Below are 260,978 nucleotides of genomic sequence, written 5' to 3'. Positions count from 1 at the left end.
TTGCCATTTTCACGGTATTGATTCTTCCAAGCCAGGAACAAGGGATGTTTCTCCACTTTCTAGTGTCTTCTGCAATTTCTCGCTTGAGTGTTTTAAAGTTCTCATTGTATAGATTCTTTACTTCCTTGGTTAGGTTTATTCCAAGGTATTTTATTTTTTTTTGATGCAATTGTGAATGGGAGTGATTCTCTGATTTCATCCTCTGTGTGTTTGTTGTTAGCATATACGAAGGCTACTGATTTCTGTGTATTTATTTTGTATCCTGCTACATTGCTGTAGGTTTTGATCAGCTCTAACAGCTTGCTAGTAGAGTCTTTAGGGTCCTTTATGTATAGAATCATGTCATCTGCAAATAATGATAACTTGATTTCTTCCTTTCCAATTTGTATCCCTTTTATGTGTGTCTCTTGCCTTATTGCTATGGCTAAGACTTCCAAAACTATATTAAATAGAAGTGGAGACAGTGGACACCCTTGTCTTGTTCCTGATTTTAGTGGAAAAGCTTCCAGTTTTTCCCCATTTAGTAATATGTTGGCTGTAGGCTTGTCATAAATAGCCATTATTATATTGAGATATGTTCCTTCTATTCCCAGTCTCTGTAGGACTTTTATCATGAAGGGATGTTGGATTTTGTCAAATGCTTTCTCTGCATCTAATGAGATGATCATGTGATTTTTGTCCTTCAACCCATTTATGTAATGTATTACATTTATAGATTTGCGTATGTTGAACCATCCCTGCATCTCTGGGATAAAGCCTACTTGGTCAGGGTGAATGATCTTTTTGATATACTCTTGTATTCTGTTTGCCAATATTTTGTTGAGAATTTTTGCATCTATGTTCATGAGGGAGATTGGTCTGTAATTTTCTTTTTTTGTTCTATCTTTGCCTGGTTTTGGTATCAGGGTGATGCTGGCCTCATAGAAGGAGTTTGGTAGGATTCCTTCTTTTTCTATTTCCTGGAAAAGCTTAAGAAGCAATGGTGTTAGCTCTTCCTTAAAAGTCTGGTAAAATTCAGCAGTGAATCCATCCGGGCCTGGGCTTTTTTTAGTTGGGAGATTATTGATAACTGCTCGGATCTCCATGTTTGTTATAGGTCTATTTAAGTGATTAATCTCATTTTGATTTAATTTAGGTAGGTCATATAGATCAAGGAAATCATCCATTTCTTTCAGATTTTCATACTTTGTGGAGTATATGCTTTTATAGTATGTCCCTATGATTTTTTGAATTTCTCTGGAATCTGTTGTGATGTTACCTTTGTGTCTCTTCTCTCTTTCTTTTGGTCAGATTTGCTAAGGGTTTGTCAATCTTGTTTATCCTTTCAAAGAACCAACTCTTTGTTTCATTAATTCTTTGGATTGTTCTTTTTGTTTCTATTTCATTAATTTCTGCCCTAATCTTTATTATTTCTTCCCGTCTACTACTTTTTGGTTTGCCTTGTTCTTCTTTTTCCAAGGCTTTAAGGCGAAGCATTAGGTCGTTTACTTGCGACCTTTCTAATTTCTTAATATAGGCACTTAAGGCTATAAATTTACCTCTTAGAACTGCCTTCATTGTGTCCCAGAGATTTTGGTATGTTGTGTTCTCATTATCATTTGACTCTATAAATTTTTTGATTTCCTTTTTGATTTCTTCATTGACCCACTCATCATTTAGTAGTGTATTGTTTAGTTTCCATGATTTTGTGTATGCTCTATAGCCTTTCTTGCTACTGATTTGTAGTTTAATTCCATTGTGGTCAGATAGAATGCAAGGAATTATTTCAATTTTCCTGAATTTGTTAAGATTTGCTTTGTGTCCTAATATATGGTCTATTTTAGAGAATGTTCCATGTGCTGCTGAAAAGAATGTATATTCTGCAGCCTTTGGGTGAAATGTCCTGTATATATCTGTTAGGTCCATTCCTTCTATGACCTCATTTAGTCCAGATGCCTCTCTGTTTATTCTTTCCCTGGATGACCTGTCAATTGATGAGAGTGGGGTGTTAAAGTCACCCACCACCACTGTGTTTGGTGTTATCTGTGACCTTAGTTCTAATAGTGTTTGTTTGACGAATTTGGGAGCCCCCATGTTAGGTGCATATATGTTTAGGATTGTAATGTCCTCCTGTTGGAGTGTGCCCTTAATCAATATAAAGTGACCTTCCTTATCTTTTTTGACTAACGTCGGACTAAAGTCTACCCTGTCTGATATTAGGATAGCAACCCCTGCTTGTTTTCTAGGCCCATTTGCTTGAAACACCGTCTTCCAACCTTTCACCCTAAGATAATGTCTATCCTTTGTAGAAAGGTGAGTTTCTTGGAGACAACAAATTGTAGGATCCTGCTTTTTAACCCAGTCTGCAAATCTATGTCTTTTCATTGGGGCATTGAGACCGTTGATATTAAGAGATATTATTGAAAGGTGTGTATTTATGTTTGCCATTTGTGTGTGTGTGTGTGTGTTACTTGTTCTACCTGTGCTCTCTTCTGTTAACTGGTATTTGAGTATAGCTGGTTTTTTCTAGGTTCCTTATATGTGTGCTTTTCCTTTTGTTCAGCATGGAGGATTCTATCAAGTATTTTCTGTAGAGCTGGTTTTGTCTTCAGATACTCCTTTAACCTGCTTTTGTATGGAATGTCTTTATTTCTCCATCTATTTGGATGGATAACTTTGCAGGATAAAGTAACCTTGGTTGACAGTTGTTATCTTTCAGAACTTGGAATATATCACTCCAAGCCCTTCTGGCTTTAAAAGTTTGTGTTGAATAATCTGCTGTAATCCTGATGGGCTTGCTTTTGTATGTAACTTGATTTTTCTCTCTAACTGCTTTCAATATTTTTTCTTTGGTTTGTGTGTTTGGAAGTTTGAGTATAATGTGGCGAGGAGAGTTTCTTTCTGGGTTTCGTCTGGCTGGGGTTCTAAAGGCTTCCTGTATCTGTATTGGCACCTCTTTCCCAATTTGGGGAAAATTTTCCTCTATGATTTTGTTGAAGATGCCTACTATGCCTCTGGAGTGGAGTTCTTCTCCTTCTACTATGCCCTGAATTCTTATATTGGATCTTTTCATAGTGTCCCGAATATCTTGAAATTCCCACTCATACTTTTCTATAAGTTTGTCTTTCTCTTTGTTGGACTGCATTAGGTCTGCCACCTGATCTTCTAGCTTAGATATTCTGTCCTCTCCCTCATCCATCCTACTGGTGAGATTTTCTACAGAGTTTTTTATTTCATTAACTGTGTTCTTCATTGCTAGTAATTCTGACTGGTTTTTCTTTATTATTTCTATTTCCCTATTTATGTCTTGTATTGCCTTCTTTATTTCATTAAATTGGTGTCCTGCCTCTTCTTTGATTCCTTTGATTTCCTCTTTGATTTCCTCTTTGATTTCTTCTTTGATTGTTTTCATGTGTTCTTTGACCTCTTTGAACATATTTATAATTATTCTTTTGAACTCTTTCTCAGGCATTTCCTCTAACTCTTTCTCACTGGAGGACATTTCTGATGCATTAATACTTTTAGGTGGATTTATATCGTCTTGCTTTTTAGTGTTTCTTGTGTTATAATGTATATATTTTTGCATCTTGGATTAAGTTAATGCTTGGATTTTCTAGCTAGCTGTGTATTCTTAGCTGTATCAATTGATTTGATGTAATATATTTTCAGGGTAGGACCTTAAGGTATTAGGTGTGGCTCTTAAGACTCTCAGAGTATCTACAAAGATGTTCTTAAGGGTTGAGTTTCCCTGCTATAGGAGTATTCAAGCAGGCTGAGTGGAATAAAATACTGGTAGATTCTAAAATTTAACTAAACACTGTACACATTCAATCAAAAACAGCCCCGAGTATGTATGCAAGAGTAGTTATTATAATGACCAGATCCTCTATCAACAAAGAGGTTTAGATTTCTGGTCTGTTGAGGTATCCAAGTCAGCTTGTGACCAAGTGAGACCCTTCCCTGGTGCAATCCCAGTTACCTTGGGTGATTGTGGTCTCAGTCAAGTTGCTGCCTGGGTCGTCGGGCTGCTGTTCTGATTTCTGGAGCTGGGCACTTGCTTTTCCTACGGGGCAAACTGAGCCGCTGCTGCCGCCTCTGCTGCTGTTGTAGCTGCCACCACCGGAGCCACCACCGCTGCTGAAGCTGCCGTTGCCGTGTCCACCGCTGCTGCTCACCCCGAAGCTGCTGCTGCGGGATCTGCCGCCGCTGCCGCTCCTGGGTCCGCTGCTGCTGGGGCCGCTGGTACTGGTGCTGGAGCCGCTGAAGTTGCTGCCGAACTCTGCTCCTGCTTGGGTCCCGCCGTCAGCCCAAGTTGGCGTGGCCGGGTCCCGGGCCGCTGCTGTGTTCACTGGAGCTGGGTTCAGGTGGTGGGGGAGGGGAGGGAGCCGCGGCTGCTCTGGTTGTATCGCTGTTCCACGTGTGCTTCTACCTCGCGGTCTGCTCTTCTCTCCGCTGCTCACTGCTGCTCTCCCCTCACGTTTCCCGAGTTGCGGAGAGCGCGGTGTGAGGGGAAAATCCCGCACCTGGCTTGTCCTGCGGCTCGAGCCTAGAGTCCGGCGGCTTTCTGCCGCGCTGCGGCTGCGGCGGGTGGCCGAGCCGCCCCGGAGCCGCTGTTCCCGCCTGTGCGGGCTCTGGATGCTCTGGAACTCTTCTACTTCTCCGCTGCCGCCTCAATTTCCTATACACCTCACTTTGTAGTAAAAGTGTGTATTTTGCTGAGTTTTTTTGGTCTTTTTCCCCCCTAGGCTGCTTTGGCGTGGTACCTACGCCGCCATCTTAACCGGAAGTCCCCTAAAATATTTTTTAAAATTATTTTTCATAAAAGAGAGACTGATTGAGATGGGGAGGGGATATGATGGAGAATGGGAAAAGTGGGGGGAAGGAGAGCATTACCATGAGATTTTTTTTCGAGGTAGGGTCTCACTCTGGTCCAGGCTGACCTGGAATTCACTATGGAGTCTCAGAGTGGCCTCGAACACATGGCAATCCTCTTACCTCCCGAGTGCTAGGATTAAAAGCATGTGCCACCACGCCTGGCTATGAGATATTTTTTATAATTTTGGAAGTTGTTAATAAAAAATTTTGAGGAAAAAAATTATTTTTCACATGTGTATGTGTGTATGTATGGACATCTCAGGGCCTCTAACCACTGCACATGAGTTCCAGATGCATGCACTACTTTGTGCATCTGGCTTTACATGGGTATTGGGGAATTGAACCTGGGTTGTTAGGCTTTGTAGGCAAGTGCTTTAACCTCTGAGCCACCTCTCCATCCCTGATGGTTTTGTTTAATTAAAATTATTTCATGCCTGAGCTGCAAGGTCACTGAGAAACCAAACTGGGTGTGAGCTAAAAACCTCCCTGTATACCAGCTGACAGAAAGCTGGAAAAAGCTGCACTGCATGCAACCCAATGGGAGACAGAAGCCAGCAGTGGTGAAAACAGTGGACACTGCAAGCCTCAAGTTTGACTAGCCAGGTCAAATGAGCCAATGGGTACAATAGTGGCATGTCTGTCATGGGGGAAACCAACTGCTCTCTAATTGGACTGGAGGCCTGCTGCATGGGAGGGAATACATGCCTGATCCTGAAAACCTAATCAAAAGCCTATGGTGGGGGAGGTCATGAGCCTTAGGAGTGTAACCCCTGCTCTTGTCCGCCTAAATGCACATACTACGCTCACCAAACTGCCCAGAAAGCACTTTACATAATGTTCATATTAATGCTATTCTCAGTCTTCTCTTTTCAGATGGTGGTGACCACTGGGATGACCCAAAAGGCACCATCGTGCTCAGAAGAAGTGACAGAGGAGTGTCCAGCACTGAAGCATCTCTATCACACCTTCCATGGCTCAGGGTCCATTGCAGAAGAGATGGTGGAAAGAATGTAAGAGCCAAAGGAAGGTTAGGACTGCTCACAATACAATTGTCCAGACAGAAATTGGCCTCGATATCCATGACCTCGCAGTGCCTGACACTACCTACACAAGACCCTCATAACAGGAGAAAAAGATGATGATATCAAAATAAAAGAGAGGCTGATGGAGAGAGGGAGGGGATATGATGGAGAGTGGAGTTGTAAAGGGGAAAGTCAGGGAGGGGAGGGAATTATCATGGCTTATTGTCTATAAGTATGGAAGATGTCCATAAAAAAAGGAAAAAGAAAAAAAAGTTATTATTTGTGTGTGAGTATGGGTGCGTACATGCCACAGCAAACATGTGGAGGTCACAAGACACCTTTCCCTTCAGTCTGTCCACCTCATGAGGCAGGGTGTCTCACTCTGGATTCTCTGCTGTCCCCTGCTGTGCTCCCTGAAAGTTTTCCTGGGAAATTCTCCTTCCTCTGCCTCCCACCCTGCAGCAGCATGAGGATCAGTGTGCTGAAATCACAGAGGCCTGCTAAGACTTCCGCCTTTAAAATAATTTATTTATTTATTTATGGTTGGATTTTTGAGGTAGGGTCTCATTCTATCTAGCCCAGGCTGACCTGGAATTCACTATGTAGTCTCAGGGAGACATCAAACTCACAGTGATCCTCCTACCTCTGCCTCCCGAGTGCTGGAATTGCTGTTATTAAAGTGTGCCATCACTCCCACCTTATTTATTAGAGAGAGAGAGAGAGAAATAGAAATACTGGCATTTCAGGGCCTCTGCCACTGCAAATGAACTCCAGATGCATGTGCTGCTTTGCGCATCTGGCTTTATGTGGGTACTGTGGAATCGAACGCTTTGCAAGCAAGCATCTTTAACTGTTGAGCCATCTCTCCAGCCTCCCCCTGCTTTTTTTAAAATGTGGGATCTGGGGGTTGAACTTGGGTACTCTAGCTTGAGTGCCAGGTGCTAATTTATCCACTGAGTCACGTCCCCCGCTCACCGCAGGTCTTTCTGTTACTCCACTGCACGTTTCTGCGCGTGAACTCCATGGCTGTCATTGTCTTGTGCTGTCGGAAGGTTAGCCGCAGCATGACTGGCCCCCCACCTAGCTTGTGTCTTTTCTTAGACCAAGGCGAGAGCGCTCCAGGAAGCACGTACTGCGTGGGCTGATGGACGGCTAGTTCCTGTCTCACTCGCCCTCTTAGCTCTTGGAGTGAGCTCTTGTTCCTTGAGCTGAGTCCTCAGTGGGCATCTATATATGTGCTTTATTGGACCCAAAGCAGTGCTTCCATTTTTGTATATTCTGGAGATACGATCTATGGAAAGTAAAGAAGGAGGGTAATTTTGCTTTAGTATGTGCGTCTGTGTGTGAACACAGGCGTGCGTGTGCCATGGTGCACGGTTGGAGGCCTTGGGAGCTGGTACCCACCCTCCACCTTGTTTGAGGTCAGGTCTCATTTACAGATGCTTGTGTTTGGCTTTACCTGGGCTCTGGGGATCTGAGCTCTTCCTTACACAGCAAGCACTTATCCCCTGAGCCATCGCCCCCGCCAGCCCATGGGATGATTGTTTTTTAAATAAAAAAAAAAAACTTATTTCTAAACCAGGCATGGTGATGCACGTCTTTAATCCCAGCACTTGGGAGGCAGAGGTAGGAGGATTGCCATGAGTTTGAGGCCACCCTGAGAGCGTGAATTCCAGGTCTGCCTGGGCTAGTGTGAGATCCTACCTCACAAAAACTGATATGGGTATGTGTGTGTGTGTATGCATTTATACATACACACATATATATGTATGTATGTATGTATGTATATGTGTGTGTGTGTGTGCGCGCACACACACACATATATTTCTGATGAGAGAAAGAGAAGAGAGAATGGGCATGCCAGGGCCTCTTACCACTGCGAACAAATTCTAGATGCATGCACCACTTTGTGCATCTGGCTTTACATAGGTGCTATGGAATTGAAACTAGGCCATCAGGCTTTGTAAGCAAGTGCCTTTAACCGCTGAGCCAGCTCTACAGTCCCCAGAGACAATTCTTAAAACCATCTGTGTTCAATTTCTTTCCTTGATGTTGACTTAACCCAGATTATCAACCAAGGTTTTGCTTGTTTCTGTAAAGTGTAATTCGCTAATTTGTGCTTTTTACAAATCTGCTAACTCTGGAAGAAGATTATGCATTCAAATATTTACATGTTTAAGAAAACAAGAGTCACATGTTCCATTAAGGCTCAATTGCAGCAGCAAGGGAAAGGCTAAAGACAGAGCCAGGCCACCCAGGGGTGCTGGGTTAGGGTCTGTGAGGAGCCCCCAGCGAGCTGGCTGCCTGGAGCCGCTTCTCGCTCTGCATACCCTAGGTGCCTACTAAATGCCAACCTAGAACCAGATTCCTCCTGGCTCGACCTCAGCCCAGTGCATGTCTGATGTTCTGACTCTGCCCAGCTTTCAGCCCTCTAAGGACCTCTGTTGCTCTTCAAATAAAGACGAGAGGCTCTTTAACATGGCCCCCGAGACCCTTGCCCTCCTCTTCCCCTGCCACCCTTTCCAGCCTCAGTCCTTACCATGCCCTCCCTTCTCCCTCCTGCTTACTTATTTATTTTCCTGTTAAGAGTTCTGGGGCTGGAGAGATGGCTTAACAGCTAAGGTGCTTGCCTGCGAAGCCTAAGGACCCAGGTTTGATTCCCCAGGACCCATGTCAGCCAGATGCACAAGGTGGTGCATGCGTCTGGAGTTAGTTTGCAGTGGCTGGAGGCCCTGGTGCACTCTTCCTCTCTCTCTCATCTGCCTCTTTCTCTCTTAAATAAATAAAATATTTAAGAACATATTTCATTTACTTGTTTATTTGAGGGGGGGGTGCTGTAAAATCATTAATGTAAGCTAGTAGCCTTCAGAGCGCTCATAAAGTTGTCACTGCGTTTTCGCCACTCCCCCCAAAATGCCCACCCCTTAGTAAACGACCCCCGCCCCCCCCTCCACTGCTGCCGGCTCCGGGCTTGCCCATCTGGGCCACTTCACACTAATGGGATGGTGCGCGCTGCCCTCCTTGCGTTGCTTTCGTCAGCTGGAAGGGTGTTTCTCACGATTCACTCACGTGGTGTTGGTCAAAGTACTTTATTTCTCTTTGTGGCTGAGTAATACTTTGTGGACAGGCCACTCACTTGTAAATTCCTCTCACATGTTCCTAATGACCGAAGTGGTGAAGACCTTTCCGTGGGCTTTTTCTGTGTGTTTCATGGGTATTTGCATAGCTGCTTTAAGACACGGCTGTTGAGTTTTGCTTTCATTTTAATTGGCTGATCTTTTTCTTGTTTTGTGGAAGAGGTCTTCATAGGTAGGACTTTGTCAATATGTGTTTGGAAACTATTTCCTCCCTCTGTAGGTTGTCTATCCACTTTCTAATTTTTTAAAAATATATTTTATTTTTATTTATTTATTTAACAGAGAAAGGGAGAGAGAGAGAGAGAGAATGGGTGCCCCAGGGCCTCCAGCTACTGCAAACAAGCTCCAGATACATGCACCCCCTTGTGCATCTGGCTAACGTGGGTTCTGGGGAATTGAGCCTCAAACTGGGGTCCTTTGGCTTTGCAGGCAAACATCTTAACTGCTAAGCCATCCCTCCAGCCCCTATATTTTTAAATTTAAATTTAATTTTTTTGAGGTAGGGTCTCGCTCCATCCCAGGCCAACCTGGAATCCACTATGTAGTCTCAGGGTGGCCTCGAACTCATAGTGATTCTCCTACCTCTGCCTCCCAAGTGCTGAGATTAAAGGCGTGCACCACCATGCCCAGCTATTCTTTATTTTTTTATTGTTTAAAATTATTTTATTTTTATTTATTTATTTGAGAGAGAAATAGGGGGAGAGAGAGAAAAAATGGGCATACCAGAATCTCTAGCCACTGCAAACTCCAGATGCATGTGTTGCATGGGTACTGGAGGATCGAACCTGGGTCCTTAAGCTTCATGGGTAAGCACCATCTCTCCAGCCCTACATTTTATTTTTCTCTAATGTCTTCCAGTGACTTGTGCTCCAGTCTTTACCACTGCCTTTATTATGCTTGTTTTGGATTTAGTTTCTGCCTCCTCCTCCCTCTCCTGTTCTCAGGTTAGCCTCCTCCACCCTTCTGACTCAGCCTCCGTGTAGTATAATTATATATTGCATTAAAGTAGACATTGTAGCTATGCAGTTTCCTTTGAGCACTGCTTTTGCTACTCCTATCAATGTTAATATAGTGTATCTTCATGTTTTTAAAAAAATTACTTTTATTTATTTATTTGAGAGCGACAGAGAGAAAGAGAATGGGTGTACCAGGGTCTCCAGCCACTGCAAATGAACTCCAGATGCATGTATCCCCTTGTGCATCTGGCTAACATGAGTCCTGGGGAATTGAGCCTCGAACTAGGGTCCTTAGGCTTCACAGGCAAGCGCTTAACCACTAAGCCATCTCTCCAACCCTATTTTCATGTTTTTAATCTCAAGTTACTATAGATATTCCAGTTCTTTTTTTGTTTGTTTTCTTTTTTTGAATGTGTTTCAGTTCTTTTTTTTTTTTAAGGTAAGATTTCACTCTAGCCTAGACCAGGCTGGAACTCGCTCTGTTGTCTCAAGCTGGCCTGAGGCTCACAACAATCCTACCTCTGCCTCCTGAGTGCTGGGATTAAAGGCATGTGTCACCGCCATGTGCCTGGTGTCAGTTCTTTTTGGGAAATGTTTGTATGGCATATATCTTTTCCACTTCTTAATTTTCAACTTTAACTGTGTCATTGTAGATAGCAATAGTTGAATCATTTCTAAAAACAATTCTGCTCACCTATTCCTTTTATATGGAAAATTTGATCCACTTACATTTAATGTAGTTACTGACAGAAAGGATTTACTTCTGACATGGTTTCTGTGTTGGAGTTTGAAACCCAGGACGTTGCACATGCTGGGTAAGCGCCCTGTCACTGACCTACCTACACCACTCTTGTTATCTTATTTATGTATTGTATCTCATGATTTAATATTCCTCAACCCCTCTGCTGTTTTTATGTGTGTTAAACAGCCTACTGTGTCACTTGATGCCACTTTCCTTTTAACTATATATTTGAGTTATTTTCTCCGTCATTGTGCTGGAGATTACAGATGAACATTTCTCCCATTTCATTTATTTACTTATTTCTTTTCTATTTTGATTTATTTATTTGCAAGGGGTGGGGGAGAGAGAGAAAGATAGAGAAGATGGGCCTTCCAGACCTCCAGCCACTGCAAACAAACTTCAGATGTGTGTGTCACTTTGTGCATCCAGCTTTAAGTGGGTATTGGGGGAATTGAACCCAGGTCATTGGGCATTGCAGGCAAGCACCCTAGCCACTCTAAATAGAGATTACTCTAAGTAATCTCTCCAGCCCTATTTACTTATTTCTGAGACAGGCTTTCATCATGAAGCCTGGATAGTCTGATACTGTATAGGCCAGGCTGGACTCCAGCTTGAAGCAATCCTGACTGTCATGTAATGGGATTACAGATGTCAGCCCCCATGCCCAGTCTACAGTTACTATAGTTCTGAAGAAAGAACATTCTACCTTTTAAAAATATTATTTATTTATTTATTTAGGGAGAGAGAGAGAGAGAAAGAAAGGAAGGAAGGAAGGAAGGGCGCACCAAGGCTTCTAGTTGCTGCAAAGGAACTCCAGATGTATGCGCCACCTTGTGCATCTGGCTTTTCATGGGTTCTGGGAAACCAAACCCAGGTCCTGAGGCTTTGCAGAGAAGCATCTTAACTTCTGAGCCTTCTCTCCAGCCCTTGACTTTTTTTTTTTTTTTTTTTTGAGACAAGGTCTCACTCTAGCCCAGGCTAGATCTCACTATGTAGTCCAGGCTGGCCTTGAACTCTTGATGATCCTCCTACCTCAGCCTTCTCATTATTGAGACTAAAGGTGAATGCCACCACTCCTAGCTCCACTTTGGATGATGGCAACGCAGTGTCAGTAGCAGACAGCAATTTTGCTCCAGTGGGGCTGTTTCTCCCTCCCCACTTATCTTGGCCTTATCATATCCTCCCATGTACACTATGTGCCTGTGAACAGAATTATGATTAATTTATGCAAGTCCATTTAAATCAGAGAGGAGAAAAAGTTATAACTCAAGTGCATTTATACTGCCTCTTGTATTTGCCTCTGTAGTCATTATTTTTTTAATTGTGATTATTTTCATTTTGTGGTGCTTAGCCACCCCACTCTACTGCTTGTGTGCTCATCTTGACTAGCGCTTTCTGTTTCTCCATATGGATTCAAGACCTGTGTCTTTCAAAAAATATTCATTTATGGGCTGGAGAGATGGCTTAGCGGTTGGGCGCTTGCCTGTGAAGCCTAAGGACCCCGGTTCGAGGCTCGGCTCCCCAGGTCCCACGTTAGCCAGATGCACAAGGGGGCGCACGCGTCTGGAGTTCGTTTGCAGAGGCTGGAGGCCCTGGCGCGCCCATTCTCTCTGTCTCCCTCTATCTGTCTTTCTCTCTGTGTCTGTCGCTCTCAAATAAATAAATAAATAAATAAATAAAATATTCATTTATTTCAAAGAGAGAAAGAGAGGGAGAGAGAGAGAATATGGGTACTCCTGGGCCTCCTGCCACTGTGTGCCAGATGCAGGCAGCACTGTGCACATCTGGGTACTGGGAATCAAACCCAGGCATGTAAGTGCTGAGTCGTCTCTCCAGTCCCCCACATAGATGTGAATGACCGTATTTAGCCAGTGGGAGGCAGTGAGGGCCGATATCTGAAGGTACAGAGGACAGGAAACAGGGAGTGCATCTTTGGACAGGGGCTATATTGGTTGTACTCTTTCCTCACTGTTGTTAGTCCTTAGTGTTTTTTCTTTCTTTTGGTATGTGTGTGTGTGTGTGTGTGTGTGTGTGTGTCTTTTCTGCCAAAGGCTGATGTTGACTTCCCTCCTCTATCACTCTCCACATTGTTTACAAGGAGAAAGGGTCGGGGAAACGATCCTGCCAGGTCCTCTTACCACTGCAGGTGAACTCCACATACACCACTTTGTGAATCTGACTTTATGTGGGTACTGGGGGACTGAACCCGGGCTTCTGAGCTTTGCAAGCATGTGCCTTTAGCTGCTGCGCCATCTCTTCAGCCCCTCAACCTTGCTTTTTTGAGACAGGGTCTCTCTCTATACCTGAAGCTCACCAAGACTAGCTAGCCAGCAGGCCCTAGGGATCTGCCTGTCCTCACTGCTCCACCCAGCACTGGTGGTGTAAGCACATGTCACCGCACGAGGCTTTCATGTGGGAGCTGGGATCTGAACTCAGGTCTTCATGCATGTGTCAAAAGCGTTTTACAAGCCGGGCAGGGTGGCACACACCTTTAATCCCAGCACTCAGGAGGCAGAGGTAGGAGGATCAGTGTGAGTTTGAGGTCACCCTGAGACTACCTAGTGAATTTCAGGACAGCCTGGGCTGGAGTGAGACCTTACCTCAAAAAACCAAAAAAAAAAAAAAAAAAAAAAAAGTGTTTTCCTGGCAGAGTCACCTTGGCAGCCCCAGTGCTGGTCCTTGGGCAATTCACCGCCCCTGGCTACTTTCGCAGCTCCAAATGCCCTTCTTAAGCAGGCTTCCCACTGAACTGTGCCATGCTCCAGTGAGTGGACTGCTTCATGCCCAGACCTTAGTGGATTCAGCACGCTCCCTGACCTCCCTACCTGGCTCAGAGTCTGGCAACCATCTTGCCATCTCACGTGCACTTCTTGTGAACCTGCCACGTTCCTAAGTGGAAGCCTGCTTTTATGATCATTTGGTGTTGGTTCTGCCACTTAGACTGTAAGCAAGCTCCCCAAGGGGAGAGTGTTTCTTCTTATCCTTGTGTAATCTTTAAATTTCTAGTACTGCATTTGACACTTTTTTTTTTTTTTTTTTTTTGAGGTAGGGTTTCCCTCTAGTCCAGGCTGACCTAGAAGTCACTCTGTAGTCCCAGGCTGGCCTTGAACTCACAGTAGTCCTGTCTGTGCCTCCCAAGTGTTGGGATTAAAAGCATGCATTGCCACACCTGGCACTTTAAAATATATTTTTTATTTTATTCATTTTCAAGGGACAATGAGAGAGACAGAGAGAGAATATGAATGGATATGGGTGCACCAGGGCTTCTAGCCACTGCCATTGTACTGCAGATGCATGCGCCACCTTGTGCATCTGGCTTTGTGTGGGCCCTGGGGAGATGAACCCGTCATTAGGCCTTGGAGGCAAGTGCCTTAACTGCTGAGCCATCTTTCCAGCCCACCTGGCACTTTTTGTTTGTTTGTTTGTTTTGAGACATGGTCTTGCTGTGTAACTGGCCCAGACTGGGCCTTGAGCTCATGATCCTCCCCTCTTGGGCTTCCTCAGAGCTAGAGTTACAGGCATAAGTAAGCACACTGGGGCGCCTTATACGTGCTCATGGAATGGCTAGATACCGTTCCTGTTAGGTCGTTTTGTGGAATTCCTCTGAGATGTTGGGGACAGCGGGCGCAAAGGGCTTTAAAAATGGAAGTGTGAGGACCACCTCGGAGTGGGAATCCTGCGAGTTCTACGGAGAGAGATGGCTGCTTAGGCTCACCCTTGCATCAGCTTGACATGTCAAGCCGTGTCCGTCACAGAGTGCTGCCACCATCACTTTGGGCCCAGGCTGCTTTGTCCTTGAGGACCTTAAATAAGATTCCCATGGCCCAGCTCATACCTGCTGTGCGTGGCAGGGGCTCAGCCTTCGGCAGGCTGTGGTGCAGAGCGCCCTCTGGTGGTCGCCTCGTGGCAGTACCCGGGCAGTTTCTGTCTCTTGCCAGCATCCTTCACCCCCTGCGCTGGAGACTGTCCCAGTGTGCACTCCTCCCAACACTTGCCAATCGTGTGCATGGACTTTTGTTTTTTTTTTTTTTGGGGGGGTACAGAATCCGGCTTGACAGTGCTTTCAGTTTCAGACTTGAACTCGAACGCCCAGCATCTTTATAAACAAGTGCTTGTGGTTGATGCATGCTCATGTTATTTCATATGGTCACCATCTGCCTGAATTCTTTAGTCCTCGTCTAGATTCAAAGACCCTGTGGGAGCCTGGGGGAGGGCGGTAGTGCGCACCTTTAATCACGGCACTTGGGAGGCAGAAGTAGAAGGATTTCTGCGAGTTCGAGGCCAGCCTGGGACTACAGAGTGAGTTCCAGGTCAGCCTGGGCTAGAGTGAGACTCTACCTAAAAAAAACAAAAAAAAGACCCTGTAGCCCCTGCCACATCTTTTTATAAAAATATTGATTAGGAGGGGGAGGGTTGCAGGGACTCCTGCTGCTACGGATGAACTCCAGATGCATGTGCTATTTTGTGCATCTGGCTTTACATGGGTGCTGGGGAACTGAACCTGGACTGGCAGGCTTTCAAAGCAAGCCTTTAACCACTGAGCAACCTCTCCAGCCCCCCAGATCTTTAAGCTCACCTATGTTCTCCACATAGGAACTCTTCCTGCCTTGGGGCCTGTGCGCTGGTCGCCCCCTTCGCCTGGGCTCTCCTCCCCCAGCCAGCGCTTGTTTACACCACTCCCTCATCTTCCAGCGCGAGAGGCTTTTCCTGACGGCTCCACCCAGTGTCTATGTCAGTCACCATTGTTTGATATTCCTTGTAACCCAACGTGCACCTGAAATCAGTTCTGCATCTACGGCCGTACTGCTCTGAACATGCCCGAGCTCATCTGAAATCTTTTTTTTTTTTTAGTTCTTCAATTTAGCCCAGGCTGCCCTGGAATTCATTCTGTAGTCTCAGGGCAGCCTCAAACTCATGGTGATCCTCCTACCTAAGCCTCCCAGGTGCTGGGATTAAAGCCATGCGCCATCATGCCCAGATGAGATCACTCTTTCTTTTCTTTGCTTTTTTGTGTGTGAGAGAAGCAGACACACACACAGAGAGAGAGAGAGAGAGAATGGGTGCACCAGGGTCTCTAGCTGCTGCAAACTCCAGATGCATGTGCCACCCTGTGCATCTAGCTTATGTGGGTCCTGGCAATTGAAACTAGGTCCCTAGGCTTTGCAGGCAAGCATCTTAACCACTAAGCCATCTCGCTAGCCCTGAAATCACTTCTGCTCTGGTCTGCCTTCCCCTCTGTAGTCACAGTTGCTGGACTTAGTTCAGCGCGCTGCAGAGCGTGTGGGCACCAAGCAAGGGCTCCATGCTACAGAGCGCTGATGCAAACAGGGGGAAAGAGATGCGCCAGAGACCACTGTAGAGAAAGTCGGAGGTTTATTCAACAGTCACCGTCACAACTGTACACGTTAGGCATTTCTTCACAGAGGCCTGCTTTCCCAGGCAGGAGGGGGGAGGTGGCTGGTCCGGAGAGTTCTCCATGGAAACCCTGCCCGGGAACCCCAGCCTTCAGAATGGTCACGGAACAGGACTCTGTTGGCTGGCACGGCTGAATCGAGGCCATTTGGGGAGCACAAGTGCAGACCCAATCACCTGGTATGTAGGGCCCACTCTACACCATGGTGGCTGTGGGCCTTGGCTCAAGATCAGTTTGGAACAAAGACGTGACTGGGATTTCCCACAGAGCATCGCTGACAGCAGTCAAGGATCAGAGGACAGAACCATACTCTTTTGCTATCTACTTTTCAATCTGCAGAAAATGCCACAGACGCATGGCCTTCTGGGAATTCTACAGGACCACCCCAGTCTGCAGACACGAGGGACTACTGAGGCAAGGAAGCCTGGTTCTCAGTTACTGTAAAGTGCATGGCTGTCCCCGGAGACCACAGAGTGGAGAGTCACAGAAAGAAAGGCGACAGGTGCAAGGTTTGATGAGTTACCACGAGGTGGACTTTCAAAATCCATGTGCTACATCTTTAAAAAGACTGCTTTGCTTGGCCCTGGTATCCCACCACCCGTCGGGCATCTTCTGCAGGTGGACTTCCCCTGCCTCCGAGTTATCTCCTCCTCAAGGGAAAGCCTGTCGTTTCTGGCAGCCTGGCTGGTGGCTGATGGAAGGTGAAGAGGCTTATCACACACAGACCTCAACCTCACAGCTAAGACACTCTGTATTCTGAAATGTTTCTGGAACCTTCCTGGGGAAAGGGTGTTGGCTGCCCACAGGGTCCCCGTCATTTCTCATGACCCTGTTTTGTGACCTTTATCCTCCTCCCCCCAGTGGAAGCTTTGGAGGAAAAGAGAGCCGCAGGTGTGAGAAACAACAGCCGGACGTCAGCAGAAACCCACATCTTTGAGATAAGCGGTTTCCAAACACAAGGTCGAAACAAGGCAGAGCTCAGCATCTGTCATCGGCCACCATGGCGGGAGCAATCCATGCCGCCCTTCCTCCTACGACACACCATGTCAAGGCTCAGGACCTATGACCAGGGCCCAGCCGTTACACATGCCAAGGTGAGTATAGAAGACGTGCCCACCGCGTGGTGGGCAAGCCATACCGGCAGGAGGCCTGGAGGAAGCAGGGCCCTGGGTGGCCCTGGGGACAATCCTGCCTAGAGTTTGGAAAGGATGGGAAACCTAGGTGGTGCGCTGCTCACCTTGCTCCTGATGGGAAGGTATAGGTCAAGCACCCTGCTTGGCATTGGCAGTGGTGCGCCCAAACAGGACCCAAAGAGGCACCGCAAAGCCCTGGGCTCGAGAGCCGTCCGGTCGGTTGCTTTGCTGGCAGCCAGGCCCGAGGGAGCTCTGGATCTCTAGTCCTGCCCTGGGCTCGCTGCCTCCTGCTTGAAATGTGATCATAAGAAACACACTCTTGCTGCAGGAACGGCACACTCCCCCACCCGGCCCCTGTCTGTCTGTCTGTCTGTCTGTCTAGCAAGGCACTAGGAAATGGTTCAAGTTTAGGGATCGGCTGTACATTTGCATTTTCTCTTGTAAAAGGCACAGTTTTTATTGTTGCTCTCCCATGAGCCAACGCCCCCCACGTGCAGCAACGGTCTTCCTTATTCTGGGATTCTGGTGGGAGCCTCCCTCCTGCCTGGATTCCTGTCTAGCCAGCCACCTCTAAGGGAGGGCGCTGGTTTGGAAAAGGGTGCTAGGCGTCCTTAATCGAGCTATGCCAGCACAGGGCCATGTGGAAGTGGCCCTTTGCCAGCCACCGTCCAATCTGTGTGGGGCTTGGGCGGGCTCCCTGTATTTCCAGCACTGATAGCCTTGACCCCAGCCAGCGCGTCAAAGGCAGATTTGTGGCTCGGCTCCAAGACCCATGTCCCAGTGGTTTGATTGGTTGGAACACCGATTTCAAGCGTGCCCTGGGCTAGTGGGCCGGGGCCACAGGTTGTGGGATGTGATTTCTGAGTTTGAATCGGCTGAGGGTGGGTTGGTCACAGAAAAACTTTCTATGTGCTTGGGGCCCCCTGGGAGGCTGGTAGGGAAGGTCTACCATGGTGCTGGGTTGGGGGGTATCTGGTCATGGGACTGGGGGGGGGGCGCTTCTGTTCTCCACGCCAGAGAGACTACAGCTGAGATGGCAGGGGCATGTTCGCTAAGGACTCCTGCTCCCTCGAACCCTGGGGGGGGGTCACACACGGTCTCGGGCTGGGGGCTGCCTGGCTGCTGTTGGAATCATGACACTGCACGCACCAGAGTCCTGCGGCCCATCCTAGCGTGGGGTGGAATCACGGCATTCGTCAGAAGCGCTAAGGATTAGAACCGAGAGGAGGCCAGAGGCTAGGTGTGCTGCCCTCAGGGGATCCCCGAGGCCTCCAGCCTCAGTGGTGAGCACCTCAAAGCACCCCCACTCCTCTCGAGACAGAGAGCTGCCTGGGAGAGGGGGCTGTGGAAGCAGCGGCTGGGCAGCACCCCAGCCTGTCTGGTTTGGAGGTCCTCTTGGCCTTTCCCATAGACACAAGGCCATCTGAACCAGCCCTGAAAAGCTGGGGACCAGGCTGTCCTTGTGCCCAGGGAACCGCCAAACTGGAATGGGCATTTGAAATACCCAGAAAGCCAGGGAGATACAGTCCATGGGTCCAGGCTGCAAAGGGAATTCAAAGATCCTTGCCCGGCAGCCGGTCAGTGTTTGGTATGGGACTCTGAGGGTCCCAGGTGTGGCCTTTGGATGAGTCCCCTGGGTCAACACAAAGATAGAGGCTGGGCAATCCTGGAGGCCACACCAATACAGGCAGCCCCAAGAGGACCTGAAGGAGGACTTCTCTGCTGGTGGCTGGCACGCGGGCTGCTCCAAAATGCTGACTCTCTTTCTATAGAGCACTGTGGTATCTGGAAGCTGCCTTGAGGGCTGGGCAAGCTCAGGACTCATTTCGCAGACTGCCCAGGTCTTCCTCACATAACGCCCTGTGGGCACTTCCTGCTTTGCTGAGACGCTAGCGGGCTCTGTCTTCTTGCACAGCCTTCTGTGGGGACTGTTTTGCACCCAGCCCCATGACAAAGGACCAGCTCTGAGAACCCTCTGCCCTCCACCATCTGGCTAGCACCTTCTACGCCTGGGTGTCCACAGAGGCCCCTTCTCCCTTGGGGAAGGAAGGCTGCATGAGCGCCACAGGGGCCTGCTGGACTTGCCAAGGGTGCGTGAGGGAGCACTCAGTTTCTGTTGAATTTTTCCAAGACTGTTGAGTTGGTGTGTTCAAAGAGCCACTGCTGGGTGAGTGAGGCGGGGTTGCAGGTGTTCATGAAGATTCTGCGGTCGCTTTCGCTGCAGTCCATGCAGCTGCTGCTGACGGGGTGGTACAGGGTCCTGTCCTGTAAAGACAAGGCAGTCGTGAGCCACGCAGCACACAGGGAGTCATGACGAGAGTGAGGAGGAAGCTGGGGACAAGTGATGCACTGCTCACACCCTGCTGGCCTTCCTCCCAGGCACACAGGAGACGCTGCCCAGCCACCCCTGCGCTTGGCATCCAGCTTGCTGTGGGCAGAAGTGATGAGCTCCACTTTCAAGCTCTCTCTCTCTCTCTCTATTTTTTTTCATTAAACTATTTATTTGTAATCAGAGACACAGAGTGAATAGGCAGGGCAGGACCCCTTGCCACTGCAGATGAGCTCCAGATGCATGTGTCACTTTGTGTATCTGGCTTTACATGGGTACTGGGGAATTGAACCTGGGCCATCAGGCTTTTCAAGCAAGCATCTTTAACCACTGAGCTGTTTCTCCAGCCCAGAACTACATTTTCTCTCTTTTTTTTTTTAAAAATACTTATTTGCAAGAAGGAGATAGGAGAGAGACAGACAGAGAGAATGGGTGCGTCAGGGCCACCAGCTACTACAAATGAAGTCCAGATGCATGTGCCACTTTGTGCACCTGGCTTTACATGAGTACTGGGGAATTGAACTCAGGTCATTAGGCTTCGCACACAAGCATCTTAACAGCTGAGCCATCTATCCAGCTCGCCCCCCTGTTTATGCAAGAGAGTGAGGGAGAATTGGTCTTCAGCCACTGAAACCAAACTCCAGATGCGTGTGCCACCTTGTGCGTATGTACAACCTTGCACGCTTGCGTCACCGTGCATCTGGCCTGCGTGGGACCTGGAGAGTCGAACATGAGTCCTTAGGGTGTGCCAGGGTCTCCAGCATCTGCAAACAAACTCAGATGTATAAGCCACTTTGTACATCTGGCCTTAGGTGAGCACTGGGGAAATCAAACCTAGGTCATTCTCTCCAGCCCTATCAAACTTTTAAAAATATTTATTTAGTTAGAGAGAGAGAGAGAGAGAAAGAATAGGCAAGCCAGAGTCTCTAGCCACTGCAAACAAACTTCAGATGCATGTGTCACGTTGTGTATGTGGCTTATGTGGGCACTGGGGAATCAAACCTGGGTTCTTGGGCTTTGCAGGCCATTGGGCTTTGCAGGCAAGCACTTTAACTGCTAAGCCTTCTCTCCCACTCCAAACTTTTAAAATAAAATTTTATTGTTTATTTACATGCATGTATGTGTGCTTGTGTTGGGTAGGGGTGGAGAGAAAGGTGTTAAAGTCTATTGCTGCTGCAAATGAATGCCAGATGCACCAGTTTTTGGATCTGGCTTTACATGGGTGCTGGGGAATTGAATCCAGGCTGCTAGGCTTTGCAAGCAAGCACCTTTTACCACTGAGCCATCTCCTAGCCCCCAAGCTTTTTTGGTTTTTCCTTCCTGTCTTTACAGTTTTATGGCCAACATTGCCACCACCCAGAATGTTGCTGGCCTTGGTGCTGTGGTTTTGTTTTTCTTTTTAAAAGCACCCAGGGTCAGGAGAGATTGCTCAGTGGTTAAGGCGCTTGCCTTCAAAGCCCAGTGGCCTGGTATCGATTCCCCAGGACCCACACAGAGCCAGACACACAAAGTGACACATGCATGTGGTGTTTGTTTGCAGCAGCTAGAGGCCCTGGCATGCCTGTTCTCTCTCTTCCCTCTCTCTGCTTGCAAATAGATTTAGTTGCTTTATGGCGACTCGGTTCCCAGCATAGAAGGTCTGGAAGTATCTGGGTCCCATGGCTGGGAACCGGCAGGGCAGGCTACGGACGCGAGGGGGCGCCGCGGGAGGAGGCCGGCGGGAGTCGCAGCCCGTGGGAGGAAGCCCCCGGCGCAGCCTCACCTTGCGGTACCTCCACAGCTGGTTGCCCTTCATACTGTGGCAGTCATAGAGGGTTACGGGGCTGGTGCGGGAGACGGCGTCGAAGCAGAACTTCTTGGTGTGCTGAGGGTCTCCAGGTCGGATGTCCTCTCTCCAGGTGAAGGTGAACACCTGTGCACACAGGGACTCGTGAGGACAGCCGAGCCTGGGAATGTCCTCCCTCTGCTCTGTGCGACTTTTGTTATAGATTTTCTTTTTTCTTTTTAAAATTGGTTTATTAGAGACAGAAAGTGGGAGGAGAGAGAGAGAATGGGTGTGCCAGGGCCTCCAGCCACTGCAAACGAACTCCAGACACGTGCGCCCCCTTGTGCATCTGGCTAACGTGGGTCCTGGAGAATGGAACCTGAGTCCTTCCAGCCCCACGGATTTTCTTTTCTGAGACAGGGTTTCATGTAGCCTAGGCTGACCATGAATTGGCAATGAGCCAAGGATCACCTTTAACTCCTGATCCTTCTCTTCCTCTCCCTCACAAGTGCTAGGACACCACCATGCATGGCTTGACTCATTCTGGGGTAGGAGGGGTGCTGAGACAGGCGTCACTCTATAGCTCAGGCTGGTTTTGAGGTCATGGTAATTCTGTCTCAGCTTTCTATGCTGGGATTATAGGTGTCAGCTACTATGCTTGACTCTCTCTTTAAAAAAACTATATATATATATATATACACACATATATATGTGTGTGTGTATATATATATATATTTGAGGTAGGCTCTCACTCTTGCTCAGGCTAACCTGGAATTCACTATGTAGTCTCAGGGTGGCCTCAAACTCACAGAGATCCTCCTACTTCTGCCCCCCGAGTGCTGGGATTGCAGGCCTGTGCCACCACGCCCAGCCAATATTTTATTTTTATTTATTTACTTGAGAAAGAGGGAGAGATAGAATGAATGGGTGCACGAGGGCCCCTGACCACTGCAAAGGAACCCCAGACACATGAGCCTCAATGTGCATTTGGCTTATGTGGGTACTGGGGAATTGAACCTGGGAGTGCCTTAACTGCTAAGCCATCTCTCCAGCCTTGTTTTTTTTAATTGAGGAAAATAAATTCAGAGGGTTAAAAAAGAGTATATTAACTCTGCCTCCTGTTCTAACCACTCAGCTTAATTATCTATTTTTGCACGTGTAAACAGTATGTGTGTGCATGTGGAGGAGGCCAGAGGTCAATGTCAGATGTCTTTCTCAATTGCTCTCCCCCCTATTTAGTTATTTTGTTTGATTTTTCAAAGACAAATCCTGAGGCTTAGAAATGAGTGAGTGAAATCAGATTTATCAGGTAAATATCAGGTAAAGAGAGACTCTGTGGCCTTGAACTCACAGCAATCCTCCCAAGTGCTGGGATTAAAGGCGTGTACCACCATGCCTGGCTTTCAACTCTTTTTTTAAAAAAAGATTTTTATATTTATTTATCAGAGCCAGAGAGAGGGAGAGAGAGAGAATGGGCACACCAGGGCCTCTAGCCACTGCAAACAAACTCCAGATGCATGTGCCACCATGTGCATCTGGCTTACATGGGACCTGGAGAATTGAACCTGGGTTCAACTTGGGGTTCACAGGCATGCACCTTAACTGCTAAGCCGTCTCTCCAGCCCTCTCAACTCTTTTTTTTTTTTTTTTTTTTTTTTGGTTTTTCGAGGTAGGGTCTCACTCTGGTCCAGGCTGACCTGGAATTAACTCTGTAGTCTCAGGGTGGCCTTGAACTCACGGCGATCCTCCTACCTCTGCCTCCCGAGTGCTGGGATTAAAGGCGTGTGCCACCACGCCTGGCTCTTTTTTTAAATTTTTTATGGGCTGGAGAGTCAGCTTAGTGGTTAAGGTGTTTCCCTGCAAAGCTAAAGGACCTCAGTTCAATTCCCCAAGACCCAAGTAAACCAGACGCACAAGGTGGTGCATGAGTCTGGAGTTCATTTGCAGCGGCTGAAGGCCCTGGCACGCCTATTATCTTTCTCTGTTTGTCTTTCTCTTTCTCTCAAATAAAAAATAAATAAAAATTAAAAAAAATATTTATTTATTTATTTATTTGAGAGAGGAAAGGAAGACAGGGAGAGAGAGAAAGAAAGAGAGAGAGAGAGAGAAAATGGGTGTACCAGGGGTTTCAGTTGCTACAAATGAACTCCAGACACTTTTGCCCCCTTGTGCATCTGGCTTACGTGGGTCGTGGGGAATCAAACCTGGATCCTTTGGCTTCACAGGCAAATGTCTTAACTGCTAAGCCATCTCTCTATACCTTCCACCTTATTTTTTTGTGACAAAGTCTGTCCCTGAACCCGGAGCTCACATGTACAGCTGGGATGTCTGCGCCTCTCCGGCACGTGATCCCCCCAGCTGTGCACGGCCCCCCCTGGCTTTCTCATGGCTCTGGAGAGGGAGCCCAGGTCCTCACGTGTGTTACCGGCTGAGCCACCTCCCTGGCCCCTAATTACCCAGCTTTAAAAGTCATCAACTCAGCCAACCTTGCCACCCCAACACTGCTCCCACTATGTGTTTTTCAAGCCCATTTCAGGTACCATATCATGTCGGATTAAAAAAAAATCTCAAATACCATTGGAACAACTGAAAGTGCCCTCAAAGTTCTCCGTGCCAGCAAACACCAGAGTTCCCACACTGCACAGCCTGCCCTGCCCGTCTCTCTTTTGTTACGTATCTAGATGAGGATCCAAACCCCGTCCATTTCCTACATCCTGCCCATAAGCTTTTCCCCTTCCTGTCCCCACAGCTTGCTTGCTTGCATGTCTGATTAATACAAACACGCATTTACGTATGTGCTGTCTGTAACCAAAACAGTCCGAGTGGACGGGCCTGGGCACGCCTGCAGCACGTGGACACGCTCTTGTGACTCAGCGTTTGCTATGCCGGGGCACGCGGACACGCTCTTGTGACTCAGCGTTCGCTATGCCGGGGCACGCGGACATGCTCTTGTGACTCAGCGTTCGCTAGCTGCGGCCTCTGCCTCCTGATCCCAAGCGGCGGGCTGGGGGTGCGGCCTGGCGGGCGGCCCTCACCTGCATGCTGTTCCAGGCAGCCTCTCCGCGGCCCCTAACACAGCTCTCCAGCTTCAGTGGGGAGCCCAGCGTGCCATGCTTCGTGTCTGCGCATAGCCCTGTGCCCATGTTGCGGATCTGGGGTGAAAAGGAGAGACTGATAATAGTGAGCCATCACAAGAAGCCCAGTGGGCCCTGCTGGGTGAGAGGGGACTAAGCGGAGGGAGATGATGAGCTAAGCTTTGAACTGCCCGGATGAAACTTGCCCTGGGCTGCTGGAGAGTTCTGTCAGTGAGGGACATGCATCCCCTGGCGGTCCCCAACGCTGCTGGGTCTGTAGCCTGTGCAAGTGGGTCAGGAGGAAGGGCCTGGAGGTCAGGGGCTCTATGCCAAGAGAATTCCACCCAACAGGTCCAAGGTTCAGCTACCCCGGCCCCATTCCAGGGCCTCAGGGGCAGGCAGTCCAGGGAGCATACTCCAGAAACCACTAGGCAAGGACGATTCTTGCTGATCAGTGGCAGACCCCATCTTTTAAGGAAAGGGCGTGCTGCAAGGTGCTGGAAGTGTCCCCCAGCCAGTGTCCACGCTCACCTCTCCCCACGCTGCGGCTGGCGGCTCCACGGGAGGGTAGAACTTGGGCAGGTCCCAGGCGATCTTGGTCATAAACCACTTGAAGCTCTTGCAGTTCAGGGAGCCGCGGAGCCTCTTCTGGGCCACCACATCACCAGCGGAGAGGTGGCGGTACTCGGGCCGGCGCTGGTAGATGAATTCCGCGTACTCATCCATCCACACCTCGGCCACCCGCTTCAGGTTCTGGAGGCGACACGGGTGTGGAGGTGAGGCTGGCTGAGGGGCCCAGGCGCAAAGGGGGCCAGGTAGGCTGAGCCAACCTGTCTCATTTACAGTCCACCGCGGGCTTGTTTTGAGGTAGGGTTTCGCTCCAGTCCAGGCTGATCTGGAATTCACTACCTAGTCTTAGGGTGGCCTCAAACTCGCAGTGATCCTCCTACCACAGCCTTCCAAGTGCTGAGATTAAAGGCCCAGCAAATATTTTATTTATTTGTTTGTTTATTTATTCCCAAGCACAGGGGCGGCTGTGGGGGATGCTTGGATGGAGGAGGAATGGGCTTGCCAAGGCCTCTATCCACTGTACAAACAAAATAAGACAATCCCCCCCTCAAACTTTAGATATATGCATCACTTAGTGCATCTGGCTTTACATGGGTTCTGGGGAATCTAACCCAGGTCATGAGGATTTTCAGGCAAGTGCCTTAACCATTCTCTAGCCCCAGAGTACATTTTTGAGTGTAACTCTGTGAAAATTCCTTATCCAGCCACAGTACAGACTGCTTTGAGAGCTTCTGACACCTGAAAGCACTTTCTTCAATTCCCAGGTGTTTGCCAGAGCTTCCTCCCTCTCCCCTAACGCATGCGTGTGTGTGTGTGTGTGTGTGCGTGCGTGCGCGTGCGCGCGCACACACACACACACACAAATTGAGATCTGAACTTTCCTCTACAGGTAACCGTTCGTTCCGCACACCTAAGGGTAAGATGCTTTGACGAGGAGGTGGGGTGGACCTGGCTGGGCTTGGGCAAATGTTCAGTAAGTGTTTTCTATCAGGGAGATTTTAGCACAGCAGACCAGATGGCCTCAAGGCTAATGGAGCTATAAAACAGCCAGAGATGCTATGGAAATGAGTGGGCATGGCTGTGCACCAATAAAACTTTACAGCATTGCTATTTGATTTTCATGTGTCACCAAGAATTCTTTTGATTTCTACTGCCAGTTGTTTAAAACTGTAACAACCGTCCTTAGCTCATGAGCTACAAAGAAGGTCACCTCTTCCTGTGTACCTTCCTGAGGCCGGCGGCGTGGGGGCCGGTGCGCCAGCGCCCAGCCTTGGGACTCTGCATGGCAAATGACTGAGATTCCCTGCAGTGTCAGGGTCAACGACAGTCTAAAAGAAGGTTGTCCCCATCCGGCCGCCGTGCAGCAAAGGCTGGGCTTCATTTCAGGTTTGTTATAGCACCTGTGTCCCTGGAACTTTGAAGAACACAGGCATTCCTCTCTTCCCATGTACTTGCCAAGACATCTTGCCTCACTCTTTCTTCCTCCCTCCCTTCCTTCCTCTCTCCCTCCCTTCCTCTCTTCTTCCCTTCCTTTCACTTCCTCTCTCCCTCCCCTTCTCTTTTTCTTTCTTTCCCTCCCCCCCTCTCTTTTTTCTGAGACTTTTGAGACAAGATTTTGTTACGTACTCCTGGATGGCCAAGAACTCTCAGCAATCCCCCTGCCTCAGCCTTCCAAGTGCTGGGATTACAGCTACATACCACCACTCCTGGCTCTGTTTAGGTCTTCACAAACCCTTTCCCTATAGGCAGGGAGAAGAGAACGAGTTCATTCAGTGCAGGAAGACTGGCTGCGTCTTCCAGGGGAGAGAAGTCGCTGAGAATGGGAGCTTCCTGAATCGCTGCGCTGTCTGGACCATGGAGGGCTGTTAAAAGCCCCTGGAAGTCATTCTGGGACCTGGTGCTCTTTGAGGTTTGGCTTTGTTGCTAAAACTTCTTGGTTTTGCTTTTGAAGACAGGGTCTCATCTTGCTATGTAGCCCAGGCGGGCCTTAATCTCTCCATCCTCCTGCCTTAGGACCCCAACTGGTGGGAAGAGGAGACTAGATGAGGACAGTAAAATGGTATGATACAAGGTCCCCCTGGACCCGGGCCCCTCTGGTCAGTCAGACAGGGAACCACAGGCTGCACGGGGTTGGGGGAGTAGAGCATACTACCCAGACAGGTTCCCGTCAAATGCAGGACAGACTGCCAAGGATGCTCACGTGGAAGCAGCGTTCAGCTGAGACACCAAGGCCCACTCTCCAGCCTCGGTGTTTAGCGGCAATGCTGCCATTAACGCTGGTCCCCAAGACCTCAGTCGTTACTTAGGGAACAAGTGCCCTGTCAGATTTTAGCAGGCTCCAGTTCTGGCCAGAGCGACCCTTTCTCTTTCCTCATGATTTACACGGAGGATAAAACCCAAGGGAGAAGGGAGGCCAGTCAGCGGCTCTGCGCGAAGCCTGGCTGGGGTGGGGGTGGGGGCAGGCGTTGCAGCCATAGTGCCGCCAGCTGGCACCCTTGGTACTTATCTAAGGCTCCGCAAACGGGACCCGAGGGGGGGGGTGGCTCCTTAGCAGGGGTCTTGAAAGGGGCAGCTCTGGATGCAGGGTGCGTGTGTGGGTGGGGGTCCGGCTCAGGCACCTTCTCTCTACCATCCGAGACAGGTGTGACGGGCACGCTTGGAACCCTCCACGTGGACCCATGTCCCTTGGCAGTCCCAGGTTCACGGAAAGACTGTTCTCCTGTCTGACATCCTCAGGGAAGGCCAAGGGCATCCTTAGGAGGAGGCTGAATGAGGAACCCAGCCCCGTTGGTGGGATGGGGCGCTAGGAAGCAGGGAGGGCCGGGAGACTGTCGTTAGAAACTCGCGCCACGAGAGGGCGCCGCCGCCCGCTTTCCAAATCGCTCATCCTCCTGGAGCCTGGGGAGGCGCAGCCTGCGCATCTGGGGCGGGCAGGGGCGGGGGTCCGGGGCTGCAGTTCCGCAGTCAGGACTGTCAGGTGGCCTGAGAGAAGGGGGGCTCCTCTGGTGGAGTGTCCCTGCGCCCCCAGCTTTCTAGCGTCCTAAACGCCCCTCGCTTTCCGCTCTGGGGCTGTCATCTCATTCCAGGAGGTAAGGTCTCGCTATAGCCCAGGCTGACCTGGAATTCACTCTCTAGTCCCAGACTGCCCTCGAACTCATGGAGATCCTCCTACCCCTGCCTCCCGAGTGCTGGTACATGACCAGTTTAGTTTAGTTTAGTGATTGATACAAAACATTTTCAGGTCGATGAAATAGTTTGGCACAATTTTTGTCACTGAAGGGGAGGGGATGAAGACAGACTTATTTATTAACTACCCTTCCCTGCATTTACCAACATCTCAGCTTTGCTAAACACACCACCTGTACTGATATTTAGCTAACATATTTCTTCTTCCCTCCCTCCTTCCTTCCTTCCTCTCTCTCTCTCTCTCTCTCTCTCTCTCTCTCTCTCTCTTTCTTCCAAGGAAAGGTAAGGCCCAACCTGACCTGGAATTCACTATAGTCTCATACTCGCCTCGAACTCACGGCAATCCTCCTACCTCTGCCTCCTGAGTAGCCCTGACTAGATTCAAACTCAGAAACCCCTCCTGGGGCTGGAGAGATGGCTCAGCAGTTAAGGTGCATGTCTGTAAAGCCTAACGACCTGTGTTTGACTCCCCAGTACCCACGGAAAGCCAGGTGCGCAGGTGCATCTGGGGCTCATTTGCAGTGGTGGGAGGCCCTGAGGTGCCCGTTCTCCCTCTCTCTCCTCATCCATATACCTGTCTTTTTGTTTGTTTGTTTTGTTTTTGGTTTTTTTTGAGGTAGGGTCTCACTGTAGCTCAGGCTGACCTGGAATTCACTATGGAGTCTCAGGGTGGTCTTGAACTCATGGCGATCCTCCTACCTCTGCCTCCCAAGTGCTGGAATTAAAGGTGTGCACCACCACACGCAGGTTTTTTTTTTTTAAAGAGCCTCCTCTATGTCAGGCTCCCCAGTGAAGGGAGTACAGGAGCACCACCATGCCATGCTGACGTATTTCTTTAAGTCACCCTTGCTCTAACTCCGTACATATTCTAGCTATTCCCAGAGCAATACTATCTGTGAAGTTATGAGTTTGCTATGACTTACACATCCATTCCTTCTCTTTTGCAGCACTGGGGACTGCATCCACTGCATTCCTACCTATTAATTTTTAATGCACACTAACCTAAACACGTGGCACACTATGCCAACACTTTAATTCTGGCAATGCTGAGAGCTGGAAAGCACTGCCTCTCTCAGCAAAGCTGGAAACGCACCCAGAGGAGTCCAGCAACCCTCCCAAGGTCACACAGCATCCCAGTGGTTAAGTTCGGCTTTCAACCAATTCCCTTCATTTGGATTTTCCCAGGCGATCCCCCAGGGATGCCTCAGGCTGGGCGTGGCCCTGGTCCTCCCCCTCCCTGAAAGCCGCCGCCTTACCCGGGCCAGGCTCACTCCAGCGGGGACCTTGTAGGGCACATACTTTCTGTAGATGTGGCCCACCCTGGAGCAGGGGATGTCCTCCATGCGGCCCCCACACATCCACACCTGCGGGGTGGGGCGAGAAGGGAGAAGAAAGTGAGGCTGCTTTTCCCCAAGTCCCTGGTCCCTCCAAGGCCGGCACCCAGTCTGCTGACATCCCAGCGCGGCATGGAACAGCTCCGCGAGGACGACATGGCAGTAGAGACAGCTGCTGAGCGCTGTACGGCGAGACGACGCCACAGGTGCGGATGCCGAGGCTAAAGCTAAGGCCCCGAGACAGCCTCACCTGGCCTCCGACTGTCCAGTCCTTATCTCTGTCTGTATCTCAAAGAACTAAATAAGGCCTGGAGAAATGGCTTAGTGGTCAAGGCACTTGCCTGCAAAGCCAAAGGACCCAGGCTCGACTCCCCAGGACCCACATAAGCCAGATGCACAAAGTAGCACCTGTGTCTGGAGTTTGTTAGCAGTGGCTGGAGGCCCTAGCGTGCCCATCCTGTCTCTATTTGCCTCTCTGTCTTTCTCTCCAATTAATAAGTAATATCTAAAATAAAGATATGTAAAAGTTGGCAATGCACCACCTCATGTATCTGGCCTTATGTGGGTCCTGGGAAATCGAACCTGGGTCTCTGGCTTTGCAGGCAAGTGCCTTAACCTATCTCTTCAGCCCAATAAAGATATTTAAAAAGAAAAAAACAAGTGCCCACTCTCATAGGACTGTGGTGACCAGCTTCCAGGATGGTCATTAGTTTTATCTTTTTTTTGTTGTTGTTGTTTTATTTTTAGTTATTTATTTGAGAGAGATAGACGTAGAGAAAGAGGCAGATAGATAGAGAGAATGGGCGCATCAGGGCCTCCAGCCACTGCAGAACTCCAGATGTGTGCGCCCCCTTGTGCATCTGGGGAATCGAGCCTCGAACCGGGGTCCTTAGGCTTCACAGGCAAGCGCTTAACCACTAGGCCATCTCCCCAGCCCAGGATGGTCATTAGTGATGTGGCCCAGTGTGATTTCCTTGTTCAGTGTGATGCAGGGACGATTGCCATGAAGGCACTGATCACCATCTTTGTCAGGTCAGCTGCTTGGGCAGTGTGATGGCTAATTTTGACAGTCAACATGACTGATGTACTAGGTACTTTCCTCACTGCTGGATGAAATGCCAGAGGAGAAGTGGCTGCAGGAGAGAAAGGGTTTATTCCAGCCCAGTGTTGGGGGGGATGCACCCCCATCATGGTGAGGAAGGCAGGAGGTGGGAAATTTACATTTCATCTGCAACTTCAAGCGTGAACAGGAAGTGTGGCTGGGCTGTAAGCCCTCAGGCCTGTCCCCAGCGATCCACTTCCTCCAACAAGGCTCCACCTCCTAAAGGTCCCATAACCTTCCCAAATAGTGCCACCCACTGGGGGACCAAGTGTTCAGACACACGAGCCTTGGGGGACATACACATTTGAACTACCGCTGGATTTAGAATTACCTAGGAGACACACCTCTGGGCATGTTTGAGAGGACATTTCCAGAGAGGGTTAACTGAGGAGACCCACCCTGAATGGGGTGGGCAGTGGACAGCACCATCCAACAAGACGAGGTCCTGGAATGGACAGAAAGGAGGAAGAGCCAGGCCCCATCACTCATCTCTCTCTGCTTCCAGACTGCAGATGCGATGTGACCAGCTGCCTCACCTTCCTGCTATTATGACGTCCCAGTTGTCATAGTTACCTTCTTATTGCTGGAATAAAGCACTGGACCCAAAGTAGCCGACGGGAAGCAAGTTTTTAGTTTGGCTTACAGCCTGAAGGGGAAGCTTCATGGTGGCAGGGGAAAGCATGGCATGAGCAGAGGCTGGACGTCACCTCTGCCACAGCAGGTGGACAACAGCAGCAGGAGAGGGAGCCCAGCTCTGGCAAGGAGGAGCTGGTGTAACACGCCCAAGCTCATCCCCAGAAACACACCTCCTCCAGCAAAGCTCTAACCCCCAAACTGCCATCAGCTGGGGACCAAACATTCAGAATGTGAGTTTATGGGTGTGTGTGTGTGTGTGTCAGGGGGGATCTGATTCAAATCACTACATTTCACCCATAAACCCCATAACTCATGACCATCCATGATGTGAAATGCAATGCATTCAGTCAACCTTTCAAAACCCCAACACCAAGGCTGGTGAGATTGCTAAGTGGTTAGGGCACTTGCCTGCAAAGCCTAATAACACAGGTTTGATTTACCAGTACCCAGATTCATCAAGTGGCCCATGCATCTGGAATTTGTTTGCAGCAGCTGGAGGCCCTGGCATGCCCATTCTCTCTTTATATATCTCTTTTCTCTCTGTTTGCAAATAAATAAATGAATAAAATGTTTTTAAAAAAAATCCTAACACTCTTCACATATTCCCATAGACCAAGGTCTTTTAACTGTGAGCTGTAAAACCAAAACCACATGATGGCACGGAGTAAACATTCACACTGTGAAAGATGGTGTGGGCATAGTAAAGAAAGATTGGAGCTGGGGATGGTGGCGCACGCCTTTAATCCCAGCACTCAGGAGGCAGAGGTAGGAGGATCACCATGAGTTCAAGGTCAGCCTGAGACTACATAGAAAATTCCAGATCAGCCTGGACCAGAGTGAGATCCTACCTTAAAAAGCCAAAATGAAATAAAATGAAATGAAATAAAGATCGAACTAATGCAAGATCTAAAACAAACAGGAAAACATCAAATCCTGTAGCTCCAAGTCTGGTATCTGTAACCAGGGACAGAATCTCTGGGATTCCAATTCCATTCCTCCAGCTGGGCTGCTCCCAGCCTGGGGAAAACTCCATCCCGAGCCAGCAGCTCTCCTTGGCAGTTGTCCCATGGTCCTGGCACGTCCAAAAACCCCACCAGCCTTCCTCCCCTTAGCTGCTTTTGGTCGGATGGATACCCAATCCCAGTGACAACCCTCCACTGTGGTGACCCTGAACTGTGAGCCAGAATAATCCTTCCTTCCTTACGTTTCCTTGTCAGATATTTGACCCCAGAATGAGGCAAGTAAAGAACCAGGGAGACAGCTGCCCTGTTGGAGGGCACTTGGGCAGGGCTACAGGGCTTGCCTGGCACGCCCAGGGCTCTGGCTTCATTCTCCAGCCCTGTAAAAACCACCCACCCACCAACAAAACAAGAACAGAACAGGACAGAAAAGGGAAGCAGGCGGTGGACAGCCCACGTGGGGACAGCGAGCCCTCCTGCCACCAGCTCTGAAGGGTCCATCATGGCCGGGGGCACTGCCATCACAGTCAAGCCTGCCGATGGCTGTGGACACGCTCGCCTTGTGACTATCACCTCTTGACACGCTCACACCAGGACAATCTGCTCTGCGCTCCCGCGTCCTCCGCGGAGCAGCCTGCAGCTAAGAGTCGCTGGTATGGTATGACAAATGTCTAGGGCAATTTCCCCCACTGGCCCTGGTGGCTCAGCCAGGGAGACAGGCTCAGATGATGAATAGGACAGTGAAGGCCTCGCTCCAGAGGGGCTATCTTTGGTGGACTTCAGAGGTGAAAGTTAAAAGCAACATCCAGGCCCGAGGGGCGGAAAGAGGTGGAGAGGAGAGCGAGTGCCACAGGCTGGGGGAGGGGGGGGGGCTCCACCACCGCCCCGGAGGCCAGCGGCCTGGGCCCAGGCACAGCAACAGGCGGGGAGGAGGGGAGGAAGGTCACACCGTTCAGCCTGCGTTTCAGAGGAGGGACATGGAATGAGAGGCGGACGTGGACATCCCTGATACCCATTGTTTGCAGAAAGAATCCTTGGGCTGGAGAGATGGCTTAGTGGTTAAGTGCTTGCCTGTGAAGCCTAAGGACCCCGGTTCGAGGCTCAATTCTCCAGGACCCATGTTAACCAGATGCACAAGGGGGCGCATGCATCTGGAGTTCGTTTGCAGTGGCTGGAAGCCCTGGCGTGCCCATTCTCTCTCTTTCTCTCTCTCTGCCTCTTTCTCTCTCTGCCTCTTTCTCTCTTTGTCACTCTCAAATAAATAAATAAAAACGAACAAAAAAAGTTAAAAAAAAAAAAAAGAAAGAATCCTTGTTAGCTTGAGTGGCTGGGAAGGGATACTGGAGGGCTGGGCTTCACTTCTTGGGACATTCAGGGCCCTCACAGGGCCTGGGGTCCTGCTACCTTCTGCTGTCAGCCTCCCAGCTTGGCTGTGGAATCGCTCGGTCCCCCCCACTTCCCCGGAGGGGAGCAGTTCAGTGTGCAGAGCTGCAATTAGAGAAAGCGCTTTCTGGAGTAACGGGGAGAAGACCTGAGCAAGTCAATCAGACAGAACACTGGTCTTGAGATGATGGGCTCCGGATGCTAGATTAATGTCAAGGCCAAGCCAGGAAGCTTATTTTCAAAGCAGGAGCTATTGATCAGCCTCCCATCGCAGACTCACAGGGGATGAAGGATGTGGAAACCACACTTCTGTCTGGCAGGTGTGCCTGCTTGTGGCTGCGCCACCCTCTTGCCTTATGGGGAGGCATGGTGGCGTCGAGCGCGTGGGGACACCTTGCCCTGCTGTGGTTTGGAATGTCTCCCGGGACGCTCTCTCAGCTGCGCATTAAGCTGGCATTAGCTAACAAAGGTCGTGTCCCCAGCTCCAGCTGGCTTGGCAACCTTCCTTTGTGCAGAGTGACATTCAGTTCCTTCTCTTGGCTGGGGCTCCTGGCTCCTTTGACCCTGACTGTGCAGGCCAGCAGCCTGCTGGGTTTTGGGGGAACCAGGGTGACCTTGCTCCACTGGGAGGCTCAAGGCAGCCAATGTGCTCATGGAGGCTCTGGATGTGTGGGTCCCAGAGGGGACCTGGCTTGAGGTGCTGGGCTTGCTCCGTGAGTCTCTGCCCACGACAGATGTCCTAGTGGCTGATTCAGAAAGGCAGCTCCCTTCAAACTGAAAACACCGCCACCTCTCTTTTGCTCTGGGAGCACTCCAGCTTGAGCCACACAAGCCGCGAACACGCCTGAGGTGTCGGCTGCTGTCTGGCCAGAGCAGTTCCACACGTGTCTCCCTCTCCTGTCACCCCCCACTCCCCTGCAACCCCCCTCAGATGACCCATCTTCCCACAACTCCTTCCTCTGCCTGGAATGTTCTGAAGTGTACCTTATGCCTGTCACCTCCTAACCCTCTCTCCACAGGGCCACTTAACTGTCACATCCACAAGGGAAGGGCTCACCAAAATGACAACCAGGCTTCCCCGATGTTTCTTCTCCAGCAAAATACCTTGCATTGTCCCTTTAAAAAATTTTATTTAAGCTGGGCATCGTGGCGCACGCCTTTAATCCCAGAACTTGGAAGGAAGAGATAGGAGGATCGCCGAGAGTTCGAGGCTACCCTGAGAATACATAGTGAATTCCAGGTCAGCCTGAGCTAGAGTGAGACCCTACCTTAGAAAACCAAAAAAAAAAAAAAAAAAACTATTTATTTATTTGAGAGTGTGAGATACACACACACACACACACACACACACACACACACAGAGAGAGAGAGAGAGAGAGACACAGAATGAGAGAGAGAGAGAGAGAGAGACAGAGAGAGAGAGGGAGAATAGGCATGCCAGGGCCTCTAGCCACTGTAAATGAACTCCAGACACATGCTCCACCTTGTGCATCTGGCTTTACATGGGTCCTGGGGAATCAAACCTGGGTTCTTTGGCTTTGCTGGAAAATACCTTAACCACTAAGCCATCTCTCCAGCCCCACTGTCCCTTTTACGCTTGGGTCCCGAGTGCATCTCGGCCGTGGGCACGACTGTCTTGGCTGGCAGCACTCCTCTGTGCACAGGTCCGTCCTCATTACTATTCTTCCTGGGGTCCGAGCTCATGCTGGCCAGCACAGGCACTCAGATTTGGGGGGCTCTGAGGCTTGTGTAAAGCAGGGTCATGGATATTTTTGTTTGTTTTTGAGACGGGGTCACATGTAGCGCAGGCTGGCCTTGAACACACTATGTAGCTGAGAATGACCCTAAATTTCTGATGGTGATCTTCCAGTCTCTACGTCTAGAGGACAGAGATTACAGGTGTATGCCTGCATGCTCAGCTCATGGGCATCTGTGTGTGTGTGTGTGCGCGTACGCACACATGTGGAGGCCAGATGACAACTTCAAATGTCACATGACTTTTTTGTTTGTTTGTTTTTCGAGGTAGGGTCTCACTATAGCTGAGACTGACCTGGAATTCACTATATAGTTTAAGGGTGGTCTTAAACTCTTACCAATCCTCCTACCTCTGCCTCCTGAGCGCTGGGATTAAAGGCGTGCGTCACCACGCCCAGCTTGAGGACAACTTCAAATGTCACCCTCAGGAACACTGTCCACCTTTCTTGAGGCAGGGTCTGCCACTGGCCTGGAGTCTGCAAGTAGGCTGTGGACTGCCTGGTCACTGAGCCCTAGGGATCCACCTGCCTCTGCCTCCCTGGGCTGGGATTATAACTGTGCACTCGCTACCTATCCTGGCTTTTTTGTATGGGCTCTGGGGCTTGAACTCAGGTCCACACGCTTGCAAGGCAAGTTCTTTACTGACTGAGGCATCTCCCCAGTCCTCTCATGGCCCTTAGACTTTGCAGGCAAGCATCTTAAAACACCTTAACCACTGAGTCATCTCTGCAGCCTACTTGTACTTTTTTTTTGGAGACAGGATCTCATACTGGTCTCAAGGTCACTATGTAGCGGAGGCTAGCCGTAAGCTCCTGGTCCTCTTTGCCTCTACCTCCCCAGTGCTGGGACTATAGATATGTGCCCCACCCCACCTGCTTCTCCACTTGTACTTTTAATATTTATTTTATTTAAATTTTTATTTATTTGAGAGAGAGAGAGAGAGAGAGAGAGAGAGAGAGAGAAAGAAGCAGAGATAGAGAGAGAATGGGCAGCCCACCCACTGCTTCTTTAACAATGTCGATCAGCTGTTAGCCACTGGGTGTGGTCAAGGCTGTGTGCTAAGCACTTTCTGGACACTATCTCAGCTCATCTTCTCAGGTCCTCAGCAAGGTGGGCACCATTGTTCATTTTCTCCAGCTCAGTAAAGAGCGCTCAGGGAAGTCATTTAAATCGTCCAAAGACAGGTGGTTTCTGGGAAGGGGCAGGGACTTGAATCAAGCCGGTGCTCTCGGTCAGATGTCTGATATGACAGACAAGAGGGAAGGCTTGCCAGGGTGATCGTGCCTGGGAGGCCAACATGGCTGTTCCCAGGGCAGGGGTCCCCCGTAGGCCCAAGGCGAAGGCCTGCCTGACCCCCATGGTTCCTCTTCCCCACTGACCTGCTGGACAGCTCAACCACAGACTTGTGGCCTCCACGGAAGCCAGACCTGTCTGACTCCAGTGTCTCAGGAAGAGACGCGAGGCAAACAGCAGTCAGAACCCCACCCCCGGCTCCCCAACACCCCCGGCTCCCCAACACCCCCGGCTCCCCAACACCCCCGGCTCCCTAACACCCCCGGCTCCCCAACACCCCCGGCTCCCCAACACCCCCGGCTCCCCAACACCCCCGGCTCCCCAACACCCCCGGCTCCCCAACACCCCCGGGCTCCCCAACACAGAGGGGCTCACAAACCCGGTGGCTGAGGCAGATGGCCCAACAGGATGGGCCACACAGGCTGTGCCCGCCAGGATGCCCGCAGGGCTGGCGTACCTTGAAGGAGATCTCGTACTGCTCTCCTCCCCAGATCTCCAGGCCGGGGTCGTACCCGCCCAGCTCCCAGAACCACTTCCGGTCCACAGCAAACAGTCCTCCGGCCATCACGGGAGACCTGCCAGGGAAAAAAGCGCGTGAGCCCGGGACGCCGCTGGGCCCTGGTGCAGTCACCGTCCGCTCTCCAGCTGGTGGTGTCCCGGTGGGGCTCCACGGCCCCTCCTCTTTGCTAGCTCCCCTCAGGAATGCTACCTTTTATTTCTTATTAAATTCACCTATTTATTTAATTTTTTTTTTTTTTTTTTTTTTTTGAGATAGGGTCTCACTCTAGCTCAGGTTGACCTGGAATTCACTATGTAGTCTCAGGATGGCCTCGAACTCATGGCAATCCTCCTACCTCTGCCTCCCAAGTGTTGAGATTAAAGGTGTGTGCCACTAAGCCTGCCACTAATTTTTATTATTGACAACTTCTATAGTTATAGACAGTAAACCATGATAATTCCCTTCCCCCCCCACAACTCCATTCTCCATCATATCCCCTCCCCCTCTCAATCAGTCTCTCTTTTATTTTGATTTTTATTTTTGTTTTTAGAGGTAGGGTCTCACTCTAGCGCAGGCTGACTTGGATTTCACTATGTAATCTCAGGCTGGTCTTGAACTCACAGTGATCCTCCTACCTCTGCCTCCCAAGTGCTGGGATTAAATGTGTGCACCACCATACCTGGCTTATTTTGATGTTTAATATACATATATATTTTTTAGATCTTTTCCAAATGCTACATTTTAGACACAAGGATCCTGGGTTTCTTTACACCATTAACACCTGAGGATAATGTGAGATGAAATCACAGGCAGGCTCTTTTCCCACGGGCCTTGGAGCTGCATTGATACATTTATCTCTAGGTACATGGTCTGAACCAGGTGTCCCCAAGTCTGACTGGAATACAAAATCTTCTAGAGATGGAAGAACATACAACCTGCTGGGTCCTCGCCAGACCTGCTGAAACAGCCCCTGGGTTGGAGCCCAGGCACCTGGTTTCAAGTGTCTTCTCGGAGGATTTGAATTTACTGAGCTCAGCAGACTTCCTCTCGGGTATGTGGGCAGGGTTAACTTCATTCACTCATTCACTCATTCATCCTCTCATTGGCTCGGCACTGAATGCTACCCATGTGCTATAAGGAAAGGGACAGCATTGTCCTTCAGGAGACCATAGTGTGGTAGGTCAGCCACCTCAGTATAGAAGGATCCAGAAGACAGACGGAGTGAAATAAAGGCCTCCATAAAGGAACATGATGAGTGTGTCTGCTTCCGGCTGTGAGGTTAGAAGGAGCCAGGAGAGGACAGGAAGGATGTTGGGAGGAGGTGGCACCTGAGTGTCTTGGCAAGGGAAGACACCAGCGAGGCGCAGAGATGGCACACGGAGGGATGGCTAGGGGGCAGGGAGCTCGAGGGGACTTGGCGGGCATCGCACTGGGCAGTACCCGGCAGGAGCTGGCCAGCGTATACTACGTGAAAACCTCCCACAGCACGGATGTCTGTGCCCCAGTCCGACTCCACAAGGCTTCCAACCAGCCATGCTTGTGTGGCCTCTGTCCCCCGGCCTGGCCCAGGGACTCACGGATGTGAAAAGACACACCGAACTCACGTGTTCCCCAAGCCCTTCTACAAAGGGATTCCCTGGGACACCTCTCTCTCTCTTTTTCCCCTGTTTCCTCTGTCAAATAAATAAATAAAATATTTGAAAAAAAAAAAAAAAAGACCCATGCTTGACCAAGGCCGACCTGTCCCTCCTATGTCCAGGCGAGGAGACAGGCCTCAAGGATACCGGCCGATCCATGCACGACCTGGGTGAAATGGATCCTTCCTCTCTTCATCAGGCAGGGAGGACAGTGATGGCCAAGAGTGTCCCAAACGACCTTCTAAACACAGGGACTGCAGTTGCTGAGGTTCAAAGAGTAAAGGAGGGGTCTATTTACCTCTCAGTGACCTGGAAGATTCCATTTTGGAGGGCAGCCTGTTGTGACCTTAGCCACTGACACCGTGCCTGGGCAAGGCTCCTCTCTGAATTGTGGCCTCTGCACTGGTCAGGTGGGACAATGCTACCTGCACCCAAGGGCCTGTGGCAAGGATCACAGGCGGCGTGTGGGTTAAAACTGCTGCCCTGGGCCAGACGGCACCTACTTCTGCTGTCGTCACCCCTCCCCGCCCATGCGGATTGCTCCAACGCGCCACCGTGCACGGCCCGTCGTTATCTTACTCTGCAAGGATTCAGGTGAACAGAGGATGGACTGAGGCACGTGAAGGCCGGGGCTGTCACTGGCGCTTGCCCATGCTGAAGGTGAAGGCGGTTAGAAGGCTGCCAAGGCCTGCCCGGCTGTTGGAGCACCTGGAAGGTGCTCCTGGCTCAGGTGGTCCCATCGCCTGGACACTTATTGTTTCCACAAGGTGCCCCGTGTCCTTCCTATGAGTCTGCCCTGGAGCCCACAGCATCATAGGCTCCCCTTAGGGACCCGGCGTGTGCACCGAATCCCCTTTCTCAGACGGAGAGGGGGAGGCACAGTAAACCTAGGGTCCATTCGGGGTCCAAATGTAGAAAGGCAAGTCAACATGCTAATCCATGGAACCTGGAGAGGTCCCTTATGCTGGCTGCACAAGGGGCTCTGCGGACTCAGTTTCAGGGTTCTGAGGTGGAGAGGTGATCCCGTGAGTCTGACGGGTCACAGGGGCTTGGTGAGGGGCATGGGCAGAGGGGGCGCTGTGACGGCCACTGGGTAGGTGGGAGTGCAGGGAGGAGGAAGGGTTGAAGATGCCAACTACATATATTTATTTAAGAGAGGAAGCGGGGAGGGAGGGGGCGAGAGAGAGAATGGGTGTGCCAGGGCCTACGGCCTCTGCAAACGAACTCCAGACGCTTTGCACCACTTTGGGCGTCTGGCTTACGCGGGTACTGGAGAATGGAACGTGTGTCCTTAGGTTTCACAGGCAAGTGCCTGAACCGCTAAGACATCTCTCCAGCCTCTCTGCTACTTTTTTTTTTTTTTTCATTTTGAGACAGTTACCCAGGCAGGTCTTGAACTTGTGACCCTCCTGCCTCAGCTTTCCAAGTAGATGGGATGACAGGCCTACTTCCACTCCTTAATGGCTTCAAGTATACACACACACACACACACACACACACTTGAGGCCGTTAAGTATGTGTTAATTGATCACAGCAGTAAATAGGAGACAGAGACACAAGCACCTGACCCTTGTCTTTGCACCCAAAGTTCATCTAGGCCCTTAGGGAGGCGAGCTCACAGGCCAGCTGCAGAGGCCTGTCTCCACAGAGGGGACAGTGGAGCAAGGAGAGGACTGGCCAGCTCAGCTCAGCTCCTCACCCCTGTGAACTTGCAGGGTAAACTGCTCCCTTCTCCTGGGGCTGGGGTTCCCCAACTCCGTAGATGTTCTTTAGCTTTCATGTGCTGTGATGTGACCAGTCCAGCCCACACCATCAGACCTCGGCTGGGGGACAAGCGCCTTCCCTCCCTCTGCCCTGGCATGAGCAGAAGGATGTGAACCTGTAGGCGCAGAGCAGACTGCTGGGAAAGTTGATCATGGACACACAGAGCTGCCTGTGGACCTGGCCCTGGCCTCTACACAGCTGTGGGACCTGAGTGGAGCCCGGCTTCCTAGTGCTTCCTGCCTGTGGCGGCCCCTCTTCTCCGTTCACGAAGCCATCAAGGAGGTGACTGGCTCATGAGCCGAGGCTCTGGGACTCGGACACAGAGGGGACACTTGGTTCTGGACGTCTGATGCTGGGAACTGAGCAGGCTCAGGACCCTGCACTGGACTTCTGGCGGGGGGTGGGAGGATATGGTGATCCCCAGTTGCGTGTGTTGCTGGGGGACTTGGGCCAGCCGTGGGTTGGGTCTGGGGCTGGTCGTACTCACTCAAACGGGTCACTGGGATCTGCTTTCTGCAGCTCTGGTGGGATCGGGATCCTCTTGTAGTACATCTCCCAGTCAAAGGCGCCCCGCATGGCGTCCCCTGCCTGCGTCTCGTACCGGAAATCGTCATGGTCTATCACGTCGATCATGGGGCACACGATGGTTTTGCGGCTCCGCGCGATACGGTCTGGGGTGGTCAAGAGATGCCCGTTAGCTGAGGCATGTGCCCAGTGTCTGCCCCTGTTCTGAAGCAGCTAGCTCTCGTTCTGAACGGGTTCCCGGGGTGGTGTGGTGATCTCTGAATACCTTATTTGGGAACTGCAGGGGGGAAGGGAAGGTATAGGACCCCTCTTCTATTTTATTTTAGTTTTTACTTTTATTTATTTACTTGAAAGTGACAGACAAAGAAAGAGGCAGAGAGAGAGAAAGAGAATGGGCCTCCAGCCACTGCAAATGAACTCCAGACACGCTTGCCCCCTTGTGCATCTGGCTAACGTGGGTCCTGGGGAATCGAGCCTCAAACCGGGTTCCTTAGGCTTCACAGGCAAGCCATCTCTCTAGCCCAGGACCCCTCTTTTTAATTTAATTTAATTTAATTTAATTTAATTTAATTTAATTTAATTTAATGTTATTGTTTTTTGGTGTTCTGTGTGGCTCAAGATGGCCATGAATTTCCTATGCATTTGAGGATGACTCTGAATTGATACTCCTGCCTCGATCTCCCAAGTGCAGGGATTACTGGCAAGGGCAGACTTTTGTGAGAAAAATCATGCTCTCCCCCTGAGCTCCCACTCACTGGAGATAGTTCCATAGACAACGTCCCTGAGCCATAGGGTTCTCCCCTGTGAAGTGGGGTCTCCGTGGAGGTTGCCACGAGGACTGGATACAGCAGCGTCTGACTGTGTCCAGCACAGGCGCCTGTGCATACGCAGCCTTGCTATGGGAAGACTCTGGTTTCCTTCCCGGATGACCGCTTTTCTAAGCCTGCTAGGATTCCTATGTCAAGTTCTGACCCTGACTCATGGTCCAAAGGAGCCAGGTACCCCAGTACCTACCCCTCAACCCAGACTGTCAGTCCTAACACTCACAGGCACTGCTCTACACTCAAGAGAGTTTGGGTCAAGTGTTCAAGCAGTATGCATGAGGGCACGGCCCTCCCTCGGAAGACGTGGGTCCCGGAGCCTGGATGTTTATTGGCAGAGCCTTCTGCCCTGCACAGTGCTGCAGGCTGGGCGATGCCAGACTGCAAAAGGGCGCCTCGTTCCACCTAGTGTCCTTCATTGTCCTTCGCAGGCATGGGAGAGGCTGACTGAAACACCGTGTCACGCTGTCTAACCTCCTGGTAGGATTCCAGCAGGGCTCTGCTCAGCCCTGCGTCTCTCCTGCCAGGGAGCCTTGACTCCCCGCGGGGGCCAGTCCACGGTGCGTCTAGCGGCAAGTGAGCTGTGCTGAGGAGCCGGCTGCGTGGGGCCAGGAGTCAAGTTCAACACTTGCAACGGGGAGCTAAGACGGCTTAGTTGGTAAAACACCTGCTGTGCAAGTGTGGGGACTGGAGTCTGGGTTCCCTGCACCCATGTAAATGCCAGGCGGGTATGGAGGCACTGTGTGGGAGGGGGAGGTGGGGGACCCCCAGGGCAAGCCAGACCAGCCAAATCAGCAAGCTCTGGGTTCAAGGGAGAGACCCTTCCTCAGCAGATAAGGGGGACAGTAATTGATAAAGCATCCGGCAAAGAGACCAGACATCAGCCTGTGGCCTCTGCACAAGTCCACACACGTGAGGACACAGATATGCACACATGCACACCACACGCACATACAAGTAAAAGGACTTGCAGCGAGGGCCCTGGTGGGCTACAGAAGACAGGGCCCATCAAAGTAGAGGACATTTTTTTTTTTTTTCTGAGGCAAGCCCAACAGACCAGCCTTTTTTTTTTTTTAAATGAGAGAGTGAGAGCGAGAGCGAGATAGAGAGAGAGAGAGAGAGAGAGAGAGAGAGAGAGAGAGTTGGTGCGCCAGGGCCTCCAGCTGCTATAATCAAACTCCAGACATGTGTGCCACTTTGTGCGCATGTGTGACGTTGTGTGTTTGAGTCACTTTGTGCGCCTGACTTACTTGGGATCTGGAGAGCTGAACATAGGACCTTAGGTTTCGCAGGCAAGTGTCTTCACCGATAAGTCATCTCTCCAGCCCTAGAGGACATTTTTGATAAAGTATTGTTTTTGCCTTTTTCTACACTGAAGAAGTAATCCATAGGTGTTTAGGTGGGTGGTGAGGCCATTTCTCTCCGTAATGAGCTGAAAGAGAAGAGTGACCGCCAGTGCAACTCAGGAGATTAGGGGCTCTATGACTGGTGGAGGGATCTCGGGAAGCATGCTTTGGTCATGCCTTAAGAGTGTGTGCACGTATAGTGGCCTGAGACAGCCAGTGTATTTCTAACTGTGGAACAGAGGGGTGCAGAGATGGCTTAGCGGTTAAGGGACTTGCCTGCCAAGCCTAAGCATGCATGTTTGAATCTCCAGGTCCCACCTAAGTCAGGTACACAGTGATGCAAATGTGCAATGTTGAATTTGAACACAAGGGGGCGTGCATGTCTGGCGTTCATCTGCAGTGGCTGAAGACCCTGGTATGCCCATTCTCTCTCTCTCAAATAATAATAATAATGATAAAAAATTGACAGAGGCTGGGCTGCAGAGATGGCTCAGTGGTTAAAAGCACCTCCTGTGCAAGCGGGGGGTGGGGGGGTGGGGGCTGAGGAGCCTGAGAGACTGCCCAAGTTGGGTCCCCAGGACTCATATGAACACTGAGGCTATGAGCATTTGTAACCCCAGTCCCAAGAGAGGAGAGACCGAGAATCGTTGGAGCTTGCAAAACCATAGAAAGCTCTGGGATCAGGAAGAGGCTTTGGCTCAAATAAGAATGGGTGGAAGAAGGACGGGAGGTTGCCCAGTGGTTAAAGGTGTTTGCTTGCAAAGTGTGCTGGCCCAGGTTTGAGTCCTCAATAAACACAGAAAGCCAGATGCACAAAGTGCTGGAGTTCATTTGCAGTAGCAGGAGGTCTTGGCACACCCATACTCTCTCTCTGTGTTTGCAGATAAGTAAACAAAAATATGTTTTTTTTAATTTTTATTTATTAATTTGAGAGCGAAAGACAGACACAGAAAGAGAAAGAGGCAGATCGATAGAGAGAGAAAGGGAGTGACAGGGCCTCCAGATGCATGCACCCTCTTGTGCATCTGGCTTACGTGGGTCTTGGGGAATCGAGCCTTGAACCGAGGTCCTTAGGCTTCACAGGCAAGCGCTTAACCACTAAGCCATCTCTCCAGCCCCAACAAAAATAATTTTTTAAAAAACGATGGGTAGAAAGCGATGGAGCAGGATACTGACATTATCTTCCAGCCACCATAGGCGAGTGCACCCTGCTAGAGGAAGAGTATGTGGATACCCCTACACAAACGCCACGTGTGGCAGTGTACCCCAAATGTCCTCCAGATGGTACTGTCAATGCCAGTGTCCCTGGGCTGAGTTTCAGCCCCCTCCCATATTGCCTCCTCAAGCCAAATGAATGAAAATCTCTGGGTCTGGCTTAAACCTGCCTGTGGGCTCCCTAGGGAGTCTCAGTGATGCTTGGGGACCTCCAGGGAAAGATCTAGAAAAGGATTTCCTTTCCTATTTGTTCATGGCCCCTCAAGGGATTTCACTGAGCTGAGGCCATGGTGCCTTGATGGTGGCTGGCTGACTATGTCAGGAACTAGAGCCCCGTGGCATTGAACGTGCTTGGGAACAGAACACCAGGTTCACGTCCCCGTCGTGACCGCTTGGCAGTACAGCCGTGGATGTGGCTAGCTGATGTGACCAGTTTACTGACACACACTCAGCAGGGGATACTGGAAGACTGGACATCTCCCTTCTTCTCTTTGCCCCTCACTTTGTTGACATGCAAAATGCAGGTAAGGATGCTGAGCCTGTGAGCTGGGCTGTGTGTATGTCACATTTAAGTACACATGTAGCCATGTTAAGGGACCCTCAGAGACATGATGATCAGAGTGAAGGTAAGGAAGGGCTATGATGGCCCACGGTGGCTGTCCTTGGGGGGCTCTTAAGTGTCTAGGGCACCAGGGCACCATGCACAGAGGTGTTAATGGTTTCATAGGGAAAAGCCACACTGGGAGAAACTTGTTTATTTCTAGTGTGGTTTGCGTTTCTACAGGAAAAAGAGAAAAGGAAGAGGGGCCGTCTCTTCCCAGCATCCCTTGGCTGCTGATAAAAACTTCCTTCATACATTGCCATAGAAACAGAGTTAAGGGCTGTTAAGATACCACTTCATTCTCGTCACAAGGGCTCTGGAAATGGGCTGTTCCTCCAGGACCTTAAATGAGGTAATGGATGCTGAGGCTTTTCCCCTTTTTTCTCCCTCTCTTTTTTCTTTTCTTTTCTTTCTTTCTTTTTTTTTTTTTTAAGGGGAAAGTGTGAATGCGGTCTCCCAGTACCACAAATCATGCAGTTGAGTTTCCCACATTTGGGGAAATTGTAGGAGTCAGCACATCCAGAGTGCAATGGATGAGCCTTGCCCTGAGAAAACCAGGTAAGGATCCCCCTGCCCCCTCTTTAAGCAAGGAGAGGCAGAAGCAGGCGATCTCTTGGTTTAACTAAACAAAGAGTTTACCAGACATTCAGGGTCATGTTGTGAGGTCCTGAGCCCAGGTGTTAGAAGCATACAATCTAGTGAGGTTTCCTGTGACCCGTGACTTGGATTTTCCATTGAACTGTGTGGGGCTGGCTTTGGCCTTCACCCGAATGGTGGCCCACAATAAGGTCCCAGGCTAGCCATCGCCTGGGGGCCGGGCAGAAAGCCACCCTGTGAGGGAGGCTTCCCTGGCCACCAGAGGTGCAGCCTCCTCAGCTGGCTGTGTGACGGACTGTCCAGCTTCCCTCCTCTTTGCTGAGTTCCCTGTGTGGACAGCTCACCCTCTACTCTGAAGGATGATAAGCTACCATTCACCTCCCTAAAGGTTGGTCACTTTGCTAACCTGCCCCAGCCCCGAGCTGGCTCCGGGTCCCAACAGAACACTGTCTTCAGTGCGCACCTAGCAATACTGGCTCTCTCCTTCACCCACGTGGAATGCCTCAGGACCCAGCAATAAGCACCTCACACCCAGCACCAGATTCCCCTTACCTCCCTCTGCCCACAGGCCATGGAGGGAGGTTTCTGGACTAGCATCTGTCATAAATCCTTCCCTGACAGTAAAGAAACCCAGGGAGCAGTGTGGAGCTAAGAAAAAGAACAGACTTTGGAGCCTGACCGATGGTGACTTTGAAACGATGGCTCAAGGGGACAAGAGAGTTGCTCACTATCTCCGAACTCAAGTTTCTTTTACTACAAAAATAGATACTTCAGGGGTGGGGTGATGGCTCAGTGGGTCAAGTGATTGCTGTGCGAGCGTGAAGACCTGAGTGGATCCCGAGTACCCACGTAAACTGCTGCGTGGGGGGCCAGAGATATGGCTCAGTGGCTAAGGCGCTTGCCTGTGAAGCCTAAGGACCCATGTTCAACTCTTCAGATCCCACATAAGCCAGATGTACAAGGGGACGCAAGTGTGCAAGGTCAAACATGCACCCAAGGTGGAACACGTGTCTGGAGTTCGATTGCAGTGGCTGGAGGCCCTGGTGCACCAATTCTCTCTCTCTCTCTCTCTCTCTTGCGCTCTCTCACTCAGTAGCATAAAAAAAAGGGCAGTCTGTTGGGCTTGCCTCAATAAAAATAAAGTAAAATAAAATAAATAAAATAAAATGCTGTGTGTGGTGGTGTGCTCCTGTGATCCCTGTGCTGGGGGATGGATAATGGGGATGGTGATGACCAGAGGATGCCTGGAGCTTGCTGGCTAACAAGTCTAGTCAATTCAGTGAGCTCCAGGTCCAGAAAGAGACCATTTCTCAAAGAATGGTGGAGGGCTGGGGAAATGTCTCAGTTATTAAAGGCACTTGCTTGCAAAGTCTGCAGGCCTGGGCTCATTTCCTCACCTATAGCCAGATGCACAAAGTGGCGCATGCACCTGGAGTTCACTTGAAGAGGAAAGAGGCCCTGGTGTACCCTTCTCTCCCTTTCTCTCAAATAAATAAAAATAAAAGTCAAAGCATGGTAGAAAGTGATTGAGGAGGACACGTGATATTGACCTCTGGCCTGTGAGTGCCTAGTTGCACATCTGCATGTGCACAACCTCATAGAAATGTGTGTGCACACCTACCCACACACACACTCAAAAAGGAAATCCTTCAGCCTTGCGTGTCCTAGTGAGGCCTCTGATCTTTTCCATAATCGGCCTGGCTCACAGTAACTATTTTATTTGACATGATTTTTGGCAACAGTAGATTGCCTTGGCTTGCTCTCAGCCTACACTGAATGCCATCTGAGAGAAGCAGTCATGTCCCTGACACCAGCACCTTCCCTCCTCTGTGAGATGAAGGGATGGGCCTGACTGGGTGGGTAAAAGTCTCTCTGAGCATCCCTGAACTTCTGAGCCCCATCTGGTGCCCGGTGTTCTGCTGGGTGCAGACCACCGGCCCACGCCAGGCTTCCTCCCACCTCACCAAGCAAGGGGGGAAGCCAGTTGATGTTGGCTTCACAGTGAGAATCCAAGAACGTGATGACATCCCCGGTGGCTGCCGAGGCCCCCAGCATGCGGGTCCGTATGAGGCCTTCCCGTTTCTTGGTTCGGAGAATTCTCACGCTGGGAAAAAGGGCCATATAGTCTTCAAGGGGCTTCTTTAGGTGCTCTGTGAGGAGGACAGAGGAGGAGAGGAGGTCAGGGCAGTTGCTGGGTAATGGGTCTGTAACACGCCCAGGCATCTGTGTGTACCACAGCCTCCTGGTACGTCATCTCACGGGACCTTTCAGGTAAAGCCAGGAAGGCAGGGACCATCCCTTGCATGCTACAAATGGGGAATGGAGGTTCACAGGGGTCAAGTGGCAGAGCCAGGGCTGGAATGCAGGGAGATCTTCTGTCGGTGGATTGAGACGTGGGTGGTTGAGGCCTGGCTCCTGTCTATCCTGCCATTTCTGAAAGTGAGAACTTGAATTTGGGGCTGGGGAGGCACAAGCATGAGGACCCGAGTTTGGCTGCTCAGCACCCACGTAAATGCCAAGCGTGGTGGCTTATGCCAGTAATCCCAGCGCCTGGGAGGCAGAGACAGGTGGATCCTTTGGGCAATCTGTCTAGCTCAATCAGCGCGCTCTAGGTTCGGCAAGAGACTGTCTCAATAAATAAGGTAGAGTGCAAATGAGGAGGACACTTGATGTTGATCTCCAGCCTCCACACTGATGCACACGCACGTGCATGTGGCACCTGCATGCATATGAACATGAACACACACACACACACCAAAAAACAGTAAAAGAATGATTTTTTTCCTTAGGAGAGTGAACCCCCTTTCAGGTGTACCCAACATGGGTAGACAGGGCTGATGCCCTCTCCTAGAGTAAGGGGGAATACCATGTGGCTCATGCCTAGCTGATCACGGCACCCCATTCATTCCCTTGGTCACAGAGATTGGTTCAGTGATGGTCATGTGACCTGATCCTCTCTTGAGTGAGCAGGCAGGAAGTCTGGGGCTGCTGCTGCTGCTGAATTTGGCAAAACAGGGTGTTGAGAGGAGGAGGACATCTACTGAGGTTTCAGACATTGTGTAAAAACCAGAGAAGAGGGCTGGAGAGATGGCTTAATGGTTAAGGCACTTGAGGGCAAAGCCAAAGGACTCAGGTTCAACTCCCCAGGGCCCACATAAGCCAGATACCCAAGGTGGTGCTTGTGTCTGGAGTTTGCAGTGGCTGGAGGCTCTGGCATGCCCATTCTCTCTTTATCCACCTCTTCTCTCTCTTTCTCCTTCCCTCTCTCAACAAACTAAAATATTTTAAAAATATATATTTATTTATGGGAGAGAGAAAGAGAATGGGTGTACCAGGGCCTCCAGCCACTGCAAATGAACTCCAGACGCATGCACCCCCTTGTGCATCTGGCTTACGTGGGTCCTGGAGAGACTAACCAGGATCATTTGGCTTGGCAGGCAAACACCTTAACCACTAAGCTATCTCTCCAGCCCCCTAACTAAATTATTATTTTTTTTTAAAGAAAGAAAGCCAGAGACAAGAGGTGGAGACTGTGATAGTTCACCCTTACTTGATGGCATCGAGGGTCACCTAGGGAACACATTGTTTGTGAGGGCTTTTCCAGGGAAATTTAACTGAGGAGGGAAGATCCATTCTAAGTCCTAGAGAGAACGGGCATGCCAGGGCCTCTAGCCACTGCAATTGAACTCCAGATGCACGTGCCACCTTGTGCACATGCGTGACCTTTTGTGTCTGGCTTATGTGGGTCCTGGGGAGTAGAAATTAGGTCCTGAGGCTTCGCAGGCAAGCGCCTTAATTTCTAAGCCATCTCTCTAGCTCCCCCCCCCAACTTTTTAAAGACCCTAGTTCAGAAATGAGAAAGCGGGCCCTAGTCTGGGAGCGAGTGTGCAGTCCACGCACCTTACAATGGACGAGCACCCAGAATTCGTGAAGCCTCCCCACCAGGTCAGCAATACAAAGAACCCACTGGCAGATGGGCAAAAACCTCGCAAAGACATTTCACAAGTGACCAGCGAGCATATGAGAAGGGATGCCAGTTCATTCATCACGGGCGGGGCCGCGCAAACTCAAGTAGAAGCACGAGGCAGCCATTGGCGCACGCCCTGCAGAGTGGCTGGGGTCGGGAAGGGCGGCTACTGGGCAAGGGACAGACATGGTGGCATCTCACCTGCTGCTTAAGAAGGCACCCAGCGACTTCTATCCAAGAGGAATAGACCCTCACGCCCAAGGACAGGAAGCAGCTTCGTCGTGGGACAGCTCCGAACTAGAAACCTCCTCCTACTCACAAACATGGCCAACAACTAAGCCACCACCAGCCAAGGGAACCCGGTGCACACGGCCACGTGAGTGAATTTCAAAACTGGGCTGGAGAGGTGGCTTAGTGGTTCAGTGCTTGCCTTTGAAGCCTAAGGACCCTGGTTCGAGGCTCGATTCCCCAGGACCCACGTTAGCCAGATGCACAAGGGGGCGCACGCGTCTGGAGTTCGTTTGCAGTGGCTGGAAGCCCTGGCGCCCATTCTCTCTTTCGTCCTCTATCTGCCTCTTTCTTTTTCTGTCACTCTCAAATAAGTAAATAAAAATGAATAAAAACTTAAAAAAATAACTGTGATGTTGGGCCAAAGAAACCAGACACAGTGTATGGTTCCAACTTGCCTAGAGTCCCCACGTAAAGCCAGATGAACCAAGTAGCACATGCATCTGGAGTTTGTGTGCAGTGGCAAGAGGCCCTGGAGTGCCCATTCTCTCTCTCTCTCTCTCTGCTTGCAGATAAACAAACAAAAATATTAAGATGTGGTCTGGCTGAGAATTGTCTTAGCTCAGGTCCCACAAGGTGGGAAAAGTCCATATTGCTTGAGGGAACAATCGGGCTCTCTGATGGTTATTCCTTCTCCGGGGTGCAAGTCTCTCTCTTACGGAAAAGTCCCGTGGGCAGGGGCATGGTCTGTCCTGTACAGCTTTTCTCCTCTTGTAAGGTATCTAAGGCAGGAGGATCATAAGTTCAAGGCCAGCCTGGGAAACTTAGAAACCCTTTCTCAGAAAGAAGAAGAGGGCTGGAAACGTGTGGCTCAGTGGTGGAGAGCCTGCCTGGTGTGCACATGGCCCTGGGTTTGATCCAGAGCACTGTGTCCCCGGCCTGTGAGCTGGAGGGCAGCTCTCTGACAAGAAGGGCGATTCCAGAAGCTAACTGAGGCCCTCCGCCTGAGGCGATGGGGAGCGTGGAGAGAGAATTGATGACAGAAACGTCCCCCTGCCATGATCTGGTTGGCAAAGGTGCTGACTCTGAATCACCACGGTCACCCCCAGGGCTACTTACAGCTGATCTGGGAGGCGCTACCCTGTGACTCAGACTTCCAGAAACTTCTGCAAGACGCTGAGTGCTTCATGCCATGTTGCCTGGTGCCATCTTGGTCAGAACAATTGAAATAGACAAAGAAGAAAGTCAGCGAATATACAGGGAGCCAGAGCTGGGGTGGCCAGGACACCCGTGGCTTCCTGTTTGCGCTGACAGATGAACGCGGCTCCCAGCCCTTCGCCTCCACTCTTTGGAACAGTGACTCTGTAGAAAGCACGAGTCAATTTGCCCTAATTGAGGGATTAAATCTTCTCCAAAGAGACTTTCTCAGGCGATGAGCTGTATCAGCAAGAGGCATGTCTGTGCCCCAGCTGGGCGGCTGCTCACGTAGAAACATCCTCCTCAAAGGAAGAGAAGAAATCCACAGTTCTGTGCCCACCACGGCTTCTGGGTTGCGTTCACGGGTGGGTTGTTAACACACGAGACCATCGAGTCACACGCCACTGCTCTCATCCGAGGGAGGAACATGATCTCATCGGGCGAAGTCATTGAGGCCCCCGCACACACGGCACCCCGTCGCTAAATCACCCCCATGCAGGTGGCTGTCATCATTACTGACAGGTCGATTAGGATCTTTGGTTAGCTTGTGGTAACTGGGAGGTGTTGTTTTGGGAGAAATCATGCACCTCGTGTCTTTGCTAGAAGGTGTGTTTCCATAGAGCTGATGGCTGTCTCCTGTCTTATTTTACCACTCTTCTTGGACGAGGACATCTCAGAAGGTCGTGGGACTTGCAGGGAACAAGGACCTTCAGAGGAGGATGCAGCTCGCTGGTCAGCCAGACTGAGCGAACCATGGCAGCTCCAAGCTCAATGCGAGACTGTCTCAAGGGACAACGAGGAAGAGAGGACACTCAGGCCCCCGCAGGGGTCTCCCTCCGTGTTTCTCAGTAGGTGAGGCCTGCGTGCCGAGGAGAAGTCGGGGCAGACCTTCCCCTGCCCTCCTTGTCCCTGCTGCCCTTGGGCAGTCTGTGTGTCTGGGGGAGGGGTGGGGCTTGGCTTCCAGAGACACGGCAGGGGGAGCTATGGGCCGAAGTTCTAACGATGCCCCTAAAATGATACCCTTCAGCCCCTTCTCCCGTTTTTGTCTGTTTATATGCACGTGGTGCCTGCGTGTGTGTGGGCATGCATGTGTGCTGTTCAATCACTTACCACCCCATTTTCTGAGGCAGTCTCTCACTGAACCTGGAACTCACCGATTCAGCCAGCAAATCCCTGGGGTCCTCCTGCCTCTGCCTGCCCAGCTCTGGGGTTACAGGTGCTTGCCGTCACACCCAGAATTTTATGTGGGATCGAACTTGGGGCCTCGTGCTTGTGAGGCAAGGACTTTACCCACTGAGTGAACTCCCAATTCCTACCCTCCCCCCACCAGTGATGAGGACCAAACCCGGGGCCTTCACTGAGTTAAATTCCCAGCCCCCTATATTCTTTTTTTAAAGAACTGGGAACAACTTGTGGCGTTTCAAGCTGACACACACACACTGTGCCTTGTCTGTCCGTGTTCCTGGGCTAGTCCACAGGGGCAAAGAGGTGGCGGCGGCTCCTTGCAGAGTCCCCTCCTCCCGGGGTGTGTTAGGGTGTTTTGGACGGTAGGTGGCGACGGGAGTAAGGAGAGAAGTGAAGGTCGGTGACATGGTACCCGGCCGGTGTGTTGCGGTAACCGATTCCATTTCTGGAAGGAAAATTCAGGGATAAAGAGGCAGAGGGAAGGGTGGGAGAGCAACCTCCCCTTCCATCAAGGGTCCAGTTTAGCCTAAGGTCCTCCATCCTTCTGTGCACATGAGTTCTTTCTAAGCTGCCAGGTGCCAAAGCAGAAACCAGCGGACATGGGAGCAGGCCGAGTGAGACTCTCACCCCCTGAGCCCCAGGCTTGTCCTTGGGGGCCCCACCCCACACAGCAACCTTCACCCCCTGACCCTACTTCGCGTGTTCGGAAACAGACTCATTGATGGGCCCTGCACTGCCTGAGGTCACACAGCTCTTGGCAGAGTCTGGGGCAGTCAATCCCTTTTCACCATTCCTCCCATCGGGTACCTGCTGGTCCTGGCTTAGGATAACAAGAGAAGTTGACTTCTGTGGAATTGGCTGGAGAGCGAATGGATGGAGGGACCTGCCGTCTAGACAGACCTGTATGCCTCCCCTCCACGTTTGCTTTGGGGTCACAAGCCACTTGGCTCCCTGTTGTCACACCATGAACTAACTACCCAGTCGTCATGTATGTGAGTGTGTGCATGCGTGCGTGCGTGTGTGTGTGTGTGTAAACAGGTATCCGGCCAGAACATGCCTTTGGCAATGCTAAGAATGAATTCTGCTCCTTCCTCAGCCACCAGGCAGCTCCAGCACTCCAAAGCATTTCATCACAAAAATCAACTCCTCTCCTTCCCCATTCCTCACAAGATGACTCAGCTGTGGAGAAAGAGACGCTATTACCTCAACAGGCAGCCTTGTCTGTCCTTTAATTTTAGCTAAATGCTCTGGTCCCTTTTCAGCGGGTGGATAGGGCCATAAATCTGTTTAATAATCAGACGATGAATGAAAACAGTCCGGAAGCTGCCACAACCAAGTTAATTACGCCGTTTTCCGAAAGCGACTCCCCGCCAATCGGCTCCAGGTCGCTGCCTTCCCCAGCCGCAGCCCAAGCGGCGGGGCCGATTCCTGGGCAGTTCCAGGCCTGGGCTCGAGCGGCTGCTCTTAAATCACGGCCCCCGGCAGGTGTCAGAGAGCAACATGTGTTTCATTTAGGTCGCTGGCTTTCATGCCTATAGCTTAAGGTGTTATTAAGAAAGGGGGAAAAAAAATTTCCACTTCAGTAACAGCATTGGCCTGTCAGTTTCTTGTTTGTTAAAGGGCACAAGTGTCTCCTGGGGCGATTTTTCCTGCCCGGTTCACAGGAAGAAAAAGCTGAATGTATGCCAGAGCTTTCCAAGCACGCTCTGCTCTCTAACTACCATCGACTCTCCCCGACTCAGGCCAACACCAAATATTTGGAAACCTTCCATTCAGGCCGCTTCTGCATGCTGATGCGCAGGGTTGGAAGCTGCGTACAGAAGCTTCTCCCTAGGATGCGAGGCTTCTGGGCTGTCATCTCTCATCTCCTGTCTGGTCAACCCGGTGGCCACAACGCAGGTAGCTAACACTTCGGGTCTATCAGCCATGGCCAGAGCTCCCCTGTGCAAACTCGTCTCTCCCCGTCCTCCTGACCGTTGCACTCCGCTGAGACCGCTGCACTGGTTTCCTCTCCTCACTCCTTTACTCAGACTCGTGGCTGAAAGCACAGCTCCAAGGGCTCCCTGCGGCGTGGTCCTCCCCACGATGCTCCGCCAATGGCCATCCAGCGCTGCGACGGCCTGCGCTCAGCTGTGTTCTTCAAATATTTTATTTACTTATTTCAGACAGACAGAGGCAGAGAGAAAGAGAGAGAGAGAGAGAGAGAGAGAGAGAGAGAGAGAGAGAGAGAGAGAATGGGCACACCAGGGCCTCTAGCCACTGCAAACCAACTCCAGCCACATGGGCCCCTTGTGCAGCTAGGCTTATATGGGTCCTAGGGAATCGAACCTGGGTCCTTTGGTTTCACAGGCAAATGCCTTAACCATTAAGCCATCTCTCCAGCCCCATAGCTCTGTATTCTGAGGCATGCCCTGGTTCTAGACTTGCCATCCTGTCTGGCATAGGCTTTTTTAAAAAAATGTTTTATTTATTTATTTATGAGGAGAGAGTGTTCCGTGGAAACTTTTCCAGACCTCTATCCCTCTCTGTTACAGAGTTTTTTACTTTAGATTCTTTTGCTTTTCAATAAATTTAACATAAGCTTTTGGTATATATAAACATGCTTTCTCTCTGCAATAAAGTCTCTCCTGTAAAGCTCATCCTTTGTCGCCTGTGAGATTCATTCTATGATTTCTATGTGACAAAGAGCTCAGAGCACTGACTCAGAAGAGCTTTGGTGACTGTTGGAGCGTGGTACCCTAGTTCCTGAGTTAAGCCCATCCGAGAGCTGAGATAAGGCTCTGTCGCTCTCAAAGAGGCCCGTGACACAAACAACCAGCCTATCAGAAGGCTGGATTCCTTGATACATGCCCTGCCTAGCCTGGGAGGAAAATCTGTCGTGCAAAGAAAGAATGTCAGTGTCGTATGATGGAGTTGTCCATCACCACCAGAATCCCCTTGGAGGTAGAGATGAATATGCAAGCCACAAAACAGACTCCTGGGTACGTGGCTGGACACGCTGGCCTTGAAGGCCCTCTTTAGCCCTGGCACCGCGTGATTTATGGTCCCAACATGAAATGTTTCAGGAACGGAGAAAACTCAGCCCAAGTCTGGTTCCTTGACCCCGACGGCTCCTTCTTCGGAAGGTACGTAGACTTAGCATTGGGAGAATGTGTTTTCCTTGCGTAAGCCCCTGCCTGCCTAGTTCATCTGTCCCTGTAACCTTCTCTCTACTAGCAGCATTTTCAAAGCTAGGTTTGCTTTTATTTGTCAAAGGCCAGAAAACACGTGGAATGCTGTCCCCAGTGAACTCCACAGTCTGGGGCACTGTGTGCAAAGTGGTGAGTGTGCTGTGTGTGAGGGGGCATGGGTGCTGTGTGTGTGAGCTGGTGTGGGTTGGCAGTTCTGTGTATTACGAACCCATACCAGTTATGTAACTAGCTGAGCACAAGCTGCTTCATGTCTGAGAATTCTGATTTGTCTTGTGCTCAAACACGAACACACACACACACACACACACACACACACACCCTAACACTCACTGTTCTCATCCTGGGCTGCAGAGCTCTGTGAGAGCAAAAGATGCTGGTGTAGCTGGGATACCATAAATTAAAATCCAAGTAAGGAAGGCTGCTGGCCTGCACATGCTGTGGCAAGAAACTGTCAGCCCGTGGAGCCGTCTTGTTTTAAGCAGGGACCCAGATTACTGTATCAGTTATTAGTCAGCATGGGCCACAGGCCAGGGCTGTGAGTGAGTGAGGCACGCAGCAGTGCCCCATGGCTCCACAGTGCTTATGTCACATGGATCTGCCACAGGGCCTGCCTGGCTGTCCTATCATCTGGGCCTCATTCCGGAGGGTTACCATTGCTGTCCTCTGGGGGGCATTAATAACTTATACAAGCAGGGCTGGAGAGAAGGCCCAGTGATGCATGTGTATGAAGTTTGTGTTCTGTAGCAAGAAGCCCTGATGCATGCAGATAAAAAAAAAATTTTCAGGCTAAAGAGATTGCTTAGTGGTTAGGGCATTTGCCTGCAAAGCCAAAGGATCCTGGTTCAATTCTCCAGGACCCATGTTAGCCAGATGCACAAGGGGTGCATGCATCTGGAGTTTGTTTGCAGTGGCTGGAGGCCGTGGCGTCCCCATTCTCTCTCTCTCTCTGCCTCTTTCTCTCTCTCAAATAAATATGTAAAATATATTTAATTTAAAAAAATTCAAAAAATATGTACAAGCAAAACACACTCATTTTGGAAGTTACTGAAAATAAGATATGCAAAAGAAGTTAAATTAGTTAACCACTATCTAGGTGGCTTCTTTTAGTTCTTTTGTTTTTTGAGGTAGGGTCTCACTCCAGCCCAGGCTGACCTGGAATTCATTCAATCGTCCCAGGCTGGCCTTGACCTCACAGCCATCCTTCTACCTCTGCCTCCTCAGTGCTGGGATTAATGGCACGTGGTGTCACCATGCCTGGCCTCTTACTTTCTGAGAGTCTGTTGGGGCTTGCTGTCCCTTTATTGAGTAGAAACCCCACAGAGTCAGAAGGCTGGCCTTCCTTATTCTGCTCTGCACAGTGCAGTGGAAATGCGTAGCTGAGCCTCTGGGATTTGTCAGGAATGTCAGCTGAGGAGAAGCCAGGCTGACCAAGCTCTCAGGTCCCTGGTCTACAGAGAAAGACGTTGTTGCTCCAAGCACAGGACAATACCGGCGCACATGACCGTGCAGCTCACAGACGTGGAGCGGAGCGCCCGCAAGCACTATCCCCCCAAATGCCCACAACCATCCCGCACGGCGTGACTGTCACCCCACCGTGCGGACGGGGATACTAAGGCATGGATGGCCAGAGGATCTTATATACTGCTAAGTGGCCGGGCGCCCTGCTTCCTTTAATTGCGGAGGCGTGTGCAGTGACTCGTAGACACTCCCAGGGTGAGGGCTACTCTGGAGGGGCACTATGCCAGGAGAGGCCCCTACGCTGCACTATGACGGAATTCACTGGGTGGACATCCAGGCAGAAAGAGCACCCACACAAAGGCATGGAGCCCTACGATCTCTGGGTTCCCCCAGGGCATTAGAAACCGATGACCTTCACTAATAACATAGCTCATTAACACGCAATGAAGTCATTCATCGTTTCTTTCAACTGAAAGGGTGAATTTCCTAAGTATGCATGAGTGTCAAATAGGAGCTTTGCTAGGAACCAAATATTCAGCCTACGAAGGATGAAGGATTACCACACGAAACCCCCGAGGAACGTATGGAAACTTTGCAGAAAACAAGTCATTGAATCAATTACTCCCTTTTCTTCAAGACAATATTACTTTTCAATTAAATGAGAAATATATATGTAATGTTCTCCTTGAAAAACAAATAAAACACTACGGGTTTAAGAGAGGGTGAAAGCTGGACATAGGGGCACATGTCTTTAATCCCACCAGGCAGGAGGCCAAAGTAGGAGGAGTTTGTGAGTTTGAGGCCAGCCTGAGACTATATAGTGAATTCCAAGCCAGCCTGGGTGAGAGCAAGAATCTACGGCGGGGGGGGGGGGGGGGGAGACGCTTCTTTCAGCTGCGACGCTCAGTCCTAGTTCACCCTGTCTCACGGGTCACCGCCGTTAGCAGCCTGGAGCACAACCTTCTAGGCCTTTCCTGCCTGCGTTGCACACGCAGGCTTCCACTGAAGACACGCAGTGCTGTGTGCACAGTAACTGGCCATTCCTACTTTACCTTGCAGAGGTAAAGTTTGTTATTCAGAAAGACAGGGCCTCACATCACCCAGTCTGGCCTCTGACTCAAGGCTGGCCTTGAACTCCAGGTCCCATTGCCTCCATTCCCCAAGGGCTGAGATCGCAGGTGCGCGTCAACAGCCGCATCAGGTCCCACACTCGACAAGGTCACTGTTCCCCTCCCCCTGCTGACAGTTCCTAACGTGGTGTGACACAGACTGTTCCTCGGGGGCATTCTTAGACGCGTTCCAAGTGTAAATAGTGAATATTTCTCTAGGGTAGAGCTGAGAAGGTTAGGGAATACGTGCATGACATTTTTTGTCTTGTTTTGTTTGATAACTTCCAAGTTGCCCTTTCGGGGTACTTTCTCAACTTCCGCTCCGAGCAGTAGCTCCTATTTGGGACTTGAGCATCCTGGGGAGGAAGGTGAGTGTGGAGTGAGGGTGTGACTGAAATGGCACGTTCACTGTGACAGAAGATGAAGAAAATAACTCCTGTTTTCATGATACAAACTAGAGGGAGGGATGCTGGGCATATTCTTGGCTTGCAGTGACACACAAAAGGAGCCCCCCCCCCTTAGAGAGGGGCAAGTACCATCAACCCCAAGAATATATAATATAGGGCTGGAAAAGGGCAGGACTTGTACAATGTTTTATTATTAAAAATTTTTAACTTCTTTATTTGCCATCAGGTGGAGTGAGCATGAGGGGGGGGAGGGAGAGAATATGGTGTGTCAGGGCCTCTTGCCACTGCAAATGAACTCTGGACACAGGTGCCACTTTGTGCAGCTGGATTTATGTGGGTACTAGGGAATCAACCCCCAAACTGACAGGCTTTGCAAGCAAACGCCTTCATCCACCAAGCCCTCTCCCCAGCCCTGTACATCGTTTTAAAGGAAGTTAAGTGTGGAATGAAAGAAGCCACACACAAACACACACACACACACACACACACACAAACACACAGAGATGGGAAGATGGAGAGGGGAGGGAAGAAAGGAAAGAAAGAGAGAGGAAATAAAGTACTCAGACTCCAGCTAGTTTTGGGCAGAGGCCACTGGTTCTGAAGGCTTACTCTGCGCCGGGTCTCATTTTGGAAGGCATGTCTGGTCACCATCAAAGTAGGGTCAAGGGATTGGACTGCTCCAGTGACCTCACACACCTCCTCCTGGGCCACACTCCACACCAACCGCTGTGAGCCCACTCAGTGCACCCAGGAATTCAGGGCCAAGTGTGTCTTCTACCACTCGGGGAGGATGGGAAGATGCCATTTTCCATGCTGCTAAGGGGCGTTAAGGGAACAGAAAGGAGGAGTCCAGTGGTCAGGCGGGAGTTCTGCTCTGCTCCAAAGTGCGCGCCAATTACGGCGATGACAGGTTTCCATACGACTCACACACTAATGGCCTGCCACACTCTGGAATATTCTTGGTAACCTTCAGCTCCGAGTGATTAATCAGGCTCCTGTGGCTCATACAAACATGGCAGAAAGCAGGAGAACCACACAGAGCCAGCTCTGGCACGGTGGTCAGAGGAACAGCATTCTTAGGGATGGTGCAGTGTTGGGGAGTCCCGCCGGAACCCGTGCAGGAGATGTCCTGAACAAATGCTCTGAGGAGGGGGGACAAGCACTGGCCACGTGACCTCACAGTCTGGCTCTGGGGTCTCGACTGTGAAACGGGGGTGGCAGGATCTGTCCCCCTCCCAGGCAGAATGTGTGTATGGAAGCGCTCAAGTTGGGAGCTGGGGAGATGGCTCAGTGGAAAAAACAAAACAAAACAAAACAAAACAAAGACGCACTTGCTGCTCTAACATAAATGCCAGAGTTTGGACACCCAGATGCCACTTAAAAGCTGGAAGCCAAGCGTGCTCGTGGTGAGACGAGAGGCAAAGGTGGGGAATTTTCTGGAAGCCTGAGGAGAGCTAGCTGGCTGACCCAAACGTGAGCAGAGAGACCCTGCCTTAAGCAAGGTGGATGGTGAGCGCCAACACATGAAAAGTTTGTCCTCTACCCTCCGTGTGTATGCCATGGCCTGCACGTGTGTGTGCATGCACGCGCGCGCGCACACACACACACACACACACACACACACTCACACACGTGCTAAAGATGTACCGAGACACCACCATGACTGGCAGCAGTGACAGCCCAGCATATGCATTAGCAGGGATCAGTGAGGCTCCCGGAGTCAGTGGGCTCAGGCAGACTGTCTGCCTCTGCTACAGAAATGCTCTCAAGAAACGAACTCTCTCTGAACCTGTTTCCTCATCTGAGAAGTGGGAGGGTATAAAGACATGGATTCCTGGGCTGGAGAGATGGCTCAGCGGTTAAAGCACTTGCCTACAAAGCCTGATGACCCAGGTTCAATTCTCCAGAACCCACTAGAGGCAGATGCACACAGTGGCACATGCATCTGGAGTTCATTTGCAGAGGCTGGAGGCCCTGGTGCACCCATTCTTCCTCTTTTCTCTGTATCTCTCTCTCTCTGCTTGCAAATAAAATATTAAAAAAAAATTAAAAATATATTTTATTTATTTATTTGAGAGAGAGAAAGAGGGAGAGAGGAAGGGAGAGAATGGGCATACCAGGGCCTCCAGCCACTGCAAAGGAACTCCAGATGCATGCGCCCCCATGTGCATGGCTTATGTGGGTCCTGGGGAATCAAACCTGAGTCCTTTGGCTTTGCAGGCAAATGCCTTAACTGCTAAGCTATCCCTTCAGCCCTAATAAAAAATTCTGAAAAAACCACTATTTCTTAGGATGTTGGAATGAAGTAATATGTCTACAGAGTGCTCTGTAAGCCCAGTGACTGACACAGACCAAGCCTTGGTCCTCCAGCCATCGTTGTTATCAAAGTATTATTGTTACTCTAATCCACAGTGTGTGCATCCTCCTTGGAGCCCCCTAAATTGCTCCCCAGTTTACACTCACACAGAATGTCACCGACTTCATTTCTTGAGCTGACTTCAGGCAGACAGAACGTTGTGTTTTGTCAGCAGTTGAGGATGTGGTTGGAGAGGCTGCACCTGACCCCTCCGCTCTCTCCCCTCTCCCTGTGCAAATGGTCTAAGCCTGCCCTGGCAGCTCAGTGGTCTTCCCTGGCCTTCCCCCAACGGCATTCTGCAGCATCTGGGCAGCCTCGGCTCTCCCTAAACAGTCCCGAGAGGATGTCTTCCAGCACCCAGACTGGAGAGCTTGAGAGCAGACTGCAGGCCACATGTTCCTGGGTCAGGTGGCTTCAGGATGTGTGGGAAATGGGCCCAGATGAGCTTACACAGACCCAGCTAAAGTCCCCTGGGAACATGGCTCAGCAGTGAGAACAGGAGAATCAGAGAGCCAGACGGTTGCGGGAATTCCCTCCACTTCTAAACGCGGGCAACTCCACTTGAAGCTCTGAAGGTCAAATGAGGGGGCGCAGGGGCTATTTGTGGCACTTTGAAAGGAACATAGGTGCTTCAAAGCCAGAAGTTCATGTCTTAGAGCAGAGGACAGCAATTCATCAGACAGATGTTATAGGACAAAGGTGTTTAGTGCACCTACGAAAAGGGAGACATACACCGAGGCGCCACCATGCAGACCACGACCAACACGTGCACACCTACCTGCCGCCTATCTCCTCTACATCACAAGATCTACTTATCATGTATGCATCTACACTATCATACCTATCAGTTTACCTATCACCTACCTATCAATCATCTACCTAATGTCCAATCTACTTATCAATCATATTGATCATGCACAACTATCTTTCTAACATGTATCGACTATCAGCAACTATCATCATCTATCATGCATCAACTATCTATCTAGCACATTTCAACTATTATCTGTCTACCTACCTACCTATCTGTCTATACACACACACACACACACACACACACACACACACACACACACAGTGCTGAAAAAGGGAGTACAGCATCTTCATTTCAAGGTTGCTGTGAAGTTAAAATTCAGCTACTGTGAACCAGGAGGAGGGCCAGACGAGCCCCAGCTGCCGGGAAATCCCTCTACATAGGTGTGCAACCTCCAGTAACTCCTTCACCTGCAGGGAGCTCCAGGTGCCTGCACCCGTCACATGAAGGCCGTCAGGTAACCGTCCTCCGGCACTAGGTGGGGATCAGGTAGTTATCCACGGTAAAAACTCTAAAGTCTGCAGTCGTGGCAGATGTCAGTGGCCGTGCAAGAACCAAGTCAGACTGTGGGGCACAGGGGTGTGACACCCATGCCAATCAAAGGATGCCCAGGGCAGGTGTGTGGACAGTGAACCCCGGGCACCGAGGTCTCTCCTCTGGTATTCACTGTGTTGGCTTTTTCTTTCTGAGCACAAAAACACTGCGTGGTAGAAAATTTGGAAAAGTCACACGGGTAGAATGCAGATATTTGTATGACCTCAGCCCATAGAAATAAGTATATTTCAGTGTTATGCCAGCGAGGGTGAGTAGACCGCAGGTAACATGTGAGTGGGCTGGAAACCAGGCCAAGTTCAAACTCCAGCATTGCTTCTGGAAGAGGCACAGACTTCGTGTTTCTTTAAGTGGGAATATGAAATATAGTGCACATGACTGAGGGGCTGACCTTTTAGCTTTACTGAGTTTTAATTACCTTACATGTATACAGCCGCTCGTGGCTAGTGGTTATGCTATGGGACAGCATGCGCCTGGAATGCAGGAAGGACCATGGCGTCTGTTTCCTTTAGAACTGAGAACCACAGTGACCAGAGATCTTACATTTAATTTTAGAATTAAATTTCAAGCCAGCATACACAGGAGTGGGTTTTATCATGGCATCTTCATACTTTTCGTGTCACTGTCTCTTAATTCTGGCCACTCCCCTCCCCCTGCCCTCTCCCTCTAGCTGGTTCTCTTCCTTCCTCCAGTTAGTTCCCACTAAGGAATTCTTCCATATTTATATCGGCTCTTGCTTTCAGTATTCTGTCCCCACTGATGACAAATATTGTCACGCTGGGATTTCTTAAATGTCTGGGCAGCCTCCCTCAGACAGGCTTTCCTGTCTGTGTGGCCATTAAGTACGGCTCATGAAGTCTCATCACAGGGGACACCCTTGACATACCACTTATAATAAATTGAGCTAAAATCGGAAAGTCCCCAGCCATGGGACTTTACAAAGCTGGTATGCAATAGCACCTGGCAAAGGATGGAAGGCCATAGAGACAGGCACATGGGAGGTGACAGGAAATAAACATCATTAAAGTCACAATATAGAAAAAAAATCCCATAAATTCCTATCTTTGGCCTCTGAAGATAGCCGATGGATTTTCAGTGCCATTGGGCCCACACTCTCCAGACCTCAGGGGTTCCTGTGGGCAATGCACCTTAGATGACTGACACTCACCAAGCCGACCATAAGGCACTGAGTTCTGACTCTGAGCTCTGGGGGAAATGCAAGGGAAGCCTGGAAGGCTAGGATTGAAAGCCCGTCAGTCAGGATCTTTGAAGTCATGTCATCTTTCTCTTTTTCTCTCTTTCTTCCTCCCTCCTTCCCTTCCTTTCTTCTTCTTCTTTTTCCCCCCAAGGTAGTGTCTTGCTGTAGCCCAGGCTGACCTGGAATTCACTATGTAGTCTCAAGCGTCATTGAACTCACGGCGATCCACCTACCTCTCTGCCTTCCGAGTGCTGGGATTAAAGGCGTGTGCCACCACGCCCAGCTCAGCCTGTCTTTGAACTCACAGTGACTCTCCTACCTCAGCTTCCTGAGCGCTTGGACTAAGGTGTGCGCTACCACGTACTCTTTCTTCTTATTTATTTATTTATTTTGGTTTTTCAAGGAAGGGGCTTGCTGTAGCCCAGGCTGACCTGGAATTCACTATGTAGTCTCAGGATGGCCTCGAATTCATGGCGATCCTCCTACCAATGCCTCCCGAGTGCTGGGATTAAGGGCGTGTGCCACCACGCCTGGCTCTTTCTTATTTTTGATATAGGCTTCTTATGTAGCTCAGGCTGGCCTTGAACTTCTGATCTTCCTGCATCCACCTTCCAAATGCTGGGATTTCAGGCATGCACCATCAACACCCTGTTTGTACACGGCTGGGCCTTGAATCCAGAGCTCTGTGCATGCCGGACAAGCTCTCTATCAGCTGGACCCAGTTCCTAATCCCCATCCATGCTTTATAGATGCAGACACTGAAATCCAGAGAGATGATGTCATTTGCTCAGGGTTACCAAGCTATTTACTGGCAGGGCTGGGACCAAAGCTGGTCTGCTTGCTTTCACACTGATAGCTGGCCAAGACATTTGGATGAACGTTTTATTCCACAAAGGCATTGAATTCATGAGGTTTTTATGGAGGAAAAAAATGTATTCCCTTCTCACAGAGACACTTTCTTTCATCACTGATAATAAAAACCCTGGGAGGGAGAGTAAGCACTGGTGAGAAACATTAAAAAAAAAAAGATAAAAAGTACTAGAGGTGGTTCAGGCAGAGCGCTTGCCTGGCAGGCCTGAGGTCGTGGCTTTGATGCCCTGCACTGTGCAAACTTGGCGTGGCGGCGCATGTGTGGAGTCCCCGCACTTGGGAAGTAGAGGCAGGAACATCAGAAGTTAGTTGAAGGTCATATATAGGTAGTTTGAAGCTAGCCTGGGATAATGAGACCCTATCTAAGCGAGCACACACACACACACACACACACACACACACACACACAGAGGGAGGGAGAGAGAGAGAGAGAGACCAAAACGGAGGATGGCATTTATGTCTTTGCAGCGAGTGCAGTATGAATAGGACCGGCTGGGGTGGTAACAGCATAATTGAAAGAGCAAATTAGAGCAACTAATGTCCAAGATGCTCTTAAAAACAGGTAATGTGACCAAAGGCTGTAATAGAAACGAAATTCCCTAAACATCTGGCTGTCCATCAAGATGCAAATGGCAGAAGAGAAGCAGCTGCCTGAGGAAACACAGATGGCCTCAATGTCCCAGGTACCACCGGTCATTTATTTTGGGGCCTGGGACACGAAGGGAGACTAGGCTGGATCTGTGGAAGTCACAAAGCACCCCAGATAAATAAAAACATGTCCTCTACTCTGCCAATGAGCAGGTATTCCCAGCAAGGTGGCTCACACCAACAGATAGTTCTCTAAATGACATCTTGCAGTGACATCACAACCTCCCAGCAAATGATAAACTTTTCATGTGTTGAAAAATTTAAGATGTTTCAGTGCTGTGAAGAGTGAGAAGAAAGAAAATCACACTATGCCTAGGAGGGGGAAAGAGTCTCGGCAAATCAACTGTTAGGATTCCGGCAGAAAAAAGTCCACTTTTTCATCCTTTCTCCTGATACACAGACAATCGTCTAGCTTAACCTGGCTCCTGGTTTTCAACAAAGCACCAGCAATGAATGTAGCTATGAGAGTAAACAAGGGGAATATAAGGTATTATTGTCCTTAGAAACTGTTTCTACACCGAAGAGGCCATCATTCAAGCAATGTGAGGTTCTGGATGAAAATGAACCTGAGTTTGCACCTAACACTGCTCTTCATGTTATGTCCAATTGGTACCTTTCTAGTCCTCAAAGTTGTTTTTTTTTTGGTCACCCTTAATATCAGACTAAAGGCCACATTCACAGGATTCTGTGAGACTGGGGATAGTTTTCAGTACATATCGCTGGCGAGAGCGGCATTTATATCATTGCGCCATACATTTTAACAACAAGTCTGATGACTTAGGTTTAGGGTCTTCAAAGTATAGGTGGAATGAGGGGCTAAAGAAAAAGAAGGGACAGGGACTGGAGGAAGGCTCAGTGGTTAAGGTGCTTGCCTGCAAAGCTTAATGACCCGGGTGTGATTCCCCAGTGTCCACATAAAGCCAGATGCACCAAGTGGTGCACACATCTGGAGTTTGTGTGCAGTGGCTGGAAGCCCTGGTGCACCCATTTTCTCTCTGTCCTTGTAAATAAATAAATAAAATTAAAAAAGAAAAGAAAAATAAGGAACAGCTTTAAAGACAAGAATTTCCCATCAAGGAATGAGGTGGTGTCAAGCTTGGTTACGTGGGACCAGGCAGCACTCTGCACAAAATAGTTCCATTAACCCATCTGCACGGCTCTTGGAGGAGGCTGCCCTGTTCTGCAAGCTGCGGTTCAGAGGTTATACACACTAGTTCAAGGTCACCCAGTCACCTGTCTGGGGCTGGGCTTCTTAGCATCCAAGGACTCACAGCCCATGCACCTTTGGATTTTACTTTTTTTCAGCATGGTTCCCCCTCTCCCCGCCCCATGGAATTTTCACAAGTGTGATGTTTACACCAATGTAAAAGCAACTTATTCTCTGAGGAAGTGATACTCATAAAAGTTGGTTCCTTGGGCTGGAGAGATGGCTTAGTGGTTAAGCGCTTGCCTGTGAAGCCTACGGACCCCGGTTTGAGGCTTAATTCCCCAGGTCCCACGTTAGCCAGATGCACAAGGGGGCACACGCGTCTGGAGTTCGTTTGCAGTGGCTGGAGGCCCTGGCGCGTCCATTCTCTCTCTCTGTCTGCCTCTTTATCTCTCTCTCACTCTCAAACAAATAAAAATGAACAAAAAAAATATTAAAAAAAATAAAAAAGTTGGTTCCTGGTACTGCCACAGTGGGCCTTCAAAATCAAGGCAGCCATAGGCACAGCACAGCGGGTTTGCCCAGCGACTGTCCCAGGAGTAAGCCTCTGGCAGAAGGCCGTGCTGTTGAGCCCTGCAGTGTGGACCGCAGGCACCTGTCACAGCGACAAGCAGGAGTGTCCAAGTGGGCCAGGCGCTGGGCGGTCAGTCAAGAAATGGATTCGAGCCACCATGCAAAGTCATCCAGGCGTCCCTCAAATCATCGCATATGGAACTACCATCCAGCTCAGCAACCTCCTACCTGGGGATAGACCCCACGGAGGTAAAATCTGCTCTGAGTGAGACGGCTGTACTTCCTGTTTGCTGCTTGTGCCAAGAAACAGTACTGGGGTGGATGGATTGGTGAAGAAAGCGTAACGTATGTGTGTGTGTGTGGGTTCACACACACACACACACACACACACACACACACACACAGACAGAGAGAGAGAGAGAATGAGAGAGAGAGAGAGAGAATGTTAATCAGTCTTTAAAAACAAGGACACCTTACCATTTGAGACAACATGGATAAACCCGACCACATTAAGTAAAACAAGCCTGATACAGAAAGAGAAATACTGTGTGATCTTATAGATATGTGGAATCTTCAATGGTCGAATTCTCAGTAACAGAGGTGTGCTTTGCTCGTGTACTCTTTCTTCTTTTTTTAAAGATTTATTTTTATTTATTTATTAGAGACCGAGAAAGAGAGAGGGAAGGGAAGAATGGGTATGCCAGGGCCTTTAGCCACTGCAGATGAACGCCAGATGCATGTACCACCTTGAGCATATGGCTTACTTGGGACCTGGAGAATCGAACTTGGATCCTTAGGCTTCACAGGCAAGTGCCTTAAGTGCTAAGCCATTTCTCCAGCCCACTAAGTGTTTCTTAGTCCAATCAAGTTGGCCACTGAAATTAAATCATCCCAGCCATGCTGGATACTTAAAATATATATGATTATTTTTTTTTTTTCATTTATGCCTCCATAAGGCTGGGGATTGGAAGAATGAGTGGTGACACATAAGTGACTCGTCTGTTGTGAGTGACAGAAGAGAAAAGGACTTCTAGCCTTGCCTTGTCCCATGATGGATGGTCCTGGGGTAATAGTAGAGCCACTTGGGGACAGCCTGAACTGTGGGGATCTGACTGTGTGCGCCTGACTTCTGGAGAGACCTGGCCATGGGTGGGGCTGTGGCTGGCCAGTAACAGGAGCTCCTTGAACCTGGAGCAGGATTTGTCACTAGGCGGCTACAGGAGGTCAGGACCCTAAAATGAACATTCTCATCTCCAAAGGGCCAAGGCTGGTGCAGACTCCTCCAAGCAGTGCTGAAGCTGGGCAGCCCTGGGTACTCAGCTCCCTGCCATTAGAATTAAGCTCCTCTGGAATTAAAGACAGACTTTGGGGCTGGGGCAATGGCTTGGCAGTTAAAGCGCTTGCCTGAGAAGACTAAGAACGTGTTTGAATCTCCAGGTCCCATCTAGCCAGACACTCAGGGATACAAGCAAGTGCAGGGTTTGCACATGCCCACAAGGGGGCGCACGTCTCTGGAGTCTGTTCCCAGCGGCTGAAAGGCCCTGGCGTGCCCATTCTCTTTTTTTTCTCTCTCTGCCCCTTTCTCTCTCTCTCTCAAAAATAAAATAAAATAAAAATAATAAAAACAGGCTTTGCCCATGGGTAATGTGCAAAAAGCCTAAGCCTGAGGTTTCACATGTGGAGAATATGCTGAGACAGGACCTGTAGGCGCGTGGGAGAAATGTTTAAAAGTATAAAGGTGGATATGTGGATAGACCTGGAACCTCTGCTCCCGAAGTCTACCATCAAGTTTTTCAGAAATTTATCTGGCAGTTGAAGGAATTTGGGGGTGGGGAGGCATGCAAGGTCTCCAAAAGCCCGGAGGGAGTTAAGTGAGAAGCAGGCTCTGTGGACGTAGTTGGATGACCTTGAACTTCTAATCCTCCGGCCTCCACCGTGAGTGCTGGATTACATGTGCGCCACGGTGCCTGGTCTTACGCAGTGCTGGGGTCAAGGGCCTCATGCCTGCTAAGCACTGTACCGCCTGAGCCACATCCCATGCCCTGGACCACCAGAAGAGAAGCCAATCCTGTCCTAAAACCCTCACCCAGCAGGGCACAGAGCACAGGAATGTAGTGGTGACCATCAGAACTGGGGGCCTCGGGGCTGAGAAAGTTCAGTCGTAAAGTCTTACTTCACCAACATGACGGCCTGAGCGCAGCCCCGAAGCCACATAAAAATGCTGGGTGTGATGGTTCATGCCAGAAAAGCCAGCCAGTCCCATCTAAGCAGTGAGCTCCAGATCGAGAGAGACTTTGTCTCAAAGGAGATGGATGGCATCCTGAGGACAGGTACTCGAGGCCTTCCTCTGCCCCCCACCCCCCCCCAGCGTGCACACTCATGAACAGCCCCTGCCCTGGCCCCGAGCATCACTAGCAGCAAGCCCAAGCAGGCCAGCGTCTACTGGGCTCTCACAGTTAAGGCCCAGCGAGCCTTGGTTCAACGGTTCCTGTTCCCAAAGCTGTGAAGGTGCGCTCACGTGGAGGAAGGACTTTGGAGCTATGGCAGAGGCCACAGACCCATGTGCTGGAGAGCAGGACCTTTACCTGGTGCTTCAAGTTGGGAGAGATGAAATCTCTGCTGAAGGGCTAGAGAAATGGCCTAGTGGTCAAGGCGCCTGCCTGCGATCTGTTGAATAGAGGGGACCGGCCAACAGGAAAAGCAGGGAATTTCTGCCTGAGAACCAGGCAGGGCCCCAGACTACAGTCTCCCATCAAAATTTTTTTTTTTTATTGTTCATTCAGGAGCAATTTATTCTATGCCCTGTAAATTTAGAGTTATGGACTTAGTGGCATCCTTAAACAGGTGATTATGGTAATTTAGAGAGAAAGTACCAAGCCATTTCTGTCGCAGGCTGTTACAGATTGAAAAGAAAAAAAATAGTGCCACCCTGTATTTATAGAGTGCTGAGTGTTTTCCAAAGTGCTCTGTCATCTATTATCTCATCTGATCTGTCCGCAGGCCAGAGAGGGGGCCGTGTCTGCTGTGGGCATGGGAGGAACTCTACCCCTCCCTGGGCTCGGGTGGCAGAGCGCTCATGTAGCACGCGTGAGGCCCTAGACCAGATCCCCAACACTGCATAAGACCAGGTGCTGCAGTGCATACCTGTAATCCTAGCACTGGAGGAGGAGGCCAGAGGATTGTAAATTCAAGGTCATCATCTAGCTAGCAAGTTGGAGACCAGTCTGGGCTACATGTGAATCTGTTTCACAAAAAAAAGGGAAAAAGCTGGAGAGATGGATCAGCCAGTGAAGTGCTTATATAAGCACAAGGACTTTGGTCTGGATCCCCGGCAATCACTTAAAAACCAGGGTGCACGGAGGGATACACACCTGTAATCCTAGCACTGGGGAGACAGAGATGGGAGACTCTCTGGGGCTTGCTGACCAGCTAGTCTAGCCAAATCAGCGAGCTCCAGGTTCAGTGAAAGACCCAGTCTCAAAGGATAAGCAAGCCAGATGTTGGCCCCCACATGCATGTGCATACATGTGCACAAACACCCATGTGCTCTTATTAACATACATATACACACGAAAGGAGTATTTTATTTCTTTTTAAAAAGTTTTTAAATTTTTATTTATTTGAGAGTGACACACAGAGAGAGAAAGAGGGAGGGAGGGAGAGAGAGGGAGAGAAAGAGAGAGAGAGATATTGAGAATGGGCATGCCAGGGTCTCCAGTAACTGCAAATGAACTCCAGATGCATGCGTCACCTTGTGCATCTGGCTTATGTGGGTCCTGGGGAATTGAGCCTTGAACTAGGGTCCTTGGGCTTCATAGGAAAGTGCTTAACCACTAAGCAATCTCTCCAGCCCAGGAGTAGTTTCTTATCATTTGCCTCCAGCCATTGGAAACGAATGCCAGATGCATGCTCCACCTTGCCCATCTTCCTTTACATGGATACTGGGGAATCGAACTCAGGTCATTAGACTTTGCAGGCAAGTACCTTAACTGCTGAGACATCTCTCTCTCCAGCTCCACTTAATTTTTTTTTTTCCAATATTGACAAGTATACCACCTAAGTCTGAATCTCTCAGCACCAGGTCCTAGGATGGCCTACGTCAATATCCATCAGAAGGTCAATGTGATGCAGTTTTCTGTTCCACCCAGATGGAGGGGGAGGGGAATGAAGGCAGGGCCCTTGAATCCACATATTGCAATACTTCTGTGTGACTCTGCCACATCCCAAACTTTGAGAACTTCTACTCTAATATTGCCTTAGCTTTGACAGCGTCATATGCCACATGCACACTCAGCAACCGAAACAGCAGAGACAAAGCATACACGTCTAATGAGTGGGGAGGAAAAAGTCTTATGTTGGCTGAGTGTATCTGATCAGCCAGATAATCACAGCCTCTCAAGGCCATAATTAGTGCCCTCAAAACTGGAAAATGACGGTTTAATAATTTAAGTGAGATTTCAGGATTAATAAATAGCAGTTGCAATTAAATCTGAGACCGTAAATCCACACAGGCCCGATGTAGGGAGGCGATGATTTATGACAAGGCATCCTGGAGAACAGGACCTGTCTGAGCCAGCAGGAATTTTGACTTCTCTAATGAGGGCCATGTGCTTTTGCACAAACGATATGTGCATGTGTGGGGCACGCGTTCCAGACACTTTTCCACTGATCCAGTCTCCATCCCCTAACTGGGGGATTCTAGGCATATGGTCCACCAATGAACCAAATCCCAGCTCTTCACTGGGGGATAGTAGACTGAGCCATGCCTTCAGACCCACACTGGGGGTTCTAGGCCAGAGTTCTGCTGCTGAGACATACCCTAGCTCTTCACTAGAGGTTCCTGGCCAGGTTTTCTACCACTGAGATGCATCACAGCCCTTAGTCTGAGCATCTTTTCATTTTTATTACAATAATGTAGAATGTCTGCATAGAATTCATAGCTGAGGCCCAATGGAGGAGCAATGAACTAGAAGGATACAGGTGGGGTGGGTGATGGAAATCTGCATGTGAATAAGTTCCCCAATGCAAGCGGATATGGAGGAGTGAGGAGATCCTCAGTGGGTGTGGATATGGAGGAGTGAGGAGATCCTCAGTGGATGTGGATATGGAGGAGTGAGGAGATCCTCCGTGGATGTGGATATGGAGGAGTGAGGAGATCCTCCGTGGATGTGGATATGGAGGAGTGGGGAGATCCTCAGTGGGTGTGGATATGGAGGAGTGCAGAGATCCTCAGTGAGTGTGGATATGGAGGAGTGGGGAGATCCTCAGTGGGTGTGGATATGGAGGAGTGGGAGATCCTCAGTGGATGTGGATATGGAGGAGTGGGGAGATCCTCAGTGGGTGTGGATATGGAGGAGTGGGAGATCCTCAGTGGATGTGGATATGGAGGAGTGGGGAGATCCTCAGTGGGTGTGGATATGGAGGAGTGGGAGATCCTCAGTGGATGTGCATATGGAGGAGTGAGGAGATCCTCCGTGGATGTGCATATGGAGAAGTGGGGAGATCCTCAGTGGATGTGGATATGGAGGAGTGGGGAGATCCTCAGTGGGTGTGGATATGGAGGAGTGGGAGATCCTCAGTGGATGTGGATATGGAGGAGTGGAGAGATCCTCAGTGGATGTGCATATGGAGGAGTGGGGAGATCCTCAGTGGATGTGGATATGGAGGAGTAGAGAGGTCCTCAGTGAGTGTGGATATGGAGGAGTGGAGAGGTCCTCAGTGGATGTGGATATGGAGGAGTGGAGAGATCCTCAGTGGATGTGGATATGGAGAAGTGGGGAGATCCTCAGTGGATATGGATATGGAGGAGTGGAGAGGTCCTCAGTGGATGTGGATATGGAGAAGTGGGGAGATCCTCAGTGGATTTGGATATGGAGGAGTGGAGAGGTCCTCAGTGGATGTGGATATGGAGAAGTGGGGAGATCCTCAGTGGATTTGGATATGGAGGAGTGGAGAGGTCCTCAGTGGATGTGGATATGGAGGAGTGGAGAGGTCCTCAGTGGGTGTGGATATGGAGGAGTGGAGAGGTCCTCAGTGGATGTGGATATGGAGAAGTGGGGAGGTCCTCAGTGGATGTGGATATGGAGGAGTGGAGAGGTCCTCAGTGGATGTGGATATGGAGGAGTGGAGAGATCCTCAGTGGATGTGGATATGGAGGAGTGGAGAGGTCCTCAGTGGATGTGGATATGGAGGAGTGGAGAGATCCTCAGTGGATGTGGATATGGAGGAGTGGAGAGGTCCTCAGTGGATGTGGATATGGAGGAGTGGAGAGGTCCTCAGTGGATGTGGATATGGAGAAGTGGGGAGATCCTCAGTGGATGTGGATGTGGAGGAGTGGAGAGATCCTCAGTGGATGTGGATATGGAGGAGTGGAGAGATCCTCAGTGGATGTGGATATGGAGGAGTGGGGAGATCCTCAGTGGATATGGATATGGAGGAGTGGAGAGGTCCTCAGTGGATGTGGATATGGAGAAGTGGGGAGATCCTCAGTGGATTTGGATATGGAGGAGTGGAGAGGTCCTCAGTGGATGTGGATATGGAGAAGTGGGGAGATCCTCAGTGGATTTGGATATGGAGGAGTGGAGAGGTCCTCAGTGGATGTGGATATGGAGGAGTGGAGAGGTCCTCAGTGGGTGTGGATATGGAGGAGTGGAGAGGTCCTCAGTGGATGTGGATATGGAGAAGTGGGGAGGTCCTCAGTGGATGTGGATATGGAGGAGTGGAGAGGTCCTCAGTGGATGTGGATATGGAGGAGTGGAGAGATCCTCAGTGGATGTGGATATGGAGGAGTGGAGAGGTCCTCAGTGGATGTGGATATGGAGGAGTGGAGAGATCCTCAGTGGATGTGGATATGGAGGAGTGGAGAGGTCCTCAGTGGATGTGGATATGGAGGAGTGGAGAGGTCCTCAGTGGATGTGGATATGGAGGAGTGGGGAGATCCTCAGTGGATTTGGATATGGAGGGGTGGAGAGGTCCTCAGTGGATGTGGATATGGAGGAGTGGAGAGGTCCTCAGTGAGTGTGGATATGGAGGAGTGGAGAGGTCCTCAGTGAGTGTGGATATGGAGGAGTGGAGAGGTCCTCAGTGGATGTGGATATGGAGGAGTGGAGAGGTCCTCAGTGGGTGTGCATATGGAGGAGTGGGGAGATCCTCAGTGGCTGTGGATATGGAGGAGTGGAGAGGTCCTCAGTGGATGTGGATATGGAGAAGTGGGGAGATCCTCAGTGGGTGTGGATGTGGAGAAGTGGAGAGGTCCTCAGTGGATGTGGATATGGAGGAGTGGAGAGGTCCTCAGTGGATGTGGATATGGAGAAGTGGGGAGATCCTCAGTGGATATGGATATGGAGGAGTGGAGAGATCCTCAGTGGATGTGGATATGGAGGAGTGGAGAGGTCCTCAGTGAGTGTGGATATGGAGGAGTGGAGAGATCCTCAGTGGATGTGGATATGGAGGAGTGGAGAGGTCCTCAGTGAGTGTGGATATGGAGAAGTGGAGAGGTCCTCAGTGGATGTGGATATGGAGAAGTGGGGAGATCCTCAGTGGATGTGGATATGGAGAAGTGGGGAGATCCTCAGTGGATGTGGATATGGAGAAGTGGGGAGATCCTCAGTGGATGTGGATATGGAGAAGTGGGGAGATCCTCAGTGGATGTGGATATGGAGGAGTGGAGAGATCCTCAGTGGATGTGGATATGGAGGAGTGGAGAGGTCCTCAGTGGGTGTGGATATGGAGGAGTGGAGAGATCCTCAGTGGATGTGGATATGGAGGAGTGGGGAGATCCTCAGTGGGTGTGCATATGGAGGAGTGGGGAGATCCTCAGTGGATGTGGATATGGAGGAGTGGAGAGGTCCTCAGTGAGTGTGGATATGGAGAAGTGGGGAGATCCTCAGTGGATGTGGATATGGAGAAGTGGGGAGATCCTCAGTGGATGTGGATATGGAGAAGTGGGGAGATCCTCAGTGGATGTGGATATGGAGAAGTGGGGAGATCCTCAGTGGATGTGGATATGGAGGAGTGGAGAGATCCTCAGTGGATGTGGATATGGAGGAGTGGAGAGATCCTCAGTGGATGTGGATATGGAGGAGTGGAGAGATCCTCAGTGGATGTGGATATGGAGGAGTGGAGAGGTCCTCAGTGGATGTGGATATGGAGGAGTGGAGAGGTCCTCAGTGGATGTGGATATGGAGGAGTGGAGAGGTCCTCAGTGAGTGTGGATATGGAGGAGTGGAGAGATCCTCAGTGGATGTGGATATGGAGGAGTGGAGAGGTCCTCAGTGGATGTGGATATGGAGGAGTGGAGAGGTCCTCAGTGGATGTGGATATGGAGAAGTGGGGAGATCCTCAGTGGATGTGGATATGGAGAAGTGGGGAGATCCTCAGTGGATGTGGATATGGAGAAGTGGGGAGATCCTCAGTGGATGTGGATATGGAGAAGTGGGGAGATCCTCCGTGGATGTGGATATGGAGGAGTGGAGAGATCCTCAGTGGATGTAGATATGGAGAAGTGGAGAGATCCTCAGTGGATGTGGATATGGAGGAGTGGAGGGATCCTCAGTGGATGTGGATATGGAGGAGTGGAGAGGTCCTCAGTGGATGTGGATATGGAGGAGTGGAGAGGTCCTCAGTGAGTGTGGATATGGAGGAGTGGAGAGATCCTCAGTGGATGTGGATATGGAGGAGTGGAGAGGTCCTCAGTGGATGTGGATATGGAGGAGTGGAGAGGTCCTCAGTGAGTGTGGATATGGAGGAGTGGGAGATCCTCAGTGGATGTGGATATGGAGGAGTGGAGAGGTCCTCAGTGGATGTGGATATGGAGGAGTGGAGAGGTCCTCAGTGGATGTGGATATGGAGAAGTGGGGAGATCCTCAGTGGATGTGGATATGGAGAAGTGGGGAGATCCTCAGTGGATGTGGATATGGAGGAGTGGAGAGATCCTCAGTGGATGTGGATATGGAGGAGTGGAGAGATCCTCAGTGGATGTGGATATGGAGGAGTGGAGAGGTCCTCAGTGAGTGTGGATATGGAGGAGTGGAGAGGTCCTCAGTGGATGTGGATATGGAGGAGTGGAGAGGTCCTCAGTGAGTGTGGATATGGAGGAGTGGAGAGGTCCTCAGTGAGTGTGGATATGGAGGAGTGGAGAGGTCCTCAGTGGATGTGGATATGGAGGAGTGGAGAGGTCCTCAGTGAGTGTGGATATGGAGGAGTGGAGAGGTCCTCAGTGAGTGTGGATATGGAGGAGTGGAGTGGTCCTCAGTGGATGTGGATATGGAGGAGTGGAGAGGTCCTCAGTGAGTGTGGATATGGAGGAGTGGAGAGGTCCTCAGTGGATGTGGATATGGAGGAGTGGAGAGGTCCTCAGTGGATGTGGATTGGAGGAGTGGAGAGGTCCTCAGTGGATGTGGATATGGAGGAGTGGAGAGGTCCTCAGTGGATGTGGATATGGAGGAGTGGTGAGGTCCTCAGTGAGTGTGGATATGGAGGAGTGGAGAGGTCCTCAGTGAGTGTGGATATGGAGGAGTGGAGAGGTCCTCAGTGGGTGTGGATATGGAGGAGTGGAGAGGTCCTCAGTGGATGTGGATATGGAGAAGTGGGGAGATCCTCAGTGGATGTGGATATGGAGAAGTGGGGAGATCCTCAGTGGATGTGGATATGGAGAAGTGGGGAGATCCTCAGTGGATGTGGATATGGAGAAGTGGGGAGATCCTCCGTGGATGTGGATATGGAGGAGTGGAGAGATCCTCAGTGGATGTAGATATGGAGAAGTGGAGAGATCCTCAGTGGATGTGGATATGGAGGAGTGGAGAGATCCTCAGTGGATGTGGATATGGAGGAGTGGAGAGGTCCTCAGTGGATGTGGATATGGAGGAGTGGAGAGGTCCTCAGTGAGTGTGGATATGGAGGAGTGGAGAGATCCTCAGTGGATGTGGATATGGAGGAGTGGAGAGGTCCTCAGTGGATGTGGATATGGAGGAGTGGAGAGGTCCTCAGTGAGTGTGGATATGGAGGAGTGGGAGATCCTCAGTGGATGTGGATATGGAGGAGTGGAGAGGTCCTCAGTGGATGTGGATATGGAGGAGTGGAGAGGTCCTCAGTGGATGTGGATATGGAGAAGTGGGGAGATCCTCAGTGGATGTGGATATGGAGAAGTGGGGAGATCCTCAGTGGATGTGGATATGGAGGAGTGGAGAGATCCTCAGTGGATGTGGATATGGAGGAGTGGAGAGATCCTCAGTGGATGTGGATATGGAGGAGTGGAGAGGTCCTCAGTGAGTGTGGATATGGAGGAGTGGAGAGGTCCTCAGTGGATGTGGATATGGAGGAGTGGAGAGGTCCTCAGTGAGTGTGGATATGGAGGAGTGGAGAGGTCCTCAGTGAGTGTGGATATGGAGGAGTGGAGAGGTCCTCAGTGGATGTGGATATGGAGGAGTGGAGAGGTCCTCAGTGAGTGTGGATATGGAGGAGTGGAGAGGTCCTCAGTGAGTGTGGATATGGAGGAGTGGAGAGGTCCTCAGTGGATGTGGATATGGAGGAGTGGAGAGGTCCTCAGTGAGTGTGGATATGGAGGAGTGGAGAGGTCCTCAGTGGATGTGGATATGGAGGAGTGGAGAGGTCCTCAGTGGATGTGGATTGGAGGAGTGGAGAGGTCCTCAGTGGATGTGGATATGGAGGAGTGGAGAGGTCCTCAGTGGATGTGGATATGGAGGAGTGGAGAGGTCCTCAGTGAGTGTGGATATGGAGGAGTGGAGAGGTCCTCAGTGAGTGTGGATATGGAGGAGTGGAGAGGTCCTCAGTGAGTGTGGATATGGAGGAGTGGAGAGGTCCTCAGTGGATGTGGATATGGAGGAGTGGAGAGGTCCTCAGTGAGTGTGGATATGGAGGAGTGGAGAGATCCTCAGTGGATGTGGATATGGAGGAGTGGAGAGGTCCTCAGTGGATGTGGATATGGAGGAGTGGAGAGGTCCTCAGTGAGTGTGGATATGGAGGAGTGGAGAGATCCTCAGTGGATGTGGATATGGAGGAGTGGAGAGGTCCTCAGTGAGTGTGGATATGGAGGAGTGGAGAGCTTCCCTCCCTCCACAGCTGCAGGGCTGTCCCAGTATAATGAATGGGCACATTTCTGCAGACAAAAGTAAAGTATTTGTACCTTTGTGGTTAGAACATGTCTCTGGACTGTCATGGAGGCCCCAGGAATGACCGTCATGTAGAGTTCCCGAATGCAGGCTGGAGGGCGGTTAAGACTGAAAACAGTGTGGCTAGCTCACTTTGTGACTGCAGGTAGGATCGAACTTGTGACTGAACAGCTTTGCAAAACTGTTTGTACCTAAGTCTTCCCGTAGCACAGAAGGGCAGCGGGGCTCTTTTGGGACTTTGCAGGAACCAGTGTCACTAAGTCACACAAAAGGAAGGGGTATTATTGTGGTCTTGCCACATGCCCAATCCTCTGTTCCAAGGCTGATAAAACATTGTGACCACAAGATTTGTTCATTTGAGGAGATAAGGCAGGAGGAAGAGATGGCAAGAGAGGAGAAATGAAACCTCGAACACCTGCAAACCCTTCACTATGACCTCCTTCTTCTACAAAGTCTTCAGGAGAAAGGGGGTGCAAACACAGGGATTCGGCTTCCCGATCTCAGGAGCTGCCAAGCAGCGCTTGTTCTGGATTATGAAAACTGGTAACTTTTTTTTTTTTCTGGTAACATTTTAAGTTTCTGATGTTAATAACTCCGAAAGTGCCTCTGGATTCAAATGAAACCCAAACTGACTCTGGAATGTGTATACCTGACGAGATATGTCTGAATGTCTTCGAGGAAAATGGGAAGAGTTCCTGAACCTCTGTCAGCCATGTGCTCATATGGAGGCTGCCGTGTGTGTGTATGTGTGTGTGGGGGGGGCAGCTAATGCCTACTTGATACCAAAGGGCTTCATTTACAACCAATGTTCCATTGAGGATCTGGACAATGAATCCAGCAGCACACACCTGTTAGATGCTGAGCGGGGGTCAAATGCCATGAGTGGATACTCTCTCTTTCTCCAAGAGTTTCTTTTGTGTTATTGGGAGGTGCAATACAGGGGAGGGGATTTCTTATACCTTGTGGGAATGCTAAAGTAATCTTCTCTTTAAGCAAACATTAGCAATAAGAGAGTCCTTATAAGATTCTAGTGAGCTTAGGTCATTGTATTAGTTATTTTCCTTTGCTATGACCAAATAGTTGACAGGAAGCAACTCGAGGGAAGCAAGGCTTCTTCTGACCCATGGGCTGAGAGGGTACAAGCCCATCATGGCGGCAGGAAGGACAGGCAGCTGGTCACATTACATTAGCAGTAAAGTGAGTGACCACTCCTGCCGGAGGACCGGCTGTGGTCTGGAGACAGAGTGTGACAGAGGGGGAGTCCCATGCCCTCTCCCGAGGGACCTTCCTGTGAAGCCCTCCAGTGGACTCCGCTGGGTTTCACTTCTCCGCAGGATGCTTTTAAGGAGGCACTCAAGCAGTTAAAGCTTGGCTTGAACTAGGAGGAAATCCATGCCTGAGCAGTCCTACTGTGCCAAATTCTCAAAACAAAGAAGGCTCAACCAGCTCAATGCAGCGTCACCTTTCGGAAAGTATAATGAGGCTGCTTTCCAGCATGGGAATGACTCTTTCCCAAACATCAGGGCTTTTGAGACCCCAAAGGCAATCCCAGAGTCATGTGACTCACCCCCCCCTCCGCGGTTCCTGGTACATTACTTATATGGTGTTTGATTCACAAAAACTTAGCTTATTTTTTTAAGATGAACATAACATCCCATATATATATTGACTCCTGCACCCTGTGACCCTGCCAGCTCTCTACCCAAAGATTTATAGATTTCCCTTATTATAAACTAATTGATATTCTGGACCTGCCTTAATCCTCTCAGCCGTCCTCAGCACTGCAGTCTAGGGGAGTGTTTGGACGTCAGGGACGTCCGCATTGGAAGCCTGTGCACTGTCACCAGGGCAAGACAGAGTGACTGCTTCTTCAGTCTGGGATTCTCAGGACCGTGGGACCCACCTCAGGGAAGACAGAAAGCCCCCTTTCCAAGCCCCCCTGAATTCCCAGGGAATCAAGGTGGGCTGCCCACAGCACCTGCTTTCCCATCGGTGAGACTCTTTCCTGGCTGAGGGGACACCGATTCTTCTGGAGGGTGGCCGGGATGGGGGGCTGGGTGGGTTAAAGCAAGCCAGACAGTCATTGTGCCTGCAGGGCTGGCTGGGCCTGTCCATCTTGTGGGGTGCTCCTCAGCCGGGGCCCTGCCGTGCCAGGTTCCTTAGCTGCTGGGCCCATCCTTTGTCATCTAGTCCAAGGGAAGGTGGAGGAGCAGACTCCTCTCGACCAGCTGCTACCACGGGCAGCTCATACAGTGTCTCATTGGACCCCTGTTTCCATCTCACTACTGACTTGAGATGATGTTACAGTCAATTCACAGTGACAAGGAACTGTCTGCAGAAAGTTAGGTGAAAGACACTGGGATGCACAGTTACGGGTCACTGTGTGTCTCCGACACAAAGCGCAATGAAAAAGGGGCTGAATTCAGGTTCATGCTGTAGCAAATTACCTTCCTGTTAAAAACAGTTGAAGGGCTGGGGATGTGGTTCAGAGGGTGGAGGGCTTGCCTAACATGCAAGAAGCCTAGGGTTCCATCCCCAGCACCACATAAACTGGGTGTGGTGGTGCACACCAGTAATCCCAGCACCCTGGAGGTAGAGGCAGGAGGATCAGGAGCTCCAGGTCATCCTCAGCCACATAGTGAGTGTGAGGTCGGCCTCGGCCATAGAGCCCCTACCTCAACCCCTACCCCAAATCCCACAAATAAGCTCAGTATCTACTAGCTGCCTGAAGGATATCTGAAATATAGTAACAGGGAGAAATAGAACTTGCTATGTATACAGTATGACTGTACTGAGAAAGAGAGAGAGAGAGAGACAGGGGGAAATGTAAAGACGAGAAGTAAATACTCTGGAATGAGAATGCATCTTTGTTGTTTGTTTAATACCTTGGTGCTGAGGATAGAACCCAGGGCCTCGCACAAGCTAGGCATGCACTCGGCCACTGAGCTTCCCCCCAGTCTTTAGAACGTGACATTTATGCTGCTTCTCTGAGCCAAGCACACAAATACCATAGAGCCTCTCTGTGCCTGTTTACTCATCTGGGGGGAAAAATTAAGTTTGAAAGTAGAAAAAAGAGGTGTGCGATCACTGAGGCCAGTGGTTCGTTTTCACAACACGCATGAAAAGACCCGGCCGGGTGCTGTGATAGGGAGCAAGGGACTGCATGGAAACTCAGTGACCACGAACCCGAGCTCCTGTTATCACATGTCGGCCCAGGCCAGCGCAATCGTTCAGGATGGTCAGGAATGACACACGCACATTGGTGACCTCACTGAGTGGCCGGGGCGGGGAGGAAATGAGAAAACACTGGAAGTAAAATCAAACAACAGGGAAGCATATGAAAAGATGTCCTGTACCTTATCGCATTGGGAAATTCCAATGAAACTAGCAAGGCGATACTACTACACAACCGTGAAATCGCCCTCAACAGCGATGGCAATAGACGTTGATAAGGACGCGGGCCGTGGGAGCCCTGTCATGGCTGGTGGGTCAGAAATGGAACGGTTACTTTGGAGCACAGCTTGGCAGTTTCTACAACAGTAGACTTTCTCTACCATTTGATCGAGCAATTGCATGCTTGGTGTATTTACTTAAATGAGCTGATTTTTTTTTTTTTTTGCACAAAATCCTATACACAAGTGTTCATAGCAGCCTCATTCGGAATTAAACCACGCTGCCTGTTACAGTTACCTTCTTGCTGCTAGGACCAAGCTCCAGACCAGAGAAAAGGCAGCTGACGGGAGGAAAGATTTCCAACACCAGGTGGAAAACAGCAGCAGGAGATTGAGCTGAACCGTAGCAACGGCGAGCTGGCTATTGAACATGCCCAAGCCTGCCCCCATCAATACACCTCCTCCAGCAAGGCTACGCCTCTAAAACTGCCATCAACTGGAAACCAAGCATTCAGAACACATGAGTTTAAGGGGGGGGGGGGACATCTGACTCAAATCACCGCACTGCCCTTTAGTTGTTGAGTGGCTAAACTGTGATACATCCAGACAGTGGAATATTAGTCATTGTTTAAAAAAAAGACACAGGGATGGGGAGATGGCTTAGCGGTTAAGCACTTGCCTGTGGAGCCTAAGGACCCCGGTTCGAGGCTTGATTTCCCAGGACCCATGTTAGCCAGATGCACAAGGGGGCGCATGTGTCTGGAGGTTTGGCTGGAGGCCCTGGCGCATCCATTCTCTCTATATATCTGTATCTTTCTCTCTGTGTGTCTGACACTCTCAAATAAATAAATAAATATATCTATATCTACATCTATATCTATATATGACACAAACTGTTATTCCATGAAAAACATAGAGGGACCTTTGATGTACATTATTACCAAGTGAAAGAAGCTAGTGGAAAAAGGCTGCACACTGAAAACCTTCAAGACATTTTGGAAAATAGTAAAGCCAGAGATGGTAACATTAAGTGGTTGCCAGGGAGGAGAGGAAGAGAAGGAAGGGCTAGAGGCTTAACATTTGTATTAATTTGTGAGGGAAGAGACAGAGATAGAGGTAGAGATATAAAGAGACACAGAGAGGTAATATGCATGAATATATGGACACACCAGAGCCTCTTACTACTGCAAATGAACTCCAGATGCATGTACCACTTCCCACATCTGGCTCTACATGGGTACTGGGGAATCAAATCCAGGTCGGCAGGCTTTGCAAGCAAGTGCCTTTAACCCGAGCCATCTCCCCAACCAGAGTAGAGGATTATTTTAGAAAAGTTTTTTTTTTATTGGCAATCATAAATATAAGCAACATCCCATGATCATAATCCCCACACCAAATCAGAGGGCTTTTATGGGGATGAGCATGTGTTGGTAGTTAAGAGTGAACCCTGACCCTGACTGTAGGTTTGGGGGTTAATGATGTGGAGACACAATTCACTGATGGTAACAAACGTGCGGCTCCGGGGCAGGTCTTTGTATGCACATGCAGTAGGGAAGGAGATGGCTTTCCAGGCTGTTTCCCTTGACTGGCGGGGTGTGTGAGAGCGCAGGTCAGCGATAAGGGGCCTGTCAGTGGAAGGGGACTCCTGGCCTCACCACAGGTGGTAACAGTGCCAGGGCCATCCACCCTCACTGTGATGGCTATTCACTGTCAGCTCTACTGATTTTGAATCACTTAGGAGACACAGCTCTTGGTGTTTTGGAGAGGGTGTTTCCAGAGAGGTTCGAGTGAGGTGGAAAGATCCACCTTGAATGTGGGGTTGTACTATTCCCTGTGTTGGGGTCCTGGACTAAATGAAAAGGAGATTGAGTTGAGCTTCCTGAATCCAGATGCGGTGTGACCAGCCGCCTCACGCTCCTGCTGCGACACCCACCCAGCCATGACTGACTGTCGCCTCAAACCATGAACTGAGACAAAGCCTTGCTTGAGATGCTTTTCTTAGTTTTTTTTTTTTTTTTTTTTTTTTTAAATTTCAAGACAAGGTCTCCCTCTAGCCCAGGCTGATCTGGAACTCGCTCTGTAGTCCCAGATCATTTTGTTGCAGCAATGGGAACGTAACTCATACATTTATCTTGCACCAACCACTGCCAACACTTCCATAAGGACTTCCTGTGGGAACACTTCCCTCTTCCTATTTGTGCCGATGGGCAGGCGAGCTGGGGCAGTACTGTCCAGGGGCTCACACCACAGCCTTTCACCTCTAGAACTCGGCCATCTGGGCAGCTCACAGATTATCCAAAGACTATACCACACGGCTGCTTATCTGCTATAGCACTGAATTGCCACCTTCGGGGGTGAGGTGATAACAGTGCTCACATGGGGTGGGGTGGGGGTGCAGAAGAAGAGGAACAGAGCAAACGCTTGGGCGGAGACCTTCCCTGCTTTTCCTGACAGAAATATGCCATGTAGGCCTTGTGGCTGGAGGCGAGCCTGCCAGCCCGGGCCTCACCTCTTCCCTGCAAGTGTAAGCATGCTTCTGAGTCCTCTAAGCCTCCAGCTAAGCTCCTGCATTAGAAGAGCTTGGGGAGATCCCTGGGAAAGCGCTGGATTCTGTTTGGAAGCAGCGTCACCTCCACCCCAGGCCCTGACACGGCCACACGAAGCTCTGGATCTTTCAGAGTCCATCTGTTCCCATCCCACCACCCGGTCCAGCTCTCAACTCAGCTACGTTATAATTTGTTGCCCTGGGGATCAGGGGAGACTCTTCTTCAGACGAATGCCTTCTGCTAGGCAGGGCCAATCCAGCCTTGTCCTTAGCACCTGTGAATTTCAACTCCGTACCCTACCTCTGCAAACATGGCCCTGAAAAATCTGCCTTCTACGATGGCCTGTACACACTGACTTTACACAGACCTCTGCATAATTTGGAAGTGGTTTCTCCCAAATCTCTCTCTTTCTTTTTGAGGTAGGATGTCACTCTGGCTCAGGCTGACCTGGAATTCACTATGTAGTCTCAGGGTGGCCTTGAACTCATGGCAGTCCTCCGACCTCTGCCTCCCGAGTGCTGGAATTAAAGGCGTGTGCCACCACGCCCGGCCCAGATCTCATTTTTACAACAATCACTGCTAAGTTTTCTTTCCAGAGCCGCCTGGAGGATTCCTTCTTGAAACAAGAGTAACGACTCCTTTTCTGAGAAACGCGGGTTGCCAGGCCTGGCGGCTGTGTGCAGGAGTGAGGTGGGTGGTGAGGGGACAGGTGGGGAAGGGGTTGGCACGGGGGTGGGGGCTGGGTTCTGAGCCCCACCTGGGAGGTGTGATGGGCTCTGTTTAGGTCTGAGGACGGCGCCGTGCGGACTCCAGCCTTCTGTCCGTGTAGTCCTAGGACAGGGCCATTCTTGTGCTGTGGCCCTTTCTCTGGTGGACACACTGTTTGGCAGGGAGGGTTGGGTGGGCGTCTACATGGAGGACATGGATATGTCGGCGATGGGAGTGCCCGGTCTGGGGCTGGCTGCACTCCACAGTGATGGCTTTCTAGCAAGAAGTCTGTTCTCCAGCACAGCAGGGCCCTCGTGCACGGGGACCGGGAAGGATGCCGGTTCTTGCACAGATGGCGGAGGCGGCCAGCTGTGGCTGGGAGAACAGGGCCTGCCCTGGGGGAGCAGGGACAGGGTTTGCGTCCCTCCTCTGCAGCCAACGTGAGCTGTGCTCTGAAGTTAAGTCTGCCTGCTGGGCAGGAGTTTCCGCTGTAAAGCAGGCAGAAGCTGTGTTGCGGCTGCCGTGGGCGCTCATGCATAAGCAGCCAGGGTCCTCCTGGCAAGGGCTTCTTCAGAAAGCATCATCTAGGGCTATGGAGATGGCTGGGTGAGCAAGATCACCCGCTGCAGGCACAGGGACCTGCGCCCGAAGGCCCCAGTTTCATTCCCCAGGACCCATGTAAATAGCTGGCCGTGGCCACGCATGTCTGCGACCCCAGTCCTGTGGGGGCAGGGACAGGAGAACCCCTGGAGCTGACAATGACAGTTGCACACGTAGAGGGAGACTCAATCTCAAGGAAACACACAGACGAGTGACAGAGGAAGGCTACTCGATTCTCCTCTGGCCTCCATATGCCTGTGAGCATATCTGCACATACATGTGCATACATCACACACACACACACACACACACACACACACACACACACCACTATACCTGCAAAAAAAAAAAAAAATTCTTGTCTGAGTATGCTTACTTCTAACCTGCCTGACGCTTGGTTTAGTCCACAAATGGAGGTCAGAGCCTGTGATGGGCGAGGGCCTGTGATTCTCAGTGAGGGTCTGCCCAGTGCTGGACCCCCCCCCCCCAGGGCAGCAGATGCTCCACAGAAACCTGTCACGGGAAGTCAGACACCCCTCCGGCAAGGACGTGATGCTGCCAGGACTCCCACAGTTACGCCTGCTTCACCGACCGAGCACGGCCCCGTTGTGGTTTTCTACGTGTGTGAACGCGGCTCCGCTTCCCCTTTCCTCGATCACGAACACATATTATCACCACTTCTAGGTCACCAAGTGGAGCAGAAGGATGACCGACAACGAGACGCAGGCTGACAAAAGGAACAGTGAGCAATGGCAGTAGGGGCCGCTGAGGAGCCCGTGTGATGGAGCCCGTGGACGCTGGTGGCAGCTGCACAAGCCGGGGGCCAAGAGACGGCATGAATCAGGAGGATCAAAGGTTCAAGGTAAGTCTCAGCCAGATGGCTTCCTGGAAGCTCCCAGTGAGTACACCAAGCAAAAGCAACAGAGCAGGGTCCAGAGAGAGAAAGCTTGCCTCAGATAAAATGGAAAGGCAGCCAACCGGAAAAGCTGTGCGCTTAGCCATCAAGCATGGCTGGGCACACCTTTAACCCCAGCACTCAGGACACTGAGTCATGAAGATCACTGGGAGTGTAACGCCACCCTGGGGCTAGAGAGTGAGTTCTAGGTCAGCCTGGGCTACAGTGAGTCCCTATCTCAAAAAAACCAAAACTTTGCTGGGCGTGGTGGCGCACACCTTCAATCCCAGCACTGGGGAGGCAGAGGTAGAAGGATCGCCGAGAGTTCGAGACCACCCTGAGACTCCACAGTGAATTCCAGGTCAGCCTGGGCTAGAAGTGAGTCCCTACCTCAAAAAAACCAAAAAGTTGTCGGGCATGGTGGCACACGCCTTTAATCCCAGTACTCAGGAGGCAGAGGTAGGAGGATCTCCGTGAGTTCGAGGCCACCCTGAGGCTACATAGTGAATTCCAGGTCAGCCTGGGCTAGGGTGAGACCCTACCTCAAAAACCCAAGAAAAAAAAAACAAAAAGTTGTTCTTTCACATGTGCCATGGTACATGTATACATACTTACACACACACAAACACAAACATGTGTGCTCATACATGTGTGTGCGTACACACACACACACACACACACACACATATGCACACAGACCTGATCAGAACCAAGTTGAATCCATGTCATATAATTGAAAACACTACATCAGATCTGGGTATGGCCCCTGGCTCCACACGGGTGCACCTGTGCCGCTTCTCTTTACTGCTTATTATGGCGTCTGGACAGGTGAGCCCAGGAAAGGGAGTCTCTGGACTTTGCCGCAGCTGCTGAGAGCTCTGATGTTCATCAGAGGCCATTGGCTGGAGGGCAGCTTGCTTTGGTTTTCCTCTTGACCTGAACCCATGGGTGAGACTTGTAGCCAAGGGGTTCTGCATGTGCCTTCCTGAAAGGAAGACCTTCTACAGGTCCAACAGCCATACTGTGACAATGAGGCTGAGGAAGCATGGAGAGACAGCGCCTGGCTCTATTGTAACAGCCTCTAGTACCCTTGTTTTTTTTTGGAGGGGGTCTTTTGTGATTTTGTCTTTTTTTTTTTTTTCCGGTGCTGAGGACCGAACCCAGGGCCTTGCGCTTGCTAGGCAAGCGCTCATCCACTGAGCTAAATCCCCAACCCCTGTAACAGCCTCTAAAAGCCAGTAAGGATCAGTGCTGGATTCCTTGTGTAGGAAAGTGAACGGATCCCTCACCCAGACACACTCTTGCTTACCAAGTTTCTATTCCTCACAGTTTAGTGCATTTCTTTTCTTTAAAAAAATATTTTATTTGTATTTATTTATTGGAGAGAAAGTGGCAGAGAAAGGGAGGGAGGGAGAGACAGAGAGAGAATGGGCACACCAGGGCATCCAGCCATGACAAACGAACTCCAAACACATGTGCCATCTTGTGCATCTGGCTTTATGTGGGTACTGGGTACTCGAACCAGAGTTCTTAGGCTTTGCAGGCAAATCACTTAACTGCAGAGCCATCTCTCCAGCCTGGCTTGTTTCATCTCCGTGGACATGAGATAATGTGTACAGCGCCAGGCGCTCAGCAAACAGCAACCCGTGTGCGGGCACTGCGGGAGGGGGACGTGTGTCCTGCCTTGGTGGTGAGAGAAGTCTGATGGCGCGCGGACGGGGCCTACCTCGATCACTGAAGTCGTCAACCAGCAAGATCTCGGCCACCAGCTCGGGGGGCGAGCGGTTGATCACGCTGTGGACGGTGCGCAGGAGGGAGGACCAGCCCTCGTTGTGGAAGGGGATGATGATGCTGGTGTTGGGGAGCGTCTCCAGGTAGCGCTTGCCGTTGCAGCTGGAGGGGGACACGGAAGGAGAGGAGAGGCGTGATCGTTCAGTCTCACCATTGGGCTCTTACCTGGGCGGGAGAACTCAGGTTTGGTTCATGCAAGGTCCCATGTCCTAGGGACTGAGGGAGCTGGGAAGATTCTGACCGCTTCAGAACTTAGCCTGGGCGCCCTGAACTCCTGCTTCCAGAGCCTGCATGGCACACAGGGACCCCAGCCTTTGTATGACTTCACACTCCTTCTGCCCCTTGCCCCCAAGAGACTGATAATAACTGAAGGGTGCTTCTTTTTTGTCATTGGCACGGGGTGTCTAACGACCCTCTCAGAGGTGCTAGGGGAACCTCCCATTCTATCTGTGGCTTGACCCTGGCTCGCGACTTCTGGGGAAGCTCCTGGGTGGCAAAGGGCCTTTTGTTCTCTTGTGGTAACTTTTACTGGACTCTGCGGGGGCTCTGGTCATCAGGACACCACATCAGCCGAAGCTTGTGACTTCTAGCCCCACATCCCCATCCTCCAGAAATGGGTATTTTATCGTTTTTCTTGTTTCTGTGGCCAAACACCTGAAAACAATCACCTTAAGGGAGGAAGGGGGTTACTTTGACTCATGGGTTAAGCAGAGACACAGTCCATCGTGGCAAGGAAGGCATGGGCACAGGAGCGCGAGGTGGCTGGTCACAGCACAGCTCCGGCCAGAAGGCAGAGAGCAAACAGGCAGTGGGGCTCCAGGGCCCGCCCCCAGGGACCCACTTCCTCCAGCAAGGCTCCGCATCCTCAAAGTTCCACAATCTTCCCAAATAGTGGAGACACGTGAGCCTGTGGGGGATGGTTCGCATTCAAACCACACACAGGGGGCGAGGCACAGAGACGGAGGGGTCATCAGTCAGTCGGGCCAGCGAGTGGGCCTTCGTGAATATCCCTCTGCCAAGGGGTCTGGAGCACGCTGGGGTTGGCAAACACGTGGTGGTGCTGGGTATGATGGTGTCTTGCCAGGGCATGGTGGCTCTGCATCCCTTCCCACTGAATCCCGCTTTGCCTGGCTTTCCAGCGGTCATGTGTAGGGCTCTTCCAGGTCATCTGGGAGATGCAAACCGGGGTGGGAAGGACAAGTGGCCCAGTTTCTTCAACACACACACAACAGTGCTTCCTTGATTCTGCCAGCGGTGCGGACAAATCTCTGCCCCCCATGGAGAGGGTCCCGAGAAACACAATTTATTTTTTTTTTAAATATATTTTATTTATTTATTTGAGAGAAAGAGAGAGAGAGAGAGAGAGAGGGGAGACAGAGAGACAGTATGCACGCCAGGGCCTCCAACCACCACAAACTCACTCCAGATGCATGTGCCCCCTAGTGCATCTGGCTTACGTGGGTCCTGGAGAGTTGAAATGGGATCCTTAGGCTTTGCAGGCAAGTGACTTAACTGCTAAGCCATCTCTCCAGCCCTGGAACCCACAATTTATAGCTGCCTGTCAGAGGAGGAGGAGGAGTGACTGATCCGTGCGCTGACGTCACTGCCGCATGCTTCTCCCATGGAGGAGTGACTTATCCATGCCTTTAGAAGAAAAGGTTGGATTGTGAGTCTCCTCTCTTCCTATGGGGTTGTGCATGCCATCAGCCACACGGGTGGCTCTGAGGAGGAAGGCCCTGCCATCCTGTGGACATTCAGTCACCAAGACACCCAGAAGAATTAAGGCCATTTCTTTTTTTTTAAAAAAAATATTTTTATTTATTTATTTGAGAGTGACAGACAGAGAGAGAATGAGGCAGATAGAGAGAGACAGAGAATGGGCGCGCCAGGGCCTCCAGCCACTGCAAATGAACTCCAGATGCGTGCACCCCCTTGTGCATCTGGCTAACATGGGTCCTGGGGAATTGAGCCTCGAACCGGGGTCCTTAGGCTTCACAGGCAAGTGCTTAACCACTAAGCAATCTCTCCAGCCCTTAAGGCCATTTCTTAATGTTACAATCCTTAGTTCATGCTCATGTCTCCTTGGTCTATGTCCTCTTACACTTTGTTTAAATCGGGGTCAACACAGACCACAATGCGGCTGCATCTCTTCAGTCTCTTTGAAATGTATGCTGTCCCCTCTCTTCCTCATGGCTTGTGTTCTGATGCAAGTGGGCACTTGTCCCCCCCAGGTCTGCATCTTGCTGTGTGCATCTCTGCTCAGAAGACAGCTCCACTGTCTTCTTCCTTTAGTTCCTGTAAGCTGATCTAGAAGCTTCTCCGGATAAGATATTCTGGCAACCTCTTTGGACAAGGTCATGCCATCTGTGAGGAGACCCATACTGTCCACTGTGGATTCCTGAGGGTAGAAGTTACCTTCGTGTTGCTGGGGACCAAAACTCAACTCAAAGCAGCTGGCGGGAGGACAGGGTTTGTTTTGGCTTACAGTCTAGAGGGGAAGCTCCACGTTGGCAGGGAAAGGATGGCAGAGCAGAGGCTGGGCACCGTTTCTTGCTACAGCAGCTGGCAGAAAGCAGCAAGAAACTGAACTGAGCTCTGGCATAATGGAGCTATTTATAAGACTCTGAATGAAGCCTTACCCCAGTAGCACCCCTCCTTTAGCAAGCTCTACCTCCCCAAATTGCCACCAGCAGGGGAGTAAGCATTCAAAACATATGACTTTATGGGGGACACCCCATTCCAGCCACCACACTGAGGATATTTTATGTGCATATACATAAAACATATAATGTCATCAACACATAGTTGTCTGTTTTTAGCTTTTTTTAGACAACTTCTATACTTACAGACAAGAAACCATGATTTTCCTTCCTCTCCCCTGCTTTCCCCTTCACATACTCACCCTCCATCATATCCCCTCCCCCTCTCAAATGGTCTCTTTTATTTTGACGTCACCACCTTTTCCTCCTATTACGATGGTCTTGTGTAGGGTAGTGTCAGACTGTGAGGTCATGGATATCCAGGCCACTTTGTGTCTGGAAGAGTGCATTGCAAGGAGCCCTACCCTTCCTTTGGCTCTTACATTCGTTCCGTCACTTCTTCCACAATGGACCCTGAGCCCTGAAAGATGTGATAGAGACGTTTCAGTGCTGAGCGCTCCTCTGTCACTTCTTTTATTTCTTTTTTTGTATAGTATTGACTAGAAGTGGAAAAAGCAGACATCTTGTCATGTTCCTGACCTCACTGGGGACGACCAGCTGGAGAGGGACACTGGGTAGACCCCCACTCGTCAACGCAAGGACAGAGAGCCCACGGGGAAAGCTCTGTCATTCATGTCTCCTCCTGTGTCGGCTCACTGTCGTGCTCTCCCTTCTGCGTGAGCCGCCAGCAGCACGGGGCTCCCCGAGCTGATCCACAGTGACACAACAGCGACAGGTGGCTCTGGCCCGGGGGGCCCCGTCCAGAGCTGCAGCCCACTAGTGCGGACACCCATGGGTCATGGGTCACCGTCACACCCAAGCCCTGACAGGAGCCCCCAGGGCAGGTGAGGTGGACTTACCATGCTCATTTGAAAGCAGGTGCCAAGATCCCAGGCAGCCATCCAGAGTGGTACAGATTAGGAGCAAGGCAGCCTTTTGTGTGGTAGGTCGTTAGCTAGAGACTGGTTCATGGAAACAAGGGTGCCACCTTGCCTTCCCCAGCAAGATTAGAACCCAGGTCCATCCAGTCTCATCAAAGATGGCTGGAAACATCGACTCCAATGACAACCTCCTGCTTTTTCTTCAAGGTTTTCTGGGCTTAGCTCACCTGTGGGCTGGTCTTTCTGAGTTGGTCTCTTGAGCCCACCAATCAGGCCTCTCTCTTACACTTCTGAGTCCGATGATGAGGTGCATTCTGATTGGATGTATGATCCATACGAATGGGCCTGGCATGCATCTGAAAACCTCTTGGCCCCTTGGTAAGCTCTTGGCTCCCTCCCTATGTGTGTATGGGGGGGGGGATATTCTCTCTTGGTCTCCTCTCCCCTTTTGGGAGGATTTCTTTTTAATTTTTTCTTTTTTTTGAGGTAGGGTTTCACTCTAGCCCAGGCTGTCTTGGAATTCACTATGGAGTCTCAGGGTGGCCTCAAACTCACGGCAATCCTCCTACCTCTGCCTCCCGAGTGCTGTTATTAAAGACGTGCGCCACTACGTCCAGCTAATTTTTTCTTTTTCTAATAGACACATATATATTATATATTTTATTTTTATTTATTACTGAGAGAGCGAGAAAGAGGCTGTGGTGGTTTGATTCAGGTGTCCCCCATAAACTTAGGTGTTCTGAATGCTAGGTTCCCAGCTGATGGATATTTGGGAATTAATGCCTCCTGGAGGGAGTGTATTGTTGGGGGTGGGCTTATGGGCTTTATAGCCAGTTTCCCCATCCCAGTGTTTGGCACACCCTCCTGTTGCTGTGATCCACCTTATGTTGGCCAGGGGGTGATGTCCACCCTCTGCTCATGCCATCGTTTTCCCCTGCCACCGTGGAGCTTCCCCTCAAGCCTGTAAGCCAAATAAACCTCTTTTTCCCAGAAGCTGCTCTTGGTTGGTGATTTCTACCAGCAATGCGAACTGGACTGCAACAGAGGCAAATAGAGAGAAAGAGAGAATGGGCATGCCAGGGCCTCCAGCCATTGCAAATGAACTCCAGACGCATGTGCCACCTTGTGCACCTGGCTTACGTGGGTCCTGGGGAATCGAACTTGGGTCCTTGGCTTTGCAGATAAGCACCTTTACCATTAATCCATCTCTCCAGCCTTTATAAAAAAAATATTTTATTTTTATTTATTTATTTGAGAGCAAGAGAAAAGGGCAAATAGAGACAGAAAAAGATACTTATTTATTTGTGTGTGGGTGGGGAATGGACCAACCAGGGTCTCCAGCTAGTGCAACAAACTCCAGACTCATGTAACACCATGTGCATCTGGCTTACATGTGTACCAGGTAATTGAACCCGAGTCCTCAGGCCTCACAGGCAAGTGCCTTAGCCACTAAGCCATCTCTCTAGCCCTTCTTTTTCATTTTTATTTATTTATCTTCAAGAAGACAGAGAAAGAGAGAGAAAGACACCATGGGTGTGCCAGGGCTCCTAGCCACTGCCAAGGAAGTCTAGAGGCACGTGTCACTGTATGTGAGCACTGGGGAATCGAACCCGGGTCATCAGGCCTTACAGCAAGGACTTTTACCTGCTAAGCCATCTCTTCAGGTCCGAGGGTTCTTTGCTCCCGGTGCTTTCCTGCCTTGTTTTGGGTGCTTTTCTACTGTGTTTGTGTGCCCACCCAGGCCTCTCTCTATGTAATGGGGACTTTTCCCCTCTGCCCCCCTTACCCTGAAAAGAGAAAGAAAATTCTGATGGTTTACACTTTCCTGCTAGCCTTCCCTCTGAATCCTAACTCTCCCTAAAATAAATCTTATAATTCATAATTTACATTTCTGAGTTTGCATTTTCAATTCTTAGATAACTTGGACAAGGTCCCAAAGTTGAGGGTCCGTGGACCTGGGGTCTCCTGCAACTCTGGGGACACCTCCATCTTAGCCCAGTGAGATCTTGGCCCTACAGAACTGTAGGGTGAAGTTGTGTTGTTTTGAAGGGTAAAAACAGTGTGTGGCTTTACATGCATGATGGTTTGTTACAGCGGTGATGAAAAACTCATACACAAAGGGTCATCCATGACACCTTGTATGGCTGGAGTCTGAAATGTCCCCACAGGCTCATGTTGGTGGCAATAGTTTTAGGAGGCCCGTGGAACATTTAGCAGGTGGGGCGTAGAGGGAGGAAGCAGGTCACTAGGAGTCCTTGGTTTCTTCCACTCTGCTTCCTGGTCCTTAGTGACATGTGCAGCTTCCACCATACATTCCAACTGCCAAGCACTGAACAGGTGCGTGGTGACTTCCCCATGCCTCCCTGGTTTCAGAGCGCTGAGATCCCCAGAAAGGAGCCAAAATAAATCTTCCCTTTCTTTCTTCCTTTCTTCCTTTCTTTCTTCCTTCCTTCCTTCCTTCCTTCCTTCCTTCCTTCCTTCCTTCCTTCCTTCCTTCCTTTCTTTTTTTCAAAAACATGATTTATATGCAAGCTTAGACAGAGAAAGAGAGAGAGAAGGAATGAATGGGCATGCCAGGGCCTCTTGCTGCTGCAAATTCCACGTGCATGTGCCACTTTGTGAATCTGGATTTACATGGGTACTGGGGAGTTGAACTCAGACCAGCAGGCTTTGCAAGTAACTATGTTCAACTACTGAGCCGACTCCTCAGGCCAAATCTTTCCTTTTTTGGTTGTTTCTGTAGGTATTTTGTAACAGATATGAAAGTGAGTAACAATCCCTTTTCGCCCAGTACTTAATGCATTAGCTGCAAAAGTGACATGGAAGTCGGCGCCCACACCTGTGGGTGGCTCTTTTCCAAGCGTGACCCACAGCCGGTCGAGACAGCGGTGGGCAGGAGGTGACTGAGGACGGGCCTGCCTGGGGTGGGTGTTCTCTGCGCCCTTTGCTATCACCAGCGCTGGGCTTCTCTCTCCAGAGGCTTCTCTTGACCCTAGAGAGGCTGGAGTCGACGGCCCAGAGGGAAATGCCCCATGAATGAAGCTCAAACGCTGGAAAGGTGCTTTCTGGAAGAAACATGGGACATCTTGGGCAATGCACCAAATAATCCAACCTCCCTTTGTATTTCACTGCAGCCCACAGTTCATCAGACAGGCTGGGTTCCTCTCCCACATGTCTGTCCCACAGTGCGCTGGACAGAAGGGGCTGGGGGCCGGGGGGTTGGGGGGTGCTGGAGGCACCACTGAGCGTTCATTTAGACAGCAGGAGGTGCGTGTTCATGATGTGATTCTACCAAGTTCTTCCAACATCTGCATTCACTTCACATCCAAGTCAACTGTCGAATTCAAGATTATTCAGAAATCAAACAAAAGGCTCAGCTTGGATGACAACAGTCTTCACTGTCTCTTCTGTACTCAGTTTTCCTAGTCTCTTCCCTGATCGATAGATCTGATCATTCGCTTAGTAAACAGACACGAAGCTGCGACTCCTCGTTTGCCACATGCAGGACTCCTTGCCTTGGTCCCAGCCTGGCAGAGGTTGAGTAAACGACATTTGCACAGGGCTTCCCATTTTTCTCCTGGTGTCCACACAGCTTCCCAGAGGGTACCTTCATGGTAAGAACCCAGGCAAAGTCCAACTCTCCTCCCCGCTACTAGGGCTCAGGTCACAGCAGGTGGAGAAGGCCTGGCAAGGCAGCAGCTGGGGGCCTGGGAGACCCACCCCAGCCCCTCCTGGAAGACTTGCTGCATGCTGTGACTCGATGGTATCACCTCTGGGTGGTGGGAGACACCCAGGGCTCTTGTGTTTGACAAGCAAGAAGAATCTCTTTGCCAGAAGTTTCTGGAAAACAGAACGAGTGATGGGGCACAAGTTTTTCAAGCCATGGGGTGTTGGCTGGTGCCCCCACCTGCCATGCATTCTTTTGGGGGAAGTGTGACCTGTGAAGTCTCACTTGTGGCTGGTTGGGAGGGGAGCAGGGTAGATGGAGGAGGGAGTTGTGATGATCCAAGTCTCTCTCACTACATCCAGAGCGCACTCCTGGCAATCAACTCCTCCTCTCAATGGAACGGCCCACAAACTCCTTCCTGCACGGACACGTTTCTCCTCCTCAGGTATCTGGAGGCCTGGTTGAGACTCTTGGAAAACTAGGCTATTTTTTTTTTTTTCTCATCTCCCTCCTACCCAATATATCTGCTTTCCTTTGTTGCCCAGCCTGGAAGCCTAAGGCATCTACCCTGTCCTTAAAGCCATAAAACAATCCGAAGCACGTATCCAAAAGCTAAATTAACTCTCTTTATTTACTTATTTTCCCGTATGATTTGGAAAATAGCAACATTCTTCCAAAAGGAAGATTTCAGAACCCAAAAACCACCACTGGTGAGGGGATTTGGACTTCTGGGTCATGGGTATGGACAGGGGTGGGGCGGTCTGAACTTCCGGGTCATGGACATATATGGGGGGGTGATGGACTTGTGGGATATGGACGTGGACACGGGGCAGGGGGACACTGTTCTAGTCCTGTGTGAGCCCCTACAACCCTCCTGTGCCAAGAGGCCAGGATGCGTACAAACCGAGGAACAAGGCTGACACAGAAATGCTTCCCCAAGCTGGACACACAGCTTAGCCTGAAAAGGACTGTGTGCGCATCTTGATTTACAGATTAGGAAAGCAAGGATCAGAGTTGGTGGGGGGGGGGGTCTTAGAGTGAGATGGCTTATTGACATGTTGGGGCAGCCCAGGAATCCAGGGTGAGAAGAAAGGGTCTTTCCCCAGGAGGGTGCAGCTGTGGGGGAGGGGCAGGGTGGCATGGCAGCCATTGAGACCTGCACCTTCAGTTCAGACTGGATGTGTAATGTCCCCCATAATCTAGTGTCTGAGCATTTGATCCCCCAGCTGGTGGCATTGTTTGTACCGGTTGTGGGATTTTCAGGAAACGGGGTTGTTGTCTCCCAGGAAGAGGTGGGTCACTGGGGGGCAGGGCTTGGGGTTTTATAGCCCAGTCCCACTTCCTCCTCATTTTCTGCTTCCTAACAGCTCCAGCCACCACTCTGTCCCAGCCGGGGTGAGTTGACTCTATGTCCCCTTGAACTGTAAGCCCTTCCTCTCTTAAGTTGCTTCTTGTCAGGTATGTGGTCATAGCAATTAATACAAACGCCCTTCAGGTCACCTTGGAGAAGTGAGCCGCAGTGCCCACTGGGGTCTAAGTCCTTCCTGTAGTGGTCGTAAGGAACCCAAGCACTACCCAGGCCTAGAAATCCCAGCTTCTGCTTCATAAGGACCATGTGTAGGCTGGTTTCCAGCAAATGAATTAAGTTCAAAAGGCTGGGTGCCTCCTTTTCATCTTAAAACACAACATTCTCAGAAAAACTATGCACAAAAGTCAGCCATGTTTGCTTGTAAAGCTATTAATCTCCACGGCTTCAACCCAAGGCCCGAGTGCACTGACATCTGGTTGAAAAACCCGAGAAGTCAATTTGAGAAATTTTATGGGCTGTCATTTTACTTCAAGGCTCATGAACACCTTAAATCCTGACATCAGATGTGCTGGATCAATAACTGCTACCTTGGAGAAAACATCCTTGTACAGAAGGTGGTCGTCTGACTTTACGAGAGAGCTGACTTAAGTTGCCTAAGAAACTGGGGTGCTGCAAAGTGACCTGAATCTTTTTCCTTCCCAATTCACAGACTGCCTGTTCACAGGGCTCCCTCCGGCAACTGCCTCCTGAATAGCCCGGCACACAGGGGTGCCTGCTTCCTGGGCTGGCACCCAGGCTCATATCCTGGCCACGTCTGGGTATGATCCTGAAGCACTTTGTTGTAAAATGCATCCAGGGAGCTCACTCTAACCTCAGCCATGAAGGATAAAGACTGCTGATTGGTCCTGTGTCTTCTGTGCCTGTCAGTGGTCAACTGAAGGTCTGACTACCCACCCTGACAACCGAGACAGACGTGTTGCCTCCAAATTTCCTTTAGCTCTGACCCTGCTGTGCTCTTTCCTGTATCATTTATCATCAGCAGCAAAGTTAGTATATTCATTTGTTTACAGCATGACTCTCCCTTCTCCCAGGGGAATCTAAGCTCCCAGAGGACCAGAAATCTTGTCCATTTGTTCAGGACTCCTTCCCCTTGGCCTAGCCTCCCCCAAGCCCCATACCCACACAGGAGCATGATGTACTCGGCACTCCACAAACACACGCAGGACAAACAAACGAATGGATGGTTTTCAGAGATCACTTTAAGTGCATTATAGACCTGAAACCGCTTCAGGGCCAAGGCTACCTCTAGCAGGTTAGTAAGCCTGAGGAGGGGATGGTGCATTTCAGGAGACGGCACATGGGAGGAGGGAGGGTGAGGGAGGAACTCCGAATACTTTTCTAAAATTCAGATCTGTGGTTTTATCTCCTGAGCAACTGGGGTTACATTCAGAAAGTCTTTGCCAACACCAATGTGTTGAAGGGTTTCCCCTGTTTTTTCCTCTAGCAGTTTCTAGAGTTTTGGGTGTGATATTAAGGTCTTTGGTCCATCTGGACTTAATGCTTGTGCATGGAGAAAGCTAAGGATCTATTTTCATCCTTCTACAGATACATATCCAGTTTTTCCAGCGCCATTTTCTGAAGAGACTGTCTTTTCTCCAATGAGCATTTTTTTCTTTTGATTTGGTTTTTCGAGATAGGGTCTCACTCTAGCCCAGGCTGACCTGGAATTCACTCTGTAGTCTCAGGGTGGCCTCAAACTCGCGGCAATCCTCCTACCTCTGCCTCCCGAGTGCTGGGATTAAAGGTGTGCGCCACCACGTCCGGCTCTCCAATGAGTATTTTTGTCAAAGATCAGGTGGCTACAGCTACCCGGACTTACATCTGGGTCCTCTATTCTGGCTATTGATCTATATATCTTTGTGCCAATACCATGCTGTTTTTGTTACTATGGCTCTGTGGGTCCTGGGGAATTGAACTTGACTCCTTTGCTTTGTGGGCAAGTGCCTTAACCGCTAAGCCATTTCTCTAGCCCCAGAGACACTTTTGTGTCAGGGTATATTCCTACTGGGAAACAATTATTACCATCATGGCAGCAGATGTGCTTGAAGTCAATTTCCTGTGCCACTGAGGGCTCATTTTATTAGTATTTACATGTCTGTCAGAGGTGACAGGCTCCAACTCCCTTCCTCACTGCTGAACTCTGCGACCTGTGGAGGCTTGTGAAGCCATCCCACAGAACCCGGCCTACTAGAACAGTACGTGCCTGTAAGTTCTTTTGAGGAAATCCAGTACCCACCGTAAAATTACCCATGTTAGCTTAACAAAATGGACGGAAAGGAGCATGGGGCAGGGATGTGGTAGGCAGAGTCTCCACTCACATCCATTCCTTCCTAAGGTTCCTAAGACCACGGACGGAGAAGTCCGGCGAGGGCTACGGACGGCTTTCATTTCCGGCAAGGACCATCTCTGCGTGGGAGTAGCTGGTCGTGTCGCAGCGGGCTTTGCGGAGGGACCTATGGGTGCCAGCCGCCTCTGCAGCTGGGGCTCCCTTCCGCCACCAGCCCGGGTCCTGCAAGAGCCGCAGGTACCGTTGCCAAGCAGCAGGGAAAGCGGGCCAGCCCCCCAGCCGGCCTGTGTTCACACGCACTGGGCGGGAGGCGCGGAGGCCAGGCCTGCTCGAAGCCAGCTGGCCACCTCCCGCGTGCCAGCCTGGCAGGTTGGGGCCCTCACAGCCTGCCTTCCGCCCTCCGTGGGTGTGCCGTCTCCGAGGGCCGCTTGTGGGGCTAGCGGAAGGCAGCTGGCACAAACAAACAGCCCTTGCATCCCGCTCTTGACATGCTGTTGCCAAAATTCAGTGGGAAGGAATAAGATGCCAACACAAATGCCAGCTCCCCCTGGAGACGTTGGTTAAAGTAAAAGAAACAGGAACGGAGCAGGCAGCTTGACTCACGCTTCCCGCCGTGAAACTGTGGGGCGACTGACTGTCCACTCCTGAAAAAGGAGAGCCCCTCAATGTATCTGCCAGCTCAGTGCTGAGAAGTCAAGAGTGGGTGGGTCCAAAGGGTGTGTGTGCCAGGAGTGCCAGATTTGGGGATATCATCTCTCACTGTTAGTAACAGGGAGGCTGGAGAAGGGATGGTGGACAGGCTGGTAAGAGGGGTGATAGAGGCCTCCAAACTCAATTCCCACCCGCCCATAACAACTCCGGGGCTGATCGACGCCAAGGACCCCCATGTCTGGCGGGTGAAGACGCGTCTCACGGCACGCAGCCGGAGAGAAGAGCAACTTTTGCGCAGTGGACGGCTCTTGATTTGGCCATGGGTTAGCCGAGCAGTTTCTGATTTCACGAGGGTGTGAAAACACACCCGTGCAACTGTTCTGCCTGTCACGGCTAGTGCAGCATTCAGTGAATCACATGAACTTGGTGTGGTGATGCAAGCCTGTCACGGCTAGTGCAGCATTCAGTGAATCACATGAACTCGGTCTGGTGATGCAAGCCTGTCAAGTTCAAGGAATGTCAGCCTTGGCGTCTTAGTGAGACCCTGCTTCCCTCCCCACAAAAAACAAAAATGCAAGCACATAAAGGAGGGGTAGATGTAGCTCTGTAGTAGAGCACTTTCCTAATATACTGTAAAATGACACGCTCTTTCTGACTGTAGGCTAATGTAAGCATTCTGAGTGTGTTTAAGGTAGGCTAGGCTAAGCTATGAGGTTTGGTAGCTCTATCAAATTCCTTTTGACACACAATACTTTCAACTTATGATTGGTGAACTGAGACATAACACCACCGTAAGCTGAGAAGCAATTGTATATTTAACAGAATAAATAGTAATGACTGATTCCTCACGAATGCATGGATAATAAAATCTGCTCATTCTAACTCCCACCTCCCAGAGGCCTATAAAGTGATGTCAATTCTTTAGTTAGAGATGGATGAGAATGGGCTGGAGAGATGGCTTATCAGTTAAGGTGCTTGCCGGCAAAACCTGAGGACCCATGTTCGACTCTCCAGATCCCACATTACCCAGATGCACAAAGGTGAAGCAAGCGCAAGGTCACATGTGCCCACTAGGTGGCGAAAGCGTCTGGAGTTCGATATCAGTGGCTCATGCCCTGGGCGGTTAATTCTCTCTCACTGTCTCACTAAAAAAGAGAGAGATGAATGAGAAGAAAAATGAACTATTTCTCTCATTCAAGTTACAGACTCCCCTGTACTCCATCCATGGCCACCAGGCTTCAAGATGAGGAAGATGTTTCTCCCTCTGGGCTCTCTGGAAAGAACAGCACCTTGGGAGAGGAGATGGGTGCTTTCCTGGGTCAGGCCAGTCAGCTGGGAGGCTCCTGTGATAAGCTCTGAGCCAGAGAAGGAGCGTGTCCTGCCTGGAAGCAGTTTTGGCTCCTGCAGTGTCCTTTCTGCCCGGCATCTCCCGGCTAGCTGAGTCTGTGAGGGAACCCCAGGAAGATCTTCTTAACCCTCTAAACTGACACAGGGATTCTCCATCCCCTCAATGCACCCTGGGATTACCGCTTGCCGTGATGTCAACTGCAGCATAAAGACTGCAAATGCCATCTGTCCCCACCTTTTGCACAAGCATCAGGGCCTTTGAGGCAGCAATGATGGCTCATCTATTACTATGTTCCTGGGGTTGGGCACAGGGTTGGCACATAGAAAGCCATCAGCACACATTCATTGAATGAATAGAGGGTGAGTGGATGAAAGCTGGTGCCAAACCTAGCCTGTTTTCCAGTCCCACCGCAGAAGTAGTCTTTATCAGTACTTCTCCATCCTGGCTAGCTGGGAAAAATGCTTTGGGAATTATTATAAAATTCTAAGACCCAGGGCCAGGTGTGGTGGCGCACGCCTTTAATCGCAGCACCTGGAAGGCAGAGGTAGGATGATCGCTATGAGTTCAAGGCCAGCCTGGGATTACATGGTGAATTCTAGAACAGCTTGGGTTAGAGTGAGACCCCACCTTGTAAAACCAGAAATAAAAAAAATTTTTTTTTTTTTTTTTGTTTTTTTGAGATAGGGTCTCACTCTAGCCCAGGCTGACCTGGAATTCACTATGGAGTCTCAGGGTAGCCTCGAACTCATGGCGATCCTCCTGCCTCTGCCTCCCAAGTACTGGGATTAAAGGCATACGCCACCACGCCCGGCTAAAAAAAAAAAAAAATTATCTAAGACCCAGATTGAACTCTGAGATCCGATTCCAGCAGTCCTAGATGAGCACTGGCCTTTGAACTTTATTTTCCTTTTTGGTGTGTGTATGTATGTGTGGTGAGAGTATGGGTACATGTGCACACGTGTGTGTGTGTGTGTGTGTGTGTGTGTACCACAGGTCAACATTAAATGTCTTTCTCTGTTGATTTCCACCTTATTTTTTGAGACAGGCTTTCACACTGAACCTGGAGCTCACTGATTCTGCTAGACTAGATAGCAATCCCTGGGATTCACCTGCCTCTGCCTCCCCAGGGCTGGGATAACAGGCATGTGCCACCGCTACCAGCTTCTACATGGGTGCTGGGACCCACACTGAGGTCCTTGTGCTTGCTTGTGTGGCAACCATTGCACCCACTGAGCCATCTCAGCAGCGTTTTGAAATCACCCAGGCCTAGCCAGGATTGGGAGCCCGTGGTTCAGCTGTGGCTGCAGAACCACACTCCCAGACAGACATCTTTCCTCAGCCCAGAAATACACAATTAGTCCTGAGTTCTGAGCCCGGCAAGGGGCTCAAGGTGTCGACTGAGTTTCTGACCCTCAGCATCAGGCCACAGTTCTGATCCCAGCAAGGCTGTGATAGCTGAACCTTACTCTCAGACTGAGATGGGAAACTCGGGGGCTTAACAGTGAAGATCTTCAACCTCGCAGGCAAGTTCCTCACATCCACATTCCTGTCAACCCCCAAGCAAGAGACCCGGTGCAAAAGGTCAGTCTATCTTTTTGTAGAAATCAGGTGTTTAAGCAAGAGCCTTTAACTTTTACTTCAGAGCAGCGGAGCAGGACAGCCTTTGCCCCCTTAGGGACCTCAAAGGATCACAGGCCTTCTCCGTCTCCCAGTCTCGCCTCCGTGGCCTCTGATTTCTCTACTGCGGCCTCTGTCCAGGTCCACGCCTCTCTCCCAGAAACTCGTACGAAGGAACACTTCGCTCTGCTTCTCAGATTTCCAGTCTCCCTCCCTCCCTCTCTCTGGCTTCAGGACCTCGGCATGCTTTTCAACGGAGCTCGGACCCGCCACCTTCAGGAACTGAACCTTCGACTCAGGACCCACCACGGGGCCTGTGTCCCAGTGCCACTCCTAGCCAAGCCCCAACTCTCAAAGGTGAGCCACCCAGCGCCTGCCAGACAGACTGCCTCCCCTCCCTCCTGCCCTCTCAGACCAGGATCGGTCACCGTGCACTCCTGTTCTTCTGGGGAAGCAGTGTTGAAATCTCCAAGTCTGGTCCCCAGATTTAGAAGTGCCAGCACCCACTGGGAGCCTACTTCAAGAGGAGGCTCTTGGGTCCCAGCAAGACCTTTCGAGTTAGGGCGAGGGTGGGCGCGAGGCTCAGGTCCCTGTGTCCTCTCCAGAGACAGGCTCCAGACAATTCCAATACACCTTCTCCCTCGGAAGGTGACCATCACCACAACCATCAGCCTCCGTGGAAACAGACGGAGCGGTGAAGGGCCAGAGAAGACGTCTGGCTGAACCGGAGACGAAGAGCTGACTCAGGTCCTCAGTCTCCTCATCTAAGGACCGGCCTTTGTTCCAGGGCTTACATCCCGGGAACCCGAGACGGTGCAAATGAAGGGCCTAGTGTATACCACCTGTTCAGAGGACGTGACGACCACCTCCTGACTGTTACGTTTGTCCTCAGTATGGCGTGAGACAGTTGATAGCAAAGGCAATCATGAGTATCATACAGAATGAACAGATGCAATGTACACAGCAACCAGTGAGGGGGAGGGCTGCGCATGTGACTACAGTGGACCCTAAATTAAATCCTGAGCTTTACTGGGGCGAGGCAAAAGGTGAAACGCGGAGGTTACAGGTTTTGATCTGACACACTTTCAGTGCTTGGAACAGTGGCTCATGGACCCGAGCTTACGCGAGAAGAACCTGGAGGGCTTAGAAAGCTCTAAGGCTGGCTTCCTCGCCAGCACTTCTGATATGGTATATCTAAGCAGAGGTTCAGGAATTGGCATGTTTAACAACCTCCCAGGTGATACTCACTTTCTGTTCCAGAGAACAACACTTTGCAAATCACTGGTTCCCACTCCCTGGATACAGGGACTGTGGTAGTTTGAATGTATGCCCCCCCAATAGACTCAGGGGTTTATTAAAGCTTGTCACTTGGATCTCCAGCTGCCTGGCTGGAGGAGGTGCCACCGGGGGTGGATCTGGATTGCGGTCCACAGTTGGGCAGACAGTCTGAGCTCTGGGGTCCTGGCTGCTTCAGGGTCATTGCTGCCTGACTGTGCTTGTGTGTAGTGCTACCTGGTGATGGTGTCTCTCTCTGCGTGGATCTGTGACGGAACTTCCCCTGGATCTGTAAGCTTCAAATAAACCCCTTCCTCCCATAAACTGTGTCTGGTTTGGATGTTCATCTCAGCAACAGGAAGCTGACAGCCTTGTCCCTTGCCACACCAGCTCCACATTCAAGGAGGGTCTGATCACATGAGCCTTTGAAAGCGCCCTCGGCAGCAAGGAATTTCCAGTATGTACCTGTTTCTTTCATCACAGTCCTTAGCAGAAGATGAGACATGTGTCACTCACTTTGGGTGCCGGATATCGGGCAGAGAGCGATTCAGGGAGATTTTATCGCTGACGTAGATGTTAAATCCATTTTCTCGGTATGCCTGGTCCACTCTCTCGGCATCAGTCATGGGGTAAGGTCTCCCTTGTTCGCCATTTCCTAGAGGCAGAGAGCAAATCAGTGTTGCTAATGACCTGACATCTACGGGGACTCTGGAGATGGAAAGGGGAGAGAGATGGGTGGGAAATGGGCTGAACTACAAAGAGGAAACGTTAGCCCTGGATACAGGGGTATTGCTTCCTTTTGTATTGCTGTGACCAAGAAACAGAACATTATGTGGAGGAGGAGGCTGTTCACCTCATGGGAGACAGAAACAGAAGAAGAGAACATAGGAAGGGGCTGCGGCAGATAAGTACTTCCTCCAACAAGGCCCATCGCCTTCCTTTCACCGTCTCCCAAATACTATCTTTATTTATCAAGTGATTAGCTGATTCATTAAGTCAGGGCCTTCAAGATCTATTGTCTCGAGACCCACTCTATCAGACAGATCAAAGATGCGCTCCACTAATTTCCTAGGTATTCCCTAGTCTAGTCCAGGGGCCCACCGAGGTGCACCTTGAGAATTTTGCAAGGGGAAGTAAAAAGGCGAGGAGGGAAGTTAACACTCATCCAGATGCTGTCTTGTCATATACATTACAGATCTGTAGTCTCTATGGCAACCCTGTACAGTAGTCTTGGGATGTCTCATGCCGCAGGTGAATAAAATGACATTCAAGATGGTTATAGACCTGGATGTGTGAGCTCGGATGGCCCTGCTTCATTGCGCTCTTGGGAATCCCAAGTCTCTTGCCCCTCCCCACCAAGTCCTGGACATGAGCTGACCAACCCTAAGGCATTTTGGAGAGAATCCAACAAGTGGCTATACATGTGCATGTTTTAATTTTATTCGAGGTATGGTCTCACTCTAGCCCAGGTTGACCTGGAATTCACTATGGAGTCTCAGAGTGGCCTAGAACTCACGGCAATCCTCCTACCTCTGCCTCCTGAGTGCTGGGAGTAAAAGCGTGCGCCACCATGTCTGGCTTTTTTTTTTTTTTTTTTGTAAACTGAATAAATTGAAGAATTCTAATCACTAAGGCAAACTTTATATGTAAATCAAAATTTCCATAAATAAGGGCTGGTTTGACATTAGTGGTTGGCAGAGCACTTGCCTAACATGCAAGAAGCCCTGGGCTTCAGTCCCAACACTACAATAAATAAATAAACATTACGTTAAAAGTTGCCATGGGCTGGAGAGATGGCTTAGTGGTTCAGTTGCTTGCCTCCAAAACCTAAGGACTCATGTTCAACTCTCCAGATCCCATGTTAGCCAGATGCACAAAAATGAGGCAAGCGCAAAGCTGCACATGCCCACTAGGGGGTGCAAGCATCTGGAGTTCAATTGCAGTGGATGAAGCCCGGGTGCACCAACTCTCCCTCTCTCTCTCTCTAAAATAAAAAATAAAGTTGCCATAACTGATAAAATATGCTTTAGTTTTTGTGTGCTTATGTGTGTGTGTGCACATGCACACGTGTGTGTGCATATGTGCACACGAGTGTGGAGGCCAGGTATCATTTTTCATTCACTCTCCTCCTTATTATTTGAGACAGGGTCTCTTGCTAAACCTAGAGCTCATTGACTTGGCTAGGCTAGTTACCCAGAAAGCCCTAGGAATCCTCCTGATTCTGTCTCCCCAGCAGTGTGATTACACGCCATGCAGGCTGCCAGGCCTGGTTTTCCTGAGGTTGCTCAACCTTCTGGGGCATTCACGGAGCCATTTCCCGAGCTCACTGATTTTGTTTTTAAGGTCAGCAGACAAGAGCCGCCTTCTCTAAGTCAGAACTGCCTGAAGTGTTGCTTCGAGTCACAGCTTTGGATGAACAAAGTGTCAGCTCTCTCCTTCCCGTGTCATCTACCTAGGGAAGGGTTCTTGGGTGCTTTGAGAAAGCACTCTCCAGTTCCCAGGGAGCCTCTGCTGACTGGGAATGGAGCCACAACTTACAGCCACACCCCAAGAATGTGCACTGGGGAGTCCGGAAGAGCAGCGCCACCTGCTGCTGAAATCCACTCCGCCCTCCTTAGCCTGCTGGGGCGCCACCTTGTGAGCCGCACCCAGCGGAGACACCTTGGGGGGACGGCAGGGGGGAAAGCAGAAAGAGAAAGGCTGACTGTGTGTTCAGAGACTCGAGGAGGGCTGCGCAGGGGCCAGGGAGCAGCAGAGCGGGGCACACAGCCCGCGAAACTAATCCGCAGCCACAGCACCCTGGGCCTACCTGCAGCCTGTCCAAGCTCGCGTTCTGCCCTCTGTCTTAATCGGACCCAGGAGGCTACTGTGAGAGTTACAGAGACACCTCTGTGCAAGGCGCCTGGCGGGTTGTTAGCACTCAACAAATGCTGGTTGTTATTTTTTTATGCATTTTTTTTATGTGGAGGCACAGTCTTGCTATTTGCGTGTTCTTTTTACTGTCTCCCTTGTTCTTCCTTGTGGGCTAGCCCGATATTCTAATAATTCCAGCACTACTACCTGGCAGGCCAACCCCTTCAAGCGTTTCCTTTCTTAATTTAAGCAGCGCTCCTCCTTCATTTACAATCACGGGCATATAAAGGTCAGTTATTATATCCACACTCTTCACAGCCTGTGGTAAACTGGTTTCGTCATAACATAATTTTTTTTTTTTTTTTTGGTTTTTCAAGGTAGAGTCTCACTCTAGCCCAGGCTGGCGTGGAATTCACTCTGTAGTCCCAGCGTGGCCTCAAACTCACAGCGATCCTCCTACCTCTGCCTCCCAAGTGCTGGGCTTAAAGGCGTGTGCCACCACGCCTGGCTTGTCGTAACATAATTTGGGGGGAAAAATCCATCCTGAGGATGCCTTTAACTGAGATCGACCCACACGCGCGGTGGCCACCATGGCCATCACTTTCACTTCTGTGTCTGCTTTCCAGTCTGGCGAAGGGACTCAGACTCACCACTTCACTAGTCACCCTCAGAACGACCCCCACCCCCACCCCAGATGGCCTGGCAGGAGGCAGAGCAACTGACAGAAGGGAGTGTGACTTCACTGGTGGCCCGTGACTGCCGAGAAGCTTGAGGGCTGCTCTCCTGACTCCTGCACTCGGCTTGTGTAGACAAGATTCTTCTTACAGTCTCCGTCTGCTGGGACGTGGTGGCGCACGTCTGTAATCCCAGCACTCGGGAGGCAGAGGCAGGAGGATCACTGTGAGTTCGAGGCCACCCTCGGACTACTGAATGACTGCCAGGCCAGCCTGGGCTAGAGTGAGACCCTACCTCAAAAACAAAAAACAAAAAACAAGTAGTCTCTGTATGGCCTCATGCTGGCCCTTCCCCTATTGCCAACTTTAACAGGACAGGCTCCCAACGCTAACAAACGAAAGGAAACTTCAGCCAAAGTCTGCCCGGCTGATTCAACCTCCCTCTGGCTGTGGTTAGGGATGGAGATCAAATCCCAAGTGGCCCTGTTTTCCGTCTGTGACGGCCAGCTGATGACAGCACTTCTCTGAAGTCACACCCCGAGCCTCAGTCTTCCCTCCGTCAGCTGCTCTGCCTCCCGCCAGGCAGGGCAAATGCCTGTTAGCAGTGGGTCTGGTGATGGGACCAAAGAATGGGGTGAGAACAGAAAGAGGGTGCGTGTAGGAATCAAGGAGAGATGGTGGCAGGCAGACAGGAAGTCAGCAAGAGGTCCAGACACCCCCCCACATATACACACGCGCATGCACACATGTGGGCACACATACATATTCCCGTGGGTGCCTCTAATCTCCACCCATGCCCTGCCCTGCTCCATACCTACGCGCTGAGCGTCCCTCCTGATGGCCTCCTTGTCATGCCAGTCTTTTAGTTTCTGCCCATCTCCCAAGAAAAATGTCTTCTTCTGCCGACTGTGTGAGCCCTTAAAAAAAAAAAAAGACAAAAAGTGTGAAAAGGAAGAAAAGAAGAAGAAAGGCAGTATTAGCACCCCAGAAACACACTGCCCAAGGGAGCACCGCAGCACCGGGCACTGCCCGGACCCTCAGCATCCAGGCATCCCTCACCGTCCCTCGCTGAGTGCCTGCCAGGTGTGCAAAGGCCAGGAAGACCCAGAAGCTCAGTCTGCACCCCATGGAGACCAACACCACCCAGCAAGGAGGAAGACATGGGGACATTCTTCTCTCTCACGGAGAAAGTGAGAAAGTGGGAAGGTACCAGCCAGACTTGTTATCTGAAGCGGTCTATTCTCCATGTTGAAAGGGAAAAAAAAAAAATATATATATATATATATATATATATATATATATATATATATATACACACATATATATATATATATGGTGAGGCAGGAGGATCATGAGTTCCAGGCTAGCTTGGGTTACACTGCAATACACTGTCACAAAAACAAAACAGGAAGTAAGGGCTGAAAGGCTAGACAGATAACTCAATTAAAAAGTGCTTGCCTCAGCCGGGCATGGTGGCGCACACCTTTAATCCCAGCACACCAGAGGCAGAGGTGGGAGGACTGCCATGAGTTCAAGGCCACCCTGAGACTACATACTGAATTCCACGTCAGCCTGGGCTACATCAAGAACCTACCTTAGAAAAACAAAACAAAAAAACCTGAGCGCTAACGAGGCGCCACCGGGAAAAGCCAGCCCTGGGCCCGCGTGCCACGCCCACGGCTGAGCCCTGTGTGAGCTGACTTTCCACCTTGCCCGCACTCTTAAGCAGATCTAGAGATAGCCTTCTTTTATTTGTTCTCTTTGGTTTTTCGAGGTAGGCTCTTGCTGTAGCCCAGGCTGACCTGAAATTCACTATGTAGTCTCAGGGTGGCCTCGAACTCTTGGCAGCGATCCTCCTACCTCTGTCTCCTCCCGAGTGCTGGGATTAAAGGCGTGTGCCACCCCGCCTAGCTGAGATAGCAACCTTTGCTGCCTCTCTTGTAAGGCCTCTCTGAACAGTAAAACGATAATTTTGGAAGTTGAAGAATTATATATCAGGGTCAAAGACAGAAGGAAAGCTACCAAAATAAAGGTCACATGTCTATAACAGGTCCCAGGGGCTCTTGGAAAGACGGTCTTTCCATGATCGTTGGATCCAGGTGTGTTTGCCCTGCAGCCCAACACGAAATCATACATTTACATTAAAAGTTACTTTGCGAGCTCGAGAGGTGGTTCAGTGGTTAGGGCGCTTGTCTGCAAAGCTTCCTTTGGGTCCTGGCGCTCCCATACAGGACTGGGGTTACAGACATGTGTGGCTGCGCCCAGGTGTGGGTCCTGGGGATGGAGGGCCTTCACACCTACACAGGAAGTGCTCTTATCTGCCGAGCCATCTCCCCAGTATTCCAATGTCAGAGGTTAGAAAAAACTGGAAAGCAGCTGGGGACATCCATGGCCTCAAGGTACAGTTCTAAGACGGTGCCTCCAGCGAAGAGCCGGGCCTGTGGTCCAGCCTCTTAGCGCAGCAGACATACAGGGTCCCCGTGGGATGTCGTAGGAAACCGTTCCTCTGCTTAAAACAAGCAGACCATCAAACCTCCCAAACAACAAACACATCTGGCCACAGAGCCACGACCGCTTTCTTGTGCTACAGAGGAATCAAGTTTTGAAAGCTGGGCATGGTGGCTCACACCTTTATTCCCAGCACTTGGGAGGCTGAGGCAGGAGGACTGCCGTGAGTTCGAGTCTAGTTTGGGCTATAGTGACAGAGTAAGTTCTACGTCAGCTTTGGCTACAGTAAGAGTCTGCCTCTATCCCCTCCCCCCACCAAAGAAAAAAAAAAGCTTTGGTGTGAGTCAAGGACCTGTCCAAGGGGGCTCTCAGCTTCTGCACTTGCTGGCTCCCAAGGCGTTTGCATTTGCTTTGATTTGGTTTTTTAAAATTCTAGCTTGAAAAAAAAAAATAGAGAGACTTTAATATATTTTTGTTTTGTTTTCAAGACATTTGGCTTCTTTTGAAAACTCAAAGGTGATGTCAATGTGTGGGTAAATTCCCTCGGCCTCTTTCCTGGGCTGGCCGGAGCCGGCCTGGCTAGTCTACGTCAGCAGTCGGCTGTATCTACCTCTCCCTCCTGTGTTTCTCTTGCCTCTCACCTGCACAGCCCAGAGAATCATAACAGGCTAGGTTTAAGCAACACAGCCCAGATGGGTAAGGTCCGAAAGTGTGCTGTCCGAGGGTGAAGCGATGAGGTGCCCCAAGGGGCAGGGGAATGGGAGGAGTTAGATGGTCCTATGAGGTCCTAACTCTACAGTGGCTTGCTGAAGGATCTAGAAGGATCTAGGGATGGGCCTGTGGTAAGGACAGAATCCCAAAAGCTGGATTGGTACAAGGACAGAACAGGATCATCTGGAAGAAGGTAGAAGAGGCCAGTAGCAAGTAGCTTGACTGGTCACCAGGGTGGGCAGGTCAGGAGCCAGGGGCTTGGGAGGGAGGCAGCACCGTCCAAGGGCTAACGTGAAGCAGCGTCATGGGTGGGTGGGATCTTGTTAATTCAAACTCTGATACAGAAGGTCTGGGGTTCCCTCAGAGCTATCCTCCCTCCTTCACCCTCTTCATTTTGGACAGGATCTTACTATGCGCCCCAGGCCAGTTTTGAACTTGTGATCCCTCAGCCAGCCTTCATGAGGGCAGGAAAAGAGGAGAGCACCAGGATGCCCCGCTGAGATTCTACGTGTCTGCCAGGCTCCTAGGGACGCGGAGGCTGCTGGGTTACCACAGACGCTGAGCAGCAAGGGGCAGGCAACGTGTGACGGACATCTCAAGTGTCCACAAGTCCTCCACCTGCGTGTGGACGTCTGACACTGGGTGAAATCTCACAGTCCCGACTTCACAGACGTAAAGTCTTTGACGATTACTCTTCAAAAATGAAACCAGCCTGAATAGCCAAGCTGATGGAACTAAGATATAAGTCTCTCTCTCTCTCTCCCTCTCTCACACACACACTGCATTTCCTAACGATCCTTCATTCCTTCCCCGTCTCCCTTCCTGAGCTGCAGGGGTGCCCAGTGCAGAAGTCCATACATCTCTAATCAAACAGCACCCCGGGGCTTGCCCCACAGGAGTTCCACATGTGCCTCTGACATCCAGGCTAAATAGCTGCTCAGAGACAGGCACCCCACCCCACCAGATAGGGGAGTCCTCATGAGGCACTGTAGGGGTAACAGTCCCCTCAAAGTAGAAGCGAGAAGCATCTCTGAGCCTGTATGCTACGGGTCAGGAATGTCAGAAGGATCGGGTCTTTTCTTATCGCTTCTCACCTAAAGGAGTTCTGAGACAGATAGTCACCCGCTGTCTGAGAAGGCTCTTCCTACAAGACAAAGATCTCTGGCAAGGTTGCCCTTTCCTGGATTCCTAATGTCAGGGCCAGACTGACTTGTTCAGTGCCCACTCCCATAAAAGACCCCAACCTGGGTGTGGGGTGGGGTGAGCTTTTCCATTTTCTGGATCCCTCTCCTGCAGTATAGCTGCTCGGTATTCTTTCTTTCTCCTAAGATCTTTATCTATAAGCTCAATAATCCCTGTAGCAAAATCTTTCTAAATCTTACCCTGTGGTCTGTGAAATTCATTTGTCCAATTCACAGGACGAGAGCCTGAAGGTCTCAGAGTCAGCAGAAGTTCTGTGTGACTGTGACTGTGACAGTCTGGGACCCTGACTCCTCAGTTATTGCTAACCCAAGGAGCCCTCGCTCCTTTGCTATCAAAGACACCCCCCCATCATTCGGACCCCCAGGCTAGTTCTTAGTGGAAAGGATGACCTTACAGAAGAGCGTGCTGCATGACATGTGCTCACGCAAGCAGAGAAGCCCACAGACAGCAGACCCCAAGTGAGCGCTCCCACACCATGCACAAACTTTGAATACTGACTTTTTAAAAAAAGGGATCTAAAGAATCTACTGCATTAAGGTGCTTGTCTGTGAAGCCAAAGGTTCAATTCCCCAGGACCCACGTAAGCCAGATGCACGAGGTGGCGCATGTGTCTGGAATTTGTTTGCAGTGGCTGGAGGTCCTGGCGTACCCCTTCTCCCCCCATCCCTCTCCAATACACAAACAAATAAAATAGAGATGTCTCCTTTGTAAAACAAAATAAAGAATGTACTGCACACTGCTATGTCACCAAATTACCCCAATACTCCAAAAAGACAAAGACCTTTGGCGGGTGCAGGAACTGATTTCAGTCCTGACATCAGTGTATTCAGAGCCCCGAGGGCCTCAGAATCCCACCCACAAACCTTAACAGAAGTTGTGGTCAGTCTCAGGCTGCTCAGAGGGCAGCCCATGTACATTCTAGAGAACCCAGGTCCTGTGAGTCACTGGTAATGGTTGTGATTCCTGCTCGGTGCAGAGCAGTGTGCCAGGCACTGGGCCACAGGCAACCCAGCACAGGCCCTGTGTAGGTGCTCCTGATTTTTAAAATCAGGCCAACGGGTGGGCTTTGGAGGACCCCCACCTGGAACCCATTAAGTCAAAGGATTGGGAACCTACATGATTCAGATTCAGGAAAGCTAGAACGCCTCTTGTAAGATAAAAGCCAGCACCCTCATTCACAGCTATTGAAGTCCAAGGCTGAGAAAACATGCTTGCCCTAAACCCTCTAGCTAGCTCTGTCAGCCCCAAAGGTCAAACCGGATCTGAATGCTGCTCTGCTCCTGTCTGGTTTGGCTTACCAGTGCGCACTCCTAGGCCAATACCCGGCTTGCCACAGGCCATACAGATCAATAGCAGCTGGAACGGCAGGATGGATGGACAGATGGATGGATGAGTGACTGAGACAGGTGGCCTAGGTTAATGGTTCAGGACATTCGGATTCTAGAGTTGGAAAAACCTCAGTTTTCCTTTGAGAGCAGATAGACCCAGTTTCCAGTGCTGGTAAACAGTAAAAACTAACAGTAGCAGGTTTACTGACGCCCCTGGCCCCCACCAATACCCCTGGCATATTGGGGAGTAAGCACCAAACTAACTTATTCTTAGTACTTAGTGTCTGGGACAAAGCTAGGTCTCTAAGTCAGGGAGTGCCATTGACATACTGCGTGAAAACAAAGCAAGTCCTTGTGTCTCTGAAGGCTATGCGGGGAGGGGTGAACTACCTTCTCCCCCACCTCTCCCGGTTTACAGAATGTGCTCTTGCACATTGCACCTGAGTTGCTGGGTCAGAGCCTATCTGCTGGCAGCCCTAACAAAGCAGGTTTGGCCAGGAAACCTCAACAGTCCAATTAAGGAAAGAAAGTAAAAGTGAAAGGCAGAGGAGGTATTCAATGTGACCATACTGGGAAGAGGAGCAAAGAGGCCCCGTGAACCCCTCAAGCCCATCTCGGGGTCCTGACAGAGGCTCAAGTCTAAAGACAGAGCCAGAGCTACGTCGTCCCGGCTAAGGCCTGGCCCGCCCAGCAGTCTAGGCTCTGGTCTGCCCGCCAAGACGGTCATGTGAAGGGCGTGAAATCTCTTCCAGGGAGACAAGCTCCTTCCAGCAGCAACTTCAGCCTCTTCCTTCTCCCAGCCTGGGATTCCTGGCGGCATTTCAACTCCTCTGCGGGAGCCTCATCTCCGCAGACTGACGGCGGAAGGGAGAGGCGCAGAACATCTACCTTCTTGCCAGGATGCTTTACGCAGTTCCAGAAGGGAAGGAGCCCGGCAGGGGAAGTGAGCTCCCGGGGGAAGGCCGGTGCAATCAACGCGGACATTCCTAATATTAGACAGTCGATCGCAAATGCCTGTTGACCAGCTGCTCCCAGTAACCACCGCCGCTGGACCCCAGGCACTTCCACACGACTTCCCCCCAAAAGAATCGATTAGCCTTCAGCCACTCACTCATGGGCCCAAATGGAATCTTAATCTTTGTTTAATCACTACTGAGCGTGCCTGGCGCCCTTGCAGAGAGCAGTACTGAAGGGAGCCAAGTGTGTTCTGTGCAGCTAGAAAGACGGCTCAAAGTGCACGCTTCGGGCCCCCGACTGCGGACTTGGCTGAGATGCTTGGCCAGGACGCGGGGACCTCTGGCCTGGCTGGCTGGCGTCCCCAGAACCATGGGAGGGCTGGAAAGAAAGCTGAGTGGTCGTGGTCGTCATGTACGTACAGACCAGCATCTGCGCAGGCGTTAGTATGGCTCCCACCCCCCACCCCAACTCACCCTGCAAAGACCGATGTTGGCTGGGGTTTCAATCACTCTGTGTGACATCAAACGCTAAGGAGATTATCCTAATAGCCTTCCCTCCCTCCAGCAACCACATGCATCTGAGCATAGCATTCTCTTCAAAGGGCACTGAAAGGTTACCTTTAAAAGAGGACCAGCGAGTGCTTACTGAGCCAAACACAAAAAGTCGCCCTACACCAAGAGTATGGTCAACTGCATGACATTCTTTATGAGTTTCTGAGTTTTAAGAACATCAAGTGGGATGCCTTGTTTGTTCATCTAACAAGGGATTGTTGAGGGTCAGCTCTGTCCAAAGAATTCTGGGAGGCAAAGTGTGCCGTTCTATCTTCGTTGTCAACTGGACTGTATGTGGAATCCCCTAGAAGGCACACTTCTGGGTGTGTCTGTGAGGGTGCTTCCAAAGAGGGTTAGCTGAATGTGGATGAGGCTATCCTAAGGATTGGAGTCCCAGACTGAATAAAAAGGAGAAAGCAAGCTAAACACCAGCATTCACCTCTGCTTCCTGGCCACAGGTGCCACGTGGCCAGCCACCTCACATTCCTGTCACCGTGCCCTCCCCGCCACAGAATCGACCCTTCCTCCCTGAAGGTGCTTTAGCCAGTTATTTTGTCAGACATCTTGGGTTTTTTTGTTTGTTTGTTTGTTTGTTTTTGGTGTGTGTGTTATACTCAAAGATAAATAAGATGGCCCAAGGCCACAACAAACAGAATGGTTAGAAATATGTAAGAAAGGAAAACACACACGCGCACGCACACACTGCAAGGTATTGTTTTGAAAGTTGTAGCGAAATTCTACAAGTATGTAATCGGCCCAACACGAACGTTTCCCAGCATGCATTGTGGTGGTTCCTGCAGAAGCAGAATCTTGGGGAGGAGCTGAGGCAACAGGAAGAGCGTCTGGTGGGTGCACTGCAGGGGGGGTCCTGCTGGAGAGGAAGCATGGCTAAGAAGTGCTGGCTAACCCGGGCATGATGGCACACGCCCATCCCAGCACTGGGGAGGCAGAGGTAGGAGGATCACCGTGAGTTCAAGGCCAGCTTGCGCTACAGAGTGAGTGCCAGGTCAGCCTGGGCTAGAGTGAGAACCTACCTCGAAAAAACAAAAACAAAGAAAGGCTATAAGACAAGGAATAGGTTTTCTCAGGGGTAAAGAGACTGACTGCTAGAATGGAGTTCAAATGACAGTCATGAGCCACAGAACCAGAAGATGCCTGATCTGCTTGGCCGGTGACATCCACAGAAGGTCTCTGAGCAAGGGCTGGGCTGGAGTCGAGTTTCTGATTAAAGCGCATTACTACCCCTGCACCCGGAGTCTCATTCTTCCTGTGAGAGATGAGGATAGACAGTTTTTTCATCCAGAGGAGACATGTCCTCTTCCAAGCTGAGGGCCACTCTTACTCCAGCCCCCAGTCGGACTACAGCGAGGCGGACTACCCAGCCTGCTGCCCTGAGAAAGCGCGTAGTTCACCTCAACCCAGAGCCAAGTGTTAGGAGAATACGACCAAACTGAGCGGGTTCTGTGTACGAGTCAGTGTGGCTGGAGCCCAGCACTGTGGAGCTGGGGCTGCTGGCCCATCGGTTCTAGTCAGCAACTGGCAGGCCAGTTTTTCTTGCACCACTCACTGGGCTCAATACCAGGCTCCTGGGATCCAAATCCTGTGGAGTGCATTTCCAAAGAGATACGGTCTCTGTCACAAAGGGGATCCATTTAACCAGGCGGATCCTGTGCCCATCCTATATCCAACCCACTCTCTGTTGTGCGTAGATGGGGTGAAAGCTCATTAAAGGACTTGAAGCAGCAGGAGGAGAAAAACAAACAAACAAAAAACAGCCAAGACATCTGGGAGTGTCCCCACTTAAAGGGCAGATGGGACTTGAAGCCCCACCTTACTTTCTAGACAAGCAGCTGCAAGCTTCATTTTGCCTTCCCTCCTTCCCTTTCCATCTTTCTTCTACTCAGGGGCTCACTAGGCAGTCCACTATGTCTCACTATGTAGCCCACTATGGGTCCAGTGAGAAGCCGTGTCTTGAGAGAAAGTAGGGATGTCAGATCCTCAGACTGTGAAAGTTCCACAGGAGGAGCTGGAGGGATGGCCCAGTGGGTAAGAGGGCTTGCCACGTGAGGATGAGGACTTGACTTTGGATTCCGTGCACTGAAAGGGGCAGAGGAAGGAGGACCATGGGGGCATGCTGGTCAGCCAGCCCAGCAAAAACAAAACAAAACAAAAGAAGCCCCTATGCGCCCCAGGTTCAGTGAGAGGCTGTTTCAATGAAATAAGGCAGGTGAGCAATACAGGAAGACACCTGACACCCTCCCCGGCGTATGTACGCATGCACACATATACCACACACACTAACAGAAGAAATGATCATGGCACCCGCAGACAAATCCAACCAGAAACTGAAAACACGTGAGCTTAAACCATGCATGTGCATTCAGCCCCCCTCACCCATTTGCGCCCCTCACCCCTAGTCTTCCAAGAAGGGCAGAAGAACAAGCACTGGGGAAAGAGAACATGGCTGATGATTTACTGTCCTCCTCTGGTCTACAAACGGAAGGCCCTCGGGGGCTTATAAAACTCAGTAAGTTCAAGAAACTTACAAGGCTCAAGGAGCTCTGAAAGTTACAAGATTCACATGGCCCCTCCCAAAGGTTGAAAAAGCATTAAACAATTGCTGGGGAGAGAAGGGGAGAGAAAACTCTCTTTGGTGGAACTGCTTGCAAGCTGCTCCAGGGACGTAGCTCTCATGAGTTGATGCTCAGCGGGGTGGGCTGTTTGGTGATGCAACTGCCTTTCAGTCACCCATGCTCTGTAAATAAGTCCAATGACCTGTCTGGTTCACCAAACTAGACTTGGGTGGAATTGTTCTCTTATTCTGTTGTGGGCCCCATATCTGGAGTTCACATTTCCCTAAGAAAAGTCACACAACAGCTGTCTTCTGGGCCATGTCTCAGAGGGCCTTAGAATCTAGCTACCAATGGGAGCTGAGATACCCTCTCCTGGGTTTAACAAGTAGTGCCTTGGGGTTCCCCTTGCCCAAGGAGGAAAGCCTCTAACAAGATGCCCTGAACCCCTCTGACTGGATCTCAGCTACCTTGTGCTCTATATCCCTGTGGGGTTCACCTAAGCACAGCCTTATCTCTAAATCATGAACTCCAGGAAGGTCATTTTCCATTGACTAATGACTGGGTGGAGCCATCTTTTGTTTTATCTCTTCTAGATGAAGGGAAGGTCACCCCCGGATTAGATCTGCCTAACACTGTCACCAGGATTTAATACTGTAAAGGAGTTCAGAGGATTAACTGTGTCCTTTGATTAAATAGCTTCAGGTCAACTTAATGGGCTGCAAAATTTTAGAGAGCAGGCTCACCTGATCCTAATGATTTTTTTCAACTTACTTATTTGAAAAGGGGAGTGGGGCAGATAAAGAGAGACAGAATGGGTATGCCAGGGTTTCCAGCCACTGCAAACAACTCCACACACAAGTGTGCATCTGGCTTACGTGGGTCTTGGGAATGGAACCTGGGTCCTCTGGTTTTGTAGGCAAGTGCCTTGACCACTAAGTCATCTCTCCAGCTCCCTAATGTGGTTTTGAAACAACGCAGCAGGCTTTGGAATCTAGGCTTCAGAATCTCCTTTTTTTCCATTTTCAGATGGCGTCCTGCCTGGATTCCTATCTTGACATTGGAGGCAGATATACTGCATCTGCCCCTTGACGCTGTATTCCTCTGCATCCACAGTAGCAGAAATTTCAGCCTGGACTGCTCAACATGAAGACACCATCCCCCTGACATCTTGACAGGGCCATGTGGCCCAGTGTGGTCCTGTCTGAAGAGATGAGAAGGGAGGGTTGTGTGGTGGCCTCATGGGACCTCCCTGAAGATGTCACCAATGACCTATATCCCTTGCTTCCACCCCTTCTTCTCTCTTGATGCCTGGAGTGGCCCAGGAATGAGTCCACACCCCACAGATGGCAAAGTCATCTAGGTTCTTGAAAGCTTGCTGGAGCAGAAGTGTTGGACTACCAGCCCTGGACCAAACACTTCCAGGCTTTTAAGTGAGAGAAAATAAACCTCCATCTTGCTTGTGTCCTTGTAATCTATTCTTCACCGAGAACAACATTTTCTCTCGAGAAGCAGCTTGGTGTGGCGGACAGGAGCCAGAAGACTTAGGCCTCTGGGTTATTCCTGACTGCATTCACAAAGAGCAGGACCAGAGCCGGGTTCCCGTGTATCCTAGGTCTCCACAAAGCGACCAAAGAAAGGAGAGCAAAATGCTATCTGCCCACAACATGGTTATCCATCTTGAGAAATGCTAGCATATCTATAAAAATGCTGCTAGGATTAGGGAGTTTAACACTGTCACAGGATACAAAGATGATATGCAAAATCAATTTAATTTTTAAACACAATGGAACACTGAAAGTTGAAATTAAAAAAGACCACCCAAGGGGCCAGGGAGATGGCTCGGGGGTAAAGTGTTTGCTTCACGAGTGAAGACACTGAGTTCAGATCCCCAGGGCCCACGTAAAGCCGGACACAGTGGCTCATATCTGTAATACCAGCATTCCTATGGCGAGACAGCAGATGGAGATGAGGGAAGCCTTGGAAGCTCCCAGGCCAGCTCGCCCGGCCTTCCCAGAGACACACAAGGTGACGAAGCTTCCAAGAAGGTGAAAAGCGAGCCCCAGCAACTGAACTGAGGCCGTCCTATGACCTCCATGTGTACACCAGGACGCGTACACATTTACACTAACACACGTGAACAGATTAGATGCACGCAAAGATTAAAAACTACCACTTACAGTGGCATCAACTACACTAAATACTTAAATGACAAGCTGAGCAAAAATACCTAAGACTTATACACTGAAAACCAAAGAACACTACTAGAGAAGTCAGAGCTCTAAGTAGAACAGGAGACATGCCGTGTCAAAGTGCCTGATATCTCAATGCGCATAAGCTGCTGGTTCTTCCAGCACGGTGGACCGGCATGTGGGAAGTAGAGTAATGCAGTTTGAATCAGATGTCCCCTAAACTCATGAGTTCTGACTGCTTGGTCCCCAACTGGTGGCAGTTTGGGAGGTGGAGCCTTGCTGGAGGAGGTGTGCTGTTGGTGGGGGGCTTAGGGGTGTTATGGTCAGCTCCCCCTTGCCAGAGCTCAGCTCTCTCCCCCTCCGTCTCTCTGGCTGCTATTGTCCACCCAAACTCTGCTCTTCCAACTTTTCCTGCCATGACTCTTTCCACCAAGACTGTAAGCTAAAAGAAACTCTTTCCTCCCATCGGCTGCTTTAGCCACGTGTTTTATCACAGCAATGCAAAGTTGACTACAAGGGACTTGGATTCAGAATGCATAAGGAACTCTCACAATTCAACAGTCTCCCTCACTAGGGAGGTGTAAGTCAAAACCACCGGGAAGTATCGAGTTATACCTGCCAGGGCGGTGTAATTTAAAAAATGGAAAATAATACCCGCTGGTGAGGCTGTGGGCGGAGAAACCTCAGCCCCTGTGCGCTGCCGTGGGAATGCTGACGCCACGGCTGCTGTGGAAACCTTCGGAGGGTTCTCGAAAAGTTGGTCAGAATCCCCTATGATGGGGCAGTTCCTCTCCTAGAACAGCTTTAGAAAGCTGGGCCCGGGAGCCGTGCACACCACAGCTCACAGCAGCACTGTGCACAGCGCCAAATGATGCGAATTGCCCAAGGGTCCATCAGCAGACCAAAGCACAGACTGGACACAGCACCCACCCACCCTGGGACATTGCTCAGCCATAAAAGGAACAGACACGGAGGGGCCTTGAAAACCTTACGCTTAATGAAGGAAGCCAGACACGGAAGGATGTACTGTGTAACTCTACTTCTACAAAGGGCCCAGAAGAGGCAAAATCAGAAAAAGAACAGAAGTTGCCATGGAGGAAGGTGAGGGGGCAGTAGTACTGCTGGGAATGAAGGAAGTTGGAGGTACAGACAGTGGTACTGGTTATACACATTGAGAATGCATGTACAGTCTCTACATATTTACAAATGCTTAAAATGATAATATGTGATATCTATCTACCTCTCTATCTATTTCTAGAATTCCCTACTTTTCCTCCCTTAAAAAAAACTAATCCAGTTTTCATCCTTACATGTTTGGATGCCTTTCTGTTGAGCCACAGTGTATATTATCATATGAAAGGCTCTCTGAAGTCCAGCAGGAAAGAAAACTGTCAACTTTGTTTAATCCAGCACATCATAAACTTGAGTAGCAGTCCCTTTCACTCACCTGCCTCCAACCACTAGAGAATGATTAACATCCTAGGGCAGGAACTCAGACTTCATTTTCTTGTTAATAATCATAGGTTTCATGAGAAAGAACACAACAGCATTTCTCCACCCGTAATGTCCAATCTGTTTTTGGTTCTGTTTTTTTTTTTTTTCCTTTCTGTTTTCTTTTTTCAAACAAATGCTGAGCATAGTGGCACCTGCTTGTCATCCCAGGGAGGATCATGAATTTGAGGCCAGCTGGGGCTATCATAGCAAGACCCTGTCTTGGACAAAGCACATAGGTATGAAACGATGACAAAAGAGGTCAGAAACTTGGAAGCAGAGGCACAAGAGACAGTGTTTTGGAAAAGCTGATTCAGAACTCTAGACGCTTCACCTATCCGTCCTTCGATCCATCTAATGCATGTTTATCATTCAACTACTACCTAATGGGCTTAGTTTGGTGCGTCAGGCAGTATCATATAATACAATGGTTTCTATCTATGAGGCAGGCCAGATCTAAAATTATTCCATTGTAAAAAGTGCTACTGGTCAAAATTAAAAAAATGCTAAAACAAATAAAAATAAAAAGGGCTGGAGAGATGGCTTAGCATCATGAGCACTGTTACTATGAGCTTACGGTGTGCAAAGCCTAAGGACCCATGTTCAATTCTTTAGATTCCATGTAAGCCAGACACACAAGGTAACACATGCATCCGGAGTTGGATTACAGTGGCTGGAGGCCCTGAGACACCAATTTTCTCTGTCTGTCTCCTTAAAAAAAAAATCCAGTCTATTGGGCTTGGCTCAAAAATAAATACTAAAAAAAAAAGAAAGTTCTATTGGGACCCTGCGGCAGAACCATTCATGCTTCTCTCAGTTAGGAGCAGTGGGCAAATGCCCCCTCCCTCGCCATGGGTGCTAAAAGTGGAGTATGATTTGGGCTGGTGTGGGTCCCACATGAGCACAGAAATATTGCTCTACTGTCTTCCACTCACAAAGAAGACTGGACTGTTCTAGAAGCCTGGTGTGCTAGGAATAGATCACTTCAGTGATCCAGTTCCTCACGTGCTAAAACCTTTCACTTAGCTCTAGACACCATGCCTTTGAAGTTCTTTCACTCTAGAGAATTCAGCTAGATTGCTCATGGGACTGTGAAGTATCCTCAATCCTCCCTCTCTTCCCTACAGCCACCTACCCAAGTCCTCTGTGATGGGCCTAGAGGCCTCAGAGTTGTAGTTTCCCCAGCTGTGGAGCCTGGGCTGCCTTTGTGCCTTGTTTTGACTGTGATGCTGAGACAGAAGTGAGGCGTACGCCATGACCTGAAGACCTGCCTCCTTCTGTTCTGTTAGTTCCAATGAGAACCAGGGCGGCCTGGGAAGAAGGGAATGGCAGGTGGGGAACGGAGACCACCTGTCAGCTTGATTGGATGTGGGATCACCGAGGAGGAGATCCAACTCCAGACATGTCTGTGAGGGTGTTTATAGGAAGACTGACGGAGCAGGGAAGACGCACCCTGACTGCAGGTGGCACCAGCCCATCGGCTGGGAGCCTGGGCTGTATGAAAAGGAGAAAGCAAACGGACAACCAGCGTTCATTCATTGCTCTCTGCTTCCCATCTCTAGACAAATGTGACCAGCTTCCCCACGCTCCTGCCTCCGTGCCTTCCCCACCATGACCATGGGGACTGACCCGTGCCACCAACTGGAAAAACACGTCAGAGCCCAGGCTGAGGGACACTTTGGTTTTGATCCTGTAAGACCCTCAATAGAAAACCTAGTAAGTCAACTCCGACTCATGTCAAGAACTATGAAATTCTTCTAATAAGTGTTTATGTTGTCTTAAGTCACAAAATTTGTGATAACCTGTACAGCAACATAAAACAAATAACATCTCTCAAAATTTTATTTTCTTTCCTACTTTCTAAAGCTGGCTGTAAAACTTTCCATCTGACATGCTCTTTGTGTGTGTGTGTGTGTGTGTGTGTGTTACACGGACATGTGTGTGCAGAGGGTGTGCCCCATGCGGGTGTGCAGGGGCCAGAGGAGGAGGTCAGGTGTTCTAATCACCCGACATCCACCATATTTCCTTAAGACAGACTCTCTCACTGAGCCTAGACCTCCCTGTTTGTTTGTTTTTTTTTCAGTTAGACTGGCTGAGCAGTGAGCTCCAGCCCGCTGTCTCCACTCTCCGTAATCCCGGGGTTACAGGTATGTACCACTGTGCTTGGCTCTTTATGGGGGGGCTGGGGATCAAACTCAGGTCCTCACGCTCCTGAAACCAAGTGCTTTTACCTGCTGAGCCATCTCCGCAGCCCCTTTCCAGCCTGCGTATTCTTCTAGAACCTTCCACAAGCCCTCAAGAATTGGGCTCTTGGGCTGGAGAGATGGCTCAGCTGTTCAAGGTGCTTGTTTGCAAACCCTGACAGGTTGAGTTCCATTCCCCAGTGCCCATGTAAAGCCAGGTGCACACAGGGCCACGTGTGTATTGAGTTCATTTCACAATGAAAAGAGGCCCTGGCATATTGGCATGCCCATATCCATATTCACTCTCTCTCTCACACTCTCTCAAATAAAGAAATAAAAATGCTTAAAAAAAAAAGCCGGGCATGGTGGTGCACGCCTTTAATACCAGCACTCAGGAGGCAAAGGTAGGAGGATCACCATGAGTTCAAGGCCAGACTGAGACTACATAGTGAATTCCAGGTCAGCCTGGGCCAGAGTGAGACCCTACCTCGAAAAACCAATAAATAAATAAGTAAAATAAAAACTTAAAAAATAAGAATTAGGGCCGGACATGTGGCAAATGCACATCCCAGCACTCAGCAGGCAGAGGTAAGGAGGATTGTCATGAGTTCAAGGCCACCCTGAGACTACATAGTGAATTGCAGGTCAGCCTGGGCTACAGCGAGACCCTACCTCAAAAAAAAAAAAAAAAAAATTAGGCTCTTGGCTTTTCCCCTTTGAACAGACTCTAATGTCTGCGTCAGCCCACAGCATTTGACAGCAGAGATACGATGTGACGATGTGACACAATGCCATGCACATCTTCTTGGTTTTCTGGGGACACTCCTAGCCGGAACCTGGCCACCATGCTATGCAGAAGCTGTCCTGTGGGGCTACAGTGCAAAGAACTTGCAGCCACCTACTCTAGCAGTCACGTGGCCGAGGCGTCTTGAACGAGGGTCTCCCAGCGGGCACTGTGTGGAGCAAAGGGTTTTCTGACGAGCCTGGCTCAGTGTCGATCGTGGACCCAGGCCGACTGCTGTGGCTTCCATCAGTGAGCTCTGGGACACTTCGCCGAGTGCTGAGGACCGGGAGTAAGTAACGAGGCCGGCACCCCTCACGGTTCATGGCACGATCTTGCCATCACGTGAGCTGGCCCTCATCTGTTCAGGGGAAGCCCACTGCTCATGTTCTAGAGTGTCGGGGCAATGCCCCCCTGTCATGGGCTTTCCCAGTGCGTGTTCCTCAGTGCCCAGGCTTAGGCAACTGTGAGCTGCAACCCATCTGCAGACCACGCCGTGGGAGGCGCTGCTATGAGATGTCTCTGGTTATTTTATTTTTTAATTTTTATTAACATTTTCCATGATTATAAAAAACTATCCCATGGTAATTCTCTCCAGAAAGGTGAAAGGACGCATTCCCAGGGTCAGTCATGGAATGAGTTAACAGCAGGGACAGCGTGAAGTCACAGAATTCCTCAGCCCTTGCAATGCAGGCAATGCAAACACAACTGCCTATGCATGGAGGAAGTTGATTCAGGCACAGGGCAGTGTACAGGGAAGGCACATGTCTAAATGCCTGTGGGTAGCACTTCCCACCTCAGGTCCAGCTGAGGGTCACCAAGGGAGGGCCGACACTTCTGGATGCGTACTTCTTAAACAGAGGCTGAAAATGGCAGATTTCCAGGGCCTATTATTTCATTCTTTATACAAGACACTAGACAAACAGGCATATCTGTGGGTTATATCGGTGGATGGTTGGGTGCTGCCTGGCGGGCCAAACTTCAACACCCCCAACTTACAGACAAATAAGCTAAGGATCCCGAGAGGTGACGCATTTTACTGAGAATACACAGAGAGAGAGGAGACAAGAGCAACTGTGTGACTGCAAGAATCTGATGATGATGGTCATTATTTAGTGGGCTTCCACTGTGAGCGAGGCCCTCTACCAAGCTCTTAACTGACAGTCTTTCCCCTCTTTTCAATGGGATGCAGAAACCAGGATCTTCCCTTTTCATGGATGCCAAGAATGGAAGGCCGTGCCTGTGCAAGGCGGTGCTGTGGGCAGGCAGTAGGTGTGTGAGCACACGTGCATTCTGATAGGATGAGTGGTGCGTCAATCACCTCTCTCCATTTCACTGTCCCTTTAACAGCCTGCCTATGAAAGCCTCGGGTTCAGTTTTGCCTGGAATAGTTTTTAAGTGTAAGCTCCACCGTTTAACACTTCTCTCTCATTTTGTATTAGCTAACTTTCCTTGTGGATATGCCCAAGATCCTGACAAGAAACAGGTTAAGGAGGAAGGGTTTACTATGTAGCTCATGGTCTGGAAGAACAGTCCCCGGAGGACGGGGAGGTGTGGCGGCAGGACTGTGAAGCTGGTTGCTCTCATGTAAGTGGATCAAGAATGGAGCTGAAGGTTGGAGAAATGGCTTAGCAGTTCAGGAGCTTTCCTACTAAGCCAAAGGTCCAGGGTTTGATTCCCCAGGACCCACAAAAGCCAGATGCACATGTGTCTGGAGATCGTTTGCAGCAGCTGACAGCCCTGACATGCCCATTCTCTCCCTCTCTCCTCTGTCCCCCTTTCTCTCTCTCTCTAAACAAAAATAAAATAAAATAAAATAAATAAAAAGAATAGAGACAAGGGGCCAGATATGGTGGTGCACACCTTTAATCCAAGCACTAGGGAGGCCGAGGTAGGAGGATGACTGTGAGTTTGAGGCCAGCCTGAGACTACATAGTGAACTGTAGGTCAGCCTGCGCTAGTGTGAGACTCTGCCTCAAAAAAAAAAAAAAAAAAAAAAAAAAAAAAAGAAAAGAAAAGAAAAGAAAAAACAAATAGAACAGAGATGAGGATTGGAGAGATGGTTCAGTGGTTAAGGCACTTGCCTGGAAAGCCTAAAGATCTGGGTTCGATTCCTCAGTGCCCATGGAAAGCCAGATGCACAAGAGGGCACATGTGTCTGGGGTTCATTTACGTGGCTCAAGGCCCCAGTGTGCCCATTCTCTCCTGTCAAATAAATAAATAGACATTCTTAAAAGAATAGAGATGGGGGCTGACTCTGTGGTTAAACGCACTTGATGCGCAAGCCTGATGCCCACAGTTTGGATCCCCAGGACCCAGGGGAAGCTGGACACAAGCAGCGCTTGCACCTGCAATCACGGTGCCCCTACGGCGATGGGAGGTAGTCAGGGGAACCCCGAAGCTTGTGGCCAGCGAGCCTGGCATTTTCAGAGGCAAGATAGCAAGAGGGACCATGTTCCAAACAAGGTGGAAGGCAAGGACCTCCACATGTGTGCCATAGCATACATGCACGTGCGTGCACGCGTGCGCACACATGCACACACACACACACACACACACACACACACACACACACACACACGAGAGGAAACAGAAAGCATTATTAGGCCCTAAAACACCACCACCAGCTGGGGACCAAGTGTTCAAGCACAAACACATGAGAAGGCATTTTACATCTAAACCCTAATGCATTTCAACCGAAGAGAAACGTTCCAAACAAAGGTGACCTGCTTCCTGTTCCCCAGATTCTAAGCAGCCTTTGCCCCGTGCCACCTCGTCAGGGGGGCGCGAGGCTGCAGTCAGAGCACGGGGCGGCCGTGCCCGGCCTCCTTTGCTGAGGACGAGGCAGGCTCGTTGCTGCAGAGGCGAAGGAGCCATAAGGAGAGCATTACCCCTGATGTGTCAGCCTCTGTGAGTGGATCCCCGAGAGAGAGGCTGCCCCTTGGAGTGAAGGGGGAGCCCCAGCACGGGGCGGGGTGGGGTGGGGAGCTCTGATTTCTGCTTTGCTGCACATTAATGAGGCTTTCAAGTAAGATTATATGAAAAGTGTTCCACTGCTCTCAAAAGCAAGCTTGAGAACCCATGATCTAATCCAACCTGCTCACTGCAGTTTTTGAGAGCTTGAACCCTGTAATTTGATTCGCAATTATAAAAATAATAAAGACAAAATGGTGAAAGAGTCAAAGGAGCATACAGTGAAAAATAAGAGTCTCCTTCCATTCCTAAGCTCATGCCCTAAAAATGACTGTTATTTACAAATTCTTGTGTGTGCCTTCCAGAATTTTTAATAAAGAAGCAGACCCCGAGGTTTGTGCGTCAGAGGTGAGAGGGCCCGTGCCCTTCGCTGCCCTCTAGACTCCTGGTGGTGATCTCCCTTTGTAACTTACAGAAATGTCAACTGTTTCCACAGACTCCCCACTGGCACCCTCAGCCACACATGATGGCCGTGGCCTCTCTTTATCATTTCTATAGGACCCTCACTCCCCGTGGCCTCTGTTGGCTTCAGATGGTGGAGAAGCTCTCAAAATCAGGCTCTTGGCACCGGCCCCATTCCAGCCAGGAGCAGGATGCTATGAAACTGCAACAATTTGCAAGGTGACCCCTCCGTGTCCTTGGCCTTGGAGACCCTCTTCCGGTGTCTCTGCTTCCTTTGCTGGCTCAGTGATGGGCTCTACAAGACTCTCCTGCCTTGGTCCTTGGCCATACTCCCAGCATGCTTCACTGGCCCCTTTCTACCTGCCAGAAACGACGATTCATCTCTAGGCCCAGCCAGTTCCCAAGACTGAGCCCAGCATAGCTTCCCACCACAGAGCTACTGTTCACTGGGCTCTGTATGCCACACTCTGGGTTGTTCCCAGCTCTTATCTTCACCCCAAGTCTAAATGAAGGCTCTACAATAACCAACCCTGTTTTATAGATGAGGGAATTCTAGTGGGAGGGGGAGCTGGGATAACAGGCTGGCGTGGGGAACTTCTCGAGGTCCTAAAGTGAGTCGTGAACCTTGACATCACATTTGCCTTGTACACTGCACATGTCACGGGACTGGATGGTCCCTTACAAGTAACCCTTGCAGAATACCAACCTCTCATCACCCAATGGTACAGCTCCTTGCCAAGGCTCTGCATATATGGACTGAGAGATCCCAGAGTAGACCAAAGATCTGGGAAGAAAGGATCTGATGTTGTTTTGCTACCAGTGGAGGGACTCCCTGCCGTTGCCTACTTTACCTGACTAGAATTGAAGCCACTCTCGATCGCAGCCCTGTTTACTTTAATTAATAGAACAGCTTGCTCCCTCAGAGGTGGGGTGTGCTCAGCCCTCTCGGAGCCCCTGGTGGCAAGCAAGGAAGGTGAGGGGTACTTGTTGGTGGAAACACTTTAGCGCAGCGGGAAAGCTGGCGCAGCGAGGAGGACCCCACAGACAGCCCACCTGCCACCAGGAGGTGGGGTGGGACATGAGAGGCTCATTCTCAAAACATTTGCTTGGCAAGAAATCACCATCCTCCCTCTGAAGGCAGAACCATGCTGCCAGGCACAGCGTAATTATAACTTGTATTATTTGGGGCTATTTCAAAAGGAGGCATGAGCCTGAGAAAATAGCTGTTCCACGCGCTTGTGGAGGACCTCATTTTATTTTCCACACTGTTAAAAATGACGCAGAGAGGGGGCTGGAGAGATGGCTCAGTGGTTAAGGCACTTGTCCGCAAAGCCTACTGACCCAGGTTCGATTCTCCGGTACCCACCTAAAGCCACATAAGGTGTCTCATGTGTCTGGAGTTGGTCTGCAGTGGCTGAAGACCCTGGTGCGCCCACAGTCTCTGTCTCGTCCTCTCTGTGCTTGCAAATAAATAAATGAAGACACAGGGAGGAGTCAGAGGAGACAGGCCACTGCTCCCCTCACACCGCATGGGGAAGTCCTCACCGGGCCTGTGGATCTGCAGTGCCCTCCTCTCCTGGGGCTGCCTTTGGTTTCTTCAGAGAATTACAGAGGACCAGACATGGGGCAGTTACTAGGCCACTGTCTGAAATGCATCAGGGATCAAAGGATGCAAGATTTATGGATATATTAACTTCCACTTCCCTTACCAAAGACAAACACACACAGAACATGACAGGCAGGCAGGCAAGGCCACGCGCCCTTCAGACTCTGAAAGCCTGTGACCTTCATTAGACCTTCGCCCTCTCCTGTCTGCTCTCCACTCAGCAACTTCCCTCCCCAGCAGGATGAGGTGTCCAGGCTGCTGTTTCTTCCGTCCTCACTCTCGTTCTCCCTGTCTTTTCTCAGGACACACTGCCTGTTCCTGGCACGTTGTTCCCAACTGATTACTCGGTGTTACGACACGATCCCTGAAGAATGAGCTTCCAGTCCTTCGTCACAACAAGAGGGAGGAGGGTCTGTGTCCCAAGAGCACCGCAGAGGGGAGAGGAAGGATGGGAACGGGCTAGAATTCACGAGAACTCACTGAGCGTCAGTTCGGAAAGTACACTGTGGGGAATCGGAGATGCCCTCGAACCTATGGCTCAGACCCCGGTGTGGGGCAGGGAACTGTCTGCTGCGCGCATGTGAAAGATTCTAACTAACTGTACAAGACCCTCTCCTGTGTGCTCAGCCCTCTGGAAGACTGGCTATAAAGCAAAGGGAAGAACTAAATGAAATGTCCTCCACTGCTCTTGGGACCGAGGCTAGAGAACAATTTGACACTTTTTTATGAGTGACAAATAAGTCTGTGGGGTCCTGACAGTGATATTCCGGGGATGCTGTTATCTTCCCGAACATTACCGATGAGGATGCAAGCCCAAAATTTCACACCTCGTGGGAGTCTGAAGCTCCGTGGGTGTGTGACAAACACTGTGGAATTCCCTGGGCCATGATACCAGTGGGCGACACTGCTCCCAACAACTGGCCTGCTGTTCTGGGTGACTTCAGGGAAAGGGACTCCTCGGCTGTCACAAGAGGCTAAGTGTTTTGGTGACAGGGTGTGCTAATTACAGTAGAGCATGTAACATCTGACCTTGCTAATAACCACTCGAGCCGCAAACCTGTTTCTAAAGCCCCCATTATCAGCAATTACTTGGCTCTGTGCAAAAATGTTAATTTCATGCTTTGTAAACACATCTCTTGTAAAAGACCAACCTGCCTATAAAAATTGCATTCGACATCCCCAAGATAATCTTCAGGGAGAGAAATAAATGGGGGTACCCCACCTTTTCTTTTCAATAACCTTCTAACTTGTTAGCGTTCTCTTTTCTTTGAGGAAAAGAGAAGTATTGAAACCAGGGTTCAGCTAGGAGCTGAGAAAAGCCGCCGTGATGCTCAAGCCAGCAGGTTCACTGAGCACTTCCTTTTAACTAGGGGCGAGGAGCCTGGGAAATCAGCAGCTCCCATGCTCCAGGCTGACTGACCGGCCCACGGCATCTTTGAGTGACGGTCCGCTGAGACATCTCAGCTTGCTAGAGAGGAAGAGGTGATGTAAACTCCAAGACTCAGAGAGCTCTAAACGATCCTTTCAAAAATGAAGAGGCTGGGAACTGTGGTGCATGCTTGTAATCCCAGCGCTTGGAAGGCAGAGAGTAGAGGCTCAGATCAAGGTCATCTTCAGCTACCTATCAAGTACGAGGCCAGCCTGGGCTACACGAGACCCTGCCTCAACCCACTCCCCACCCCCAAAAAGCAAACTAAGTACATAAATAAATGAAGGAGAGACACTTCAGCTATTTCATTTCACACGGGTGCTGCACGCTGGGACTGGCATCCCGCTGGGCAGGGACCAGAAAGCAGCTGAGACACCTCGCTCGAGTCCCGCCGCACTTCGTGCGCGTGGACCGGGAATGCAGCGGTGTCCCCTGCCGCCAGCCGCCCTCCCAGACATGCTGAGCGCGGAGCAGCTGCGGGGCACAAAGTAGCTACGCTACTTTCCTCTGCCAAGACATCGCCCTCGGGCCTTATTTTTCCACTTCGTCATTTGGATGTTTTCATTTCATGCTAATCTAAAAGTCACGGGTGTCTTTCCTCTCCCCTTCTGCCACAGCTTTGAGGAAGCCTCATGCTACCAGACGGTGTGCCTCGTTTTCCCCGACGTCAACTCCTGGTGAAAACCCCAGCCCAGACGTGGCTCCCACAGCAGCCAGGATTAGCCCAGGGCGCCAAGACCCGCAGTGCATGGAGAGGCAGGGGACCTACAGGTATGATGAAGGCTCAGTGAACACTTGGGGCCGGTGTTCCCAGGAGGAAGGGTGTGTGTGTGTGTGTGTGTGTGTGTGTGTGAGTGTGAACTGACAGCCCTTTCCCTCTTCATATAATTGCTCCTGATTATATATAGATTATTTGGAAAGGAGAAAGCACAAAGGGAAAAGTTAAAATTCCCTATGGGAAACTAGGAGAAAGGTTTGCCCATAATTATTCCAACTGCATGTGAACCCTACAATTATCCCACGAGGCTGATTTCAGGAACTCCTCCATAACCCCCCCCTCCAATATGAGTCCCGTGGAGGCTTCCATGTCTCCTTTCTTATCTCGTTTCCATCAATGTGCCTGGAGTCTGAAGACCTCCCTGGAGGTTTGGAACCAATTTTCTTCACCTATCAGATGTCAAGAGAAGTTTCCTGTTACTGAAAGTTCTTTGAAAGTATTTTCAGTACTCTAACGCCACAGACGTATCCTATTCTCGAGTGCAGGCCATTTAAGAGCTTCCGGTTTTCCACTGGCAACATGTTTTTCTTCATGTCATATGGACTGTGCCACCATTGCTTTTTTATTAGAGAGAGAGAGAGAGAGAGAAAGAGGCAGACAGCCAGAGCGAGTATGGGCGCGCCAGGGCCTTCTGCCACGGCAAACAAACTCCAGACACATGTACCACTTCGTGCATCTGGCTTTACGTGCGTACTGGGGAATCGAACCTGGGTCCTTTGGCTTTGCTGGCAAGCATCTTTATTTTAGCCTCTGAACCATCTCTCCAGCCCACCACATTTTTTTTCAGTTTCCATAAACATTCACATTTCTGATTACCTATTCAAGCTGGATTTTCAGAAAGAAACTTTTTATTTTTAAAGTTTTAAAAAAATATTTTATTTATTTATTTGAGAGAGAGAGACAGAGAGAGAGAGAGAGAGAGGCAGAAAGAGATAGAAAGAATGAGAGAATGGGTGCGCCAGGGCCTCCAACCACTGTAAACGAACTCCAGATACATGTGGCACCTTGTGCATCTAGTTTACGTGGGTCCTGAGGAATCGAACCGTGGTCCTTTGACTTTGCAGCAAGTGCCTTAACCGCTAAGCCATTTCTCTAGCCCTACTTTTAAAGTTTTACTTATTTACTTGTTATCATCTCTCTCTGTATGTACAAGTGTTCAGGGCACATGTGGTAGTCAGAGAACAATCTCGGGTGTCAATCCTTGCCTTCCACCTTGTCTGAGGGAGGGTCTCTTGTTCACTGCTATGTTCACTAGGCTAGCTGGACCTCAAGTTCCTAAGGATTACTGTCTCCACCTCCTACCTCACTGCAGATGCACTGGGCTTACAGACATTTGTTACTGTGTCTGACCGTACCTGGGCTTTTATTTTTTTTTCAGTCTTGTTAAGGAAATAAATCTTGGTGGGAATGCAGGATGGTACAACCACTTTGGAAAGCAATATGGAGACTCCTGAAAAAGCTGTCTATAGAAATACCAACAGACCCAGTTATACCATTACTGGGCATGTACCCTAAAACCTTCAAACCAAAAGCCAGAGAGATGTGCTCAACCATGTTTGTAGCAGCTCAATTCGTAATAGCTAAAAGCTGGAATCAACCCAGATGTCCATCATTAGAAGAATGGATAACAAAGATGTGGTATATCTACACAATGGAATTCTATACAGCAGTAAGAAAAAACGACATAAAGAAATTTGAGGAAAAATGGTTGAACCTGGAACAGATCATTCTCAGCGAACTTACCCAATCACAGAAAAAAAATCGACACATAGTCTCACTCATCTGCAACACCTAACCTGAATTTGCCCAAGATGCCTTACATACCCAGCAAGCACCTCATGGACTAGACAATAAGATGGATGGGTGGGCGGGGAGGGAATCAAAGGGTGGAAAATAGTAATCTGGACCCAAACGGCAATGGTACCATAAAATTCTACTTCCTAAAAGACAGACCAAATGACTGAACCCTCACTAGTCCCTTACAGGAAACACCTGAACCACAAGACACTGGAGAGGGTAGGATCAAGACTGACCTAAATCTCCTACATCTTCCTTCCCTCCCTCTCCCCCTCTCTCCTCTATCTCTCTCCTCTCTAACTCTGGTATATTAGTTATCTTTTTCCTCAATTTCTTAGTGGACACTGACCTGTAACCCCCACTTCCAGCTTGGGCCTACAATCCACAATGAGCTTTTGATCAGAGAAACCTACAAGGTTTCCCAAAACAATGACAGACTTCTGTCAGAGTAATTGATGACCCACCAAAGGCCAGTGGTAAGACCCTATTGCTGAAGACTCCATACGCAGCTGGCACGTAAAATGGAATGACATGGCTGGAAGCCAGGAGAGAGTCAGTCCCCAGACAGTCAGCGTGTCTAGTGCCAGAAGGTGCTACATAGGCGACTGGGGGAAGTGACCAAGATCTGTCCAAGCAACACATTGTTTAACCTAAGTAGCAACAATTAACTGGATGTGATACCCACACAAGTGCAATAGTGGTACACAGCCATGGTGAGGAATCAATTGCTCTTGATTTGGCTAACTGATCCACTCAGTGGTACTAGACCCTTAGCTGGAGCTGGGAAACAAGTCAGAACCATACCCAAACACAAGCCCACTCTACAATATCAAGCTACCATCAATCACGGGGTATAAGAGGGCCTACACCTATCAAACTGTCTATCAAAAAAGTAAGTGTTATCTCAATTTTCTGGGTGCTAACTTACTCTCCGTTGGAGAATCTGCTTCTCTTTTCCAGATAGATGCAGATCCTAAGAAGAGAGCTGCCCCAACATACCTCAGAAGGGGCCCAACTGAAACTAAGGACAACTGGCGAAATAAGCAAGGGTGATGTTTTCCTGTGAACTGGATACCAGCACAAAGGGGAAGGAGATCAATGCAGAGAAAAATCAACTCCTACCAAATCAGAGAGCCAGAGCCTCAGAGGCCCCCAACACCTCAGCACTGAAGCAGACCAAAAATGAACCCAACATGGCTCAGGGAAATCTTGCGGAAGAGGGGGCGGAAAGAATGTCAGAGTTACATGTTGGGTCATGATTTCCAGAGACATTTATCATACCAATAACTGGGGGCTAACTCCACAATGCACGACCCATTTTCAATAATAAGGAGGGTCTAATGGGAGGGGGTAGATCACAGATGAGCCTAAATAATGGTACCAAACTGCCTGTATTTACTGAAAAGAAAACTAATAAATTAAATTAAAAAAAAAAAAAAAAAAGAATATAAAATAGCCGGGTGTGGTGGCGCACGCCTTTTATCCCAGCATTCGGGAGGCAGAGGTAGGAGGATTGCCGTGAGTTTGAGGCCACCCTGAGAGACTCCATAGTGAATTCCAGGTCAGCCTGGGCTAGAGTGAGACCCTACCTTGAAACCCCCCCCCCCAAAAAAAAGAATATAAAATAAAAAGATGCCCACCTCCCTCCCACCAGGAAAGAAACCTATTAAGCTGAATGAGGACTTTAAAAAGTTATTCAAGGGCTGGAGAGATGGCTTAGCAGTTAAGTGCTTGTTCGAGACTCGATTCCCCAGGACCCACGTTAGCCAGATGCACAAGGGGGCGCATGAGTCTGGAGTTCGTTTGCAGTGGCTGGAGGCCCTGGCGTGCCCATTCTCTCTCTCTCTCTCTCTATATATATATATATATATATGTATATATATATGTATGTATGTATGTATGTATGTATGTATCTGCCTTTCTCTCTGTCGCTCTCAAATAAATAAGTAAAAGATGAACAAAAACATTTTTTAAAAAAGTTATTTAGGGGTTGGGGAGAGAGCTCAGTAGATAAAATGCTGCTGTGGAGTTAGAGAGATTGCTTAGTGGTTAGGGCGCTTGTCTGCGAAGCCTAAGGATCATTCCCTAGTACACATACGCCAAATGCACAAGGAATTCCACTGCAGTGGCTAGAGGCTCTGTGTGCCAATTCTCTTTCTCTCCCCCTCACTTGCTCTCTCTCATTAAAAAAAAAAAAAAAAAAAAAATCTTCAGGTGCCTGCAGGCATTACTGGTGACTTTCAAATGCCAGGAAGCCACGCAAGAGGGTCCAAAAACCCACCTGCTTGCACGAGGGGGTAGGGGCTCCCCCCAGCTGTCAACACACAATGCACCACGACCTCTGAGGAGACACAGTCAGCGGGACGCGTGGGACTGTCATTCCTAACAGGAAGCTGCTCACTCGCTCCTTGGAGGGTCATCGCTCGGGAAATATGCATAAACCATCGCAGCTATGATGCAAGCCGAGTTTGGAATTATCCAAACTCAGAGCCATTAAAGGTGCACATTGTGCATTTAGAATCAAAACACTGTAAATTCATGACAGATCTGCACATCGAAAAACCAGCCCGGGAGAGATGGCTTGGCAGCTGAGATGCTTGCCTGCAAAGCCAGAGGATCCAGGTTTGATTCCCCAGGACTCACGTAAGCCAGACGCACAAGGTGGTGCATATGTCTGGAGTTCGTTTGTAGTGGCTAAAGACCCTGGTGTGCCCATTTCTTTCTCTCTCTCTTTCAAATAAATAAATGAAAATAATTTTTTTAAAGAAAAATCAGCCTGCAAGGTGTTAAAGCAGTGGTTCGCTTAAAGATTTTTAAAAAACGCTTGTGGCTGTACTGGTGAGCACTAGGTGTAGAAGTGGATTTCTTCTTCTCTTCTCTTCTCTTCTCTTCTCTTCTCTTCTCTTCTCTTCTCTTCTCTTCTCTTCTCTTCTCTTCTCTTCTCCCCTCGCCTCTCCCCTCCCCTCTCCCCTCCCCTCCTCTCTCCCCTCCCCTCTCCTCTCCCCTCCCCTCCCCTCTTCTTTCTTTCTTTCTTTCTTTCTTTCTTTCTTTCTTTCTTTCTTTCTTTCTTTCTTTCTTTCTTTCTTTCTTTCTTTCTTTCTTTCTTTGTTCTTTGTTTTTTGAGATAGGGTCTCACCAGGAATTCACTATGTAGTCTCAGGCTGGCCTTGAATTTACAGCAATCCTCCTACCTCTGCCTCCCAAGTGCTGGGATTAAAGGCGTGCGCCACGACACAGGAGTGGATTTCTTAGTGGCAGGCCTTGTCGTGCTCTGAGGGACTTTCCAGCCTGCTATGTGTGTGTGTACGCACGTGTGTACCTGTGTGTACACGTGTGTACATATATGTGCACGTGTGTGGGTAAGCATGTGTCTGGAGGCTAGAGGATACCTCAGGGGTCATCCTTGGGCACTCTGTCCAATTCTTTAGGAGACAGTGTCGCTCAAGGGTCTGAAGCTCGCAAATTAGGCTGCGCTGGCCAGCCAGCCCCGGGGCCTGTCTCTGGCGCGTTGGCACTGAGATTACCCGTGCATACTACCATACCTGGCATTTACATGGGCTCTGGTGGTAGAACTCAGGTCCTCACATTTGCAGAGCAGGCATTTTATTGGCTGAGTCGACTCCCTAGGCCCCTCCACCAGGCCTGACTTTGTGATGATTAATTTCCCCATTTGTTCTGGGACATGTTTGGCCAGAATCCTCCTGAGTCCAAAATCTGCCTGGCACCTTGCTGGTTTTTTTTTGCAGGGTCGTGGCACAGGGACAGGAACCTAGAGGCTTAACAAGCTCCACGAGGTGCCATATGTCCCCAGACAGGAAGAGTGCAACCAAGGCAAAAGTTCCAGGGACCCTCACTGAGAAAGCTCCCCTCCAGAATGCATGCCTGCCGGCTCGGTCTAGAGTTTTCCCTAAGGAACAGGAATTCCATCTCCTGGAATGGTGCTGGAAGGTCGGGAAGGGAGCTGTGGCTGTGGCATGGAAGTCCCTTCTGATGGAGCAGGTCCCCAGGCCGGGGCTGTGGGTTTCAGCCTCTCCCGAGAAACAGCTGGATGGAGGTCTGCTCTGCACTGAGATGGAAGCCATGATTTGAGAGAAAACTGAAACAAGGGTCTACTTACCCTTGTCTTGGACAGAACCTGAAGATAGGAGGCATGCAGCCAAAAGCCCTCTGACTTTCCTGCCCCTTGGCATTTAAAAAATTCCACCTCATTGCCTTGTGAAAATAGGGTGTGCCAAGCTAGCATTCAAAAAAAATTTCAACAGAAAGACTATAGGAGTAGAAAAAAACACTGTGACACCCTTTGCCTAGATTTGTCAGTTTTTAGTATCTTACCACACATGCTCTCTGTGTATCTGATAGCTTTTGCTGAACCATGAGACAGTGTCAGGACCCCTGACCACTGGGTACTTCAGCACGCTCCTCTCCGGCCAAAGAGCATTCTCCCACGCGGCCCCCACTCCATTATGACACCAACATAAATTATCACCTAATATGAACGGCGTTCACACTTCCTTGTCCTATCCCAAATTGTTCAATTAACAGATCTTCAATTCATGTGACACAAGCCGTGTCCTTCTGTGGGGTGTAGTTAATTCTGTGGTTGTTATTTTCCTTATGAGGTTGTGAAAACATCACCACAATCTACACTATCTGGTTCTAGGTAATTTCCATCATCTCCCTGCACCCCCCCAAAAGGAAATTCTGCACGGCATATAGTCTACTTGTGTCCATCAAAAGTCACCCACTGAAATCCTGACCCTACAGAAATGTCACAGGGAGGTGGGGATTTGGGAAGTGTGGAAGTTTGAATGTATATCCCCCATAGACTCGGGTGTTTGTTTTAGTAAAGCTTGTAACTTAGGTCTCCAGCTGTCTGGGATAGAGGTGGTATCATTGGGTGGGGAGGAGGATCCTGGGGTCTAGCCCAGAGGTATCTGGGGATGGATCCAAATTCCAGCCCAAAGGTGTGCAGAGAGGTCTGAGTACTGGAGCTCCTGCTTGCTGATTGTTGGTGTCTGCTAGCTGCTGGTGCTTTCTCTCTCTGCTCCCACCTGTGAAGGCAGGCCAGCTTCTTTTGCCACTGAAGGAACTTCCCCTGGATCTGTAGGCTGACATAAATCCCTTCCTTCGATAAAACTGTGTTTGGCTGGATGTTCATCCCAGCATCACTGGAACTGTCTACTATAGGAGGTGACTTAAGTCATGGGGGCTTGGACTAACATCCTCACAAGAGATGACAGGCACTCCTTTCCCCTTTACCATAGAGGTCATCACAAGACATGTCTTGTTCTTGGTCTTCCCAGCCTCCAGCAGTGTGAGGCATAAACATCTGTGCATAAGCTACACGGTTTATGGCATTTTGTTATAGCTGACAACAGCCCCTTCCCATTCTCCCACCTCACCCTTAGATGCCACGAATCCACTTCCTGTCCCTGTGGGTTTGCCTGTGGTGGGCTTGCCATGTGTGTCAGATTGTTCACTCTTGTGTCAGGCTTTCATGAAGCCCAGTGCTTTCATGGTGCACCCACAGGGTGTGGTGTTCAGTGAGGCCTGTGTTGTAGCTCCTTCCTCCTGGTTGAAACTTTTCCTCTGGAGGGGGGAGGAATGCAGGGGATGGAGGCCCATCAGACTTTGGATTCTAATGAACCTTACAAGGCTCAGAAGTACAAGAAACAAGACTCACAAGGCTCCCTCCAAAGGTTATATAAGCAGTAAGCAATTGCTCGGGGAGAGAGGACTCTTCAGTGGAGCTGCCTGCAAGCTGGGCAGAGTTGTCGTGCACGATGGAGTGGGCTTCTCAGTTCTTCCGCTGCTCATTTTTCCAGGCAGGGTCTTGCTCTAGCCCAGGCTGACCTGAAACCCACCCTGTGTCCCAGACTGACCTCCTACCTCAGCTTCCCAAGTATATGTGCCACCACACCTGGGATGGGCTTTTCAGCAATGCAGCTGGCTTTGAGTCACCCAGGCCCCTGTGAACAACCCCCCATCCATGCTTCTGTTAGCAAGTGACCTTTCATCCATGCTCCTGTCTAACCCTAACAAAATCACTGGCTCACCAAGCTTGGGTGGAGTCTTTTTGGCCTGTCACGGTACCTACCATGGTAGAGACATTCGTTCATACCTCAGGATATGAATTAAAGGTAAACTAAAGCAAGTCCTTTATTCCTTTGATAGCTGAACAGAATCCTATAATAAGATATGCCACATCCTGTACATCCATTCTATAGGCTTGACACCAATTTGATTTCTTTCCTGCTCCCATCTACTAGGAACAAAGCAGGTTTTGTGTGGCCATAGGTTTCCGTTTATCTTGGGTTCGTATCCAGGACTAGAAATGCTGGGTCACGTAAGGACTCCATGCTCAACCGCGTGAGGAACTGCCACAGACTTCCCCGAGCGTCCGCGCCACTGTACAGACGAGAGGCCAGTGTCTCAGAGACCCAATTTCTCCACGTTTTCGCCAACGCTTGTCTGTCCCCAAGCTGTTTCCACTTCAGAACAAGATCAGCGTGGGGTTTGGCATGATGCCTCCTTTCAGCTTGGGGGTGCTGAGTGGAGCCTCCAAGGAGATAATCCAGAGTCCTGTGTGGTACCCAGTAAAACCATGCTATGTCTCTGGACCACTGGGAGAAGCATGCACCTGAAGCCTTCAGCCTGGAGACACTGGGATGGGAGGCACCCACCCAGAAGCCCAGGGAAAGGAGGGCAGGCCAGGCTGGGGAAGGAGAAGGCTAAGCTGAGAAGTACTAAAGAATTGGGGTGTGGCCTCAAAGTGGCCCTTGGTGATCCCCGCTCAGTTTGGCTGCTTTCAGAGTTGGAGTTGATTTAGGGTGAAGCCATGGAGGGTAACACCCCAGCCCCAGCCCAGGAATGAGTTAGGACAGCCAGTGCCTCTCAGACAGTAGCTCATGAAACACAAGACAAGCTTCTGGTGGTTTTTCATAAGGTCACAGAAACAGGGGCAGGAATCTCCCCTGACCTCTGGAGTCAGCTTCTTCCAGGCTGACTGGCCGGACACAGCTATTGAATAATGGGTCCCGCAGTGGTGCGATCTCACACTCCCGTGTCATTAACGGTCTATCCATAAGTCATCCCCCAAGGAGAGTGCACGGCCGGGTCCACACTTCCTGTGGAGGATGGTTCATAAAGCAACATTTATACATTCCCTTTCACCTGACATTGCATAAGATCTATGACCAGTTAATTAAATTGGAGCCATTTTATACATTGACTTCTGGTTGGGAATCAGTGTCGAGATTTACAGACGCACGAGGCCACCCCGAGGCGCATGGAGAAGCTAAATAATGTTCACTTAAAAGAACATTAAATTGTGCAAAACCCTCACGTGCAGTTAATAAAGGCTTCGTGTTGAACAGAATTTACAGGGGTAGCATTTGCTCCTTTCCTCCCTGGAGAAACATTAGTTTTCAAAGTTAGTTCCTCCCCACTCCTGAGTTCCTGCAACTGGTATGGTTTGGATAATTTTCTGATTTGTTTAAAATGAATGATGATAAAACTTTCCTAGAAGCATCTGCCTTCATTTACAAGGGCCGTGTGTCTCAGGCTCTGCTGGGTGACAGAGGCAGAAGAGATAGGAGAATAATTAAGTAACAAAGCCTCAGCCAGAAGCCAGGTTCCAAAGGAGACGTAATCTGCTCTGCAAGGCTCTCGCTCTCGCCCCAGCCGTCCAGCCTGATCCTCGCGGCTCCTGCGCCATTGGCTTCCCTACAGCGTCTGGAATAGTAATGTAATTACAGACAGCAGGAGCTCCTCATCCGTGAAGGGCGAGGCTTCGGATGCTCCCAAACGCAGGAAGCAGAATCGAAGCCTCAGGAAGGTGGTCAGAACCTCTGAAATAGACAGTAGAGCGCCTTGTCACAGGACATGTCCTGAGACCCCAGGGGAAGCCTGCATCGGCACAGCGCTGGAATCCTCTCTATTGTACTTCCTTCTCTACGGGGAAGTGCGACTTGAGAAATGGGCAGAGTAGGACATGGGTAACAAGGAGTAATATTAAAATGGGTCAATTAAACTATCAGAAAGCCATTTAAAACTTATCTATTTTGCCCCTAATAGGCAGTTTTTGCTTAGGTTTTCTCATTGGGTCTAGATTAGAAAGCATTCTCTGTTTTGGAAGGAAAAGAAAATGCAGACTTGGAGATGGGGAGATGGCTCACCGGTGAAGACCTGGTGGGATCCCCAGACCCCACATAAAACCTGACACAGTAGCACGAATGCCTGTCGCCCCAGCACACTTATGCCACGATGGCAGGCAGTGACAGAACCCCAGAGGTCTGAGGCAGCTAGCCTGGTGTACGCAGTGACAAACCAGAAAGTCCTCCTCAAACAAGGAGGGCGGCGAGGACTGACACTCAGGCTTGTCCTGTGAGCTCCACACACGTGCCGTAATAGACACGCACCCACCCACGCGCCTAGACACATAGACAAACCTGCCCACATGTGTGTACACACACACACACACACACACACACACACACACACACACACACACACACAAATCTACCCACACCATCAAAACGACTCACAGAGGGAAGAAGAGTAACTGGATTGGTTACTCCTGGTGCTGCAGTGATGGAATCTATGGCAAGAAACGCATATGGAAGAGGCTCAAGGCCGGTACACTTTGAGGGACACTGACCGCAGTGGGTGGGGGAGGCCATGGCAGCGGGAGAGGCGACTGATCACACAGGTAACTACGGGGGGCGGGGGTGGGGAGCAGGGCAAGAACAGGAAGTGGAGCCAGGCAACCAGACTTCAAGGCCAGCCCACGGCGACTCCTTCCTCCAACAGGGCTCCGCCTTCTGTGGGTTCTCCAACTTTCCCAACCTGCACCGCCACTGAGTGTTCAAATGCAGGAGCCGCTGAGGGACATTTCACATTCAAACCACCACGGTAACTTGACACTGGAGACACCCGGTAGACATCACCTTAAGTAGGCGATCACGGGCTCATCACGGTAGAAACACATAGTTCTGCACCCCTCACCATGTGACACCTGAGGACACTTTGGTATTCTTACCCAATCCCCCAAAGAAATCATGGAAAACATCAGACAAGGCCGACCAGGGGACGAGAGGTTCCCACAAGGTCACTGGCTTCTCTTTTCACGCGCCAAGGTTATGAAAAAGAAAGAAAATGTCACAGACATTTCCTCAGAAGGCTAAAGAGATGTGACATCTAAAGGTCCCGGACTGGAAGCTAAAACAGAAAGGGGCATTAGCACGAACAGCCGCATATACTCAAATAAGATCTATAAATTCTCAATAACACTGCTTCAATGCTAATTTCATGGTCTAGAAAACCGGGGTGGTTAATCTTCACCATCAATGTGATTGGACTGAGATGTCTACCAGATCAGTGGAGCTCACCCGGGGGAGGGTGGTGTCTGGGAGGGCATTTCCAAAGACAACTGGATCACACAGGCTTCTAACTTAATGAATGTTTTCATCCATTGATGGGTTCAGACTCTGAATAGCTTGTTGAGAGGTGAAGAAACCAGGGGAGACGGGGCTTGGTTGGAGGCCGTAGGTCACTGTGGATGTGTCTTTGAAGCACAGACTTGCTATAACCCCTTCCTATATTTTGCTTCCTGGATACTACAAGCAGCTGTTTGTTATCTCTGTGACAGGTTTTTGTCCCTGACATACTGTCTTACTACAGACTCAAAATACAGAGCCAGTGATTGTGAGACAAAACTCCTAAAACTATGAACCAAAATAAATCTTTCTACCTTTAAGTGACTCAGGTCAGGTATCTTGGCGCAGTGATATAAAGTCTGCCACATGGAGCTATGGTTATGTAATGAGTTAATGAAAGCTTGATAAAAGGCACAATGGATTTTTTTCACAACTTCAAAAAAATCTACAATTATTTATAAATCAGTATTTGCGAGAAACCTAACTATCTCTGCTTGGTTGGACCTTACTTATAACAGAGGTTGGCTTCAGTGGAGGCCACCAGCAGTTCAACCTCTGGATCGAGATGTGGACTTTGAGTGACCAGGAGTAGTCAGGTCAGAACAGCTTCCTGGAGGAGGAGATGTCCAGATAGTGGGAAAGGGACTATGCACACAGAGGCAGGAGGACCAATGTCCTAGTGTCCAGACAGCACAGAAACTACTTCTTCCTAGGGGACAAAGGCCATGGGCTGGACAGAATTGGTTAATAGTTGGATGGGTGACTCCTGGTCTATTGGCCAGAGTTCCAAAGCCTTCACCAATCTCGTTTCCTGTGTGAGTCTCCAGATGGGTGATATGGACTTGGATTTCCTCTAGAGAAAAAGTTGATTCAGTCTCATGCCTGGATCTGAAATTTATTACAAGGGCCTGAATGTGTCATTTCTTCTGTCAGTGTCCAGTTGCTCCCTGTCACAGAGACTGGCGGTGACAGAAGACAGCTTCAGGTAACGTACAAGAAGGGTGCAAGCTCTGAGTGCGTCCTGGAAGTCTGCTTCCCTACAGGTGCCTGGAGGTGCATGGGAGAAAGAACGAAAAAGTGGAATCTGGATTGTCAGCTTGATTTGTTTGAATGTTATTTGAAAAAAAAAAAAAAACCTTTTAAGAATTATATGTAATGAGTATGTTTGCTTTCATGTGAAAATGACGGTTCCTCTGGCTTAGGTCTTGAAAAGAAGGCCTGGGTTGATTCTGTGGCTCCTCATACCTGCTGGCATGAGGTAGAACTTTTAGAAGTGTGGCACAAAGACCTTGAATAAACTCTTTTCTGTTTATTGACTCAGTGTATTCTGCGGGTGCAAAGAAGTGTTTAAAGGAAGGCTTTTGCAAACACATTTAATCCTTAAAACAAATACAGGGGCTGGAGAGATGGCTTAGCGGTTAAGGCGTTTGCCTGGAAAGACAAAAGATACCAGTTCGATTCTCCACAACCCACATAAGCCAGATGCACAAGGGTGGGGGGGAGGCGCATGCATCTAGAGTGCATTTGCAGTGGTGGAGGACCTGGTGCACCCATTCTCTCTCTCAATCTCTCTCTCTTTCTCTCCTTATTTTTCTCTCAAATAAATAAATAAAATATATTAAAAAAAGAAACACAAGTACATTGTTAAAACATACTATACCAGGGCTGGAGAGATGGCTTAGCAGTTAAGGCGTTTGCCTGTGGGCCAAAGGACCCTGGCTCCATTCTCCAGGACCCACATAAGCCAGAGGCCCAAGGAGGCGCACGCATCTGGAGTTCGTTTGCAGTGGCTGGAGGCCCTGGTGCGCCCACTCTCTCCCTGTCTCTGAAAAATAAATAAATACAAAAAACTAAACTAAAAAAAAAAACAACATACTATACCAGTTACCCTCCCACCACTGGGACAAAACACCTGACCAGAAGGAAGGGCTTCTGTTGGCTTAGTTTCAAGAGGAGGTCTCACCGTGGCAGGGAAAGCACGGCACAGCAGACAGATGGGCATCACATCACATCAGCTGGGAGGAAGCAGCGACACTGAACTAGCTACCAGCGTCCCACGGGCTGGACCAACCCAGTGACACCTCCTCCAAGACTCCACCAGCTGAAGATCAAGTAGGAGGCTTAATCACAAACACAGAGGCTGTGGGGGACATTTGACACTGAAATCACGCCCACCCACCCGACTGACTTATGCAGAAACCCAACATCAGGCAAGCGAAGCATTGCTCTCCCAGCGAGCCGTGCCAAGAGCCCAGCAAACCAATGCACACACACACACACACACGTCACACACGGGGAAGTGACGCTGCCTGTTCTTTCCGTGTTATGAAAAGTGTGGGTTTGGCAACATTCCAATGGTCTTTGCCTTTTTATTACTCATTTGTTTTTATTTTTGACAGTTTGATGCTTGTATACAGTACATTATGATCACAATCACCTCTCATTACCTGCTTTTACCCTCTCCCACTCCTGTGACCCCTTTTTCCTCATCCTCTTACTCCTTACATTCTTGGCACTCCTCTGCCAGGATATCCCCTGAGCCTTGGAGGGTCAACACAGATGTCCTGATTAGGACTGAGCACTCAACACTTACTTTCCCTCAGCCCCTGTGGCCAGTTAGGTCTCCGCTCTAACCACTGCCCACTGCCAAAAGAGGCGGAGTGCCGTACTAGTCTGTGGGTATAAACATAAATATTCAGAAGGCAGGTCAGCCAGTTACTAAGAAAATACCAGTGGTAGGTTCCCCTGTAAGGCCTGTGACCTCCCTACCCTGTAGGATCTTGAGCAGGTTTTCAGCACCTGCTCCCTCCCATGAAGCAGATCTCAGATCCAATCGGGCAGTGGTTGGTTACCCACAAAACATTGGTCTTTTCTTTCTTTAAAAAATAATTTTATTTATTTATTTATTTTTTGTTTTTTGAGGTAGGGTTTCACTGTAGCCCAGGTTGACCCAGAATTCACTACATAGTCTCAGGGTGGCCTTGAACTCACGGGGATCCTCCAAACTCTGCCTCCCGAGTGCCAGGATTAAAGGCGTGCATGCGCCACCACGTCTGGCTTTGGTCTTTTCTTTATTAAAGAGTATCTGGGGGGAGGAGGGTACTTAATAGGTTGATATTGTATATATGTAAGTACAATGACTGAGATGGGGAGGTAATATGATGGAGAATGGAATTTCAAGGGGGAAAGTGTCAGAGGGGAGGGAGGGAATTACCATGGGATATTTTTTTTATAATCATGGAAAATGTTAATAAAAATTAAAAAAAAAAAGAGTATCTGGGGCTAGAGAGATGGCTTAGCAGTTAAGGTCCTTGCCTGCCAAGCCTAAGGACCCATGTTCTATTCTCCAGATTCCACATAAGCCAGACACACAAGGTGACAAAAGTGCAAAAGGTTGAACACGTGCATAAGATGGCGTACATGTCTGGAGTTGACTGCGGTGCTTGGAGGCCGTGGTGCGCCAATTTTCTCTTTCTCTCATAAGAAAATTACAAAAAAAAAAGAATACCTGAACCGTTGGTATCAGGCTGGCTTCCACCTCACTATGTAACCAAGGATGATCTTGAACTTCTGATCCTCCTGCCTCTACCTCCTGAGTGCTGGAATTACAGGAGTGTGCCAGTATGCTCAGTTTATGTAGTACTGAGGATTGAACCCAGAGTTTTTTGCTTGCTAGGTGTTGCAGTCCGGTTCACATTGCTGGTAGAAATCACCCAACCAAGAGCAGCTTCTGGGAAAAAGAGGTTTATTTGGCTTACAGGCTCGAGGGGAAGCTCCACGATGGCAGGGGAAAACGATGGCATGAGCAGAGGGTGGACATCACCCCCTGGCCAACATAAGATGGACCACAGCAACAGGAGGCTGTGCCAAACACTGGCATGGGGAAACTGGCTATAAAGCCCATAAGCCCACCCCCAACAATACACTCCCTCCAGGAGGCATTAATTCCCACATCTCCATCAGCTGGGAACCTAGCATTCAGAACACCTAAGTTTATGGGGGACACCTGAATCAAACCACCACACTAGGCAAGTGCTCTACCCACTCAGCTACACTTCCAGCCCTTAATATGATATTAAAATTCCCTACTTGGCTCCTTTGAAACTCATGATCCTTGTTAAAAGTGCTTTTGGTTCCTTGGGGTACTTAAGGAACATTGAAATAACTTGTTTTCAATTTAGTCTTTTCCCTGCATGCTATGGGGAACTAGCTTTCTCTGGCTGCAAGCCCTTGTGCTTTGCAGAGCTGGCATCTCCTGCTGCTCCGTGAGTGGAGACAATGCAGCCTCCAGAAGAAGGAACTCAAGGTGGCCCAGTGACTCCATGTGGTGGTTTGAACAGAATAGGTGGCCCCCAATATACTCAGTTGTTTGTTTGCAGTTTGCATCTGTAGCCACCTGCTGGAGGCAAAGTCGCTGGGTGATCTTAAGGTGTGGTGGTGGGTTTCAGATTTCAATCTAAAGATATGCAAAGTGTGCCTAGCAGGAGTTCCTGAAGTGTACTGTGGCTTTTGGCTTTTTGGCAAGTGCTTCTCTCTCTCTGCTTGGTCCTGTGAAGGCAGGCCACCTTCTTCTGCCACTTATGGAACTTCCCCTGGATCTGTGAGCTTCAATAAATCTCTTCCTCCATAACTGTGCCTGGTCTGGAAGTTCATCTCAGCGAACCTGAAGCTGTTGGCTGCACTCTGGCAGCATGCACTCAGACGGTGCCTTCTTCTGTCCCCAGGACAACTGAGCTGCAACAAGGAAGCCTGCAGTTGCCCGAGGAGAAGGAAGGGGTGGCCCTTCCTGGGAGAAACTTGTAGCTCCACGTGCAGGTTAATCACGGCTGTGGCTCCCAGTCTTTTGGGCTACTATAGTGGCTCAGACCACTTTGAGATGGGTTCCTGTCATTTGCAAATGATCCAAATACCTTTAAAGTACTCAGGACTCAGAGGGATGAACATGGTCCAGGGGAGCATGCAGAGCCAGTCTTTGGAACAACAGCAAGTTCTCCGAACACCCAAATGCCCAGCTTCCTCAAGCACATGGCAGTGCCAATCCTGGGTTCCTGCAGCCACAAGTGCCAGCAAGTACCTCTTGAAAAGAGGCCTGCTGTCTAACCTCACAGCCCCCTGCCACCCCTCGGTCTTACTCGGATAGCTGCCTGAACCCCTTGTGGAGAGGAGGTGGGGGGGCGCTCAGAGCCATCACCCTGCCATCCTCCCACGTGGTTACTGGGTATCTGTCCCTCCTGGAGGCTTCTGGGTCTACGTGTGATGTCTGGAGCCGCAGCACTCGTTTGGGGACAGTGAGGAAATACTTCCGAGAGAAAACACGCAGTATGGAAGAGCCCAACGATGGCACTCGGCGTATCAGATGCCGCTGCGGAACCGCGGAACGGATCCCACGGTCACCCTGTCAGCCTTCTTATGTGAGATACTAGACCTCCCACATTTAAGTGTCAGATTTTCCATTATCTAGAACCCCAAAGCAGCCCAAATTAATGCATGGGCTTTTAGGGGAAATAGTTTGGAATCTCACTAAGATTAAAGTGATTCTCCAAGAAATGAAGACTAAGATGAATCTAAACAGTGGCATTCAGCCTGTGGTCCATGAGTTACAAGAGAACACATGCAAAAAAAAAAAAAAAAAAAAAAAAAAAGAGCATGCATACATTTATTTTGGGTAACAATATGACTTGACATTGTATCTGCAAAATTCACGTTCAAAAACTGCAATCGAGGGCTGGAGAGATGGCTTAGCAGTTAAGCGCTTGCCTGTGAAGCCTAACAACCCTGGTTCGAGTCTCGATTCCCCAAGGACCCACGTTAGCCAGATGCACAAGGGGGAGCATGCATCTGGAGTTCGTTAGCAGTGGCTGGAAGCCCTGGCGCGCCCATTCTCTCTCTCTCTCTCTGTGTCTCTTTCGCTCTCTGTCACACTCAAATAAATAAAAATGAACAAAAAAATATTTAAAAAAAACTGCATTCGAGTTGTAAAGTAAATTTTCAAAAAAAGAAAACTCTCATAATGGTTTAAAGAACTTGACCAAATTTGGGTTAGGCCACCTTCACAGCTGTCCTGGGCTGCACATGGCCAATAGGGTAGACACCTGTGACACAGTCCCTGCACCCTCAGGGGTCCAGACGATTCACGGGTCACCCTGAACCACCTCCCAATTTTGCGAGTGCACACAGGGCTTGCTCCAGCAGCCGGCTTAACCTGACTATCTCATCACACCGATGCAGCTGGAGCCAAACTTGTACAGGCGCTGATCTCAGGGAAGAGAGAGAAAGATCAAAAGGAAATAGACCTGAACAGCTGCCTGCGGAGTGTGCCGGCCGTGTGTGACTGATGGGCACGGGATGTCCATTTGTCTTCTGCAATTTCTTCCTTGGATCCCTGGCCCAGGGTGTTCCAGGGAGACGGTGTTGCTCACACAGGGCTTGTGGTCAGGAAAGATATTTCCTTGCCAAGGGCACCCTGCAGGACAGCCTATGGAGAAGCTCCACTTGGCTTATGCACGTGTGGAGGAAGGATTGCCTCTCACAGTGGCTGAGAGGGTCTGGGGTCTGGGCCCTGTCGGCTGCTTAGGACAGGGGTCTCAGCCTGACCACTGCTGGTACTTTGCTCCTCAGTGACCTCCCCATCCTGAAGACCACAGGGACAAAGTGACAGCAGGACTTGGATTTGGGGCACTGGTGACGGGGGTGGGTTACAAGGGCAGACTGCCCGACGCCTCTTCTTTCATTGACTGCTTGCTACCTTGGACTAAATATCCTCTGGAGTTAGTACTGGGGAATGTCCTGCTCACTGGCACAAAGCCCACGTGCCCTGGGGCACACACCTACTCCCTAGAAATCTCTTAGGAACGCACGTTCTCAGGCCATATTCTAGGTGTGCTGAAGCTCTCCCCTGGGGCAGGGGCAGAGATAGATAGGCACTTCAAGAACCCACAGAAGGCTGGACAAGTCGCTTTTGTGGGAAAGGGCAGGGGCAGGGCAGAAAGGGACGTGACAGAGGCTGAGGGGGTGCGGGTCTTGCACATGGTTGGTACCTGTGGGGACGCGCTGTTCCGCTTCCACCGTCTGGCATTTCTGTAAGCATCTGGCCCGAACCACTGTGGTTCTGGAGGTAGGGCTAGAGGAGCGACAGTGTCCCCTGCAGCCTCTGCCCTCTGACTCCACATGGACAGCACTGGACATGTGTGCCCTCACTTCCTGGGGCAGCTCCCCAGAAGCCCAGGAACGGGGGGAAGCAAGAGCCCCTGAGGCTGGCGGCGTGAACTCAAATCCAAGGCAGTGGCCTGTCCTCTGTACCACCACGGGCACACCTTTCTTTCCTGCTATCATTGGTATAGCAAGCCTCTGAGAAGGTAACAGCTAAGAATCCCCCACTCCTCGCTGTCCGGGGCTCAGTACGGTGCAGGCGTTCAGCTGAGACCTCACTGTCAGTCAGCTTTCACTGCTGTCCCCAACATGACCACCCCACCCCCAGCCTTAGGCCCCCTTGCGGAGCCAGACTTGTTGATTCCAACTCTGTCCCCATAACATCTATGTGTACGTGTGCGAAGAGCGCGTGTGTACCGTGCCCGCATATGTGTTGAGGCGGCACCCCGTGCCCTTCCCTGCAGCAGTCAGAGAGCATCGGGCATGCCCCTCCATCACTCACTTGCCCGGTTCCCAGTGTGACACAGTCCCTTAGTGATTTTTGAAACTTGCCATTCTTGAGCTCCAGAGAATCTCAGGTCTCTGTTCCCAAATAGGGCTGGGGTTATAGACACGCTGGCTACCCCCCAACTGTTTACTCAAGTTCTAAAGATTTGAACTCAGGCCGTCTCGGGCCCCTCAGGCCCTCGTGCTTGTGCAGGAAGCACACTTAACCGCTGAGGCGCCTCTTCAGCCGTTCCCTCGGCTTTGGTTTTGCATGGCTATTCCTGCTATCCCTTATCATAGCTCTGGTCTGCATCCCGACCCCCGGAACCGCTACACACATACTGAGAAGGGTCTCCTGGCTCCCAGTTCCTGTCTGGGGTGCTGCCCCAGCTGCCAGCCCAGGTGCTTGTCACTCTGCACACGGCGGCTCTGTCGCTGCATGAGCCTCAGCTGTGCTTCCCTGGCCCCGCTGGCTCTTCTGAATGGGACTGGGCTGGGCAGCGCTCACAGGCCCTCAGCTCCAGCCAACTCCTGCCCCATGCCCGAGTCACTTCTAAGACCAAGGCCCTGAGCCAGGAATGCTGGGCTGCGATTAGGAGTGCCTGGAAATCTGCATCTCTCTCTGGGCACTCATGCCAGGCCCGCTGCGCAGAAGGGGCCCCGCCTCCCTCCCACGCTGCCCCTGCTGCCTGGCTCTGCTCCGCACAGCGCAGAGCTTCGCGTCTGCTGCCCCTGCCCTGTGCTGAATTGTCCCTCAAGCCCAGCACTCTGTCAGGCACAGAGAAAGCAGTCTAAACTGGCTTCCTTCCTTTTAGAAATATTTTCATGTATTTACTTGCAAGGAGAGAAAGAGAGAGTCGCATGGGCAGGCCGGGGCCTCTTGGGCTGCAAGCAAACTCCAGATGCACGTGCCACTTTGTGCATCTGACTTCACGCGGGTGCCGGGGAATCGAATCCAGGCCGGCAGGCTTTGTAAGCAAGTGCCTTTAGCTGCTGAGCCGTCTCCCCAGCCCTGAGCTGACGTCGAAAATGCACACGTAAGCCAGCTGTGGTGGAGCATGCCTGCTATCCCAGCGCTCAGGAAGCAGAGGCGGGTGGATGGGACATTCTCGGCCAGCCTGGGCTACACAGTGGAACCCCCTCAAAAACAACAACGACAAACGGGTGAGGAACTCCAGAGTTTCTTCAGCCCCAGCTCTGTCTTCTGGGCTCAAGGCATCCATCTGCTCTGGCGTCCCTGCATAAATCATCCAGAGATTGGAGTTCCGCCCCACTTTCAAGTTAGGCTCGATGCACACATGCCCACGGGACCAACCGCACAATCCAGCCATGACCAGGTGGCCACTTGCTCCTAGCAGAGGACGCACACTGTAGTCCTGTCAGCTGCAGAATGTGACCTGCTACTGTGGACCGAGGTCTGGTTCCCGCTGCTGCCGCAATAAGCTGAATGCAGAGCAAGCCCTTCCCTCCTGGACCTCAGCCCTCGCCTGAGAACATACCCCTGCTAGGCAGCTTTCTGAGACCCCCGCAGGGGCGGCTGCACGTCAGAATGCAAATGCTGAAGAGGCGGGAAGACGGCCAGTGTCTAACAGCTCGCAGGGCGATCCCAGGCTCGAAGGCCAGCTCCCCTCACCTGGGCTTGCAGTCTTTGGGCCTGATCACAAGGCTCACCCCAGGAACAAACTACATTAACTATTTTAATCCTCTCATGAGGTGAGATCATTGTTGCCTCTATTTCACAGAAGAGAAAGTCCCAAGTGGTTAAACAACTTGCTCAAGATAACAGTGTTAAGTGGCAGAGCCAGAGCTAGAGCCCAGACAGCCTCAATGGGCTAGCTCCCTGGGGAAACGCTGCTTCCATAGGAGAGTGACAGGGTAGACTGAGGCTCCCAGGAAACAGCCTACCATTCCCAAGAGCAGGTGAATGCTGTACTCCCCACTGGTCTCTTAAAGGGACAACACAGTGCTCAGAGGTGGGGGACGGGGCATGCAGTGACATGTCAGTTGCTGTGGCAGTGTCCTTCACCCTCTGTTCAGTGCAGGTGGGTGCTGCCACAAGCTCATCATGTAGAGAAGAGACACACAGCCAGGTGGAGTGGTGAGATTCAAAAGGGACGCAGCTGGCTAAGTGGCAGAGCTCAGAAGTGAGCCCTGGCCTGCCTGGAGAAAACATCTTGTGCTCCCAATACCATCCACTTAAACGCTCTGTGTGTGTGTGTATGTGTGTGTGTGTGTATGTGTATGTGTGTGTGTGTACATGTAGAGGCCAAAGGTCAACATTGGTATGGGTGGTTTGAATCCGGTGTCCCCATAAACTCATGTTTTGAGTGCTGAAGGCAATGTGGGAGGTGGAGCCTTGCTGGAGGAGGCGTGTCTGTCACTGGGGGAGGGCTTAAGGTGTGAGAGCCAGCTCCGCCTTGCTTGAGTTCTATTCACTCTCCTGCTGCTGTGTGCCACCTGCTGTGGCACAGAGGTAGTGTCCACCCTCTGCCCCACCACCTTTGCCCTGACATCACGAGGTTCCCCTCAAGACCATAAACCAAGATACACACCTTTCCTCCTACCAGCTGCTTCCGGCCGGGTGCTTTGTCTCAGCAACAAGAGGTAACTACACCAGTCACTGCTATTTTACTTACTGAGACAGGGTCTCCCTTAACCTAGAGCTCACTGAATCGGCTAGACTGGTGTCATCTACTCAGAAGGCTCCTGTCTCCGCCTCCCGGGTTCTGGGATCCAGGTGCGTGTCACACTCAGCACTTGCACGAGGGGGAGAGGGTCTGCACCTAGGTCGCCAGGCCTGCACAGCAAGTGCTTCATCGATTGAGCCATCGCTCCACCTTTCAGCGTAAACGCTTCCGAAAACATTGCGCGCCTTGAATAATCAAAAGACAGACGAAATAGGATAAGATGCAAGGCCCAGAGAGCAGGGACATGAACCATGGATGCTGTAACCAGGCCTGAAGGACGTTCGAGAGGTGTGTCTTCGCCTGTCCCAAACAAGCAGCTAGGAAGGCGGGAGGGCATTTTGATATTGGCGAAACATCGGGCAGTGAGTATGAGCTTGAAGAGAGAGGAACGGGGAGGAGCCGGGAGGGTGGCACGGTGAGTCGGATGGACTGTCCTATGGGGTGGGTACCGAGGACCTGGACAGAACCTGACAGGCAATGAGAGTCCCAGGGGAAGGATGGAAGGAGAAAAAGAAAGGAAGAAAGAAAGAAACAAAGAGAGAGAGAGAAGAAAGAAAGAACGCGAAACTTGCCTGGATGCTGGGACTTCCTCTAGGAAGGGCTGACCCCTGATCACAGCTACTATCTGTGCCAGCAATGCCACCAGGGCAGATGACAAAGTGTCTACCCAACACAGGGAAACACCTGCCAGCACGCACGGACCCAGGCTCAGGCCAGCCGGTCCCAAACCACAGTGGACCTCCCGAAACTCGGGTGCTGCCCCGCAGGTCCGTGGCGGGCACGTGTGGTATGTGACTTGCATCTACCTCCTACACGTGGCCTTCTTCTTTTTGGGGCAGGGGTGGAGATAGGGTCTCCCTCTAGCCCAGGTTGACCGGAGGTAGGGTCTCCCTCTAGCCCAGGTTGACCGGAGGTAGGGTCTCCCTCTAGCCCAGGCTGGTCTCAAATTCATAATGATCCTCTGCCTCCCAAGTGCTGGAATTAAATTAGGCATGCACCACCACACCCAACCACATGGCCTTCTTGAGGGACCTTTACCCCACAGTGGAAGGACAAAGACATCATTAAAATGGCCAGGGGAGGCCGGGCATGGTGGCACATGCCTTTAATCCCAGCACTTGGGAGGCAGAGATAGTAGGATTGCTGTGAGTCTGAGGCCAGCCTGAGACTCCACAGTGAATTCCAGGTCAGCCTGGACTAGAGTGAGGGCCTACCCCCCATCCTGGTGTGTGGGGGGGGAGCAGCCAGTGAGATTGATTAAAACAGAGTCAAGATTCAGGCAACTGTTCTTAACTGATGTGACATGACGGGGAGCAAGCTGCTGCCATGTTGCCCAAGATCCAACTTTGTACTCTGCTAAAGGAAGCTGTCTTCACTTACAGAGGTGGCCCAGTGAGATCCGGGGCAGGAAAGCCTTCGAGACTATCAAGGGCCTAGCACTGGGCATTACCACGATAATGATGTGAATAAAGGAGAAGTAAATTTTTAGAAAGATTTATTTTTAAAATTTATTTATTATTAGAGACAGAGAGGGAAAGAGAGAGTGAGAATGGGCGTGCCAGGGCCTCTAGCCACTGCAAATGAACTCCAGATGCGTGCGCCACCTTGTGCATCTAGCTTATGTGGGTTCTGGAGAATCAAACCATGGTCCTTTGGCTTTGCAAGCATGCACCTTAACCACTAAGCCATTTCTCTAGCCCGAGAAGTAATTATTTTTTAAAAAATATTTTATTTAGTTGCAAGGAGAGAGAAAGAGAGAGAGGGAATGGGCATGCCAGGGCCTCTTGCCACTGCAAATGAACTCCAGATGCCTGTGCCACTTTGTGCATCTAGTTCATGTGGGTATCGGGCAATTGAACCCAGGCTGTCAGACTTTGCAAGCAAATGCCTTTAACTGCTGAGCCATCTTTTCAGCCTCTTATTTCTTTTCATAACATGTCTGCTAAGTCCTGAAATGGCCCGGAGGAGCTCACTGATGAGGCTAGAGTGCCTATTGACAGCTCCAGGGATATACCAGTCTCTCTGACTCCCCAGTGCTGGGATCACAAGTTCCCATGCCACCTTGGCAAGCTTTTGTGCGTGGGTTCTAGGGATTGAACTCAGGTCCTCATGCTTGCAAGGCAAGCCCTTTACGGATGGCGCCATCTCCCAGGGCCAGGGGAGGGCTCTGGGATTCATCTTCCAGCCTGCATGTGGCACATGTCTGTGACGCTGGCACACTGGAGGGCTGAACAGCCTACTCGATTGCTTCCGGTTCAAAGGCCTGATTAGCGGTTAAGCGCTTGCCTGTGAAGCCTAAGGACCCCGGTTCGAGGCTCGGTTCCCCAGGTCCCACGTTAGCCAGATGCACAAGGGGGCGCACACATCTGGAGTTCGTTTGCAGAGGCTGGAAGCCCTGGCGCGCCCATTCTCTCTCTCTCCCTCTATCTGTCTTTCTGTGTGTGTCGCTCTCAAATAAATAAATAAATAATTTTAAAAAAAAAAAAGGCCAGCCTGAGAAACAAACAAAACAACCAACCTCAGTTCTGCCATTTGCCAGCCTTGAGATTTTTCCCTTGCTGAGCCTCAACTTCCCCACTGTACACAGAGGAAAACCACAGATCCCAGATCCTCGCTCACGAGGGCCGTGTGAATCAGTGTGCTGCGGGCTTGGTGCAGAGTGTGAGAACCTTCAGCGTAGACTTTTTTTTTTTTCCTTGAAGGTAAAAACCAACTTCCTTAGATGATAACAGGGCCAAGGAGGAATTCAGCTTAGTGCAACTGAAATGAAAACAGAGGAGTGGAAATAGTTTCCTGCAGATGAGTATTTATGAGGCCAATTTCAACTCTGAGTGCTAATGAATCCCCAATGGCGGTCTTGGAGCAGGGATGCGCCCTCCCCGGAGCGCGCCAAAGAGCCCCGGACACCGGAGGGGCTCCATCAACGCTTCATAATCAGCGATAATCCTAATAATGATGGGGTGAGGTGCAGGGGGAGAGGGAAGACGTAGGTGAGGAGGAATTACACTTAAGCTATTTTGTTTCCTCAAGACGAACTTCTGCCTGCAATAGATTAATTCAATCTGCATATTAATGTAGATTACTAATTAATGACTAAAAATGCTTTCAACTTGAAAACTGCTATGTGAGGGCTTAAAAATAATGACATCCAGGAGTCTCAGGGTAAGAATGCAGACAACGTAAGCTGGCCTCCTTTATTTTCTCCCATGTTTAACATTTAAAACTTTATGGCTGAAGGAAATGGAGGACATTAGGGAAACTCACTTAAAGCACAAAAACATAAAACAGGGACACTTGGTGGAAGGTGACATCCTCTAGACTCCTGTGGGCACTTCTCACTGAACTGTGAGCGTGCTGGCACACACATTATGGCTGCCCCGAAGACACAAGTTCATGCCCAGCAGACCTGGGCATCCCTATTATCCACAATGTGCTGGGCCCATGACACCCAGCGACACCAACCCTTGTCAGCAGAGGAGGGTGAGGGCGGGCCATGGTGACCCTTCCCCAGCATCCAATGAGAGAAAGAAGTGGAGCTCTGGCAGGCCCTTGCCAAGGGCTCATGGTCAAATGAACAGGGAAAAGAGCTGAAGTGGACAGCATGACCCCTCTAAATGATGTGCTGGGGATGGTACCAGCTCCTTGTTCTTCCTCTCCGACCCCTTCCCCCTCACAGCTGGGTGTGGGGCGCACGCCTGTAATCCCAGCATTCAGGAGGCAGAGGCAAGAGGATAGTGAGTTCCAAGTCAGTTACAACTATGTAGCAAGGTCCTGTATCAAAAACAAAAGGAAGGGGCTGGAGAGATGGCTTAGTGGTTAAGTACTTGCCCGTGAAGCCTAAGGACCCCAGTTTGAGGCTGGATTCCCCAGAACCCATGTAAGCCAGATGTACAAGAGAGCACACATGCGTCTGGAGCTTGTTTGCAGTGGCTGGAGGCCCTGGTGTGCCCATTCTCTCTCTCTCAATCTCTCTACCTCTTTCTCTCTGTCTGTCACTCTCAAATGAATAAATAAAAATAAACAAAAATTACTTTTAAAAAAGGAAGAGGGGCTCAGTCAATCAATAGCGTGCTTGCTTAGCACACACGAAGCCCTGGTTCCGCCCCCGGCACAGACACCAGGCGGGATGGCATGTGCTTGTAATCTCGGCACCCAGGAGGTTGAGGCAGGAGGATGAGAAGTTCACGGTCATTTCTGGCTACATAGCAAGTTCAAGGCCAGCCTGGGTGACATGAGGCCCTGTATCAAGGAAAGGAAAAGACAAATTTCAGACAGTCCCCAAAGAATCTGAGTTATGACTGACTACAGCTCTTTGAAACTGTCTGGGTATCTACACTGAGGCAAGTCTGAGAAACTGCCACAGCCAAGACCAGCCAAGCCAAGGGGGCATGGTGAGTTCAGGAGACGGGGCATCCTGGAGGGCTCTCACAGGGGGTGCTCAGCCCAAGCTGCACAAGGCCGCCAGGGCTGGGACTCTGCCTCTCCCAGTCCCTCTGGGCGACAGTCTCTTCAGCAGACTGGACATGCAGAGTACAGAGATGGCATTCCTTCACACCCACTGAGAATCCTGAGTCGATTTTTTTTTTTTTAGGAAAAAAAAATGTACTTACAAATGGGGGAGGGAGAGATAATGAGTACGCCAAAGACCTCCTGCCACTGCAAATGAACTCCAGATGTGTGCACCACGCTGTGCAACTGGTCCTACGTGGGTACTGGGGAATCAAGCCCAGGCTGTCAGGCTTTGCAAGCAAGCACCTTTAACCTCTGACCCGTCTCTCCCGCCCTCTTGAATGTTTCGTTTGGAAACTTAAATCCTAGTTGTCTGCTCCCCTGAAGAACTTTCCATGTCTCTTGACCAAAACCCCTGCATCTCTGCATCCCTCGTAGGAATCAAGAGAACGGGGCGGGGGGGGGGGTGCCCAGGGGAGAGGGCCTTAGCTTGGCAAGACTGAGTGTCCCCTCCCCCCACCCCGCTTAGCAGAGGAAAGGCTGATGTGCTAAGCAGACCACTTGCTTCCTCCCGGTGCAGGATCCGGAGCTTGATCTGCCACCCGGAGCCCATGGAGGCAGCAGTGGGCCATGGGGGAGTCCCTGCTGGATCCAGGGTCCATCTCGGCCATACGGAGGCCAGCCTGGTGTTTGGAGACACGCTTTTTACTCTAGCCCCCTGACCACGGCCACACAGCCAGCCTGGACGCGGTAGGTAGGTAAGGTGGTCAGCCTCCAGCTACGGTGCGGCGCGTGCAAAGGGCTGCCCGCACTTGCCTGCCGGGCCCCATCCATCAGCCTCCCTGGGGGTTTCTCATTTTCCAGCTTGGCGTTGGGGACATTTTCTAAACGTGACCCTGGTTCTGTTATGAGACTCAAAGTGCTCCAACTGCAGGATCATAAATACTAAAAAGTGACTGCTAATGGCAGTGGCCGTTTGCAAAATGCCAAATGGCAGCGAGAAGTGGATGTCATAAATTACACTGCGCCTCCTCCTCACCGAGGTGTTTAGTGGGTTTCCTTGATGAGATCTGCTCTCAAGCGGATCTACAGAAGGTCTCTGGGAATGCAGACCTTTGAAAAAATACTTCCTACAGGGCTGAGGAGATGGCTCAGTTGATAAGACATTTGCCTGCAAAGCCTAATGTCCTGGGTTCAATTCCCCAGTACTCGCATAAAGCCAGCTGCACGAAGAGGCACATGCTTCTGGGGTTTGTTTACAGTGGCTGGAGGCCCTGGTGCACTCTTTCTCTCTCTTTCACTTCTCTCTCTGCTTACAAATAAATAGGTAGGTAGGTAGGTAGGTAGATAGATAGATAGATAGATAGATAGATAGATATGGCTGTAGCTTACTTTGTAAGCGTGCAGGCCTGAGTCCAGATCCCCAGCAGTTATGTAAAAACCAGATACGATGGTATGCGCCTGTGATCCCAGTGCTGGGGATGTGGCCATAGGGACCCCGAGGCCTTGCAGCCCGGCTAGTCTAGCCAAACCTATGAGTTCCAGGCTAGTGAAACACCCAAACTAAGAGAGGGACTGGAGAGATGGCTCAGTGGTTAAAGTCCTTGCATGCAAAATTTGACAGCGCAGGTTTGATTTCCCAGCACTCACGTAAAGCCGGATGCACAAAGTGGTGCGTGTCTGGAGTTGGTCTGCAGTGGCAGGAGGCCCTGGTGTGCCCTTAGACGCTTTCTTTCTATCTCTCCTCTCTGTCTCTTGCTCAAATAAAAATAAAAATGTCTCTTTTTTTTTTTTTTTTAAAGAAAAAGAACCTGAGAAATACCTATGGGTTGGAGAGAGAGTTCAGTGGTTAAAGGTGTTTGCTAGCAAAGCCTGTCAGCCTGGGCTCGGTTCCCCAGGACCCACGTGAAGCCAGACACACAAAGGGGCGCGTGCACCTGGGCGTTTCCTGGGTTCAGTTCTCAGCACTGAAAAAAATAGAACAATAATAAGGAGGAAAGTGACTGAGGAAGACACCAACATCTAGCCTCTACATGCCTGTGCACACATGTGCCCATATAAACATGCAAAAATGCATGTACTCCGAACACAAAACTCCCGCTCTAGGCGTGCACATGTGTGTAGTAGATAATGATAAAAATATGGAAAGTGGCCCAACAGGAGATGAAAGCCGTCTTTGTGAGCAGCAGCAGCTAGGCACTGGGATGGACAATGGAGGCCAGACTGAGCCGAGCACTGCACAGGATGATCTGAGCAACTCTCACAACAGCTGCATGCACGAGGTGCTTTGGTGACCCTTATTCTGCGTCGGAGAAAACACAAGTTCCAAAGGTTTGGTTAAGCCGTTTGTCCAGGTGACAAAGCTGTAGGGACAGGTGCGTGCGTGTGTGTGCGCGTGTGTGTGCGCGCGTGCGTGTGTGCGTGCGTGCGTGTGTGCGCGCGTGTGCGTGCGTGTGTGCGCGTGCGTGTGCGTGCGTGTGTGTGTGTTGGGGGTTGGACCACAGCTGTCGCACTGTGAGGCTCTGGATTTGGCTCAGCTTGCCAGTTTCCCGGGCCTACAGTGCAGCACAGCCAGTCCTCAGAAAAGCATCTCAGTGGCTGGGCGTGGTGACACTAAGCCTGTGACCTCAGCACTGGGGAGGTGGAGACAGGGGACTGAATTTGGGATCCGCTTGGGCTACATAAGTTATTTCAAGACTCAGAGAAGAAAAGTCACTGTGCACCACGGGCCCGGGGACGAGGTCACTGTCAGGCTGCAGAACCTCTCAGGGCACAGTGAACAAGGGGTTGACATCTACGGCGGGACTGAGGCATCCGGGCAGCTTTGCTCCTCCTAAGTCTTCCGGCCTCAGTTCCCTCATAAGTAAAATGAAAGCAATGCCAATGTCTGTCCCCTGAGGTAATTCTGTGACTTCTCATACTTCAAGGGGCCCACAGCAATGGTGTTATTCAAGAGGACTCCTTGACAAAACGTTTTCAAGTCAGGCGCTAATACTGGTTCTCATGTGCCATGTGCAGAGCCCTGGCCGGGCTGTGGTGTGTCATCTGTTCTCCAGTCCACTTAATCTCCAGTCCTGAAACACTCGGGCACGCACGCACACAATGCTCGCGTGCGCTCACGGACCCCACGGAACACAGAACACAGCTGGGGATCTCATGGGACAACTGACCCCCAAGGTCCTTGTCTAGAGCTGACACTGCAAGTCACCGTCACGTGCCGGGTGATGGGGACAGACGGTGAAGCCTGCAGCCTTGGAGGATGGGGGAGTTCCAGGTCTCAGGATGAGCCATCTGCGTGGCCCCAAGCATTGTGTTGTGCTCAGCGACTTTGGACTAGAACTGGGGTCCTGGAAAACGAGAGCCCCTCACTTGCATGACAGTGGGGAAGGAAGCGGGTTTGGACCGAGCTGTGAAGGGAACGCACAGACACCTCCAAGCAGCTTGTCGCTTCACACATTTCCTTCCTCTGGGAAGTGCCCCACTAGCTCACACAATTCAACGCGCCAGGCCATCCCCTCCTGGCTCCATTTCCTCCACTTTGTGACTTTCGAGAAGACTGGAAAAGAGAGTTACCGAACCCTGGAAGAGCAGGCTCACGGGACCTCGGGTGTTAAGGACCGTCTAACCCAGCCTCCTGCAACCGCCTCAAGGGTAGTGCAGCTCAGCATAGCCCAGCCTGACCTTGAACACCTTCTGGGGAGGTATATCGATGACCTTCTTGTTAGGATAAAACACTGTTCAGAAGCAACTTAGGGGAAGAAAGAGCTCATCTCCTCTAACAGTTCCATAGGGTAGTGTCTGCTGTGTGGGGAACGATGGTGACAGGAGCTGGCCACTTTCAGTCCAGCAGCGTGAACGCCGAATGCTCTCTCCCTCTTCTTTTTCTGCGGTCTAGGAACTCAGTCCATGGGACGGTGCCACCCAGGTAGGGTGGGGCCTCCCACCTCCATTAAGCTCATCTAGGAAACCCTTCACAGGCAGGACCAGACCTTTGTTTCCATGGTGATTCTCAGTCTTGTCAAGTTGACAACCAGAGTTTGACCATCACAGGTGGGGAGCCCATTCCCTCCTGAGGAGCCTTGTGCCACACTTTGCATGGTCGGGTGACATGTGAGGAGAGCCCCACCCAGAGCGTGGACCCTCATCATGACTGACGACATATAAACATGGCCCCTGGTTTAAAATGGTTCGACCTAGTGCAGGAGCCTTCCAAGTGCACGGCCCTGCGCATACACCCTGACTGCGAAGCCTGATCAAGGACTCCAAATCCAATTACGAACCAGTCCTAGCAAGTTCCCTGACCTCATGCTACCTGCTGCACTCAGTTGTATTGCTGGCAGAAATCACCTGACCAAGAGGGTTTATTGTGGCCTACAGACTCGAGGGGAAGCGCTACGATGGCAGGGAAAACGATGGCATGAGCAGAGGATGGACATCACCCCCTGGCCAACAGAAGGTGGACAATAGCCACAGGACAGTGTGCCAAACACTGGCAAGGGGAAACTGGCTATAACACCCATAAGCCCGCCCCCAACAGTACACTGCCTCCAGGAGACGTTAATTATCAAATTGCCACCAGCTGGAAACCCAGCATTCAGAACACCGACCTTTATGGGGGACACCTGAATCAAACCACCACCATGCTACCTCACTCCCCTCCCATGTAATTCTATTTGTAAACTTGCTTCTGAGGAGTCGAGGCATTATTAAGTACGTAACACTGAGCAGTTCTAGGCAGAGTGAATGCTGTCATTTTTTTTTTTAAATTTATTTGAGAGCGACAGACACAGAGAGAAAGACAGATAGAGGGAGAGAGAGAGAATGGGTGCACCAGGGCTTCCAGCCACTGCAAACGAACTCCAGACACGTGTGCCCCCTTGTGCATCTGGCTAACGTGGGACCTGGGGAACCAAGCCTCGAACCGGGGTCCTTAGGCTTCACAGGCAAGCGCTTAACCGCTAAAACATCTCTCCAGCCCGAATGCTGTCATTTTGACGCCCACGTAGCACACACTGGGGATGGAAATGTCCTCCTAACCATCTCCATGCCAGCCCTTGGCACATCTGCAGATGCCCCCTCCCCCCCACAGCCTTGTGTGCCTTCTCCTGCCTGACCCTGCTGCCAGGGTGCCAGACGTGACGGCTCCGGCAGGGGGATCACAGCCACTAGCAAGGCGGGATCTGGTTTTGTGGGACCTGCCCGTTTCCACGGGAAGAGGCACGTGGGAATGAAGGATGTGGCTCCGTTGGAGGAGTGCTTGCCTCGCATGCAAGAAACCCTGGGCTTCATCCCCAGTACCGCATAATCTCGATGCGGGGCTGTAATTCCAGCACTTGGAGGCGCAGGTAGGAGGATCAGAAGTTCAAGGTCATCCTTACCTACATATCAAGTTTGAGGCCAGCCTGGGATAAGTGAAACCCTGCCTTAATGTTAGTATTAATAAAATAAAGACAAAAGCTAGACCTGGTGCTCACGCCACAGCTCAGGATTAGAAGGTCCTAGGTCCTGTCAGCTCAGCTACCTGGGAGGCTGAGGCAGGACAAGGGCAGCCTGACTGAGCACGATCTCATCTCAAAATTAGGAAGGAAGGAAGGAAGGAAGGAGGAGAGGAGCAGGAATAAGAAGAAGGGAGGGGAGGAAGTCAAGGCATGCACGCAGGGTGGTCTGTAAATGCTGACAGATGGGTTCCACTCAGCTCTGCCCCCACAGGTTCTTAAAATGCCTGTGGCCACTCCATCACTCCAGAGCACATAAGGATAGGAAGTCACGAGGCTTAGGAGAGAGACAGTGGTCAGACTGGCTCAATTATCTCATTTTTTGCAAATGCTAAGCGATCACATGACGTAGAACTTGATGCCAGGGCAAGGGAGGAGGATCAGGCTTGTTGGTGAGCCAGCCTCTGGCTATTGCCCTGGCTCAGGACACCCTGTGAAATGTTGCCCCAGGAGCCGGCTGGTCACAAGCCACGCAGGCCTGACTGTTGCTTTCTGCTTAACGCCCTCTGCCACATCCCAGGGCCATCAGGACCAAATGCAGACTTCTTACCTCAGACCACCCTCTTTGGTGCCAGTCCTCAAGGCCAGACCATGTCAGCCAAGGATCTCTAGAAGCCTCACCTCATCCCAGACTTCAGCTCCAGGCTAACAGGTCCTTGGGAGCATTTGCCTCACAGCACGTCTCCCAGTCAGCTCTCCCCAGCATCCCCAGACCCCACGTGCTGGCCTGTCAAGTCAGCTGCCACGACTGCACCTTCTGCTGGTCACCTTCCTGCCCTGGTGGTGGGTGTGGACAGCGAGGCCTTAGGTGCCACGAGAGGGCCCTGCCTAATTGGGCTCCACCAGGAACCAGGTTAATGGACAGCCATGGATTGCAGAGTCACCGTCTGAAAGTCAGATGACAGGGGTACGAGGGCCTCAGGGGTGACAATCTGAAGGCTGCGTGCTCACCCCTGTTCCTGTCACAGCCTTTGCTGGTAACAGCTGCAGAGAGAGCAGGACAAGAAGTTCAGCTTTCGGCTGCGTTTCCTGCTCACAGAAACCGGCGGGCGTGGACGAGGCCCTTCGTTTATTATTCATTCACTTCCTCTGAACACCGTTTGTGCTGTGCCGAGGGCACTCGGTGAAGAGCTTCCTTCCTGCAGGTTTACAGAGCCCAGGCGCCCACGTCCCAAAGGCCAGCAAGCCCAGGAGGTGAAGGACGGACCCAAGGTCAACACTCTGCTGCCCATAATGCCCTGAAACAAGCCAAACACCGTCACCTTTTCCATTTCCCCTCTCTCTTACACAAATATATAACTAAAATTTTTTTAACTTTAAATTTTTATTTATTTATTTGAGACAGAGAGAGAAGAGAAAGGAAGGAAGGAAGGAAGGAAGGAAGGAAGGAAGGAAGGAAGGAAGGAAGGAAGAGGCAGAGAGAGGAAGAGAGAGAATGAGCGTGCCAAGGCCTCCAGCCACTGCAAACGATCTCCAGACACATGCGCCCCTTTGTGCATCTGGCTTATGCGGGTCCCGGGTAATTGAACCAAAGTCCTTTGGCTTTGCAGGCAAAGGCCTTAACCACTAAGCCATCTCTCCAGCCCTAAATATTTTTATAACAAAGAAAACAAGGGCAGCTATCTCATGCAAGCAAGCAGGTGCTCCCCATGTTGCTGGGTTCAGGCTCACGGCCCCCTTTCTGGTCTCTCACAAGTCAGTTCCCGGCAACCTCGGGGGCCCCTGCCCTCCACCACCATCCTGCAGATACTCTACTTCGGGCTTCTTCCCAGGCCTCAGGCCATAGCCAAACTGTCATATGGCTGGGGGGGTCATCAGGAAATGATCCCCCCAGCATGGAGCTCTGACAGGAAGCTGCGAACTCCTGGCTGCCTTGGAGTCAGAGCTCTGCCCTTCCCTTGTGGCCCACCCCTCCCCAACGAGAGGAGTGGCTCCCTTAAGCGCTCCCCTCTGTCTGAAGGTGGTTCTTTTAGAAGACCCCTTTCCCAAACTTCCTCGTCATTTAGAAGAGACAAGTAGTTGTCATCATGCCCAGACTCTTGATGGGTTCCAGGAACCACCTGAGACTTCATCCGGGACGCAGGACAACCTCTGTCTCCAGGAAAGGTTCCCCCTCTCGTTCCCGGAACCCTCACACCTCCCCGAGGCGCCGAGGAGCCCTTCTCACGTGACTGCCTGGCACGTGCTCACTTGCTGCTTCTCTCAGTTGTTCATAACCCATTCCCTCTCCCCTGGGAAGAAGGGTATGCAAGCTTCAGATCTCACTGGATTTGGGGTGACTGTGCCCCTGAGATTCCTCTAGGCACAGAACACAACACATGTGCCCTTTACTGCTGTCTATGTACGTTCAATTTATCTCAACAGGCTAGAACCTTCCAGAGAGAACAAGGATGTCCCCTCCCTCTCTTCAGACTTCCTGGTCCTCCCGCAGTCAGTCACCGTGGGTTTCGTTCCTTGGCTTGTTTCTGGTCTAGATGTTTCTTTCATGACAGAGGAAGCCTCCTGAAGGCCGGGTGTGGTTTCTCACCACTACATACAACTGTGCCCAGCACACAGCAGGGATGAGCAATGAGTGGACTGAATAAATAAAGTCTGTTTTATTTGCATCTGACCATTATCCACACCCACAGCATTCTCATCATAACCTGTAGGAGCCAAATAACCTTCCAATAAACAAATGAAACCAGGGCAGGTAACACCTTCTATTTTTATAGTAAGAAGAGGGAGGTTTGCCTGGAGTTACATAGCACTGACAGGGGTGGGCCTTGAACTCACCTCCTTGTTGACTTTTAACCACTTTCTGTAAAAATCTGCTTGAAATATTTTCCCATCAGTTTCTCCCCTCTGTCTTAAAGGTCCTTGCAGGTGACTGCCTTGTTTTACTGAGCCCTGGTTCTCTCTGGTCCAAACAAACAAAAAAGATATTACTTCAGGGCTGGAGAAATGGCTTAGCGGTTAAGGCATTTGCCTGAGAAGTCAAAGGACACAGGTTCGATTCCCCAGGACCCACATAAGCCAGATGCACAAGGGGGCGCATGTGACTTGTGTTAGTTTGTAGTGGCTGGAGGCCCTGAAGCACCCATTCTCTCTCTGTGCTGCCTCCCAGCTGGGAGGACGAGACTGCAGTCAGACACGACCAGAGACGTCATCCAGCCACCGCACCCCGAGACAAAACCCGAGGCTGTGCCACGAGTGTGGGCAGGATTGCCTGCGTGGCAGAGGTAATTTCCTCAGTGCTGCCGTGCCCGCCAGGCCAACAGCTGGAGCCTGAGCGCCAGCGGGCTGCATTCCTGTGGCTTTCTTCCTCCTCGGCTTGCCTGTGAAGGCAAGGCCCTGGCACATGCGCGGACTGCCCAAGAAGCAGGGTAGCGTTACCACAATGGTAACATTTTAGGCCCAGCTGGAGGCCCAAAGCCATGGTTCCTTGGGGACAGAAGGCAGTGCTCTCAATAGCCTGGGCAGCTCCGTGCAGGCATGCACACTGACCATGCTCATTTCCAGGGGTTTCCTAGACCCTGGAGCAGCTGGGGAGGGGCAGGACATCCTCGTGCCCTTGGGAGATGGAATTCTGCCTTGTGCCCTCTTTGAGTGCCATCTTGAGGGAAGGACTTGAGAAAACATCAGTGACAGGGCGGCAGTTGTCTGTGCCTCCTACTGTCTCACTCGGTTCACTCTTTCTCTCTGGAACCCCACGGCCGCCAGCTGTCGCCGCCTCCTCGCTGCTGGATAACGATAACCACCCCCCACCCAAAGGTCTGATGTGCCCACAACCTGAGGATTCTGGAGGAGAGGGTCCAAGTGGCTGCTCTGACAGTCACGGATGGCTAAGTTCATATTTGGCACTGCAAACAAACACCAGATGTGTGCTCCCCCTTGTGCATCTGGCTAACGTGGATCTTGGGGAATCGAACCTGGGTCCTTTGGCTTCGTAGGCTAAGCCATCCCTCCAGCCCTAAGTTTGTATTTAAATCTCAGGGAAATCCATATAAAACCCACAGGGGGTGTCTTGTCTTCAAAACCAGGGAGAAAGAGCCCTGTCATTACTGGACCCCAGCACCCGAAGGTGCTTCACTTGCACAAGTCCTGCCTTGGTCTGGTCCTTTGGGTCTGCTCTCTAGTCAATGAGAAGGCACTGGGCTCTCACCTAGCCCAGACTGCCCCTCTCCCAGGGCTCCCATTACCTGGTCCCAGCCTATGTCTCTTCCTATGAGAACTCATGGCCCTAGGCTGTCAGTCAGTAGGATTCCGTTTGCTGGGAAGTTCTTCCTGTATTCAAGTGGAAAGTCTCTCCCGTACCTCCACCCTCATGTAGAGGGGCCCAGGGTCATCTTTCTTCTAACACTCTCATTCCCAGCACCCTGGCATGTAGCTCACTACTGAGTACTGAGCTCGGGAAACAAGATTGCTAGGTCTCCTTCACTCCTTCCTTTCAGACACCATTTCCTGACCCCCGGTGTCCTTCAGTTGTCCTCAAAACACTTTATGTCGGGCTGGAGAGATGGCTTAGTGGTTAAGCGCTTGCCTGTGAAGCCTAAGGACCCCGGTTCGAGACTCGGTTCCCCAGGTCCCACGTTAGCCAGATGCACAAGGGGGTGCACGCGTCTGGAGTTCGTTTGCAGAGGCTGGAAGCCCTGGCGCGCCCATTCTCTCTCTCTCCCTCTATCTGTCTTTCTCTCTGTGTCTGTCGCTCTCAAATGAATAAATAAAAATTAAAAAAAAAAACACTTTATGTCAAATCCGGGTTTTTTCTTCCCGTTGTCCTTAGAAGTAGGAGGGATTCGTGGCCTGCTGGGAGCAACTCTCCTCGGAACACGTAAAGACAGGCTGCGTGGCTGCTGGAATAATACTGGGTGTTCTGTGGGTGCTGGGCTTCACCTCCCAGATGATGAAGACAGACCCCAAAGCTTCACTCGGGGTCATTCACCTCCCTACAAATCCCTACAAATGAGCCATTTGGGATTTTCGGTGTTAAAAAAAAAATCACATAAGTCACACAATGAAAGTCATTATTTAGAATTGAGAAATTAAGTTGTCACAGTCTGAGGCTATGCAATCGTTACAGAAAGGGAGAAAATCCTATGCCAGGATCCCCTGTGTGGTAGTTTGAATGGATGTCCCCCACCACTTTCAGGAGTTTATTGAGATCCCCGGCTGCCTGGCTGGAGAAGTCACTGGCAGATCCTAGGGTCTAGCTCCAAGGTGTTGCTTACTGGGGATGGAGCTGGAATCCCAGATCCAGAAGCAAAGTGTTTGAACTTTGCCTGGGGTTCCTAGGGTGTGAGTGTTGGTGGTGGCTTTTCTCTGTGTGGACCTGTGGAACTAGGCCAGCTGCTCTTATGGATCATCCCCTGTCTGAGCTTCAATAAATCCCAGCCTTCACAACAGTGCCTGGTTTAGAAATTCATCCCCACAACCTGAGACTGTCTGCTACACCCTGGTCTGAATTGAGGTTGAAACAAAGGGATTCTCTCTCCTGTGCTTCCTGACACTTTCTCAAAGACGGACATTACAGAAGTGTCACAGCGTTGGGCAGATGAAGTCTGTGTGTGTCCACGCACACAAGGGGCAGATGGGAAGAGAGAGAGAGGGAAGAAGGAGGAGACAGGCAGGGGGAGCTAGAGGAGATGGACAGACGGAAAGAGGGAGAGATAGAAGGACAGAGAGACAGAGACAGAGGCAAATGGCAATGGAGAAGAGGATATCCATTCGAAAGACACTCACCACCTGTCTCTGGTCAGCTGCCACTTTTGCAAGAGGCTACACTTGGCCAGGTCACTGAGAGATCCCCGCCACCCACAGAATTCTGACCTGGAGGGTGGGTGTGAATGTGGCATGGAACTAGCAAGCTGCGTTTGACAAGAGCATAGACTTCTTGGTTCGGTGGTAACACTTCCTGTCCCCTCCATTCCATGACTTGTCTGGCTTTCTGGGTGCTATGGAGGGTGTTGGGGGGCACCTGTCACAGGAAAAAGCCACACAGGTACGGTGCCTAGGAGCACAGCAGGGGAGGGGAGGGAGCCACCCACGAATGCCCAAGGGCACAGAGGGCACCCAGCCAGCCTGTTTGGGGGCCGAGGAGCACTTGCTGGGGGAAGGTGATATGTATGGAGGACCTGGGCAAGGGACATCCACCCCAGATGCTCTTTGAAGACAGGGGAGCAGGCTGGGGACAAAGAAGCTTCTGGAGCCAGTGTGAGCTGGGGACAGCAGGGGGCAAAAGTGGAGATGCTGGCAGAGGTCTGGGCTGCCCCCGCAAGAGCTCTAGATTCGGTGCTGGCTACAGGCTGTGAGCAGGGAAAGGGCATGACCAGACTCGTGTCTCGAAAGATCCCTGTGGCTGCCACACAAAACCCACCACAGGCAAAAAGAGAGGTAAGGAGACAGAGGCTGAGAACGCAGGGCGTCCACCTCCTCCACGAGGAGGCGGGCAGGGTGCAGGCAGCGGGGCGAAGGGCCCCCGACTTGTGGGAAACGGGAAGTTCCATTCAGCATCTCGCCTCAGGCCCCATGAGATGGTTCCTTTTCCTGGGGGCTGAGAAACAGAAACTTCTGCCCGCCCGTACCCCTTTCGCCCAGTACTGCCGTGGGGCTGACAGTGGATAGGTAAGGCCTCTGGCAGGAGGCGACGGAGAACGACTGCTGATGCACCTTGGTCAAATGTCCCTTTAACGTCCTTGGGCTGCAGTGACGTTGTTTCTGCTGTATCAGAAACTAAGGTGCCAGGGCATGTCCCCGCACATCTGGACTAACAAAGGGTCGCTGTCGTCCAGAGACTTGACATCATTATAGCATCGCTTGCAGTACAGTTTTGACACACCTCCTTTTATGGGATTTTCTAGAGAAGCATGAGGGAAAAGAACCTAAAAACTGGTCCACTAATGAAGGAGGATGGGCGAGAGCTAGCTTTTATTAGGTAGTCTCAGTTAGGCATTGAGGCCTGTGATGGTTTGATTCAGGTGTCCCCTATTAACTTAGGTGTTCCGAATGCTAGGTAACCAGCGGATGGAGATTTAGGAATTAACGCCTCCTGGAGGGAGTGTATTGTCGGGGGCGGGCTTATGGGTGTTATAGCCAATTTCCCCATGCCAGTGTTTGGCACACTCTCCTGTTGCTATGGTCCACCTTATGTTGGCCAGGGGGTGATGTCCACCCTTTGCTCACGTCATCGGTTTCCCCTGCCGTCATGGAGCTTCCCCTAGAGTCTGTAAGCCAAAATAAGCCTCTTTTTCCCACAAGCTGCTCTTGGTTGGGTGGTTTCTACCAGGAACTCAAATCTGACTGTAACAAGGCCCAAAGAGAACCAAGAGATGCCACCCCCACATGCCACCTTACCCTAGCACAAGAACAGAACTCCTGGTAGAAATGGAACTCACGGCTGACCAAGACTGATCTACAGCGCCCTCTGCTGCCCATAGTCTAGTCCACTACCTGGGTGGGCTGGCCCAGGTGGGCTGACCCTCAGGATCATCCTCCAAATTTACCAGCCAATTAGGTCTTCCCCTTACACACCTGAATCTGATGCTATAAAGGCAGCGGCCTTCCAGCCCCTAATAAACTTAATAATTCATAACTTATCCTTCTTGAGTTTGTCTTTATTAATTCTTTATTAAAGGTAGAACAGAACCCAAAATTTGTTGTCCATAAATTCTGAGAGACTCCTCCTGAACCCCAAATCCTGCATCATTATGATTTGGGAGGGAAAAGGAGTCACTTTACTTCATGAATATGCCACCTGTCTCAGAAATATTCATAATTCATTAATAACCCACAATGCAGAACCCACTGGACTGTTCGCTACCTTGGGACAGCCCACTCCAGTCTCTTTGGAGTGTTTGCTTTGTTTGGTTAAATAAACTTCTGCCCAAACTGTCAATGTCTCTTCTCTGAATTCATTTTTCCTTTAAGAAGACAAAAGCAGAGACCCCAATAATAGGACTGACTCCTTCCAGCTCAGAGAGGATGTGGAAGCATCCAGTGAGTTTTAAAGTACCAGGTAACGAAGCAAAAAGGTTCTAGAAGGTCCTCAGAAGCAACACCCTTAAGGCTTGCCCTTATAAATCTCATTTGTGGTGGTTGGATTCAGGGGTCCCCCCATAAACTTAGGTGTTCTGAATATTAGGTTCCCAGCTGATAGAGATTTGGGAATTAAAGCCTCCTGGAGCAGTGTATTGTTGGGGGCGGGCATAGGGGTGTCATAGCCAGGTTTCCTCTTGCCACTGTTGAGCACACACTCTTGTTGCTGTTGTCCACCTGATGTTGGTGATGTCCATTCTCTGCTCATGCCATCGTTTTTTCCTGTCATCGTGGAGTTTCCTTTCAAGTCTGGAAGCCAAAATAACCCTCCCCCCCGCACCCCCAAAACTGCTCTTGGTCTGGTGTTTTCTGCCAACAATGGGAGCCTGACTGCAACACCATCCTAATAAGAAACCGCTTATAGCTGAGTGTCCAGTTTGCCACACTCACGGCCATACCCCTCAGAGCCTGTAGGACGGCGTCCCCCTTATGCACAGCGGGACACCCGGGCCTGGAAGGCTTGCACAGTTGGGGTAAGGCGACAGACAGAACTGGCCGTGGCAGAGGAGGGAATTCATTGCACCGCTCTTGACTGCAATCGATCCCAGGCCCTCGGGGACTGTAATTAATTAAAATGTCTCTCCTCGGCTTTGAAGATGAAGCGCTGGAGAGTTCAATGGGAACGATCTGCCCGGTGCAGAAGTGTTTCATCCTGAAGGCCCAGGGGGGCTTTGGGGTAACAGAGGGACCTCAGAGTGTTTGGGGGTGGATCTGATTCCAAGCCAATGGTATGCGGGGAGAAGTCTGAGTTTCCCCTGGGACCCTGCTGCGTGCTGGCCCCTACTCTTTTGCATAGGCCCACTAGGAAGTGTGAACTGCTCCCACTAGACTGATAGGCTGAGGCAGGCCTGCCCTTATAGAATGGGCTCCAGTGTCAGGTCTGGGATGGCGAAGGAGGCTGGCAGGAGGCGCAGAGGAGAGAGGTCACAGGAAACAATTCTCTCCCTCCCGCCCTGTCAGGACAGGTAAACTGTGCACTCTTCAAATGCCAATGTCAACAAACAGTAGCTGTTGAGCCTTTTCACCATGTCAGATACAACAGGCCTTGTCTCCAGTCTCTGGTCATTCTTAGCAGAGGTCTGTGAAGTTGGGGACTACTATGTCCTATTTACAGGCGGGAAACGGGGCCTTGAAAAGCTCAGTGTCTGTTGGCACTCAATGGTTACTGCCGCACACCGTCTCCTTTTTAATCCCTTCCACCTAAATCAGATACCCTCTAAAAATTGTTATCTTATGTTTTGCTACATTCTTTTTTTTTTTTTTGTTTTTTGTTTTTCAAGGTAGGGTTTCACTTTAGCCCAGGCTGGCCTGGAATTCACTATGGAGTCTCAGGGTGGCCTCGAACTCATGGCAATCCTCCTACCTCTACCTCCTGAGTGCTGGGATTAAAGGCGTGTGCCACACACCCGGCTGTACCTTCTTTTTTGTTTGTTTGTTTGTTTTGAGGTAGGGTCTTACTCTGGCCCAGGCTGTCCTGGAATTCACTATGTAGTCTCAGGGTGGCCTCAAACTCACAGAGATCCTACCTTTGCCTCCTGAGTGCTGGGATTAAAAGCGTGTGCCACCATGCCTGGATGTTTGGATACATTCTTAATATATAAACAAACATCAGTATGTTTTTAAAAATATTTTTATTTACTTGAAAGAGGGAGAGAGAGAAAGAGTGGGAGATAATGGACAAACCAGGGCCTTTAACTGCTGTAAACGGGCTCCAAATGCACATGCCACTTTGTGCATCTGGCTTTATGTGGGTACTGGGGAATTGAACCCAGGCTGTCAACCACTGAGTCACTTCTCCAGCCCAGCATGTTTTATATTTTAACAGACCGAGAGTGAGCTATACAGAGACGGCTCTTTCAGGAGAAACGTGGCCAAGACTTTGCTGGCTCCCACCTTTTCTGGAGTTATCATTTGGCTTAATCATGCTGCTCTTGCTTAAACTTTGCAATTTCAATCATGCAATCAAAATCTTGTGTCTTGCATATAAGAAATCTGTATCTTCCAGTTAATATTTTAGCTCAGCAGCCCCCTCCCATTCTCAGGAATGCCTTTTTCTTTCTTAATAAACTTTCTCAATTTCTATTGCCTTGAAAAAATAAAAAGTTCAATGTCTTCCTCAAAGGTCCCCTGATAGTGTCATAACAAATGACAGCCAAGATTTGAATCTAGGCACGCAGTCATGGATGGGCGCAGAGGCCCCTCGCCATGCTTTTTGTGCAGCCGACTGAATTTGGGCTCTTGGTGAGTCTGTCATTCGGAGGTAAGCAGGAGCCTTCTCTATCTTCTCCTAACCCAGGAAAGGAGGAGACAGATGCAGAAGTGGTCAGAGCTGGCCACTGAGGGGTGCCGGGCTTGGATGGCAACTCCACAGAAAAGTAGACCAGTAGCTCCCATCCCCCAAAACTCAGCACTGCTGCCCCTGCCCCTCACAGCAAACCCCAGAGGCAGGGGCCGCAACATGACACTCCGCAGCAGCCTGAGCTATGCCCACCTCAGGCTCTGCTGGCACTTCGCCCACAGAGAAGAGGTCTGCGGCTGAGGAGATCTAGTGAGGGGAGGGGGACCGTGGGAAGTAGGGCTGCTGGGTTCCCAGGAGATTGGGGAACAACCTATGTATCACCCCAGCCATTCAATAACCACTGGGGTGATGCTTACTTAAAAAATATTTATGAGAGTGAGAAGGAGAGCGAGAGAGAGAGAGAATGGGCATGCCAGGCCTCCAGCTACTGCAAACAAACTCCAGTCACATGTGCTCCCTTGTACATTTGGCTTCATGTGGGTCCCAGAGAATTGAACCCAGGTTGTTAGGCTTTGCAGGCAAGCACCTTAACCACTGAGCCATCTCACCAACCCTGAAGTGATGTTTTTTTAATAGGCAAGTGGTCCAACAAGTGTCTGAGCATAAAGGGAATCATATTGACCAGGAAGCTAAGAGGTAATGAATGGTCTTATAATGAAAGCATGCCTACCTGGGGTTGGACAAAGGGAAGACCTTCTCTCAGCTCCGGAGAGAGTGTTTTCTGGCATGCATCAACACTACCTAGAAGTGGGGAATCAGCCAGGGTCTACTCACATATAAAAAGCCATTTCTGGGGGCTGGAGAGATGGCTTGGCAGTTAAGGTGTTTGCCTGCAAAGCCAAAGGATCCCAGTTTGATTCTCCAGGACCCACATAAGCCAGATGCACAAGGGGGTGCATGCATCTGGAGTTTGTTTGCAATGGCTACAGGCCCTGGCACTCCCATTCTCTCTCTCTCTCTCTCTGCCTCTTTCTCGCTCTCAAATAGATAAATAAATAACTAAAATTTTAAAACAGGTATGCACCACCACACCTGGCATGTGTCTTTTAAAAAAAGCCATGGCTGTGGAAATATAAAAGCAGTTGCTGGTAGTGGACCTTGTGTGAATATCAGGTTGTTATAGAGTCACGATGTGACCTAAGGAAAGAGCAGTGATGGGGAGGAGGGACATCAAGACAACCGGAGGTCCACGAACTCTGAAGAACAGGCAGGTGTTTAGTGGGTGAACTCTGTCATTTGGTAGGACACGAAGCTACATTTTATTATTACAGTTTTTTTTAAGTACTTTATTTGTTTGAGAGAGAAAGTGAGTGTGTATGGGTGCACCAGGGCCCCTTGTGGCTGCAAACAAACTCCAGACACATGCACCACTCTGTGCATCTGGCTTTACACGGGTCCTGGGGGACCACACTCAGGTCGACAGGTTTTGCAAACAAAGTGCCTTTAACTGCTGAGCCATCTCCCCAACGCCAGTAAAGTTCCTAACTTTCAGGAACACCTGTTTGTTGCTTCACACAGGCTCATGTGTAGCCCAGGCTGCCGGTCAGGGTGACCTTGAACTTCCTGGTCCTCCTGCCCCTAGCTAGGACGACAAACTCATGCCAGCATGCCCAGTGCCGGGAATCACCCCCGGGCCTGGTGCATGCGGGGCAAGTACTCTACCACCGGAGCTACGTCCCCCTCCCAAGAAGGCTGTGTTCACCACTCCAAGTAACTGGGACACAGACGGTGGACAACAGGCTGGAGCCTGCGCCTGCCTCCCAGGACGGTCCGCCGGCCACTCAGTCGCCTGGTGTTGAGAACACCCGGCTCCTGGACAGCAGGTGTGCCAGGTGACTATGGATGCACTGTTACAGACACAGCCTCCTCTACCTGGGCTCTCAGAGGAACCTTCAAATAGATAAAGAATATGCTGGTGACTTTCAACACGAAAAAAAATATGCAGGTAACACCTATACATGGCTTTTTAAATTATCCTTCTTACCGCTTTAAATGAGTTAAGGGAGGACTAGGGAGACGGCTTTACAGTTAAAGGTTCTCGCTTGCAAGTCTGTTGGCCTGAATTCGGTTCCCTAACACCCACATAAAGCTGGACAAAGCCGGGCGTGGTGGCGCACGCCTTTAATCCCAGCACTCGGGAGGCAGAGGTAGGAGGATCACTGTGAGTTCGAGGCCACCCTGAGACTGCATAGAGAATTCCAGGTCACCCTGAGCTAAAGTGAAACCCTACCTTGTAAAACCAAAAAAAAAACAACAAAGCTGGACAAAAAGTGGTGCATGTGTTCTAAAGTTCCTCTGGCGCTGGAGCCAGGAGAATCTGGAAGCTCTTGGGCCAGCCAGATTGGTACAGCAAAAACAAGACAACAAGGGAAAGCCTGTCTCAAGCGAAGTGGAAGGAGAGGACAAACACCCCGAGGTCGTCCTCAGACCCCCACGTATGCACCGTGGCAGGCCCAAGCAGATATGCACCTCAGAAACACACACACACACACATAGTTAATTTATTTTTTATTTTTTGGTTTTTCGAGGTAGGGTCTCACTCTGGCCCAGGCTAACCTGGAATTAACTATGTAGTCTCAGGGTGGCCTCGAACTCATGGCAATCCTCCTACCTCTGCCTCCCAAGTGCTGGGATTAAGGGTGTGCGCCACCACGCTCGGATACACATAGTTAATTTTTTATTAGCGGGCGGTGGTTTCAATCAGATGTTCCCCATAAACTCATGAGTTCTGACTGCTTGGTCCCCAGCTGGTGGCAGTTTGGGAGGTGGAGCCTTGCTGGAGGAGGTGTGTTGCTGGGGGAGAGCTTAGGGATGTTATAGCCAGTTCCCCTTGGCACAGGTGATGCCTAGCCTCTGCTCATGCCATGCTTTACCCTGACATCATGAAGCTTCCTCTTGAGACTATAAGCCCAAATAAAAACTTTTCTCCATGCCTTTAATCCCAGCACTCAGGAGGCAGAGGTAGGAGGACCACCTTGAGACTCCATAGTGAATCCCAGGTCAGACTGGGCTAGAGTGAGACCCTACCTCAAAAAAAAAAAAAAATCAAAAAAACAAAAAACCTTTACTTCTTGGCTGGAGAAATGGCTTAGGGGTTAAGGTGCTTGCATCCAAAGCCTAAGGACCTAAATTCGATTCACCAGTACCCATGTAAGCCAGAGGTACATGTGTGCCTGGAATTTGTTTGCAATGGCTAGAGGCCCTGGCACACCTATTCTCTGCCTTCCTCTTTTTCATCTGCCTTTCTCTTTCTATCAAATAAATAATTTTTTTTTTTTAAAAAGAAACTTAAGCTGAGCATGGCATGCCTTTAATCCCAGCACCTGGGAGGCAGAACTGGAAGGATCGCCATGAGTCTAAGGCCACCCTGAGACTACACAGTGAATTCCAGGTCAGCCTGGACCAGAGCATGACCCTACCTCGAAAAAAAAAATATTAAATTTTTTTTTTTCTCCCATCAGCTACTTTTGGTCCGGTGCTTTGTGCCAGCTACGAGAAGATGACTACAACAGAGTTAAGGGAAAGAGAATTCACTGTCCAGTGTGGCCCAGAAGCATTGCATGGATTACTGACTTTGTAAGGAGCCAGCTGGGAAGACCTTCAAGCTCCCCTGCTCTGGTCCCGGCCTCTCCCTCACTATGACATCCTGCAGAAGAGGCAATAAAAGCCCGAGGCACAGAAACCAGCTTACCAGGAGGAAAGAGAGCAGGGAGAGAAGGTAACAATGACTGTCGTGGGGCGTCTTGTCAGATAAGTTGACATATCACAGCAGAGCACCTGGCATCTGGGCAGGGAAGGCCTTCAAATGTAGTGAGGGCACCCTGCCAAGTCCCCCCAACACCCACCGCGCCACGCTGAAGCTGGCGCCTTCGTAACTCAGTAGCTGCTGGAACAGAGAATATCAGATGCCCCAAGAAGCAACTCAGACCCTCTGGTGGCCAGCTGGGGAGGTGGGAGATCTTCAATGCATGCCAAGCCTACCTTGCCATGTACTTGGAGGAGGGAGGTAAGTTAGGGTCTCACTGTGTATCCCAGACTGGCCTTGAACTCATGGTAATCCTCCTGTCTCAGCTTCCTAAGTGCTGATGACAGGCGTGAACCACTGTGCCCTGCTGTCCCTGTCCATTTCTACCCGCAACAGTGACCCGTCATCTCGGAGAAGAGGAAGCCCTGCTATGTCCCACAGCTGCAAGGAACAGGTGGGGGGATTAGGAAAAAAGCAGAGAGAGAGGTGAGGAACTCCACGTCCCCAAGATGATCAGGCCGAGATAGGGTGAGAAGCCTAAGGGTCTTCCCCAGAGTACAGTAGGGCATTTGCTCAAGGCTACCTAAATCACCTCCAGTTCAAACTCAGCTTCTCAAGGAAGGGAATCTTTCAATATTTATTTGGGGTTTTTGAGATAGGCTCTCATTTAGCCCAGACTAGCCTTCAACTCTCTATGTACTGCAGGCTGGTCTTGAACTCATGACCCTCCTGTGTGATAGTTAAAATTGATGGTCAACTCGATAAAATCTAGAAACACTGAGAAGAAAATCCTCGGGATGTGTCTGTGACATCCACTGGGTTAACTGAGATAGGGAGATCCACCCAAACTGTGGCTGGCACCATCTCTTGGACTGGATCGAATAAAAAGAAGAAAGAGCATGGAGCACCAGCAGCCATCTCTCTCTTTCCTGACTACAGACACAATGTGCTTCCCCTGCCAGGCCTCCTCTGCCCTCGCCATGCCTGGCGGTTCTCTTAAAACTGTATGCAAAATCAGCCCTTCATCCCTTAGGCGCTTCTTGTCAGGTATTTTGCTAAAGCAATAAGAAAAGTGACTAATACATCCTGCCTCCACCTCTGAAGTACTGGAATTACAGGCAAGCATTTTTTAAAGTATTATTATTACCTATTTATTTATTTTGTTTTTTTAAGGTAGGGTCTCACTGTAGTTCAGGCTGACCTAGAATTCACTATGTATTCTCAGAGTGGCCTCAAACTCACACTGATCCTCCTACCTCTGCCTCCCGAGTGCTGGGATTAAAGGTGTATGCCACCAGGCCCACCTTTACTTTTTTTTTTTATTTGAGAAACCTTGGCAAACCAGGGCCTCTTGCCACTGCAAACAAACTCCAGATGTGTGTACTGCTTTGTGCGTATGGCTTTACGTGGGTACTGGGGAACTGTACCCCGTCAAGCAGGCTTTGTAGGCAAGCGCCTTCAGCCCCTGAGCCTTCTCCCAGGCCCTCAGCATTAATACTTTTTAAAAAAAATTTTTTTTTTTATTTATTTGAGAGCGACAGACACAGAGAGAAAGACAGATAAAGGGAGAGAGAGAGAATGGGCGCGCCAGGGCCTCCAGCCTCTGCAAACGAATTCCAGACGCGTGCGCCCCCTTGTGCATCTGGCTAACGTGGGACCTGGGGAACCGAGCCTCGAACCGGGGTCCTTAGGCTTCACAGGCAAGCACTCAACCGCCTAGCCATCTCTCCAGGCCAGCATTAATACTTTTAAAGCACGCCTGTGACACATGGCTGCACTCGTCCCTCGGTTCCCGCGGCGCTGTAATACCAGTTACCTGCCATTTTCTCCTGCAGATCTTCGCAGGTAACCTTGGCCTCCGTTCTGAGCCGGCAATCACCGCTATTGTCCCCCTCTGGAGGGTGGGCAGGCCTCTCAGCTGAGCCAACTGCCCTGAGCTCAGCCAGGCTGCTGCAACGCAGAAGTGGCTGGCAGCCCCTCCGCCCCATAGGTTCCCTGGGACGCGCCTGTCCCCCTCTTCCTCTCTCTTGCGTCTTCGAGGAGGTATAGTTGCATGATGGGGAAACAAAGCAAGGACCGCAGGGGAGCCTCACCCGAGAAGCCAAGGCTTCCCAGAGTGCTTCTACCACGCTGGACAGGTGCTGGCTTGTGCTGCTGGGGTGGCATCTCTCTCTGCGTGGACCTAAGAAAGGGGGCCAGCTTCTCCCGCCGTCGGGGAACTTCCTCTGGGTGTGGAAGCTTCAGTAAATCCTGTTCCTCCCACAAACTGTGCCTGGTTTGGAATGTCATCCAGCAACATGAAGCTGACTAGACAAAGAGGCTCGGGACTTTTTTGCCAGAGGTGGCTGTCAGTCCTTCCAGGATGAGGGCTCGCTGGATTCTGTAACATGCCCGCAGAAGCACAGACGCCAATTCGTCAGAGAAGAAACTCGATTAACTCTAAAAGTTAAGTCCCCCATGTGGCGTATTGGGTTTGAAGTTTAAAAGGAGAACCGACTGTCTCTTGATCCTGTTTGGATCCTCAGAACTCCGATCTAAACTGGATTCTCTCTGAAGTGGACAGAGAAGCAGCGGCGGGAAGAGCACATCCATCAGGCAGCCTCTGTACCACAGGTCTCTAGGAGCCTGCATTTCTCTCAGGGCTGGAAGGGAAAGAAGAGCCAGAGGCCTCGGAGGGTTTCCGAAACACCCTTGCCATCTTCTTTCTGCCGGAGAACTCCTGAGGTGGGGGACAGCAGAAGAGGTCCTGGGGACCCAGAAAGACCGAGAACACGCAGTGGACTTGAGTCCCGCGGACATAAAGCACCCAGGCCTGGGCTCCTGTGCAACTGGGGAAGCACTTCCTGGGAGTTTCCAACTCCAGTTCAGCCTCCTAAAGCGCAGTTCACCTGTGATCTGGGACTCCAGAGGAGGGCCAGGGCCGGCACCCCTGGAAGCCTTTACATACACATGGGAAATAAGCAGAAAAACAAAGCAAAACTGGACACATTTCTTTCCCTTTCAACAACTTCTTCTTTTTGTTTTTCAGGATAGTATCTCACTCTAGCCCAGGCTAACCTGGAATTTATTATGTAGTCTTGGGGTGGCCTTGAACTCATGGCGATCTTCCTTCCTCTGCCTCCCGAGTGTGGGGACTAAAGATATGCACCACCACACCCTGCTTCCCTTCAACTTAAAAAAAATTTTTTTGTTCATTTTTATTTGAGAGTGACAGAGAAAGAGGCGGGGGAGAGGGGAGGGAGAGAGAATGGGCGCGCTAGGGCTTCCAGCCACTGCAAACGAACTCCAGATGCATGCGCTCCTTGTGTATCTGGCTAACGTGGGTCCTGGGGAATCGAGCCTCGAACCAGGGTCCTTAGGCTTCACAGGCAAGCACTTAACCGCTAAGCCATCTCTCCAGCCCTGTTGTTGTTTTTTTAATTAATTAATTTACTTATTTGATAGGGAGAGAGAAGCAGATAGACAGAATGGGTGCACCAGGGCCTCTAGCCACTGCAAATGAGCTCCAAATGCATGTGCCACCTTGTGCAGCTGGCTTACATGGGTACTGCGGAATCGAGCCTGGGTTCTTAGGCTTTGCAGACAAGCACCTGAACTGTTAAGCCATCACTCCAGCCCTGTTTTGTTTTTCTTTTAATTTTTTTGAGGTGGGGTCTCATTCTAGCCCAGGCTGGCCTCAAATTCATGAAATTCATGTCAATCCTTCAACTTGTCTCCTGACTGCTGGGATTAAAAGGCATACACCACCACACCTGGCCAAAAGGCTTTAAATAACTTCTTAAATTAATGTGTTTAGTGACTGACCCTGACCTGAATAGACACAAGTCTATTCACAGTCTTTGTTTCTCCACTTAGTGTAACTACATTTTTGTCACAGAAAACAAGGTGTCTCATCATAGGGTGCTTCTGTAGGCGACACCGGGGTTATCAGACAGCACACTGCCTGCGTTCTAGCAAGATTCCCACGCACAAGACTCCTGGGCACACTAATTGGCTCCCGAGTCATATGTTGAAATTCATCCTGCCAGTGAGGCCACACTGGGAGGTGAGGCTTCAGGAGCTCATTTGGACATGAGGGCGTGAGAGGGAGTCAGGCAGCCCTGTTGGGTAGTTTAAGGTAATTAGGCCCCACAGGTGAAAAACAGAAATGTCCTTAAGTGTGCCCTTGCCATCTCCACTTCCCTAGAGATCAACAGATCTCTCCTCTCCTCTCCTTATCTCAGACGAAAGGAGTCCCCTAGACATGTTTTTTTTCCTAGGAACAACCTGAGCCCCTCCCTGGGAGGGAGTTCCTCTTTGCTAGAATTTAAATCTGATCCTGACATTGTGGTTGGTTAACTCAGCCCCAAAACTTGGTGTCATGGCTGGCCTATTTTTGAGCCAGCCTCTAGCCCAGACCAATCAGATCTCTGTCTGGCTCACCACAATAAACAGACTCTTACCAGGGGAGGCAAGGTCACTTGGCTCCCCTTTCATCACTCCTGGGCCTCCAGGTTCTGGTAAGCCTTTCCCGTCTCAGCCTAGGGGGGACTTCACCCAACCTCTACTCCCCCATGGGCTCTCTACCCTCTCCTGCCCCCTCCCACACACAGCAGGAGCTCTTAGCACATTCTTTCCTCTCAAAATCCCTTTTTACATTTCTTCCAGGCCCACCACATGGGCTCTCAGACCATGTGGGTATATCCAGTTTCCTTCCCTTGGTTTTATACATCCATTAATAAATGTAGTAATTTAATCAGTACCCTTCTCAGTCTGGTTTGTCCAATCCTTCGGTTAAATACAGACCTGAACCTAGGGTTTGGGGTTCAAGAACTATTGTGCGAACTCCCAACACCGTTACACCCCGTTATATGTGGAGCCCTCCAGAGTGGGATTGGTGGCCTTCTCAGATCAGCCCGAGGAGCTCTTGAGTCCACCCTCTGCAACATGGGGACAAGGCCGGACAGCCCTCACCGGGAAGCCAAGCCCATTGGCACCCTGAGCTGGGACTTTATTCTCCACAGTGTGAGAGGTAAAGGATGGCTCTCGGTCACGTGTCTGTGATATTGTACTTGCCAAACTACAAAAGCCTGACATCAATTTGTTCCCTCTCAATTCCAAAGCTACCTCCATGGACTGTCAAAGGAAGATGGTTCTGGTGGCTGGGGAGGTGCTCAGGGTAAAAGTGCTTGCTGAGCACGTACAAGGACCGGAGTTTGATCCCCACACACAGAAAGTTGGGCATGGCCACACACGTGCCAGTCACCCCAGCACTGAGGAGGTACCTTCCATGAGGAAGATCACTGGGGCTCACTGGTCAGCCAGAAACTTCAGGTTTGGTGAGACCTATCTCAAGGGAATAAGGCAGAGGAGTGACAGAGGACACCCAATGTCCTCTTCTGGCCTCCCCAGGTGTGCACATACATCTGCAAGCAAGCAAACATACACACACACACACACACACACACACTTCCTAGCACTTTAGCCTGTTTCCCTCACAGCCCATATGCGCAGTGGTCTGGGATAGAAAAGTTTCCCAGGCTGGCTCCAGGAGCAAGGGTGGCATTCCTGGCACCAGCAGGCACAACATCTCTATGCCGGGCTCCTGCAGTGCCCGCTTCGCTGCTGTCTGGCTGGGCTGCCCACAGGCACCCACTACCAGCAGCTGCCCAGCCCCGGTCCCCCGGCAGCTCTGCCACGCCTTCCACGCGCACTGCACTCTCCCCGGAACCCTGACACGACTCCAGCACGTTTCTCCTGCAGGGTGTCATGGCAACTCCTCCACCACTAGGCACTGCCGTGCCCTCCAGGCACAGGCAGCAGCTTGGTCTGGGGCACTCCATCTCAGCCCCGGGGAGAGGGGCTTCCTGGGGACCCCAACCTCAAGCCTGGGCTGGGGTGACCCTGACATTCACGTCAGCCCTGTGGGTGGAGGCTGCTCCACCTCCTGACATGCCAGGCGCCCTCAGCGCTCTTTCAAGTCTGAGTTAGCTGGCCTTTCACTGCCCTTATCTCCTGTTACTACTAAACTCCCTATATGGGAATCACTGTAGGATTTCCCTCTCCTGGGTTAGAACTAACGGGACCCATGTAATCCTGAATCTGAAAATATGCCCCACACGGGGGGCGAGGGGAGAGTGCTAAGTGGGCACAGGCCTGGAATGACCGAGCCATCTGCACAGCCCCCAGTCAGCACACAGCACTGCTCCAAGAGCTGTGTTCTGTGTTCTTGAGCTCAGCGAATCCTGGTAACAACCCTACGGAGCCGTCTTCATCTTATTTCTTCTTATGGCACTAGCAGATGGAACCTGGGGCCTCCGGCAGACTAACTCGTGCCCACCAGGGAGCCACACCAGCAGCCCTTTATGCTCCCATTGAAAACGGAGGGTCAGGCCGGGGAGATGGCCCGGTGGTTAAACGTGCTTCCTTGCAAAGCCTGCTGGCCTGGGCTCAATTCCCCAGCGTCCACATAAAGCCAGATGCTTTATTACTGTGCGTGTGTCTGGAGTGCGGTTGCAGTGACAAGAGACCCTGGCATTCGGTGGTAGTTTGAATAGACGGCCCCCAATATATTCAGTGTTTTATCACATTGTAGTTTGCATCTGCAGCCACCTGGCTGGAAGCAGTTGCTGGGCAGATCTTAAGGTGTGGTGGTGGGTTTCAGACTTCAATCTAAAGATATACAAAGTATGCTGTGCTGTGTGGCTCATGGCTTTTGGCTTGTGCTTCTCTCTCTCTGCTTGGACCTACAAAGGCAGGCCAGCTTTTTCTGCCATTATGGAACTTCCCCTGGATCTGTAAGCTTCAATAAATCCTTTCCTCCCTAACTGAGCCAGGTCTGGAAGTTTATCTCAGCAAACATGAAACTGTCTGCTACACCCTCTCTCTTTCTTAATACACACACACACACACACACACACACACACACACACACACACACACTGATTTGGAAAATAAGATGGAGGGTTGAGAAAGCAAAGAGTAACCCAATTCACACAGATAACAAAGGGTCAAGGGCTGGGATTCAAACATAGGCAAACCTGCAGGCTTATTCAAAAGTGAAGCCAGATCTGGTGGAACATGCCTATAATCCCAGCATTTGGGAGGTGGAAGCAGGAAGTTCTGAAGTTCAAAGTCACCGTTGGCTTCATAGCAAGTTCATGGGCAGCCTGGGTTACATGAGACCCTGAGAAAGAGAAGACAGGAGGGGCATAGAGTAAAGGGGAGGGAGGGAGGAGATGAGAGAGGAGAGGAGAAGAAGGGAGAAGAGGGGAGAGTAGAGGATAGAAGAGAAGAGAAGAGAGAAGAGGGGAGAGGAGAGGAGAAGAGAGGAGAGACGATACAAGCCTAAGGCTAAGGCAGGGAGGTAGCTTGGAGCCTCATGTGTCTTTCATGCACCCTGCCCTAGATATGTCCAAACGTTTCTGTGCTTAGCAGAGAGCCAGCCTGGGGCACCTTCAGTGTTTAGTCAGAAACAGATGGAGGGCTGACTGACAGGTTGAATGAAGCAGAAGAGGCTCCGTGGCTGTGCCTTCAAGTCAGGCCCATGCTTGAACATGAGAATCTCCTGGGCCTGTCTGGGAGATGCACAATTTAGAGGTTGAGGGAGGCCCTGTGAACCCTAACTTTTGGGTCCTTAACAGACTCTGAGAAGGGTAAGTTCTCAAGTTTATTTAGGAAGAAATTATAAATTACAAGGTTTATTATAAGGGGAATTAAGATCCAGGGAGGCGGGCTGGAGAGATAGATGGCTTGGTGGTTAAGGCCCTTGCCTGCAAAGCCAAAGGACCTCGGTTCAATTCCCCAGGACCCATGTAAGCCAGATGCACAAGGTGGTGCATGCATCTGTTTGTTTGCAGTGGCTGGAGGCCCTGGTGCACCCGTTCTCATTCTTTCTCAAATAAATAAAAATAAAGCATTTTTTTTTTTAAATAAAAGATCCAAAGAGGAGGCTAGCTGAAAGACTCAAGCCAGAGAATTCTCCTTGCCAGGCGGGAAGGGAGAGGGGAACAAGAGAATCTCCTTCACAGAGAACTCTGCGGGGTGCACGGGCTCTACTGGGGCAGCCACACCACCCGTGGGAGGCAGTGCATGAGAACAAGATCCCCTTCACGGAAGAGACCAGAGAGGATGGAGACATGGTGAAGGACTCAGAGACCAGAGAAAGTCAACCCTGTAACGAAGTGAGAAAACACCCCAGAGCAGGACAGGAGAGACAGACGCATGCGCTCGTGTTCAGGTACAACCACAGGAGGAAAAGTAAAGAGCTTGCCCAATGGTTAGGCTCCTCTATACCAATCAGGCATTAGGGCGAGCCCTGTTAGCCGACTCTGCATTGTAAGGAGACCTGATGGGAGGGAGAGGCCGGCCCACCTAGGAGAGCTGAGCTGAGGAGGAAGCAGGAAGTCTCTGCTGGGGAGTGCTGCTGGCAGCCTTTTTGTATGAGATCGGATCAGATGTATGTATGTATGTATGTATGTATGTATGTATGTATTTTCACCTTTCTTCTGTTTCTCTTTCACTGGGTTTCTCTAACTGGCTGGCGTGCTTGACAAAAAATAACCTCACAGGCGTCTTACAACTCCCGAACTCCAAGACCCTTGGAAAAAAGCCAATCTGGTCACATGACTTAATGACTTTTTCTTCTCCAGGAACCAGAAGGCAGAGCTAGATCACGGGCTGGGTCCGGCCCCACCTGTGTTCCCGTCTCTCCCAGCGCCACTTCTGGCTTTAATTCTCAAGGGCCAGTGGGACTAAGCCTGGGAGACTTGGCACAATTGTTGGCTTGGGAGTGCCTGACACACTGTAGGAGCTGGACAGGCAGGCAGGAAGGCAGGCAGGCAGACAGATAGGAGAAAAGGGCTCTTGAGAGATGACAATATTCTAGCCCATGACGGTGAAGAAAGTGACCCCACTTTTTCCTTTTTCCTGCCCTGAGGGAATTTTCTGGCACGTGCGCTGGCTTGGCTCGTTTTCCGGGACCTGCACAGTACCAGATGCGTTACGGAGCAGCCGGCACCTTCTCCTTCATTTAAGCTGACCAGCCACGGACTGGACAGGCAGGTCTCCCCTCATTCAAGAAATGCCCAGCTCCACTGGGGTGGCAGCTTCTCCAGCACTGGAATTCCTTCCTCCCAGGAGTCTGTTCTGCCTGCTTCCTTTACTGCCTGCCTTGAAATAGACTTTATTCTTTTTTTTTTAATATTTAATGTCTTTTTTTAAACTTTCTTTGTTTATTTGTATTTATTTATTTGAGAGCCGCAGGCAGAGAGATAGAGAGAGAGAATGGGCGCACCAGGGCCTCCAGCCACTACAAACGAACTCCAGATGTGTGCGCCCCCTTGTGCATCTGGCTCACGTGGGTCCTGGAGAATTGATCCTCAAACTGGGGTCATCAGGCTTCACAGGCAAGCGCTTAACCACTAAGCCATCTCTCCAGCCCTAGACTTTATTCTTTTCAACACTTTCCTGCCTTTTGATTATTTTTTTATTAATTTAAAACAATTTTTTTTTGTTTATTTTGTGAGCAACAGAGAGAGAAAGAGGCAGATAGAGAGAGAATGGGCACGCCAGGACCTCCAGCCACTGCAAACGAACTCCAGATGTGTGCGCCCCCTTGTGCATCTGGCTAACATGGGTCCTGGAGAATAGAGCCTTGAACTGGGGTCCTTAGGCTTCATAGGCAAGTGCTTAACCACTAAGCCATCTCTCCAGCCCCTTTTGATCCTTTAATTGGCAGAGAAAGGAACCCAACACCCGGCTACTCAGGAGACCAGGAATGTCTCAGAGACTACTGGCGTGTGCCTGAGATAGAGCAGTTCAGCCCCATGCCTCACTCCGTCTACACAATGGGAATAACCACAGTCCTCATGTTACTGGGCCGCCAAGGGCTATGAGTGACCGTACACAGAGCTAAAGCTTAACACTGCAGCTGGCGCAACGGCCAGCAAGGGCTGCGTGATGACTAACAAGCCTGAGCTCACACTGAAAACGGCCTGTGTCGGAGGCTGCCTTACCTCCCATGCTGACAGGACCCAGGCGGATAAATGGCTTCATTTTCCCTCCACTGCAGCAGCCTCAGACCACCTTAGTTTCCCTGTGGCCTGAGGCCCAGCCTCCCCAGGCCAGCAGAGTCCTGTGACCTGGCCCTTGCCCCCTCCATCACTTCCAGAGACATCCGCAGCTCCAGCGACTCTGCCTTACCCACTGCTGCTGGGACAGGGACGGGACCCCTGCCCACCCCCTGAGGGACCCCATCTTACTATCTGTGTGTCGCTAAGGTCTTGGCGAGTGTTGGCTCCAGTTCCAAGAAACAAAGTAAAACACCCTTATTTCATCTATTTACTTATTTATTTGGAGTACGGGAAAATTTCCATCCACATGACCCAACCTACGTGCCAGGAGCCACGGGCATGCAAGACAGTGGAGGGGATTCAAGGAGGCACTCGATAGGACCCAAGGCCGTAATTCAGGTGGCCTTTGGCAGGGAGGGTCCCCTGGCAAACGGTGCCTGGTCTTGATTTCCTGCTGGGGGGCAGGCAGGCTTAGGTCTACCCTGCCCTGTGCTCTGGGCAACCTCAGGAGAGGTGGAGTTTACCTTGGGAGCCCGGTTGCCAGAGAAGTGGGCGTGGCCACCTCCCTTCGGAGCACGCACCTGTGCGGTGACACCTGGCACCTGCTGAGGCAGAAACACTAAGTAAATGCTAAGGCAGCTCCAGTCAGGGCTGGCATGTACAAGGTACCGTATGGGCACATCACCATTACAGTGTTGTAGAGTGACAAGGGGAGAGGTGCCTCCAGGGTCTGGTTCAGGGGAGGCCTCTTTGAGGTGACACCGGGGCCGAGACCTCAGTATGAGGAGGACCCCGTCATGCAACAGTCTTTGGGAAGAGCATTCCATGGGCAGGGGTCCTAGGGGAGAAGTATACCCAGTGTGTAAGATGGCACCACAGTGGAGTGTAACGTGGGCAGAGGGGAACAGAGCGCACGTGGAGAGGTAAGGAGGGGTCGGACCATGCGGGAGCCTGAGCTCTGGGTAGTCTCCACACAGCAATGGCAAGCAGTGACGTTTCCGAGGACAGCCAGCTGCCTCTGACAAAGGGAGTGGATGTGGACTGTGTTGTACTGTACCCAGATACAGTAGGTCCTGTGGAGCCCTCAGGGCCTCCACGTGTGTCCAGAGCCAGGGGACCCTTGGGACTCACCCTTACCAAGAGCACAACTCACGTCTGAGGAAACGGAGGCACTGCCAGGCTGGAGGGTGGGGCTGCCCAAGAGCACATCCAAGGCCACACAACTCCTGGTGGCTCCCACCCGACAACCCTGGGCTCCCCCACCGGGAAGAGAACAGCACACAAGTTGGCAAACCAGAGCCTGCCCAGTCCAGCGTGCTGCCTGCTTTTGCAAACCAAGTTTTATTGAAACACAATAGGCGTGCTCCATGCTCACATCCCAATGACCCAGTTGAGCTGCCACACAGACACACAGTCCACAAGCCTCAGGGCTCTCTGCACTGAAAGGCTATCGGGAACACACTGGTCATGTTTGGAAGGACAGCTTCTAGGAATGTGCCAGAGGAGCTCATGGGACGGCTCTCCACCTTCCCAACCAGAGCCTCCATGCATCCTGGGCTCCTGCTGGGAAGGTTTCTAGAACACAGGCTACAACCTACAGGTTCTACAAGCATTTGCAAGGGACAGAGCTTCGTGGGAAAGGGATAATTTGAAATTAGGCAGAAAAGCTGGGTAGAGTGTGGTCCCTTGTCACACTGAGCCATGACAGAGTTCCTAGGACCCTACAAAGCAAACGGAGTGAGTTTCTTGGCCTGGGGGAATTCAGGCCAAACATGGCTGACCATTCGGTCAAGTACATTGGCTAAGACTGGACAAGAAAAAAAGAGGCTGGTTGGAGAGATGGCGGTTAAGCGCTTGCCTGTGAAGCCTAAAGACCCCAGTTCGGGGCTCGATTCCCTAGGACCCACGGTTAGCCAGATGCACAAGGGGGCGCACACGTCTGGAGTTTGTTTGCAGTGGCTGGAAGTCCAGGCTCGCCCATTCTCTCTCTCTCTATCTCTATCTGCCTCTTTCTCTCTCTGTCACTATCAAATAAATAAATAAACAAACAAATAAATAAATAAATAAATAAAAGAAAAAAGAGGCAAGCCCTTGACTGTGGACTCCAGGGCAGGAGACCCCCAAGGGCCCACAGAAGAAAAGCCATCCCCGGCTACCATGGCTCTTCACGGCAGCAGAGCCTGACAATTCAGGTTAAAACTAATCAAATGTTCTTTTAATACCTCTGGCCTGGCACCTGGCAGCCTTCAAAAAGCAACTCGTTGTTCCCTGGCCAGGCCAGGGTGGCAGGAATGTCAGCTACGGAGCGGGGCAAGGAGGACTCTGGCTGGCGAGCTGGAGGGACAAGTGCCACATCTTGAGCCCACGGGGATACTTCTGGGGACCCTGTTCCTGGGAGTAGACAGACCAGACCCGCAGGAAAGAGAATCCACCCACCCATGTCACCGTGTCTGACAATTATCCCCGAAGGAAGACAGGCAGGAAGAACTATGGGTTGGAAAAATGGCCAGCCCCTGCAACCCATAGTCCACCGGCACGTCAGGAAGGTCAGTTCCCACTCAACAGGCTGGAGATGGAGGTGGTGAGGTGAGATGGCTCACTCCCAACATCAGTCCAACGTGGCATTGAAGAGGGGAAGTCTGTGTGTCAGTCGGCTGTGCAGGAATGCCGTCACCTGGTTCCCACACAGGCTTGGGGAATTACTCAGGTGTACGGAGCCTGTTTTCCCATCTGTAAAGTGACAGCGGTCACAGTACTCACTTTCAGGGGTTATGGGGACGACAAAAGATGGGTGCAGTGTTTGGAATACAGCAAAGGCTCAACAAGCGTTTAAGAAATCGCCAGCGTCAGCGCCCTCAGCCAAGGACAGCAGCCCCCACAACAAGCCGTGCGTCCCACCAGGACCCATGACGGTGCTGGGAGCCCCCACAAGCTCCACAGGAAGTGCTCAAATGTGGGCAGAGCGGCAGTCACTCACACCCAGGGCCCTGGACTCAGACACATGTGGCTGGGTTCAACAGAACTGTCTCCCTCGGTACCCTTTTGGGGGTGCCGATCTTCCTGTACCCAGGCACCCTCTCTTCCAGAAATGCAGGGGATGCGCTGAGGTCGCTTCTGCTGGGAAAGCCGTCCTCACTCATTTTGCAGAGCCCTGCCTCTCCTCCGCCATAGGAATGCACACGCTCGGGCTGGCCGCTGTGCCAGGAAACAGCAGACAGAGAGCTATGTGTCCTCCGGCGTCTAGCAAACCGCAGTTCGAGAGCACGGGCAAGCTTCCTAAGCTGGAAGAGACGGGGGGGGGGGGGGGGGGGGGGCATGGCTTCTTGGGCTAGAGAGTGGGGATCTGCCTATTAGCTTCCATGAGTTCTTCTGATGACCAGAGATCACACATTCCCCAAGAAACATCTGAAGAATATATTAATCTTAGAGTCAGGCCGCTCGGCCAACCCGCCAGCTCTGGGTCTACTCACATGCCATGTTCTTTGAACCTCAGTTTTCAAATATCCCCCATGAAGTTGGTTGTATGTAGGGCGAAGCACCCAGGTTTGAAATCACAAAATATGGCAAGGCCGTGGCCAGCTGGAAAGCCAGCGAACTTTTTATGACACTGACATCTGGGTCCAGCTGTCATTCAGAATTTAGGATTTTTTTTTTTTTGCCCTAAAATACCAGAAACAAGAAATTTTCCTGAAAGTATGAACTATTTAAATTCTTTCTTACTGACATTTACAAATAAACACATCCAACCATGGAAGGCTGGTTGACAGTCCTGGTCAAGCCACATAAATGTAGTCTGGCAACCTCTGTTGAAGAATTTATGTAAGGGTTTTTTTGGAGGGCTTTTAATACAAAGTTAAAATAAATTAGTAAGAGATCTCTGACGAAAATAACTGTTAAGGCTTATTGTCAACAGAATAACCAGGAATCCAAATTACAGAGCCTCATGTGCCGCGAGCACATTATTAACTTCTGACTACACTGAGGTGGCAAATTTAGAAACTGGTTATTTCACAAGTAGACACGCAAGTGCACACACATTTCAGCTGTCAGCCACTGACGCTGATCAATACTCATGAGGAAATAGGCAAGAAATAAAGTTTTCACTTGAGAACATACAATGCACAGAAACAACAGGAAGTCATTTACACTTACACTTACACACACACACACACACACAGAGAGAGAGAGAGAGAGAGAGAGAGAGAGAGAGAGAGAGAGAGAGGTTCCTATCTGTTCCCTTAGGAAACCCCTTCCTCTAGAAGTTTCCAACAGCCCAAGTTCCAAGCCCACCTCTTGGGAAACCCACACCAACACACAGTCCATGCCCTGGGCTCTTGGGTAGTCACCAGCTCAGATAGGATCCCAGATGGCACACAGGACTGACTATAGTCCCTGCCCTGCACTCTGCTTCCAGGAAGTCAGCTACCAGAGTCGACAGCATTCCAGCAATGACCACCCATCATGCCTTAGCCTCCTTGCTCCCCGAGGGAGGGCACAGATTGGATTCAAGCCCATCACACAGTCAGCGGCTGCTGAGGTGGCCGATGGACTCAGCTCAGCACATTTCCCTCGCTCCTGAGCAACCCTCACTGCACCTCTTTGCTCTAAGTGGCCACATCTTTAACCGTCACTGGGACACTATGATTCTGAGAGAAGGAATCTGATGCCCCACATGTCCATTGAGTCAGCCAAGCCTAGGGATCAGGTCAGGCTGGGATCTCCATGATGTCACCCTTCCCTACAGGCCCCTGGCTCATGTCCCTCACCCTTTGCCCCACAGCTCCACCCTGAGAGGCAGCAGGTGGCAGGTGCCCAGCCAGCCTGTGCAGTCTTTGGCAGAGTGACACCACAGGGCACCACCCATGCCAGATCCGGATCTCGATCCGGATCCGGATCCAGGCTCCGGGCCTGATCTGCTTGCACCATAGAGCTCCTCGGGTGGGGCTGAGTGGCATCAGAGAAGCTGATAAAGGCGCCACCCAGGAAAGTGGTGTGAAGCCAAGGAAGGAGAGCCATCTCCCAGATGGGGCCAAAAGGGCGCCGAGGGAAAGTCCACGTGGGATTAAATATGTGCTCCCCGGCCCACTCCAGAGAGCTCAACTGTGCTGCTCTCTGAAAGAGGACTCTGCAGTCTCTCTCTTTTCCAGCACCTGGGGGTCCTAAGCACCCTGAAGCTCAAGAAGAATCATTCCACAGCTCAACGGGACCACAGCAGAGGCCAGTTCTTCTCCTCAGGCAGCAGAGTTTGGACTGATAGAAATGATGACCACAGGGGTCTGGGTCTTGAGGCTTAAGCTTGCTTGAGGGTCCCCGAGGCTGCCTGCTCCAACCCGTAGCAGCTCATTAGGAAAGCTGGGCGCGGCCCCACGCATCCGCAACCTCAGTCTTGCTGGGAAACCCTGACCAAGAACAACAGCTGGACATTGAGGGAGACTCTGTCAAAGAAAGGCAAGGACAGGCACGGAGGAGGGCACCGAATGGTCTGCTCTGGCCTCTGCACATATATCCACTCACAAGTTCATGTGCTATGCACATCACACGCCACACGCGCAACAAGAGAAGAGAAATGGACGGACGTGGTGGCGCACGCCTTTAATCCCAGCACTCGGGAGGCAGAGGTAGGAGGAGCTGTGTGAGTTTGAGGCCACCGTGAGACTACATAGTGAATTCCAGGTCAGCCTGGGCTAGAGTGAGACCCTACCCCAAAAAAAAAAAAGAGAGAGAGAGAGAGAAATGATGACTACCTTGCATGACAAATATGCACAAATCTGTCACCAAGGAGAGTGCTCACCCAAACTGCCCCCAGGAAGGCCTCTCATCTAAGTGGGCAGATGAGCAAATGGAAGCTCAGGGGAGTGAATGAGCAGTCTCCTGGGACCAGAGTGACCACAGCACACTTGGTGGAGGCAGCAGGTTGGGAATTGACTCTAGGGAGGTCCAAGAGCCTGGGTTCCCTCCCAGGTGGGAAGGAGGAAGGTCACCCCTAGTGACCACTGCTGGCTTCAAGGAGCTAGCAGGCAGGCACACAGAAGCCTCAGCACACACTGCTCAGATCCTGTGCCCAGCCTGCCCTTCCCGCTCAGATCTCACCTTAGGGCACACACTTCCCACTAGGAAGACGGTTCCCACCCTAAACCAAGTCCAGCGGCACCACGGCCCCTTACCCTCGGTGACTTGTTTCATCCCCCAAAGCAGCAATATTTATTTCCACTTTATAGACCAACAAGTGCAGGCACAGAGATCAGAAGACTCGCCCAGGCCTAAGAACATGACCAGAGCAGCGCGGCACCAAAGCTGGGGCCCCACACAGCGCCCTGCCACAGAGCAGCAGAGTACAGCGGCCACATCCTCGCGCGGGAACCACTGGAAAGGCCTGCTACCGAGGCCATGGCCTCGCTCCTCTGCTCAGTCACTCCCCACTGGAGAGAGGAGCAGGGTGGCAGGCAGGTCCTTTGTTCTAATACGGAGAGATGGGGGAGAGTGGCTACCAGAGGGTCAGAGACCCACAGCTCCCAGCTCTTCCGCCGCAGCTCCGTGCCCCTCCTTCCCAGAGGCTCACACCTGCTTTGCGGGGAATGGGCTTCAGAGCATGCCAAGGAATCGGCGACTGCCGTGACTACGTCCCTCATGCCAGCCTCCTCAAGATCCTGCTTCAACACCACTTGTATTAGTGTCGTCTTAGGTGGTGGCTTCGGTCCCCCAGAGAGCTGAAAAAAAGAAAAAACCCACCCTCAAGGAGGCTCAGCCTTCTCTCAAAAGGGAAGGAAAGAAACACCGGTCTGCTTTCCTCTTCCCCTTCCTCTCCTATCAGCAGAGGGCAGCAGACAGAACCGAGAGAAGATAAGAGAGGAGGGTGCCACATGGAGAAAGAGCTACACAGGCATAAACACACACCCACCCGCCGCAGAGAGCGGAATTGTTTAGCTTCCAAAGTATGAACACTCCGCCTCCTCCGGCAATGAGGGCCAGGCAGGAAAAAGTCGAAGCTCAAGAGGCAGGAGTGCTTTTTCAGCTTGAGAGAAATGTTCAGTGGACTGACTTAGTATGTATGTGTGTGTGGGGGGGGTGTGTGTGACTGGGCTCAGGACATCTGTGAGGGGTTGGAAAGGCAGCCACAGGATTGGTGAGATCAAAGGAAGATGGCTTGCAGTCCTCCAGGGTGTGTGGGCAACGATCAGGGCTCAAGCCTCCCCATCAAGTGCTCAGAGCCAACATGTTAGCATCAGCATGGGCAGAGCTGAAGGAGACTGGCCTCTAGACACAGGCTTGGCGCACAACATGATGCCAGGGTGACGAGTCCACTGCCTGAGATGCTGTGGTAGCAGGACTCTGGGTGGACATGCTGGTTCTTCTCAAGAATTCATGCCCTCCCTCCCCACAAGGGCTCCTAGATTCTTCTGTAGAGAACTGCTCTATCTTTGATCTGGGTGGCCTGAACCCACCCCCAGCTCTAGCATGGATGAAGTCAACAGGCACTGCCCCATTGGCACACCAGAAGATATGAATGGTTCTAAGGACAGCAGCTCCAAACTGGAGCAGGAAGACCCCAGGAGACCCTGCTAGAACTTACAGGAAAGACATTTCTTCTCTCTTCTACAGAGGCAGCCAGAGGAGACTCTCCCCCAGGATCCACGTGGAGACAAGAGATTGTATTCTGCTTCCATGGGGGCTCAGTCTAGGACAAAGCTGGCATCCAGAAAAAACCAGAAGCAGGAGAACCCAGATCATCCTGTACCTGATGCCACAGCCATGCCAGGAGCCGGTGTGTTCCCTTAATCCTTTCAGTCTGCCCGACTGAATCCATTCTGGTATTTGCAACGCGTACAGACCGTGATCTAGCTCTAGGACCCATCAGTTCTGTCTGCCAGGGACAGCTGGAGCCGTTCCACGTGCCACACAGCCTTTGAATCTCTCTACTTCCCAGCAGGGTCCCTTCGCTGTCTTAATGTTTAATCCGTTTTACTCACTGGCCTCCAAGACATGGCATGATCATCTCGGCTCCCGAGGGAAATAATGGTTAGAGAGGGATCAAATATTAGTCCGTAGAGGAAAAGTCTTCACCGTGAAGCAGAAGTAGGGAGCACAGCATTTGGGTTGCATGCCTCCTGCGGGAATGTGTTCAAGTGATCTCCCTGCTTTGGGGCCTCAGTGTCCATAAGACAAAATGAGGGGGTTGGACCAGCTAACTTGTGAGGCCCTCTGCTTTCCTGACTCGGTCATTCAGCAAACATGTCTTGTGCTGTGTGCTCGAGGGGAACGTGGCACCTACACACTTATGGGCAGGTCAGCCACGGGAACTCAGACCTGTTAATTAACCTCCTGCTCCCTTTCCACTGGACATAAGAACAGTAAGTCCTGCCCTTACTAACTGACACACATAGGACATTAAAAAAAAAAGTCAAGCCGGGCGTGGTGGCGCACGCCTTTAATCCCAGCACTCGGGAGGCAGAGGTAGGAGGACTGCCATGAGTTCAAGGCCACCCTGAGATGACAGAGTTAATTCCAGGTCAGCCTGGACCAGAGTGAGACCCTACCTCAAAAAAACAAAAAAAAAAGTCCAGTAACAGCCATGCAAAACACAAAAGTCACTATAAACCCCACTGGGAGTGGTTAGCTGCTATGGGGAGCTCAAGGTGCATTTGATTCAGGGACAATCTTTAATATGAGATGCCATCTCTGAATAAGGGCTGACTGTGGACAAGCTACAATTAGCAAGCTAGACGGTTATCTTCTAAATAGGCCTCTGCTTTCTCATTCCTGGTTCCATCATCGGTCACTGGAGCCCATGGACGAGAGACTGAGCATCTTTGGACGACCACCTGGGAGAAGCCTTCGAGCAGAAGCCAACCCTCAACTGGAAGCTGAAGCCAGACACAGAGGCAGGTCGTCCGTGTCTTCCCAACACAGGCTTCTCAACTCACACAACCCTGGGATGTTAGAACTGAAAAAGCCTTAGCAAAACATCCATCCCCTACATCCCAAACAAGCGTGATTCATTCGTCTTTGAGAAGCAGGGTTGAGCAAGATTTTGAAGACAAGTCTGGGCTTAGTGGGAAAGAGACTGATTAGTAATATCTGCCCTGGCTGTGGGAGGGGAAGCACAGTCATGCTCCCTACTTGCCTTTCCCCTTCTGAATCTAAACTCACTTCACAGATGTAGAAGCCAACGCCCAACAAGATCAGATCACTGTCCTGAGGTCCCACAGAGAGCTTAAGCAGGGGAAGACTAGCCAGCTTTCTGTCTCAGGCCTTCCTCAGTGGTACTCTTTGGCAGACACCAAACCCAGAGGAGGCCAAGGAGGCAGATTTGTTCTGGTAAATCAACAACCCTTCCCAAGTGGCATCTGGTTTCACCTGGGCAAGCAGAGAAGTGGTCAGTGATATGACGGATACCAGCCCCCCCCCCCCCCCCCGTGAAAAATTAAAGAAAGCATCACAGGTCACATTTCCATGGTACTCAGCTTGCTGGAGGGCAAGGTTCTGCTACTAGGAGGACTGGAAAGAAGGCGGAAAGTATTGATTTCGGATTATCTAAGAATAAAGTTCAGCTCTGACACAATGAGAGAAACTCCTTATAGTTGAAAATTCTGAGTCATTGGTATTCCATTATCCCACCCATCGCTACTCTAGAGTCCATTATCCAGGGACGCAATTTCTCTCCAGAGACCGTGGCTCCTAAACGGAAGGCAGAGCATCCAGCCTCCTACAATGGTTTTTTAAGAGCCAGTTCCCAAGCTGGAAGATGAAAATGCTCCTAGAATTCAGCCAAGATGTCAGATAGGCTATGGGTAGGAATGAGGGAGAACCCCAAATTAAAACAAAGATGACCTTGCTTGTTTTTGCAGCTTTCTGAGAAGCCAGCTGTCCCACTAGGTAAGTGCTAGAACCCTAGTGCATGGCATGCGCCTTATGAATATGACAGCCTGTTGGGTTCCAGTGGCACCCAGGTAGGCCAGCAGATCTGTTCTGTCAACTGGCATCCTAGCACATGACCAGTGCTATTTTCCAACCCAGGGGGAACCAAGGAGTTAGGAGACCATTCGATGCTAGTATGTTATCTCACAGAAACTAGGATCAAGGCCTCAAGGCACATTACTTTTCACTTGGAGAAAGTCCTGTCAGGCTTCCCTCCAGGGCCTCTGCAGTTATTCATACCAAAAAGATCACTGAAGTACTCTGGAAGATGGGTAACAGTTATGGAGAGACAACTGGTCAACCCCGTCAAACAGCTCTGGGTGCTCAAGATGTCCCATTTCCTAACTAGCTGCCTGCTCTGGGACATGGGGAAGACAGAGGAATGGATGAAGCCAGCCTCTTCCCTTGAGGGCAGCTGACATTCAGACAGGGCTGGGGACTGAGCCCAGGGCTCTGCATCTGCTGTGAGAGCAGAGCACAAAGGCGCTGTGTGGAAATTTGGCAGGGTGTCCTAGCAAGGCAGCAGATGAATGCAGAATCCTGTCACACCTACAGGAGCCCATCACTGGGAAACAGCTCCCTTCTTCAGTCAGCCCCCAGGAAGCTAAGACAATCAGGGGGCAGGCCCCTCCCCCACTTCCTTCTCCCAGTGCCATTCCAGAGATGTGGGCAAGAATTGGAGCCTGGTAGGCCAGCCTCTCTGCGCATTACAGGTAGGGCCTCCCTCCGAGCTGCACTTAAAAGTTTCTCCTTTCTCTCTGTCCAAAAGTCAGCCCTACTCCATCAATATACCCTCTTGCACAAGTGAGTAATTTACTATAAAAGCTCAGGTCCAAGTGGCGGTTAACCTTGCCCTTCTCACCACACATCTGGGTGCATAGGAAATGAAAATCAGGCCATCTCTGGCATCCACAGCAAATGAAATATGAGGACTCTTTCCAGGCAGAGGCAATGTCAAGGACTATTTTTGACCTGTCTATCGTTACTCTACAAGAGGGTCTGCACCTGGATGGAAGCACCCCCTAGACCTGGGGTCAGGACAGAGCATCTGAATCTAGGAATGCTTCCTCACGAAAGGAAAAGAAGAGAGCCTCTGACGTCGCCCCTGGTTGGCCGACAGCACAGACCACAGGCACTGAGACAGCAGTCACGTGGTACAGATGGAGAAAGGAAGATTCAGAGAGGGAGGCTGGACGCCATCAGCACACACAGCACGTCAACAGTACAGCCTGTCTTCGGGGGCTGCCACAGAGCAAGAACAGGGGAAAGAGGAAAACTTCCATGCAGATACAGTGGGGAGAGGTCTAAGTTAGCAGTCAGAGCTTGAACCAGGGATTTACAAACGGAGTCTCCTAAATTTCCTGTCTCCCAACAGTAAGATCTATCAAAAAGACAACCAGCTCCTCTGGGATGGTTTACAACTACCAGAGTGCCAAGCTGAGCTCTGTAGCAAAGAGTCCCTGGTGCTTTCAATATGCCGAATGCCCAGACAGCAGGGGTAACACCCAAACAGAAAGGAAAACCATCAACCCTCAGCAAATCAGCCAGCGAGCACTTGAGTCCAGCTCCATGAACAAATTACTACTTCCCATGGAGTCAGGGAGGGCCACAGCAAAGTGACAGGGTTTCCTTGTGAGAATACTGGTCCAAACGTGCACTCCCCCCCCCCACACACACACACAGGAGTGAGTTCTAAAGAGGCAGAAACAATGACAGTCCCAATACTGGCTACAAGAAACACCACATCTAACCAGTTCAAACAAGCAATGGTGTTCTGTCCCTACATCACTGGGCACCAATAGCTCTGAGACATTTCAGGATCCCTTCACCAGAGCCTTCACCTTCGGCACTTCCTGAGGGTCAAAGGTGGCCAAGTTCTTTAAAGGACAGACACTCAGTCCCTACTCAACCTCCAGGCACCTGAAGCTCAGAAATTAGCATAATCTTTATGTCCCTTAGGACTGCATAGGACTTGGGAAAGGCGTAAACTGGGGGAGGGGAGGGGCACACAGGTGAGCCAGAGGCCAGGGTGTCCCAGGCAGACCCAGTAGAAACACCAGGATCAGCAGGTGTCAGGAGCCCCGCAGAGTTGATCTGGACACAAGGACCTTCATTTTCATTCCCATGGGCAGAAGCCATCACAGTTGGATAGAAGGATGCAGGCAAGATCGTCCAAAAGAGAGAAGCTACTGGAAGCCGTCAGAGAATGCCAGAGGGCAGCAGCAAGGAGAGGGGTACAGTACAAGAAAGAAAGAGAGAGAGAGAGAGAGAGAGAGAGAGAGAGAGAGAGAGAGAGAGAGAAAGAAAGGAAGGAAGGAAGGAAGGAAGGAAGGAAGGAAGGAAGGAAGGAAGGAAGGAAGGAAGGAAGGAAGGAAGGCAGTGTTCTGGACCGGACTCCAAAGATTCTGATTCTGACCACAGCGGAATGGACAAGTCCTGATCACATCTGAGTCTCGACTTATCCATCCAAAAAAAAAAAAAAATTAATAATAATGGGAAGCTCGGACTCTTCCAGCGCTGTCTCGGAGCAGACAGACGACAGGGCAAGGTGGAGGAAGGAACGACAGACCGGGAATGCATGCGGACAGACCGGAGGACTCACCTGTCCAGCCGCCGAGGCCACCGCCGCCCACGATCCTCCCGGGGTGCCGTCGGGCTGCCGCTCGCGGTACAGAGCCCAGAGCCCCACGTTGGGCAGGAGGACCAGGGCCGCCAGCGCCAGCGCCACCGCCTGCAGGAGCCGCTTCTCCTTCCGCCTCATCGGGGCCGGTCCGCCCCGCCGCGCCGTCACACCCCGGCCCTGCGCGCGCCCGTCCGTCCGTCCGCACGGCGGCGGCGGCGGCGGCGGCAGCAGCAGCAGCAGCAGCAGCTCCGCCAGCAGAAGCCGCCTCGGCGCCGGCCCCGCTCCAACTCCGCGGCACTTCCGCCGCTCGCCGGCCGGGGAGCCGGGCGTCTCCACCGCGCCGCCGCCGCAGGGGTGCGCGCCGCCCTCGTCGTCCCCGGGCGTGGCCGCGCGGCGCCCCGCACGCCGCCTCCGTGCCCCGGGATCCGTGCTGCAGCCGCGAGGAACCGCCGTCCTCCGTCGGCTCAGGAGCGTGGCGGCTCGCCGGGGCGCACGCGGGCCCGACCCCGGGCAGCTCTCCCCCTACGGCCGCGATGGTGCGCCCCGCTCCTCCGCCTCTCCCCCGCCCTCCGCAGCTTTGCCCGAGTCCCCGAGTTGGGGGAGTTGGACGCTGGCTGGGGGCCGTCGGCTGGGGGTGGGCGGGGTGGCGACTGCGCGCGCTCGGGGACCACCCCGGGACACCCCAGCACCACCACCTCGGCTGACGTATGGCTGCGATCGCCCCGAGGACGCTGCGCGGACGCGGCTGGAGCCCGCGGCGCTGGGATGTTGGGGTGCGAGGCTCAGCCCGGGACGTGCAGACTGCCTGTGACCCCGGAACTGGGCGCTCTCAGGACCACCCCACCCCGGTGCTCCGTGCGCCTTGGCCCACTCGCGGGCCTCGTGTGTGTCCTCCTGGAGACCCTTCTGCAAACGGTGGAGTGCTGCCTGAAGTCCTTGCCAAACCCCCGTGCAGGTGACCGCAGCCTTCCTGCCTGAGCTTTTCTCACGCACGTCCAGCTGCCCCTGGACTTGGGTGGCCCCCCCACTCCCACGTGTGCTTCTGGGCACGCCGCGCAGACCGGTTCGTGAAACCTCGTGGTTCACGTTCAAGCCCCGAAGAGAGCGCCCACTGTGTGTCCGACACCGGGCTAGGCTCTGGGGAGGAAGGGGCAAACAGCTCCCGGGAGGTAAAGTGCTGAACCCCGGGCCGCCCTGGACGAGGCAGCGCGCGCCCAAACTGGCGAAAGCTCCGAAGAAGTCCAGCTTCTGGGCGGCGGAGCTGGACCCACACGAAGCAGACCGTGGGTATTCAGTACCTGTCACTTAACCGCTTCCCCCCACCCCCTCCCTGGGTGCCCAACAGCCTCGCTCCCGCGCGCGCGCAGACTACTAGCCCCCAGCCCTGGGTCCTTGCCTGGAATTCCTTCAGCTCCAGGTTGACGATTGATTTTCCAACATCACAGTGTGGGTCGGGAGCAAAGCCTTCAAGGCTTGGCTCATCGAACTCCAGCTCCTTGCTGTTGGTCAGAACATGCCAGGCCCATTCCTGCCTTGGCGCCTTTACCCTTACTTGTCAGCTAGAATGCCCACTCTTTTGTGTCTAGCCTCTAGCTGCATGTCTTTGTAAAAAATTTATAACGTGCTACGCTACGCGTGGCATAATACATAACACAAACTCGCCATCACCACCAGTCCATCTCTGTCTGCTATTTCAAAGAGGATATGGAAAGTGTGTCCTCTTCAAGCACAAAGTCTTCATTCCCATATCCCCCAACTTCTGGCATCCACCATTATTTTTTATTTATTTATTTATTTTGGTATTTCGAGGTAGGGTCTCACTCTGGCCCAGGCTGACCTGGAATTAACTATGTGGTCTTAGGGTGGCCTCGAACTCACAGCGATCCTTGCACCACCACGCCCGGCTCCCACAGTTATTATTTTTTTTCTGTTTTATGAATTTGAATATTCTGGGTATGTCATGTAAGTGGAATCTTGTAATAGTTGCTTTGTGTGCCTGCGTGCGTACGTGTGGGGGCTTGTGTCTTGTTTCACTTATGATACTCTCACAGTTCATCCACGATGTGGTGTGTATCAGAATGCCCTTCCTTGTTAGGAGCAGATAACCGTCCATCAGATGTCGACACCACCGTGTGTTGAGCCTCTGCGCATTTGGGCTGTTTCCATCTTTCAGCTGTTGTGAGCAGTGCTGAGCCTCCGTGAGTGTGTGTCAACATCACTACAGTTCTGTGTGCCTTCCCAGCTCTGAGAACCTGGTGGGTGACACCAGAGATCCTTCCATTAACACAGGGCTCTCTGCACTGCTGGACCTGTGACTTCCTTCTCAGAGTAACCGGGAGGATCGGGGCCAACGTGATTCTACCCATATCCTAACTTTTGCATTGTCACCTTCCTTTCTAGTCACCCTGGTCTAACCATACCTCAGACGCACCAAGTGATCCACCTCCCCGCCCCAAGGCCTTTACACGTTTTATGTACCTTTTTTTGTCATTATTTTTTGTTGACAACTTCCATACATATGGACAGTATAACATGGTGCAGTCCACTCCCGTGAATCTCTCTTTTCCCCCTTCCGAATGTCCCCCACCACTGGATCCCTTCTTTCCAACTTGTCTCTCTTCTATTTTAATGTCATCATTTTTGCCTTCTATTATTCAGGTCTTGGGTCAGCCATGGTGAGGTCGTGAACATCAAGGCCATTTTGTGTCTGGAAGACAGCATTGTAATAAGCTCTCCTCCTCTCCCTTTGGCCCTTACATTCTTTCCATCAGCTCTTCCTCAGTGGTTGGTGTGCCCTTTTCTGGAACTCTCTTCCTCCATCAGAGGTGTCCAGTCTTTTGACATTGTTACCTACAAATGTGTTAGGGTACATTCTTAGCTGTCCTGGGATGCACGTAGCCTGTGGGGTGTTGGTTGAACATGCCTGTGAGTCTAAACCCTTCTGGGGTTCTCTCTGTCTCTCAGGAACCAGCCCCAAGGTCCCTGGCTGTAGGTTTCACACGTTAAGCAGCACGCATTCACCTCTCTTCTCTTGCTTTTTCTGCAGTGAAGGTGTTGGACTTGGCCTCTCTCTACAATGCCAGCTGCAAGCAGGCAGGAGCTTAGTGTTTTCTTGTCTCCTACAAGTGCCCATCCCACTCAATGAACACCTAACTTCTCTTTATTGCCAGTCAGAAAACTGGCACCTCTTCGAAGGTCCCACTGTGTACCCTGCTGGATCATTCCTGGCCCGATGACGTGTCACAGTTAAGGTCATGGCAGACCAGAACGTGCTCGGATTTTCTCGCTCCTTTCCCCCTTCCTTGAATTGCTCCCTAGAGGATTCTGCCAGAAATTGGATTTGAGTTTTCTCTCACGTCTTAGCAGAGTCACTTGTTGATCAAAGCCCTGTAGCAGCTGCCTGCCCCCGATGGGGACTCTAGCCTGAGAAACCAGCTTTAATCCTGGGCCTCTTTGATCATCTTCTACCATGTGGGCTGCACCGCTGACAGAGCAAAAGACTCCTGGGCCTTTATCCTCCTCACAGAGACAATGCTCCTTCCCTGGAAAACCGAGCTGCTCCACTGGCTGGACTTGGACGGGAACTTCCAGACTCAGACTGAGACTGAGCCCTCCTGCTAGGCCCGGTGTGTGCAGCAAGCGAGATGGTGTGCTCAGCAGGCTCAGCAGCAGTGACTGCGGGCGGACAGAAGCCACGCTGGGGAGCTGGCCGAGCGGGTGAAGCACTTGCCTTGCAAGGATGAAGATCTACGTTTGATCCCCAGAACCCACATAAAGATACTATGCATGGGTGGGGAACCACTTTTGATCTCAGTACTGGGGAGGTGATGATAACAGGATCCCTGAAATCTAGGTTACTTGACAAGTTCCAGGACAGTGAGAGACCCTGTTTTTTGTTGTTTTTTTTTTAATTTTTTATTTATTTATTTGAGAGCGACAGACACAGAGAGAAAGACAGATAGAGGGGGAGAGAGAGAATGGGCGCGCCAGAGCTTCCAGCCTCTGCAAACGAACTCCAGACGCGTGCGCCCCTTGTGCATCTGGCTAACATGGGACCTGGGGAACCGAGCCTCGAACCGGGGTCCTTAGGCTTAACAGGCAAGCACTTAACCGCTAAGCCATCTCTCCAGCCCCCTGTTTTTTTTTTGTGTGTGTGTGTGTTTTTTTTTTTCCAGGTGGGGTCTCACTCTAGCCCAGGGTGACCTGGAATTCACTATGGAGTCTCAGGGTGGCCTCGAACTCATGCCAATCCTCCTACCTCGGCCTCCCGAGTGCTGGGATTACAGGCGTGCGCCACCACGCCCGGCTTAGACCCTGTTTGATAAAAGGTAGATGGGGGCTGGAGAGATGGCTTAGCAGTTGCCTATGAGGCCTAAGGACCCATGTTTGATCTCTCTCCAGATTCCACGTAAGCCAGACACACAAAGGTGATGCAAGTGCGAGGTCACACACGCGCACTCGGTGGCACAAGCATCTGGAGTTCGATTTCAGTAGCTGAGGCCCCTGCACGCCAATTCTCTCTCTCTTGCTTTCTCTAAAATAAAAGGTAGATGGTCTCTGAGGATTCACAGTGGAAGTTGTCCTGTGGCCTCTACATTTACTCACACACTTGAGCCCTTACACACACACACACACACACACACACACACACACCATCGCCCATAGGAACATGGAGAGGCCATAAGCAGGATGTCAGCTGCCAGGCAGACCCCTCTGCTCCTTGAATTCCAGCCCAACACCTCGCATTAGCTATGGCCTCCCCCCCGCCACTCACTCCCACCTCCCCGCCCGGCTGGCTCTCTCTCTCCCCTCACCCTTCAGGTCTCTCTCTAAATGTCACCTGTTCACAAAGACATCTTTGAAATCCCTCGCTGCCACCACACTTTGCACCTCGCTGAGACTCCCTCATACTACTGCATAGCCCTCTTTGCCAGAGCCTCGTGGATCTGCTTAGTTCCTCCTCCATGGTCATCGTCACCGGGGTGTCTCTGCACAGTGTCTGCTGCAAGCCTTGGGCAGACACCTTCCCCGCTCAGACCCCGACACGCCTCTCAGCGTGGAGCATCCGCGCCTCACGCGGGGAAAGGAATTAAGTCATGCACCTGACGAACAGACAAGGCATTCTTCTCCTCTCCATCTCCCCATATTACTTCCTTTTGCGTTTCTTTAACAAGCTGTTTATCCTCTGGCTGGCTCTTTGCTGTTCCATCTTGTCATCTGTCACAGGAAGCGTCACCCAGAGAAGAGGTGACAGGTGCAGGCAGTCAGCCTTGCTGAGGAGCACAGAAAAGCTCCTGCTGGTGTGCTCCCCTTTGCCCCAGACTGTACCCCCAGGCTAGTCTGGGTACGCCCTGGGCTGAGTGATGCCAAGCCTGCGGGTCGGCCTGTGCTAACAGGCCGTCACTTGGCCCAAGTCCTTGGAGCTTCCTTGATCGTCAGCTCTGCAAATGAGGATGTGTCAGCCGAGAGCGGTGATGCACGCCTGTAATCCAGCACTTGGGACATAGAGGCACAAGGATCAGGAGGTCAAGACCAGCCTAGGACACAGAATGAGGTCAAAGCCAGCCTGGGCTCCATGAGACCCTGTCTCAAAAACAGACAAATAGGCAACAATTTAAGAGATAGATTTTAAAGTTCCCTTTACCAAATGAAAAACCCAAACAGCAACAGGGGCCAGACTTCTGCATTTCCATTCAGACAAAGCCCCTTCTTGTTCCCCCTCTCTTCGGAGGTTACCAAGTTTAGCTGATCTACCTGAGCAGAAGAAGCCCCCCGATATGCGTCTTCTCACTGTTGCCCCTTTCCTTGCGGCCTCAGCGCTCGTGGCTGCCGGGCACTGTTGGACACGGGCCTCTTCCTCTAGGCTGGGAGCCCCTCGAGGCCAGAGACCATATTTAGTTTGGGCTACTTTGGGGGGAGATATTTTTAAATTTTTACTTATTTGCAAGCAGAGAGAAATAGAGAGAAAAGTGATAGAGAGAGTGGGTGTGCCAGGGCCTCTAGCTGCTGCAAATGAATCCAGACACATATGCCACTTTGGGCATGTGGCTTTATGTGGGCACTGGGGAATTGAACCTGGGTCATCAGTCCTTCTAGGACATTGCTTTAACTGCTGAGCCATCTCTCCAGCCCTACCTTTTGTTTTTACTAAGACTTTATTTTAGAGCAAGTTTATCTTAACAGCCAAACTACACAGAAGGTGCTAGATTTTTCCGTATGTCCCTTGCCCACACACCTGCACAGCTGCCCCATGGCTTAGCATCTCCAGCAGAGTAAGAGTAGTTGTCCAAATTGACGAGCCACATTGACTCACCCCTGTCGCCTAACCCATAGTCTACAGGAGGGTCACTCTTGGTGTCCTGCCTTTTATGGCCACCTCAGACAGGTGTGGAAAGGTGAATCTGTCACACGGCTACAGAACCATGCTGAGCAGTCACTACCCCTATATCCTCTGTGTCTTCCTCTTTACCTCTCCCTCCCTCGAACTCCTGGCCACCATCTGTCTTTTTGCTGTCTCCATAGTTTTGCCTTGACTAGAATGAATGTCATACAGTTGGAAATGCAGTGTGTCCCCTTTTAAACTGACATAAAAAATCACTTTTATTTATTTATTTGTGTATGGGACAGAGACAGACAGACAGACAGACAGAGAGAGCACATGGACATATCAGGACTTCGTGCTGCTGCAAATGAACTCGGGACACATGCACCACTTTGTGCCTGTGGCTTTTCATGGGCACTGGGAAATTGAACCAAGCTCTGCAGGCTTTTCAAGCAAGTGCCTTTAACCATGGAGCCTCCTCCCCAGCCCTACAATGATATTTTTCATTTAACAATGTGCATTTAAGCTCTGTCTATGTCGTATGTGTGTGTTTGCACATCATGTGTGTGCATGTTTGAGTGGGGGGGGTGCGTGTGCATGTGGAGGCAAGGGGACAACCTCAGGTGTGGTCCTCAGAAGCACTTCACTTTAAAAAAATTTATTTATTTATTTATTTGAGAGAGGAAGAGGTGGAGGGAGAGAGAGGGAGATAATGGACACATCAGGGCCTCCAGCCGCTGCAAACAAACTCCAGATGCATACTCCCCCTTGTGCATCTGGCTCACGTGGGTCCTGGAGAATCGAACCAGGATCCTTTGGGTTTGCAGGGAAATGTCTTAACCATTAAGCCATTTCTCCAGCATCACTTTGCCTTTTTTTTCCTTTTGAGGTAGGTTTTCACTCTAGCTCAGGCTGACCTGGAATTCACTATGTAGTCTCAGGGTGGCCTCGAACTCATGGTGATCCTCCTACCTCTGTCTCCCAAGTGCTGGGATTAAAGGCGTGCGCCACCACGCCTGGCCCACTTCACCTTTTTTGAGATAGAATCTCTCATTGGTCTGGAGCTTACCAGTTAGGCTAGACTGGCTGGCCAATGAGCCCCAAGGAGCTTCCTGTCTCTGCCTCCCCAGCACTGGCCTCTGTTTCATTACTTATCATCCCCTGTGTCTATGTGACTTTTTTACATGGGTTCTGAGAATCAAACTCAGGTCCTCATGTTTACACAGTGATGCCCTACTGACTGAACAACCTTCGCAGCCCCTTAAGTTTCTTCCATATCCTTTTGTAGCTTAATAGCACAGCTCTTCTTCCTGATGAGTAATATTCTGCAGTCTGGATAGAACAGAAGTTTATCCATTCACCTACTGAATGCCATCTTGGTGGCTTCAGTGTTTGGGCAATATTAACAGAGCTGCTGCAAACACTCGGCGGGGGGTGGGGAGCAGGTTTTTGTGTGGACATAAGTTTTCAACTTATTTGGGCAGATACCAAATGGCTCAATTATTGAGTTATGTGGTAAGAATATGTTTTGTTTTTCAAGAAACTGCCAAACTGTCTTTCAAAGGGAGCACAGCGCAGCGCAGAATGGACCATTTGTCGCTCTTATCAGCAGAGTGTGACACTTGCCAGCACTTCCTGGCCTGGCCAGGACCGGCTCGGGCGTCAGTGTGGAGTGGCCTTGATGCTTTGACCTGCACTGTCCTGTGGCATTGGCTGTGGAGCACCACAGGCCTCATTTGCTCGCTACTTGCCATGTCGGTTTTGCTCCCCATAAGTTCTCCTAATGCCTAGTTCAGTCCAGAGACACAAATAAGTGCTCAAAAGACCACATGGGAAACAAACAAATCAGTCAATCAATGAATCAATCGAGCACCTGACTCTTTAAAATTTGCATTCGTGGGCTTGGGAGATGGCCTAGAGGTTAAGGTGCTTGCCTGCAAAGCCTGAGGACCCAGGTTCGATTCTCCAGTACCCATTTAAGCCAGATGCACAAGGTGACACATGCATGTGGAGTTCGTTTTCAGTGGCTGGAGGCCCTGGCGTGCCCCTTCTCTATCTGCCTTTTTCTCTCTCACATAAATAATTTTTAAAAATCGCATTCATGAAAGTCACATGAGTCTTGAGGACCCAATTGCCCCTTCTGCCAGGTGGGACATGTGACAAGGTACACACGCCTAATTAGAGAAAGAGAGCGATTGTGGAGCAGAGCCATCCCTGTGCATGGCATTAACCCAAATCAACCCAGACTTTATCCCTAACTTCTTGTGCTATAAGAGGTCCCTCAAATTCTCCAAGTTTCAGTGGGTACGGTGCTTGCTGCACAATATGAGGACATAAGTTCAGATCTTCAGAAGCCACGTAAAATGCCAGGCATGGAGTTGCATGCCTGTAGTGTTAGTGCTGGTGAGGCAGAGACAGGTGGATCCCTAGGGCTGACTGGCCAACTAGTTTAGCTGAGTCGGTCAGCGCCAGGTTCCACAAGAGACTCTGTCTCAAAAACTAAGGTGGAGGGCTGGAGAGATGGCTTAGTGGTTATAAGGCACTTGCCTGCAGAGCCTAAGGACCCAGGCTTAATTCCCCAGTACCCATGTAAGCCAGATGCACATAGTGGTCTATGCATCTGGAGTTTGTTTACAGTGGCTAGAGGCCCTGGCACACCCATTCTTTCTCTCTCTCTCCTTCCCTCCCTCAAACAAATAAGTAAATAAAATAAAATTTAAAAAAACAAGGTGGAGAGTGAGTGGGAAGGACACCTGATACAGTGCTTTGTACACATGCACACTCACCACACATATGCACATGCATGTCCACATGCATGCACACCACCACATATGCACATACAAGAAAAATTCCCCCAGCATCGGGTTCATCATGTGTGGGTCTGTGGCTGTACGCAGCAGCTGGACTTCCAAGATGTTACAAATAAAATGTGTTTGCATCCAAAAAAGCAATGGAACCGGATGCTCTTTGAGACCATTTTGAACTCTAAACTTCTGGGGCTCTATCCTGAAAGGTACTATTAGAGATGAGGGGCCAGATGAGGGTTACCACTCCGCTTCAACCCACCATCAGGAACTTACTGGCATTTCTGATCCCAGTTTGGGTGAAACTGAAGGAGTTATGGTTGACTATGTGAATGGCCTCTCCACTAGGAACTGCCTCAGTGGGAGTCTACTGCGTCGTTTCTACGAGAGATGCCCATCAAAGCACCCAGTTGTATAAAAGAAGGTGATTAGATAGGACTGGGAAGATGTCACAGGCTGGAGGCTTCAGAAGAGTGAACGGAGCAGAGCAGGTGTGGAATGTTACTGGGTGGACACCGCTCAAGCATCTGTCAGTATGGCCAAGTGCAAAAATGTTATGTGCAGAGAGCCAGGCATGAAAAAACAAAATCAGGGCTCAGGGACTGAGCCTTTTGTTTAATTAATTGCTTTTCACTTTTGTACAAAGGACAAGAAAGTAAATCACAGGTAGGTGAGATTCAGGGTGAGGTTCTCACGACACATCGGGTCTCCATTCTGTGGGCACCTCTGTATAATGAGGGTGCTGGTTACTCTGTCAGCCAGTGGGATCAACACTGGCAGCATATTAGAATCACCTGAAGGCTTGAAAATATTTTCTAAGTGTATTTATGTGTGGTGTGCATATGTACATGTGTGGTATGTATATATGTGTGGTGTGCAGGTGTGTATATATGTGTAGTGTGTATATATGTGTGGTGTGTATCTGTGTATATATGTATGATGTGTGTGCATGTATATATGTGTGGTGTGTATGTGGGTGAGCACATGTGTGTGCACCCACATGTGAAAGACAGAGTTCAATGTCAGGTAACTTATTCAATTAATCTCTACCTTATTGGTTTCTTTTGTTGCTGTTGTTTTGTGTTTGAGACAGGTTCTCACTGAACCTGGAAATGATCATTTCAGCTAACCAGGTAGCCAGGAACACCCCTAGGAGTCTCCTGTTTCTGCCCCCCGGGAGTGGAATTACAGGATGCCACATCAAGCATTTTTTGTTTTTGCAAAATAGGGTCTGACTCTAGCCTGGGCTGACCTGGAACTCACTATGTTGTCTCGGGGTGGCCTTGAATTCACGGTGATCCTCTGACCTCTGCCGCCCGAGTGCTGGAATCAAGGCGTGCGCCACCATGCCGGCACATCCAGCATTTTTATGTGGCTGTTGGGGATACGAACTCAGGTCCTCGTGCTTACCCAGCAAGCCCTTTACTGACTAAGGCATTCCCTCAGGCCCCACTTGAGGACTTCTAACACTAGATGCTCAGCCCTTCACTTCAGGCCAGCAGGTTAGACTCCCCGGAGTTCTGACAAAGCCATCTCCAGGGCAAGACACCTGCAAGCAAGCTGGAGAGTTAGAGCCTGGCATGCCTGCTTAGTGGCTATGAGCTATAAAGCCCTACTAAGGTTTTTGTTTTGTTTTGTTTTGGCTTGGGTTTGGGTTTAGGTTTTTGTTTTCTTTGTGGTTAAAGCAGTAGGTCACCTGACATTCCACTAGGTGGCACCTTCCTGCAAGCTTCAGGAGGTCAAGAGGTCTTCTCTAGGTATGTCAGGAAGGAATCTGAAGGCAGGACTTGTGGGTCCTGCTGGCAAGCGTGGGTCTGTACTCTTGATACAAAGTTCAGTTTGTTGGTTAACAGCTGGCTGGGTGAGCTGGATATGGTGTTGTACACCTGTCATCCCAGCACTCAGGAAGCGGAGACAGCGGGGAGAAGGAGCTGGAGGCCAGCCTGGGCTATATGAGACCTTATCTCAAAGAGAGAGAGAGGTCAGCTCCATTCCTGGCCACCAGGTTCACCCATGCACCATGGATTGTAGTCTCTTCTTCCCCAAGTCCTCACAGCTGGAACAACAGACCCCGGCTCAGAAGCCTTCAGGAAGCCCCTCTAATGTAACTGTGGACATCTGTTCTTTGGATCTTGTTAGTAGACAAAAAACAAACAAACAAACAAAAAACCCTTGAATTTCCCCAAGGATCTCCACTCCTCCATCTCAGCTGGGAGGTTGGGCCAGAAGTGACTCCACGCTCCACTGCTGCCTTAGCTAGACAGAGCACTCCACCCTGCTCAGCTATAGTGAGTGGTGCGGTGAGAAGCACTTGGGAACTCACATCTGAATCAGACACTCAGTTCTGTGACTGTCTCCAGCAAGTAGCCAGGGCATCATTGCCTCACCAGCTCTGGGGTGTTGAAGGCACTTGATATAAGCCAGGCTGTGAGGCACACATGGGATCAGCCATTGCTCCTACCAAGTGTCTCTGTGCTCCAGAGAGATGGCAGAAAAAAATACATCTGTGGGAGCAGGCCTCATCTGTAATGCCAGCACTTTGGGAGGCTGAGGCAGGAGGATTGCCATGAGCTTAAGGCCATCCTCAGCTACATAGTGAGTTCTAGGCCATCCTGGGCTACAGAGGGAGACTGTTTCAAAAACAAAAACAGATAATAGACTGCATCTGTGAAGCAGGCTTTGGCGAGCTGTTGGGCTCGGCCCTCGGGGAGCCAGAGTGGATCTTCACAGTGAGAGAGAAAATCTGCTTCCTTCCAGGCGCCTCACCCAGTTGTCCTGCTGGGATCATGTGAGAGACTGGCTGTGTCCCCCACTAACTGCCATAGCTCCTGGCATGCTGCCCTCTTGACTCCAGTCCCTTCTTTGAGCTCCTGTATCAACCTTCTCCTCATTGTCACTCTTGGGGTCACCTATGCCCTGTCCTGATGTCTGTTAAACTCTTCTCTAATTTCCAATGTGAGAATGCCAGCCCAGCCTGCTAAGACCCCAACTCAGTCAATGTGAAAAGACCCTTGATGCCAACTCCTGATGTCATCTGGGCCTCCACTCCAACTGACACCCCTTCCCGACATAGAAGCAATACCCTGAGACTGCTGATTTTATCACTAATAAAATCTAATTCTATCTCTTCTCTCCTGGGCTAGCACTATGGGCCATAGTTCCGATGTCTGCAGAAAGAGCTCCTGATTGGAGCCTACTACATCAGACGGCTAAGTTCTCTCTCTAGAGGGCTGCGTCACCCTCGTCTATAGGCTGACTAACCCACATGAGGTGGAGTGACAAATTGGTTTCTTCTGAGGGACCAATAGAGCAAGCTAATGTCACAGCAGGGCTGAGGTCAGGTTGGACTTGTTCATCGATCAAACACAAGCAGTGGGACAGCTCTTGACCTCAGGGCACCTGGACTCCAAGATGCACAGTGTGATGTGTTTTATTTGAGGGTTGCCAGGCCACCATGAGAACCCAGAGGAAGGAACTTGTAATTCTGCCAAGAGCCATGTGGGAGAGATCCCCAGAGACGCGGTGCAGGGGTGAGTTCTGAAAGATATGTAGGAGTTTTCTAAGAGGAAGAAGGGAATGTGAAACTGTTTCTGAACATAAGCAATGTGCCAGGGAAAGAGGCCCTCTCAGAGAGCAATAGACCAGGCTGGAGAGATGGCTCAGTGGGTCACAGTGCTTACTGAGAAGGCCTGAGTTTGACACCTAGTAAAAAGCTGGGTGTGGTCCTGTAACCACAGCCCTGTGGGGAGCAGAGAGGGGCAATCGCTGGGGCTCACTGGTCAGCCCACGTGACTGCTAATGGCAGCTCCCAGCTCAGTGAGACACTCATAGAGTCAAAGCAGGGGAGTGACAGTGGACACTTGATGTCTCTGGCCCTCACACGTGTGCACAGGGCATGTGCATCTGCACACGCACACACACACATGAGACAGAGAGGGAGAGAGAGGAGAAAGAGGTTTTAAGGGTTGTGGTGGGCAAGCATGATCCTGCAGGAAATTCAGAGCCCTGGGTTCGGAAGAAGTACTTTGGATTCCGGATAGGCTAGACCTCCAGTGCTGCGCTGGCTGTGGATCGAGTGCACCTCTCATCAGGCAGGGATGACGGGCCTGAGCCATGGATTGAACACGAATGGCTGCTTTTCAGACTGGAAGGCAAGAGCTCATGTTTCCTAGATTGGCAAAGGCTGAGGAGCAAGGAGCAGGGATGAGAATTCAAGTCTTGAGGACAAACAACCTCTTTTGTGTGTGAGAGAGTGTGTGCCAAGTGTCATTGTTCAAGGACCATGCACCTTTTTCTGAGACAGGCTCTCTCATTGGCCTGGAGCTCATCAATCAGACTGCCTGGCCAGAGAGCTCCAGGCATCCTCCAGTCCCTGCCTCACTATTGAAGAGGTTACAAAGGCACACCGCCACACCTGGCTTTTAAAAAAAAAAAATTTGTTTGTTTATTTGAGAGTGACAGACAGAGAGAGAACGAGAGAGAGAGAATGGGCACACCAGGACCTCCAGCCACTGCAAATGAACTCCAGACGCATGTGCCCCTTGTGCATCTGGCTAACGTGGGTCCTGAGGAATCAAGCCTCTAACCGGGGTCCTTAGGCTTCACAGGCAAGCGCTTAACCACTAAGCCATCCCTCCACCCCACACCTGGCTTTTGAATATGCGTTCTGGGGATCAAACTCAGGTTCACATGCTTGCGAGGAGAGGACTTTACTCACTGAGCAATCTCCCCCGCCCTATAACAACTTCTTCCTCCTCCTCCTTGTCCTCCTCCCCCTCTTCTCCCTCCTCCTCCTTCTCTTTCTTCTTCTTTTTGGAGGAAGAAATTAAGGCTCAGAAGAGGGCTGGGGCTTGTTATGTTCACCAAAGACAGCACAGAGGAGCCCTGACACCCTGACACCAGGGCGCTCGCGCGGTGGGCATTCGGGGGGACGCAGGACCTCCTCTCTCATGCCCTGTGGCCGGTGCCATAGCCTGCAGGCTCAGATGCCTTCAAGTCTGAGTGACAGGACACCAAACTCCACCGAGCACAGTGACGAGTGGGTGGCAGCAAAGGCAAACAGAAAATGAAGGAGCAAAGCCATTGCCGGAGTCGTTCGGGTCCGAGCCAGGGCCTGGCAGCCCTCACCAGTCTGGACCACTCGTCCCATGATGCCCATTAAACAATCAAGTAACAGTGAAAAGCAGAGAAAGGAGATGTATTCAGTGTGGTCATAGTGGAAAGAGGAACAAAGAGGTCCAGTGACCGCCCCCCCGAAGTTCATCTTTGGGGGTCCTGACATGAGGTTCAGGTTTACACAGAGTATAAGGAGTGGGCACAACTAAGCAGTCCTGGTCAAGGGGCAGTCACATGAGCTCACAGGGTCTGGACTCCTCTAGCCTCTCTGGCAAGGTGGTCTCACATGTTAGCAGCATTATACAAAATCTTTTTCTGGGGGCTGGAGAGATGGCTTTGTGGTTAAGGTGCTTCCCTGCGAAGCCCAAGAACTCCTGTTTGAATCTCCAGGTCCCAAGTAAGCCAGTGGCATGAGCACACAACGTCACACATGCGCACAAGGGGGCGCACATCTGGAGCTTGTTTGCAGTGGCTGAAGGTCCTGGTGTGCCCGTTCTCTGTCTCTCTCTCTCAAGTAAATAATAATTAAAAAATGAAAAACCTCTTTCAGGGAGGCAAGCTCCTCCCCTGGGTGACACTAGGCTTCAGGCTTTTCCTTTCCCTCAGCATGAAATTCCAGTTTCTTGGGGTCTGTTGTTTCAGTGGTCTGATAGCCAAAGGGAGGGGCCCAAGAGTCTCCCTTTAGAATGGCTTCACTCCTGTCAGGACAGGTACAAGGAGAAGGGGCTGGAGATGAGGGACGCAGTGACACGGAGGGGCTGGGGGGGGGCGGGGGGAAGCAAGAGGAGAGGTGCTCAGGCCCGAAGCCATCATCCAAGGTTTGCTTTTCTAATCATTCAAGTGTGTGTGTGTCCTGCTACAGGACCTGGCTATGTAGCCCAGGTGGGCCTCAGCCAGTCTCAGCCTCCTGAGTACTGGCATTACAGGCATTCACCACCAAGCTCAGCTATTTAAATTTAATTTAAAACATTTATTTTTGTGATCTGACATATGCATATGGCTATGAAATTAAATAGCCCAGGCAGTTTACAAAAGCCACACCCATGTTCTGGCCCACAGGCCACAAATTGTTAGCCCTCTCTCTTGCTTTTTCAGACTTTGCGACATTGATTGAGTGAACTTTTCAAGGGCCAAGCCCTGTTCTAAACTCATTTTTTAAAAAATATTTATTTATTTGAGAGGGAGAAAAAAGGAGAGAGAGAGAGAGAGAGAGCACACCAGAGCCTCCAGCCACTGCAAACGAACACCAGATGCATGCGCCCCCTTGTGCATCTGGCTTACGTGGGTCCTGGAGAGTCAAACTGGGATCCTCTGGCTTTGCAGAAAAATGCCTTAATTGCTAAGCCATCTCTCCAGACTCCCTGTTCTAAGCTCTTGAGGTACATTGCCTCCTTGAGGGCTCACGGGTCCCCATCAAGAGGCACTACGAGCATATTCACTTTACAGATGAGAAGCTAGCTGTATAACGGAATTTGGCAGGGCACATACACATGTGTGGCATGGATGTGTGAGAGTTGTGGTGCCCATATGAACATGAGCACATGGAGGCCAGAGATCGACACTGGGACCGGGTCTCTTGCTGGACCTGGAGTTCACAGGTTTGGCTACATAGCTAGCCACCCAGACCCCATGGAGCCTCCTGTCTCTCTCTCTGCCTCCTCAGCACTAGAATTAAAGGTGCATGCTACCATTTGTGCTGACCCACACCTTTAATCCCAGCACTCGGGAGGCAGAGGCAGGAGGATCTTCATGAGTTTGCAGCTAACCTGAGACTACATAGTGAATTACAGGTCAGACTGAGCTAGAGTGAGACCATACCTCGAAAAAACAAACATGAAACAAAAAAATTAAACAAACAAAAATGGCACACGCTGCCACAGCCAGCTTTTATGTGCACGCTAAGATCCAAGCTCATGGCCTCATGTTTTTATCATTTATTCATTTATTTGAAAGGAGAGAGAGAGAGAGAGGATGGGCACGCCAGAGCCTCTAGCCACTGCCAACAAACTCCAGCTGATGTTCCACTTTGTGCACCTGACTTTTATTTGGGTACTGGGGAATCGAACCTGGGTCTTTAGGCTTTGCAGGCAAGCACCTTAACCACTAGCCAGTGATCCAGCCCTTCTCATGTTTTCGTAACAAGCAGTGTACCCCTCCCCAGATCCCTAGGAGTAGGGTAGTTAAGTGATCAGTCCAAGGTCACACAGCTCACGGGCAGGAGAAATGAGATTTGCGCTCAGGAGGTCTGCCTCCCGGCCCCTGGGAACCCTCGCTCATCACACTCTGGTAGTTTCTGTCAAAGATTTATTAGCTCTGCTGCTTGATTTACCACTGCCGACACTATCTATTGGCATCTTAGTATGATTGATGGGGCTTCCTCTCACCGAATTCCCATCTCTCTGCCCACCAACTTTAGAGAGTTATGTAGTGATGCCCGGTTCTGTGGTGGGGACTTTTGGGCTTCAAATAATGCACTGAAATTTCGATGCTTCATTCCTGCTTGACAGGCAAGTGTCGCTTGCTTACGTCGGATCACCTGTGGGTTGAATGGGAGAAAGACTGTCTCTGAATTTCTTGTCAAGCTATCCCGTCTGCCTTGGCGCCCAGTTCTGTGCCAGGCACACACTGGGTTCCTGAGACCTCTTTGTACAATAGAACAAACGCAGAGGAGCAGGTATGGCCTCGGAGGTGGGAGATCACCAGAGACCCTCGGGCACACCTGCGGAGGAGGGCACAAAGGGCAATTCAAAGGCAACTGAAGGAGAACTGCGCCAGAGCAGCTGTCAGAAACGCTGGTCCCCCGAGCTATGCACATGACCTCATTGCCTGGTTGTCTTGGCTGACACACCTGGCCTGGCCTGCCAGCCTACTGGGGGCCCCAGGGATGCCCGTCACGGCATGCAAGTCTCTACCCAGCACCCCTGTTAGACACAGGGCTATTCTTCTGGCACTGGTTTCAATATGGACTTCTGGAAAAGGGCTGTGGGGATAACAACAGAAGGATTCCTCCCCCCTCAGCTGGAGAAACTGAGTGCTCCCCTGTGAAAGGTCCAGCACTTGGGGATGTGGGGCCCCTACGCACATTGGCTCTCTGCCTGTGGCACCCTCCATCATTTTAGCTGTCACCCTCTAGGTATTTATGACTTATCTTTGGCATTCAGGCCAGGTGACCCTCTCTTAGGGAAGACTTTCCGCTCTGCAAGGTGGTCATATCTCTGTTACGCCATGGCAATTGTGCCTTGTTACAGGGACCGGCTCTGACTCTGCTTCTGGCTGGCTGTCTCCCTCCCACCCAGCACAAATGGATGAAGGAGCCTCTGTAAAACCCAGAACCTTCTAGAAAAGAAGGGGTGAAACTGCCCGTCCCTACCTTCCCAGTCTAGTCTCATGACTGACCTTCCGAAAGTGCAGTACCCGCACCTCTCATGACGCCAGTGGACTCCTGGGGCAAACTGTCCCCGCCCCAACACACTCCCCATGTCACCAAGGAGCGCCTCGCCACTGTGTGCTTCAGGGACCCTCAACCGCAGCTGTGGCTCCCCAACCAGAAAGCTTTGCTCTTCACCATCTGCTTGTGTGGCTGTCTGATGCGGGGGCCCCCCGGGGCACGGCGGGTGTGTGGGGTTCTGAGGAGTGGCCATCTTCTGAGAGCCCGCCTCTGCACGGATATCAGAAACGTCTGCTTCTCTTCCCTTTTCAGATGGGGCTGACCTCTGGGGAGACTCAAAACTCTCCATAGTGCTGAGAAGAAGTGACAGAGGAGTGCTCAGCACCGAGATGTCTCTATCACACCCTCCAAGGCTCAGGGACCATTGCAGGAGAGGTGGTGGAATGAATGTAAGAACCAAAGGAAGGGAGGACTCCTTCCAATGGTTTCTTCCAGACACAAAATTGCCTTGGTAATTCATGATTTCACAGAGCCTGACACTACGTACACAGACCTGACATGAAAATAGGAGGCAAAGCGCAAGAAGAAGGGGTTCAATGGAGGGTGGATGGGGGGCAGATGGGGACGGTAGGGGAGGTGGGGATCGTGAGAGGGCTATTATCATGGTTGACTGTCTATACTTCTGAAAATGGCCAATAAAAAGTTTCTCTTTCTTTTCTTCTCTTGTGTTTTTTTTTTTTTTTTTTTTTTTTGAGGTAGGGTCTCATTCTAGCTCAGCTAACCTGGAAGTTACTATGTAGTCTCAGCATGGCCTCGAACAGAGTGATTCTCCTACCTCTGCCTCTCGAGTGCTGGGATTAAAGGTGTGCACCACCACACCTGGCAAAAGTTTCTTCTTATTTACAGGTGGCTGCTTCTGGCTCCAGGTCACGCCCACTTCTCCCCCTGGGAAGCTGTCTCCAAGCTGTTCTCCCGCCCCTCCTCCCTGTCCCTGTCCCCAGGCCTACGCCCTCAGTCAACTCGCCCCAAGGCAGCCCAACAGAAAGATCTTTCTAGAATGAAAGTTTAATCATGTCACTCTTCTGCTTGAAACTGCTCTCTGCTTTTTGGAGGTGCCCCAAGCCCCAGGAGAGCCCTTCAAAGCCCCAGTTCACTTCTCCAGGCTTGCCCTGGGCCATGCCACTCACGCATGGCATGAGCTGCACTTTGGTTTGAAATCGACAGGCCACGCTCCTTCCCTCTTCTGGGTGTCTGCACAACCACACTCCTGTCCAGTGTAAGGAAACTGTTTTCTGGCCCTTGTGAAGACAGACAGGAGAAGTTTCTCACGGCTGTTGCCATAGGCATGTAGCAGCAAGGAAGAGAGAACAAACAGCTGGGGACTTGCGGCCAAGGAGCAGGGTCAGGGGTCAACGGGTAGAAAATCCCAAGACAGGGATGGTGAGATGACTCATCAGTTAAAGGCGCTTGTTTGCAGAGCCCGACAGCCTGGGTTCAATTCTCCAGGATCCACGTAAAGTCGGTTGCGCAAAGTGGAGCATGTGCCTGGAGTCTGTCTGCAGAGGTAAGAAGTCCTAGGGCCTGGCACCCACTTTCTCTTTCTCTCTCTGCTTGTAAATATACAAATAAAACATTTTAAAAACAGAAAATTCCCAAGATAAACTGGGTCTGTTGGCTCAGGGCTATAATCTAAGACACCGAGGAGGCTGAAGCAGGAAAAACACAGTTTCAAAGCCTGCCTGGAGCCAGGCATAGTGGTGCATGCCTTTAATCCCAGCACTCAGGAGGCAGAGCTAGGAGAATTACCAAGAGTTTGAGGCCACCCTGAGTCTACATAGTAAATTCTAGGTCAGCCTGGGTTAGAGCAAGACCTTATCTACAAAACCAAAAGAAAGAAAGAAAGAAAGAAAGAAAGAAAGAAAGAAAGAAAGAAAGAAAGAAAGAAAGGAAGGAAGGAAGGAAGGAAGGAAGGAAGGAAGGAAGGAAGGAAGGAAGGAAGGAAGGAAGGAAGGGAAGAAAGGGGAAAAACGAAAGAGAGAGAGTCAGGCGTGGTGGCGCATGCCTTTAATCCCAGCACTCGGGAGGCAGAGGTAGGAGGATTGCCATGAGTTTGAGGCCACCCTGAACCTACATAGTAAATTCCAGGTCAGCCTGAGGTAGAGTGAGACCCTACCTCAAAAAACCAAAGGGAAAAAAATAAAAAGCCTGTCTGGGCTACAGAGTGGGTTCAAGGCCAGTCTATGAAAGTTAGTGTGAGCCTGTCCTCAAAACTAAAAAGCAGGCCAGGTGTGGTGGTGCATGCCTTTAATCCCAGCACTCAGGAGGTAGAGGTAGGAGGATCTCGGTGAGTTCAAGGCCGCCCTGAGACTACACAGGGAATCCCAGGTCAGCCTGGACTAGAGTGAGACTCTATCTTGAAAAATCCAAAAATGTAAAAAAATAAAAAGGAGGGGCTGGAGAGATGGCTTAGCACTTAAGGCTTTTGCCTGCGAAGACAAAGGACCCAGGTTTGATTCCCAGCACCCATGTAAAGCCAGATGCACAAGGTGGCATATGTTTGGAGTTCATTTGCAGTGGCTGGAGGCCCTGGCACACCCATTCTCTCTCTCTCTCTCTCTCTCTCTCTCTCTCTCTCTCTCTCTCTCTCTCTGTTTGCTTCAACCCTAGTAAATAAAATATTAAAAATAAATAAATAAAAAGCAGGGCTAGAGAGATAGCTTAGTGGCTAAAGCACTTGTGTACAAAACCTAAGGACCCAGATTTGACTCCCTAGAACCCACATAAGCCAGGCACACAAGCTGATACAGGGGCACATGGTGGCGCATGTGTCTAGAGTTCAATTGCGGCGGCTGGAGGTCCTGGTGCACCAATTCTCTCTTTCTTTTGCTCTCTTGCTCTCTCTCTCATAAAAAAATGATAAATAAAAAGCAGAAAGAGGGCCAGGAATGTCACTCAGTGGTAGGGCCCTTGGTTAGCATGCGCAAGGCATGCTAGGTTCAATGCTCAGTACTGAGACAGAAAATGTCAAGAAAATTACTGAAGCATCAGGGCAGGGATCTCTTGCTAAAGGCCATTATAGTAACCCTCAGCTATCATCCTAGGACTTGGGAGGCAGGTGTGCCAGCCAGCGTCATCTACGTAGCCAGTTCAAGGCCGACCAGGACTGCATAGTACGTCCTTGTCTCAGAAGGAAGAGAGAGAGAGAGAAAGAAAGAAAGAAAGAAAGAAAGAAAGAAAGGAAGGAAGGAAGGAAGGAAGGAAGGAAGGAAGGAAGGAAGGAAGGAAGGAAGGAAGATTACTAAGATAAGACACCAGCAGAGGAGAATGTTTGCTAAAGGCAGGCCAAAGGTTCAGACGTAAGCATGAGGGAGGAGGGATGTAGTCAGATGGTAAAGGTAGTCAGAATTCAAAGTTGAGTGGTAACAGCAAAATGCTTGGCCAACACTGCAATAGGTGAGGGGCGCAATGAAGGCCAAGGTGGCAGCCTCATAGAGAACAGGGCTCTCAGAGGAGCGTGAGTAGAGACTAGCCAGGGAGAGTTCTTGTCACCGGCTACGCTAGTCTCCGGGATCCACCTGACACTCTTCTCCCTCATGGCTGCCACCAGAGAATTTTGCATTTTTTTCACCCTGCCCCCACCCCCATGGCAGTGGTCTGCTTGGTTATGCTATTTTTTTTAATGTTAATTTATTTATTTGAGAGAGTGAGAGAGGGAACGAGGTAGCAAGGGAGAGAAAGGAAGAGAGAGAATGGGTGCGCCAGGGCCTCTAGCCACTACAACCGAACTCCAGGCGCATGCGCCACCTTGTGCATCTGGCTTACGTGGGTCCTGGGGAATCGAATAGAGGTCCTTCGGCTTTGCAGGCACGTGCTTTAAGCGGTGGGCCACCTCTCCAGCCCCTAGGCTGCTTTTCTGCCTGGCTGAGAGGAGCCTGAGCAGAGGCTGCATCTGGACTTCCTGCTGCTAATTCCACCCTCGGTCCTCACTAGGTAATCATGGAGTGAGTCCATGTCTAAGGCATGGCCCCTCTCTCCTGCAGCAACCAGGGACTGCCCTCCCTCTGCCGGCGGGTCTCTGTGCGCCTGTCCATCATTGGTGCTGGTGCTGCCTGGCCCAGAAGGGATTTTGGTTGTCACTCACCATCTTAAAGAGATACGCACTAAAATATCTGGGCTGGAGAGATGGCTTAGCAGTTAAGGTGTTTGCCTGTTAAGCCCAAGAACTCATGTTCGACTCTCCAGGTCCCACGTAGGCCAGACACACAGTAACACAAGCGTGCAATGTCGCACATATATGCACACAGGGAGCACGCATCTGGAGTGGAATTGCAGTGGCTGGAGGCTCTGGTGCACCAATTCTTTCCCTCCCTCTCTCTCACTATATATATGATATCTTTAATTTACTTCTCTTTCTGGATGTGTATGAGGGTGTAATACGTGTATTCATGTTCATATGTGTGTGTCTGTGTGTATGTGTCTGTGTGCATGTGGAGGCCAGAGGTCTACATTAGGTGTCTCCTTCAGTTCTCCACCTTGTTTTATTTTTTAAATTATATTTACTTATTTATTTATTTTTGGCTTTTCAAGGTAAGATTTCACTGTAGACCAGGCTGACCTGGAATTCACTATGTAGTCTCAGGGTGGCCTCGAACTCACGACGATCCTCCTACCTCTGCCTCCCAAGTGCAGGAATTAAAGGAGTGCACCCCCGCACCCAGCTATTTTTTTTATTTTTGAGACAGGATTTCTCACTGAACCTGGAGCTCACATTTAGGCTATCCTTGCTGGCCAGCAAGACCCAGGGAGCCTCCTGTCTGTCTGTCTGTCTGTCCACACTGAGACGACAGGCATAGGCTGCTGCCACCTCTGGTTTGACGAGCTCGCCGGGGCTCTGCGCTCAGGTCCTTATGCTTGCTGTCCATCTCCCAGCCCCTCTTACTATTTTCAGACACCCAACGACACAGGGATTTCATGGGTGAGCTGAGGTGAAGTGGGGAAACAGCTACCATCTTATGATCTAGTGTGCTCCACCCCTTCCCCTCTCTCATTCGCAGACCTGAAGCAGGAGCTCAGCACTTCATTTTCTTTTTCCTGAGTCATTGGCTATGAAAGCAGGCGCGTCCTATCCTCTCTGCAAAATCCGATGCCTCGCTGGTCGCAAGGCAGCGGCGTGGTGTGCCGACACAAGCCACCCGCAGCATGCTGACCCCTCTTCCATCTCCGCCCACCACGAAGACCTGCTGGTGTACGTGGACGCAGAGCACAGGGATGGCCAGACAGAGGACAGAGCTGGGACAGACGAGTGAGGCCAGCTTCCCCAAATGACTGTGTCCACTCCAGTGGAGGCGGGCAAGGTTCAGCTCTATGCAGGGCCTGAGGACAGAGCTGGGATGCGCATGCCCTGATAGCCACACTCATGCGTGCAAGACCTTCCACATGCAGGGCAGGATTCGGGGATGAAAGGATAGGAGGGGCGGGCCGGCAGCCAGGGTCGGGGCCCAGTGTCCCCTGCATTGCCAAGTTCCTGGGATGATGTCTTGAAATTGCAAATCTGAACTTGACCCTTCTAGGTCGTAAAGACAGAATATTTGTCAAGCAGTAACATCAAACATATATTACGCACAAGGTGTTAATTGATAACTGTTCTGATAGGTCATGTGTGGGCCTCGATTTCTACTCTTGCTTAGGTCACGCGAAGGTTTGGGGTGAACCTCAGTCAGCACTGGGGTGACCTGGCTTAGGACGAGTGACAGGCCAGCAAGAGTGCTTTGAGAGAACGTAGTCTTTGCTGCTCCCCAGGGCAAGAACCTTCAGCCGGAAGCTCCAGACAGCATGAGGCCTGGTGTGCTTCCCAGAAACACTTGCAGGGAGGGATTTCTCTCCTCCTGGGAGAAGAAGGTGGCCAATGACATCTGTTAAGTGACAGCAACTTTGCAGCTGCTCACTGGCGTAAAAACAGTGGCCTGGACCTTAGCAGGGTGAGAGCTAGGGTTCCCAGCATGCTGCTGGGCAGCGGTTGGGAGGTGGAGTCAGCTCACCCTTGGCACTGCCTCGTCCCGGGCATTTCCCTGGGCAGCTCACACCTGCTCTCGTCAGTTCATTTTCCATGCTATCAAGTGGAGGTCACTGTGACACCTGCTTGTGCCAAACCCTTTAGAGCTATAATGGCATGGGTAGCATTGAGCAAGTGATTTGTAATTGTAATTTCCAGGCTTCAAACCCAACCCTTGGTGTTTTGTTTTCTTTCTGGCAAGTTGGAGAAGTTTGTCCTCTGCGTGTTCGTGCCCTGCAGTGGGCATCCTTCCACCCGACACTGAAACCCTAGTCTCTCAGCTCAGGACGCCTGTGTGGCGAGCGATTCCTGCGGACCTGACTTGGAGATTGTGATTCGTCTGGTCAGCAACAGACCCAGGAATCTGCATTTCAGTGAGCTCCCAGATGATAGTCATGGCAAAGACGACTATCAGAGAACCAGCCGAGAAGGCAGGTCAGCAGGCAGAGCCGAGGGCCACTGCTGAGAGGCAGATTCTGAGTCAATCAAAGTGCTTCCCTAAGAACTGCAGCTCCCTGGGAATGGAAAGAGCTAGCTGCCTATGGTTGCTCAGACCTCTAACTCCAGTACTCAGAAAGCTGAGACAAGGAGGATCAAGAGTTCAAAGCCAGGTTAGACACATATCAAGACCCTGTCTCAAAAAACACAGGGCTAGAGAGATGGCTTAGCAGTTAAGGTGCTTGCTTAAAAAGCCTAATAACCTGAGTTTGATTCTCCAATAGCCATGTGAAGCCAGATAAACAAGGTGGTACATGTGGCAGGAGACCCTTCTGCACCCATTCTCTCTCTTTCTCTTTCTCGTCAGCCATGGTGGCACATGCCTTTAATCTCAGCACTCTGGAGGCTGAGGTAAGAGAACTGCTGTGAGTTTGAGGCCAGCCTGAGACTACATAGTGAGTTCCATGTCAGCTTGGACTAGAGCGAGACCCTACCTTGAAAAATAAAACCCCTATGGGGCTGGAGAGATGGCTCAGCAGTTAAAGGCACTTGCTTACAAAGCCTAATTGCATGGGTTCAATTCCCCAGTACCCATATAAAGCCAGATGCACAAAGTGGCACATGCGTCTGGAGTTTGTTTGCAGCCACAAGAGGCCTTGGAGCACCCAATTTTCTCCTTCTCTCCTTTTCTTGCTCACTCTCATCTCTCTCTAAAATAAATGAATAAATATATATATATATATTTTAAAAACCTACGGAATAAGGGGGGAGGGAGGGAATTAACACGGGATTTTTTTATAATCATGGAAAATGCTAATAAAAATTAAAAAAAAAAAAAGCAGAGCTCATGGCTCAGAGGTTCAGTGTGTAAAGCGCCTTGCTATGCAAGCAAGAGACACTGAATTTGGTCCCCAGCACCTCAGCCATGTGTGGTCACACACACCTGCAACCCCAGTCCTATGGCAGGAGAAAGGTAGAATCACTGGGGCTTGCTAGTTAGCCAGGCAGCTCAGAAACGGCAGCTCCAGGTTCAGTGAGTGTGGTAGCTTGAAGGTATGTCCCCCAGAAGACTCGGCTGGAAGAGGTATCACTGTGGGCAGATCCTGGGGTCCAGCCCTAAGGTGTGTTTGCAGGTGGATTTGATATTCAGCTTAAAGGTGTGCAGAGAGGTTTTGAGCTCTGGGTGGGCTTGTTTTTAGTGCGTGCTGACTGCTGGTGGATTCTCTCTGCTTGGATCTGTGAAAGGATGGGAGGAGGGGCAAGTCTCTTCTACCATTATGGAACTTCTCCTGGATTTGTAAGCCTGAAATAAATTCTGTTCCTCCAATAAAAAAAAAAAACAAACCTACGGAATAAGAGCTGGGTCAATCCCCAGCACTGCAAGCACTGAGTATGGCGGCCCCTGTCTGCAATCCGGCACTCGGGAGGTGACTGCGGGAGGATCGGAAGGTTAAGTCATTGTTGCCGATATAGCAAGTTCCAGGCCAGCCTGGGCTGCATGAGACCCTATCTTTGAAAAGAAAAAGGCAGGGACTGGGAGGACAGCTCGGTGGGTAAAGTGTCTGCCTTGCAAGCGTGAGGACCCGAGTTGATCCCTGGAACCTGCAGACAAACGCTGGGCCTGACGGTGTGCATGCAATCCCAGCACCGGGAACGCAAGATAAAAGGATCCCTGAGGCTCACGGCAAACTAGCCTAGCCTAACTGGTGACCTCTAGGTGAGGGAGAGACTGTTTCAAGACAACAAGGTGGATGGTGTTCCTCAGTGTGACACCTGAGGCTGTCCTCCAGCCTCTATGGGCACCCCCCCAACACCCCCACACAAAGAAAAACCCCACAAACATAAATGCAATAAGCTGCCTTGTCTGGGAAGTATGATGGTGTGTAAGCAAGTGTTGAACCGACACCTGACGGAGGTAAGGGGGACCCGGACCTCAGCTCAGAGTTCCGTTTTGCGATTCCGCAGATCGCCGTGTTTTCATTGTCTTTCTTGCGGCCCCTGTATCTCAGGACCTGCTGTTGGCTGTGCAGGCTGTTCCCCACCGTCCCTTGCCCTGGGGGAGATCAGATCCCACAGACCCCATGTTGGAGAAAGGGAACGCACACTTTGTCTACTGGACAGGGAGTGCACATGCAGACTACACCCAAGGGCGTTCTCTCAGGTCCCAGGAGGGAGAAGGCCTGCCTCCAGGGCTCTGGGTGCCCACTCTTGCTTCCTTCTCTCCTCTCCCCACCCCGTCCAGCAGCAGGTCTTCCCACTGGGCTCCAGAGAGGACTCGGAGCTGCTGTGTTGGCAGTAACTGTGCCTAACGCCGCGTGTAATCACCACCATGTATCTCTGTCAAGAACCAACTTACACTTCGGCGAGGTCCTGGGAACTCCTCCGTCAGGACCCTCCAGGCCCAAGACAAATGGATAAGGTAGGATCGTGATAAATTTCCATGTCCTTCTGCAGGCAGATGCCCTCTGAGCAAAGCCGCTCAGTGGGGACAAAAAGTGGAGTACAAGGGCTGGAGAGGTGGCTTAGCAGTTCGGGCGTTTGCCTGCAAAGCCAAAGGATCCCGGTTCAACTCTCCAGGACCCACATAAGCCAGATGCACAAGGAGGTGCATGAGCCTGGAGTTTGTTTGCAATGGCTGGAGGCCCTGCCGTTCCCATTCTCTCTCTCTCTCAAATATATAAATAAGATATATTTTTAAAAAATGAAAAAAACAAAGAAGTGGAGTACATCACACAGTACATTCACACAGGGCTCGGTATGTTCAGTGCTCCCCAGCGAAGCCTACGTGATTGCTGGTGAGCAGATGAGTTGACATGCTAGCTGTTAAGGATCTGAGATGGTAGTTGGACGGAGAAAGAAGGGTTCTTTCTCCCTCGCCCCCACCTCCGCTGCAGATCTGCTCATGGCCCCATCAGCCGACTGTGATCTGAAGTTCCCCCATAAAAAGCTACACCCATGTTGACGACTCCGCAGCCTGGCTGATTCAAATTTCTGGTGGTGGGTAGTTGGAGTGTTGCAGATGGAGGGCCACAGTGATCTCAGGCTATATTTAGTTCCCTTAATAGTCATTATCAGGCACCTCTGTCTCTGAACTCATGTCCTTTTGACCATCAGGTAGGCCCTTGGCAGGTCTTAACTTAGTAGACCATTAGCTTCCACCAACTCCAGAGCCAAGGATGTCATCAGACAGTGTCTAAAACCTTATACCAGAGGCCGTCTTGCTCTGCCGTTACCCTCCTGCGTGATGGCCTCACCATCGTATGTGGAAAATGCCTGGATTCATTGCTTTGTTTTGTCCTATGCCTGTGGGAAGTTGGTGGAACATGACAACCTGGGCGACCTGAGTCTGGTTCCTGGGCTGTGGTTACTCGGATTTGGCTCAAGAATGAACTGTCTCTGACTCACTTGGAATGAGAGCTATGTTTGGATGCAGCCAAGAGCCACTTCTCTAGCCCTGCTGGCTGCCTCTGCCTGGGTATCCTTCTCCCATAGTCAGCACCCTGCAGCCAACCTCTCTGTGATCCCAGAGGACCCAGCCGCTCTGAGCCATGAGTGAACACTTGGGCCACCCCTTGAGCCCATCCAGGGGCACTGAATTGGTCTCTTGCTGCACCTGCCAATGTTGCACTCCTAATGACAGCTTGAAGACCAGAGGCCAGACGCAGTGCTCAGAACGTAATATGCACAAGCCTCCAATGTTCATAAACGTTAAATGATTTAGTTCCATTTTTCTGTGTAACAAAAGTGTCACGGCAGAGGAGGGCTAAGTGATTTATGCAGGTCTCTGTGACCTTCACGTCCATCGCTGGGTCCCCAGGGAGAAACACATTAGATCAGCGGGGTGTGACACGGGGCTCTGGCTCGTGCTAGGTGTGGGGAGGGGAGGGGCTTAATTATTCCTCACTGTAAGATGGAGATAAGGAGGCGCACTTCTTTGTGAGTAATTGTACCCCAAGCCTTCAACATGGCCCTGTGTTCGTCACCAGAAGCTGGATGGCAAAAAGGATTTGGATTTTTAATCTTTTTTTAAATTTTAAATTTTATTTTATTTGAAGGCACAATTCATGTAAGGATGTCGAGATAGAGAGTTACTGTACTTTGGATGGTCTCGGCGTCACCACGGGGCTCCTAAACAAGGGAGGCCAAGCAAGCATCAGTGAGAGATTTGAAGACGTTGCGCAGCTGGACTGGGGAAGGGGAAGGGCAGAGAGCCAGGGAGCGAAGTCTCCAGGAAGCAGAAAGGCAGGACGCAGATGTCTCTGGAGCCTCCGGAAGAACTGCAGTTCCGCTGGCAGCTTGATTTCTAGGACTTCTCTTCTCCAGGCAGTTACGGTTTAGATGTGCAATGTCCCTCATGGTCAAACACCTGGCTCCCAGCTGAGACCCTGTCTCGGGACCCTTTAGGTGGTGAGAGCGGGCTGGGGGAAGTGGGTTGGTGGGGCACAGGCCTGACGTGTGATAGCTGGGCCCTGGTTCCAGCCAAAGAGGTCTGCTTCCTAGTCCACCGGGATGGGAACAAGTTGTTCCCGCTGCCAAGGCCACAAGCTGCTGTGGCTGCCACCCCTCCCCCACCACGGCAGGCTGTCTTCTCCCAAACCATGAGCCAGAGTCAACCCTTCCCTCTCGGAGTTGTTTCTTTCAGGTACTTTGCTGCAGCGATGAGAAACGCCCCCAGCACAGAGGGCTACAAGACGATGAAATCGTGTGAAGTCGCAGCAGCTATGGGAAACTACTGCGAACTTTTTTTGGTTTTTAATTTTGAGTGAGTAAAATTCCAGACACAGTGGGTTGCTTACATAAGAGTTCACAGCAATAATGAACCCAAGTTTTACTTCTTCTTAAAAAAAAAAAAAAGCCAGGCGTGGTGGCGCACGCCTTTAATCCCAGCCCTCGGGAGGCAGAGGTAAGGAGGATTGCCATGAGTTCGAGGCCACCCTGAGGCTACATAGTGAATTCCAGGTCAGTCTGGACTAGAGTGAAACCCTACCTTGAAAAAAGATTATTTATTTATTCATTTATTTCATAGAGAAATAGAGAGTATAGGTGTGCCAGGGCCTCTTGCCACTGCAAACCTACAAATGAATTCCACGTTCATGCACCACTTTGTGCATCTGGCTTTATGTGGGCACTAGGAAATCCAACTCAGGCTTTTGGGCTTTGCAAGAAATCACCTTTAACCACTGAACCATCTCCCCAGCCCCAGTTTTACTTCTGAACAACCAATGCACCTCTGTTTTCCAAACATAACCTGTGATGGCATTTGGCCCAGGGCAGGCGTTGTCAATACTTGGCAGACGAGGGATTGTACACATGAAAAGACAAGGAGGCACTGGACCCGGTGGTGAGGACCAGTGGTCTCCATGGGGAGTACACGGCATAAGGATGGCAGTAATTGAAATGGCCCATGGGCTAGAGCCTTGAGTCCTGAGCTGAATAAAAGGGGGAAAAGCAAGCCAGAGCACCAGTATCAATCTCTCCATTTGCTGACTGTAGCAGCTACTTCACACCCTGTTGCAAGACTTTCCCACCACAGGAATGTATGCTCTCCTACTGTGAGCCTAAACAAACCCACACTCCTTTACCTTACTTCTCTCTCTCTCTCTCTCTTTTTCTTTTTGGTTTTTCAAGGTAGGGTCTCACTCTAGCTCAGGCTGATCTGGAATTCACTCTGTAGTCTCAGGGTGGCCTTGAACTCACGGTGATCCTCCTACCTCTGCTCCGGAGTGCTGGGATTAAAAGCGTGCGCCACCACGCCTGGTTTTTAACTCGCTTCCTGTCGGGTATTTTGTCACAGCAACAAGAAACATAACTCGCACAACTGGGTTCCTCTTCAGGAGGGCTCTGCCTATGTGTTAACCCTCAGAAAACCCATGCTTGTTACGTTACCAGTTTAGCTATCCCTAAGGAAAGAATATCTTTTTTTCTTTTTTTCTCTCAACAGGTCTAGAAGAAGTCTTGGGATTCTGATTGGTCTGCCTTGAATCAGATGCCCACTTCTGAAGTAATTATGGTGGCCAGAGCGCTGGAGTACTCTGGGTCATGTGCCGACTGGGGCAGATCTCAGAGCCACGCGGACTGGGATCAGGAGTAGGGCATCTCCAAGACACCCCAGTGAGCATTTTCTTCCCCAACATCACCTAAGCAGAGGAGCAGAAGCAAGATGGGAATCCAGCCTCCTGAGTCCCAATAAATCTGACTCTGTAGATACTTAGACTGAAGTGTGACCGCTGCATTTATTACTAAAACTATTAACCCACTGGGTTTGCTCCCCTGCTAAAACTGGGAGGATGCCTGACGTGGGACCTCCGATATGAGTTCTTAGGGTTCACAAGCAAACAAAAGCCTTAACCGCTAAGCCATCTCTCCAGCCCTCAGCATTGTTTTGACTGACATTTCAGCCTGAAGGCTCTCCAGTTTGTTGGATACATTTGACTTTTCACTCTTTTCTGAGGTTGTTGCAGGGTTCTTGGCTCCTCTGTCTTCTTTGTGAAATGAGGAGAACCACAGAATGTTCCAAGAGAATCCAAGAGCCATCCCTCCTCCCTCCCCCCCCCGCCCCCCCCCCCCCCCCCCCCCCGCCAACAGCACACCATCCCCCGCCACTAGCCAACGACTTGGAATGAAATCACCCCAGGTAGTCTCCTTCCGAGAAGAAAGCCAGGGGGTGACAAGCATGCAGGACCCTCCAGCCTGCCCTGACTCGGACCGGAAGGCACGTTCCCGGAGCAGTGAGTCTGCCCCAGTGCAATTATCCTGAAAGCAACAGGCATCTTCTACAGCCTCCAACTTCTAAAGACACATCAAAGAGGCCAGTTCTCTGGTCTGTTTTTATCAAAAGGGATGTAGCAAGAGGTTGACTGTCTCTATCAAACTCAGCTCTTAATTGAAGCAGCGAGATCTGAAAAGACATCTTCACAGGGGGTTTTGTGAAGCAGCAGGAAAACATGGTGGGTCTGCAGATTGGAAGGCAGGGAGAGAAGGGGCCCAGACACCTGGCAGAGTTCATCCTTGCTGCTGGCTGGCGGCACTGAGACAAGAAATGAGGTTCTTGGAATTGTAAATCCTGAGCTCAGAGAAACACGGAGTTCCCATCTGTTCCATTTTCCTCACTTGCTTCAGCATATCCATTGAATTCACTCATTTTCCAGTCAAGAACAATTAGGCATCCGCTACACACGGGGCTGTGAGCCCCAGGGCAAGACGGGGAACACCACGGAGCCCTACCAGGAGCTCTCGATGTTCGAGCCTCCATCTGCCCCTCTTAGCGGGAGCTTCCTACTTTTGCCATCCCCCTCTCACATTCACTTTATTTCTCCATGAAACCCCATGAGCTTTAGCTGTTTTAGTAGCAGGCCAGCCTTTACACTCAATCCTATTGGGATCTGCTATCAGATTCATTTGGGATTCAGGACGCTGGATCCTAGGCTGCATTCTGTCACCTATTCTTTTTTGTTGGTTCGTTTGTTTTCAACATTTTCTCACTCTAGCCCATGCTGACCTGGAATTTACTCCACAGTCCCAGGCTAGACTTGAACTCACATCAGTCCTCCTACCTCTGCCTCCCAAGTGCTGGGGTTAAATGCGTGAACCATCAGGCCCACTGCCTCCTATTCTTTCGGTGATATTGGAGAATAAATGTCTATTCAAAGCTGGAGGTATGGCTCAGTTGGATAAAAATTTGCCGAGCATGCACAATGCTCTGGGTTTGAGTGCCGGGCATGGTGGTGCATGTCTTTAATCCCAGCACTCAGGAGGCAGAGGTAGGAGGATCGCTGTGAGTGCGAGGCCACCCTGAGACTACAGAGTAAATTTCAGGTAAGCCTGGTGTAGTATGAGACCCTGCCTCGAAAAACCAAAAAAAAAAAAAAGCTCTGGGTTTGATTCCTAGCACTGCCTAAACTGAACATGGCGGTGCCTGCTTGATAGAAGCAGGAGGGTAAGAAGGTGGAGGCTGCCTTAGGCTACAGAGTGAGCTGAGGCCAACCGGGACACGCTAGGCTCTCTCCACAAAACAAACACAAGTCTATTCACACTTGGGAGGAAAAGGAGAATGGGCCTGCCGGAACCTCTGGGCACTGCAAACAAACTCCAGGTGGATGTCCCCTTTGTGCATCTGGCTTTGCATGAGTCCTGGGGAATCAAACTCCAGTTGTAAGGCTCTGCAGACAAGTGCCTTAACCACTGAGCCATCTCTCCAGCCTGGCTTCCCTCTTTTTTTTTTTTTTAATTTTTTTTGGTCAGTTTTATTTATTTATTTGAGAGTGACAGAGAGAGAGAGAGAGAGAGAGAGAGAGAGAGAGAGAGAGAGAGAGAATGGGCACGCCAGGGCCTCCAGCCACTGTAAGTGAACTCCAGATGCATGCGCACCTTGGTGCATCTGGCTAACGTGGGTCCTGGGGAATTGAGCCTCGAACCTGGGTCCTTAGGCTTCACAGGCAAGCACTTAACCGCTAAGCCATATCTCCAGCCCCTGGCTTCCCTCTTTTGATCCCCCAACTTCTACACTAAGATCAGATTTTTTGCCCTCAACTCTCCCAAGCTGTGGACCTGATAGCAAATGGCTTGAACACTGTTCCTTGGTTTCATCCTATAAAACAGAGGGGGATGGAAATCTTTGTTAGGAAAGATATGGGGCTAGAGAGATGGCTTAGAGGTCAAGGCACTTACCTGTTAAGCCTAAGGACTCTCCAGGTTCAACTCTCCAGGTCCCACGTAAACCAGATGCATGGTTGACGCAAGTGTGCAAGGTCACACATAAGGGGTGCACACATCTGGAGTTTGATTGCAATAGCTAGAGGCCTTGATGCACCCATTTTCTCTCTCTCACACACACACATACATAAAAAAAAAAAAAAAAACAGTCTGTTGGGCTTGCCTCAAAAATAATTGTGTGTGAAATATCTAGACCAGTTCCAGTGTATAATAAATGCTAGCAGAGGACAGGGGCTGTTTCTTCTGAGGGGCTTATCATTGCCATTGAACTCTTGAGTGGTTGTTTTCATGTTATTTGAGTGTGTGCAGTATGGCGTATGTGCGGCGTGGCGCGTGCAGCGTGTGCCTGGGTGTGTGCCTGACTGGTGCCCCGTGTGCTTGCCATCTCCATCCCTCTCTGCCCATTCTTATTTGAGCTGGGGTCTCCTACTGACCTCAGAGTTTGGGTGCTTCTTGGGTCTCTGCTCCTCTATGGGACTGGGGTTAGAGACACTCATGACCGAGCCCAGCTGTTTATGCGGTTCTGGCATGCAAACCCTAGGCAGTCTTTCACTTCCCCTGAAGCCCTCATGCGCGCACACACAGTGCCCGTCCAGCTCTTGAGTGGTTGTTAGGATTCTGCCGGGCCTCTGTGGATAGATAATGATCTCCAAGGGGGCTGTCTGACCCAGCACTGCATGCCCCCCGCTCAGTCATGGTTTGCATAATGAACTAAGGAATGGAGCCCTTCCCCTGCTCATCTCACTGTAGAGGGAGGAAGAGTGAAGGACGCCAGAGCATCTGCCTGGGAGCTCGTTTTCAAGCTCCCACATCTGTCTGTGCTAGAAGCTGCCATAAAAAGTACGCATTGCCAGACATGGTGGTGGCACGCCTTTAATCCCAGCATTTATGAGGCAGAGGTAGGAGGATCACTGTGAGTTCGGTACATAGTGAATCCCAGGTCAGCCTGGGCTAGAGCCAGACCCTACCTCAAAAAAAAAAAAATCCTTAAAAGCGAAAGGAAGAACAGAGTGGTCACAGGGAAAACAGGGGCAGGTTTTCCATCAGTCTAAAAGATGCTCCCAGGAGGATGCTCAGAGAGGGGAAGACAGACAGCAAAGAGAAGACTGCGGTTGAAAGAGACAGAGAGGCGGAGGGAAGGGAAGAGGAAAGACAAGCGTTTGCACTGACAGCTAATTCCCAGCTGCTGGAGGGGGGTTGAGAAATGAAGAGTAATGTGGCTTCGCCTCTGGCTGGTTGATTTATGACTGGTGAGTGCTGGGCTGCAGTCGAGCGAAGCAGGCTGGGCCCCGTGGCCGGGAGCTCCCCCGGAGTAGCGCTGACTGCTCTAATGGGGCCTGGACTGGCAGGCAAATCTCAGAGCCAGAGAGTCACTCCCTTTAAACTGGGAGCTGCAAGAGAGCAGGCGCCGTGGCTCGGGCCTGTAATCCTAGCAGGACTCTAAGTCCGGCTTCAGACACACAGGGAGTGATAGGCTACGTGAGGAGGGCCTGTCTGCAACACCCTGTCCCTCCAAAGGAGATGCCACTCCAGCAGTTTTAACCAAGTTCCCCTGTTAGCTAGCCTATGTCCCTTGTATCCCTTCTTTTCCTCTCCCTCCCCCTTCTCTTCCTGTCTCCATCCCTCACTTTCTCCTTTCCTTCCACCGTCCCTTCTACTCTCCTTTCTGATTTATTAAACACGCAGAAAGTACAACGTAACCAGGGATGCAGATTAAATAAGGCACGATTCTTAACTTTTTTTTTTTTTTTTTTTTCCAGAGGTAGGGTCTTACTTTTAGTCCAGGTTGACCTGAAACTCACTCTATAATCCCAGGCTGGCCTCAAACTCACAATGTTCCTCCTACCTCTGCTCCCGACTGCTAAAATCAAAAGTGTGTGCCACTGAGTCTGGCTTAATTCTTAACTTTATTTTATTTGCAAACACAGGGAGAGAGAGAGAGAGACAGAGAGAGAATAAGAGCACCCGGGCCTCTTGGCCACTGCAAACAAATTTCGGACAAGTGTACCACTTTGTGTATCTAACTTTATGTGGGTATTGGGGAATCAAACACCAGGCTGAGCAGCTTTGCAAACAAGTGCCTTTGACCACTGGGCTAGCTCCTGGTCTTCACTTTTAAAGAGCTGTCAGTGGCATAGTGCAATGAAGAGGAAGTCACGCAGCCCAGTAACAGGTATCGCGTGACACCACGTGTAGACGGCAGTGTCTGATTTTGTTTGTTTGTGAGATACGCACTGTGTGGGTGCCTATGGATATGACTATGAGATGGTCTTGGCAGCCATGATGGAAATTTGCCACTGAGGTTGCTGGGGAACGAGTGGGAAGAAGTTGAACCTGGAATGGGAACCAAGGGGTTTCATGTGTAGATGAATGGTACATCCTTTGTTTCTTTCTTTTTTTATTTTCTTTTATTTTTTTTCAAAAATGAAGAAAAAAAATCTGGTGATGTTTCAGAGTGGTCATTTTAAATGGTGGATATTATTCTTTTAAAGTTTCTCAGGATGAAACAAAGCAAGGCTCATGAAATTGGCCAATTGACTGTAATTCCGCGGGACGAGTTACCTTGTTCGTTTCTTCCATGATTCATCCAGAGGCAGGAGCAACAGGGCTGGTCAGAAGCACTGAGTGACGTTCTTACAGAACCCTACCGCAGGTCCTGTTTCCAGTGACAGCTTCTCTAGGATTAGGACTGCACCAAATGAGCTAGTCCTCTGTGCTCAGCCAGATAAACTAAGGGTCCTCTCATAATGTCATGAATTCTTTCCTAACTAATGAAAGGCAATGTGTTCTAGACCTAGCAATACAAAACAAACACCCCCAAGGTAACCACAGAGCACATGAGAGACATGGTTATATGGGGGTCCCTGGTTCCTCGGGGGGCCCTTGTGCACCAGCTTCCCGGAGGCGTCCAGGTGACTGTGGAGCAGGGTCTTGAGTGGCTGTGAGTGCGACGGGAAGAAACACCTGGGAGACAGCTTCAGAGAACAGCTCGTTTATTTGTCAGGGGACTGAGTATTTTAAGCAGTTGAGAGAGAGAGAGCGCCGGAAGAGGGTCCTAAGGGGGTTGGTGGGTTCAAAGGTTGCTTGCTGATGCCTGGTTGGAATATAGGGACGTTCATTCCAGCACGTAGAGAGAGAGTCAGGTGATACGTAGTGTGGAGGAAAGGTTATGGGTTACGGGTCGTAGGGAGATGGGCTGTATGAAGGCTACTGGCTGATCCCATATAAAGAATTTCCTAGGCTACTGTCCAAAGGTCACAGGGCTATGAGCGAAGCCTAAATCTTATCAGGACTTCCAGGTGCCCCAGGCTGGGAGGGTATGGCCCCTACTTCCTGTGGTCTTGGGCCCAAGATTTGTCCGTTGGTCCAGGCTCACTGCAACCCCCGAGAATGGGGAGAGGCGCCTTCCTGCCTGTTCCCGGACCCAAAATTTGCCTGGTGGTTCAGGCTGCTGTGACCTGTCCGTAGCCTGGGGCCCTAGCCTATGTCTGATAGCTTAGACTTGCTTTAACCCGGGCCCTGCCTGTGTCCGACAGTTATAGATCCATGCATGCTGGCGGAGGGTATCACTGCGTGCCAACCAGCGAGGGCCGCAGGCTCTGCTCAGAGCACAACCGTGCATGCCGAGTCCTTATCTCAACCCTGCCGCTTCCAAGTTCTGTGACCCTGAGAGAGGTTCTTCGACATCTGCGAGCCTTGAGTTTATCCGACACATGGCTCTGCATTTGAACTTGATCCTTAAAGAGCCACAGTAAACACAAGCGGATATGTTTGAATGGTGTGTGTGTGCGCGGACATGTGGGTGTGTGGGTTTCCATCCATCGGTGGATCTAATCATAGACTAGTGACTGTGGGGAAGGGAAGGGGAGTGTGAGGAACTAGTAAGGAAAAGAAAGGTCAGAGGAGGGCTGGAGAGATGGCTTAGCAGTTAAGGCACTTGCCTGCAAAGCCAAAGGACCTAGGTTTGATTCCCCAGGACCCACGTAAGGCAGGAAGAGGTACAATGCCACACAAGGAGGAGCATGTGTCTGGAGTTTGTTTGCAGTGGCTGGAAGCCCTGGCATGCCCATTCTGTATCTATCTGCCCCCCTCTCTCTCAGATAAATAAATAAATAAAAATAAGATATTTTAAAAAAGAAAGGTCAGAGGAAGGAAAGAGGGACAGGGCACAAGAGATCAGGTGCACAGGGCTCTCCCTCTCTCTCCCTCACTCTCTCTCTCTCTGTGTCTCATTCTCTCTCTCTCTCTCTCTCTGAGTCTCTACCCACCCCAGGAATGCAGCTGGCCAGGGCTCAGAAACCTCAGGGACTTGGTTCAGAACCATCCCATCTGCCAGATCTGCAGTCCTGGAGTCACCTCTCAACACTTAGAGATGTTTCCAGGACAGAAGGGGACATGCTCAGAGTGGAATAGAGCATTTCCCCAGGGAGAGGGCTCCTCAGTCCAGGGCATACTTTGCCTCATCTGAGCCTGCCACCCCGAGTTTCAGGCCCACCTCTGCTGCTCCCCACGCAGCAGTGGCCTCCTAATGCCTACTTGCTTCTGGAGCTCCTGGCTTGTCTGCATAGCCCTCTGGAAGGCCGGTCTCTGTCAGTCAAGCTGGGCTCAGTTGGTGCTTCTCAGAGGGGTCTCTTCTGACGCTCCAGTCTGTGACCACACTGCTGTCCATTCCATTCCAAACCATTCCATCAGAAAGCAAACTTTTCCAGATGGGTGGCATGGGTCTGGAGTCCTAGCACTTGGGAAGCTGAGGCAAGAGGATGGCCCATGAGTTCAAGGGTAGCCTGGACTACGTAGTAAAACCTGCCTCGAAAAACCAAAACCAAAAAAAGATCAGGAAGTAAAGGAAAAAAAAAAAAAGAACTTCAGTGTCAGTAGTGAGAAGAGCTGCACCACAAAGCCTATCGAGCATGTGTGCAAAACAAAGTGGTGGCTCTAAGCAGGGCATCCTCGAGACCACCCTCCTGCCGGCAGGAAGAGGTACAATGCCACCTTTGCCATACAGAGAAGCTTTCCTCCAACCAAGTGTGTTTCTCCCTAAGGAACCGTGTTCCTCTTTCCTCAAAGATGTATCCACTTCCTTGACCTTTTCAAAGGGTTCATCCCCGGCCTGGGCTATTCATTCAGTTCAGACATTCTAATCCTCTACCTCCCTAGGGGGTAGCTGCTTCCTGCTGTTCCTACCTCGGTGAACTCCTCTAGGAACCCTTGTTAGCACAGGAATTTATTTTGATAAGGCAGCTTTTTTTTTTTAAACATGAGTTTTTTTTTTAAATACTTTTTGTTCATTATTTATTTATTTATTTGAGAGCAACAGACACAGAGAGAAAGACAGATAGAGGGAGAGAGAGAGAACGAACTCCAGATGCGTGCGCCCCCTAGTGCATCTGGCTAACGTGGGACCTGGGGAACCGAGCCTCAAACCGGAGTCCATAGGCTTCACAGGGGAGCGCTTAACTGCTAAGCCATCTCTCCAGCCCTGCTTTTTTTATTTGTAAGGAGAGATACTGAGAGAGAGAGAAAAGAGAGAGAATATGGGCATGAGTGTCAGGATCTCTTGCCCTTGCAAATGAACTCCATATGCATGCACCATTTTGTATGCCTGGCTGTAGGTGGGAATACAACTCAGGCTGTCAGGCTTTGCAAGCAAGCGCCGTAATCGCTGAGCCATCTCTCCAGCCCTGGCATAGTCAATTTTATATTAACTTCAGCCTGTGAAACAGCCTGGGGCAGGACTGGGAAATGGTTCAGCCATTCAAGGAGGAGGGCCTGAGTGTGATCTCCAGCACACACGTAAAAATAAAGCTGGGAGTGGCCACTGGCTCCCGGAACCCCCGTCCTGGGTGCTGCGGAGACCGGAGAGTCACTGGGGCTCGCTGGTCGGCCAGTCTGACCAAAAGCTGTATCTCCAGGTTCAGTGAGGGACTCGGCCTCAAGCAAGTAGTGGGGAAGAGTGACTGAGGGGAGACCCGACGTTCTCCTCCAGCCTCTGCACGTGTGCATACGGCCGTATGGAGGAAAGGGATGGCTAAGTCACAGGCGGATGTGCCTTCCTGTGCGGGTTCCTGTGACCCCACGTTCCCTCTGTAGGCCAGCCTTGCAGGCCTAACACTAGCTAGCTGTTGTGGTGGGGAGACAGTAGGATGTCATCCATGATGATGTGGTGTTTAATTTGGCTCCCTGATTTGCAGCAGCTCTTTCTGTATTTGGAATATGACCCTTTGCCATATGCAAGTTTTACACATGGTTTCTCCCACTCTGTGACTGCCTTCCTCTCTCCCTCCCTCCCTTCCTTCTTCCCCTTTTATTCCGCCCTTCCTCTTTCTCCCTTCCTTCCTCCTCCCTTCTTCCTTTCCTTCCCTACTACTTTTCTTTCTTTCTTTCTTTTTGTTTTTTCTAGGTAGGGTCTCACTCTAGCCCAGGCTGACCTAGAATTCACTATGTAGTCTCAGGGTGGCCTTGAACTCACAGCGATCCTCCTACCTCTTCACCCAAGTGCTGGGATTAAAGGCGTGCGCCACCACGCCCGGTTTACATTCATCTTTGAAGGATTCTTTTGCTCAGTTGAGACTGTCACTTCGATGGGTATTTTTTTCTTCATTTGAAAGCCACTGTCCATTGTTATCTGTCTTTCATGGTTTCTCTTGAGGAGTGAGTTGCTGGTATATTTGTTCCTTTGAGAGCAATGTGCCATTTTTTTTTCACAGACAGACTGTAACTCTGTTAGAACGGGACTGGCTGGCTTTGGGGTTAGCTGGATTTTAGGAATGGAAGATATTCTGAAATTCCACCCAGAAATAATGGATCTTTGACATTTGTTGTTGTTGTTGTTCCAGCCTGGAAAGACAGTCTGACAGAAGTTTCCCAGGATCCTGGTCTTTTTATTTTTTTGTTTGTTTTAATTTTTTTTAATGTTATTCTCAAGGAGAGAGGGAAAATGGTCATACTAGGGCCTCTAGCTGCTGCGAATGAACTCAAGACGCACGCACCACTCTGTACATCTGACTTTACATGGGTACCGGGGAATTGAACCAGGGTCTTTCATCTTCTCAGACAAGCACCTTACCTGCTGAGCCATCTCTCCACCCCTGGTTGTGTTTTAATCAGCTAAGTCCTTTGGGACAGACCCTAACCACACTTCTCTCAATTCCCCCACATCTGGATCCTGTTCTGTGGCTGTTAGTTACTCCTCCTGGTCACCATGGAAGAACACCTGACAGAAGGAGCTGGAAGGTGGGTGGGTTTACTTTGGCTCACAGTTGAAAGGATGCAGCCCCCCACGGCAGGGACGGTGTGGCGGTACAGTGGCTGGATGCACTGGCAGTGGGGGTTTGCAGCGTGTTCAGTGACATCTTGGCACATCAGACGAGAGGGCATGGGACTGGAGGCAGGGCCAGGCTATGAGTCTTTTTAAAATATATTTATTTTTATTTTTTTTGTTTTTCAGAGAGAGAGAGAATTGGCACGCCAGGGCCTCAGCCACTGGTCGAATGCCAGACACTTTCGCCACCTAGTGGGCATGCGTGACCTTGCATGTGCCTCACCTTTTGTGTGTCTGGCTAATGTGGGATCTGGGGAGTAGAACATAGGTCTTTAGGCTTCTCAGGCAAGTGCTTTAAGCGCTAAGCCATCTCGCCAGCCCCGAGCCTATAACTCTTGGAGGCCAATTCCCCTGACTCCCTGGTAACTTTCCTCGACCCATTCAGACTCACAACCTCCAAAACAGCAGCACCAGCTTGGGACTAAGTGTCAAGCACCTGAGCCTGTGGAGACATTTCGGATCCAAGCCATTATATCGGGTTAGACTGCTGGTGCTTCCTGCAGATGTTTACAGTGTGTCTGGCCTTCCTCTGCTTTAAGGTTGATCTGCATTCTTAACTGTTTTATCACTTCATTTTATTTAATTTCTTCCCCCCACTTCCCCCTTTGAAACTCCACTCTCATATCCCCTCCCCCTCTCAGTCAGTCTCTCTTTTTATTTTATTTTATTTTTTTAAATTTTTTTTTTAATTTTTATTAACATTTTCCATGATTATAAAATATATCCCATGGTAATTCCCTCCCTCCCCACCCCCACACTTTCCCATTTGAAATTCCATTCTCCATCATATTACCTCCCCATTACAATCATTGTAATTACATATATACAATATCAACCTATTAAGTATCCTCCTCCCTTCCTTTCTTGATCCATGATATTTTCTTCCTATTATGATAGCATTGTATAATGTCAGGCACTGTGAGGTTGTGCATATCCAGGCCATTTTGTGTCTGGGGGGAGCACGTTCTAAGGAGTCCTACCCTTTCTTTGGCTCTTACATTCTTTCTGCCACCTCTTTTGCAATGGACCCTGAGCAATGGAAGGTGTGGTAGAGATATTTCAGTGCTGAGCACTCCTCTGTCAGTTCTCAGCACCATAGTGCTTTCTGAGTCATCCCAAGGTCACTGCCATCTGAAAAGAGATGCTTCTCTAACCAAAAGTGAGAGGAGCATTAATATGTGGGTATGACCGTTAAGAGAAGTGCTTACTGGGCAGTTTGGTGAGCATAGTATATACATTTAGCCAGACAGCAACAAATGTTACACCCCTAGGGCTCATGACTACTCCTGTTGTAGGTTTTTAGTATCAGGGATATATTCCCTCCCATGGAGCAGGCCTCCAGTCAAATTAGAGGGTAGTTGGTTTCCCCCATAACAGATGTGCCACTAATGCACCCATTGGCTCATTTAGCCTGGCTGGCCAAATATAAGGCTTGCAGTGTCCACTGTTAGGTATCTTCACTGGTGATTTCTCTCTCTCTCCTATTGAACTGCATGCAGATGGCTTCTTCCAGCTTTCTGTCAGCTGGCCTACATGGAGGAGGTTTTCAGCTCAGTTACAGCAGGATTTCTCAGTGGCCTTGCAGCCCAAGAGTCTTCAGCAATAGGGTCTTACCATCTCTTCCTGGTGGGAAACCAAGGGCCTCAGCAATGGCCTATAATGTTTTGGGGACAGAAAGGACCTCCCTGGCCAACAACTCACTGGAAGGTATCCCATCCTTGGCACTAAAAATTTTTTACTAACACTCTATGACTCCTGTGTGTTCCATTGCCCAAAAAAGTAGGTTTCCATATGACTTGTTTATATCCTCTTAGATTTTGATTAGCCTTCCCTCCTTCTTTCCTTTACCCAATCTCTTCCCCTGACCTCACTTGGCCTTTCCACCCCCATTACTCTGTTCTTCTACTTACATATATATAATACCAAACTATTAAGTACCCCCCTCCCTTCCTTTCTCTTCCCTTTATATCTCCTTTCTAGCTAACTGGCCTCTGCTATTGAGTTTTCTTCCTACTCACACAGAAGTCCAATCATTTGTAGCTAGAATCCACATATGAGAGAGAACATGTGACATTTGGCTTTCTGGTTCTGGGTTACTTCACTTAGTATAATCCTTTCCAGATCCATCCATTTTCCTGCAAATTTCATAACTTCATTTTTCTTTATTGCTGAGTATTACTCCATTGTGTAAATGTGCCACATCTTCATTATCCACTTATTAGTTGAAGGACATCTGGGTTTGTTCCATTTCCTAGCTATTGTGAATAAAGTGGCAATCAATATGGTTGACCAAGTATCTCTAAGGTAGTGAGATGAGTCCTTAGGATATATGCCTAGGAGTGCTATAGCTGGGTCATACGGTAGGTCTATTTTTAGCTGTCTTAGGAACCTCCACACTGATTTCCACAATGGCTGGACCAGATTACTTTCCCACCAACAGTGTAGAAGGGTTCCTCTTTTTCTGCATCCTCACCAGCATTTATGGTCATTTCTTTTCATGATGGTACCCAATCTGACAAGAATGAGATGGAATTTCAATGTAGTTTTAATCTATATTTCCCTGATGACTAGGGATGTAGAACATTTTTTTACATGTTTATATGCCATCGGTATTTCTTCTTTTGAGAATTCTTTATTTAGTTCCATAGCCCATTTTTTTAATTAATTAATTAATTTTTTTAATTTTTATTAACATTTTCCATGATTATAAAATATATCCCATGGTAATTCCCTCCCTCCCCACCCCCACACTTTCCCATTTGAAATTCCATTCTCCATCATATTACCTCCCCATTACAATCATTGTAATTACATATATACAATAACAACCTATTAAGTATCCTCCTCCCTTCCTTTCTCCACCCTTTATGTCTCCTTTTCAACTTACTGGCCTCTGCTACTAAGTATTTTCATTCTCACACAGAAGCCCAGTCATCTGTAGCTAGGATCCACATATGAGAGAGAACATGTGGCGCTTGGCTTTCTGGGCCTGGGTTACCTGACTTAGTATAATACTTTCCAGGTCCATCCATTTTTCTGCAAATTTCATAACTTCATTTTTCTTTACCGCTGAGTAGAACTCCATTGTATAAATGAACCACATCTTCATTATCCACTCATCTGTTGAGGGACATCTAGGCTGGTTCCATTTCCCAGCATAGCCCATTTTTTAATTGGGTTGTTTCTTATTATTTAATTTTTTGAGTTCTTTTTATATCCTAGATATTGATCCTCTATCAGATGCATAGTTGGCAAAGATTTTCTCCCATTCTGTAGGTTGCCTCTTTGCTCTATTCACAGTGTCCTTTGCCATACAATAGTTTTGTAATTTAATGAGGTCCCAGTGGTTAATCTGTGGTTTTATTGCCTTTTATTTACTTATTGCAATTGGTGTTATATTCAGAAAGTCCATTGCCAAGACCAGTATGTTGAAGGGTTTCCCCTACTTTTTCCTCTAGCAGCTTCAGAGTTTCAGGTCTGATATTAAGGACTTTGATCCATTTAGACTTAATTCTTGTGCATGGAGAGAGATAAGGATCTATTTTCATCCTTCTATAGATACATACCCAGTTATCCCAGCAATATTTGCTGAAGAGGCTGTCTTTTCTCCAATGAGTGTTTTTGGCATTTTTGTCAAAAATTAGGTGGATATAGCTACCTGGACTTACATCTGGGTCCTCCATTCTGTTCCATTGATCTACATGTTGCTTTTGTGCCAGTACCATGCTGTTTTTGTTACTATGGCTCGGTAGTATAGGTTAAAATCTGGTATGGTGATACCATCAGCCTTATTTTTGTTGCTCAGAATTGTTTTAGATATTCGAGGTGTTTTGTGCTTTGAAATGAAGTTTTGGATTATTTTTTCTATTTCTGTGAAGAATGCCTTTGGAATGTTGATGGGGATTGCATGAAATGTGTAGATTTCTTTTGGTAAGATTGCCATTTTCACAATATTGATTCTTCTGATCCAAGTACAAGGGATGTCTTTCCATTTCCTAGTGTCTTCTGAAATTTCTCACTTGAGGTTTTAAAGTTTTGCTTGTAGAGATCCTTCACTTCCTTGGTTAGGTTTATTCCAAGGTATTTTATTTATTTATTTATTTTTTGATGGAATTGAGAATGGGAGTGATTCTATGATTTCATCCTCTGTGTGTTTGTTGTTAGCATATAGGAAGGCTACTGATTTCTGTGTGTTTATTTTGTATTCTGCTACATGGCCATAGGTGTTTATCAGCTCTACTAGTTTGATGGTAGTCTTTAGGGTCCTTTATGTATAGAATCATGTCATCTGCAAGTAATGATAACTTGATCTCTTCCTTCCCAATTTGTACCCCTTTTATGTGCGTCTCTTGCCTTATGGCTATGGCTAAGGCTTCCATTACTATATTAAATAAAAGTGGTGACAGTGGACACCCTTGTCTTGTTCCTGATTTTAGTGGGAAAGCTTCAAATTTTTTCTCCATTTAGTATTATGTTGGCTGTAGGCTTGTCATAAATAGCCCTTATTATGTTGAGATGTTCCTTCTATTCCCAGTCTCGGAACATATCTCAACATAATAAAGACCATTTATGACAAGCCTACAGCCAACATAATACTGAATGTTTACTTTTTTTTGGTTTTTCGAGGTAGGGTCTCCTGTTTAGCTCAGGCTGACTTGGAATTCTCTATGTAGTCTCAGGGTGGCCTCGAACTCATGGTGATCCTCCTATCTCTGTCTCCCGAGGGCTGGGATTAAAGGCATGCACCACCACGCCTGGCTTAATGTTTACTTTTTTGATACAGGGTCTCATGTGGGCCAGGCTGGCCTCAAACTCACTATGTAGCCAAGGATGATTCTGAACTCCTGATCCTCCTGCCTTCATCTCCTGAGTACTGGGATTAAAGAAGCGGACCACTATGCCTGACTGAAGTGTTGAGAACTTATAAAGGCCTGGCCTCTTCTTGTGTGAAACGGGAATGATTTCTATCTCGTCCGATTGTCTGTCACAAATACCATGTGCATGAGAGCAGTCCTAACATAGTAACTTCAGTCATGTTGCCAGCACTTTCTGTCCCCACTCTGTCAACAGGTCTAGCTGGTGTGGGGGAGGGGAGAAACAAAGATCACTGGGCTCCAGAACCTGGTGATGCCTAAAGTTCAAACGAAAGGCCTTGGCACTGCTAGGCAAGTTCTCTACTCCTAGGGCACAAGAGGGACAGATCGGGCACTCATGTACTGTATTGCAAGGACACATTTGTATTTCCTAGCGTGGCAAAGAATCTACTCATACACACTGTAAACACTCGGCCCATGCATGCTGTGTAGTCTCTGAACTCCCAGCACCGGTGGTCGAGGGTGGGGGACCGAACTGATACCGCAACGCTAACCCAAATTCAGCATCCCCGGGAGTCCAGAGAGACGTTAATGAGGGAGAAGTGCAGAGGGTAAGGAGAGAGGCAGTGACCACGAATCTTAGGGACAAGGCTGGCCACCTGAACAGACAGACTGAGCCCTGGAATGATTGACTGCCTTTGTCTGCCCTCTCTGTGGCCCGCAGGTTGGAGATGAGATGAAGGCAGTTTTCTAGGGCATCAATCTGCTGCCTGCTCAGCTCACCAGCTCTTGGAGTAAAGCTCAGTTTAAAGATTCAGTTCCTGTCTCTGCTCGCTGGCCCCTGGGGTCAGTCGGGCAGCTTGAGTGCCTGTGTTCCGGCTACGCTACCACTGAGCTGCGTCTCCAGCCACGCACTTCGGGTTTATGAGAACCATGGATCACCTGAGAGCCAATCAGAGGCAGATGAAAGAGAGAGAGAGAGAGAGGCTGAGGGACGCCGCACAGGTTGAGAAGGAGGCTTGGGTAGCTCTCAGTGCAGGACTTCACTCTGTCTCCCCGAGTCAGCGCAAAACCTCTCTAAGAAAGTCCTACCACCCTTGGGGCTGGGGAGGCGGCTCAGTCAGTGAAGTGCCTGCCTTGCAAGCACGACAATCTGAGAGCGCGCCCCCAATACTCGTGTGAAGTGCCAGGTGCGGTAGTGTGTGCCCAATACCAGCATCAAAGACAGGAAAGGCCCTGGGGCTCTTGTTGATCAATCAGTCTGCCCTACTTGGCCAACTCCAGGCCAATGACAGATGCTGCCTCAAAAAAAAAAAAAAAGGTGCATTGTGGGGGGGTAGCGGCTGGAGAGATGGCTTAGTGGTTAAGGCACTTACCAGCAAAGCCCAAGGACTCAGGTTTGATTCCCCAGGACTCACGTAAGCAGATGCATAAGGTGGCGCATGCATCTGGATTTCGTTTGCAGCAGCTGGAGGCCCTGGTGCAGCCATTCTCTCTCTCTCTCAAGTAAATAAATAAATATATATATTTTTAAAAAGGTGCATGGGGTGGCAAGGAGATGTGTACATGCACAACATGTTTGAACATCTACATACAAAAGCCCCTCATCTACTGCTGGGACTTTCAGTATGCTTTCAGAGGCTGGTGCAGTACTTGACCTAGTCCTCAGACCTCGTTCCAGTCCACGCCCTTGGGGTTTCCAGTCCTCAATGCTTGTGATAAGCCCAGGACCTGATAAGGGCCAGCGAGGTCTGGCCTTGGGCTCCCATCTCTATCAGCGGCACCCTGAGCAACCTTGAAAATTTCGGCAGCTTCGCTGAGCTCTTTCCTGGCCCTGGGAGGCCCCTGGAGACCAGGCCAGAAAAGCCTGCAGCAGGAAGTGCCCAGGCAATTCTGTGTCTCGGGGCCATGGCATTGAGCAACTGACCCGCACAGGTCTGAGGGCTGGACCGCGAGGGAGAGTCCTGGTACAGGCTGTCACCTGGGGCCAGCGTCATCCAAAGGCCATGGGGGACATCCCCTGCATGTCTGTGCCTTTGCCGTGACCACGGATCCACACAGCAGGACCGCTGGCTTTGCCCCGAGCGCTCGCGGCATTCATCAGTAGAGGAAGTGGACAATCAATAACGATAACAATTTACACCCAGCAACCCGTTATTTCATTAACCCCTCATGGAGTTCATCAAAGCAGGATCTCCGCCATCCTCCTAAGTGCGTGCTTCCCACCGGGTCGTCTGAGAGCGAAGGGCTGTAGGACACAGCTCCTGCTTGATGAGTGGACAGTGGGCTCTGACTATTAGCCTCTGACTGGGAGGAAGAAAGGAAAAAGGACTGGATGACGTTTGATCTAAAAGACTTGGTGCCTGAACTGTGATCCACTGTGCAGTTGGTTTGCCAAATATTGGGAAGAGTCCAGCATCGTTCTTGTGCATATGCTCACGTTCATGTGCAGGTCAGGGGACAACCTCAGCTGCCATTCCCCAGATGCTATGTGCCTTATATTAATTAATTTTTTTATTTTGAGACAAGATCACTCACTGGGCTGAAACTCACCAATTAGGCTAGACTGACTGGCCAACGAGCATCAAAGAACCTGTTGTCTTCACCTGCCTAGTACTGGGCTTACAAGCATGTGCAGCCACACCTGGATTATTCTTTTTAGGGCTGGGGGGGAATCAAACTCAGGTTCTCATGCTTGTAATGCAAGCATGTCACTGACTAAGGAAGCTCCCCCGCTCCAACTTGCCACTATTCATGAGCATCTTATGTATGCACAGACTTCTCAGGATGCCAAGGGCAGGAGTTGGATGAGATGCTTTGACAATGGATTTGTTTCTCCCCACCCCTCTCTCTCTCTCTCTCTCTCTCTCTGTCTCTCTCTCTCTCTCTGTGTATGTGTGTATTAGACCTTGAGGTCTTGTGCATGCTAAGCACTCTATCTGTGAGCCACATTCCCAACTTTTACTATGATCCTATAAAAAGATCATCATGGGCTGGGGAGATGATTCAATCGTTAAAGGCATTTTCAAAGGTTAAAGGCAAAGCCTGCCAACTTGGGTTTGATTTCCCAGCACCCACGTAAAGTGGCATATGTCTGGAGTTCGTTTACAGTGACAAGAGGTTGACTGTCTGTATGTGCCCTCTCTCCCTCAAGTGCATAGATACATACGTACATACAAGATCAGCATGAACTTAGACTGAACAGCTTAAAATGTCACACATGGGGCTAGAGATATGGCTCAGCAGTTAAGGCACTTGCCTGAAAAACCTAATGACCTATCTAGGTTCAATTCCCCAGTGCCTCCATAAAGCCAGATGCACAAAGTGGCATGTGCATCTGGAGTTCATTTGCAGTGGCTGGAAACCCTGGCACACTCATGCTCTATGTCTCTATCTCTCTCTCTGCTTGTAAATAAATAGATGAAAATAAAATGTCACACACTTTTGATGTCAGAAGTCTGAGCATGGACTCACTGGGTTTTCCCCAAGGCTGTCATAAAGGTATTTGCCTGGGCTGGTGCCTCCCTGGAAGGCTTAACTGGGGAAGATCTTACAGAGAGGTATCCATAAAAGACGGGCGTGTAAGCTGGGTGTGGTGGCACACGCCTTTAATCCCAGCACTCGTGAGGCAGAGGTACAAGGATCACTGTGAGTTCGAGGCCACTCTGAGACTACATAGTGAATTTCAGGTCAGCCTGAGCTACAGCAAGACCCTACCTCGAAAAAAAAAAAGATGGGGGTGTAGTCTCATATGTTAGTGGGTTCACTGAAGGCAGAATAACACAGTGCACTGACATGAACCAGACAACACAACCTGCTACCCAACTAAGCTGTATGGTAAGAGTGTGTGTGTGTGTGTGTGTGTGTGTGCGCGCGCGCATGCGCGCACGTGCACACACACTTTTTAGCCTATGACTGGGGTCATGATGAACAAAGCAATAAGAGATTCTTTAAAATAACAAAAGGACAGTACAGTAATTAAAGAGGCAATAACGTGGTAAGTAGTTATCTGTTTTAGCTCATGCTATAGCGCTGTAACAAAATCCCCGAGTCAGAGTAACTACACGCAGGTTTATACTGTTCATGATTCTAGAGGTTGGAGGGTCCTGACGGCGTGTGCTGGGGATCCAGTGAGACCTGGTCGACATCACAACGCGGCTGGGAAGGGCGAAAAGGACGCAGCTGCGTGCAGAAGAAACCCAGTTCATGGGTGGGTCTCACTTTATAATAACCCGCTTCACTCCTATGCGAACCAACGATTCGGTGAGACCTGCATTAATCCATCCATGCAGGAGGAGTCCCTGTGACCTAATTGCCATTCCCTGAGTGCCATCTTCTTGACTTGGCAAAACTGGAGGTGAAGTTTCTAGCACGCGAATCTTCTGCAGTCATAGTCAAACACATGCAAGCCGCAGCATTGCTTTTGTCAGGCATTATGTGCTACGGATAATCCCGTTGCTCGTGTGGCGGCAGGGCAGTAGGTTTGTCCCCACTGGCACCAGCACGAACACGTGGATAGTGCCTCTTGCCACCACATGACCTTGGCTGTGAGATCCGTAGACAATGCATTTTTCAGTTGCATCCTAATTGCAGGACAGCTGTGGTGTACATGGTTCATTCTAGTGATTGATTATGTGGCCCACTGAGAGGTTCAGGTCCTTACAGACTTCACGACAAAGAGTCTCAGTTCCAAACTAGTTGTTGCCTAAAGGTCATACCTCTGTTCCCTGGTATGTGGCCCTCCCCAACACGGACACTTGCTTCCTCAATACCGGAAAGGGAAGAGGCCTGCATGACAGACATCACCATCTTGGGAAACATAACCGTAGCACTCATGTCCAGAGCCAGTGTGGTGGCACATGTGTGTAATTCCAGTACCCGGGAATCACAAGTTTCAAGCCAGCCTGTCTCAAAAAATCACCTAACCAACCAACCAAGCAACCAACTAGAAGCAGCCTTCTGTCTCTGCCATATCTAGAGGAGTGAGTCTCAGCTCCTGGCCCCTATCCGGTGAAGGTCACACGTGGCCGTGGGCAACGGGAACCGGGATAATTGCTGTCTGTTTTAGGTCTGTCTGCTGTCGCTCAGTTTACAGAAGACAGATATAAAATATAATTACCAGAAAGTGTCATCCAGGCTAGGCGAGGGGGAGAAGTCCAGAAATGCCTCCCTCAGGCTCACGGAGGAGTGTTCAAGCCGTGGCGAGGCTAAGTGGGATCTGCGGAAGAGCCTTGTTTTCCACACACAATGCTTTCTTTGGTCCCTTGACTGTGAACGTGATGCTCAAGGCCCCAGATGTACTGTGTGCAGACCGAGACTGCGGTAGCTGGAGCGCCACGGGAGCCATGCAGCGCTGGGGCGCCAAAGTACTGCGTCCGAGGCAGTGGGCCTGGGGAGCCATGCGTTAGGGGTCTATGCCATTGGAGCTTTTATTAGCACCTCATTACAAATAACAATGGGTGTCACCGTGACACGGGCGTACATGTACATATTGTATTTAGAGCATTTCCTCCCCCTTGTCACCTCTGTCCTCCCCTCCCGCTCCTGTAGATCCCTTCCTGTTCCTCATGAGTCAACCTTCTACGCTCGTGTCTTTTATTCTCGTGACCAGCGCGTTTAATTAAGGCTGCTTTCATGAACATGAACTAGGAGTGGTTGTTATTCATAGGAGCACAGGTAAGTTGCCAGCGGCTATGCCACGGAAGCAAATGTTTCTCCCTCTCCGGCAGCTGTTAACTGCCACTAGATCCCCAGGGAGGGGCGGAACCTCATGAAAACAACTTGAGGGAAGCAATGTTAGGAGTTTCAAAAAATATTTTTATTCACTTATTTGAGAGACTTACTTGAGGTGGACCTGAGCCCTCTCTCCAGGCCCTGTTAGGGCTTTGGAGGGGCTTATAGTTTCAAAAGTTCACGGCAGGGAAGCCAGGGCAGAGGGAGTAACCCTGACAGCTGGGGCTGGTAGATGAGGTGGCAGATTGTCCACATAGGAGCAGACAGAAAGCAGAGAGAGCCCAGGCTACAACCAGGGTTGGGGCTGACCAAAGGCTCCCCTCCTGATCTACCTCCTCCAGCCAAGACCTGTCTCCTAAAGGCTCTGCAATTTCCAAAACAGCATCATCATGGGGGGACAAGCATCCAAAACACGAGCCTGTGGGGGGCATTTCAGATTCAAATGATAGCAGACTCAATTTGTCCAACTTTAAAATAACATGGGGGCACTGGAGAAATGGCCAAGTGGTTACGGCTCTTTCCTGAAGAGCCTAATGACCAGGGTTCGATTCTCCAGTACCCACATAAAAAGCCAGATGCACACGGTGTCACATGCATCTGGAGTTTGTTTGCAGTGGTTGGGAGGCCCTGGAGCACCCTCTCTCTTCTTGCAAATAAATAAAATAAAAGTTAGGGCTGGAGGGTTGGCTTAGCAGTTAAGGTGTTTGCTGTGAAGCCAAAGGACCCGGGTTCGATTCCCCAGGACCCACATAAGCCAGATGCACAAGGGGGCACATGTGTCTGGAGTTCATTTGCAGTGGCTGGAGGCCCTGGCACACCCATTCTCTCTGTCTGACTCTCTTCTCTCTCTCTCTCTGCTTTCAAATAAATAAATAAAATTAAAAAAATATTTTAAAAGCTTTTAAACTAAAAGTTAAACAAACATTTAAAATGACATGCCTGATGATCTTGGAGACCCCGCCCTACCCAGTGCTGACAATTCTGTATCCCCATTTATTTCCATATTCCCAGCTATCTCTATCCTGGGCTGTAGCTTTGCAAGCCTACAGTCAGGACTGCCTGTCAGTGTGGCTGGCTGACTGATACTCACAATCTTGCCCTTTCAGGAGCATTTGCCCACTCAAGCATGCGAGACATTCACTCAGCAGGAAGCTGCTCTGGCTGTGTTTAATCTGTGGTGCGCTTATTAGGATTAGGGTTTTAATTAAAATTGACATTTCAAAGGCTACTTATGATGAAGCCCTGTGCGAATGAAAAGCCCATCATGGCGGCAGAGGCGCCCCTCCCTTGTGACAGGCAGGTGGCAGTGGATTCATTACAGCAGCACCCCATTGCTGCTTCTCTCTGCCTCAGTTCACCTGCCATCTGCTGGTGACAGGTGGACCCAGCCACACCGAGTCATCGCCAAGGCACAGGTACCTGGGGCTGAGACAGTGTGTGCTGCCTTGGGGGACCAGGACTCCCTCTGCATAGTGCACTGATCCTTCTGGAACTCAAGTTTCCTCATGCAGGAAATAAGTAGAGAGCTTACTGTGTACGTTATGTGTGTGCGTGTGCACGTGTGTGTGTGAGAGCGAGCCTGTGCCTATATGGGTGCACGCATGTATGTATATGTGCATCCATGTGGTAGCCAGAGGACAACCTCTGCTGTCCTTGAGTGTCATCCACCTTCTGTTTGGAGATTGTGACTTTCACGGGCCTGGAAGTGGCTCAGTAGGCTACACGGGTAGGCCAGTGAGCCCCTGAGATCCGCCTGTCTCTACCTTCCCAGTGTGGGCTTACAAGCACATACCACTATGCCTGACATTAAAAAAAAAACTTGGGGGGTGTTGGAGAAATGGCTTAGCGGTTGAGGCATTTGCCATCAAGCCAAAGGATCCATGTTTCATTCTCCAGTACCCAAGTAAAGCCAGATGTACAAGGTGACACATGGGTCTGGAGTTCATTTGCCGTGGCTAGAGGCTCTAGAACATTCATCCTATCTGCCTCTCTCTTTATCAAATAAATACATAAGATGTTTTCTTAAAAAAAAAAAAAAACCCAGGGCTGGAGAGATGGCTTAGCTGTTAAGGCATTTGCCTACAAAGCCAAAGGACAGAGGTTTGATCCCCCAGTACCCACGTAAAGCTGGATGCCCAAGGTGGTGCGTGTATCTGGAGTTTGTTTGTAGTAGTGGAAGGCCCTGGCGCTCCTAATCTCATCCTCTATCTCTCTCTGCTCTTCTCCCTTTCTCAAATAAATAACTAAAATATTTAAAAAGCATGACTGTGAATTAAATGAGTACGTATCAAAAAAATCTTGTACTGAGCACTGATTACATTCTGGGCACTATCCCAGTGTGGGAGACAGTGTGATAAATGAAGCAGGGACAGTGGTCTTGTCTACATAGGGCTTTCTTCTCACAGAAATAATGTGACATCAGGATCAGGAAGAGGAATGGCGATGGCTTCTGCACAGAGTGCTCACACTCTGCCTCATTTTTGTGTCACCAGTATTGTTAGCACGCAGGTGCCAAGTTTCCCCTTTTCTGATGGGACACCTGAAGGTCCTACAGGCACTGGGGACTTCGCCTGAGGTGACTCGTCAAGGAGCCCACAGAGCTGAGGTCCCCACCTGGGTTTGTGACTCAAAAGCTTGACCCTTAACAGCCATGGTATTCTGATTTAGGGTTGAAGTGATACCAACTGATGGGGTGCTTAGTCATTATGGGAGTGTGTGTGTGTGTGTGTTGTGTGTGTGTGTGTGAGAGAGAGAGAGAGAGAGAAAGCGAGCTCTGAGAACTTTGGTGGGCTGATGGGTGGTGGGATGTTGTAGATCAAACTCTTCCCCACAGAGCCCCAGCACCCTCCTTTTCTCACCTTGCACAGCACCGGTGGTGGTGTGAAGGCTCTTGGGGCGTCTCAAGGGAAGCTGCAGCCCTTTGAGGCAGCAAACATGAGTGGCGTCTTAATATGAAAACCTCTGAAGGCAGAGGGGTCTCAGAGGATTCTCGTCAACATCCTTTCTTTCAAAATATTTATCCTTCGGCTGGAGAGATGGGTTAGCAGTTAAAGCATTTGCCTGCAAAGCCAAAGGACCCAGGTTCGATTCTCCAGAACTCAGGTAAGCCAGATGCACAAGGCACGTGCATCTGGAGTTCATTTGCAGTGGCTGGAGACCCTGGTGCACCTATTCTCTCTCTCTCTCTCTCTATCCCTCCCTTAGCTGCTCTCTGCCTCTCTCTCTCTCTCTTACATAAATAAGTAATTTTTTTCTTTTCACAATTTTTATTAACATTTTCCATGATTATAAAAAATATCCCATGTTAATACCCTCCCCCCCCAACACTTTCCCCTTTGAAATTCCATTCTCCATCATATTACCTCTTCTGGGCCCAGTGGGCTCTGGTGTGAAGAATGTTCATGTTGTTCAGCTGAGGTCACAACTGGAGGTAGAGGTCACCTTCAGAGGAAGGCGGGAGGCACTTTCCACCATCAGATTATCCAACCATGCTCCCAAGTGAGGAGCCCTGGCACAGGTGGTGAGCCCAGGACAGGGGTCCCCTGAGAATTCCCCAGGAAGAAGTCTTGTCACTCACTGCTCCTCTGAGGGACCTGAGTAGAGCTACCTTCCCTTCCTGAAGTCAACATAGTCAAGAGCTTTGTGCCAGGAGTTAAATCCAGCTACAGGCCACAGAGGTCAGACATATTTCGGGCCTTATAGCTGTAAAGGTCTTGTTCTTCCCATTGAATAAGAGGTATAGAAAGTTCTGGAGGCTCTGTTGAGCTGCTGACCAGAAAGGAAGAGAAAGGATGTGAGACTCCCTAGGAAGCCAAGTAGCCCGGCGTACTTCCTTGACCCTTGGTGGCCTTTCTGCAGATTCAGTGAGCGCAGGATTGGAGTGTGTCCCAACAACCAGAGATCATGAATGATAAAGCCGGACTGGAACCAAAACCTCCCCATTTCCCAACTCTGCACTCAGAGCTGTTTCTCATGACTCCAGGCTGGCACGGCTCAGGAACATTATAATGCAAGCACCCCAGTGTGACATGCTGACTCGCCCAGTGATTATGGAAAATTGTCCCCAAATTAATTTCTTAGCTAATTAATGAGTTCTCCAAACATTTCTTATTTGTCATACACCCTGCCAAGCGCTTTTCAGATGTGATGCTTCTGTTTATAAACATGTGCCCGATGCCGGGCACACAGCAGAAAGTGCCAGAGACAGGACTCTCACCTCTTAGCTCTTGAAAAAGAAGGAGATGGACCGTGGGGACGGCTCAGTAAAGCACTTGCCTTGCAAGCATGAGGATCCGAGTTCAACCCCCAGACCCCATGTAAAGAGGATAGCCAGGGTGCTGGAGAGATTGCTCGGGGGTTAAGGTACTTGCTTACAAAGCCCGGAGACATACCCATTCTCCCCTCCCTCTGTTTGCTTGCAAATAAATAAATAACAATTTTAAAAATGATGCTAGCCAGGCATGGAGGTCACTTGCAATCCTAGTACTCCGGATGTAGAAACAGGAAGATCCTTTGGGTCCTCTGGCTGGTCAGTCTAGTCTAGCCTACTTGGTGAGCTACAGGCCCATGAAAGACTGCTTAAAAAAAAAATAAAAAAGGTGAGCTGGGCGTGGTGGTGCACACCTTTAATCCCAGCACTTGGGAGGCAGAGGCGGGAGGATCGCCATGAGTTCGAGGCCACCCTGGGACTCCATAGTGAATTCCAGGTCAGCCTGAGGCTAGAGTGAGACCCTACCTCAAAAAACTAAAAAAAAAAAAAAAAAAAAGATAAAAGGAAAAAGAGGTGGACAGTGTTCTTAAGGAACAACACCCAAGGTTGTTCCTTCACACACATACAAATGTGCACATATACCTGCAAACACATGAGCATGCACATGCATACACACATACACATGCATTAGAAAAGTGATTTTTCTCCTCACTTCACAGATGAGGAAACTGAGGCCCAGAGGAACATCCTAGCCACCTTGCTAACAAGGTCAAGTTGAGCCTTGAGCCCAGGTCAGCCTTTCCCCTGTGGAGACTTGGCCTCCACTTAGAAGTCTCCTTGAGCAGCGCCAAGTAGCTGGCTTTCTCTCTGCTCACACTGCAGGCTTCCCTCAAAGGGCTTGCCCCTGTTCCCACCACGCAGCCCTTCGTCACCTTCCGACAGCCCTCCACCCAAGGTAGGCTTTCCAGATCCTTCCTCTCCATCGAGTCTCACCTTGTACCTCGGGCTGCAGAGGAAAACTAGTCTGCTCCTGGCCGCCCCCAGCACGCCTGGCTTCTGCTGCTGAAAATTCCTTTCTGTGTCAGAACATCCAGTCCTCCCTCCTTCAGGACCTCATGCAGCTTCTCTGTCCTCTGCGAAGCCACCCCAGCCTCCCAGGCCGATGCTGGCCTGGTCCCTTCCCCGCTTCCCATCTGCTCTGGAGAGATTCTCACCGTCTCTCCTGCTTGCCCGTGAGCTCTGCCAGGGATTGGACCACCCCGGTGGCCTGTTGCTGTTGTGTTCCTGGCACACATGGTGTGCTCAGTAAATGTTTGTGAAACCAGTGCCTGTCTCTTCTCGCTCCCATCCCGCTACAGAGCGCCCCGCGGTTCAGCTCCAACCTCACTCTTTATCCCCACCGCGGACTGCGGGTTAAGCTTGAGATGCTTCATTAACCAATAATAATGAGTCACTGCACTGGCCGCAGGATCATTGTAAATGATACAGTGTCAGGAGAAGGAGGAAGAGGGATGTGGAATTTCAACGAGGCTGGAGTGGCTCCGTAGGATCTTCTCTGAGACTCTCTACGCCAGCTTCAGACCCAGCTCTGTGTCTCCATCCCTTCAAGGCTGGCTGGAGGGACGGGGAACTAGAGCCATAGTCAAGTGTGGTAGTCCCCAAAAGATATCCATGTCCTGATCCACAGAAGCCGTAACTGTCACCTCACATGGCCAAAGAGGCTCTTTGCAGATTGGATGTAGCTAAGGATCTTGACACGGGGAGATTTTCTGGGATCACTGTGAGAGCTGCACGTATAAATCAGATCCCTCCAGGAAGAGGCAGAGGGCTATAACAAAGACCTAAGAGGATGAGATGGGTGACACAGCAAGAGAGTGGAACGATGTGCTTAGAAGACAGAAGGGACCACATGCCCCCAGGGAATAGGAAACGTAAAAGAGCCAGAAGGAGAGCCCACCTCAGAGCCTCCTAAGGTGCCTCCCTCCCAACATCTTGACTTTAGCCAGGTAAAATTGATTGCTGGCTCCACAACAATGAGAGAATAGTGTCTCTCAATTACCTCCTGGCTGCCGGAACAGCCGTACCCAGCCGGAAGTAGCTTGAGGAAGGAAAGGGCTTATTTTCAGCTTATAGTTTTGAGGGAGAAGTCAGTCTATCATGGTGGAGAAAGCACTGGCAGGAGCTGGAAGCCAGCGTCCCATCATCACATCAGCATACAGGAAGCAGAGAGAGATGAATGGCAGTGTTTAGCCATCTTTCTCCTTTTCATACAGTTCAGAATACCCAGCCCATAGTTAGGGTGGTTCCTCCCATCTCAAATCTGACCTAGAAAATCCCTAACAGGCAAAAATAGGAAGTCCTTCCCAAGAAGCCCATGGGCTCAGGAAGTCCTCCCAGAGGCTCTCAGGGGCTCGGGAAGTCACAGACACCAGAATGGACCCTGCACCCTGAGCAAGCAGTGCGGCTCCCGCTCTCAGGCCAATGCTGCTTTTCCACAGGCTTTTTCACCCACAACCTCAGCACACAGTCAATCAATGCTAATCCAATCTTCTGGGACCAAATGGAGCAGCCTGTATGCAGAGGGCCCAGGCTCGCTTTGCTGATTACCAAGCGACTTACATAACAGCTCTCCCCGCAGCCCTCCTGGGAGGGCACTGCTGCTAGCTGGGCCAAGCAGGCACTCTCCCTGCTGGCACCTGGCTTCTGGGTCTTGCCAACCAGAAAGGGAGAACCTTACCATGGGCTCCCAGGGCCTGGTCCTCACTGTAGATCTAAATTAGCTTCCCATGGGACTCCAGAAATGCTTACTCCCACCAACATTGTCCCCATCTCCAACCGCAGTTTTCTCTGTTTGGCGTATGAGAGGATTGAACCAAACCCATTCTGAAGTCCCTCCTGGCTGGGCATGGTGGCATAAGCCTGCGGTCCCAGCACTCAGGAATGTGGACGCAGGAGGGTCAGAAGCAAAAGGTCATCCTCAACTACATAGCAAGTTGGAGGCCAGGGTGGGCTAAGTGAGACTTGATCTCAAACACACACACACACACACACACACATACAAAATTAAAGAAAGATCCTTCCCCTGCCCTGTGACTGATAGTCAGTCAGTAATGCCAGCTCATTGGACTAACTAGCCCAGCCTCAAGACGTGTCCAGGGACCGGTAACCATGGAGCCTGTAGAAAGGACACGAAAGCTGAGCCTAGAGGCGACAGCACAGGTCATGGTGAGTGTGCACCTTGCAGTCCCACGCTTGTTTCTATGGTGCAGCAGCATGCAGACTCAGCACGTCCATGCTTGTGCACGCATGCACACACACGGAATATTTGAGTATCTCTGAACAGGACTGCATCCTAGAGGACGAGAACTGGGTGGGGGTCTGGTAAACAGATTAAAATTTTCCTGGATCTTGACTTCTTAATAATTTCTTAACCATGTGTGTAGCTACTTGGCACCTTTTCTTTTGGTATGTATGATGTGTGTACATCTGTAGACATATTCATGTGTGTTAATGTGGGTGCACACTTGTGTGACAATCAAGGGACAATTTTGGGTGTTGGCCCTCACCTTCAATCTTGCTTGAGTCAGAATCTCAAAAACAAAGTGCTCACCCACTACGTTGGCCAGGCTAGCTGCCCTGCGAGCTTCCAGACAATTCTCCTGTCTCATCTCCCTTTCATTCTGGGTGCACTGGGATTATAGGTATCAGTGCTCTAGCATCTGGCTTTATGTGGGTCTTAGGAATCTGAACTCAGGTACTAATACTTACATGGTAAGTGCTTTATCCATTGAGCATTTCCCAGTCTCATTAGTGAATGATCTTAGAGATGGTATATCAGGGCCCGGATCGATAGCTCAGTGGTTAGAAGTGTTTTCTTGCAAAGCATGATGGCCCAGTTCGATTCCCCAGTGTTGTAATCGGTTCCACATTGCTGGGATGAACATCCAACCAGACATAGTTTATGAGAGGAAGGAATTTATTTCAAGCTTACAGATCCAGGGAAAGTTCCATCCTTGGCAGAAGTGGCTGACTTCCATAGATCCAAGCAGAGAGGAGAAACTGCAGCAAGCAAATGCCAAGAAGCAGCCAGCATGAATCCAGCAGCAGCAAACAAACCAACCAGTCAGAGCTCAGACCTGCTCTCCACACCTTTGGACCGGAATCAGATTCTCCCCCAAACACACCTTTGCGCTGGATCCCAGGATCAGCCCCTGGTGACACCTCCTCCAGCCAGACAGTGGAAGATCCAAATTAGAAGCTTAATTTTAATAAACACCTGAGTCTATGGAGTCATATATTTTCAAACAATCACACCCAGTAACCATGGAAAGCCAGAAGTACAAAGTGGCCCATATTTCTGGGGTTCATTTGCAGGGACAGGATACCCTGGTGTGTGCTCATTCTCTATTTCCCTCACAGATATAGAAATTAAAAATAAATAGTATATCACATATTTGTCTTCACTTGTTCACTAAGCATCAATTATGAGCAGGTTCCAATACAGAAATTGTGAGTAAAATGGCCCTTGCCCTTGGGAAGCCAGTATTCTAGAGAATGACAGTCGTATGATGTCAGCTGAGGGCATGTGTGGTGGTTTGATTCAGGTGTCCTCCATAAACTCAGGTGTTCTGAATGCTAGGTTCCCAGCTGATGGAGATTTGGGAATTAACACCTCCTGGAGGCAGTGTATTGTTAGAGGCAGGCTTATGGGAAAGGTGCTGGTTTGATTCAGGTGTCCCCCATCAGCTCAGGTGTTCTGAATGCTAGGTTCCCAGCTGATGGAGATTTGGGAATTAACACCTCCTGGAGGCAGTGTATTATTGGAGGCAGGCTTATGGGAAAGGTGCTGGTTTGATTCAGGTATCCCCAATCAGCTCAGGTGTTCTGAATGCTAGGTTCCCAGCTGATGGAGATTTGGGAATTAACACCTCCTGGAGGCGGTGTATCGTTGGGGGCGGGCTTATGGGTTTTATAGTCAGTGTCCCCATGCCGGCATTTGGCACATTCTCCTGTTGCTATTGTCCACCTTATTTTGGCCGGGAGGTGATGTCCACCCTCTGCTCATGCCACTGTTTTCCTCTGCCATCGTGGAGCTTCCCCTCGAGCCTGTAAGTCAAAATAAACCTCTTTTTCCCACAAGCTGCTCTTGGTTGGGTGATTTCTACCAGCAACGTGAACCTGACTGCAACGGAGATGAAATATATGTAGCCAATGCAAATAGTTTGAGTTTGAGATTGCCATACCTTTCCTGATCATCAGTTCCCTCATTTATAAACTGGAAATACATATCAAAGTGCTGCGTAGTGACAGTGGAGCGTTCAACACCAAATGCAGCATCTCTACCACCTCCTCCAGGGCCCAGGGACCATGGCACAAGAAAGAGGTGGTAGAAAGACTGTAAGAGCCAAAGGAAAAAGAGACCGTTTACAATACTGTCTTCCAGACCCAAAGTGGCCTTGGTGTTCATGACCTCGCAGCGGCTGGCACTACCTATACTAGCCCTTCAAAACAGGAGGGGGGAAATGATAGCCTCAAAATAGAAGGGAGAGTACCTGGAAAGAGGAATAGAATCAGTGGGAGGGGGCAGGAAAGGGAGGAAACGTGGGAGGGGATTGTTGTCATGGCATCTTGTTTATATGTATGGAAGTTGTCAGTAAAAAAGTTTAGTAGGGCTGGAGAGATGGCTTAGCGGTTAAGGTGCAGGCCAGCAAAGCCTAAGGATCCAGGTTTGATTCTCCAGGTCCCATGCAAGCCAGATGCACATGGTGGCACATGAGTCTGGAGCTTGTTTTCAGTGGCTAGAGGTCCTAGCACGCCCATTCCCCTCCTCTCTCCCTCTACCCCCACCCCCCGTCCCGGTCTCTAACAAATAAATAAAAATAAATCTTTTTTTTTTTTGGTTTTTTGAGGCTCACTCTGGCCCAGGCTGACCTGGAATTCATTCTGCAATCTCAGAGTGGCCTTGAATTCACGGCGATCCTCCTACCTCTACCTCCCGAGTGCTGGGATTAAAGGCATGCACCACTACGCCCAGCTAAAATGAATCTTTTTTAAAAGTTCAATAAGATAAACTGGGAGTGGCAGAATGAAATGAAACGCATTGACGCAGCAGCTGGGACATAACAAGGTCTAGTCAGTGTTGGCCATGGGATTGACGTTGCTGGAGGACACTGGATGACCACGAGCTGGATAAGGACTGAAAGGGTGGTGAGCAGACAGTCAGGACACGGGGCCACTGGGGGAGGAGGTGGACGTACTGGGCTGGATAAGGGAAGGGATAGCAAGACAGAGAGAGAGGAGCTGCGTAAAGGGCCCACCCCAAGAGAGAAAAGTGGAGTATGAGCAAGCCCTTCAGACACCGAGGAGGCAGGGCTGCTCAACACAACAAAATACTTGATCAAATCAGACATAGTGGACATACCTGGAACCCAGTGGCCAAGGGGCCAATGAACTGGCTAGCTCTTCAGCAGAGCCAAACTTCTCCTCCATGCCACGCCATGCCATGGCCTCCTGGACAAGGCTTCTTCTTACCTTCCCACTAGAGCCATGCACCATGCACAGGGACAAGGCTCCTTCTTTAAAAAAAATTTTTTTAATTAGATATGGACATACTCAGTATGTAAACAGCCCATGTTGGTACCATCCTTTCTCTCATCCTTGGCCCCCCTCCAAAGGGAACCTCCTTGTTGGGGATTCTGGTCATTCCCCATGGGGATTATGGGTCGTGCATTGTGGGGTTAGACATCAGTTATGGGGAAGAGGCATAATGTCTGTATAGTGTCTGTGCATAATGTCCCAACTTGTGGTTCTAACAATCTTTCTGTTCTCTTCTGCAAAATTCCCTGAGCCATGTTGAGTTTGCTTTAAGTCTGCTGCAGTGATGGGCTCTTAGAGTCAGTCTCTGGATCTCTGCTTTGGTGGGTGTTGACTGTCCTCAGTGTCCATCTCCTTCACCCTTGTGCTGACATCAGGTTCACTGAGAAAGCAGCATTCTTGCTCATTTCCCCAGTTCCTCTTGAAGGACCCAGAAACTAAATGAGGCCATGACAGGCTTCAGTAGAGCGCTGCCCTGGTTAGGCCTAAGTTCTGAGTTTCAGCTTAAACAAAGGAACAAAGGGGCAGCTGCCCTGCCCCCTGCCCAGGACACCTGAGACTGGCCAAAGACTTGTCCCTCCTACCTCCCTGTCTCGACCAATCAAAATACATACAAATGTTATTACTGCTTATTGCTTAGTTACCTAGCTCCCGCCCGCCAATCTTGCTGCCAATGTCCTAAGAAATCAACCAATCATGTACCCATTCTCTACTTCTTCGTTCAAATCCCTATAA

The 260,978-nt window shown here is 50.4% G+C and overlaps 1 protein-coding gene and 1 pseudogene across 2 annotated transcripts; both read right to left on the bottom strand.

Moving 5' to 3' along the window:
• Nucleotides 1-17,490: 17,490 nt before the first annotated feature.
• Galnt10 (polypeptide N-acetylgalactosaminyltransferase 10) lies at nt 17,491-198,890 on the bottom strand. Of its 2 annotated transcripts, XM_045151951.1 has the most exons (12): nt 198,720-198,890; nt 107,745-107,847; nt 103,920-104,058; nt 87,545-87,711; nt 47,613-47,798; nt 41,031-41,214; nt 37,101-37,218; nt 29,438-29,545; nt 24,957-25,178; nt 24,387-24,503; nt 21,349-21,498; nt 17,491-19,522 (listed from the first exon to the last, which is right to left on the bottom strand). In XM_045151951.1, exons 1-12 carry the CDS (start codon nt 198,876-198,878, stop codon nt 19,364-19,366), a joined length of 1,812 nt encoding a protein of 603 aa, XP_045007886.1. In that variant the 5' UTR covers nt 198,879-198,890; the 3' UTR covers nt 17,491-19,363. The 2 variants fall into 2 exon arrangements, with proteins under 2 accessions (XP_045007886.1, XP_045007887.1); XM_045151952.1 differs by lacking the exon at nt 47,613-47,798.
• On the bottom strand, nt 45,483-45,617 carry LOC123462005 (annotated as a pseudogene).
• Nucleotides 198,891-260,978: the final 62,088 nt, after the last annotated feature.

The sequence above is a fragment of the Jaculus jaculus genome, chromosome 6 (genome assembly GCF_020740685.1).
Source record: "Jaculus jaculus isolate mJacJac1 chromosome 6, mJacJac1.mat.Y.cur, whole genome shotgun sequence".
NCBI classification, from domain to species: Eukaryota; Metazoa; Chordata; class Mammalia; order Rodentia; family Dipodidae; genus Jaculus; species Jaculus jaculus.
The sequence above is the reverse complement of the archived record's forward strand: the minus strand, read 5'-3'. Positions and strand labels throughout refer to the sequence as shown.

What these genes read in the sequence shown, in the direction of transcription:
- Galnt10 (XM_045151951.1), bottom strand. Translation starts at nt 198,878, where the DNA reads ATGAGGCGGAAGGAGAAGCGGCTCCTGCAGGCGGTGGCGCTGGCGCTG. An exon ending in GATCCCAGTGACCCGTTTGA is followed by an intron (nt 37,219 to 41,030) that starts GTGAGTACGACC and finishes TTTCCCTGGCAG; the next exon opens with GTCTCCCGTGATGGCCGGAG. An exon ending in CTGGAGTGAGCCTGGCCCGG is followed by an intron (nt 25,179 to 29,437) that starts GTAAGGCGGCGG and finishes TGTCGCCTCCAG; the next exon opens with AACCTGAAGCGGGTGGCCGA.